This window comes from Ranitomeya variabilis, chromosome 8 (genome assembly GCF_051348905.1).
Source record: "Ranitomeya variabilis isolate aRanVar5 chromosome 8, aRanVar5.hap1, whole genome shotgun sequence".
In the NCBI taxonomy this organism is placed as follows: Eukaryota; Metazoa; Chordata; class Amphibia; order Anura; family Dendrobatidae; genus Ranitomeya; species Ranitomeya variabilis.
The window spans coordinates 67,289,885-67,578,242 of record NC_135239.1 but is presented as its reverse complement, the minus strand read 5'-3'; the positions used below and the strand labels follow the sequence as shown (position 1 = coordinate 67,578,242).

Genomic DNA, 288,358 nt, shown 5'->3' with positions numbered 1-288,358 from the left:
CACAATCCAGAGGACACCGAATATTTTATAACAGTCAAGCTTTTACTGAGATCTTTACGATCATTACAATGAAGCATGTAGGATAGGTCACAACAGGTTACAATCTTTCCCTCAGGTACCGGACATAATTTCAGCCCTAGTTCTAAGTCAGGGTGCAGCATTCCTCTTGCTATCTGCTCTAGCGCTAGGAATTCTTCTCCCCAGAAAGCAGTGCACACGGATTCCATCACCTCCCTCCTCTGAGACTCTGAGTCCATCTTTCCCTGCATCACCGCAGGCTTAGTGCGCCCAAAGGCCTGGACATCCATCTTGAAGTCCCAGGGTGGACAGTTGGATTCGCCCAGAAGGGTTCTATGGCAATCCACTGCACAGAGTAACAGGCTCATGTTGGCCCTAGCAGCCCACTGCATATGACCACTGCTATCACTTCATACTCTTTCTAACTGACTCACTTCACTTCATGTTCTTGACACTTACCTTCAGTTCTCCTTCCCAATCTTGGCCGGCCATTATAGTTAACCCTGTCTAGGCTACTATGTCTTCCCCCAGGGAGACAACTATTAACTACAATGCAGGACAGCTACAATACAGTGCAACATAAAGTATGTTCTCACACACTTAGCCAATTAGGGATGTCAGAGGATGGAACGTTATCCTCAACACCCTTACATTAGAACCATCCAGCATATAGCCAATGAAAAAGCTTAGTTCTTGTACTCATCACTATGCCAGTATATCTGTTATTATTATTATTTATTTATATAGCACTATTGATTCCATGGTGCGCTACATGAGAAGGGGTTACATCAAAATACAAATATCACTTACAGTAAGCAAACTAACAATTACAGACTGATACAGAGGGGTGAGGACCCTGCCTTTGTGGGCTTACATTCTACAGGATGGTGGGAAGGAGACAATAGGTTGAGGGTTGCAGGAGCTCCGGTGTTGGTGAGGCGGTAGCTTCGGTAGTGGTGAGGAGGCAGCAGGGTCAGTGCAGGCTGTAGGCTTTCCTGAAGAGGTGGGTTCTGTTACATGGTTGGTCATTTACATCATCTGCCAGCTTGTAATACTCCATTTCCCCTACAGCTGCCGCTATTTACTCTTCCATTCTCTTATCCTTCTGACATTGGAGCGTCTATGATTTAATGCTGTAGATAAGACCCGATTTGACCTGAAAGATAAGAATAATAAGTTTTATTATGCTCACCCGGGGGCAGTCTGGTCTGATGGGTGTTGCAGATGCTTTCATCTTCTTATGATCTTCATGGCTCCCAGCATCGCGCTTCTGCGCATGCGTACTTATCTGGCCTGTTGAGCAAGGTACTGCAGTGCACCTGCGCACTGCAGTACTTTTCTCTGCCCTCAACAGGGCAGAGGGTGGTGATCATAAGAAGATGGGAGGCGCTGAACCCTGACCTGCTACACCTATCAGACTGGACTCCCCCCCTCTTATCTTTCTTATCTTTCAGGTCAGCATTATAGAATGCTGTAGAAAAGCCCTGAAAGGCAGTGGCCGTATCTTATATCGGACAAACTGGGTGACAGGTTCGCTTTAAATGACAGAAAATAAAGCTGTTACTATCCATTGGTTTTCTATATGATTTGATCATTACTTTGCTATTATTTAAATGCATTGTTAAATCTAAAAACTGAATAACGTTAGTGCTCTAATTAATTATGTAAGCATATAAAACATTTTCAGAGGACTGAACTCCCACCAAGTTCTCCCTGTGGGTATATCATGAGCTTCTCCTACCTGCCCACATACACACTGGAGGAATTTGGTGCAAATTTGCTCCCCATTACGGTACCCCATAACTGATAAAATTTAACAACATATTTAAAATAATTCTGAGTCAAAATAAATAAAATTGCATCTTTGATTAAATAAATCTGTTTGACTGGGATTTTATCAATTCTCCTCATGGTTTTTAAGAAGATTACAATACTAGAAATATAGTAATCCTTTGGGTCAGGCAAGAATAAAATTTATCTTTAACAATATGTCTAGTTACTACACGCTGATAGAACTGTATTTCTAATACATCCTGGAAGCATGACCTCAGATAATTAAGATTAGTTTTTTGCACTGATTACAGGGTCAGTATACAGTATCTATTACATGGTTTGTCATTTATATAATTTTCCAGCTTGTAATACTACATTTTGCCTGCAGCTGCCGCTGTTTATTCTGTTATTCTTTTTCTTCTGTTTATTATGGAGTGACTATGGTACATACTGTACAAGACGAGAGACAACAAACACAGTACAATGCTAATTACAGTCTTGTTCCAAGTCTCATTTATTGGTCAGAGGTTGTTCCTACATTTTAAAAGCACTTACCTTATTTTTCAAGATCGGCATTGAGTAGTCATGAGCGAATATACTCGTTACTCGAGATTTCCCGAGCACGCTCGGATGTCCTCCAAGTATTTTTTAGTGCTCGGAAATTTCGTTTTCCTCACCTCAGCTGAATGATTTACATCTCTTAGCCAGCTTGATTACATGTGGGGATTCCCTAGCAACCAGGCAACCCCCACATGTACTCAGGCTGGCTAATAGATGTAAATCATTCAGCTGCGGCGATAAATCTCCGAGCACTAAAAAATACTCGGAGGACAACGAGCGTGCTCGGGAAATCTCGAGTAACGAGTATATTCGCTCATCACTGGCATTGAGGATTTGTATTTTATTACTAGAACTAAAGGAGTTTTCTTTTTCAGGAAAGTTCTGGTCCTAGGCGCATTTTGTTTGTAAAAAAATAAATAAACTCTGCTTTACTCATCTTCCATGGGTCCAGTGCCAAGTCTCCATCACTGCCCCAGGTGTCCTATTTTGTTTTGGCTGCGTCAACAAACTGCACATGGAGACACAACTTTCCTGAAAATGGGAAACCCCGTTAAGAATTAAAACATAAGGCCCTTTAATATTGTAATGCATGCATGGCCATTTCTTCATCTCATTGGTTACTTACTGAAGTACCACATTGGTCAAAAGACACCTATTCTGCTGATTTTTGGGAAGACCGCAGATGGCTCATCGCACAATTTGAACGTACCTGACTCTTTCTTTGCTTATGGACTATTCCTCTTTTTCTCAGTCATGGAAAATACATGGGAGCAGTCACCAGACACAGAAAAGCTTATTTCTGACCAAATGTGACCCAGTTGATGGATCTAATGTATCTCTACCATAAGAACAGGCAGGTCAGGGGATGCCATGTTATTTTTAAAACTATTCAAAGACTTGACGACTTGCTCACTACTATTTTTTTGGAGTCGATATGTTAAAGGGAATATGTCACCAGGTTTTTGCTATCCATTCCTAGAGCAGCATGATGTAGAGACAAAGAACCTGATTCCAGCAATGTGTCACTGTCACAAAGTGCCTGTCCAAGCGTGACATGACCCAACAGGTGGTCGGTCACAAAGCAGCGAGACTCACACGGGAACACCGGGGACACAATTGCAACGGTGGGCCCTGCGATAGGGAACGGGGAAATGGACACCTCCTGCACTCTCCTAAAGATGTGCCCTAATCTTCCTGACGTCCCTATACAGGTTCTTTCAACCTGTCACCGAGCTGGATAGCTCAGCCCTCACTCGCCCTGCACCTATCTCTGGGTAGGGAACTGGCGAGTGAGAACACTGATCCCACTGCTGCACTAATAAAACACAAAGGGAAAGAAAGACAAACAAGGTATCATCAAAAAACACTTAGCTTTCATCTGCTGCAATTGTCATGTCGGACGATATTCACACTAGGGCGTCCGACAGACAGCGGTAATTCTGCATTCGTCCACTATACGCTCAGTGGCGCCTACTAGATTTTATCTAGGTTGTCCGGGGTTAATTTAGCTGGTACTTCGGTTGGAGACTGGGTCACACCCGTGGCCTTTAAATAGTTCTGCTGGACTTTGGGCGTCGCCGATTATAGCTTGTGCCTCGTGCCTAGTGATTCCGGTCTGGAGTGGTGGTCTTGGAGTAGAAATATCGTATCTGGTGGTGTATTATCCTTTGTCATATTTCTCCTTCCTATATTTGTATTTGTTTTGCCCTGGGAACATTATAGTGTTTTCCTGTATGTCTGCGGCGTGGTGCGTTTTTAGTTTTCCCTGTCTGTGCTTTCTGTTGAGTTTGGTGTGTGGTCTAATCACTGGGTGGCGGGTGGAGGTTTCAGCATAGGGCTGAAACAGGAGTCAGGGTCAGGCCTGGTGGCCCAGACAAGCACACCATTAGTGTAACTTCTGGGAGAGGGACAGACAGGGTTTTCCCTAGTCTGAGGGATATCGCAGGGGCCCGGATAACCAGCCTTAGTCTACCCAGTACCCCCGTGACAGCAATGCACCACACAGCAGAGTAAGGCACCAGGAATAAGTATTCAGCTGAAGAATCATCACTCTCAGCAAATTCCTTCTCCAGCTAGGTTGATCACCAGAAGGACCTGTATAACCAACAGTCAGCTGATGCACCAGGTGACCTTATGAAGGATGATGGGAGTGGTCACCACCAACATCAGCTGACCCAGCAGCAATGCAATGCAATAACACCAGCGGCCACCAGGGGGAAAACTGCATTAACCCCCGATGGCCAGAAAGGAAGAAAGGTTTTAATCAGAGGTAAACCACATCTGCCACAGATCCAAACATAGATCGTGACAGTCACTTACTGGGCTACTTGCTGGAGTTTTACTAAAACCTCTGTTTTATCAGCAGGAGATTATCACTAGAGGACTAGTAGACCTGCTGCCATGTAGTCCTTCATATTCATGAGCTCTGTATAACCCCACCCCATCACTGATTGACAGCTTTCTGCCTATGCACAGGGTACACAGAAAGCTGCCAATCAGGCATGTGGGCGGGGTTATACTGTATTCAGAGAACTGGTAGATCTGCAAATGATAAAACAGTCTATAATCAAAACTGTAGCAAGCAGCCCATTAATTGATACATCACTGACTGGAATCAGGGTTAATACACCTACATGATACTGCTCTTGGATGGGATAGCAAAAAACATGGTGACAGATTCCCTTTTAGGTTCTTATTATGTTTTGAATAAACCAAAATGTCAAGATCAGCATCCATGACGCTGGCAAGTGAATCCACACAGATTTAGACAATAATGCAGGTAGTGATATTGTATAATGGTCGTAGAAGGTGGTTGGACCACTAAAGGGACAGGCCGCTATTTTTTTAATTTACAAATGGGCTCTTGGTGAACCAGAAACATGACCTACTGAATCTTCTCTACTGCTCCATACTGCTGACAGTGTGCACTGTCGGTATTTTTGCTTGCTTTTCAGGCAGGAAGTGTCAGGTGACCCCAGTGACAAATCAATGGCCACAGATTGGATAAAGGACCTTACACCCCAAGAGACAGACAGGGGGCACCAGCAGCAGTATGGAGGAGTGACAAGCGCCCTGTAGGTAATTATGTGTTTGTTTGTTCTTAATTTTAGAACCATTCTTGGCTCATTTTTACATTAATTGAATGTAGTGGATAATTCTCTAAAATAGAATTAGTCTTACCGGTAATTCGGTTTCTAGAAACCTTCCACGACAGTCACCTTGGAGGATGTCTCCCCGCCCTAGTGGGGGACAGGAAACACAAAGAGGTTAAATAAACCTCCCCTTCCTGCTATCTCCAGTGTTTTTCTGGCCATACTAGTGTGAATAGTTACCACCAAAGTGCAGGAATCATCCACTGAATATCAGATAGGGAGGGAAATTAGTGCTGTCGTGGAAGGTTCCTAGAAACCGAATTACCGGTAAGACTAATTCTATTTTCTCTAGTCACCTTCCACGACAGTCACCTTGGAGTTATACCAACATTAATTTCTTTAGGGAGGGACTACGGCTTGTATAACGCGTCTGCCGAATGTCAGATCCCTGTCGAAATTTAGTCTGTAGTGTCTGATGAAAGTATGTACAGAAGACCAGGTGGCGGCTCTGCATATCTGCTCAGATGAGGCGTTCCCTCTTGCTGCCCATGATGTGGAGACTGACCGGGTAGAATGGGCTTTCTGCGAGATCGGCGGAGGGAGATCATTTGCCGAGTATGCAAGGCAGATGGCCTGCTTAATCCAATTTGCAATTGTGCTCTTAGCTGCTTTCCTTCCTTTATTCTGTCCTGAGAACTGGATAAAGAGATTCAGGTCGATCCTCCAAGCCTTGGATTGCTCCAGGTAGCGCAGGACTACCCTGCGGACATCCAGGGTGTGGAAGCTTTCTTCCTTCATGTTGGAAGGATTTGGGCAAAATGAGGGCAATACGACATCCTGACCCATATGAAAATCTGAGACAACTTTGGGCATAAAGGCGGGGTCTAGACACAGGACTATACTATCTGAATTTAAGGACAGGAAAGGTTCTTGAACAGACAGGGCCTGCATTTCTCCTATGCGCCTAGCCCTGGTAATTGCCACAAGGAATACAGTTTTAAGCGTTAGGATTTTAAGGAGTGATGAAGACAAAGGCTTAAAGGGTGGCTGAGTTTGACTATTGAGAACCAAATTTAAATCCCAGGGGGGAACCCGACTAGGGAGTCTAGGACGTAACCTGCTTGCAGAAGTCATGAATCTTTTGATCCAGCAGTGGCCAGCCAGGCCTTGGTCAAAAAAAGAACTAAGGGCTGATACCTGAACCTTTAGTGTACTCGTGGTGAGTCCTAGATCTAAACCCTTTTGGAGGAACTCTAGGATTTGAGCAATGTTGGGATGGAAGGAGTCAGGAACACTGGGAAGACACCAGGAAGAGAACTTCTTCCATACTTTGCCATAGATAGCATTGGTCACGGGTTTGCTACTCTTTTGGAGGGTTTGGATAACCCTGTCTGAGAGGCGCCTGGCCTTTAAGATGTCGGTCTCAGTAGCCAGGCCGCCAGGTTCAACTTTTTGAGTCCTGGGTAAAGTAGCGGACCTTGAAGCAGGAGATTGGTTCTTTAAGGAAGATGTATGGGACCTTCTTCGGCCATGTCCCTCAAGGCGCTGTACCAGCTCCGACTTGGCCACATTGGCACAATTAGGATTGTCATGACTTTGTCCGACCGGATCTTCTGCAGAGTCTTTAATAGCATCGAAATTGGTGGGAAGGCGTAAGCCAGGTTGAAGGTCCATGGATGAACGAAAGCATCTATCCTCAGAGCCCCACACATGGTGCTGAGGGAGAAATGTTTTTGATTTTGCATTTTGGGCATTTGCAAATATGTCGACCTTCGGACTTCCCCATCTCGAGGTTAGGGATAGGAAGACCTCCTTGTTCAGGCACCATTCCCCGGGATGGACGTCCCTCCTGCTGAGAAAATCCTCCTGGGTGTTGTCCAAGCCCTTCAAATGTACTTCCAGCCTAGGGACTCAAGTATACTTAGAGTCTTTGACACATCTTGGTTTAACTGAGATGCTGATGGGGCAATGATGAGAGGTCATCCAAGTAAGGGACAAGGCAAATTCCCTGAAGACAAATGAAGATGACTGCTTCTCTCATGATTTTTGAGAATACCCTCGGGGCTGAGCATACTCCGAAGGGAAGCACATTGAATTGAAAGTGAGTGATCCTGCGGTTGTGGGAGACCGCGAACCCGAGGAATCTCCTGTGATCCGGATGGATTGGAACATAATAATAGGCATCCCTCAGGTCTATCGTGGCCATTACCTAGTTTTGCCCAATAAGTGGGATTGCCGTTTTGATCGACTCCATCTTGAATCTCCGGTATTTGATGAATTGGTTCAGGGGTTTTAAGTTTATGATCACTCTGCATTTCCCGGAGGGTTTTCTTATGAGGAATAGACGAGAGTAATGACCTCTGCCTAAGTCCTGCTGAGGTACATGAGAGATCACTTTTTCTCGCAAGAGATCCTGAATTTGACGGAGAAGAGAGGGTAATTCTTAGGCATTGGGCGGGGGGGCTTTCGAATTCCAATTTCAGTCCGAATTGTATGGTGTGGAGGATCCACTGGTTCGTGGCTATGGACTGCCATCGGGCGAGAAACTGCGAGAGTCGACCCCCCACCAGAGAGTCACTGTTTATCAGGGGTCTGTTGCTGTTGAGGCATGAGGATATTCCTGCCTTTACCCCCCTTCAGGTAGCTCCATCTACCCATTTTGCCTTTTCCCCTGAAGTCCTTCTGGGAGGGCTGATCACAAGGGGGATGAAAAAAATGCTTCCTAGCAATTTTTTGCTCGGGAAGCGATTTCTTTGTCCGATCTTTTGGAACTCCTAAAGTGAACCTGCAGAACCACGACAACGAACCTCCCAAGGGTGAGCTGGCCTGGGGGACCACCCCCAATACAGGGAGTGTTAGGGGCAGGCCCGAGGGAGATTATTGCCGCAGAAGCTGATACCCGGAGACAGTAGGAGCGGAAAAGACGCAGAACTGGCTATAACGGAGACACAGGACAGACTGGCAATGACTGAGACTAAGAATAGGCAGGATATGGCGGACACCCAGGACAGACTGGATATGGCGGAAACACAGGACAGGCAGGGTATGGCGGAAACACAGGACAGGCAGGTTATGGCAAATGCCCAGGACAGACTGGATTGGCCTACGCCCAGGACGAACTGGATATGGCAGACACACAGGACAGGCAGGGTATGGCGGAAACACAGGACAGGCAGGGTATGGCAGAAACACAGGACAAGCGGGGTATGGTGGAAACACAGGACAGGCAGGGTATGACAGACGCACAGGACAGAGCAAGGTATGGCGGACGCACAGGACAGAGCAAGGTACAGAGGGACCTGGGTCAAATGAGGACATTTAAGTTACCTTAAATAGATCGAGTGCTGCAGAACTTCCGGGTCAAGATCCTCCAGAATCACAGAGTGGAGGAACGGAGCGTCAGCAGACCAGAGAGAGGAAGTGCGTGTGCACAGTAAGAGGCACGCACACGCACCCGACGAGAGCCAGGGACCGGCGGCGAGTCAGGAGAAGAGACCGGAAGGTGCGCGCACACCGCTGGAGCGCGCCGAGACGGGTAAGTATGTCAGCGCTCAGAGTGAGCGGCAGGAGCGGCGGCAGGTGGCGCCGTGACATTTTTCCTATCAGATGCCTTTTCAAGGATATCATCTAAGACTGGGCTGAAGACATGGTGTCCCTAAAAGGGGATGGCGCAGAGTTTGGTTTTAGAGGTGATGTCGCCTCCCCAGGACTTCAGCCAAAGGGCTCTCCTGGCTGAGTTAGAGAGGACTAGGGACTGAGCAGCCACACAAACGGATTCCCCTGAGGCATCGGCCAAGAACCCTGTTGCCTTTTGAAGAAAAGGTAGAGAGTAAAGGATTTCCTCTCTGGAAGTACGCTGGGAGAGATGTTCGTCTAATTTGGGAAGCCAGAGGAATAGGGCCCTGGCGACACAGGTAGACGCAATATTTGCTTTAAGGAAATTTGTAGAGGATTCCCAAGACTTCTTTAGGTGACTTTCTATATTCCGATCCATTGGATCTTTTAATTGAGAGGAATCCTCAAATGGGAGAGATGTCTTTTTTGTAACCTTAGATACCTGGACGTCCACCCTGGGGACCTCCCAAATAGAATTGTCACCTTCTAGGGGAAACCGGTTCTTAAAATCTGAAGGTACGCTAAGGCCCTTCTCTGGGGAAGCCCAGTCTTGAAAAATAAGGTTCTGAACAGTTTCATGAATGGGAAACCCTTTTTTGCTTTTGGGTTTCAGACCCTCAAACATGTCATCCTAAACGGAATGTTTTTCCTCCACTTCCTCAATTCCCATGGTGCTTCTTACTATAGAAACAAGCTCATCCATATCCTCAGAAGAAAAATAATATTTTTTTCCCATCAGGTTTAGGGGTGGATGTAGAGCCCTCATTTTCCCAATTATTGTCTGACTCTGAGGTATGACCCTCACCCGAGTCAGAATCAGATTCAACTGGTACCATTTTCCTCTTTTTAGGGGGGGAGGATGCGACACCTGGGGCTGCGAAAAAGCTGCCATGGAGGTTTGTACCTCCTGTTTAATCAGAGATTTAATGCTGTCCGGGAAGGAGGGCTGTTCAGCACGTAATATGTCATCCGTACAGGGTTGACACAGGGTCTTCTTGTACGGCTGGGTTTGTTCTTTGGGGCAGAGACCTTTTCTGCCTAAAAGAGAGAGCGGTATACTAAATGACCCATACTAACACGTCCTGAACAGTGAAGGGACCAGCCCAACTACTCACGGTAGGAGGGTGAATGCTGGGATCTGCAGATGTAGCAGAGCGTTTGTCGCCGTCCATGGTCAAACTGTCACAGTCACAAAGAGACAGAGACACAGTGTCTTACCTGGAGGCTTCTGACCAGGATATGAAGGTACCGAGGTCCAGCGTTAATCGGGTGCTCCTCCTTCCTTTGGTCCATAGGGAGGCCCATGATGACCCTATAGGGCAGGCGATTTCCACATGGAACGCAGGAGATGGCGTGCATTCCAGCGAGGAGCCCCAGGCCGCTGGGAAGTGCGCTGATGTCACATCCGGCGCCCGCGAACCCGGAACTCCACTACACGCCGCTGGGAGGAGGACGCCGGGGAGCTCAGAGAGGACCCCGGCAGCACATCACCGCCCCGCTTTACCTCCGGTGAAGGCATGGGAGGGGCAGGAGAAAGGGGGTCCCGAGTCCATCAGATGGAGACAGGAGCAGCCGCAAGGAAGAGGAGAGGTAGCACCACCTGACCTCGGCTGCCCAGCTGGTAAGAACTTTTCCAGGTGCTCCGTTCGCCGGCCACAGCAGCACCTGGAGGAACCTCTTCATGCCCCACTGGGGGACAGGAAAAACACTGGAGATAGCAGGAAGGGGAGTGTTATTTAACCTCTTTGTGTTTCCTGTGCCCCACTAGGGCGGAGAGACATCCTCCAAGGTGACTGTCGTGGAAGGTGACTAGAGAAATCAGTGTTTCTCAAACTGTGAGAAAACTCATATAGAGAGATATATTAAATTTGTACATGGACTTCCATTACAGATAGTTAGGCTCAGGCATCCTCTCAGTCTGATGATTAGACAACGTTTGAGAAACCCTGGTCCAAATAAATGCAACCTTATCTTCTGGAAGACTGTAACCCCATTGGCGCTGGTGAGCCGTGTTACTTTATTATATCCATAGAAGGAGGAATGGATTTTTATTCACCATGTGCATGGTAAGAGCCTCATAGTGTATTGGACACCTACTAATAGGCATATAGGGAAAATGTATAAAGTCTGATTTAACATAAAATTTAAATCAGAAAATATAAAAGGATAATAATGGGACTCTTAAAACGGTGTGATGGTAAGAAGTTATCTACAGGTATCTACAGAATAGGTGATGGCTTCACGAAGGGCTGACCACTGAAACCCCCATGATCTCCAGAATCAGGGATTTCTGCCCCCCATTTGAACGGAGCAGCAGTATGACAGATGAGGGAATCATCTCTAAGAGTATAATTGGAGATAGTCGAATACAGCACCTGAATGAATGAAGAGGTGCTCAAGCACAGGGGTGTAACTGCAACAGGTGCAGGGCTTGCAATTGCACCCAGGCCCTGGAGCCTAGGGGGTCCTAAAAGTCCCTTTGGCCTATAGAAAAAGACTATTGCTATTAAAAATTTAAAATATTTGGGCGCCCCATTGGAGCTTTCGCATCGGGGTCCATGAGTTTTAAGTTACACCGCTGGTCAAGCATGTGCACTGCCATTCCCTTCAAGCAAAGGAGTGGCAGGAATCAGGAACATATAGAAGTCTCCTGCTCTGTCAATCTGTAGGTTGGAAGACTTTGCACTGGTAAATGGGTCATCCAGTGAAAAGAAGAATTATAGGACACCCTCACTGATTGGCCTAACAGGGCACTTTTATCTCTTTCGGAACAAAATGGAAATGCGCATTCATTCATTCATTCTCTATGGCACTCATTCTCTATGGAACTGCCCGAAAAAGCTATTGAGAAGGAATGGAATGGTGGTTGGGTATGTGCACTGCCTCACCATTCTAATGGGGATAAAAGTGCCCTGCTCTGCAAATCGATGGCAGTCATAGCAGTCGGACCCCCCCTTATCTCTAAGTTATAACCTGTACTGCAGGTAGGTGATAATTTCTTTGCACCATTCAACTTTCCTATTGTTTAGGCTTAGGATACTCTTACCAAAGATTTAAAAATTCACCACAGTTCAACTGATGATGACTAGTGATGAGCGAAGATACTCATGCTCGAAGGTCCTCCGTGTATTTTTTAGTGCTCGGAGATTTAGTTTTCATCGCCGCAACTGAATGATTTACATCTGTTAGCCAGCATAAGTACATGTGGGGGTTGCCTGGTTGCTAGGGAATCCCCACATGTACTTATGCTGGCTAATAGATGTAAATCATTCAGTTGCGGCGATGAAAACTAAATCTCCGAGCACTAAAAAATACTCGGAGGACACCTGAGCATGCTCGGGAAATCTCGAGTAACGAGTATATTCGCTCATCACTTGCCTCCTCGAGTCCCCCCATTATAAGATGCATTACCATTTCTGCTGTTTTACTAATCACATCACTACATAAATGACTGTTATTTGCAATGTTTTCCAATTTTTCACTTACAATCAATTTGAAAGTATTTATTTATTTTACTCACTTATGGAGCGCTATTGATTCCACAGCGCTTTACCGACATTGTCCATGTATTTATTTGCTTGTTTACTGTACAAATATTGTAGTTGGCTTTTATATAATTGGTCACAGTTCAGTTTTTAGGGAGAAGTCAATAGTGTTCTTTGTGTGTATATAACAAGTCTAGTGTTTAAAAGTTGTACTGAGGGTTTTTTCATGGTGCTGTATACCTGACTGGTTACCAAGGAGATTAATCATGAGTTTGGTGGTCATGAACTTTTTAAAGTTATGCCATTTGCTATTGATACTCCTTACCAACATTGGAACACTGCAAAGATCCAAAACAAGAAGTGATACGTCTGTTGCTAAATAAAAATAAGGTTCATGATCAGATCTGATGACCGTTTAGAAAAACCAAAACAAATTTTATAAAGGGTATACTTAGTCTATAAACCACAAGAGAAAACAACCCTAAAAAAATCTTTAATATTATACACTTAAAAATTCTTAATTCTTAGTTAGCAAATAAATATATAATTACCAACACCAAAAACTGAAGACTAGAGCTGGGTATTGATACAAGGGTACAGGTCTCAGGAATCTCTGATAATGGTACACAGTCCTACTATGACCCTAATCGGTTCCTATTGGGCTGTACCTTCCAGGCAGTGGAGGTTGGCACCCTAATTTCAACATGGCGCCCCCACTCCGCATCGGCTGTCCCTTCTGACGCTATCAACTACCCACGCCCAAATCCCAACACCATGCACACAAACACAACCACTTTATCTAGCTGATTAATATATCTTGAATTGACTTCCACAACATAAAAGTGATAATACTACATCCATTATGAGGCCATTATGAGGCCTTATACTAGCAGGGGGTGAAACGCGTAGGGACGTGGACACTGGGACAAATCTTTTTATGCTATTCAGATAAGTAACCTATTATGGTTCATGTAGCATGCTATTGTTTATCTCTATGGCAATATTAACTATGATATTTGCGTTATGGCAGCAGATGCTGTGGTCATGAGAGATTAGTGAACTGTATATATATCATGTTTCTCTCTAGCTTGCTACAGATTTGTAGCTTGGTCGCTGTGAAGTGACTATGTAGCCAATTGAGGCATTAGAATATGTAGAGTCTAATCACAAGAGCACTTTACTTTTTTTCAAAATCTTCTTTTCTGGGGGTATATTTGTCCCTCCCTCATGCCTTTTTGATAGCTATGCGGACTATATACACACCCTAATCTAATTGGAGGGTAAGCTAAAGAATAGTCCCTGATTTATAAAGTGGACAGCTATCTTTAGCTCCATTTTGAGCCATTATTATGTGACTGAAGTGTATTATCACCTCTATGTTGTGGAAGTCAATTCAAGAAGATACATTAATCAGCTAGATCAAGTGGTTGTGTTTGTGTGCATGGTGTTGGGATTTGGGCGTGGGTAGTTGATAGGGTCTTTAGGGTCAGAAGGGACAGCCGACATGGAGTGGGGGCGCCATGCCGAAATTAGGGTGCCAACCTCCACTGCCAGGAAGGTACAGCCCAATAGGAACCGATTAGGGTCATAGTAGGACTGTGTACCATTATCAGAGATTCCTGGCCTAGCTGAGACCTGTACCCTTGTATCAATACCCAGCTCTAGTCTTCAGTTTTTGGCGTTGGTAATTATATATTTATTTGCTAACTAAGAATTAAGAATTTTTAAGTGTATAATATTAAAGATTCTTTTTTTAGGGTTGTTTTCTCTTGCGGTTTATAGACTGACAACCGTTTAGGAGTTAAGATTACATAGATTTTTTCTACATAAAAGAAAATACAATGGAAACTTGTGAAACTGCAAAACCAGAAGTATACTTTGGGATTAACTGATTCTCATTAATAAAAGTTCTATGTCTTGTCTATTCCTTAAAGTCATTCAAGTAAATAAAATTCACACAAACATTCTTAATACTCCAGGTCAGGAGCAGTAGCGAAAAAAAAGGAAGACTTGATGGTAGAGGATAATTTATTGCAAACCACTGGACAGTATTAGTAGACATGAAAACCATTGGTAATCTTGAAGGTGGAGAGCAGTTTCAAATGGAAAGTGACCGGATTGATTCTCGATTTTATTTGAAATGGGCCAATGAGTCTTGGAGACAGATTTCTGTATGTAGTCTTTCACCAAATGTTGTTTGTGGAATTGAGATGTGATGTTTATATCATGAGTAGAGATTGGCGGACACCTGGATGTTCGGGTCCGGTGGGTTCAGCCTAACAATTACAAAAGGTTCGGGTTCGGGTACCAGAGCAGTACCCAGACCCGAACCCAAACCCGGACCCCATTCACTTGAATGGGGGGCCCGAACATCCAGTGTTTGACATGCTGTCATGTGTATGACAGAGCGGCAAACACTGCTTCTGATGGGTGGGGAAATTCATCTAGTGGTGAAGTGAACATTATAAAATCCACCAGCGATTCACAGAATTGTATAACATTCGGCTGAGTCAGTGGAAAATTAACATTTTTGCCATGGACTCAGCCAAATGTTTCTTTGGCCTCAAGTTTTTACGTTTCAAAAGGCATAATAGGCTTACAGGCCACCTTACCTTGGTGACCATTTGGCCTTGTTTTGGCCCTAAGGTCACCATGGAGACCATAAGCATAACGCAATCGTAATGTGTTGATAGGAGCAAAAAGGGAGATCCCTCCCTGTGCGATGCTAGTATATGTCTCTGTCACTATTGACAGTGGCATCAAAGGGGTTAAACGCCCACGATCGGCTCTAGCACCGATCCTCGGCATTTCTACAGGGTGTCAGCTCTTGTATATAACTGACGCCTGCAGCGGTGCTAGGCGTGAGCCTGCACAAGAGTCACGCTGTACATGTATGGCAGTTTGCAAGGAGGCACTTTCCGCGGTGCCGTACATATACGGCGCATGTCGTGAAGGGGTTAACAGAAGTTCCAGAGCGCTGCCAAAGGAGTTGTTCTGTTAAGAGAGTCCTGTTGTTCAGAAATCAGCATCAGCTTGAATGTACAGCCTTCACTAATGTGTTCTAACTTCTCACATATATTTATGACAGATGAGATCATTCTAGCGATTGTGTAATTATTTTCATGTGCGGTGAATGCAGAATTCCTGAGGGCCAATACTTAACAAACTGTTCTTATTGCATTACCACATGTACCTCAAAGGTTTTTCAAGGACTATCATTACAGTTTTCGTTCAGAAACATAATTGCAAACTCAAAATCCAAACAATATAAATATAATATTTGTATTGATTTGTTATCTGCTTAGATTTTGTATCATGCTTTAAAAACCTGCTCACTTGGCAGTAAGGCTATGTGCACACGTTGCAGATTTGACCGTGGAATTTTCTGTGCAGATTCTGCATTTCTCGGCAGAAAACGCAGGTCAGAATCTGCAGGTTTACATCATGGAATGGGTGCAGAAATGCAGCAGATCCACAAAAAAGAATTGACATGGTCCTTTTTTTGAATCTGCTGCATTTTCTGTGCGGATTTTTCCGCACCATTAGCACACAATTTTTTTCCCCATTGATTTACATTGTACTGTAAATCACTTGCGGATCTGCAGTGAATGTGCGCGGAAAAAAACGCTGCAGATCTGCAGGAAATCTACAACGTGTGCACATACCCTAAAGGAGCTGCTTACAAAAGAGTTTTTTTGCTGCTTTTTTGCTGTGTTTTTATTGCTGCGCTTTTGTTGTCTCTTGTGCATGTTGAAAAAGTTTAGTGGCCCCAAACAAGCATAGTTTAACTTTCTCAGGGTTTTGCACCAAAAACTGATACCACTGATTTTGCTGCATTTTTTCACTTACCCATTGATTCCTATGGGTGCAAAAACGCTTCAAATATGCTGAAAAAACTCTGAAAAAAGTGACATGCTACAACTGGCAAAAAAGCATCAGTTTTCCAAATCAGTCAGGAAAATAAAACCAATGAGTGTGCATGAGATTTCTGAAATCTCATGGACTTTACTATAAAACGCAGCTGAAAATTTGCATTAAAAAAATGAAGCAAAAGAAGCTGCAAAAACGCAGCATGTGAACATTGCTTTAGAAAATCCCATATGTTTTGTTTCTGCGGCTACAATGGTAACAGACAGGCAAACTAATTCTGCACTGTGTAATCCTGCAGTATTGCAATTATTAACATTTCACCCGCTAGGTTCACATTGCGTTAACAGCAGCCCGTTCAACACATGCGTTAACCGGCTGCTGTTAACGCAAGTGCCGACTAGTCATACCGCTAGTGCAGATAGCACAGGGGGTGGGGGGGGCGTACAGGGGGTGGGGGGGCGGCGGACACATAGATCTTTTTTTTAAACACTATTATTCATATTTTCTCTGCAGCAAACGCTGCTGCAGGGAACATATGAATCGCGGCTTCAGCACCATGTGGGGGGGACAGCGCTTACTGTAGCGCTGTCTCCTGCACGCACACGGACCCCAGATGGAGAACGTCCGTGTGAGGTCCGTGTTTTACACGGACCCATTGACTCTATTGGGTCCGTGTAATACGTGCGCTCCCACGAACACTGACATGTCTCCGTGTCTGGCACACGGAGACACGGTCCGCAAAAAATCAATGACATCTGCACAGATGCCTTGATTTTTATGGGTCTACGTGTGTCAGTGTCTCCAGTACGTGAGGAAACTGTCACCTCACGTACCGGAGCCACTGACGTGTGAAACCGGCCTTAGTAATATTTAGGTACTTGTCAAAGTGAGACATTGACTTACCTCTCATTAGAAAATCATCTGAATAGGTTTGAGGTTAATCTACAGTATATGTTTGTTTTCTGTTCTTTTAAAGATGTGTATGATACGGACTCTGATTATTAAACGACCGCCGATCAGCTATATTCTTGCAATTGGCAGTCATTTAATAGAATCTTTAACAGGCCATAAGCGCTTCTGATGCAGTCAGAGCAATTGTCATTTTTGTTGGTACCACGTCATATTGTTTACACCGAAAAATGTGCTGCTGAGGACAATGATGTTCAAGCAAACTTAAAACTCATTTCACCTGATGAACGAGCGTTCAACAAGTATGTTGTGTTATTGGCAGCATATTTGCACCTTACGATAATAATTAAACCCTTGCGAGATATCTATTTGTGCTTACCTGTCCTGAGAAAATTGTGTAAATGTGTTGGGGTTCATTTTCAATTTTTTTTTCTTTAAATATGTGTATATAGACTTAGCAATCTAAGAATAGTGGTGCTTTTTTGAACAGATATTGCCAACCTTACCATCTCACTAGTTATTCACGGGTTGTTCCATGTTCTATCAAATGTGAGACGAATTAAATGAAAATCATGGTTTCAAGCGATTTCAAACATCTTGAGATTTAATTTGCTATTTGTTAAAAAAAAACAATTCCACATCACCATTTCCCACGCTGCTGAAGCACCAACGCAACGAGCCATCATCTTGATTTACCGCGCAGACCTCCCCATAATGCCCTGCAGCTATGACATCTTACGGGTTATCACACCTGGTACAGTGGTGGTCAGTACCGGGGCCATCACAGGTCAGCAGTTCCTAGTGGAGCACAGTTTGTGCTGCAGAGTCGTTTTCCATCTCCATAATCACTGGGTACCGCTCTCTTCTGTAGATTGTAAGCTCTTATGGTCAGCAGGGTCCTCTCTCTCCTGTACAGTGTAAGCTCTTATGGTCAGCAGGGTCCTCTCTCTTCTGTAGAGTGTAAGCTCTTATGGTCAGTGGGGTCCTCTCTCTACTGTAGAGTGTAAGCTCTTATGGTCAGCGGGGTCCTCTCTCTCCTGTAGAGTGTAAGCTCTTATGGTCAGCGGGGTCCTCTCTCTCTCCTGTAGAGTGTAAGCTCTTATGGTCAGCGGGGTCCTCTCTCTCCTGTAGAGTGTAAGCTCTTATGGTCAGCAGGGTCCTCTCTCTCCTGTAGAGTGTAAGCTCTTATGGTCAGCAGGGTCCCCTCTCTCCTGTAGAGTGTAAGCTCTTATGGTCAGCAGGGTCCTCTCTCTCTACTGTAGAGTGTAAGTTCTTATGGTCAGCAGGGTCCTCTCTCTCCTATAGAGTGTAAGTTCTTATGGTCAGCAGGGTCCTCTCTACTGTAGAGTGTAAGTTCTTATGGTCAGCAGGGTCCTCTCTCTCCTATAGAGTGTAAGTTCTTATGGTCAGCAGGGTCCTCTCTACTGTAGAGTGTAAGTTCTTATGGTCAGCAGGGTCCTCTCTCTCCTATACAGAGTAAGCTCTTATGGTCAGCAGGGTCCCCTCTCTTCTGTAGAGTGTAAGCTCTTATGGTCAGCAGGGTCCTCTCTCTCCTATACAGTGTAAGCTCTTATGGTCAGCAGGGCCCTCTCTCTCCTGTAGAGTGTAAGCTCTTATGATCAGCAGGGCCCTCTCTCTCCTGTACAGTGTAATCTCTTATGGTCAGCAGGGTACTCTCTCTCCTGCAGAGTGTAAGCTCTTATGATCAGCAGGGTGCTCTCTCTCTCTCCTGTAGGGTGTAAGCTCTTATGGTCAGCAGGGTCCTCTCTCTCCTATACAGTGTAAGCTCTTATGGTCAGCAGGGTCCTCTCTCTCTCTCTCTCGTTGAGTGTAGGCTCTTATGGTTATCAAAGTTCTCTCTCCTCTCCCTAACATGTATTTTCCAAGCACATACAAGCTTTCCAGTTATGAGATTCATGCAAATTTATTCAGAAAATGAATTAATTTGGAGAGATTAGTGAATTAAAATTTCAAAAGCTTATTTCTACTTCCCACAATTATCTGATATATCAAGATAATCTGTATCATTGAGCAATTTTTTGAGTCCCAAGGGCTGTACTCACTTAACGTCTATTTGGCACATTTACCTCAAGGAGGATCACTAATGTTTAATATAAATAATTGAAAACTGGTGTTCAAAATAGCAATTTAGAATACAGTCCCTATCAAAAAGAAACAACCCTTCATATTTTCATATTATGCAATTTACAACATTTAGATTTTTCTTCTGCTAACATTTCTACTTTGCTTCTTGGTTATTTTAAATAAATTAAGTTTGCACCCTGCATCACAATGAAACCTGATTGAGAGTTTGGATTTTCAACCCATTTATCTAATAGAAGGCATCAATATAAAGTAAGCCTTGCTTTACTTTGATCATATTATTAACATTGTTGAAATCTAGCTCTTGTGATGTCAATGTTCATTATCCATTTATATTGTATGACAACTGTGGAGGTAAATAAGCTGTCAGATTGCTATCAAGATGCGACCGTCCAGGCTGAGAACCATTGAGGAATGAGCTGCTGTGAGCGCAGCATCAGTAACTAGCGGTGAAATCATGGAGGTTTCAGCGGATCACCGAGGCTATGTTCCCAGCCAACCACTGAACTTCGGTGACCTCGGTGAGATCACCACTAGCACATTGAGAAAAAGTCTCATGGTGCAGCGCTGATCTCACCGAGGTCACCGCAGTTCAGGGGCCTGGCTAGGAATGCTGCATCACTGCCTGTGGTACCGTGGATGACACCACCGCTAGTCACTGATGCTGCTCTCACAGTAGCTGATTCCTCAATGGTTCTTAGCCTGGACAGTCGCGTCTTGGCACTGTCCCGGTTCAAAACTGTTTATCCCCAGACATAGATTATGGCGTGAAACAAAACAGACAGGTGACGGATATGGTTGTTTTTTTATTTTTGTTTTTATTACAGAAGACCATGGCTTCAGCAGAATGGGTGATGATGTGAGTATGGTTTAATTTAGATTCATTAAAGGAGTCTGTGCAATTTTATTTAATTAAAAGACTTTATTCTGGCTGTGTATTTATTTACAATATAACTATAGGATTAGTAATGGATACGTGTCTTTTAGACACCTCTCCATTACTAAGCCATGGGCCGGACAATACAAAGGTGACATCAACCCCAAAAATATGAACCCCACTTGCCACCGCCATCTAATAGACGCGTTTTTTCTGGGGCGCCGGTACGTGTTACACTAGTGACACAGGGATGTCATCCGTTAGTCATCAGTTTACACGTGTGTGGGATGCTTTGCAGCCCGTACTGCTACTGGAAAAAATGATGTCTGAAAGAGCCCTTAGTGAACTTGATCATTTACCGAACTTTGGACGACTTTTGCCGATTTTTTGGAAAAAAGTTCAGGAATCCATACCCAAATCCAAATGTGCAACATTTGTGCGAATTTGAGATTGGCAAGCGTTTTCCGAACAAGTTTGCGCATCTCTATTCTTGAAGTGCTTTGGTATAGTTTTCAACAAGGACATATCCGACACCACTTTTGCAACCACAATATGTCTGATGTGTTTTCTGGTTCTAATATTGTCATCACATGACGTTAATTCAACGTATATTTTTTTTTCACAGGGGCAAGTAGCATAGTATACCATATAAGTAGAATTACATGATATATGATGTTTAATTTCGTATTCTTTCATTCGATCTGAGGACACGAAGGATACAGATCTAACCATATTGGCACACAGTGGCTTATCTAGGGAGGGGCAGCCGGGGCATGTGCCCCGGGCGCTGCTGGCAGGGGGGCGCAGTCGGGCCGCCTAATGCGGCGGTTAGCGGTGTCTCCCCCAGCAGCTGCATTCTGCCGCCCTCTGGACTGGGAGTCAGCTGTTCTCTGTGCCGACTTTCAAGCTGACAGATGGCACAGAGAAGCTGCAGCACGCCGGCTCCCAGTATTCAATTGTACTCGTATCTTACAGACACGAGTACAATTGAAGATCTGACTGCAGGGCAGCGTCTAAATTGCAGTTGATTTCTTAAGGGGGAGGAGTCGATTGCAGGAAGATGCTGGTGGAGAAAAGAAGCAGCAATTACAAGGGTAAAAGGGAATGAGGATGCAGAACTCGGTGTGAGGCTCTCAGGATGTAATTTGGAAAGGGGCTGATGAGACGCTGTGTGGGGAATAGGGGGATGATGAGATGCTGTGTGGGGAATAGGGGGATGATGAGATGCTGTGTGGGGAATAGGGGGCTGATGAGATGCTGTGTGGGGAATGGGGGATGATGAGACACTGTGTGGGGAATTGGGAGATGATGAGACCCTGTGTGGAGAATAGGGGGATGATGAGAAGCTGTGTGGGGAATGGGGGAATGATGAGATGCTGTGTGGGGAATGGGGGATGATGAAACGCTGTGTGGGGAATAGGGGGATGATGAGACGCTGTGTGGGGAATAGGGGGATGATCAGATGCTGTGTGGGGAATAGGTGGATGATGAGACGCTGTGTGGGGAATAGGGGGATGATGAGACGCTGTGTGGGGAATGGGGGATAATGAGACGCTGTGTGGGGAATGGGGGATGATGAGACGCTGTGTGGGGAATAGGGGGATGATGAGACGCTGTGTGGGGAATAGGGGGATGATCAGATGCTGTGTGGGGAATAGGTGGATGATGAGACGCTGTGTGGGGAATAGGGGGATGATGAGATGCTGTGTGGGGAATAGGTGGATGATGAGACGCTGTGTGGAAAATGGGGGATGATGAGATGCTGTGTGGGGAATGGGGAATGATGAGACGCTGTGTGGGGAATGGGGAGATGATGAGATGCTGTGTGGGGAATGGGGAGATGATGAGCCGCTGTGTGGGGAATAGGGGGATGATGAGATGCTGTTTGTGGAATGGGGAGATGATAAAACGCTGTGTGGGGAATAGGGGAATGATGAGGAGCTGTGTGGGGAATGGGGGCTGATGAGACTGTGTGGGGAATAGGGGGATGATGAGATGCTATGTGGGGAATGGGGGGCTGATGAGATGCTGTGTGGGGAATGGGGGATGATGAGGAGCTGTGTGGAGAATAGGGAGATGATGAGGAGCTGTGTGGGGAATGGGGGGCTGATGAGACACTGTGTGGGGAATAGGTGGAGCGCCCCCAAGGGCAGTGGGGTACTCGGTACTGGATCCTTTGGTTCTCAGGGGGATGTCACTGTGGCTGACCTGGTCCGTGGCCCTCGGGAGGTCAGTTGTAAAAGGGAAAGGTCTTTAAAGGGGAAATGTTCGTGACGCCACCTGTGGTATTCGGTCAGGGCAAATCCAGAGTCCCCTTATCCAGGTGGAAATCGGCAGCCTTCCTCTAGCACCTGGGTGTTGTAGTACCTTACTGCTGAGCTTCTCATAATGTCCTCACAACTGTTGTAGATGTTCTAGATGTTATGTCTCTCTCTCTTTGTCCCCCAGATGGATAGGACAAACCTGTATGACTGGTGGCCTGAGGCTTTTTACAGGGACTCTAGCACACCCCGGCCCCCACAAGTTGCCACCGTGCCTCCTGGGTGTGGGGCAGATCAGTAACTTGCAATTAGCTGTCCTGCCAGTCTCTGAAGTAAAGCGTAGAGATCCTTACTCCCTCGATATTCTGGCTACCGGATTTCTGCGCCTCAGAAGGAAGCAGCCTGCTCCTGGCTGTTCTCCCTCTGATATTCCTCTCCTGTGCTCTGCTTTCCTGCACACTCTCTGCAATATGTTTGCTTTAGTGTCTTCTTCCCAGGAGCTGCAGCACTTCATGCCACAGGGCTCCTATGCTTCCTCTCCCCTTTTCTCCCTGACAGGAACTGAACCCTTTCCCTCCAGATCAGGATGTCCTTATAGGGGAGTACACCTTAAACAGGCTGAGAGCTCCCCCTTCTGGTATGGAGTGTGAACATGTTGCATGCATTGCGTTTACCTGGTGAAGAGACCTCCTTTATTGCCTCCAAACATAACATCACTCCGTCCTAGAGGAGAATGACATTACTGCAACGACCAGGACCCTGGGGCACTGCACTCCACCCCCCCCCCCCCCCCCCCCCCCCCGTTAAATCCAGTACTCCAGGACTGGGAAAAGAAAACAACAATACATTAGCAAAAAGACATGCAAATGTTTGAAATGCTATAAAACAAGATAATATATACTAAGTTTCCCTTTATGGGAGGTGAGGACACTTGAACGTTACAAACAAGAAACATATTTGCATTGCCGACCTACTTCTATAGATGTAACATAACGGATGTACTTAACTAACTATGAAACGTAATTACCCATACAGGTGTACTATCTATTATGTGCAAAGGCAAACATTCTATCTTTATTCAAGTGCAAAACAATTATTCTCTTTTAAGTGCAAAACTTTAACTAACTAACTAACCCCTACAGGTTCACTTTATTCAAATGCAGAGCAGTCTATCAACCCCCATGGGCTCACTGCATTTCCCTTAATTTATTCAAAGTGCATTATATCAGGCTATCTAACTTTTTAACTCTAGACTGTTAACTACATCCTATAGACTATGTAAAACACAATTCTATCTAACTACTCAACACTTTCAAACATTATCACTTTTAGGCAAAGTGCAACAAGTAAACATTCCCTTTAAGGGAAAACTCAAATCTTTTCTGAGGTAGTGTAAAGCATTAATCACATCATCAATATTCAAGTCAGTTTAGCAATAAAGGTGACGTGATGCGAGGGACCCGTTACGAACCCCCAACGTTTGTCTTGGGTGGGCTACAAGACATGTATCCTGACCCAGAATTCTGCCAACCAACGGGTTTTTCTTCAGGTCTGAAAAGCAAAGCAATTTTTACAACAAGATTAACAGCAGTTAATGTTAGAGGCAGTCTGTGTAAAAGCCTCCTTTATAAAACCAGTAGGAAGCACCCTTAAAAAGGTGCCAACTATTTACAAGGACAGTTTGTGATCATGCGCAGTTCATGATTCTGCAGTTCTTTGAAACAATGATGAAACTTGTACAAAACTGAGGATCCCTTTAAGCATGGGACCCCTTTAAGGAATAACCCTGGATGGGTTTAAAGCAGCAAAAGAGTTAAAGAACTATTTACAATCAGTGTTCAATGTTTACTTGGATGGCTTCCAGGGCTTCACTTGGCACAGAATCCTTCTTGGCCTGGGAAGGGTAGGATCCAAGGTCACACCTGGCACCAGATAAACGCCATTAGTTTGTCTTTCATGTATGGTTAAGTCATGCGCAGCAATGAAAGTTTGGGTGGCTTGAGCATAGGCCTTCACAATAGCAGGGGCTGCAGCTGTCGTGTCAGTGGTTGTAGCTACTGGCAGTTCAGCTACAGTAGTAGTGGGGATGATTTCCTGGATCCCTGGTGACGTTATGAGGGCTTCACTCCTCCTGATATCTTGAGCCCACCAACCGTTTCCATGCCGGTGTCTGGTGTAGCCTACAATATCCCCTGGGGGATAGGTGCTGGTCTGAGTATCCCTCTCGAGGACTAGGTTCCACCTCATCTCTGATCACATGGACTCTCACCGGTAATCCAATCTCCTGTATGAAACTTTCCTTTTTGGAGATGAAAGGACACCACAATACCCCATCTCAGTACCAGGCTGTCCTGCATTTCGCCTCGGGCCGTTTGCTCTTCTTCCCTCTCCCACTGTGCGGTCAGGAACTGGCGGTATACCTCCCAGGTGAGGATTCTAACGGTCCAGCGCTCGGGAGGTAGCCCGGAGGAGGTACCGCTGGGGTTTTAGCAGTGGTAGCGGGCGCCGGGGTGAGATGAGTGACGGGGAAGGAAACGGTCGCAGGAGCGGGGCAGGTCATGGGGATGGAATTGTTTTCGGTACCTGTGTGGAATGGGACTCCCCTGATGTCGGTCTGCTCCATGGATGAGAGCGCTGCAGTCAGTGGCGGTACGGACTGCGACTCCTCCGGGGTGTTCCTCCTGCAGAGAGCTGACCTCCAGGTCTCCGCCATCGTTGCTTAGAAACTGGCAGCTCAACTCCTCCACTGACGGCTCCGAGAAGTCTATCTCGTCCAGCGGTGGTAAGTCTGGGTACTCCTCTGATGGCAGGGAATTGCATTGGATCGGGCTGTCCTCTCTAAGATACCCGTTGGTCGCCATCTCTGCTCCTTCCTCGTCCTTTTCCCGCTTTCTTCTCCTGGGGCGGTTTCTTGTTCTTTGTCTCCGCCTGCCATTGAGGATCAGGAGGCGGGTCTCGGCTGCTGACGGACACGTCCTCAAGGTACAGAGATATTTAGACTGGGCGGCCATTATTCGCTTCCCAGTTTGTTCACGCCCACGACGACATGCCCTTCTTCTTCTGCACTCCTCGTGGCGCTGTAATGGCGACGGTTATGGCGGGAATTTTGGTGGTCTTTTGCAATACACAGTCTTTTAGTAAATCACAGTTCAAATACAATTCTGGCACAGTTCTTAGGCGTACATGACCCGATTTTCAGGCTTAAGTAGATCCTGTTTGTGACGCCAAAAGGTTGGAGCGCCCTCAAGGGCAGTGGGGTACTTGGTACCGGGTCCTTCGGTTCTCAGGGGGAAGTGGCTAACCCGGTCCGTGGCCCTCTGGAGGTCCGTTGTAAAAGGGAAAGGTCTTTAAAGGGGAAATTTTCATGACGCCACCTGTGGTATTCGGTCAGGGTGAACGATGCAGCTTAGGGTTCCGCTGGGGTGATGTTATGGCAGCTAGATGGTGTACCTTCCCAGAGGTGAAGTGTATCCCCAGGGCTTCCCAGTGTGTAGATGGTGGATGGTGTGAGGCGCAGTGAAGAACGAGGACACAAGGTTGCAGTCTCTTTACCTTTACTGAAGGCTTCAGCTTCCACAGTCCAGAGCACCAGATCACAGGGCAGGCAGAGTCCGGCCGGATTGGAGGCAAATCCAGAGTCCCCTTATCCAGGTGGAAATCGGTAGCTTTCCTCTAGCGCCTGGGTGTTGTAGTACCTTACTGCTGAGCTTCTCATAAGGTCCTCACAACTGTTGTAGATGTTCTAGATGTTATGTCTCTCTCTCTTTGTCCCCCAGATGGATAGGACAAACCTGTATGACTGGTGGCCTGAGGCTTTTTACAGGGACTCTAGCACACCCCGGCCCCCACAAGTTGCCACCGTGCCTCCTGGGTGTGGGGCGGATCAGTAACTTGCAATTAGCTGTCCTGCCAGTCTCTGAAGTAAAGCGTAGAGATCCTTACTCCCTCGGTATTCTGGCTACCGGATTTCTGCGCCTCAGAAAGAAGCAGCCTGCCCCTGGCTGGTCGTCCTCTGATATTCCTATCCTGTGCTCTGCTTTCCTGCACACTCTCTGCAATATGTTCGCTTTAGTGTCTTCTTCCCAGGAGCTGCAGCACTTCATGCCACAGGGCTCCTATGCTTCCTCTCCCCCTGTCTCCCTGGCAGGAACTGAACCCTTTCCCTTCAGATCAGGATGTCCTTATAGGGGAGTTCACCTTAAACAGGCTTAGAGCTCCCCCTTCTGGTCTGGAGTGTGAACATGTTGCATGTATTGTGTTTACCTGGTGAAGAGATCTCCTTTATTGCCTCCAAATGTAACATCACTCCCCCTAGAGGAGAATGGCATTACTGCAATGACCAGGACCCTGGGGCTCTGCATAGGGGGATGATGAGACACTGTGTGGGGAATGGGGGGCGGATGAGATGCTGTGTGGGGAATGGGGGGGGATGATGAGATGCTGTGTGGGGAATACGGGGATGATGAGGAGCTGTGTGGGGAATGGGGGGATGATGAGGAGCTGTGTGGGGAATGGGGGGCTGATGAGCCGCTGTGTGGGGAATAGGGGGATGATGAGACGCTGTGTGGGGAAGGGGGGATGATGAGACGCTGTGTGGGGAATAGGGGGATGATGAGGAGCTGTGTGGGGAATGGGGGGATGATGAGATGCTGTGTGGGGAATAGGGGGATGATGAGAAGCTGTGTGGGGAATGGGGGGATGATGAGAAGCTGTGTGGGGAATGGGGGGCTGATGAGACGCTGTGTGGGGAATGGGGGGCTGATGAGATGCTGTTTGGGGAATAGGGGGATGATGAGATGCTGTGTGGGGAATGGGGGCTGATGAGACGTTGTGTTGGGAATGGGGGGCTGATGAGACGCTGTGTGGGGAATAGGGGGATGATGAGGAGCTGTGTGGGGAATAGGGGGCTGATGAGACGCTGTGTGGGGAATAGGGGGATGATGAGATGCTGTTTGGGGAATGGGGGGCTGATGAGATGCTGTGTGGGGAATGGGGGGCTGATGAGACACTGTGTGGGGAATATTGGGATGATGAGATGCTGTGTGGAGAATGGGGGGCTAATGAGACGCTGTGTGGGGAATAGGGGGATGATGAGATGCTGTGTGGGGAATGGGGGGCTGATGAGACGCTGTGTGGAGAATCGGGGGATGATGAGACACTGTCTGGGGAATAGGGGACTGATGAGACGCTGTGTGGGGAAATGGGGATGATGAGACGCTGTGTGGGGAATGGGGGATGATGAGACACTGTGGGGAATAGGAGGATGATGAGACACTGTGTGGGGAATGGGGAGATGATGAGACGCTGTGTGTGATGAGAAGCCTGCGATGTCAGGATTCAGCTCTGCAGGTTCCAGTAGTCGTCACATGGACACTTCACTCATTTGTGATTTTCACACTTTTGGTCCTGTGACAACGAGCTTCTCTTCTGCTTCTCTGTTTTTCACTGAACATTGAGAGCATTAGGGAGAGGAGCTCGTGGGTACATGACTAAGTGTGAAAAATCGCATATGTCCTGGGGGGGCGCCAAAATGAATTCTTGCCCCGGGTGCCAGAAACCCTAGATACACCTCTGTTGGCACACGTCAATCCGTTGTCTCAGGGGTAAAAACCCCAGTTATGACCACTTGTGCCAAAACTAGCAAACGGCTTCCAAGCGGACGCCGCCTGAAGAATGGTCAAGTCACTTATTTTAACCCCTTCCTGTCATTGGATATCTGAAGTGAGTAAAAGAAGCTCCAAAAAGTATACTTATGAATAGTGTTGAGCGATACCGTCCGATACTTGAAAGTATCGGTATCGGAAAGTATCGGCCGATACCGGCAAAGTATCGGATCCAATCCGATACCGATACCCGATACCAATACAAGTCAATGGGACTCAAGTATTGGACGGTATCCCTCATGGTTCCCAGGGTCTGAAGGAGAGGAAACTCTCCTTCAGGCCCTGGGATCCATATTAATGTGTAAAAGAAAGAATTAAAATAAAAAATATTGCTATACTCACCTCTCCGAGGGAACCGGCAGCGTTGTTTGCTTAAAATTCACGCGTTTCCTTCCTTACGTGAAGTCCCAGCTTGTGATTGGTCGCGTGCCGCCCATGTGGCGAGTATATCAATATTGTTTTTTATTATTCTTTATTTTACACATTAATATCGATCCCGATACCGATTCCCGATACCACAAAAGTATCGGATCTCGGTATCGGAATTCCGATACCACAAGTATCGGCTGATACCCGATACTTGCGGTATCAGAATGCTCAACACTACCCCTGATATCTCCAGTATTAGATCAGATAGACAGGGCCGGACCGAGTGTGAGCAGCCTCTTCTTACCACAGCACCCCTGGTATCTCCAGTATTACATCAGATAGACAGTGCTAGACAGTGGTGTGAGCAGCCTCTTCTTACCTAAGCACTCATAATATCTCCAGTATTAGATCAGATAGACAGGGTGGACAACAGTGTGAGCAGCCTCTTCTTACCTCAGCAACTCTGACATCCCCAATATAAGATCAGATAAACAGAGTGGACAGCAGTGTGAGTAGCCTCTTCTTACCTCAGCCCCACCTGATATCTCAAGTATTAGATCAGATAGACAGGGCCGGACCGAGTGTGAGCAGCCTCTTCTTACCACAGCACCCCTGGTATCTCCAGTATTACATCAGATAGACAGTGCTAGACAGTGGTGTGAGCAGCCTCTTCTTACCTAAGCACTCATGATATCTCCAGTATTAGATCAGATAGACAGGGTGGACAACAGTGTGAGCAGCCTCTTCTTACCTCAGCAACTCTGACATCCCCAATATAAGATCAGATAAACAGAGTGGACAGCAGTGTGAGCAGCCTCTTCTTCCCTCAGCACTCCTGGCACCTCCAGTATTAGAATAGATAGACATGATGGACTGCAGTGAGTGGCATCCTCTTCTCTCATCACCCCTAGTATTTCCAGTATTAGATCAAATAGACAGGGTGAACAGCAGTATGAGCAGTCTCTCTTTACCTCAGCACCCCTGGTATCTCCAGTATTAGATCAGATAGACAAGATGGACAGCTGTGTTTGCAGCCTCTCTTTACCTCATCACCACTGGTAGCTTATGTATTAGATTAGATAGACAGAGTAGACAGCAGTGTGAGCAGCCTCTTCCTACCTCATCACCCCTGGTACCTCCAGTATTAGATCAGATAGGCAGGGTCGACAGCAGTGTGAGCAGCCTCTTCTTACCTCAGCACCCCTGGTATCTCCAGCATTAAATTAGAATATCCACTGTAAGCACATCTTTCTATTCATGAATGGTGAGATACAGCTTCCTACTGCACATGATCACTGGCACTGTCTTATTAACATTCCAGGTTTCTGTCAGTGTAAGACATTGTAACGTAGACAGCGGCCATTTTATTTCTATATTGATTACCTCCATGGACAAAATGAATATAATTTTCTAATTAAGAGCTTATTCACATTCTGGGGTTTTTTTGCTGCATTTTTTGGATGCAGAAAAGTTCACAGGGAATGAATACTTTTTCAAGGTACTGTATATAGATTTGATATGTTTATACATACGTTGATTTATCAGGTATGTGTCCTCATGTCCTTGGTATCAACTTTTCCCTCCACTGTGAGGACATTAGTTTGGTTCTTGCTTGTCCACCACACCTCAGTAAATTCCAATGACATTCTTACCATTTTCCCTAGGGGGAAGATTGGTCAGGTGTTTATATTTAAGGATGTTACACTGCTGTTACACCAACAACATAAACATCAAATAAATTAGATACGGATTTTGTCAGGATAGGTACGTGTGCATGTGAGTAGACAAGTATGTGTGTATATACAGAGTCATATATAAGTTTGGGCACCACTGGTCAAAATTATTATTATTGCGAACAGTTAAGCAACTTATAGATGAAATGATCTTTTAAAGGGCTAAAGTTAAAGATGAAAAGATGACATATTTCCTTTGTGTTTTATGAAAAAAATGATATATATATATATATATATATATATATATATATATATATATATATATATATATACACAGCTCTGGCAAAAATGTTCAGTTTGTCTGATTTTTCTCTTTATAGGTATATTTTTGAGTAAAATGTAAATTGTTCTTTTATTCTATAAACGTCTGACAACATGTCTCCGAATTTCCAAGCAATTAATTTTGTATTTTTCTTCCGAAAAGGAGAAATGGTCAAAATAAAAAATAAAAAACCAGTGCTTTCAGACCTCAAATAATGCAAAGAAAACAAGTTCATAATCATTTAGAAACAACAATACTGATGTTTTAACTCAGGAAGAGTTCAGAAATCAATATTTTGTGGAATAACCATGATTTTTAATCACAGCTTTCATGCGTCTTGGAATGCTTTCCACCAGTCTTTCACACTGCTACTGGCACAAAAATGTAAGCAGTTCTTCTTTGTTTAATGGCTTGTGACTATCCATCATCATCTTGATTATATTCTAGAGGTTTTCAATGGGGTTCAGGTCTGGAGATTGGGCTGCCCATGACAGGGTTTTGATGTGGTGGTCTCTTAATTTTTGCCATATATATACTGTATATGTTTTCATCTTTTACATTTTAAAAATTACAAAAAGGGAAATGGTCCGATGCAACAAAAGTTTGGCCGCCCTACATATGTAACACCCCCCTATGAAAGTAGCACAGGTTGTAAACAATTTTTGTAGCCAGACAAGAGTCTTTCAATTCTTGTTTTAGGGATTTTCATCAATTCTTCCTTGGAAAATTATTTTAATTCTGTGAGTTTCATGGTTCCTCTTGCATGTGCTGGTATTTTGAGATCTAGCCACAGATTTTCAATGATGTTCAGATCAGGGGACTGTGAGGGCCATTACAAAACCTACAGCTTGCACCTTTTGAAACAGTCTATTGAGAATTTTGATGTGTGTTTAGGATCATTATCCATGTGTAAAACCCATCCTTTTTTCGACTTCAGCTTTTTTACGGATGGTGTGTCACGGGGCTACCACAACAGTGTTAGGCCAGAAGACCGCAGCGTCTGATTGCTCCTACTCTGGCGCTGAGAAGACGCACTTTTCCTTCATTTTAAATGTGTTTATTTCTTCTTTCAGAACAGGGGTTATTTCGCCATATTGGAAACCCTGTGCTTACAGCTGTGCTTTTATAAAATGGACTCTGTCACTAATCCTCATCAGAGCTAGCATTTGCTGCATGGCTAATGGTGGGAGAGGAGTACAGAAGAGAAGGAGAGTTAAAGGAGTTATTAGTGACTGTTGCTTGGTTTGTATGCGTGGTAATTCCTTATCCTTCTCTGTTTTTGTTTATTCCCCTACCTTCACACCCCAATGCATTCCTCTGTTACATGTGAGTGAATATTTTGTATCCGTGAAGTTTTCTGTTAACCCTTGTCCATGTTGCCTTGTTTGTTCGGTTGGGGTACTACAGTGCACAGTACCGCCCCCTCTCCCCTGGTGGGGAAAATGAACAGACAGAGGGCTAACTTAGGAGATGAGGCAAGGGCGGAGGACCCGGCATCTTCAACATCTGAAGTATCCCAGGGAGCAGGGCGAGCTATGGCACCCCCTAGTGTTAGGGACAGAAAAAGGAGCCCCTGGTCCAGGGTCAGGTCACCTGACAGCTGTGTCGCGACATGGTGTTATGTTTGCAGCCAGAATTTGTTGAAATTTCATTGAGTCTAGTCTTCCATCTACTTGTGAAATGTTCCTAGTGCCATTGGCTACAACAGAACCCCAAAGCATGATTGATCCACCCCAGTGCTTACTGGTTGGTAAGATGTTCTTTTCCTGAAATTCTGTGCGCTTTTTTCTCCACACATACCTTTTGTCATGATCCATTCCAGGGTTTATTAGTGTCTGCCCTTTTTTGGACGGATCATGTCAAGGGTTAACTTTGCTCTGCCTCATTCTGGGTTCAGGTTTGCTATTTAGCTCCCATGAATCTTGCTGGCGTTGTCAGTTATAGTTCTGTCTTCGGCTTGTGAACCCGACTCTGAAAGCCCTTGGTTTGTCCTGCTGTGAACCCTGACTTGTCCTGTGTCTGTTATCTTCCTCTGTCTGCCCTTTCCCTGCGTTTGTCTGTTCTGCTTGATTCTCGGATTCTGACTTCCTGGCTTGGCTATTGACTCTGTTTTGATTTGTCCCTATTGTACTGTATTTTGCCTGTCCTGGTTTACTGATCTCTTGCTACGTCCTGACTATCCTTTCTGTTTAAATCCTTTTTGTACTGACTTGTTATGATCCTTAGTGGCTGAGGATCACAAATAGACCAGCAAGTGAATAAACTAAGGACGAGCTCTAGGGAGATGGTAACTGGACTGATCGCAAATCTGAACCTATCCAACACAACTGAGGTAGCCGGTGAACGTGCCTAAAAAATTCCTAGACGTCTCGAGCCAGCCTGAGGAACTAGCTACCCCTAAAGAGAAAGAAAGACCTCGCTTGCCTCCAGAGAAATAATCCCCAAAGATATAGAAGCCCCCAACAAATATTAACGGTGAAGTAAGAAGAAGGCACATACATAGGGATGAAATCAGATTCAGCAAAAGAGGCCCACTAGTACTAGAAAGCAGAAAATAGAGCAGGGGTCTATGCGATCAATAAAAAACCCTTACAAAATATCCATCCTGAGATTTCAAGAACCCACACACCAACTAACGGTGTGTGGGGAGAAACTCAGCCCACTAGAGCAACCAGCAAGCGAGGGAATTACATTTTAGCAAGCTGGACAAGAAAACATGATAAACACTGCTGATCAAAAAATGAGCAAACAAAACTTAGCTTATCCTGGATGGACTGGGAGCAAGGTAGTCAGAAGGAATCTGAGTAGCACTGATTACATCGACAGCCGGCAACAAGTGGAAGTAAAACAGAGCTATATAGGAACCTCCCAGAGGATAACGAACCAGCTGATAGCCAGAGACCAGCAGGATAACAGACAAAGCCACCAGGGGGAGCCCAAAGCAAAAGTCACACCATACCACCAGTGACCACAAGAGGGAGACTGAAAACAGAGCTCACAACACTGACTATCTTGTGCCCTGACTCGGCTTTTCTGACTACTAGGTGGCATCTGTTCTGCTGCTCAGTGTGTGCAGTCTCGCTTCCCTATAAAGCTCCCCCTGGTGAAGGTTGTGCTGTACTGCACTGCAGCTGCATGACTTTATAACTGACCAAACATTTAAACGGGATTTTGCTTTTTTTTTTTTCTCTGGTCATGGATCCGCTACATAACTTGGTGGATCAAGTGTCCAGTTTGACACAGATGGTGCTGGATTTTTCTGTGAAACATCAGTCCCTTGTCACATCTCATACTCACTTACAGAAAAAACTGACTGAGACTGTTATGACCATGCAGGGAGACACCTCTCATGTTGTTAGTCTACCTGGTGACTCTGCGGATGTCTCTTTGCAGTCACCTGAACCTACTGTCAAACTCCCAGATACCTTCTCTGGGGAGAGGGAGAGATTTCATACTTTTAAGGTGAGTTGCAATCTTTTTTTTTCTCTTAGACCTCGATCTTCTGGAGATGAGAGTCAGCGGGTGGGGATAATTATTTCCTTACTGCGGGAGGGACATCAATCATGGGCTTTCTCTTTACCTGCTTCTGTCCCTGAACGTGTGTCTGTGTATAGATTCTTTGAGGCTTTGGGACTTATTTATGATGAACCAGACTGAGTCAGGGTTGCAGAGGACATGATCATGAGTCTCTCCCAGAATGAACTCACTGCTGAACAGTATTGTTCTGAGTTTAGGCGGTGGTCCGTTGAGGTGTCTTAGGGTGACTCTGCTCTGAGATGCCTGTTTGAGAGAAGTCTTTCTGATCATCTCAAGGACGCGCTGGACCTTCATACGCCACCCAGTTCCCTGGTGGAGGCCATGACTCAGGCCATTCGTATTTACCGGAGATTACGGGAAAGAAGAATTATCCAGCGTGAGATTCCTACTTTGCCTGTCAAGTCTGAGGAGACTATGGAAGTTGGCGCCATCAATTTCAGGGAGAAGGAGAGGAAACGGCGACGTGATGGGAAATTATGTTTTTATTGTGGAGATCCGGGACATTGGAAGAAAGACTGCCCCTCTTGTCCATCAAGTAACAAGCTGCCGATTCTGGGTGATGGTCTAGGAGGTCATCCAGACTCTCAGGTACCATTTTTGTCATTTCAAAAGTTTTGCTAGAGGTGGAACTGTGTTATGGAGGTGTTTTTGCATCCACTTCAGCATTTGTGGACTGTGGTTTTCCATGAACTTCATTGACTATAGTCTGGTGTCCAAGTTAAAGTTAGGAACAGTTAGGCTAGAGACTCTCATCCATATCGTTGCCATTGATAAGACACCGTTGGCTCAAAATGTCCTTAAATTTGTCTCTGAGGAGTTCCTCCTCAAGGTGGGTTCCTTGCACCAGGAACAAATTTCATGTTATGTTTTGAATAATCGTCCTTCGGGACTGGTGTTGGGGTTCCCCTGGTTGCAGAGGCATAATCCTGTTATAGACTGGGGATCTTGTGATATGGTTAAATGGGGTCCTAATTGTTCCAATGGTTGTCTTTCTGCTGTGTTTGTGTCCGTCATTAGTCCGGAGGGTATTCCGGAGTACCTAAAGGACTTTGGGGAGTGTTCTCCGAAAAAGAGGCTGAGGTCTTACCACCCCATCGTCCTTATGATTGTACCATCAATCTTATTCCGGATTCTAAATTGCCCAAAGCCCGTTTGTACAATCTTTCTGGCCTGGAACTTACTGCTATGAAAAACTATATCTCTGATATAATCCAAGAGCCCAGAAACGGAAGTCAAAGTCATATTACTATATGAACAAATAAACTTTATTAAATATTTAAAAACAACACATCTATAGATTAAAAGATATATTCCTAACAATGGAGACAACATATGCAAATAAACCGCACAATACACGTCATGTGCCACAAGTCATATATGTGTGTATACATTGAAGTATATAGAGGTGCATAGAAGGCCTGTTTTGGTAATATCTATCCCCATTTATGTTGCTGCAGTTCTAAGTACAAAAATTAAATCACACATATTGAGATGTCTCAGCAGTCAACACTCCTATGGAAGTACTAAGGTGCCATATGTAATGTAAAGTGCATAGTGCCCCGCTCTTACCACTACATGACCTCCATAGCAAATACAAAGTCACATATAGGGAAGTCCTACTGCTAGCCAAAGAGTGTAACCATCATATCACAGTCTTATTGGCCCTATAAAACTATGCTCCATATACAGTGTATAGGTATTAAAAAGAAATGCAATGAAACTGTGTTACATAACCTGGGGATAGATATTACCAAAACAGGCCTTCTATGCACCTCTATATACTTCAATGTATACACACATACACTCACCGGCCACTTTATTAGGTACACCTGTCCAACTTCTTGTTAACACTTAATTTCTAATCAGCCAATCACATGGCGGCAACTCAGTGCATTTAGGCATGTAGACATGGTCAAGACAATCTCCTGCAGTTCAAACCGAGCATCAGTATGGGGAAGAAAGGTGATTTGAGTGCCTTTGAACGTGGCATGGTTGTTGGTGCCAGAAGGGCTGGTCTGAGTATTTCAGAAACTGCTGATCTACTGGGATTTTCACGCACAACCATCTCTAGGGTTTACAGAGAATGGTCCGAAAAAGAAAAAAAATCCAGTGAGCGGCAGTTCTGTGGGCGGAAATGCCTTGTTGATGCCAGAGGTCAGAGGAGAATGGGCAGACTGGTTCGAGCTGATAGAAGGGCAACAGTGACTCAAATCGCCACCCGTTACAACCAAGGTAGGCCTAAGAGCATCTCTGAACGCACAGTGCGTCGAACTTTGAGGCAGATGGGCTACAGCAGCAGAAGACCACACCGGGTACCACTCCTTTCAGCTAAGAACAGGAAACTGAGGCTACAATTTGTACAAGCTCATCAAAATTGGACAGTAGAAGATTGGAAAAACGTTGCTTGGTCTGATGAGTCTCGATTTCTGCTGCGACATTCGGATGGTAGGGTCAGAATTTGGCATAAACAACATGAAAGCATGGATCCATCCTGCCTTGTATGGAGCATCTTTGGGATGTGCAGCCGACAAATCTGCGGCAACTGTGTGATGCCATCATGTCAATATGGACCAAAATCTCTGAGGAATGCTTCCAGCACCTTGTTGAATCTATGCCACGAAGAATTGAGGCAGTTCTGAAGGCAAAAGGGGGTCCAACCCGTTACTAGCATGGTGTACCTAATAAAGTGGCCGATGAGTGTATATGACTTGTGGCACATGACATGTATTGTGCGGTTTATTTGCATATGTTGTCTCCATTGTTTTTAAATATTTAATAAAGTTTATTTGTTCATATAGTAATATGACTTTGACTTCCGTTTCTGGGCTCTTGGATTTTGTTGATTTAATGGAAGTGTCATATATATGGGCCAGTAGTTCTATATATGAGAATCTATATCTCTGATAGTCTACGCAAAGGTCACATCCGTCCCTCTGTCTCACCTGTGGCCGCGGAATTATTTTTTGTCAAGAAAAAAGATGGTGGTTAACGTCCATGCCTCGATTTCCGGGAACTAAATAAAATTACGGTGAGAAATACCTACCCTCTCCCACTCATTCCTGATCTCTATAACCAATTGTCTGGGGCTAAGTGGTTTTCCAAACTTGATCTTAGGGGAGCATATAACCTTATCTGCATTCAGGAAGGGGGATGAGTGGAAAAAGGCATTTCTCACCTCCGAGGGCCTGTTTGAAAATTTGTTCGTGCCCTAAGGTCTCACAAACGCGCCCGCGGTGTTTCAGAACTTTATAAATGATTTTTTTTCTGATGTTATCGGGCGCTTTATGGTTGTATACCTGGATGATATCCTTGCTTTCTCACCTGACAAGGAATCTCACATTGGTCATTTACGTGCTGTTCTTCACAGGTTACAGGGAAATTTTTGTTTGCTAAACCAGAGAAATGTTTGTTTTGTGTCCAGGAGCTTACTTTTCTGGGGATCATCCTTTCTGCGAATGGGTTTCGGATGGATCCCGGAAAGGTACAGGCCATTGTTGATTGGGTGCAACCCAGAGACCTCAAGAGGTTGCAGCGTTTTTTGGGTTTTGCCAATTATTACCGGAAATTCATCAAAGGGTTTTCTCAGGCAGTCAAGCCACTCACCGATCTCACTCGCAAGGGGGCTGATCTCAAAGTTTGGTCATCCTTGGCAGTTGAAGCATTTATTACATTAAAAAAGTTTTATGTCTGCTCCTGTATTATTTCAGCCCGATCCATCTAAACCATTAATTGTAGAAGTGGACGCATCAGAGGTGGGAGTAGGGGCAGTGTTGTCTCAGTGACCCATTACTTTGACCAACTTAAGACCATGTGCCTTTTTCTCCCAGAAGTTTTCTTCTGCTGAGAGGAACTATGATGTTGGGAACCGGGAGCTATTGGCTATAAAATTGGCTTTTGAAGAATGGAGGCATTTTTTGGAGGGGGCGGTTCATCAAGATTACGGTGATTACTGATCACAAGAACTTGTCTTATATTGAAACTGCCAAACGGTTAACTCCTAGACAGGCTAGGTGGTCGCTTTTTTTCTCTCGTTTTCATTTTTCATTCACTTTTTGGCCTGGTTCCAAAAATGTCAAGGCTGATGCCTTATGTCGCAGTTTTAATCCGATATCACCCCCCAAATCTCCTTCCTCCATTCTTCAGCACGGGGTGGTTGTTGCGGGGGTATCCTCTGAATTGGAGCAGGAGATTCGAAAGGCTCAGTCTCTTGCTCCTCTCTCTTTGCCTGACAATAAGCTTTTTGTCCCAGTTCAGTACAGATTGAGGATTCTCCGGGAGTTCCATGATTCTGCTCTTAATGGTCACCCGGGGATCTCTGCCACCCGGAAAGCTATTGCTAGGCTGTTTTGGTGGCCCTCCATGAATTCTGATGTCATTGTGTTTGTGTCTGCTTGTGATACCTGTGCCCGTGCTAAGAGCTCCCATAACCGGCCGGCCGGGGAATTGGTACCATTGCCAATTTCAGGTAGACCTTGGACTCATTTGTCCATGGATTTTATCACTGATCTCCCTCCTTCCAATGGCAAAACTGTAATCTGGGTAATGGTTGACAGATTCAGTAAGCACGCGCATTTTGTACCTCTGGCAGGATTGCCTAATGCTGAGACACTATCTAGATTGTTTGTTGAGCACGTGGTACGGCTGCATGGCATGCCTTTGAGTGTGGTTTCAGTTAGAGGGGTACAATTTGTGTCCAAATTTTGGAGGGCATTTTGTAAAAGATTGGGTATTTGTTTGACCTTCTCCTCTGCTTACCATCCTGAGACCAATGGGCAGACAGAGAGGACCAATCAGTCACTTGAACAGATTTTGAGGTGTCTTGCTACATCTCAGCAGGATGATTGGTGTTCTTCGTTGCCCGTGGCTGAATTTGCATTTAATAATCGGATTAACCAGTCCACGGGTACCTCTCCATTCTTCTGTAACTAGAGTTTTCACCCCCATTTTGGTGAATTTTCTAGGCTGGATTCAGGATATCCAGGGGCTGATACAGCAATGCAATGGTTGGGGGAGGTGTGGAGGGAGGTCCAGAAGAACATTGGGAAGGCTCAGGGTAAACATAAACTTTTTGCTGATAAGCGACGGTCTGTAGGAGCTATATTTCTGGTAGGAGATAAATTGTGGTTGTCTACCAAGAGCATTCGTCTAAAGATTCCTTCTGCTAAGCTTGGTCCTAGGTTTATCAGTCCTTACGAGATCATTGAGGTGGTCAATCCAGTTACCTTTCGTTTACGCCTTCCTCAGTCACTTCGGATCCCCAATGTGTTCCATAAATCCCTTCTTAAGTCCTTTGTACCATCTTCCACTGGGCCTCCATCCCCTCCGCCTCCTGTCTCTGTGGATAGTCAGACCGAGTTTGAAGTTGAACGGATCGTGGATTCTCGTATGGTCCGTAGTTCACTTCAGTATTTGGTCCATTGGAGGGCTTATGGTCCTGAGGATCGATCTTGGGTCCCGGCGCAGTCTGTCCATGCTGATCGATTGATCCGGGCATTTCATACGCTTTGTCCTGTGAACCCTGGGGGTCCGGTGGCCCCCCTTGAGAGGAAGGTACTGTCATGATCCGTTCCAGGGTTTATTAGTGTCTGCCCTTTTTTGGACGGATCATGTCAAGGGTTAACTTTGCTCTGCCTCATTCTGGGTTCAGGTTCGCTATTTAGCTCCCATGAATCTCAAAAACACTCCTCTACGTTGTCCTATGTAGTGTTTTTCCACAAGTTAGCTGGATACGGGTGGAAAGACACTAATAGGAATTTTTTGAAAAAATGTGCAGCAGCCTGCACTACTTAAAACAAAAGGAAAATTGATTTTACGGTATGACGCAGTGAAGAACCCTGAGCTGGATACAACTGGCTATGGCTGCACACAGACTACAGGGCGAGCTGCAGTCACACGGAGACCGTGCAGACAGCCGTAAACGGCGCTGCAAGGCCCAAAAACACTCCTCTACGTTATCCTATGTAGTGTTTTTCCACAAGTTAGCTGGATACGGGTGGAAAGACACTAATAGGAATTTTTTGAAAAAATGTGCACCAGCCTGCACTACTTAAAACAAAAGGAAAATTGATTTTACGGTATGACGCAGTGAAGAACCCTGAGCTGGATACAACCGGCTATGGCTGCACACAGACTACAGGGCGAGCTGCAGTCACACGGAGACCGTGCAGACAGCCGTTAACGGCGCTGCAAGGCCCAAAAACACTCCTCTATGTTATCCTATGTAGTGTTTTTCCACAAGTTAGCTGGATACGGGTGGAAAGACACTAATAGGAATTTTTTGAAAAAATGTGCAGCAGCCTGCACTACTTAAAACAAAAGGAAAATAGATTTTACGGTATGACGCAGTGAAGAACCCTGAGCTGGATACAACCGGCTATGGCTGCACACAGACTACAGGGCGAGCTGCAGTCACACGGAGACCGTGCAGACAGCCGTAAACGGCGCTGCAAGGCCCAAAAACACTCCTCTACGTTGTCCTATGTAGTGTTTTTCCACAAGTTAGCTGGATACGGGTGGAAAGACACTAATAGGAATTTTTTGAAAAAATATGCAGCAGCCTGCGCTACTTAAAACAAAAGGAAAATTGATTTTACTGTATGACGCAGTGAAGAACCCTGAGCTGGATACAACCGGCTATGGCTGCACACAGACTACAGGGCGACCTGCAGTCACACGGAGACCGTGCAGACAGCCGTAAACGGCGCTGCAAGGCCCAAAAACACTCCTCTGCGTTATCCTATGTAGTGTTTTTCCACAAGTTAGCTGGATATGGGTGGAAAGACACTAATAGGAATTTTTTGAAAAAATGTGCAGCAGCCTGCACTACTTGAAAAAAAAAAAAATTAGAACAGTATGAGGCAGTGAACCACCCTCCCTGAACTGAATACAACCAGCTATGGATGGCCTATGGCTGTACACAGACTAGAGAGTGGGCTGCACACACACACACACACACACACACACAGAGACCTTGCAGATCGCTGTGAAAACAGCGCTGCAAGGCAAAAGCAAGGTGATTAGTAGGTGAACACAGCGGTTGCTAAATTAGCCTTGGATAGAACAATGAAGCAAATCGCTATCTCTAAACTGGCCCTCAGTCAGCAAACAGTGTCCTGTCACTAAATGAATTCACAGCAGAGTGAGCACAAAATGGCGCCAGCGACTTTTAAACTGCAGCATGACATCATTTCAGCAGCCAATCACAGCCTTGCCAGTAGTTTCATGCCCTCCATGCTGAACAGGATGTGCCCACACTTGGAATCATTCTCATTGGCTGAATTCGTGCAGTTTGAATCTGGGAACTTCCGATTCCAGTATCCAATACGCGGCAAGTATCGGAATCCCGGTATCGGAATTCCGATACCGCAAGTATCGGCCGATACCCGATACTTGCGGTATCGGAATGCTCAACACTACCCATGACCAATCAGCGACAGGCACAGTCCGGTGGCAACATGGCCGCTCCTTCCTCCCCTCCAGTCAGCGCTCACACAGGGTTAATGCCAGCGTTAATGGACCGCGGTGTAATGCACTCCATTAACGCAGCTATTAACCATGTGTGACCAACTTTTTACTATTGATGCTGCCTATGCAGCATCAATAGTAAAAAGATCTGTTACAAATAATAATAATAATAAAAAAAGGTTATTCTCACCCTCCGACGTGGCGCGGTGTCCTCGGCAGTGCAATAGGCAGGTTCCGGTGCCAAGGATGCTATGCGAGAAGGACCCGCCATGACGTCACGGTCATGTGACTGCGACGTCATCAAAAGTCCTGCGTGCCTGTGCGAGAAGGACCTGCCATGACGTCACGGTCATGTGACTGCGACGTCATCACAGGTCCTGCGCTCATACCAACTCTGGGACCGGAAGCTGCCGCGTGCACCGTACACAGGCGCCAGGACTTCAACGGCACTTCAGAAGGTGAGTATATGTTTATTTTTTATTTTAAGTCACTGGGCAATATACTACGTTACTGGGCAATATACTACGTTACTGGTCAATATACTATGTGGCTGGGCAATATACTACGTTACTGGTCAATATACTACGTGGCTGGGCAATATACTACGTTACTAGGCAATATACTACGTGACTGAGCAATATACTACGTGGCTGGGCAATATACTACGTGACTGGGCAATTGTCAAATATAAAATACAGTCTGTATAGAGTCTTGTGCTTGGGTCAGAGGCGTAGCTAGAGTTTTGGTCCAGGTGGGGCGAAGCTTCTGAGTGGGCCCCTAACCAGGTAACCTTGATTACAACTCGATGACGCCCCCTAATAGTGGAGGAGAACCTCAGCAGATGACCGCGCTGTTACTGAAGATAATCTCTATATAACGACCAACATGGATATTACCGCCATATGGTCAGTGGTAGATACCAGCCCTACAGAGCATATAACAGATCACAGCACAGTTACAGATAATCTCTTACCCTTGACGTTCTTTATGATGGAGTCGTCACTTTTCCTGTCTTTTCCATCTGGCCCAGACAGACATGACAACTTCTTCCAGCTACAACTCGTCTGCAGAGAAACCAACAAAGACACGTTTCACTTCTCACATTCCAGCCATCACCATCTATTCCCAACCTGCACAAACCCCTCATCCTGCTGATACCCCAATACCGAGCCCCTGCTGCCGTATGTGTCCCTATTACTACACCTCATACCCCAATACTGAGCCGCTGCTGCCATATGTGTCCCTATTACTGCACGTGATACCCCAATACTGAGCCTCTGCTGCCGTATGTGTCCCTATTACTCCACCTGATACCCCGATACTGAGCCTCTGCTGCCGTATGTGTCCCTATAACTGCACCTACTCTGTGGTTCTCTGTACCCTCTAAATTCTAAAGCACCCCTCTATAATATAGTAATGCCGGGTGCAAGTGCCCTAGAAAACAGAGCCCACATTTTGCCCTTTTGACAGTAATAATGCCCTCTGTGTGCCCCTTTGATAGTCACAGTAACCTGAGTTCCTGTAGCGCCCCCACTGCCGCAGGGCCAAGGGGTACCCGGTACCGGGCCTCTGAGTCTCTGCTCTGGGGTTGTCACGGTGGCTAGGCCCGGTCCGTGACCCTGCTGAGGGGCGCCCAATAATAGGTGTAACTGGTGGTGGTAGTGCGGTACAGTGTCGGTCACAGTAAATAACGAGGACACCAGGTTGCAGTCTCTTTACCTCTTTACTGATGGCTTCAGGATCCTCAGTCTGGAATACGGTCAACCAGGCTGCGCAAGTCCGGTCGGTCCGATGGCACCTCCAAAGTTTCCTTTGCAGGTGGAAATCTGTGCCTACCTTCTAGCGCTTGTGTGTTGTGGTCCTCCCCTGCTGTGCTTACGGGATAGTCCCCACAACTGTTGTGTCTGTTTCTCGTGTTCCCTCACAACTCGATTCTGATGTTCTTCTTCGTCCCCCAGATGATATGGCTAGGACGCACCCGTATGACGGGTAGGCTCGGAGCTCTTCCTGGACCCTAGTGTCGCCCTTCTCCTGTTGTTGCCCCCTGTGTCTTCGTAGGTGATTTGTGTGAGACAGCCCGCCTATAGCTGACTGTCCTGCCGTAGGTTTGAAGTATTGCTTGGAGCCTAATACTTCCTCGGCGTTCCGGCCACCGGCTGCGCGCCTCAGTAGGATGTTGCCTCGTCTTACAGCACGACTCCTACTGGTATTTCTCCTTGTGCGTTGATCTCGTTTCTCACTCAGCACAATAAACCTTGCTTCTTATCCTTTCTTGGGGTACCGTATCTCGTGCAGGCGCAGTCCCGTAACGTTCTCTCTGTTCGCTAGGCCTCTGTCAGGATCCCACCCCTGACAGGGACCCCCCTGAGTCTCTCCCCGCAACACCCTCTGCCACAGGGTGTTGCCTGTTCGATTCCCCAGTCAGCTTCTGTCTAACTTTCTGCCTAACCCCCAGTTTTACCAGATTGTGAGGAGTGGCCTAATACATAGCACCCTTAGCTCCCCCTGGAGGCCAGACTGTGAATTGTATTGGTGACTGTGATACCTGGTCAGAAGAACTCCTTCAGTGCCATCAGACGTACCATAGCCCCCCTTAGCGGCGGAGCCTTAGTACTGCAACGACCAGGACTCTGGGGCGCTGCACTCCCCCCCGGTTAAATCCAGTACTCCTGGACTGGAAAGAAAACAACAATACATGTCAGCAAAAAGACATACAATTTTGAAATGCAATAACAATAAGCAAGTTTGAACAGAGCTTCCCTTTATGGGAGGTGAGGACACTTGAACGTTACAAACATGGTTAAATATTTTAAATAACACACTATAAATAACTTTTCTTACCCAACCGGGTATTCTACTAAGTGCAAAATTTTGAACAAGAATTTAACATTGCCTTTAAGGATGTACACGCTGAATCCACTAAAGACCTTCTTATAAAACATTATAAGGCTAATCAACTTTTCTTCATTTTCCATCTTTACATCTGCAGGACCGCCTGTCTACTTGCCCAGGCCTACCGCCTCTCGTTCTGTTACAGGACCGCCCCTTTCTGCCCGGGCCTACTGCCTTTCTACTACTATACACAGTATAGAACTTATCATCCATCTCTCATTTTAGGACTGCGGAGCCATCTCTGTATGGCTCCTAGGAGGACTCAGTGACTAACCCCGCACGTGTTTACTTCCTGTCCTCATTCTCTCATCACATTATCAAACATTTCTCACAATCAGTCAAGTAACTACTCATAACTTTTCCTGGAAAGCATTATTACTATTTCTTCTCTTTAAGGCATCATTATACTTTAAGTACTATAGGTGAACATTCCCTTTAAAAGGGGACCAAGTCTCTATGAGGTAGTGCAACTTCTCAAGCTGCAAGTCCGTATGCAGCAAGGACTCCTGTACTGTTTCCAGGAACAGTTTCTTCGCAAAGAGTCCTTTCTTTTATAAAACCAGTAGAGGGCACCTTTAAGAAGGTGCAAACTATTTACAAGGAGTTTGTAATCATGCAGTGTTCATGATCCAGCAGTTCTTTCAACAATGATAAACAGGAAACAAAACAAAAAGCAGAAGAAGGGACCCCGGGTAAACAAAGGGATCCCTTTAAGAGTTACCCTGATCGGGTCATAGCAGCAAGAGGACAAACAGTTAACTATTTACATTCGATGAAGCATTCTTGCTTACTCAGTTTCTGGCTGAGCAGGAAGCGGCCTCTGATCTGCGGCTGTTGTAGTGTCAGTGTCAAGGGTTGGTCTCTCGGGTGCAGTCAGGTCACCCGGTGTCTGGATTCGAAGGCTAACCCTGGCTGCAAGCTCGGTAGCCGCAACAAGGCGTACAGTGGCGATAGTAACAAGATCTGTCAAGTCTGGTTTAATCATGGTCGAGGCAACAGGTGACACCCCCTCAGGCCCACATCGTTGGACGTTCCGAGCGCACCATCCTTGTGCACTCCGATGGCGGGTGTAGGTCACCTGATCCCCCCTTTGCAATAGTGGGTCATCATATTGGTCGCGGCAGGGAGTCTTCACGTTATAACTGGTAATGAAGACGTCAGTCGGTAGTCCCGGTTCCTGTATGGAGCCCCAACCCCGCTTTGGGTGAAAGGCCAGCACAGTTCCCCGCTTTACCACGTCTTTCCTGCCGCACGCAGGCTTCAAGGTTGTACCATTGGCGCATTAGTTTGTTCTGTGTCTTTTCGGTTTTTCCAATGTAGAATCAGGCATTGTTTATATTGTTCCCAGGTGAGCACAGCAAGGGTGAGGCCTTCCTCCCGAGCTCCTTCTGGCCCGGTCCAGGGGGTGTCCCACTGGAGGATCACCCCTTCTGGGCTCACATCTATGGGTTCCCCCATCGTGGTCGGTAGTGGAGGTACCAGCTTCTCCATCGTGTCGGGGGTGAGCACCACCAGCCCCGCCGAGAGGAAACAGTTATTGTTGGGGTGAGGAGCGGGAGCGGGATCGGTCAGGGGAGCAGGATCGGTCGGGGGAGCAGAATCGGACGGGGGAGTAGGGGCGCCTTCCATACCTGCGCCCGATGTGATTCCACCGATGTCGATCCGTTCCGCTGACAAGGACACTGGAATCGGCTGCAGCCCGGACCGCGGCTCCTCCAAGGTGGCCTCTCGATGTGGCTCCGCTCTCCATGGCTCCGCACCTGCTGGCTCCGTGGTCGGGATAGGTAGGCTCGGCTCCGCCGCCAGCGGCTGCAAGGAGTTCAGATCCTTCAGCTGCAGTGGATGCGGGTCCGCCTCTGGTGGGTGAAGGCAAGCCGGGATCTCTTTGCCGTCGCTCGGGCACTTGCTGATCGTCATCGCTATCCGGCATTCGGCGGCAATGCATGCACCTGGCTCCGCCATTTCTCGAAGGTCGAGTTCCCTCTTCACCTCGTTCCCGCCGTTGCAAATCAGGGGGCGGTTCTCCTCTGCTGCTGGGCAGGTCGTCGTCTCGCAGCAGAAGTCGGAGGGGGCGGTCGCTACTTTTGGCGCCGCTTTGGTAGTCTCCTCCCATGGCACGCCCTTCTTCTTCCTCTGCGCTCCCTGTGGCGCTGCAATGGCGGCGGCTTTTGGCGGGAACTTTTAGCGGCAAGTGGCAACACAGCCTTTGCAATAAGTCACAGTCCAGTCACAATAAATCACAGTTCCAAGGCACACATGACCTGATTCTTCAGGCTTAAGTAGATCCTGTTCGTGACGCCAAGTTGTAGCGCCCCCACTGCCGCAGGGCCGAGGGGTACCCGGTACCGGGCCTCTGAGTCTCTGCTCTGGGGTTGTCACGGTGGCTAGGCCTGGTCCGTGACCCTGCTGAGGGGCGCCCAATAATAGGTGTAAATGGTGGTGGTAGTGCGGTACAGTGTCGGTCACAGTAAATAACGAGGACACCAGGTTGCAGTCTCTTTACCTCTTTACTGAAGGCTTCAGGATCCTCAGTCTGGAATACGGTCAACCAGGCTGCGCAAGTCCGGTCGGTCCGATAGCACCTCCAGAGTTTCCTTTGCAGGTGGAAATCTGTGCCTACCTTCTAGCGCTTGTGTGTTGTGGTCCTCCCCTGCTGTGCTTACGGGATAGTCCCCACAACTGTTGTGTCTGTTTCTCGTGTTCCCTCACAACTCGATTCTGATGTTCTTCTTCGTCCCCCAGATGATATGGCTAGGACACACCCGTATGACGGGTAGGCTCGGAGCTCTTCCTGGACCCTAGTGTCGCCCTTCTCCTGTTGTTGCCCCCTGTGTCTTCGTAGGTGATTTGTGTGAGACAGCCCGCCTATAGCTGACTGTCCTGCCGTAGGTTTGAAGTATTGCTTGGAGCCTAATACTTCCTCGGCGTTCCGGCCACCGGCTGCGCGCCTCAGTAGGATGTTGCCTCGTCTTACAGCACGACTCCTACTGGTATTTCTCCTTGTGCGTTGATCTCGTTTCTCACTCAGCACAATAAACCTCGCTTCTTATCCTTTCTTGGGGTACCGCCGCTATCTCGTGCAGGCGCGGTCCCGTAACGTTCTCTCTGTTCGCTAGGCCTCTGTCAGGATCCCACCCCTGACAGGGACCCCCCTGAGTCTCTCCCCGCAACACCCTCTGCCACAGGGTGTTGCCTGTTCGATTCCCCAGTCAGCTTCTGTCTAACTTTCTGCCTAACCCCCAGTTTTACCAGATTGTGAGGAGTGGCCTAATACATAGCACCCTTAGCTCCCCCTGGAGGCCAGACTGTGAAGTGTATTGGTGACTGTGATACCTGGTCAGAAGAACTCCTTCAGTGCCATCAGACGTACCATAGCCCCCCTGTTGTGAATTTGCTTTTTGCTCCCTCTAGTGGTTACTAGTTTTTTGACTCTGGTTTTTCTGTCATTCCTTTCATCCGCACCTGGGTCGTTAGTTAGGGGTGTTGCTATATAAGCTCCCTAGACCTTCAGTTCAATGCCTGGCAACGTAGTTATCAGAGCTAGTCTGCTGTGCTCTTGTCTACTGATCCTGGTTCCAGTTATATCAGCTAAGTCTGCCTTTTGCTTTTTGCTATTTGTTTTGGTTTTGTATTTTTGTCCAGCTTGTTCCAAATCTATATCCTGACCTTTGCTGGAAGCTCTAGGGGGCTGGTGTTCTCCCCCCGGACCGTTAGACGGTTCGGGGGTTCTTGAATTTCCAGTGTGGATTTTGATAGGGTTTTTGTTGACCATATAAGTTACCTTTCTTTATTCTGCTATCAGTAAGCGGGCCTCTCTGTGCTAAACCTGGTTCATTTCTGTGTTTGTCATTTCCTCTTACCTCACCGTTATTATTTGTGGGGGGCTTCTATCCAGCTTTGGGGTCCCCTTCTCTGGAGGCAAGAAAGGTCTTTTGTTTTCCTCTACTAGGGGTAGCTAGATTCTCCGGCTGGAGCGTGTCATCTAGAATCAACGTAGGAATGATCCCCGGCTACTTCTAGTGTTGGCGTTAGGAGTAGATATATGGTCAACCCAGTTACCACTGCCCTATGAGCTGGATTTTTGTATTCTGCAGACTTCCACGTACCTCTGAGACCCTCGCCATTGGGGTCATAACACCCCCTTAGCGGCGGAGCCTTAGTACTGCAACGACCAGGACTCTGGGGCGCTGCATTCCCCTATTACAATAAGTGCCCACTTTACATTTAACAATGTCCAGAGTCTCCCCCCTGTACAGCTCTCCTATACACAGTATAATGCCCCCTAACTGTATAGTACCACCTACACAGTATACTGACCCCTTAGTAGCCTTCAAACTGTTTGATGACTCCAACACTGTAATACCCACACTGTATGATGGCCCCATTGAAAACCTCCATATAGTATAATGTGCCAGATAGTCCTCAATATAGCACAAGGCAGCACCCATATAGGCAGACCCTGTAGTTTAAAGCAGCACGCCCCATAGGCAGACCCTGTAGTAAAAGGCAGCTCCCCCCATAGGCAGATCCTGTAGAATAAGGCAGCACTCCCCCCCATAGGCAGATCCTGTAGAATAAGGCAGCACTCCCCCCCCCATAGGCAGATCCTGTAGAATAAGGCAGCACTCCCCCATAGGCAGATCCTGTATATAAGGCAGCACTCCCCCCCATAGGCAGATCCTGTATATAAGGCAGCACTCCCTCCCCTTTAGGCAGATCCTGTATATAAGGCAGCACTCCCTCCCCTATAGGCTGATCCTGTATATAAGGCAGCACTCCCTCCCCTATAGGCTGATCCTGTATATAAGGCAGCACTCCCCCTCATAGGCAGATCCTGTATATAAAGCAGCCCCCCCTTCCATAGGCTGATCCTGTATATAAGGCAGCACTCCCCCTATAGGCAGATCCTGTATATAAGGCAGCACTCCCCCCATAGGTAGATCCTGTATATAAGGCAGCACTCCCTCTCCTATAGGCAGACCCTGTATATAAGGCAGCACTCCCTCCCCTATAGGCTGATCCTGTATATAAGGCAGCACCCCCCCATAGGCAGATACTATAGAATAAGGCAGCACTCCCCCCATAGGCAGATCCTGTAGAATAAGGCAGCCCTCCCCCCTATAGGCTGATCCTGTATATAAGGCAGCACTCCCCCCATAGGCAGATACTGTACAATAAGGCAGCACTCCCCCCATAGGCATATACTGTACAATAAGGCAGCACTCCCCCCTATAGGCAGATACTGTACAATAAGGCAGCACTCCCCCCTATAGGCAGATACTGTACAATAAGGCAGCACTCCCCTCCGATAGGCAGATACTGTACAATAAGGCAGCACTCCCCCCTATAGGCAGATACTGTACAATAAGGCAGCACTCCCCCCTATAGGCAGATACTTTACAATAAGGCAGCACTCCCCCCCTATAGGCAGATACTGTACAATAAGGCAGCACTCCCCCCTATAGGCAGATACTGTACAATAAGGCAGCACTCCCCCCCCATAGGCAGATACTATACAATAAGGCAGCACTCCCTCCCCTATAGGCTGATCCTGTATATAAGGCAGCACTCCCCCCATATAGGCAGATACTAAAGAATAAGGCAGCACTCCCCCCATAGGCAGATCCTGTAGAATAAGGCAGCCCTCCCCCCTATAGGCTGATCCTGTATATAAGGCAGCACTCCCCCCCATAGGCAGATACTGTACAATAAGGCAGCACTCCCCCCATAGGCATATACTGTACAATAAGGCAGCACTCCCCCCCTATAGGCAGATACTGTACAATAAGGCAGCACTCCCCCCTATAGGCAGATACTGTACAATAAGGCAGCACTCCCCCCTATAGGCAGATACTGTACAATAAGGCAGCACTCCCCTCCTATAGGCAGATACTGTACAATAAGGCAGCACTCCCCCCTATAGGCATATACTGTACAATAAGGCAGCACTCCCCCCTATAGGCAGATACTGTACAATAAGGCAGCACTCCCCCCCTATAGGCAGATACTGTACAATAAGGCAGCACTCCCCCCTATAGGCAGATACTGTACAATAAGGCAGCACTCCCCTCCTATAGGCAGATACTGTACAATAAGGCAGCACTCCCCCCTATAGGCAGATACTGTACAATAAGGCAGCACTCCCCCCTATAGGCAGATACTGTACAATAAGGCAGCACTCCCCCCTATAGGCAGATACTTTACAATAAGGCAGCACTCCCCCCCTATAGGCAGATACTGTACAATAAGGCAGCACTCCCCCCTATAGGCAGATACTGTACAATAAGGCAGCACTCCCCCCTATAGGCAGATACTATACAATAAGGCATCACTCCCTCCCCTATAGGCTGATCCTGTATATAAGGCAGCACTCCCCCCTATAGGCAGATACTAAAGAATAAGGCAGCACTCCCCCCATAGGCAGATCCTGTAGAATAAGGCAGCCCTCCCCCCTGTAGGCTGATCCTGTATATAAGGCAGCACTCCCCCCCATAGGCAGATACTGTACAATAAGGCAGCACTCCCCCCATAGGCATATACTGTACAATAAGGCAGCACTCCCCCCTATAGGCAGATACTGTACAATAAGGCAGCACTCCCCCCCTATAGGAAGATACTGTACAATAAGGCAGCACTCCCCCCCATAGGCAGATACTGTACAATAATGCAGCCCCCATAAAAACAGTGAATAAATACCCACCTCTCTAACTCCTTGTTCCAGCAGTGCTTCCTGCTCCTGCTCATCTGACAGCGGGCGCTGGGCGGTGACGTCATCGCGCCCGCTGTCAGACGGTATGGGGGAAGGAGCGCAGAGCAGCACTCCTTCCCTCATCACTGCGGTGAGCTGTATCAGCTAGATGCCGATACAGCTCACCATGCGATGACGGGCGGGGGGCCCACTGCTGGCACCGAGCCCCCCCCCCCCCGCCTGCTCAGGGGCCCCATAGCGGCAGAGCAGGACGATCGATTCTCCCTGCTCTGCCGCAGAATGTAACTGCATTGGTGCGCACCGATGCAGTTACAGTGGCGTAGCTCCCGATGGGCCCCCTCAGAGCGCGAGGCCCGGGGCGATGGCCCCCTCTGCCCCCCCCTAGCTACGCTACTGGCTTGGGTGCAAGGAAACACAGAAGACACAGGCTTTTTAGGTAGTTCTTGTATTACTTCATACAAGAAAGGGTTAACACAGTTGCAGGCAGGATACAAGACAGGCAGGAATAAACCTTAAGTCCATCTAGTCACAGAAACAGGTTAAAGGTTCTCTCTCTACTTCCCTTGCCAATGTTGATGGTAAGCTGAGAGAATCCTGAGTCCACACATGTCCAAGGATCTGAAGTAGAAGGTGGTTAGGATAATAAGTAGTGTTGAGCATTCCGATACTGCAAATATTGGGTATCGGCCGATATTCGCTGTATCGGAATTCCGATACCAAGTTCCGATATTTTTGCGATATCGGGAATCGGGATCGGGATCCATATTCATGTAAAAAATAACCATCCAGGATCACTTCCGATATTTGTGTCCCATTGACTTGTATTGGTATCGGGAATCGGTATCGGCGATATCCGATATTTTTTGGATATCGGCCGATCCAATCCGATACCGATACTTTCAAATATCAGAAGGTATCACTCAACACTAATAACACAGGTCAACAAAAAAAAATTTTTTTTCTGGTGTCCAAAATATTTTAATGAATTTGGGGTATTTTTGGGGTGCTGATTCTGAATATGCTATCAGTTTTGCCAGATTGGCTCAAGTTTTTGAGATTTTTGGTATCTTATTTATAGCACTTGTTGGTAAATGCGACGCATCATCTCATTAATTTCTTTGGATTAGTACTTGAACTGAGCAGTTCTCAATATAGTTTTGTGTTAATTAGTGTTCTAAAAGTTTGTTCATAGCTTGATTTTTGCACTAACTTTATGTTGTTGTCTGTTTTCCAGTGAAAAGCATGAACTCATCAAGAAGAAGTTGTCTTAATGATCCAGACTCATTCTGTTACATTTGTGGTGAATACACACTGCCAAAACATAGAAGAAACATAACAGACTTCGTAAAAAAAGTGTATTTTGCCTATTTTGGGGTTATGCTTGGGGACCAAGACAAGTTTTGGGCACCACACATAGTGTGCAAAGCATGTATCGAATTATTACGAAAATGGAGCAAAGGACAAAGAATAAGCTTCAAATTTGGTGTTCCAATGGTGTGGAGAGAGCCAAAAAATCATCATGATGACTGTTATTTCTGTGCAGTGCAAGTGCAAGGATTCAATAAGCATAAGAAACGAAAATGGGAGTAACATGGAATCTGCAAGAAGGCCTGTCCCTCATTGTGAAGATGTGCCTGTACCTGTGTTTACCATAAATAACAGTCATCATGATGATTTTTTGGCTCTCTCCACACCATTGGAACACCAAATTTGAAGCTTTTTCTTTGTCCTTTGCTCCATTTTCGTAATAATTCGATACATGCTTTGCACACTATGTGTGGTGCCCAAAACTTGTCTTGGTCCCCAAGCATAACCCCAAAATAGGCAAAATACACTTTTTTTTACGAAGTCTGTTATGTTTCTTCTATGTTTTGGCAGTGTGTATTCACCACAAATGTAACAGAATGAGTCTGGATCGTTAAGACAACTTCTTCTTGATGAGTTCATGCTTTTCACTGGAAAACAGACAACAACATAAAGTTAGTGCAAAAATCAAGCTATGAACAAACTTTTAGAACACTAATTAACACAAAACTATATTGAGAACTGCTCAGTTCAAGTACTAATCCAAAGAAATTAATGAGATGATGCGTCGCATTTACCAACAAGTGCTATAAATAAGATACCAAAAATCTCAAAAACTTGAGCCAATCTGGCAAAACTGATGACATATTCAGAATCAGCACCCCAAAAATACCCTAAATTCGATGAAATATCTTTGGCACCAAAAATGCTGTTGACCAGTGTAATAAGTCCAAGTCTTCCAGGAGCAAGGTGACAGGTAAACTGCAGACTTGATTCTGAAGCACTGATTAAACAGCTAATGCTGCTTAAAAGGGCAAGTGGCAGAGAACAGGACGGAAACATTGAAACTGAGAACTCCATGCTGGTTAAGGGCAAAGTAGATACAGCAGAACAGAAAGCAAAATGGCCAACAGGAAAAACTAGGTTCTAGTAAAAATAACAGCAGATATAGCAAATTGTCTAAAACTTTACAGCAATATACTACGTGGCTGGGCAATATACTACGTGGCTGGGCAATATACTACGTGGCTGGGCAATATACTACGTGACTGGGCAATATACTACGTGGCTGGGCAATATACTACATCACTGGGCAATATACTACGTGACTGGGCAATATACTACGTGGCTGGGCAATATACTACGTCACTGGGCAATATACTATGCGGCTGGGCAATATACTACATGACTGGCAATATACTACGTGGCTGGGCAATATACTATGTCACTGGACAATATACTGCGTGGCTGTGCAATATACTATGTCTCTGGGCAATATACTACGTTGCTGGGCAATATACTACGTGGCTGGGCAATATATTACGTGGCTGGACAATATACTACGTGGCTGGGCAATATACTACGTGGCTGGGCAATATTGTTGTGAACTCTGTTCTGGAACTCCCTCCTGTGGTCAGGAATGGTATTTCTGTGAGTTCTGTCCGTGGGTTCCCTCTGGTGGCTGAAAGTGGAGCTGCTGGTCTGGAGGTGGCTTCCTCAGCTGCATCGTTTAAAACTGGGCTGGTTCCTCTATTTAACTCTGCTCAGATCTTTACCTGATGCCAGTTGTCAATGTATCTGTACTGGTTCATATCTCACTTGGATCTCCTGATGACCTGTCTACTTCAGCAGAAGCTAAGTCCCTGTTAAGCTCATTTGTTGTTCATTTGTGTGCTGAATATATTTCTGAGTACCTGCTAAGTTTTGTCCAGCTGGCTATCATGATATTGTCTCGCTAGCTGGAAGCTCTGGGTTGCAGAGTGGCACCTACCACGCCGTGAGTCGGTGCGGGGGGTTTCTTGCTCACTCTGCGTGGCTTTTTGTAGTTTTTTGTGCTGACCGCAAAGATCCCTTTATCTATCTTCTGTCTATTTAGTAAGGCTGGCCTCCTTTGCTGAAACCTGTCTCATTCCTATGTTTGTGCCTTCCTCTTAACTCACAGTCAATATATGTGGGGGGCTGCTCTTTTCAATATATGTGGGGGGCTGCACTTTTCCTTTGGGGAATTTCTCTGAGGCAAGGTGAGGCTATATTTCTCTTTAGGGGAAGTTACCTCTCAGGCTGTGAAGAGTCGTCTAGGCAGAGTCAGGTATGATCCACGGCTAATTCTAGTGTGTGTGATAATAGATTAGGGCTGCGGTCAGCAGAGCTCCCACTTCCCAGAGCTCGCTCTATTTTGCAGTTTTGACTATCAGGTCATTCCCAGTGCTCCTAACCACCAGGTCCAGCCATAACACAATATACTATGTGGCTGGGCAATATACTACGTGGCTGGGCAATATACTACGTGGCTGGGCAATATACTACGTGACTGGGCAATATACTATGTGACTGGGCAATATACTACGTGGCTGGGCAATATACTACATCACTGGGCAATATACTACGTGGCTGTGCAATATACTACGTCACTGGGCAATATACTACATCGCTGGGCAATATACTACGTGGCTGGGAAATATACTACGTGGCTGGGCATTATATTACGTGGCTGGACAATATACTACATGACTGGGCAATATACTACATGGCTGGGCAATATACTACGTGGCTGGGCAATATACTACGTGGCTGGGCAATATACTACGTGATTGGGCAATATACTATGTGGCTGGGCAATATACTACGTGACTGGGCAATATACTACGTGGCTGGGCAATATACTATGTCACTGGGCAATATACTACGTGACTGGGTAATATACTACGTGACTGGGCAATATACTACGTGGCTGGGCAATATACTATGTGGCTGGGCAATATACTACGTGGGCTGTGCAATATACTACGTGGACATGCATATTCTAGAATACCCGATGCGTTAGAATCGGGCAACCATCTAGTATATATATATATATATATATATATATATATATATATATATATATACTGTATATCTATACTATGTGTAGACATTTATTTTATCTATTCTATTCTAACCTGTCAGTGTGATTTTACTGTACACCGCACTGAATTACCGGCTTTTCTATAGAACACCGGTGCGTATTTCTCGCAAGTCACACTGACGGTCCATGTGTAATCCGTACTCGCCCCCATAGACTTTCATTGGTGTATTTTTTGCGCAATACGATGACAAATGCAGCATGCTGTGATTTTATCAGCCCGCAAAATATGGCTGTGAAATATACGGCTGATGGAAGCTGCCCCATAGAGAATCATTGGTCCATGCGCAATGCGTTGTTTTTGCGCCTCTCATACGTCCGTAAAACTCTCTAGTGTGATGCCGGCCTTACAGGCTAACAAAAGTCCGAAACCTTGGTCAAAGTTATATGAGCACACAAATCTTCAAGGGTGCCCAAACTTTTGCATCAGCTCATGAGGCTACGTGCACACATTGCGGAAAGTCCTGCAAATTTTTCAATCCAAATGACAACCCATGTCTTCTGTAAAAAAGGTAAAAAAAAAGAAACAACAATCTCCCATACCTCTCCACCACTACAGTCATGTCCCACGAAGTAAATCCATCAGAAGGGGTTAAATAATTTTACAACAAGAAGCCTGCAAATGCAACTGTGCTCCTGACTGTAAAAACTGGGGAATTAATGGAAAGCAGGGGAACGTAGCTACCTAGACTTGCGCTGCTGCGTGCCCTGCTGGCATAACCTCATATGAACTCTAGCGTGGGAATTTTTGAGAATATTTTCTCATGTTCGAGTTCGTATGAGGTTCTGTCAGCAGGGGGCGCAACACCGCAAGTCTAGGTAGCTACGTTCTCCTGCTTTCCATTCTTTCCCCAGTTTTTACAGTCAGGAGCACAGCTGCATTAGCAGGCTCCTGGTTGTAAAATTATTTAACCACTGTTCTGATGGATTTACATCGTGGGACATGACTGTAGCGGTGGAGAGGTATGGGAGATTGTTGTTTCTTTTTTTTACCTTTTTTACAGAAGACATGGGTCGTCATTTGGATTGAGCGTATAATGAACATATTACAACACCCTGTGTATTTATTTCATTAACCCCTTAATGACAGCCAATACGTCTTTCAACTGACCTGAGATATAAGAGAATAGCCTCCCCATACAGGTGACAATCCAGCAGCTGTTGGCTGTCCACTATAGCTGACAACTTGCTGCATCAGCCACGATCAGTGTTTGCACAGTCCAACTCTGTTTAACCCGTTACATGCTGCTGTCTATAGTGACTACATCATTATAAATGGTTAGCAGAGTGCGGGGGCTTCCTCTTCAGTCCAATTGGTGCCCTCAGATCATGATTTTCTGGTCCTGATATTTACCATGGCAATTCACAACCAAATAGTGGCCTAAGAATCTAACGGCTGTAGTAGTCTGTTCAGAAGTTAGAGACATTTAGGTGATAAAAATACACATTTTCATTTCTGTCATGCCACTTTGCATTAATTCCTGTAAAGCACCTGAAGAGTTAATAAACTACCTGACTACAGTTTTCAATACGTCAGGGGGTGCTGATTTAAAAATGGTATCACGTTTGGGGGTTTCCCAATATATGGGAACCCTAAAGTCACTTCAAACATGGATAAGTCTCTGAAAAAATAAATTTTGTAAATTTCCTTGAAAAAATGAAAAATTGCTGCTACATTTTTAATCCTCCTAAAATGCAAGCAAAATAAAATAACGTTTTACAAATGGTGCTGATGTAAAGCAGACATGTGGGAAATGTTATTTATTAATGGTTTGCTATGGTATGGCCATCTGGATTTAAGGGATAATCATTAAAATTTAGAAAATTGCTAATTTTTTAACATTTTTCTCAATTTTTTTATATTTTTATAAATAAACACAAAACATATTGACCTACATTTACCATTATCATAAAGTATAATGTGTCACGAAAAAACAAACAATCTCAAAATCACTGGGATTTGTTGAAGCGTTGCAGAGTTATTACCCCATAAAGTGACACTGGTCAGATTTCAAAAATTTGGCTCCGTCACTAAGGGGTTAAAATACTTTTTTCCTAATGTGTGCGTGTGTTTTTTTTAACCCTTTATTACTATTGGATTAACCCCTTCACCCCCAAGGGTGGTTTGCACGTAATGACCAGGCCAATTTTTACAATTCTGACCACTGTCAGTTTATGAGGTTATAACTCTGGAACGCTTCAACGGATCTTGGCGATTCTGACATTGTTTTCTCGAGACATATTGTACTTCATGATAGTGGTAAAATTTCTTCGATATAACTTGTGTTTATTTGTGAAAAAAACGGATATTTGGCGAAAATTTTGAAAATTTCGCAATTTTCCAACTTTGAATTTTTATGCCCTTAAATCACAGACATATGTCACGTAAAATATTTAATAAGTAACATTTCCCACATGTCTACTTTACATCAGCACAATTTTGGAACCAATTTTTTTTTTGTTAGGGAGTTATAAGGGTTAAAAGTTGACCAGAAATTTCTCATTTTTACAACACCATTTTTTTTTAGGGACCACATTTCATTTGAAGTCATTTTGAGGGGTCTATATGACAGAAAATACCCAAGTGTGACACCATTCTAAAAACTGCACCCCTCAAGGTGCTCAAAAACTCATTCAAGAAATTTATTAACCCTTCAGGTGTTTCACAGGAATTTTTGGAATGTTTAAATAAAAATGAACATTTAACTTTTTTTCACACAAAATTTATTTCAGCTCCAATTTGTTTTATTTTACCAAGTGTAACAGGAGAAAATGGACCCCAAAAGTTGTTGTACAATTTGTCCTGAGTACGCTGATACCCCATATGTGGGGGTAAACCACTGTTTGGGCGCATGGCAGAGCTCGGAAGGAAAGGAGCGCCATTTGACTTTTCAATGCAAAATTCACTGGAATTGAGATGGGACGCCATGTTGCGTTTGGAGAGCCCCTGATGTGCCTAAACATTGAAACCCCGCACAAGTGACACTATTTTGGAAAGTAGACCCCCTAAGGAACTTATCTAGATGTGTGGTGAGCACTTTGACCCAACAAGTGCTTCACAGAAGTTTATAATGCAGAGCCGTAAAAATAAAAAATCATATTTTTTCACAAAAATGATCTTTTCGCCCCCATTTTTTTATTTTCCCAAGGGTAAGAGAAGAAATTAGATGACAAAAGTTGTTGTGCAATTTGTCCTGATTCCGACGATACCCCATATGTGGGTGTAAACCATTGTTTGGGCGCAGGGCAGAGCTCGGAAGGGAAGGAGCGCCATTTGACTTTTCAATGCAAAATTGACTGGAATTGAGATGGGACGCCATGTTGCGTTTGGAGAGCCCCTGATGTGCCTAAACATTGAAACCCCCCACAAGTGACACCATTTTGGAAAGTAGACCCCCTAAGGAACTTATCTAGATGTGTGGTGAGCACTTTGACCCAACAAGTGCTTCACAGAAGTTTATAATGCAGAGCCGTAAAAATAAAAAATCATATTTTTTCACAAAAATGATCTTTCGCCCCCATTTTTTTATTTTCCCCAAGGGTAAGAAAAGAAATTAGACCACAAATGTTGTTGTGCAATTTGTCCTGAGTACGATGATACCCCATATGTGGGGGTAAACCACTGTTTGGGTGCATAGCAGAGCTCGGAAGGGAAGGAGCGCTATTTTACTTTTCAATGCAAAATTGACTGGAATTGAGATGGGATGCCATGTTGCGTTTGGAGAGCCCCTGATGTGCCTAAACATTAAAACCCCCCACAAGTGACACCATTTTGGAAAGTAGACCCCCTATGGAACTTATATAGATGTGTTTTGAGAGCTTTGAACCCCCAAGTGTTTCACTACAGTTTATAACGCAGAGCCGTGAAAATAAAAATTCCTCTTTTTTTCACAGAAATTATTTTTTAGCCCCCAGCTTTGTATTTTTACAAGGGTAACATAATAAATTGGACCCCAAAAGTTGTTGTCCAATTTGTCCTGAGTACGCTGATACCCCATATGTGGGGGGGAACCACTGTTTGGGCGCATGACAGAGCTCGGAAGGGAAGGAGCGCCATTTGGAATGCAGACTTAAATGGATTGGTCTGCAGGCATCACGTTGCATTTGCAGAGCCCCTGATGTACCCAAACAGTAGAAACCCCCCACAAGTGACCCAAAATTGGAAACTAGACCTCCCAAGGAACTTATCTAGATGTGTTGTGAGAACTTTGAACCCCCAAGTGTTTCACTACAGTTTACAACGCAGAGCCGTGAAAATAAAAAATCTTTTTTTTCCCACAAAACTTATTTTTTAGCCCCCAGTTTTGTATTTTCCCAAGGGTAACAGGATAAATTGGACCCCAAAAGTTGTTGTCCAATTGTCCAATTTGTCCTGAGTGCGCCGATACCCCATATGTTGGGGTAAACCCCTGTTTGGGTACACGGGAGAGCTCTGAAGGGAAGGAGCACTGTTTTAATTTTTCAACGCAGAATTGTCTGGAATTGAGATCGGATGCATGTCCCGATTGAAGAGCCCCTGATGTGCCTAAACAGTGGAAACCCCCCAATTATAACTGAAACCCTAATCCACACCCTATTCCCAACCGTAAATGTAATCCAAACCCTAACCCTAACTTTAGCCCCAACCCTAACTGTAGCCTGAACCCTAGCCCCAACCCTAGCCCTAACCCTATCCCTAACCCTAGCCCTAACCCTTGCAATAACCCTAACCCTAGCCTTAACCCTAGCCCTAACCCTAGCCCTAACCCTAGCCCTAACCCTAGCAATAACCCTAGCCCTAACCCTAGCCCTAACCCTAACCCTAGCAATAACCCTAGCAATAACCCTAGCCCTAACCCTAACCCTAGCAATAACCCTAGCCCTAGCCCTAGCCCTAACCCTAACCCTAACCCTAATGGGAAAATGGAAATAAATACATTTTTTATTTTTTTTTTATTTTTCCCTAACTAAGGGGGTGATGAAGGGGGGTTTGATTTACTTTTATAGTGGGTTATTTAGCGGATTTTTATGATTGGCAGCGTCACACACTGAAAGACGCTTTTTATTGCAAAAAATATTTTTTGCGTCACCACATTTTGAGAGCTATAATTTTTCCATATTTGAGTCCACAGAGTCATGTGAGGTCTTGTTTTTTGCGGGACGAGTTGACGATTTTATTGGTAACATTTTCGGGCACATGACATTTTTTTATCGCTTTTTATTCCGATTTTTGTGAGGCAGAATGATCAAAAACCAGCTATTCATGAATTTCTTTTGGGGGAGGCGTTTATACCGTTCCGCATTTGGTAAAATTGATAAAGCAGTTTTATTCTTCGGGTCAGTACGATTACAGTGATACCTCATTTGTATCATTTTTTTATGTTTTGGCGCTTTTATACGATAAAAGCTATTTTATAGAAAAAATAATTATTTTGGTATCGCTTTAATCTCAGGACTATAACTTTTTTACTTTTTTGCTGATGATGCTGTATGGCAGCTCGTTTTTTGCGGGACAAGATGTCGTTTTCAGCGGTACCATGGTTATTTACATCTGTCTTTTTGATCGCGTGTTATTCCACTTTGTGTTCGGCGGTATGGTAATAAAGCGTTGTTTTTTGCCTCGTTTTTTTTTTTTTCTCACGTGTTTACTGAAGGGGTTAACTAGTGGGGCAGTTTTATAGGTTGGGTCGTTACGGACGCGGCGATACTAAATATGTGTACTTTTATTGTTTTGTATTTTTATTTAGATAAAGAAATGTATTTAAGGGAATAATATTTTTTTTTCTTTATTTAGGAATTTATTTTTTATTTATTTTTTTACACATGTGGAAATTTTTTTTTTTTACTTTTTTACTTTGTCCCAAGGGGGGACATTACAGATCAGTGATCTGACAGTGTGCACAGCACTCTGTCAGATCGGCGATCTGCTGTGCAGGGCTGCAGGCTTACCAGCGCCTGCTCTGAGCAGGCACTCGGTAAGCCACCTCCCTCCATGCAGGACCCGGATGCTGCGGCCATCTTGGATCTGGGACCTGCGGCGAGGAGGGAGGTAGGAGACCCTCGGAGCAACACGATCACATCGCGTTGCTGCGGGGGTCTCAGGGAAGCCCGCAGGGAGCCCCCTCCCTGCGCGATGCTTCCCTATACCGCCGGTACACCGCGATCATGTTTGATCGCGGTGTGCCGGGGGGTTAATGTGCCGGGGGCGGTCCGTGACCGCTCCTGGCACATAGTGCCGGATGTCAGCTGCGATATGCAGCTGACACCCGGCCGCGATCGGCCGCGCTCCCCCCGTGAGCGCGGCCGATCGCATATGACGTACTATCCCGTCGGTGGTCATACGGGCCCACCCCACCTCGACGGGATAGTACGTCAGATGTCAGAAAGGGGTTAATAATGGAGAGGTGTCTTATTGACACCTCTCCATTATTAACAAGGCTTAATGTCATCTTACATTAGCAAGGTGACATTAACCCTTTATTACCCCATATCCCACCACTACAGGAGAGTGGGAAGAGAGAGGCTAAGTGCTGGAATTGGCACATTTTACAGATGCGCATTTTCTGAGGTGGCTGGGGGCAGATGTTTTTAGCCAGGGGGGGCAATAACCATGGACTCTCTCTTGGCTATTAATATCTGCCCTCAGTCACTGGCTTTCCCACTCTGGCGGAGAAAATTGCGCGGGAGCCCACGTCAGTTTTTTTCGTAAATTAACCCTTTATTTTAACAGCTAAGGCTTCCAAATTTTACACACATACACTTGTAACATTACTAGTGAGGAATATGTAATAAAAATAAGGGATATGAGATGGTTTACTGTATGTAAATCATGTCTTATATCCTGTCAGGATTGGGAAGGAGATAACAAAAGCCGGCAAGTGAATTACCGGCTTGTATGCTATCTAGCTCTGTATGAAATAGAGATATATATACCGTATATGTGTCTCACTGACATATATATATGTCTACCTATACTATGTGTAGACATTTATTTTATCTATTTTATTGCAACCTGTCAGTGTGATTTTACTGTAAGCGCACAGGAATTGCCGGCTTATCTATCTATCTATCTATCTATCTATCTATCTATCTATCTATCTATCTATCTATCTATCTATTATACATATACAGTATGTGTATATATATATATATATATATATATATATATATATATATATATGTGTGTGTTTTGAACAATATTTAGTTGTAAAACGATGTGTAAATGTCAGATAACTGCTGTATGTAAAAGCTCATGTTAAAATCGAATTGCACATGGATTGCATACGGATGTGATACAGATGTTGCGATAAAAAAATCGCATTGACATCGCACGACACTCGCATGTTTTGCCGTTTTTCTCACATATTGGTATGAGCCCTTACAGGCAGAAACTAAAGCAATTGAGCCACAGGCTCTGCTGGTGTCAAAGGGATAATTTTGATCTCTATTGCAGCCTCCAACCCCAGGGGCAGATTATTCTGCTGCATTGTATATAACAGTGTATTTGTATGTATTTGTATTCTAGAAGGAGAATAAAAGAGATTTTTTCATCCTATAAAATTACAAAAAATAATAAAAACCACTTAATATAATGTAATTATTAATTCATTTTTTTAGTAATAATAAACAAAAATAATAAACATCACAAATAAGCAAATAACATAAATATTTGTGTCCCTGTAATCTTAATGACCCACACTACACAGCCATGAGATTATTTATGGGGATCAGTTAATGACGTAAAAAGGTGGTGTAATTGATAATTTTTCTCTATTAACCCCTTTCTGCCATTGGACATACTATTCCGTCCATGTGGGGTGGGCCCTAATTCCCAAGGACGGAATAGTACGTCCAGCGCGATCGGCCGCGCTCACGGGGGGAGCGCGGCCTATCGCGGCCGGGTGTCAGCTGCATATCGCAGCTGACATCCGACACTATGTGCCAGGAGCGGTCACGGACCGCCCCCGGCACATTAACCCCCGGCACACCGCGATCAAACATATTCGCGGTGTGCCGGCGGTACAGGGAAGCTCCCTGCGGGCTTCCCTGAGACCCCCGGAGCAACGCGATGTGATCACGTTGCTGCGAGGGTCTCTTACCTCCTATCCCTGCAGGCCCCGGATCCAAAATGGCCGCGGGGCTGCATCCGGGTCCTGCAGGGATTACTTCCGGGTGCAGACCAGGCTCTGGTAAGTGCTGTGCAAACTGTCAGATCAGCGATCTGTAATCCCCCCCCCCCCCAGGGACAAAGTAAAAAAAGTAAAAAAAAAAAAAATGTCCGCATGTGTAAAAAAGAAAAGAAAAAAAAAAATCCTAAATAAAGAAAAAAAAAATATTATTCCCATAAATACATTTCTTTATCTAAATAAAAAAAAATCAAACAAAAATACACATATTTAGTATCGCCGAGTCTGTAACGACCCCACCTATAAAACTATATCACTAGTTAACCCCTTCAGTGAACACCGTAAAAAAAAAAAAAACGAGGCAAAAAACAACGCTTTGTTCTCATACTGCCAAACAAAAAGTGGAATAACGCGCGATCAAAAAGACGGATATAAATAACCATGGTACCGCTGAAGGGCTAGGGTTAGAGTTGGGGCTAGGGTTGGGGCTAGGGTTAAGGCTACAGTTAGGGTTGGGGCTAAAGTTAGGGTTAGGGTTGGGGCTAAAGTTAGGGTTAGGGTTTGGATTACATTTACGGTTGGGAATAGGGTTGGGATTAGGGTTAGGGGTGTGTCTGGGTTAGAGGTGGGGTTAGGGTTACCGTTGGGATTAGGGTTAGGGGTGTGTTTGGATTAGGGTTTCAGTTATAATTGGGGGGTTTCCACTGTTTAGGCACATCAGGGGCTCTCCAAACGCGACATGGCGTCTGATCTCAATTTCAGCCAATTCTGCGTTGAAAAAGTAAAACAGTGCTCCTTTCCTTCCGAGCTCTCCCGTGCGCCCAAACAGGGGTTTACCCCAACATATGGGGTATCAGCGTACTTGGAACACATTGGAGAACAACTTTTGGGGTCCAATTTCTCCTGTTACCCTTGGGAAAATACAAAACTGGGGGCTAAAAAATAATTTTTGTGGAAAAAATAATATTTTTTATTTGCACGGCTCTGCGTTATAAACTGTAGTGAAACACTTGGGGGTTCAAAGCTCTCACAACACATCTAGATGAGTTCCTTAGGGGGTCTACTTTCCAAAATGGTGTCACTTGTGGGGGTTTCTACTGTTTAGGTACATTAGGGGCTCTGCAAAAGCAATGTGACGCCTGCAGACATTCCATCTAAGTCTGCATTCCAAATGGCGCTCCTTTCCTTCCGAGCCCTCCCATGCGCCCAAACGGTGGTTCCCCCCCACATATGGGGTATCAGCGTACTCAAGACAAATTGGACAACAACTTTTGGGGTCCAATTTCTCCTGTTACCCTTGGGAAAATACAAAACTGGGGGCTAAAAAATAATTTTTGGGGGAAAAATTGTTTTTTTTATTTTCACGGCTCTGCGTTGTAAACTGAGTGAAACACTTGGGGGTTCAAAGCTCTCACAACACATCTAGATGAGTTCCTTAGGGGGTCTACTTTCCAAAATGGTGTCACTTGTGGTTTTTTTTTACTGTTTAGGTACATTAGGGGCTCTGCAAACACAATGTGACACCTGCAGACCATTCCATCTAAGTCTGCATTCCAAATGGCGCTCCATCCCTTCTGAGCCCTCCCATGCGCCCAAACAGTGGTTCCCCCCACATATGGGGTATCAGCGTACTCAGGACAAATTGGACAACAACTATTGGGTCCAATTTCTCCTGTTACCCTCGGGAAAATACAAAACTGGGGGCTAAAAAATAACTTTTGTGGAAAAAAATGTTTGTTTTATTTTTACGGCTCTGCATTATAAACTTCTGTGAAGCACTTGGTGGGTCAAAGTGCTCACCACACCTCTAGATAAGTTCCTTAGGGGGTCTACTTTCCAAAATCGTGTCACTTGTGGGGGGGTTTCAATGTTTAGGCACATCAGTGGCTCTCCAAATGCAACATGGCGTCCCATCTCAATTCGTGTCAATTTTGCAGTGAAAAGTCAAACGGCGCTCCTTCCCTTCCAAGCTCTCCCATGCGCCCAAACAGTGGTTTACCCCCACATATGGGGTATCATCGTACTCAGGACAAATTGTACAACAACTTTTGGGGTCCAATTTCTTCTCTTACCCTTGGGAAAATAAAAAATTGGGGGCAAAAAGATAATTTTTGTGAAAAAATATGATTTTTTATTTTTACGGTTCTGCATTATAACCTTCTGTGAAGCACTTGGTGGGTCAAAGTGCTCACCACACCTCTAGATAAGTTCCTTAAGGGGTCTACTTTCCAAAATTATGTCACTTGTGGGGGGTTTCAATCTTTAGGCACATCAGGGGCTCTCCAAACGCAACATGGCGTCCCATCTCAATTCCAGTCAATTTTGCATTGAAAAGTCAATTGGCGCTCCTTCGCTTCCGAGCTCTGTCTCTGCGCCCAAACAGTGGTTTACCCCCACATATGGGGTATCGGCGTACTCAGGACAAATTGTACAACATCTTTTGGGGTCCATTTTCTCCTGTTACCCTTGGTAAAATAAAACAAATTGGAGCTGAAGTAAATTTTGTGTGAAAAAAAGTTAAATGTTCATTTATATTTAAACATTCCAAAAATTCCTGTGAAACACCTGAAGGGTTAATAAACTTCTTGAATGCGGTTTTGAGCACCTTGAGGGGTGCAGTTTTTAGAATGGTGTCACACTTGGGTATTTTCTATCACATAGACCCCTCAAAATGACTTCAAATGAGATGTGGTCCCTAAAAAAAAATGGTGTTGTAAAAATGAGAAATTGCTGGTCAACTTTTAACCCTTATAACTCCCTAACAAAATAGAATTTTGGTTCCAAAATTGTGCTGATGTAAAGTAGACATGTGGGAAATGTTACTTATTAAGTATTTTGTGTAACATATCACTGTGATTTAATTGCATAAAAATTAAGAGTTGGAAAATTGCAAAATTTTCAAAATTTTCGCCAAATTTCCATTTTTTTCACAAATAAACGCAGGTAATATCAAATAAATTTTACCACTATCAGGAAGTACAATATGTCTCGAGAAAACAGTGTCAGAATCACCAGGATCCGTTTAAGCTTTCCAGAGTTATAACCTCATAAAAGGACAGTGGTCAGAATTGTAAAAATTGGCCTGGTCATTAACGTGCAAACCACCCTTGGGGGTGAAGGGGTTAAGCCACTTAAAATATGTAACAAAAATGTAAGTCTGAGGCTGTATTCACATGTAGCCTAAATGCTGTGATTCTTCTGCTTTTTCTTCTGCAGGTGTCCTCACCACACAACGCAATAACAATCTTCTCTGATTATTGAGTGTTCGCTGCATTTTTTATGCATTTTCCTCCATATTTAATACGTTTTTGATGGAGATATGAAGCAAAGTTTTAAATGATTTTTAAATACTACAGAAAAGTTTTGATTCTGTGCCTATAAATGTAACAAGGTTTTTTTCATGTGTTTTTTTGCAGAAGAAACCTGCAGGGAAAAATGCACCAAAACCGCAGAGCATAGCAGCGTCTTTAGATGCACCGAGGGCGGAGATCTCATGGAATCACATTCATGTTGCTTGCAAATTTAGGCCATGTTCACATGTAGGGTAAATGCTGCGTGTTTTCTGCTGCTTGTTTTGCGGATGTGATTTCATAAAAACTGCATCTGCTGTGGTCTAGAGACACTACCGGGCGATGCAATTTTGGTGTTTTTTTTCTCTCTCTTGTCTTCTATGTGGAGCCTAAAAAAATGCATGTAAAAAACTGCAGTTCATTTTTTAAGTGCAGAATGAAAACTTTTCTGTGCTATAAAAAACACATTAAAAACGCAGCTTCACATCTGCACTAAAACACATCAAATAAGGGGGAAAAGGTCTAAAATAATGCAGCAACAATCAGAGATGATTGTTATTGTGTAGTTTGGTGTAAACACCTGAAGAAAACAAAAAACACAGGATTTATGCAATGTGTGAACACGACCTTACAGATGCAAAAATCCCAGATGTCATACAGTGAAGCTACATAAGGATGAGAACTTTCTGGCGGCTCTGACTGTGAAAGAAGGAACAAAAAATAACTCCACAGGTCCCAACTAGAGATGAGCAGGATGCACAGATGATGTCGCGCCAACCCTGGCTAATCAAAAGCAGCGCCCCGGGGATATCGGATGGTAAGAGATTTGCGGCCTCCTGATCAGGTAGCCCTGACCTGAATGCTGTACAGGAGTCCCGTGAATTGATCCATTCATGTCTAGTCCTGGATACAGCAGGCAGTCCCAGATTTGGGTCTACGTCCTGCAGTCTGGGGCGTCTGCTGAATGTCCCTCTGCCACCGCCCCTCTGACATCTCCTCCTGCCAGGGGAGAAAGAAATGGTAATAGGGTGTGGATTGGGGTGTGGGCAGTAGCGTGGACAAAACTTACTGCCGCACTCTGCGCACACCACATTATCTGTCCCTCTTTCTGTTCTTCAAAAGTTGAGCGGCATGGCTACATTGATCATGCGATTTATCAAAATAACAATTATTTTTTTTACGCTAGTGCAGCGCCCCCACCGCCGCAGGGCTGAGGGGTACCCGGTACCGGGCCTCTGAGTCTCTGCTCTGGGGCTGTCACGGCGGCTAGGCCCCGGTCCGTGACCCTGCCGTGGGGCGCACAATGATAGATGCGATGTGTGGTGATAATGGTGCAGTTGTGGGGTGCAGGTCGCGATAAATAACGAGGACACCAGGTTGCAGTCTCTTTACCTCTTTACTGAAGATCTCTGGGTCCTCAGTCCGGAACACGGTTCACCAGGCTGCGCAAGTCCGGCCGGTCCAATGGCACCTCCAGAGTTCTCTTCACAGGTGGAAATCTGTGCCTTCCCTCTAGCGCTATGTGTTGTGGTCCTTCCCTGCTGTGCTTACAGAAAGTCCCCACAACTGTTGTGTCTGTTTCTTAAGTTCCCTCACAACTCGATTAGATGATGTTCTGCTAATCCTCCGTCCCTCCCTGATGTTCTGGTTGGGACGGCACCCGTTTGACGGGTAGGCTCGGAGCTCTTCCGGGACCCTAGAGTCGCCCCTCTCCACAAGTTGCCCCCCCAAGACTGCATAGGTGATTTAAGTTAGACAGCCCGCCTTAGACTGACTGTCCTGCCGCTGTTTAGAGTATGGCTTGAAGCTGAATATTGTGATACTCTCTCGGCGTTCCGGCCACCGGTTGTGCGCCTCAGTAGGATGTTGCCTCGATCTTACAGCACGACCCCTACTGGTATTCTCCTTATTGCTTGATCTCGTTTCTCACTCAGCACAATCTATCTCGCTTCTGATCCTTCCTTGGGCACCGCCGCTATGCTGAGCAGGCACGGTCCCGTTACGTTCGTTCCAATTGCCAAGCCTCTGTCAGGATCCCACCCCTGACAGAGATCCTACTGTAGCTTCCCCCACAACACCCTCTGCCACAAGGTGTTGCCTGGTTCCAATCCAGTCAGCTTTCTCATCTAACTTCCTGCCTGACCCCCAGTTTACCCACTATGGTGGGGAGTGGCCTAGTAAATTGAACCCTTAGCTCCCCCCGGAGGCCCGGCTGTGAAATGTATTGGTGTCTGTGATACCTGTTCAGATGAACTCCTTCAGTGCCATCAGACGTACCATAGCTCCCCTTAGTGGCGGAGCCACAGTACTGCAACGACCAGGACTCTGGGGCGCTGCACTCCCCCCTGGTTAAACACAGTACTCCGGGACTGGGAAGAAAACAACTATACAGGTTAGCAAAAAGACATACAATTTTTGTGAGTGCAATAACAGTAAGCATATTTAAACAGGCTTCCCTTTATAGGAGGTGAGGACACTTGAACGTTACAAACATAGTTAACATTATAAATTACAGGCTATAAATAACTCCTGTTACCCAACCGGGTATTCTATTTAGTGCAAACTTCTGAATAATAAGTTAACATTGTCCTTAAGGATGTACACTCTGAATCCGCTAAAGACCTTCTTATAATCACATTATAAGGCAATTTAACTTTTACATTCTCCTTCTTTAAATCTGCAGGACCGCCTGTCCTATCGGCACCAGACCTACTGCCTCTCCTTTCTCACAGGACCGCTCCTTTCAGCCCGAGCCTTCTGTCTTTCAACTACTATACACAGTATAGAACATAACATTACTTTCAGTTTAAGAGCACCGAGCCATCTCTACATGACTCCTATGAGGACTCAGGGTTTACCTTCTGTCCTCGTTGTCTATCAACAATATCAAACATTTTCTATAGAACATTAAACCTTCTCATTATTTTTCTCACTAACATGCATGCTGGACACCACGTCTACCCCTACGGGCCCACTGCGTCCTTCTTCTAGCTTTCTCTTTCTTTCAGGGAACATCATCAGCATTTCTTTACAATTAACTAGTTGGATACATATAACTTTCTCTTTATCAAAACATTATTGCTATCTCTCAGTCTTAAAGCAATATTACTCTCTTAAGTGCAACACATGAACATCCCCTTTAAGAGGGGACCAATTCTCTACGAGGTAGTGCAACTTCTCAAGCTGCAAGTCTGTTTGTAATAAGGACTCCAGTGATACTTTCAAAACAGTTTCTTCGCAAAGTGTCCTTTCTTCATATAAAATCAGTAGGGAGCACCTTTAAGAAGGTGCAAACTATATACAAGGAGTTTGTATCATGCATTGTTCATGATCCAGCAGTTCTTTATAACATTGATGAAACAGGAAACAAAACAAAAAGCAGAAGAAGGGATCCTGGGTAGTGTTGAGCATTCCGATACTGCAAGTATCGGGTATCGGCCGATATTTGCTGTATCGGAATTTCCGATACCGAGATCCGATACTTTTGTGGTATCGGGTATCGGGTATCGCAACAACATTAATGTAATAATGTGTAAAAGAGAGAATTAAAATAAAAAATATTGCTATACTCACCTCTCCGACGCAGCCTGGACCTCAGCGAGGGAACCGGCAGCGTTGTTTGTTTAAATTTCGCGCTTTTACTTGGTTACGTGAAGTCCCGGCTTGTGATTGGTCAGGGCGGCCATGTTGCCGGGACGCGGACCAATTACAGCAAGCCGTGACGAAATTACGTCACGGCTTGCTGTGATTGGTCCGCGTCCCGGCAACATGGCCGCCATTAACCAATCACAAGCCGTGACGTCACGGGAGGCTGGACATGCGCGTATTTTAAAAAGCGCGCGTGTCCAGCCTCCAGTGACGTCCCGGCTTATGATTGGTCACGGCGCCATGTTGCCGGGACGCGGACCAATCACAGCAAGCCGTGACGAAATTACGTCACGGCTTGCTGTGATTGGTCCGCGTCCCGGCAACATGGCCGCCATTAACCAATCACAAGCCGTGACGTCACGGGAGGCTGGACATGCGCGTATTTTAAAAAGCGCGCGTGTCCAGCCTCCGGTGACGTCACGGCTTGTGATTGGTTAATGGCAGCCATGTTGCCGGGACGCGGACCAATCACAGCAAGCCGTGACGTAATTTCGTCACGGCTTGCTGTGATTGGTCCGCGTCCCGGCAACATGGCCGCCCTGACCAATCACAAGCCGGGACTTCACGTAACCAAGTAAAAGCGCGAATTTTAAACAAACAACGCTGCCGGTTCCCTCGCTGAGGTCCAGGCTGCGTCGGACAGGTGAGTATAGCAATATTTTTTATTTTAATTCTTTATTTTACACATTTATATGGATCCCAGGGTCTGAAGGAGAGTTTCCTCTCCTTCAGACCCTGGGAACCATCAGGAATACCGTCCGATACTTGAGTCCCATTGACTTGTATTGGTATCGGGTATCGGTATCGGATTGGATCCGATACTTTGCCGGTATCGGCCGATACTTTCCGATACCGATACTTTCAAGTATCGGACGGTATCGCTCAACACTAATCCCGGGTAAACAAAGGGATCCCTTTAAGAATAACCCAGGTCGGGTTTAAAGTAGCAAAAAGCAGGGAAACAAGCAGTTAACTATTTACATATTCAGGTTTCCGAGGTTTAGTTGGACGGCTTCCAGGGCTGCACCTGGCACTTAACCCTTCTTGGCCTGGGAAAAGTGAGGTCCAGGGTTACACCCAGTACTGGACAAATGCCGTTAATCCGTCTTTCATGTACGGTTAAATCATGCGCAGCGATGGAGGTCTGCGCAGCTTGAGTATGGGCATTTGCTGCAGCAGAGGTAACAGCTGCTGCAAGATCAGTCACTGGAACGGAGTCAGCAGCTGTGGCACTAGCAGTCACTGAAGTGGTGTCAGTAGTCAGGGCAGGGTCGTCCTTCATACCTGCTTCAGATGCGGTCCCTCCGGTGCCGATCTGCTCCGTCTCCGCTGGAGTCTGGAATGCTGGTTGCAGGGCCTTGCGCTGCGGCGTTGTCATCTCCGTTTGCAGCATCTCACTTTCCGGCAGAGCCTTGCTTTCTGGCTTTGGAGCGCTGGAACTTCTTTCCTGCTCCGGACCAGATGAGGCTGCCGACAGGTGTCTGGTGAGGCTCCCGATGATGGTCTTCTTCCACCCGGCCTCAGTGCTCAGCTGCGTCTGCGGGAGTTGGTGAATCAGCTCGTCCGCTCCGGTCTGCAGGTGATCAGCGTCAACTGTGGAGGTCTGGCTGCGGTGCCTCTCCGGGTAGCTGGGGGAGTCCTCGGCTCCGACCCCACGCTCCGGCTCCGGGCGGCTGGCCATGGCGTCCTCCATGTTGGTCACTTCCTGGTCTTTTTCCCGCTCTCTCCTTCGTGGGCGGTGTCGTTTTCTCGGTCTCCGCCCTCCATTGAGGATCAGGAGGCGGATCTCCGCTGCTGACGGACACGTCCTCACAGTGCAGAAATATTTAGACTGGGCGGCCATTGTCTTTCGTGCCCTTCAGCTTGTCTACGCCTACTCCACGCCCCTCTTCTTCTCCTGCGCTCTCCTCAGCGCTGCAATGGCGGCGGATTTTGGCGGTAAATGGCGCAGCACAGTCTTTGCAATAAAGTACAGTCCAAGCACAGTAAATCACAGTTCCAAGGCACACATGACCTGATTCTTCAGGCTTAAGTAGATCCTGTTCGTGACGCCAAGTTGCAGCGCCCCCACCGCCGCAGGGCCGAGGGGTACCCGGTACCGGGCCTCTGAGTCTCTGCTCTGGGGCTGTCACGGCGGCTAGGCCCCGGTCCGTGACCCTGCCGTGGGGCGCACAATGATAGATGCGATGTGTGGTGATAATGGTGCAGTTGTGGGGTGCAGGTCGCGATAAATAACGAGGACACCAGGTTGCAGTCTCTTTACCTCTTTACTGAAGATCTCTGGGTCCTCAGTCTGGAACACGGTTCACCAGGCTGCGCAAGTCCGGCCAGTCCAATGGCACCTCCAGAGTTCTCTTCACAGGTGGAAATCTGTGCCTTCCCTCTAGCGCTATGTGTTGTGGTTCTTCCCTGCTGTGCTTACAGAAAGTCCCCACAACTGTTGTGTCTGTTTCTTAAGTTCCCTCACAACTCGATTAGATGATGTTCTGCTAATCCTCCGTCCCTCCCTGATGTTCTGGTTGGGACGGCACCCGTTTGACGGGTAGGCTCGGAGCTCTTCCGGGACCCTAGAGTCGCCCCTCTCCACAAGTTGCCCCCCAAGACTGCATAGGTGATTTAATTTAGACAGCCCGCCTTAGACTGACAGTCCTGCCACTGTTTAGAGTATGGCTTGAAGCTGAATATTGTGATACTCTCTCGGCGTTCCGGCCACCGGTTGTGCGCCTCAGTAGGATGTTGCCTCGGTCTTACAGCACGACTCCTACTGGTATTCTCCTTATTGCTTGATCTCATTTCTCACTCAGCACAATCTATCTCGCTTCTGATCCTTCCTTGGGCACCGCCGCTATCCTGAGCAGGCATGGTCCCGTTACGTTCGTTCCAATTGCCAAGCCTCTGTCAGGATCCCACCCCTGACAGAGACCCTACTGTATCTTCCCCCACAACACCCTCTGCCACAAGGTGTTGCCTGGTTCCAACCCAGTCAGCTTTCTCATCTAACTTCCTGCCTGACCCCCAGTTTACCCACTATGGTGGGGAGTGGCCTAGTAAATAGAACCCTTAGCTCCCCCCGGAGGCCCAACTATGAAATGTATTGGTGTCTGTGATACCTGATCAGATGAACTCCTTCAGTGCCATCAGACGCACCATAGCTCCCCATAGTGGCGGAGCCACAGTACTGCAACGACCAGGACTCTGGGGCGCTGCACTAGTTTTTATTTCCTCTGTAGAGGGTTCCCGCAATTCTATATATAAAGTTGATCTATTTTTCAGAAGACTGGAAATAAGAAAAAATCCGGCTTTTACTGATCAAGTGACTGGCAAGTACAGAGATTGATATCTGCCATGGTGCGGGACCTGCGAGCAGGATCTGACACAAGTGATCATGTGATTGGGATTTTTACTAGGTATTCCGGAGCACATGATGCAGGCGGCTCGGTTGGTGGGAGGGACTTGTATAGATTGGCTGTTGAGAAACACTGACACTATAAGACAAGCAGGATAGCGGTTTGGTGTTATTGTTCTGTGACCAAGTGAGGTGAGCTGCGGACAGCTGGTGTGTATGGAGAGCGTGCTGCAGGCCTGATTGGTTTACTACTATCACTCTGATGATACCAATATGCGGACTGGCTGCAGCTCACCTGAGCGTGACAGCTCACATGGATGTCTGCATGAGCTCTTATCAGAGACTAAAGAATATAATACAAAGAGGGGGTGTATCATTTGTTATAGAGTGTTAGGTCGGGTATTTGTAAGCGCTACCCATGAATCTTCAGTCTCCCACCTTAGTGCTTATCCATGCGCTAACTGCTATCTTGTTGTCTACCATGTAATTTGAGTGGAGGTGTGTGGTGTTTTTTTTTTTTTTTCCTTTCAAATTTTACAAAAATATTTGTCAAAATTTGTTTCTTTGGAGAACCTCTTTTAAGGAACTATCTCTTGAGGTTTCCCTGCTCAAATATTGGAATCTTTCAATCGTTTAACTGTTAATCTAACATTCTATTAGTACCCTTATGTCACTTTCCTTGTAAAGTCTTTGTTCAATCTTTGAAATGATTCATAACTGGGTCCTAGCACCTGAGATCATGGCTGCTCCCATGCAATGGTTAGCACTTAAATAAATGAAGAATCGTGAATGAATTAATGTGCTGTCCTCTGACCAGGTTTGTGGTTTTGTTGTGTGTGTGTGTGTGTGTTGTTTTTTTTTTTTTTTTTTTTTGTTTGTTTTACCTAACAGTTGACAACCCTTCCTCTGACCACCACCAAAACTACACTACGTATTTAGCGGCAGCACAAATCTGTAGATCAATGACGGTAGCCTAGTCTGAATCTGTTAATCTGGGCAATGTTTTCCTTGTGGTACATGCCAGCCTTAATGTAGAGATCACTAGAGTACAAAGTGCCAACTTCATTAGGAGGCACACCCCACTTAATGAATGTCATATCTTCCGTGTCTCCAGGAATGCTACTGTTGACACTTATAGAATCTGGTGGGAGTAGCCATGCCCTGGTTCTACCCCATTTTGGTAAAGTTGCTTCAAACTGGCATGAAAGCCATTCACATGTTGCATGATTTGACTCTTGCTTCCTCCACCCAAAGTCTTGACATGTACCTCTTGCCAAAAGGCTGCTGGAAATCAAATGGTTTCATTCAAACTAAACTTAGAACGCAGCCTTACAATTAATGTGACAGCCGTAAAGACGCTTGCCCTGACTAAGCTGCTTGTAGCCATACGTGTGGGCCTGATGCCTCACTGGCACTCTAGCTTCGATGGGTATGTTGCTACAAGGTGTATTGCAGCCTGTTTTTAGGACATGGGCCCTTCTTGTATTGTTTGTGCTTTGCACATGCTCAGGTCTTATTAGTGTGTCTATAAGAACCCATCACTGCTTGCCTCTCTTGAAACCTTATTTCTCTTGAACACCTGGGATCTACACTGCTATATCATGCACTGTTTGCTCATATGTGAGCCTTATATACCTGACTTTACCAGAGGTTGTTTTATTGTCTTGGGTTCTGCCATTTCATTTTACCTTGTTGTGATTTGTCTATTTTGATATTCTATACAGCACACCTATTTAGGAGGCTCAGTATACAATTCTCATGAGCGCATTATCTACTGTGCTTGTTATCCATATTGTTGGATCGCATCTAGTGATGAGAATAGCATTGTTGCTCAGGTGGTCTCAGAGTATTTGTTAGTGTTCGGAGATTTAGTTTTCGTCGCCTCAGCTGCATGATTTACGGCTGCTGGTCAAGCTGATTACATGTGGGAATTCCCTAACAAACAGGCATTCCTCAATATATTCAGCCTGGCTAGCAGCCGTATGTCATGCAGCTGCGGTGAGGAAAACTAAATCTCCGAGCACTAACAAATACTTGGAGATCCCCCGAGCGTACTCTGGAAAACCCAAGCAACAAGTATACTCATCACTAATCGCATCTTTATATGGATGTTTCACATTATGTACAGGGGTGCGGTCTGTCTTACTCAATGTGTTAATAAATACATATTTCTATGCTTCATCAGGTGTGCACATGCTATTTGTATTGGTGCTTGTGCCTCTTTGTCCCTTGTCTTCAATACTATGGGCACCAAACTGCGTCTTTTTGGGTATGTGCAGACGTTAAGGATTTTATTTTTTTTTTTCACTATAAAAACGCGATAAAAACAAACGCATACATATGCATTCCGCCATTTTTGTACACATAAATAATAATAATCTTTATTTTTATATAGCGTTAACATATTCCGCAGCGCTTTACAGTTTGCACACATTATCATCACTGTCCCCAATGGGGCTCACAATCTAAATTCCCTATCAGTATGTCTTTTGAATGTGGGAGGAAACCGGAGGACCCGGTGGAAACCCACGCAAACAAGGGGAGAACCTACAAACTCCTTGCAGATGTTGTCCAAGGTGGGATTAGAACCCAAGGCTGCAGTGTTATCCACTGAGCCACCGTGCGGCAAAAAAATGCAGCATGTTCATTAATTTTGCAGGTTTTTCCCGCTATTTAATGCATCGGGAAAGCTCCGGAAAAAAACGCATGCGGATTTCTGGCAGAAATGTCCAGTTTTTGTCAGGAAATTTCTACAAGAAATCCTGAACGTGTGCACGTACCCTTAGCGATGGAATTTTTAGAAATATCTTTGCGGGTTGTGATACAAGTGCACTGTTACTTAGGTGCGATGTTGAAGTAAATCACATTTTCATGCTACAAGTAGTCGCCATGTAACCCTAATCTAATTCCTGTAAAGATCAGGATTGCCATACTCCAATTGCTGACATGGAACTAAAACAAAATACTAGTGGCACTTCTCCTAACCAAAACCTGCCACTAAGTAGAGCAACTTGCCAAAAATGACTACTCCGCAAAACTACCTCTACACTATTCCTATTAACCCCTGGTTTTGTTTCTCTCCCTGCCTTGTGGGCAGTCTAGGATAAAACAGCTGGAATTGCTAATCTTTAAACTGCAGCTCTTTGGTCCATATTCACATGTGGGTTTTTTCTCCTTTTTGAATAAAAAAAATAAATAAATAAGCTGCTTACAAAAAGTAGGCATTGCTGTCTCTTGTGCATATTTAAGTTTGTGGCCCAAAGAGAGCGTGATTTTAACCACCTTAGGTTTTTGCATTTAAAAACTGATTTTATTCGGACTCCCATGACAGCACTACGAGAGAGGGGATCCGCCCTTCAGGAACAGGAAACCTACAGAGATACAAAAGGGCGGCACCTCTCCCTATGCATCAGTTGGTTTCCTGTTCCTGGAGGGACAAGATCCTACAGATGAAAATCTCCGTAGTGGATCCCAGGCCGGCCGGCCGAATCTGGTAGCGGGGGGGTCTCCTACCTCGGCCGGTGCGGATGTCCCTGGAGGCGCCACGGTGGTCCTGGCTGGACTGCACGTCGGTGGCGTATGGCAGCAGGGTCCGGAGGATTGCCTGATCTCCATTCTATGCCGGCGTTGGTAAGTATATCCCCCCCTTGGTTCTTGCAGCGATGCGGTGCGGCGGTGGAGTGGGGTAGCGGTGACGGGAGAGCGGCGCCGACCGGAGCGCTGTCGCACATCTCCGGCGTCCTGCACCGCTCTCAGGAGCGTTTCCGGAGTGCTGTGATGCCGGGGGCGGAGTCGGCAGGCGCTTCCGGGTTACTGGATGGCTGCGCATGCGCAGTCTATCCAAGATGGCGGCGCCCATCGATCCTGGACACCGGATTCCCCACTAACTACCGCTGACCTCCCAGCTGCGGTCTGGTAAGCAGAAACCAATGGGATGACGCCAGGCAGCCTGCTGACCGGAACCCAGGGGGATTTAAGCAGGTGTCGGACTTAGAGCCCTGCTTTTGGTCACACTTCCATCATGGAGAGTGATGGTGAGCAGCCTCAGCTACTGGAAGTGCGACAGAAGCCCTTGGAGAAGGAGCATGTCAGGAGTGACCAGTCCAGCCGCAAAAGCTCGTCCAAGCAGGGATCGAGAGCGTCGACTGGGAAAGAACCCCCTCGTGTTCCGGTACCTTTCTTGGCGTACGCTGGTAAGTGATCTACGTGAATGTTCACTCAGTGACGCGGGCCCCCTTATACTTTGTCATTCTAGGGGAAGAAAAGTGCAAAGACGAAACATAAGGAGTGCGCCCTATGTGGAATCCCCTTACCAGATTCTTATCCCAAAAAGTTATGTGCCCCCTGTACACAGCAGACGGTGAGGTCTACAGGTGTGGTAGGGGTTAAGGGACATCAGGTCGGATAGATGGTATCACCTTATTGTCCTCCCCTAGGTAGCGGAAGAATCTGCAACTACGGCTAACTTAAAAGAGATGATCCGTCTGGAAGTAAGGGAATCCCTGCGGTCTCTATCCCAGGCGGGAAGTTCAAAACCTAGAACTCCCTTAATCTCTGAGTCTTCGGAGGAAGAAAGAGAGGAAGGTTCCTATGGCTCTATTCCCTCTTCCTCGTCATCGGAAGAGGACTCTGGCCGTTTTTGTCTGCCGCTGGACCGAGTTGATAAACTAGTTAAATCGGTCAGGGGTACGATGGGCCTGGAAGAGCCAAAAACTCAACCTTCCAGGCAGGAATTAATGTTCAGCGGATTAGACCATAAGAAACGCAGATCTTTTCCGGTGATAGATAAAGTTCAAGAGTTAATTCTCCGAGAGTGGAAGAAACCGGAGAAAAAAGGCTCGTTACCACCAGCTTTAAAACGCAGGTATCCCTTTGAGGATGCAGCGGTTGATACCTGGGACAAGGCCCCTAAGCTGGATGCTGCGGTGGCAAAAGCATCCAAAAAAGCCGCATTACCCTTTGAGGATATGGGGTCCCTTAAAGATCCGCTTGATAGGAAGGCAGACACCTTTCTTAAAGGTACCTGGGAGATGGCGGCTGGATCTCTGAGACCAGCGGTGGCCGCAACGTGTACAGGAAGATCCTTAATGGTCTGGCTGAATCAGCTGGAGTCACAACTTAAGGAAGGTGCGTCCAGGAATACAATCCTGAATGCGCTCCCAGTAATTCAAGATGCTGCGGCCTTCCTGTCGGACGCTTCATTGGATTCTGTCAAGATGGCGGCCAGAGCAGCAGGTCTTTCCAACGCGGCTCGTAGAGCCTTATGGTTAAAATGTTGGTCCGGTGACATCCAATCAAGATCCAAGCTCTGCGCTATCCCATGTAAAGGGGAATATCTCTTCGGACCAACTCTGGATGACTTGCTTGAAAAAGCAGGTGATGATAAGAAGAAGTTCCCTAATCTGGCATCAGCATCTTACCGTCGCCCCTTCAACAGAAGGAGGTTTGGTCGCGGAAGGAAACGCGCGTCCTCACCCTCGAGAGATAATTTCAGATGGGAGGATAGACGCAAGAGAGGTACGGGCTATATGTTCCGCCGTTCCTCAAAAGAACGTAAAAAGTCAGACCAATGACTAGCAATCCCTGTGGGAGGGAGATTGGCAGCCTTCTCTTCCGCATGGTCTGACATCACTAATAGTGACTGGGTCCGAGGCATTGTATCAGACGACCTGAGACTGGAGTTTGACCATTGGCCTCGGGATAAGTTCAAATTAACCCCCTTACGTTCCTCCTCTATTGAACAAACGGCTTTGGAAGCTGAAGTCACCAATTTATGTCTTAAAAAGGTGCTGATTGAGATCCCAGATTCAGAAAGAGGAAGAGGGTTCTACTCTCCTCTATTTCTGATTCAAAAACCAGATAAGTCATTTAGGACCATCATTAATCTTAAATCTCTTAATGAATTCCTGGTTAATAAAACCTTCAAAATGGAGTCTATCAGTACTACAATAAAGATGTTGTTCAAACACTGCTTTATGGTAGTTGTAGATCTTAAGGACGCATACTATCATGTTCCTATCCATGAGAACTTCCAGAGGTTCCTGAGGGTGGCGGTGTCTATAGAGGGAATTGTTCGTCATTTTCAATATCGAGCCCTTCCCTTCGGCATTTCTGCAGCTCCTAGGGTATTTACCAAGGTAGTCGCTGAGGTTATGGCATATTTGCGAGAATCCGATATCCTCATAATACCTTACCTGGATGATTTCCTTATTGTGGGGAATTCAGCAGATCATTGCCTTTCACAAGCAATGACAGCCATAGCCAAACTAGAACATCTGGGCTGGATTATAAATTATGACAAATCCCGTTTACAGCCCCTAAAAATTCAGAGATTCCTCGGACTGTTATTAAATTCAGAGACCCAACAATGCTGTTTGCCGCCTGATAAATTACTCCACATTCAACAACAGGTGTTGAAGGCGATTAATAAACCATCCATGACCCTTAGACAGGCTATGTCACTGTTAGGATCCCTAACTTCTTGCATTCCTGCCGTCCGTTGGGCCCAATTCCATACCAGACCTTTACAGTTTGAGGTTCTGGACAATGATAGAGCCTTACAGGGGTCCTTGCAGGGTCAGGTGACGTTAAGTCCAGTAGTACTTACATCTCTCAGATGGTGGCTAGTAGAAGGCAATCTGTCGGCAGGAGTTCCCTGGGTGACACATGTGACTCGTGTAATAACAACTGACGCCAGCCCTACGGGATGGGGGGCGCACATGGGTGACATCGTAGTTCAAGGGCTATGGGACCCTCAAACATCAGCTTCCTCCAATCAGAGAGAGTTAATGGCTATTGAGCTAGCAGTTAAAAAACTCCTCGTGTATCTACAGGGTCACCATGTCAAGATCCTCTCCGACAACCAGGTGGCAGTAGCCTACGTAAACCACCAGGGTGGAACACACTCCGAATCTCTGATGGAAGTAGCAGACCGCCTTCTCCAGACAGCAGAGAGCAATTTACTATCTTTAACTGCTCTACATTTAAAAGGGAAAGAAAACATAAAAGCGGACTTTCTAAGCCGCAACACGTTAAAACAAGGGGAATGGTCCCTGAACAGAGACATCTTCGGTCAGATTGTCCACATGTGGGGTCATCCAGACGTGGACCTGTTTGCCACCAGGGACAACAGAAAAACAAAAAAATTCTGTTCTCTGAATCCCAGGGAGAATCCGTTGGCAGTGGACGCCTTCTTGATCAAATGGGACTTCCGTTTGGCTTATGCGTTTCCCCCGCTGGGCCTATTACCTCTTGTGGTCAGGAAAATAAGGGAGGACCGAGCAAGGGTCATACTGGTCGCCCCTTTCTGGCCCAAGAGAGCTTGGTTCGCGTGGCTCAGGACCATGTCGGTGGAAGACCCCTGGGTACTTCCGGACATCCCCAATTTACTCCATCAAGGTCCGATCACCCATCCGCAGGTGAAGGGGCTCCATTTGACGGCATGGTGTTTGAGAGGTCATTATTAAAAAACAGAGGTTTTTCCCCAAACTTAATTGATACCCTTATGAAGAGTAGAAAAAATATAACAACAAAGATCTACTCTAGAACCTGGAGGAAGTTCTTGGCCTCTTCAGATTTCAGAATTGAAGAAGGGTTACCAATTAACCAAATTTTAGAATTCCTGCAGAAAGGGTTAGAGTTAAACCTATCCACGAGTACACTAAAAGTACAAGTCTCAGCCCTGGGGGCCCTGTTTTCTTGTAACGTTGCTAATAACTATTGGGTATCAAGGTTTATAAAAGCTTCCAGTAGAGCTAGACCTATACACAAGAACAGGTCGGTACCTTGGGATCTCAACCTAGTCCTGTCAGCCTTGACTAGAGAACCGTTTGAGCCCTTACATTCTGCTTCAATTAAATTATTGTCCCTCAAGACAGCTTTCTTGGTAGCGATAACATCTGCTCGTAGAGTAGGGGACATTCAAGCGCTCTCTAGACTCTCCCCATATACAGAGTTTTTACAGGACAGAGTAGTCCTAAAACCGGACCCAGCCTATTTGCCAAAAGTCGCCTCACATTTTCACAGATCACAGGAGATAGTGTTACCATCATTTCTCCCTAACCCCTCTAACGCCAAAGAAGAACTACTCCATACATTAGATGTTAGGAGATGCCTGTTAGAATACATCACAGTCACTAACGCTTGGAAGAGAGAGGATGCGTTATTTTTATCCTTCCAAGGTCCTAGGAAAGGGCTTAGAGTTTCGAAGTTCACACTAGCGAAGTGGATTAGGGAGGCTATCTCTCTGGCTTATACTGCAGGTGGAGGTCCGGCTCCGCAGAATCTGAGGGCGCATTCCACCAGGGCCATGGCTACATCCTGGGCGGAAAGATCTGGAGTATCAATCGACCAGATATGTAAGGCAGCTACGTGGTCGTCCCCTTCCACCTTTTTCAAGCACTATCGGTTGGACTTGGGGTGCTCCTCTGATCTCACCTTCGGGTTAAGGGTGCTGCAGGCTATAGTCCCTCCCTAAGGTAGTTTTACATCTCTGTAATTCTCTCGTAGTGCTGTCATGGGAGTCCGAATAAAGCATTAAGCTACTTACGGGTAGCTGCGTTTTTCGGAGGCCCATGACAGCACCCTTAGTTCCCTCCCTATTCACGGGGGGTTGCACTTCCTATAATGTATATAATGAGATATATATAGATCTCACGTGTGGTATTTGTATTGGATTAGTTTTGTATATAAACTGTATATAATATTTGTGTGCTACTAACCGCGGTAGTCCTCTCAGGCTCTAATATACAACTGATGCATAGGGAGAGGTGCCGCCCTTTTGTATCTCTGTAGGTTTCCTGTTCCTGAAGGGCGGATCCCCTCTCTCGTAGTGCTGTCATGGGCCTCCGAAAAACGCAGCTACCCGTAAGTAGCTTAATGCTTTTTTGAACTTACCCATTGTTTCCTATGGATGAATAAAACTGCAAATACGCTAAAAGTGACATGTAGCAGTTTTCCAAAATGGCTTTTTCCCTACCAATGTGTGCATGAGACTTCTGAAATGTGGAGCAAATAAAATTGCTGGAATCAGGCTCTGAGCCCCTACATCATACTGTTATCAGATCAGATGGCAAAAATCTGCTGACTTTCCCTTTTTTAGGCTCTGTTTCACACAAAGAAGTCAATGTTTATTTGCTTATCTGTTTAATCGTCAAGCAAGATTCTGTCTCGTATTAAACACGAACAAAACATGGAAATCCTCCAGGCTTCTGTTTGAGGAATGTGTTTGGGAAAGGCGGAGGGTGGAGGATTCATAACTGGCAACTAGTTAAAAAGAGCATTATTCAGAAAGGACTCTCTATTGCGACAACTAGAGGTAAGTGACTTGCATTCATTAGTATAACCCTGTTGGGGTTTGTGCACATTAAGTATTCGGTGCACTAATTTCTGCATCTCTTGGAATGGAAAACACTAAAATAGGCGCACGCTTGGTTTACTTTTGTGCATATATGCCCCATTTATTAATGCGTGAAGTCTGCAGCAAGTAACGCTGAGTATTGCCGTACTGCTGACTTGATACAGCACCAAATCTGCTAGTCAGAAATAAGCAACGTGCGCATGAGACCTCAGGATTCTCATTCACTTTGCTGGCATCAGGGAAACCTTTCAGGTTTTGTGACAAATCTGCAATGTGTACAGACCCTTACATGGATTTAGAACTTACAATTCATTACTATTATATTAGGTTGCAACTTCTCATAATCTTGTTTTTTTTTTATGGAGATAAAATATAATAGATTTCTAAAAATATATATATATTTTGCAGGTAAAAACATAAGTTACACCCATGACCACTTTAAATCCCCCCTTAGCATTGGACCTATCACTGTTGTGTTCCCATATCATCTTCTGTTACATTTCAGCACTGCATTTGTGCAGAATGTCTTGAAGATATACCCTTTTTGTATTTGTGGTTTCTCATCTTCATAAACCCTTGCAAATCTGTAACCTGACTTAATATCAACATTAGAGATGAGCGGTGTTCGAGTAACTGTTCGCCAATTTCAAATTCGAGCTGTTTTGGGCGGTGTTCGAGTCGTTTGTCGAACTCCAAACAATTTGCTTAAAATTCGGCTGTTCGAGTTTCTGTTCGATAACTGTTCGTTCACCAAAAGCCTAACTTGATTTGCACATTAAAACTGTTTATCATTGTTAATGGACTGTTTCAGTGTATAGTGGGCGAGGGATAGATCTGTGCTGAAATAACGCCGATCTCCACTTTTTTTAATTCTTTCCCGCATTTACAGTGGGGCGGTGCTGTCTCTCAGCCTATCAGCAGTGCACACACAGCAATGTGCATGTGATGCACACAAGCAAGGGCATGTCTCATTGGTTGTGTATGTCACATGTCCTTGCCCTATAAGAACCAGCCATTTGCCCCGTCACCACCATTTCCTCAATGCTGCAGCTTAGTGTTAGACGTCACCGCAGCTGCTGTGGGTGCTATACAGACTAAGGCGGGTTTCACACATCAGTGGCTCCGGTACGTGTGGTGACAGTTTTCTCGCGTACCGGAGACACTGACTCACGTAGACACATTAAAATCAATGTGCCTCTGCACATGTCAGTGTGTTTTCACGGACCGTGTGTCCGTTTGAAAAACACGGAGACATGTCAGTGTTCGTGGGAGCGCACGAATCACACGGACCCATTAAAGTCAATGGGTCCGTGTAAAACGCGTACCGCACACGGATGCTGTCTGTGTGCCGTACAGGAGACAGCGCTACAGTAAGCGCTGTCCCCCCAGCTTGGTGCTGAAGCCGCCATTCATTTCTTCTCTCAGCAGCGTTCGCTGGAGAGAAGGAATGAAAAATCCTTGTTTTACCCTTCGCCATGACAGCACCCACTGGAGAGATAGGGATCCGCCCCAAGGAACAGGAAACCTACAGAAGAATAAAAGGGGCGGTCCGCCTCTCCTCGTCAGTTTAGGTTTCCTGTTCCCAGGGGACAGAATCTCTGGATCTCCAGAATCTCAGAAGACCTTACCTGGGCTACAAGCATCCGCCTGTGCGGTCTCTGCGGGAACAGCAGGGGATGCGGTCTGGATGCAGCGTCGGGGGAGACTCCGTTAGACGGCTCCCCCCTCGTCTGTCCGGCATGTGGACGCTGCGGTGTGCGGCCTAAGGAGGGGCTCCGGACACGGGCAGGTATATGGAAGTCCGCGATCCGAGGCACAGCGGCAGCCGGTACACCGCTCCATAGCGCCGGCCGAGGTAAGATGGCGGCCGTGCATGCGCAGAGCAATGTAGAATCCCCATACTTGCCTGGAAGTGTTTGGCAGCACTTCCGGGTCGCTTACACAGCGGTGAGGGAAAGCGCGGTTTCGCGCATGCGCAATACACCGCTAGAAAAAAAAAAGGAGGGGGAAAAAGACCGGATTTGTGCCTATAAAACAGGGATGTGTTGTGATCCGCTTTTTGGGCTCCCCTAGTGGTGGCTGGTGGTACTGGAGACTTGTGTGTTCTTTTCCGCCTCAGCTCACCTGCTTCCATCAGTTTTGGGAGTTCCCTATTTAGCCTTGCTCTCCAGTCACTTCCTTGCCGGTCATCATTGTAACCTGAGTCTTTCAGTTGCATGTTCCTGCTACCAGTCTGCTGATCAGCTAAGTGGACTCTTGTCCTTTTTGTTTTGTATTTTTTTGTCCAGTTTACAGTTTGTCATTTCCTGTTACTGGAAGCTCTTGTGGACTGAAATTGCCACTCCTGTGTCATGAGTTGACACAGGAGTCTTAAAGTAATTTCAGGATGGGTTTTTGAAAGGGTTTTTCAGCTGACCGTGAAGTCCTCTTTTGTATCCTTCCTCTATCTAGTAAGTGGACCTCGCTTTGCTAAATCTACCTTCATACTGTGTATGTCTTTTCCTCTGAACTCACCGTTAATATATGTGGGGGCTACTATCATCTTTGGGGAATTTCACTAGAGGTAAGCCAGGTCTGTTCCTTCCTCTTCCAGGCGTAGTTAGTTCTCCGGCTGGCGCATGGCATCTAGGCAGCCGTAGGAATGCTTCCTGGCTACTGTTAGTTGTGTGGTAGATTTAGGTCACGGTCAGCTTGAGTTTCCATCACCCGAGGGCTAGTCTGTTATTTTGTGTTTCTGATGTTCCCATGCCATTGGGGAATCATGAAAGGGATGGTTGCGAGCGCACAGGCGATGCAACATGTCATCCCCAGGCAAGACTGTGGACCCAGCAGGTGAATTAACCAGCAGGAGATCCTCGGACGCAAGCCATAAAAGTGATGCCGTGGATTCAAGATCCAGAACGGCGTCTCAGCCATCTGATTCGGTATAGCAGCTTCCCTGGGTGAGTGTAAAATACCTCTACCTATTAAGCTGACACTCTCTTTTCCACACACATTCTGACCCCAGGCCAAAAAGAGAGAAAAATCCAACCACAAACAATGTGCATTATGTGATAAACCTCTCCCTGATTCCTACATTAAAAAGCTCTGCAAATTGTGTATTAAAGAAACCATGCAGAGTCCAGCTATGTCCGTCACAGATATACGGGCCATAATCAGGGAAGAGTTACAGGCCATCACCCAAAATGTACCCCCTAAAAAAGCTACTAAGTAGAAAGTATTATCTAGCTCTGAGTCTGAGGAAGGTGTAATAAATTTGGACTCCTCAAACGAGTCATCCTCATCTTCAATACCTTCGGACTTGGAAGGTCGGTCCTGTTTTCCCCTTGATGGGGTCGACAACCTAGTAAGATCCATCAGAAACACTATAGGTTGTGAAGATGCAAGGGATGATCAGACAGCGCAAGACATTATGTTTGCGGGGTTAGCAGAAAGGAAAAGACGAGCCTTCCCAGTAATCCCTGCGGTAAAAGCGTTGATTAAAAGAGTGGGGAAAAACAAGACCAGAGGGGTTTTCTACCATCAGCTTCCAAAAGGAAATACCCCTTTAGTGACGATGAATTAATATCGTGGACTAAGATTCCTAAAGTGGACGCAGCGGTCGCGTCCACTTCAAGACAATCAGCTTTACCAGTTGAGGATGCAGGCCTACTCTCTGATCCTCTAGATCGAAAAGCGGAATCGTCATTAAAAAGGTCTTGGGAGGCTTCCACTGGCATATTTAAACCAGCAATTGCAAGTACATGCACCGCAAGATCCATGCTGGTCTGGATTGATCAATTAGATCAACAGATTGAGAAAAAAGTCTCCAGACAGCAATTACGGGATGCAATACCTCTGATTAGAGGAGCAGCAGCTTTTATGGCAGATGCTTCGGCTGACACTTTACGCCTGGCAGCAAGATCTGCAGGCCTAGTAAATAATGCAAGGCGATCCTTATGGATGAAAAATTGGAAGGGGGATACACAGTCGAAAGCCAAGATCTGTGCTATTCCATGTGAGGGTGCATTTTTATTTGGGAAAGCTTTGGATGAAATCCTCAAAAGAGAGGAAAAAAGCCTTCCCTGATCCCTCAATTCCTTTCTATAGGAAGACCTTCAGGAGAAGAACACAAAGTGAAAGACCGTCACGGTGGGCCACAAGAGAGGGAAAACAAAGTGGTACTATGTTTAAGGGCCCCCCCTTCCGTAAAGACAATAAATATTAAGACACCAGACACCCCAGTAGGGGGTAGGTTAAAATTTTTCTTTCCCCAATGGCAAAAAATTGCGTTAAATTCCTTGGTTCTAAATATTATTAAAGAAGGAATTAAAGTAGAATTCCTCCAAATTCCCCATGATTCTTTTATCTTAACAGTCCTTAGTTCACCAATACAACAAAAGGCCCTTGAATTAGAGATCCAAAGTCTCTTAAATAAGAATGTCTTAGTTAAAGTTCCAAGGGGACAAGAGGGTAGTGGGTTCTACTCTCCATTATTTTTAATCCCTAAACCCGATGGTTCATTCCGAACAATTATAAATATTAAACTCAATACTTTTATTAAAAATCATACGTTTAAAATGGAATCTATTAGATCTGCCATAAAACTCCTTTATCCAAATTGTAAAATGGGCGGCATTGATTTGAAAGATGCCTACTACCATCTCCCTATCCATAGCAGATATCAAAAATACCTCAGTCGCAGTAAAACTCGATGGGGAGATTCACCATTTCCAGTACACAGCCATGCCCTTTGGTCTTTCCACAGCACCAAGAATCTTCACCAAAGTAATGTTAGAAGTGATGGCCTACCTTCGCCAGAAGGACACTTTAATCATCCCCTATTTGGACGATTTTTTTAGTTGTAGGAAATTCGTCCGTTCAGTGTGCTGAACATTTAGGGGACACTGTCTCATCTTTACAAAACTTAGGCTGGATCATCAACTCTGAAAAATCCAGACTTATCCCACTTTCCCTCCAGTTATTTCTAGGGTTCCATCTAGATTCCACAAAACAAAAATGTCTACTCCCTCGGGAAAAAATATCTAAAATAGAGGGGAAAATAGCGGCTGCCATTCATCAACCTCGAATGTCCCTGAGGGAAGGAATGTCCCTATTGGGATCCCTCTCTTCCTGTACTCCAGCTGTCCAGTGGGCACAACTCCATTCCCGAACATTGCAGCACCAAACTCTTCGGGAACAGAGAAAATTCCTAGGGCACCTCGAATCAAAAATAACACTATCACAGGAGGTCCTAGCTTCCTTGGAGTGGTGGCTAGATAATAAGAATTTGACGGGGGGGGGTCCCTTGGGTGATAACGCCATCCCACACTGTGACTACTGATGCTAGTCCCTACGGGTGGGGCGCACATATGGAAGATAGCTTCTGCCAAGGAATATGGAATGAGGAAGAAATCTTATATTCATCTAATTTAAAAGAATTGACGGCAGTAAACTATGCACTGCGTCAATTTCTCCCACATCTTCGAGGAAATCATGTCAGAGTCTGTACAGACAACACTACGACGGTGGCTTATTTAAACAAACAAGGCGGCACTCGATCAGACGCTCTAATGTCTTCCGCAAAGAATATCTTGATCCTGGCCGAAAAACATCTGTTATCCCTCTCCGCGGTCCACATCAAAGGAGAGAGCAATCAACAGGCAGACTTTCTGAGTCGACACACTCTACATCAAGGAGAATGGTGTCTAAATCCTCACATTTTCCACAAAATTACATTATGGGGCAGACCCCAAATAGACCTGTTTGCTACGAGACGGAACAGACAAGTGTGAAAACTTGCATCTCGGTCCCGTGCAGACCACCCGGACATTCTAGATGCTCTTCAAATACCCTGGCAATTCAAACTGGCATATGCCTTCCCTCCGATAATTCTGCTTCCACAAGTAATACGGAAAATCAGGGAAGAACAAGCCAGGATAATATTGATAGCACCATTCTGGCCCAAGAGACCAGGGTTCTCGTGCCTACAATCAATGTCGGTGACAGACCCATGGGTCCTTCCCTCAATCCCAGGTCTACTCCCTCAGGGACCTTTCTTCCACCCCCAAGTGGACAGCCTCCACTTGACTGCCTGGAATTTGAAAGGCAGATATTAAATTCAAGAGGGTTTTCAAAAGGGCTAATTGATACTCCTGCTTAGCAGGAAACCATCTACCACAAAGATTTATACCAAAATATGGAAAAAGTTTCTTCAGTTCCATACAGGTTCAAACCCATCAGAAGTTCCAATAAAATCCTATTCTAGAATTTCTACAGAAAGGGAAAGAGTTAGGTCTGTCGGTTAAGACACTAAAAGTCCAGGTGTCCGCTCTGGGTGCCCTCTATGGCCATAATGTTGCTGGTAACAAATGGGTGTCCCGCTTCATTACGGCCTGTGAACGAGTTACTCCTGTCCATATACCTAGAGTAGCTCCTTGGGATCTAAACCTAGTTCTGGACTCCCTAACAGAACCTCCGTTTGAGCCTATAGATATAATCTCTAAAACACTTGTCGCTAAAAACAGCCTTCTTAGTAGCATTAACATCGGCTAGAAGAGTCGGCGACATTCAGGCCTTATCCATAGATCCACCTTTCCTTCTAACATTTCAGGACAGATTAATTTTAAAACCAGATCCCTTATATCTCCCTAAAGTTGCAGGGAAATTCCATAGGTCACAAGAGATACATCTTCCTACTTTCTTTAAAGACCCCTCCACTCCTGAAGAACAGAGATTCCACACTCTAGATGTCAGGAGAATAGTTTTACAATATATTGAAAAAACTAGTAGTTGAAGGCAGAGTAGGGCTCTGTTCATATCCTTTCCAGGGTAAAAAGAAAGGATATGGAGTCACAAGAGCCACGTTGTCCCGGTGGATTAGAGACCCGATCCGGCTGGCCTACTCTATGAAAAATAAGGAACCTCCAGAAGGCATTAAGGCACATTCCACCAGAGCTATGGCGTCTTCCTGGGCCGAAAGGGGAAACGTTCCAATTGAGGACATATGTAAGGCAGCAACGTGGTTGGCTCCTTCTTCTACTTTCTATAATCACTACAGGCTTGATCTGTCATCAGATTCTGACCTACACTTTGGCAGGACTATCCTCGGCACGGTGGTCCCCACCCCCCCCTAGGTGTTGGTCTCTGGAAATCTCTTCAGTGGGTGCTGTCATGGCGAAGGGTAAATAGCCGGATTACTCACCGGTAATGCTCTTTTAATGAGTCCATGACAGCACCCAGTCACATCCCTCTCTATTAAATTAAAAAAAATTGTTTGAATTACTTCTATTGAGTATATAAGTTTAAAAATATGTTTGTAAATAATTAGACATACTGGCGGTCCTCTGGGTACTCTGAAAATTAAACTGACGAGGAGAGGCGGACCGCCCTTTTTATTCTTCTGTAGGTTTCCTGTTCCTTGGGGCAGATCCCTATCTCTCCAGTGGGTGCTGTCATGGACTCATTAAAAGAGCATTACCGGTGAGTAATCCGGCTATTTGTTTTTTTTTTTTTTGCGGTTGAAATAAAGTTCCCAGTAACCAACCCCCTCCCACCCCCTGTGCGCCCGCCCGCTGGAAATAAAATACTCACCCAGCTCCCTCGATGCTTCCTTTCAGCATCGCAGCTTGTCCTGTATGAGCGGTCACGTGGTGCTGCTCATTACAGTGATGAATATGCGGCTCCACCCCTATGGGAGGTGGAGCCGCATATTCATCACTGTGCAAGTTACAAAAAAAGCAGTAAAGCCGCACCCTATAATTATAGTTTCTATGGACATCAGGGCGCACGTCCTCACCAGGGGGTCCATCCCAGATAGAACATCCAAATCCAAACTGAAGAAAAGGACAGCGCCACACCAGATAGTGAAAAGCAGCTCACATATTTATTCTGCCTCCTGCGGCAACATTTCGGTCCGAAGACCTTTGTCCAAAGGTCTTCGGACCGAAACGTTGCCGCAGGAGGCAGAATAAATGTGAGCTGCTTTTCACTATCTGGTGTGGCGCTGTCCTTTTCTTCAGTTTGGATTTGCATATTCATCACTGTCATGAGCGGCACCATGTGACCGCTCATACAGGACAAGCTGCGATGCTGAGAGGAAGCATCGAGGGAGCTGGGTGAGTATTTTATTTCCAGCGGGCGCACAGGGGGTGGGAGGGGGTTGGTTACCGGGAACTTTATTTCAACCGCAAAAAAAATTAAAAAACAAGGATTTTTATTCGGACTCCCATGACAGCACTACGAGAGAGGGTATCCGCCCTTCAGGAACAGGAAACCTACAGATACAAAAGGGCGGCACCTCTCCCATACATCAGTTTGTTTCCTGTTCCTAAGGGGACTGGATCCTACAGAAGTTTTTTTTTTTTTTTTTTTCTACAAGGATTCCAGGCCAGCCGACTCGGGTAGCAAGGGGGTCTCCTACCTCGGCCGGTGCAGGGTACCTGAAGCAGTCACGGTGGTCCTGGCGGGGCTGCATGGCGGTGACTGGAGCAGCATGGAGCGGTCGCCAGGGGGTGTCCTGTTGCCAGGGGGTGTCCGGCCTCCAGAGCCAGCGTGCGGTAAGTATAGCGGTCCACCCTCCCTCGAGGGCTGTGATGGTACGACGGCATCTAGGTGGCGCCGGCCGGAGTGCAGCTGTCTGGCCTCGGCGTCCCACTATGCTTGCAGCGCTGACAGGAAGCGCTGTGAGCTGTGGTGACGTCGGAAGGCCGAGCCAGCGACTACTTCCGGGTCGCGGTGTTCCTGCGCGGGGGCACCAAGATGGCGGCGCCCACCAAAGATTGCACGCCGCTCTCCCTCGGGGCCTCGGTGATTCCCTACAGCTGCGGGGAGGTGGGAAATCCCAAGAGACGCTGAGCAAAGATGTGCTGTCCGAAGGAGGGGCTATATAAGAAAGGTCCAGCTGCGTGTTCCCTGCTTCTGGTCTCCAAATCGTTGAAGATGGAGTCTGATCATGATCAGCAGGTTTTGCTGCTGGATGAAGCAGCCCAGAAGCCTACGGAGAAAGAACACGTGAAAAGGAGCGATGGATCTGGCCGCAGAAGCTCCTTCAGACAGGGGTCTGGAGCGTCGGTCAAGAAAGATCCCCCTCATACTTCGGTATCTCTCTGGGTGTGGGCAACCACTGGTAAGTGATCTTCGAGAAAGTTCACTCAGTGACTAGTCTTCCCTCATATGTTTTTTTGCTACAGGGAAGAAAAAACGTCAGTAAAACGAAGCATAGGGAATGTGCCATCTGCGGAGCTCCCTTGCCTGACTCACACCCTAAAAAACTGTGACCCCTGTATCCAACAGACGGTGAGGTCTTGGAAAGGGGGAGGGGATATGGCATTTAGATCTTATAGATTAGTCTGCCTTAAGGTACCGTCACACTAAACGATATCGCTAGCGATCCGTGACGTTGCAGCGTCCTCGCTAGCGATATCGTTTAGTTTGACACGCAGCAGCGATCAGGATCCTGCTGTGATGTCGCTGGTCGCTGAATAAAGTCCAGAACTTTATTTGGTCGTCCGATCGCTGTGTATCGTTGTGTTTGACACCAAAAGCAACGATACCAGCGATGTTTTACACTGGTAACCAGGGTAAACATCGGGTTACCAAGCGCAGGGCCGCGCTTAGTAACCCGATGTTTACCCTGGTTACCAGCGTAAAAGTAAAAAAAACAAACAGTACATACTCACCCAGCGTCATACCTCCCCCAGCGTCTGCTTCCTGACACTGACTGAGCGCCGGCCCTAAAGTGAAAGTGAAAGCCGCTGTGCTGTTAGGGCCGGAGCTCAGTCAGTGTCAGGAAGCAGAAGCTGGGGGACGCTGGGTGAGTATGTACTGTTTGTTTTTTTTACTTTTACGCTGGTAACCAGGGTAAACATCGGGTTACTAAGCGTGGCCCTGCGCTTAGCAACCCGATGTTTACCCTGGTTACCCGGGGACCTCGGCATTGTTGGTCGCTGGAGAACGGTCTGTATGACAACTCTCCAGCGATCAAACAGCGACGCTGCAGCGATCGGCATCGTTGTCGCTATCGCTGCAGCGTCGCTTAATGTGACGGTACCTTTACTTGCCCCCTCAGGTAGTGGAAGAATCCTCTTCTATTGCGGCGAGTCTGAAGGAAATGGTTCGTCTGGAAGTCAAACAGTCCATTAGGAACCTTTCACAAGCAGGAGGCTCTAAGCAAAAAGCTCAGTGGATATCTGATTCATCAGAGGATAAGGACGCAAGCGGAGCCTCAGACGATTCAGCAGCATCATCCTCCTCTTCGGAAGAAGACGCTGCTCGTTTTTGTTCACCCATAGAGAGGGTAGATAAATTAATGAAGGCAGTCAGAGGCACTATGGGTATAACGGAGCCCAAGCCTCAGCTATCCAAAGAACAAATGATGTTCAGTGGTCTAGAGCAGAAGAGGCGTAGAGTTTTCCCTCTAAATGAGAAAATACAAGAACTTATTAACAAAGAATGGAAAAAACCCGAAAAAAAGGGGTCTTTACCGCCAGCGCAAAAGCGTAGATATCCTTTTGATGACCCAACAGTCAACAATTGGGAAAAAGCCCCTAAGTTGGATGCGGCAATTGCCAAGGTGGCGAAGCGATCTTCTCTCCCATTCGAGGATATGGGAACACTTAAAGACCCCTAGATCGGAAGGTGGACACCTTCCTAAAGGGTACTTGGGAGATGGCTGCCGGCTCCTTAAGACCTGCGGTAGCATCGACCTGTACGGCAAGGTCAATGATGGTCTGGTTGGACCAATTGGAGGAGCAGTTAAAACAGGGAGCCTCTAGAAACTCTATACTCGCAGCATTACCAGTAATTCAGGAGGGGGCGGCTTTTTTGTCAGATGCCTCCATTGATTCCGTTAAGTTGGCAGCCAGAGCAGCAGGGCTCTCTAATGCCGCTAGAAGAGCCTTATGGTTAAAATGCTGGCCTGGGGATATGCAAGCGAAAGCAAAGCTCTGTACTATCCCTTGTAAGGGTGAATATTTATTCGGACCCACCTTGGATGAATTATTAGAGAAAGCGGGGGATGATGAGAAGAAATTTCCAAACCTATATGGTTCATATCGTCATCCCTTCAACAAAAGGAAGTTTAATCGAGGAAGGAAACGTACCTTCTCGCCAGTGAGAGATAGATCCAGATGGGATGATAAACGAAAACGAGGTACAGGGTTCATGTTTCGTCGTTCTTTGGCAGAAAGGAAGAAACAGGATCAATGACTAGCAATCCCCGTAGGGGGGAGATTGTTACATTTTTCTGCAGAATGGTCAACAATCACAAAGTGTTTGGATAAAAAACACTATCTCAAGGACTTAAACTCGAGTTTATTCATATTCCACGAGATATTCAAGTTAACCCCCTTGCATTCATCTCCCGCTGAACAATCTGTGTTGGAAGAGGAAGTAATGACTCTGTTCTCTAAAAACGTCCTAGTAGACGTTCCGCATTCTCAGGAAGGGAAAGGTAACTCTCCCCTATTCCTAATTCAAAAGCCTGATAAGACTTATAGAACTATTATAAATCTTAAAGGTCTCAATAAATTCTTGGTAAAACATACCTTTAAAATGGAATCCATTAATTCGGCAGTAAAAATGCTTTTTCATGATAGTAGTGGATTTGAAAGATGCCTACTATCATGTACCTATTCATGCAAGTTACCAGCAATACCTGAGGGTAGCAGTATTAATGGGTGGAACGATTCGACACTTTCAGTTTAGAGCACTTCCCTTTGGGATAACTTCTGCCCCTAGGGTGTTCACGAAAATAATTGCTGAAGTCATGGCATACCTAAGGGAATCAAACATCCTTATAATCCCCCTACTTAGATGATTTCCTCATTGTAGGAAATTCGGTAGATCATTGCCTATCACAATGGGAAATTACTAAAACTAAATTAGAACACCTAGGTTGGGTCATAAACTTCAAAGTCTAAATTACAACCCCTTAATGTTCAAAAATTCCTGGGGTTACTATTGAATTCAAAAACTCAACAGTGTCTTCTCCCTATAGAGAAATTAGAACAGATTCAAAATCAAGTGTCAAGAACGATTAATACACCCTCCATGACCCTTCAACAATCAATGTCCTTACTAGGCTTGCTCACATCATGCATACCAGCAGTTAAATGGGCTCAGTTCCATACCAGAACCCTACAAAAAAGTCTTATTCTATGACAGAGTTTTAAGGGGCACTTTAAATGAAAAATTAACGTTGGGGTCAATAACATTAGAATCCCTTAGATGGTGGCTAGATAAACAAAATTTATCAGCAGGGGTACCCTGGATAGTAAATATTACCCGAGTAATAACCACGGATGCCAGCTCTTCGGGGTGGGGAGCTTATATGGGAGACATGGTGGTCCAGGGTCAATGGGAACCCTTCACAACATTCTCGTCCAACCAAAGAATTATTGGCGGTTGAATTAGCTGTTAAAAATTCCTCATGTATCTGCAGGACCAGCACGTCAGAATCTTATCAGACAACAGAGTCGCAGTTGCTTATATAAACCGCCAAGGGGGAACACGTTCCGAAGCGTTAATGCAGATCATGGATCGCTTGTTCCGGATAGCCGAGCCAAATTTTCGATCTTTCACGGCTCTTCACATCAAAGGGAAGGAAAATGACAGCAGATTTCCTCAGCCAAAATATGCTAAAGCAAGGAGAATGGTGTCTCAACGAGGACGTTTTCAATCGGATTGTCCACAGATGGGGTCAGCCAGTGGTGGATCTGTTTGCCACCAAAAGCAGCAAAAAATTAAAAATTTTTTGCTCTTTAACCCCTTCCCGACATGTGACGGAATAGTACGTCACATGTCGGGACCCCCGCTTTGATGTGCGCTCCGGCGGTGAGCGCACATCAAAGTCGCGACATGTCAGCTGTTTTTTACAGCTGACATGTGCGCGCAATAGCGGCGGGTGAAATCGCGATCACCCGCCGCTATTAACTAGTTAAATGCCGCTGTCAAACTCAGACAGCGGCATTTAACTACCGTGCGGCCGGATATGAGCGCATCGCCGACCCCCGTCACATGATCGGGGGTCGGCGATGAGTCAGGAAGGTAACCATAGAGGTCCTGGAGACCTCTATGGTTACTGATCGCCGGTGGCTGTGAGCGCCCCCCTGTGGTCGGCGCTCACAGCACACCTGCATTTTAGCTACATAACAGCGATCTGATGATCGCTGTTATGTAGCAGAGCCGATCGGGCTGTGCCTGCTTCTAGCCTCCCATGGAGGCTATAGAAGCATGGTAAAAGTAAAAAAAAAAAGTAAAAAAAAATGTGAAAAAAAAAAAAAAATATATAAAAGTTTAAATCACCCCCCTTTCGCCCCAATCAAAATAAATCAATAAAAAAAAAACCCAACCTACACATATTTGGTATCGCCGCGTTCAGAATCGCCCGATCTATCAATAAAAAAAAAGCATTAACCTGATCGCTAAACGGCGTAATGAAAAAAAAAATCGAAACGCCAGATTTACGTTTTTTTGGTCGCCACGACATTGCATTAAAATGCAATAACGGGCGATCAAAAGAACGTATCTGCACCAAAATGCTATCATTAAAAATGCCAGCTCGGCACGCAAAAAATAAGCCCTCACCCGACCCCAGATCACGAAAAATGGAGACGCTACGGGTATCGGAAAATGGCGCAATTTTATTTATTTATTTTTTTGCAAAGTTTGGAATTTTTTTTCACCACTTAGGTAAAAAAGAACCTAGTCATGTTAGGTGTCTATGAACTCGTACTGACCTGGAGAATCATAATGGCAGGTCAGTTTTAGCATTTAGTGAACCTAGCAAAATAGGCAAGCAAAAAACAAGTGTGGGATTGCACTAATTTTGCAATTTCACTGCACTTGGAATTTTTTTCCCGTTTTCTAGTACACGACATGGTAAAACCAATGATGTCGTTCAAAAGTACAACTCGTCCCGCAAAAAATAAGCCCTCACATGGCCAAATTGACAGAAAAATAAAAAAGTTATGGCTCTGGGAAGGAGGGGAGCGAAAAACGAAAACGGAAAAACGGAAAAAGCTCCGGGGGTGAAGGGGTTAAATCCCAGGGAGAATCCCCTGGCAGTGGATGCCTTCCTAATAAAATGGGATTTCCCACTGGCCTATGCGTTCCCACCGTTGAACCTGTTACCTCTAGTGGTGAGGAAAATCAGGGAAGATCGAGCAAAGATCATCCTAATTGCCCCTTTTGGCCCAGAAGAACATGGTTTGCCTCCCTCAGGACGATGTCAGTATCGGCTCCATGGGTACTACCAGAGATCCTGAACTTACTTTCGCCGATCTTCCATCCACAAGTGACACCGCTCCATTTAACAGCTTGGAATTTGAACGGTCACTGTTGGTAGATAGAGGTTTTTCTCCAAAATTGGTAGAAACACAAAGAGTAGACAAAACAATAAAGAGTAGAAGGCAAATAACTACAAGAATCTACTCTAGAACCTGGAGAAAATTCTTAGCCTGTTTAAAATTTGATGAATCGGTACCCCTTCTTGGATATCAAATTTTGGAGTTTCTGCAGAAGGGATTTGAGTTAAAACGCTCTACTAGTACCCTAAGAGTGCAGATTTCAGCCCTCGGTGCCCTATTTTCCTGTAATATAGCTAACAACTATTGGATAGCCAGATTTATTAAAGCGGTTAATAGATCTAGACCAATTCATAAAGACAGAACGGTTCCGTGGGATCTAAACTTAGTTCTGTCATCTTTAACAAAACCCCCCTTTGAACCCCCTTCAGGGCCGCCCACCAGCGGCGATGTCCAGGCTGCGTAGGAGAGGTGAGCATATCAATATTTTTTTATTTTAATTCTTTATTTTACACTTAAATGTGGATTCTGATATCGATTTCCGATATCGCAAACATATCGGAACTCGGTATCGGAATCCCGATACCAGATTCAGAAGATCGCCGACCTCATGGCCGACCCCACACAGGGGTCGGGTCGGGTTTCATGAAACCCGACTTTGCCAAAAGTCGGCGACTTCTGAAAATGGTCGACCCGTTTCGCTCAACCCTAGCCATAACCTCTGCTCGCAGGATAGGGGATATCCAGGTGCTTTCTAGACTTCCTCCATACACAGAATTTTTATCAGACAGAGTGGTCCTTAAACCTGATCCAGCATACTTACCGAAGGTAGCGACACGATTTCATAGGTCACAGGAGATAGTCTTGCCAGCCTTTATTCCTAATCCTTCTAATCCTAAAGAACATGAGCTCCATACGTTAGATGTTAGATCTCTTTTGCAGTATATCTCAGTCACCGATAGTTGGAAGAAAGATAATGCACTGCTTCTTTCCTTCCGAGGAAGGGGTGTAGAGTATCCAAGTATTCACTAGCTAAATGGATTAGGGAGGTTATCTCTCTGGCTTACACAGCAGGTGGGGGGCCGACTCCGCAGAATCTGAAGGCACATTCCACCCGAGCCATGGCATCATCCTGGGCGGAAAGATCTGGAGTATCAGTGGAACAAATATGTAAGGCGGCCACATGGTCATCCCCTTCCACCTTTTTTTAAGCACTATCGGTTGGATTTGGGGTACTCTTCTGATCTCACCTTTGGGTTAAGGGTGCTGCAAACTATAGTCCCTCCCTAAGGTAGCTTACATCTCTGTAAATCTCTCGTAGTGCTGTCATGGGAGTCCGAATAAAGAATTAAGCTACTTACTGGTAGCGGCATTTTTCAGAGGCCCATGACAGCACCCTTAGTTCCCTCCCTATTCATGTGATGGTTTGCACTTCCTAAAGACTGTGTGTGTGTGTGTATATATATGTATATGTGTGTGTATATATATATATAAATTTTTTTTTTATGGGATATATAGATCTCCTGTATGGTGTCTAGCTATGTTGTAATAAAATGTTTCTTCTTGAGTTTAAATTGTATATAATGTATAATTGTGTGCCACTAACTGCGGTAGTCCTCTCAGGCTGTGAAATACAACTGATGCATGGGAGAGGTGCCGCCCTTTTGTATCTGTAGGTTTCCTGTTCCTGAAGGGCGGATCCCCTCTCTCGTAGTGCTGTCATGGGCCTCCGAAAAATGCCGCTACCAGTAAGTAGCTTAATGCTTTTCATTCCTTCTCTCCAGCGAACGCTGCTGGAGAAGAAATGAATGGCGGCTTCAGCACCCAAAGCAGGGGACAGCGCTTACTGCAGCGCGGTCTCCTGCACGATCCGTGTGGTACCCAGTCGGCGCACGGGTGGCACACGGCTGCCGCACGTGTGCCACGTGAGCACACGGACAACTCTAGTACCGATTTTTTTTTCTGGTACTGGAATTTTCTGGACGTGTGATACTGGCCTAAGTTGTGTTTTTGTTGTTTTTTTTGTTTGTTTTTTTTGTGTGCAAATTTTCAGAGAGATGGGTTTAGGGAGTTGGGACTAGTTGTAATATCAGCCCTTTTCAGGGTAGGTTACAGCAGTTCATAGCACTTTTTGCCAGGCAGGTCTGTGCCAGTGCTGTGCAAGTGTTTGTCACAGCATTTGGTGTAATCTAGCTCAGCCAATCCTTTTGGGCTAGTAGCATAGTCATCTGAGTAGCCCACCTGTGAAGCTAGCTACACCGCCTGTGTATCTAAATTTTTACTGCATCTAACCCAGTAAATCCTTTTGGGCCTAGTACCACAGTTTGGCCACTCAGTTCTGCTCGGTTTTCATCCATCGGTTGTTGTGCCAACAACTACAGATACAGAGTTGCCATTTAGTTAAGCACTAAAATGGGTGGCAAAAGGCCTGCTGGTGGAAAGGGGAATAGGCGTGTTGGAAAGGGGGGGGGGGGGAAGGTTGTGTCCGTGGGGTAGATGGTAAAGCAACAGTAACATCTGCAGAAGAAAGACCATCTTCCAGCCAAAGTAAGATGTCTACTTCTTTTCATGGACAATCTATGATTCCTTTCTTACGAGCATCGCCAAAAATTCCAGATGAGGCACAAAAACAGCAGGTGCTTGAACGGATATCAAGTGCTCGTTCAAGTGGGCTCTCCTCCATGTCAACTTCAACATCACAACTACTCCAGTCCTCAGAGTTGTCACCCCAATCGCACTTGCTTCCTCACAGCTCCCAGGTCTCCAGCCGCCCATCTGAGCAGGGGGTAACACAGATGGTTGAGTCTGTAGAGCTGTTTACTCATACTATAGCCTGGGAATTGGAGGTCTGCTCCAGAGCTTCTGTGAATCCAGATGAGGAAATGACATGCACTAATGCCCAGAATCTTTGTGAGTCGGATCCAGGCCCAGATGAAGAAGGTTCTGAGCATAATGTAGACCCTCGTTCCCAAACTGTAACTCCTGTTGGTGGAGAAAATGAGTAAGATGATGAGACTGAGGATACCTGATTGGAACGAAAACTTGACTTTTCGGTCAGGGCAGGAAGAGGTTGGCTCTGAGGACAACGGGTGTGAGAACACACAGGATGATGACTAGGTTGGAGTCCCCACTTACTGTCAACCACCAGTCCATGAGGTCAGCAAAGGACGATGCTAGTGATGAGTCTGACGACGAGGTTACGTTGCGCCTTCCTGGACAGAGACTGAGTACTGGAAGCACGTCAACAACTGCATCCTCAACCCCAACTGTGCTTCTGAGCAGAAGTCGTAGTGGCTCTTCAGGTCGCACGGGCTCTAAGCCTTGCATAGCCTGGGCATTTTTTGACATCGCAAAGGATGACCCAACTCATGTTGTCTGTAAGATTTGTCAACAAAATCTCAGTTGAGGCCAAAAAATCACTAGCTTGAGTACTTCATGCATGAACCATCACATGGATATGAGGCACAAGTTGCAGTGGGAAGCTCGCTGTGCTACAATGTGGCCTAGTATGCCGGGTCAACCACCGTCTGCCCCATCAAGTGCATCCGCGTCCTCTGTGACTGTGGGGATAGCAGTCGCACATGGTTTTGGATGCAGACCTTCCACCTCTTTACCCACAACAGCCAGTGTGATTGGCAGGTCGTCAGGACATTTGCAAGTGGAAACACCTGCTGGTGTTGAGCGCTCTCCGACATCGACACCACACTTTAATCAAGGCAACATAACAACATCTCCGCCTGTACCTTCCTCAGACCAGCAGTTTGCCGGGACACCCTACTCAACTCTGTCTAAGCATGGCAGCCAGCCCTCAGATGTGGACAAGTAAAAGACCATTTCCTCCTAGCCATGACAAAGCTAAGAGGTTGGATTTCTCCATCTGCAAGCTGTTGGCTACAAAAATGCTGCCTTTCCACCTGGTGGACACAGAGGATTTTCGAGACCTTAGGCCGCTACACCAGCATGTCGCACACATCACCGCTTCCTTGAGAAACTGTGACAGGGTGCATTTCACCACAGACACTTGGACGAGTAGACATGGACAGGTGCGTTACATGTCGGTGACTGGGCACTGGGTTACTATGGCGACATCAGGAGAAGGGGCTGCTGTCCAAGTCTTGCCGTCCCCACGAGTTGCTCATCGATCCTCTATCTAGAAGTTCCTCCACTGCTTCTGCCTCCTCAACCTCCCCTCGGTCCTGCACCCAAAGCCTGTCTGGTAATTCCACCCGCGTTCTAACTTCACAGAAGGAATCCTGCACACCTCCTTACTATGCTGACACCAGGGCTCAATGGCATCAGGCAGTGTTTACACTGAAATGTCTGGGAAATGTGAGTCACACAGCTGAGGAGTTGTGGTCCGCTCTGGAGACTAAGTTCCATCAATGGTTGTCTCCACTCAACCTGCAGCCAGGGAAGGCCGTGTGCAACAATGCTGCAAGCCTGGGTGCGGCCCTTCGCCGGGGCAATGTCACACACGAGCCATACAAAGCACACATTTTGAACCTGGTTGTCCAGCAATTTTTATCCCACGATCTCAGAGTAGATGGGCTTCTGCAGAGGGCACGGTCGCTGTGTGCTCACTTCTGCCGTTTGCATCCCGCAGCTCAATGACTTGCATCTCTACAGAAGTCATTGGGCCTGCCAGTTCACTGGCTGAAATGCGATGTGCTCACACGGTGGAATTCAACTCTGCACATGTGGCAGAACCGACGAGCCCTGGTGCAATACGTTATGACGTATAGCCTGGGCCAACGAGATCCAGAGGTGGGGCAAATCACGCTGCAGGAGTGGTCTCAGATCAGGGACCTATGCACCCTTCTGCACAGTTTTGAAAGGGCAACGAAGATGTTTAGTGCTGACGATGCCATTATCAGCATGACCATTCCGGTGATTTACATGCTGGAGCACACCTTAAACAGTATTCGGAGTCAGGTGGTGGAACAGGAGGAGTCGTATGCGGAAGGGATATCTCCAAGGTCCAAACGGTTGGCAGCACCAAGGCGGCTGGCATTGGAGGCTGGGGGAGAAGGATTACCGAGGGCGCATGGTAGCAGCCAAACTGAGGAAGAAGTGGAGGATGAACTGGCCCTGGGCATGGAAGATTCATCAGATGAGGGAGACCTTGATCAAATTTCTGTTGTGTGAGGTTGGGGGGGGGGGGGAGAGGGCAGAGGAAGGCAGCATGATTCTCACCTCACCACCACCAAGACAACAAGGACTTGGTCCTCCTGGATGCGCAAGACACATGAGTGCCTTCTTGCGGCCCTACCTGCAACATGACCCTCGGATTGTCAGAATCCGAAGTAATGCCGACTACTGGGTTGCCACACTCTTAGATCCCCGGTACAAAAGCAAATTTGGCGAAATAATTCCTGCCATAGAAAGGGATGCACGCGTGCAGGAGTATCAGCAGAGACTGTTACAGAATCTAACATCTGCTTTTCCACAAAACACCAGTGGTGCACGTACTCAATCTCTGAGTTCTAACTTGCCAACCGTGGGACTATCGAGTCATCACTCTAACCGTAACGGTAACATCGTATCTGGTGGTAACAGCAATTTTTTTTTTCCAATCGTTTCAAGATTTTTTTTTTTTTTTTTCTTTTTAGACCATCCTTTGCAAGGCCACAGGAGACAAGAAGTCTGACGCCTAGAGAGGATGGTAACTCTCCAGGTTAACCTCGATGCCTTGACTGTGGAATTGGACCCTTGCTCATTTTGGGCTTCCAATCTTGAAAAATGGCCTGAGCTCGCCACTCACGCCTTGGAGATCTTGTCGTGCCCCGCAGCCAGCGTTCTCTCAACGTGTGTTCAATGCTGCTGGTGGTGTGCTGTCACAGGACAGCCGCGTGCGCTTATCTGTCAATGTAGACAGACTAATGTTCATCAAGATGAACAAATCCTGGATCCACAAGGACTTTTCTACCCCTGTGTCATCCTGGGGAGACTAAAAGCTTGATTTTTGAAATCACCTCACCAACCGTTTAAAAAAAAAAAAAAAACCCTCTGGCAAAATTGCCACTTAAGTGGTGTCTGTGGCCGAATTTTTTTGAAAAAAATGAACTTTTTATGGAGTCCCCTTGCTGTGTTTTACATGACGTTGCCATCGTCAATTCCAGGTGGGTGGGGTCGTCTGCAGAGTTGTTTTACTCATACTATGGCCTGGGATTCAGAGGTCTGCTCCAAAGCTTCAGTGTCTGCTTGTCAGCAGAGTAGCCCAGCCACCCACCGCCTGTTTACCTAAGTACTATTTTTAACAGCATTTGGGCCTATTAGAATTTGGTGCTACTCAGCAGCGTACCCCCATCCATGAAGCAAGCTACACCACCTGTTGATCTAATTACCTATTTTTAACAGCATCTGGCCCAGGAAATCGTTTTGTACCTAATAGCATTTTATGCTACTCAGCAGAGTACCCCACCCATGAAGCAAGCTACACCGCCTTCTTCCTTTCTCAATCTAACCCCTCGGCTCTGGGGTGTCCACTCTCCCTCAAGCTCTCTCCTTCTCACAGGTGGACTACCGCGTGTCTTCACACTGTGGTGAATCTTTTGGGCCCAGGCATAAGAAGTTGTTGAGGTAATGGATATGTGCCGCCTTACAAACATCCATGACGACCCATTCGAGGAAGCAACTAAACACCTCAAATAGTGAACAGGATATGGAGCACCGCATGGGCAAACAGCGATCTATGTTGTATGCTCCTTCACAGAAGCAGCCCAATGGGAAAACACTATTCGGAGGCACAGGTAGTAACCGGAATGCCCCCTCAATGTCTGTTTTGGCCATTAGGGTGCCCCTTCCCAACTTCTTGACCCGCCTGATTGCCTTGTCAAAGGAGGTACAGTACATAGCACTGTACTTGGTTCCACATCGATGTTGTCGATTTACTGACCTGCCCCTTGGATATGACAAATGGTGGATTAGTCTGAATGTATTCGGTTCCTATTTTGGCACAACTCCCAACGGGGGTATCACTACATCTACTAAGGAAAGTGTTCTGAATGGACCCGCCACCATTCTACCTAAAGATATTATTTTTTTTTTGTCACGACGTCTGGGTGTTGGTAGGGTGATTTTAAACTTTTACTCCAGCCCCCCGAAGAAGCCTACGCGAAACGCGCGTAGGGGCTGGCGTTTCCACAGGTTCATACCACGTCAAACATGGGTGAGGTCCGGTCTCTTACTAACTGTTAACCCCTTATTTCACATGTACTGTGGGTGGGATCTGAAAGTGGGTATTGCCACTTACTCATTGTATTTACCCGGACTCTCAAGGCGTACATTTTAGGTACGACCTGTGGATTTTATCTACCTGTTTCCATTATTCACAGTATTATCATGTTATGATTTTGTATGTACATTTTACTATTAGCATTGCCTATATGTATGGGTGTTAAATAAACATGTCAATTTTTTGTACCCTTAAAGACAACTCTATGACTCCTTTTTTCGGATTATACATATTGCTGGGGAGTTTCTGTTGTATCCAGTTTTGGATTTATATGTGGCTGAGTTCTAATTTTGTATATTTCTTGATTTTTAGTAGGGCATGACATGCCTATATCTGTCTCCTCCTCCTTTTACTCCTCCACCTCTTTTCTTTTAGCATGACTATATGTAGTTGTGACTTTTCCATGTGTCTGTCTTCTGAGCAGTTTGTCAGCTTTTGGACACCTTTTTAAGGTGTTTTCTATTTGTATGTTTGCCTGCCGTTTGGTTTCAATAGGGTTCGAACATTCGTCGAACACGTCCCAGTTCGACAACTCGAACTTGAACACTAGGGAGGTGGCTCAACATAATGTTAGCTGCATATGAAAACCTGCCTGGTTCTTTGTTCCCCAAGAACATAAGTGCTGCCAGGGGTATTGGCAACAACTTTATTTTTCCCCTTTATATTGACTGACTTATGATCTTTGTTTGCTGTATGATTAGCTGTTTTGTAATGTTACAACTGTGTACCAGAGGTCGAATTTGACTAAATTGTGCCAACACAAACCACATAATTCTTATCATTTATTTTTTTTACAATGTTCAAGGTGAACAGATGTAACTTTGGATCTGTTGCAGAAATATTTGCAACTGAAAATCTGTTCTATAACGTAGCAGACACTTTTGACAAATCTTCCACTCAATAACGAGAGGGAGTGGAAGCAAAAAAACTGAAGAAACTGTACAGCATAGTAAAAAAAAAAAAAAAAGTTTGAGGATTAGTGTCACACACCAGAGCCTCCAATTTGCCCTGAAAAAATGTATCTTCAATTTGCCACATTTTTTCAGTGTATTCAATTCACTCATAATTTTAAGATTGGCTGCTCTCTGAACACAAGCATCCTTTGTAACCTGACTCTGCATAGCTGGGTCAAGTGATTGCTGACTGTCGGGGTGGGGGGGGAAAGTTGCTGATATATATATATAATTATAATTTTTGCATTTTTCTTTTTCTTTTTTTTCCCTCAGAGGCCATAATAAATGTTTTAACTTGTTTGGCAAATAGGCATATTTAACATGGGTGTACACTGGATTTGTAGGAATCCTTAGCTGACAGCCAGTTACGTTTGTTTTGTTTCAAGAAAGCTTGAGTAGATATAGCCTAAGGCTACTTTCACACTAGCGTCGGGAACAACCCGTCGCTGTGCGTCGGGCCGACGTTCCCGACGCTAGCGTGGTCTCCGCCGCACAACGGGGGCAGCGGATGCATTTTTCCCACGCATCCGCTGCCCCATTGTGAGGTGCAGGGAAGTGCGGGGAGGTGGGGGCGGAGTTCCGGCCGCGCATGCGCGGTCGGAAAAAGCGGACCGTCGGGAGCAAAAAAGGTTACATATAACGTTTTTTTCTCCCGACGGTCCGCTACCACACGCCCAAGCGTCGCAAAACGGACGCGACGTTTGGCAATGCGTCGCAAAAGCGTCGCTAATGTTAGTCTATGACGAAAAAACGTATCCAGCAAGAACTTTTGCTGGATGCGTATTTTCGGCAAAACGACGCATTTGCGACGTATTGCAGTTAACGCTAGTGTGAAAGTAGCCTGCATTCTCCTGTCCACCGGTTTCTGCCGTGGGGCATGAAGTTACCTCAACAACCTCGGTCTTCCGGCTACTGGAATTCTGCACTTTAGTGTGGAGGAAGCTGTCGCAGCTTCCCTCCAGCTCTTTACTCTCCTTTGCTTCTCTTAAATGTCAGTCTCCTACAGATGGCTCTGTTCGCATTCCTTCCAGGAGCTGCAGCACCTCATGTGGCTGCACGGCCCTAGCTTTGCTCTCTCTCCCTGTCTGCTTCCACTCTCTTCACGCTCCTCTCACAATCTGACTCCTTCCCTGTCACTGACTAACTCCTCCCCCAGGCCAGTGTAATATATAGATAGAGAGAGATCTCTCTATCTATATCAAGAAAAAATGCCTTAAAGCGTGCACGCTTCCCTGACCAGCACTCCAATGGCCTTTCAAACAGTGAACAAAAAGGGAAATGGCACACTAAGATATATTAAGAAAAAACTTTAATGCCCTGTGGCGTGGCAATCGAAACATTGCCACGCGGCATTAATTTTTATTTTTTTTCCTGGGGAAGCTCCCCTGAAACTGGTTCAGAGCTCCCCCTTCTGCCCTGGAGTCAGAACAGTGTTGTATGTGCTGAATACCTGTTAAAGGGATCCTTCCTCACTTCCAAGCATGACACCACTCTCCCCATGAGGAAAGCAATGTCACTGTAATAACCGGTTTCCTGGGGTATTACACACGTCGCTCAAAGTGCTGGGGTACCATTACAGCTACACTCCCAGTTTACTGAACAGTACTGTATTCACTCCCCTGCACCTCCTGGCTAACAGAACACCATTATATGGAGATTAGTGATTTAAATCTTAGTTTTCTCTATGTAGCAGCACTTCATATCAGCTGGCTACACTAGGCTTTAATGCAATTTTATCTGCAGGTTAACCTTGCATCTGCATGCAAACTACTTTTTTGGTGTAAGTTCTTTAAATTATTCAACTTTCACTAGAAGCATTGCTCGTACTCACTTTCCTAACATAGTGTTTTTTTTTTTTTGTTTTTTTTTTAAAGGTAAACTATACCCACCACCATGGTTAAGAAAGTTGCTGTGATTGGCGCCGGTGCCAGCGGTCTACCTGCAATTAAGTGTTGTCTCGATGAAGGTTTGGCGCCTACATGCTTTGAAAGGAGTGATGATATTGGAGGCCTCTGGAGGTTTAAGGTATTTTCACAACTTGGCGTAAGCTAAACACAACTTTATGTGTAATATGCTACTCTGCTAAAGATGTCACCCCTCAAATGCAAACTGAAGGAACTAAATCTGTCTTGCAGGGGACATGGGTCCTATAATATTAGCAGTCTACTCCTTAGTGTTGTAATTGGTGTGAAAACTCTCTTTATTGCATAAACAAATAAGGTCTTTGGTATACCTTTGCTTTGACCAAGAGCTTTGTTTGCATTGCATCTTCCTCAATTTGCATATGTTGCAGTTTCCCAACAAGACCGCCCACTGGACTCATCCCCCCCCCCCCCCCAAGAACCAGGGGTATCCATTAATAAAGCTTCACTGAGACTTTTCCCACAAATGTACATGCATCTGATCAGCTCTAATATCCTGCCTGCTGACTGGATATAATGTTGAAAGCTACAACTTCCCTTTTTAAAGGGGTTTGCCCATAAACAACAAATCTCTTAATAGATCTTAAAATAAAAATAAGATCCACAATTGGGTTTTGTGTGGTGTTTTTGTTTTGTTTAAAAGTTCCTGTCCCCTTATACAGGGGCACATTTTATAATAAATGTATCTGACCATGCAGGAACATGAACTTCAAAAAACTGACTTTCGCATCCAAACACGTCGGGTCTGAACAGGTGCTTGCCTAGAGTAACTAACTCGTATACAATAAAACCAAAAGGCAGCGCTATAGCATGCAAACATGAAATATGAAAACTGAATTGCATTACTGCACTAGAAATATGAAAAAAATTGAGAATGCTTAGCGCATACATTGGCCAATTCATGTGTACAGTACCTGGCAACCACGTTAAGGCGATCCTCGTTACCAGGAGCTAATGCCAATTCTCACTTACAGTCTGAATCTCTCTGGGAACCAAATCTGAATCCTCTCAATGGGACCCCCCCTAATAGAAATCCATATCTCAATGGAGGGGTAGAATCCTGTTGCAATTAAAAACACCTGAGCTTTTAAAGGTATGTGCACACGTTGCAGAATTTTCTGCGCAGAATCCGCAGGTAAAATTACCTGCGTTTTTACTCCTGCGGATTCCTATAATGGAATAGGTGTAAAAACACTGCGGATTCAGCACAAAGAATTGACATGCTGCGGAAAATAAACCGCTGCGTTTCTGTGCAGAATTTTCTGCAGCATGGGCACAGCAGATTTGGTTTACCATAGGTTTACATGGTACTGTACACCACATGTAAAAAATGCTGCGATCCACAGAGCCAAATCCACTGCAGGTCCGCAGCCAAATCTGCAACGTGTGCACATACCCTAAATATTTTTTTTTCTTCCTGCTTTCCAGTGCAATACATGAAGTGAATAGTCATTCAAGTTGCAACTTGTCCCACATTTAAAAAAACAAAAAACCAAACTCTCATATGGCTATGGGACAGAAAAATAAAGTACCGTAATTGCTCTTGGAATAGGGGAAGAAAAACAAAAGTACAATCATGTGGTCATGAAGGGATTAAACACTTCATGGCTCTTGTAATGTGTTTCCTTGCGTGTTGTGCATCTGAAGTCTGTGGTTTGCTAGGTTGGTCACAATTTGATCTGCATATTTGAAAAGCACAACTTTTGTCATTGCAGACAGATCCTGAACAAACCCGAGCCAGCATCTACCAATCTGTTATTATCAATACATCAAAGGAAATGATGTGCTACAGCGACTACCCAATACCAGAAGACTTTCCCAACTACATGCATAACTCGAAAGTGCTGGAATATTTCTATCAATACATGAATCACTTTCAACTTCAAAGATATATCAAGTTCAAGGTAATAATCAGTATTCCCATAAGTATCAGACTAACGAAAAATAAAATTGGAAAATTAGAGAAATTCTAAACCTCATACACATGGCGGTGAGGCTGTACAGTGGAGTTTGGAGTCATGTACCCCAGTCATTAACATTATCACCAAATGTGTAGCTATCCTCCCCTAGAAGTGTCTACTGGGGGAGGGTTCTAGAAATGCCATCTGTCAGACCCCAATTGTCCCCCCCCCCCCACAACAAGAAATATATGGCTCCATGCAAAACATCTAAGCAGTAATGCTTCTCAAATAGTTATTTACAGGAATACCTTTAATCTCTAAAATAAGTTTAACAAATTTTATTTTTCCTTTTTTCTAGCTTGTCTAAATTACAAATGACCAGCTTCTTTTTGTTCTTTGGAAAATCCGTTTCCAATGATTGAGGCTGGAGTCACACTAGTCTGTAATAGACGAGTGCTATGCACTAAATCGCATAGCACTCTGACAAGTATTTTTTCTATGGGGCAGCTCACATCTTCCATATTTTTATTTTTTTTTCTCATCCATATTACACTTGCGAGTGAAATCGCAGCATGCTGTGATTGTCCGCGTATCTCAGCTGAGAAACGCCAATGCAAGTCTATGGGTGAGAGAAAAAATCACACAGCACACGGACCATCAGTGTGACTTGTGAGAAATTCTCAGGCATTGGGCAGATGACCGGAAAGGCTCAGCCATTATTTGCTCATTTTGCAAGTGTGTGAGAATCTCATACAGATGAGATATGGATGACACACGGATACTTTTTTGAGAAAAAAAATGCATTCTGGCATTGCACACGACAGAAGATTTGTGTGATTCTCAGCAGACAAAATCGGACAGAATTTTTTTTTTTTTTTTTTATACAGTGTGTGTGACTCCAGCCTATAAGTGACAATATATAATTATAGCACAGACATACATAAATGCAAATACATGAGCAGTATTTACCAAAACCCATAAAATACTGATCAATCAGTTCGCCCATCTGAGATCGTCTCCGCCATGTGGGACAGCATTTAACGGTAATGTGAGAAAACTGGGCCTGGTTTTCATAGAACAGATATCTAAATAAAATGGAGATACTCAACCTATACATTTAATCATTGTATAAACGTACACATTGGACAAACATTTAAGGCCGAGTGCACAAGGTCAATATAACCAAAACCAGGAGTGGAACAATGGGAGGAAAAGTATAAGGCCATGTGCACACGTTCAGTATTTTTCACGTTTTTTCGCTATAAAAACGCGAAAAAAACGCTAACATATGCCTCCTATTATTTACAGTGAATTCCGCATTTTTTGTGCAAATGTTGCATTTTTTTTCCGCGAAAAAATCTCATCGCGGAAAAAAAAGCAACATGTTCATTAAAAATGCGGAATTGCGGGGATTCCGCACACCTAGGAGTGTATTGATCTGCTTACTTCCCGCACGGGGCTGTGCACACCATGCGGGAAGTAAGCAGATTATGTGCGGTTGGTACCCAGGGTGGAGGAGAGGAGACTCTCCTCCACGGACTGGGCACCATATAATTGGTAAAAAAAAAGAATTAAAATAAAAAATAGTCATATACTCACCTTCGATGGCCTCCGGAGTCTTCCCGCCTCTCCGGTGCATACTGCCGCTTCGCTTCCTATAGATGGTGTGCGGTGAAGGACCTGCGATGACGTCGCGGTCTTGTGATTGGTCGCGAGACCGTTCATGTGACCGCTCATGTGACCGCGACGTCATGGAAGGTCCTGCACACACACAGCATCTATAGGAACGGACGCCGCTGAGGAGATCCGCTGTCTGCAGGTGAGTATAACCCCTTTTTTTATTTTTTTTAAATATTTTTAAACATTCTATCTTTTACTATAAATGCTGCATAGGCAGCATCTATAGTAAAAAGTTGGTCACACTTGTCAAACACTATGTTTGACAAGTGTGACCAACCTGTCAGTTTTCCAAGCGATGCTACAGATCGCTTGGAAAACTTTAGCATTCTGCAAGCTAATTTCGCTTGCAAAATGCTAAAAAAAATGAAAAAAAACGGGAAAAAAAAACGCAAAAAAATGCGGATTTCTTGCAGAAAATTTCCGGTTTTCTTCCGGAAATTTCTGCAAGAAATCCGGACATGTGCACATACCCTAATAGTAACACGTCACCACTTCTGTATTCCTGGTTTTGACTTGCAAATACTGAATGTGCACATGGAATTAGTTGCCTATCTTGTGTCTTCCAACTATACTGTTGCTCCTAAAATAAATATATAATATATATATATATTCTAAACTGATCACTCACTCTCAATTCACATGTAAAATCTGTCTTCAATAAACAGATTTTTCCTGTTCTCCTCCTGACAACACCATTTGGAGGACGTCCTTCTTACCCTCAGTGGGACAGGAACAACAAGCGGTTAAAAGGACCCTCCCCACTCCACCCACCATTAATAATAATAATCTTTATTTTTATATAGCGCTAACATATTCCGCAGCGCTTTACAGTTTGCACATATTATCATCACTGTCCCCGATGGGGCTCACAATCTAAATTCCCTATCAGTATGTCTTTGGAATGTGGGAGGAAACCGGAGTACCCGGAGGAAACCCACGCAAACACAGAGAGAACACACAAACTCTTTGCAGATGTTGTCCTGGGTGGGATTAGAACCCAGGACTCCAGCGCTGCAAGGCTGCAGTGCTATCCACTGCGCCACCGTGCTGCCCATTGTTTTTCCTGTCCCACTGTGGATAGGAACAGCAAGCTTTTCATCAAACGGTGCTGTGGGGATCGGGGGCCCAGCCTTTCCCTTCCCCACCGCAAGTTATCTGCTGCTGATACCTGCCATGAAGGGTCCCTCAGCCTCCCCAGTGTAGCGCTGCTCCTGGGGTCGGGTCCGCTTCCTCCCTACAGGGGGCTCTCGGTCCAGGCTCTTGTCTGCTGCAGGGTGAGTGCGGCAGCCGCTTCCAGCACAGTGGCTGATTCCAGCAAGCGGCCGCTTCCATCAGCGGCGGCGGCCGCATCTGGGTCCAGTGGCCGCGTCACTTCCGGTTGCGGCGAGCACAGGACACCAGCGGCAGCGCTGGCCTCAGGAGAGGCCTCTGGGCACAGTCAGCCACATGGACGCAGAAAGGAGGGTAGGATCAAACAGGTAAATATATAAAAATATAAACAAAGTATGGGGGTCTATATGCCGCTGACCATCCCGATAAGGAGCACCGGCTAAGGTATCTCCATAATGGAAAAGACAGCCAGACCTGAGGGGCCAGATCAACCACAGGGGCATGTGAGTGGGCTAATCAAAGCCATACCACAATGCTTCTTATCCATCCTCCTACTCCCCTATTTACTAGATAAATATTAGGATCTCTATGTATTTTAGGCAGAGCCCTCCCATCCCTGCACCTGAAGAGAAAATCTGGAAATAGTAAATGCCCTATTTGTGCAGCTAGATTCCCAGAAAATTGGCAAAAGCCACTATGCAAGTCATGCACATCTAAAATCGTTGGTGAAGAACAGACTGCAATGATACGTCAGGAGGTTCAGGCATCCATCTCGAGCCTGAATCTTCCCCAGACAAGCCAGACAGAACCGCAAACATTGCGGAAAAGACCAAGAGAGTCTAGTCCTTCGGAGGAAGAGGGGAACCATTAGGAAGAGGAAAGGGATCTCTTCTCGGCGGCAGATACGGATGAACTCCTACATGCAGTACGTAACACTGTAGCGCCCCCACTGCCGTAGGGCCGAGGGTACCCGGTACCGGGCCTCTGAGTCTCTGTTCTGGGGTTGTCACGGTGGCTAGACCCGGTTCGTGACCCTGCTGAGGGGCGCCCAATGTAAGGTGTGGATGGTGATGAGGTTATGGTGCGGTGCAGGTTGCAGTAAATAACAAGGACACCAGGTTGCAGTCTCTTTACCTCTTTACTGAAGGCTTCAGGATCCTCAATCTGGAATACGGTTAACCGGGCTGCGTAAGTCCGGCCGGTCCGATGGCACCTCCAGGGTTCCCTTTGCAGGTGGAAATCTGTGCCTACCTTCTAGCGCTTGTGTGTTGTGGTCCTCCCCTGCTGTGCTTACGGGATAGTCCCCACAACTGTTGTGTCTGTTTCTAAAGTTCCCTCAACTCGATTATGATGTTCTGCTTCGTCCCCCAGATGCTATGGCTAGGACGCACCCGTATGACTGGTAGGCTCGGAGGTCTTCCGGGACCCTAGAGTCGCCCCTCTCCAAATGTTGCCCCCTATGTCTTCTTAGGTGATTTGAGTGAGACAGCCCGCCTATAGCTGACTGTCCTGCCGTAGGTTTGAAGTAAGGCCTGGAGCTCAATACTTCCTCGGCGTTCCGGCCACCGGCTGCGTGCCTCAGTAGGATGTTGCCTCGTCTTACAGCACGACTCCTACTGGTGTTTCTCCTTGTTGCGTTGATCTCGTTTCTCACTCAGCACAATAAACCTCGCTTCTTGTCCTTTCTTGGGGTACCGCCGCGATGAAGTGCAGGCACAGTCCCGTAATGCTCTCTCTGTTCACTAGGCCTCTGTCAGGATCCCACCCCTGACAGGAACCCCCTGAATCTTCCCCTGCAACACCCTCTGCCACAGGATGTTGCCTGGTTCCAACCCAGTCAGCTTCTGCCTAACTTCCTATCTAACCCCCAGTTTTACCAGATTGTGAGGAATGGCCTAATACATAGCACCCTTAGCTCCCCCTGGAGGCCAGACTGTGAAGTGTATTGGTTTCTGTGATACCTGGTCAGGTGAACTCCTTCAGTGCCATCAGATGTACCATAGCCCCCCTTAGCGGCGGAGCATCAGTACTGCAACGACCAGGACTCTGGGGCGCTGCACTCCCCCCCCCCCCCCCCCCAGTTAAATCCAGTACTCCTGGACTGGGAAGAAAACAACAATACATGTCAGCAAAAAGACATACAATTTTGAAATGCAATAACAATAAGCAAATTTGAACGGAGCTTCCCTTTATGGGAGGTGAGGACACTTAAACGTTACAAACATGGTAAAATACTTTAAATAACATACTATAAATAACTTTTCTTACCCAACCGGGTATTCTACTAAGTGCAAATTTTTGAACAATAATTTAACGTTGCCTTTAAGGACGTACACGCTGAATCCACTAAAGACCTTCTTATAAAACACTATAAGGCTAATCAACTTTTTCCTCACTTTCCATCCTTACATCTGCAGGACCGCCTGTCTATCTGCCTCTCGCTCTGTTGCAGGACCACCCCTTTCCGCCCGGGCCTACTGCCTTTCTACTACTATACACAGTATAGAACGTATCATCCTTCTCTCAGTTCAAGATCGCTGAGCCATCTCTGTATGGCTCCTAGGAGGACTCACCGACTAACCCCATACGGGTTCACTTCCTGTCCTCATTCTTCTAGCAACACCATTAAACATTTCTCACAATTAACTAGCTCACTACATATAACTTTTATATGTAAGCATTATTAGTACTTCCTTTTAAAGCATCATCATTCTTTAAGTGCTATTGATGAACGTTCCCTTTTAAGAGGGGACCAAGTCTCTATGAAGTAGTGCAACTTCTCAAGCTGCAAGTCCGTATGCAGCAAGGACTCCGATACTGCTTCCAGGAACAGTTTCTTCGCAAAGAGTCCTTTTCTTTTGTAAAACCAGTAGAGGGCACCTTTAAGAAGGACCTTTAAGAAGGTGCAAACTATTTACAATAAGTTTGTAATCATGCAGTGTTCATGATCCAGCAGTTCTTTTTAACAATGATGAACGAGAAACAAAAGCAAAAAAAAGGCAAAAATAGGGATCCCGGGTAAACTAAGGGATCCCTTTAAGAGTAACCCTGGTCGGTCTCTGGATTCGAAGGCGAACCTTAGCTGCAAGCTCAGTAGCCGCAACAAGGCGTACGGTGGCGATAGTCGCAAGATCTGTCAAGTCTGGTTCAATCATGGTCGAGGCAACAGGTGACACCCCCTCAGGCCCACATCGTTGGACGTTCGGAGCGCACCATCCTTGTGCACTCCGGTGGCGGGTGTAGGTCACCTGATCCCCCCTTTGCAATAGTGGATCACCATATCGGTTGCGGAAAGGAGTCTTCACGTTGCAACTGGTAACGAAGACGTAAGTCGGTAGTCCTGGTTCCTGTATGGAGCCCCAACCCCGCTTTGGGTGAAAGGCCAGCACAGTTCCCCGCTTTACCACGTCTTTCCTGCCACGCGCAGGCTTTGGGTGTTGTACTTTCGGCGCATTAGTTTGTTCTGTCTCCTTTCGGTTTTTCCAATGTAGGATCAAGCATTGTTTATATTGTTCCCAAGTGAGCACAGCAAGGGTGAGGCCCTCCTCCCGAGCTCCATCTGGCCCAATCCAGGGGCTGTCCCACCGGAGGACCACTGCGTCTGAGCTCACGTCTATGGGTTCTCCCATCTTGGTCGGTAGTGGAGGTACCAGCCTCCCCATCGTGTCGGGGGTGAGGATCACCCGCTCCACCGAGAAGAAATCGTTATTGTTGGGGTGAAGAGCGGTCAGGAGAGCAGAATCGGCCGGGGGAGTAGGGGTGCCTTCCATACCTGCGCCTGATGTGATTCCACCGATGTCGATCCGTTCCGCTGACAAGGACACTGGAATCGGCTGCAGCCCGGACCGCGGCTCCTCCAAGGCGGCCTCTCGATGTAGCTCCGCTCTCCATGGCTCCGCACCTGCTGGCTCCGTGGTCAGGATAGGTAGGCTCGGCTCCTCCGCCGGCGGCTCCAAGGAGTTCAGATCCTTCAGCTGCGGTGGATGCGGGTTCGCCTCTGGTGGATGAGGGCAAGCCGGGATCACTTCGCCGTCGCTCGGGCACCTGCTGGTCATCTTCGCTGCCTTGAGATCGGCAGCCGTGCATGCACCTGACTCCGCCATTTCTCCGAGGTCGAGCTCTCTCTTCACCTCGTTCCCACCGTTGCAAATCAGGGGGCGGCTCTCCTCTGCTGCTGGGCAGGTCGTCATCTCGCAGCAGAAGTCGGAGGGGGCGGTCGCTGCTTTTGGCGCCGCTTTGGTAGTCTCCTCCCATGACACGCCCTTCTTCCTCTGCGCTCCCTGTGGCGCTGCAATGGCGGCGGGTTTTGGTGGGAACTTTTGGCGGCAAGTGGCAATACAGTCTTTGCAATAAGTCAGTCCAAGTACAATAAATCACAGTTCCAAGGCACACATGACCTGATTCCTCAGGCTTAAGTAGATCCTGTTCGTGATGCCAAAGTTGTAGCGCCCCCACTGCTGCAGGGTCGAGGGTACCCGGTACCGGGCCTCTGAGTCTCTGTTCTGGGGTTGTCACGGTGGCTAGACCCGGTCCGTGACCCTGCTGAGGGGCGCCCAATGAAAGGTGTGGATGGTGATGAGGTTATGGTGCGGTGCAGGTCGCAGTAAATAACAATGACACCAGGTTGCAGTCTCTTTACCTCTTTACTGAAGGCTTCAGGATCCTCAATCCGGAATACGGTTAACCGGGCTCCGTAAGTCCGGCCGGTCCGATGGCACCTCCAGGGTTCCCTTTGCAGGTGGAAATCTGTGCCTACCTTCTAGCGCTTGTGTGTTGTGGTCCTCCCCTGCTGTGCTTACGGGATAGTCCCCACAACTGTTGTGTCTGTTTCTGAAGTTCCCTCACAACTCGATTATGATGTTCTGCTTCGTCCCCCAGATGCTATGGCTAGGACGCACCCGTATGACGGGTAGGCTCAGAGGTCTTCCGGGACCCTAGAGTCGCCCCTCTCCAAATGTTGCCCCCTATGTCTTCTTAGGTGATTTGAGTGAGACAGCCTGCCTATAGCTGACTGTCCTGCCGTAGGTTTGAAGTAAGGTCTGGAGCTCAATACTTCCTCGGCGTTCAGGCCACCGGCTGCGCGCCTCAGTAGGATGTTGCCTCGTCTTACAGCACGACTCCTACTGGTGTTTCTCCTTGTTGCGTTGATCTCGTTTCTCACTCAGCACAATAAACCTCGCTTCTTGTCTCTTCTTGGGGTACCGCCGCGATGAAGTGCAGGCGCGGTCCCGTAACGCTCTTTCTGTTCGCTAGGCCTCTGTCAGGATCCCACCCCTGACAGGGACCCCCCTGAATCTTCCCCTGCAACACCCTCTGCCACAGGATGTTGCCTGGTTCCAACCCAGTCAGCTTCTGCCTAACTTCCTATCTAACCCCCAGTTTTACCAGATTGTGAGGAGTGGCCTAATACATAGCACCCTTAGCTCCCCCTGGAGGCCAGACTGTGAAGTGTATTGGTGTCTGATACCTGGTCAGGTGAACTCCTTCAGTGCCATCAGACGTACCATAGCCCCCCTCAGCGGCGGAGCATCAGTACTGTAATGACCAGGACTCTGGGGCGCTGCAACACCATGCAGCTACAGGACACGCCAGAGGAAACCTCAGTTCAGGATGAAATGTTTGGTGGTTTGCATGCTCAAGTCATGAAAGTATTTCCAGTTAACAATCATATTCATTCCATGACTTTGGAAGAATGGCAGGAAGCGGAGAAAAGACTAGTACCTAGAGACTTCAGACTCTGTTTACCTTATAATCCGGAGGATATTAAAGTTTGGGATGAAGTTCCTAAGATTGATGTGCCATTAGCAAAAGTGGCAAAGAAGACGTCAATCCCGTTTGAAGACTCCTCTGCTTTGCGATCCATTGGATCCTTTAAAGCAGATGGACTGTTTAGGAGAACTTGGGAATCCTCGGCAGCAATAATACGGGCCAATATAGCAGCAATATCGGTAGCCTGGTCCATGCATTTAAGGATGAACGATTTGGAGGAACATCTCAAAGCTAAAACTTCCAGAGATGTTGTTCTCAAAACCCTTCTGTTGCTAAAACTTGCAACAGGCTTTATTGCGGACGCTTCAGCAGAATCTGTATGCTTCGCCACCAGAATCGAGTCTTTGTCCAATGCGGCCAGAAGAGCTATCTGGCTAAAGACTTGGTCAGGGGATATCCAATCAAAAAATAAACTGTGGAATCCCATTTTCAGCGAGTAAAGTATTTGGGCCTAGTCTAGATGACATATTAGAAAAAGCCTCAGACAAAAAGAAAGGGTTCCCTGAGGAAAATACAAAAAAGTACCAGCCCTTTCATAGATCCCATCCTAGTCAGAAGACAGACTACAAGGGGAAAGGGAAGTCTGGGAGGTGGTCTTATCTTAAGGGTGGAAAAGGTAGAGACTCCATCTTCCCGGGTACAGGTATGGGAAAGCCAAATAAATTACATCAAGGAGAGAGGTCAGTTACAGAAATTTCTAGGGAGTTGGCAGAAAATATCCAAAATCCATGGATTCTGCAGGTGATTGCTCAGGGGTACAAGCTAGAGTTCTCCAGCCTTCCCCCAGAAAAGTTCATAGTAACCAGACCCTCTCCTCTCTTAAACTCCCCTATGTGGACAAACATCCAGGAGTTGTTAAAGTCAGATTCAATCATCCCGGTACCCGTCTGAGAGGCAAGGGCCATTATTCACACCTGTTCTAAATTAAAAAAAAAAAAAAAAAAATCAGACTCCCGAACGATTATAGATTGTACCTGATCCACCTTTTCAGGGGTTTTAAAAAGATTCATGATGGAATCTATATAAGGTCCTCAACACCTCTCATAGACTAGGACATGGTGATGTGCACCTCGGATAGAAAGGAATGCATACTACCATGTCCCAATACACACTTCCTACCAGAATTTTCTGAGATTCGCCCTGATGAACAAGGGAGTAATGTATCACTTCCAGTTCACGTGTCTCCCCTTCAGCCTTGCTTCGGCGCCCAGGATATTTACCAAACTAATGTCAGAGGTAGTAGCCTATCTAAGGAATCAGAATATTGCCATAGTGCCATATCTGGATGACTTTCTGATAATGGCAAAATCAGAGAAACTTCTCAAAATAGACTGCAACTTCACACTCTCCATTCTACAGATCTGGGATGGATTATGAATTGGGAAAAATCATGCCTAGTCCCAAATTCCAGAATTGAATCTAATATGACCCCCAAAAATTTCAACGCCAGAACATCTTTTTGCCAGAAGACAGACAAAAGGAGTTGATCAAGAGCATGCACCAATTCAGGAAAAGCACTTCCTCCATAAGAGAAGCAATGAGGATTCTAGGCTTAATGACAGCATTACAGAAAGATCTTGAGATCTTGGAACAGGAGGCATGATTCTCTGGCGAAGATTCTGTCGAGAAAGAAATCCCTAGCCTGGTGGACCACACCAGAAAAACTTTTTTTTTTTTCTCAATCCTCTAGATGGGGCCATAGGAGTGAGTCAATGCTTTGCCTGTACACGTTTCCGCCTCTTCCACTGATCCCGAAGACACTCAAGAAGATATGAGACGAAGGAGCAACAGTAATCCTGGTAGTCCCCTTTTGGCCAAAAAGGAGCTGGTTCTCTCTAGTATCCAGAATATCAACAGAGAAACCGATCCTACTACCGAAAAGGCAGGACCTTCTACTCCATTGTCTGGTGTTCCACAGCAACCCAGACTCACTACAGCTATCTGCTTGGATCCTGAATGGCAGACCCTAACATCCAGAGGCTTGTCAGAGGATGTGATTACCACTCTCCAGGCAAGCAGGAAGCCGGTGACCTCAGCAATCTATAACAAAATCTGGAAGCAGTATTGTTCTTTCTGAGGTGAAGTCCCTGTGTGGATACTTCAAATCCCGACATTCCTAGAATCCTTGACTTTCTACAACTGTTTTGAAAAAGGCCTTGGCTTAGTACTTTAAAAGTACAGATTGCAGCGCTTAGTGTCTTTTTTTTTTTTTTTTTTTTTTTTTTTTTTTAATTCATCACTAGCTTCCCATCCTTGGATAGCAAGATTCTCTAGAGCCACACAAAGAATAAGACCTCTTGTGAGATAATAATAATAATAATAATAATAATAATAATTTTATTTATATAGCGCCAACATATTCCGCAGCGCTTTACAACTTATAGAGGGGACTTATACAGACAACAGACATTACAGCATAACAGAAATCACAGTTCAAAACAGATACCAGGAGGAATGAGGGCCCTGCTGCTCGCAAGCTTACAATCTATGAGGAAAAGGGGAGACACAAGAGGTGGATGGTAACAATTGCTTTAGTTATTTGGACCAGCCATAGTGTAAGGCTCGGGTGTTCATGTAAAGCTGCATGAACCAGTTAACAGCCTAAGTATGTAACAGTACAGACACAGAGGCTATTAACTGCATAAAGTGTATGAGAACATGATGGAGGAACGTGATTATGTTGTTGTTTTTTATTAATAGGCCACACAGGGATAATTAGGTTAATGCGTTGAGGCGGTAGGCCAATCTGAACAAATGAGTTTTTAGTGCACGCTTAAAACTGTGGGGATTGGGAGATCAACTCCTCCTCCTTGGGACCTAAGCTTGGTCCTTAATGCCCTGTGTAGAACCCCATACTTGTTATCAGAAGACATGGACATAGCCAATCTCTCCTTTAAAACAGCCTTCCTAATTGCCATTACGTCAGCTAAAAGATTAGGGGAGATGCAGGCTCTATCCATTCAAGATCCATACCTTCAGATCTTTGACAGAATAGTCTTAAGACTTAACCCAGCCTTCCTCCCCAAAGTTTCCTCCACGAACATAAATCAAGAGGTAATTCTTCCCTCGTCCTGCCAACACCCTAGAAACACGAACGAAGGGGTCTATCATAATCTTGACGTTAGAGACGGTTCTAAAATACCTGGGGGCGATGAAAGGTTGGAGACAGGACACTAACCTGTTCATACAGTACTGGGAACCAAATAGAGGTTGTAAGACAGCAAAATCAACCATTGCTAGGTGGATTAAAACTACGATAAACCTAGCGTATACAGCCCAAGGGAATAATTTCCCCCCCCGATATCGTTAGAGCCCACTCAACTTGAGCTATTGCTACATCATGGGCAGAGGGGGTGGCTTCAGCAGAGCAGATCTGTAGGGCTGTGACTTGGACCAGTCTTTCTACCTCTGCCAGACACTATAAATTAGATGTCTCATCAGAACAGTTAGCTTTTGGTAGAAAAGTATTACATGCAGTAGTCCCACCCTAGATTATCATCCTTTGGTATTCCTCGAATGGTGCTGTCAGGTGGTGAACTGGAAAACGGAAATTAGACCTACCGGTAATTGTATTTCCAGGAATCCATCCTGACAGCACTACTAGTTCCCTCCCACTACAAACTCTTAATATGGACTAATGTGATGTAAAATTGTTTAAAATTTTTGCATCCATCCAGATGTGGCACTTAGAAAATCACCGGTGGGTGGATTGGGGAGGGTCCTTTTAACCACTTCTTGTCCCACTGAGGGTAAGAAGGACATCCTCCAATGGTGGTGTTAGGATGGATTCCTGGAAATACATTTACTGGTAGGTCTAATTACCGTTTTTTTTTTTTTTTTCAAATTGGTGAACTGACACTTAATACTCCAAGTTCTACGGCTGTCTATACTCTTTAGATGGACAGCAGAATGTCCCTTCTCTGCTTCTAGCTCCTCTCCATAAAATGAGCACCAACTGCCATCTATCTCGGCAAATGAAAAGCTGTCTTAGCTGAAAACAGATCTTTACTAGGGTTGAGCGACTTTCATTTTTTTAAGATCGAGTAGGGTTTTGGGAAACCCGATTTTGTCCAGAGTCGAGTCGAGTGCAGTCGGCCGATTATCGCTAAAAGTCGGGGATCGACCGAAACACGAAACCCAATGCAAGTCAATGGGGAAGCATAGTCGGCAGTGAGTGGAGGCCAGGAAAACACCTACAGTGCCCATTTTAATGCCAAAAACATCCATTCTTGTTTCTGAAGCTTGCCAATCTTAATTAACTGTATAATAATAGTTGGGCATAGGGAATTGGGGGAAAGTTGTGGGGGGAGTAGGGCTGGCTCAAGTTTTTCGTGGGCCCAGGAAATGCGGACTACGTCACGGCGGTGTTGCAGGGAAAGGTAAGTATTTAAAAGTTGCAAGTGCTGTGATCCTGAGCAAGCAGGGGGGGCCCACTCGTTCGCATTGCCACTGGCACAGGGCCCCTCAAAGTACGGCGGTGTGTTTGCATGGCGGGGGCGCCTCCCACCAGCAGCGACACTTTTGCGTACTCTGAGGGGCCCTGTGCCAGTGACGTCGCCAACGAGTATGCCCCCCCACCTGATGAAGGAACCTGCACTTTCATCTGCACCTTCCTCTTTGTCCCTGTGTAAGGTGGTATAACATGCGGGAAGGGGAACCTTACTTTCAGCAGGGACAGATTCTGGCTGTGTAGAGTACAAGGGGAATGTAGTGGTCTAGGTCAATGTACCAGCAGACTCATTTAGCAGTGGCTGGGCAATGGGCAGGATGAGGAGGAAACAGATATAGGGCCAAAGAATAAAGTAGGCTACATGCAGTTCAAAATTGGTAACAGGACTAAACAGGCGGCATTGCTTTGTTCAGTGGAGTAGCAAACCCAAGAGCAGCAGACACTGTTTCAAGGGCCTAACCACACTAGTAGGCCAAATGCAGTTTAATATCTGATAGTATAGGGCGAAAGCCAGAATGTGGAAGCTCAGCTTTGTTCAGTTGAGGACAACACCAGGGAGGGGCAGACACCTTTAGTAGGCCGGAAAAGCCTATTGCATTTTTTAAAATGGTAATTTGGAGCAGAAGGTTGAAGCTCAGCTTTATTTAGTTGAGGGCAACACCAGGGAGGGGCAGAAGCCGTTAGTAGGCCCTAACCACCATTTTTTTTTTTTTTAAAACCACTTAATGAGAGCCGGAAGGTTGAAGCTCAGCTTTATTTAGTTGAGGACAACACCAGGGAGGGGCAGAAGCCGTTAGTAGGCCCTAACCACCATTTTTTTTTTAAAACCACATAATGAGAGCCGGAAGGTTGAAGCTCAGCTTTATTTAGTTGAGGACAACACCAGGGAGGGGCAGAAGCCGTTAGTAGGCCCTAACCACCATTTTTTTTTTAAAACCACTTAATGAGAGCCGGAAGGTTGAAGCTCAGCTTTATTTAGTTGAGGACAACACCAGGGAGGGGCAGAAGCCGTTAGTAGGCCCTAACCACCATTTTTTTTTTTTTTAAAACCACATAATGAGAGCCGGAAGGTTGAAGCTCAGCTTTATTTAGTTGAGGACAACACCAGGGAGGGGCAGAAGCCGTTAGTAGGCCCTAACCACCATTTTTTTTTTTTAAACCACATAATGAGAGCCGGAAGGTTGAAGCTCAGCTTTATTTAGTTGAGGACAACACCAGGGAGGGGCAGAAGCCGTTAGTAGGCCCTAACCACCATTTTTTTTTTTTTTAAAACCACTTAATGAGAGCCGGAAGGTTGAAGCTCAGCTTTATTTAGTTGAGGACAACACCAGGGAGGGGCAGAAGCCGTTAGTAGGCCCTAACCACCATTTTTTTTTTTAAAACCACATAATGAGAGCCGGAAGGTTGAAGCTCAGCTTTATTTAGTTGAGGACAACACCAGGGAGGGGCAGAAGCCGTTAGTAGGCCCTAACCACCATTTTTTTTTTTTAAACCACATAATGAGAGCCGGAAGGTTGAAGCTCAGCTTTATTTAGTTGAGGACAACACCAGGGAGGGGCAGAAGCCGTTAGTAGGCCCTAACCACCATTTTTTTTTTTTTTAAAACCACTTAATGAGAGCCGGAAGGTTGAAGCTCAGCTTTATTTAGTTGAGGACAACACCAGGGAGGGGCAGAAGCCGTTAGTAGGCCCTAACCACCATTTTTTTTTTTAAAACCACATAATGAGAGCCGGAAGGTTGAAGCTCAGCTTTATTTAGTTGAGGACAACACCAGGGAGGGGCAGAAGCCGTTAGTAGGCCCTAACCACCATTTTTTTTTTTTTTAAAACCACTTAATGAGAGCCGGAAGGTTGAAGCTCAGCTTTATTTAGTTGAGGACAACACCAGGGAGGGGCAGAAGCCGTTAGTAGGCCCTAACCACCATTTTTTTTTTAAAACCACTTAATGAGAGCCGGAAGGTTGAAGCTCAGCTTTATTTAGTTGAGGACAACACCAGGGAGGGGCAGAAGCCGTTAGTAGGCCCTAACCACCATTTTTTTTTTTTAAACCACATAATGAGAGCCGGAAGGTTGAAGCTCAGCTTTATTTAGTTGAGGACAACACCAGGGAGGGGCAGAAGCCGTTAGTAGGCCCTAACCACCATTTTTTTTTTTAAAACCACATAATGAGAGCCGGAAGGTTGAAGCTCAGCTTTATTTAGTTGAGGGCAACACCAGGGAGGGGCAGAAGCCGTTAGTAGGCCCTAACCAAAGTTGAAGGCCAAATGCAGTTTAATTTCTGATACTATAGGCCGAAAGCCAGAAGGTGGAAGTTCCGATTTAGACAGTGGAGGACAATTTGAATTAGGGACTGCAGACAGACTTAGTAGGCTGTCCCCTGTGGACCATGCATCCACCACATTAACCCATTGCGCCGTAATGGACACGTAATCTTCCGTGGCCATGCCTACAGGTCCATGCGTCTGTTGTCAGGTGCACCTTTGTACTCACAGATTGCCAGAGTGCATGGACAATGCGGTCTTCTACATGCTGGTGGAGGGTTGGGATGGCTTTTCTCGCAAAAGAAGTGTCGACTGGTTAGCTTGTAGCGTGGTACAGCGTAGTCCATCATGGCCTTATTAATAGTAAATAAAATATATAACTAGGCTCTATGAACTTTTAAATAGGTTCCAGGGGTACACGGGCAGCATTGGTGTGGTCAGTGGAGGAGTATTGCAAGTAGGGGCTGCAGACAGGCTATCAAAGGCCTAAAATAACAAACAGTAGGCAGTCATGGCAGTTTTACATCGGTTACATGGATACACAGGCAGGCACTCCAGGCAGCATTGTGCTCAGTGGAGGAGTATTGCAAGTAGGGGCCGCAGACAGGCTATCAAAGGCCTAAAATAACAAACAGTAGGCAGTCATGGCAGTTTTACATCGGTTACATGGATACACAGGCAGGCACTCCAGGCAGCATTGTGGTCAGTGGAGGAGTATTGCAAGTAGGGGCCGCAGACAGGCTATCAAAGGCCTAAAATAACAAACAGTAGGCAGTCATGGCAGTTTTACATCGGTTACATGGATACACAGGCAGCTAGGTGGTGAGTGGAGGAGTATTTAAAGTAAGGACCGCAGACAGGCTATCAAAGGCCTAACATAACAAACAATAGGCTCATGGCAGTTTTACAGCGGTTACATGGATACACGGGCAGGCAGCTTGGTGGTGAGTGGAGGAGTATTTAAAGTATGGACCGCAGACAGGCTTCGAAGGCCTAACACAATAAAATGGGCTGGCTGTAGGCACTTTAAAATTGGTTCCAGGGGTACACGGGCAGCAGTGGTCTGGTCAGTGGAGGCCTAGTGGAAGTATGGACCGCAGACAGGCTTCGAAGGCCTAACACAATAAAATGGGCTGGCTGTAGGCACTTTAAAATTGGTTCCAGGGGTACACGGGCAGCAGTGGTCTGGTCAGTGGAGGCCTAGTGGAAGTATGGACCGCAGACAGGCTTCGAAGGCCTAACACAATAAAATGGGCTGGCTGTAGGCACTTTAAAATTGGTTCCAGGGGTACACGGGCAGCAGTGGTCTGGTCAGTGGAGGACTAGTGGAAGTATGGACCGCAGACAGGCTTCGAAGGCCTAACACAATAAAATGGGCTGGCTGTAGGCACTTTAAAATTGGTTCCAGGGGTACACGGGCAGCAGTGGTCTGGTCAGTGGAGGCCTAGTGGAAGTATGGACCGCAGACAGGCTTCGAAGGCCTAACACAATAAAATGGGCTGGCTGTAGGCACTTTAAAATTGGTTCCAGGGGTACACGGGCAGCAGTGGTCTGGTCAGTGGAGGACTAGTGGAAGTATGGACCGCAGACAGGCTTCGAAGGCCTAACACAATAAAATGGGCTGGCTGTAGGCACTTTAAAATTGGTTCCAGGGGTACACGGGCAGCAGTGGTCTGGTCAGTGGAGGACTAGTGGAAGGAGGGAGCGCAGAAAGGCTTCAAAGGCCTAACATAACAAACAATAGGCTCATGGCAGTTTTACAGCGGTTACATGGATACACGGGCAGGCAGCTTGGTGGTGGTGAGTGGAGGAGTATTTAAAGTAGGGACCGCAGACAGGCTATCAAAGGCCTAACATAAAAAAACAATAGGCTCATGGCAGTTTCACAGCGGTTACATGGATACACGGGCAGGCAGCTTGGTGGTGGTGAGTGGAGGAGTATTTAAAGTAGGGACCGCAGACAGGCTATCAAAGGCCTAACATAACAAACAATAGGCTCATGGCAGTTTTACAGCGGTTACATGGATACACGGGCAGGCAGCTTGGTGGTGAGTGGAGGAGTATTTAAAGTATGGACCGCAGACAGGCTTCGAAGGCCTAACACAATAAAATGGGCTGGCTGTAGGCACTTTAAAATTGGTTCCAGGGGTACACGGGCAGCAGTGGTCTGGTCAGTGGAGGCCTAGTGGAAGGAGGGACCGCAGACAGGCTTCGAAGGCCTAACACAATAAAATGGGCTGGCTGTAGGCACTTTAAAATTGGTTCCAGGGGTACACGGGCAGCAGTGGTCTGGTCAGTGGAGGACTAGTGGAAGTATGGACCGCAGACAGGCTTCGAAGGCCTAACACAATAAAATGGGCTGGCTGTAGGCACTTTAAAATTGGTTCCAGGGGTACACGGGCAGCAGTGGTCTGGTCAGTGGAGGACTAGTGGAAGTATGGACCGCAGACAGGCTTCGAAGGCCTAACACAATAAAATGGGCTGGCTGTAGGCACTTTAAAATTGGTTCCAGGGGTACACGGGCAGCAGTGGTCTGGTCAGTGGAGGCCTAGTGGAAGTATGGACCGCAGACAGGCTTCGAAGGCCTAACACAATAAAATGGGCTGGCTGTAGGCACTTTAAAATTGGTTCCAGGGGTACACGGGCAGCAGTGGTCTGGTCAGTGGAGGACTAGTGGAAGTATGGACCGCAGACAGGCTTCGAAGGCCTAACACAATAAAATGGGCTGGCTGTAGGCACTTTAAAATTGGTTCCAGGGGTACACGGGCAGCAGTGGTCTGGTCAGTGGAGGACTAGTGGAAGGAGGGAGCGCAGAAAGGCTTCAAAGGCCTAAAATAACAAACAATAGGCTCATGGCAGTTTTACAGCGGTTACATGGATACACGGGCAGGCAGCTTGGTGGTCAGTGGAGGAGTAGGGACCGCAGACAGGCTATCAAAGGCCTAAAATAACAAACAATAGGCTCATGGCAGTTTTACAGCGGTTACATGGATACACGGGCAGGCAGCTTGGTGCTGAGTGGAGGAGTAGTGCAAGGAGTGTCTGTCCCAGTACTCCCAAAATATAAATAGATGTTAATGTCTCGCAAAACAACCAAAACAAAAAAAAAGATGGCATACTTAGGTACAGGGGTGGGCTCATCTGCTGTGTTTCTGACATAGTAATTTGGCAGTAACTATTTAATGGTGCCAATATAGGACACAGACACAGACTACTTTAAGTTGCATCATAGATGTCTACAAATTTGTATTGTCAGTGCCAGACATTGAATGATGTCAGCGAATAGACTAAAGATTGGTGGAGCTGTGCGACATAATTTTGCACGTAGTAGAGCCCAGTTTGAGCTGGGGTAGGGGGGAACTCTCTTGAGGCCGGCGGGACCGCCCCAGGGCCACTCATGTTACAACGGTGTGTCTGACGTTGGGTGCGCACCACCACCGCCAGAGACACTACATTGTACTATGAGGGACCCAGTAGCAATGCCGTCAACCAAAAGCGAGCACACCCACCTCTTCAGACAAACAGCAGTCTCACGGGTGCTTGCGCCAAGTCGCGATACCACGGCCCCGTGTGGGGAGTTTGGCCATTTAGGGAGGTGTAAACATGTCGTATGCTGTACAATCTGCAGCAGCAAATTAGACATTAGAAAAGTAATTCACAGGCAAGAGCTTTTCATAGGAAAGCTAGGTGTCGGCCGGGCAAGGTGGGGCAAAAGATTTTGAAATCCAGTTGTGGTTCATTTTAATGAATGTTAGATCGTCAACATTTTGGGTAGCCAGACGAGTCCTTTTTTCGGTTAATATTGACCCTGCAGCACTGAATACTCTTTCTGATAGGACACTTGCTGCCGGGCAAGCAAGCTCCTGCAATGCATATTCTGCCAATTCTGGCCAGGTGTCTAATTTGGAGGCCCAGTAATCAAATGGGAATGACGGTTGAGGGAGAACATCGATAAGGGATGAAAAATAGTTAGTAACCATACTGGACAAATGTTGTCTCCTGTCACTTTCAATTGATGCAGCAGTACCTGTCCTGTCTGCGGTCATAGCAAAATCACTCCACAACCTGGTCAGAAAACCCCTCTGTCCAACGCCACTTCTGATGTGTGCACCCCTAACACTCCTAGTCTGCTGCCCCCTGGAGCTCGTGTGAGAACGATCACGTGCGCTGTGTGCTGGGAATGCCTGAAGCAAACGGTCAACAAGAGTTGATTGTTTGGTTGCTAATATTAGTTCCAAGTTCTCATGTGGCATAATATTTTGCAATTTGCCTTTATAGCGTGGATCAAGGAGGCAGGCCAACCAGTAATCGTCATCGTTCATCATTTTCGTAATGCGTGTGTCCCTTTGTAGGATACGTAAGGCATAATCCGCCATGTGGGCCAAAGTTCCACTTGTCAAATCTCCGGTTGTGATTGGTTGAGGGGCAGTTGCAGGCAAATCTACGTCACTTGTGTCCCTCAAAAAACCAGAACCCGGCCGTGACACGCAACCAATTTCCTGTGCCCCCGTGAAAGTTTCCGCATTAAAAATATACTCATCCCCATCATCCTCCTCGTCCTCCACCTCCTCTTCGCCCGCTACCTCGTCCTGTACACTGCCCTGACCAGACAATGGCTGACTGTCATCAAGGCTTCCCTCTTCCTCTGGTGCAGACGCCTGCTCCTTTATGTGCGTCAAACTTTGCATCAGCAGACGCATTAGGGGGATGCTCATGCTTATTACGGCGTTGTCTGCACTAACCAGCCGTGTGCATTCCTCAAAACACTGAAGGACTTGACACATGTCTTGTATCTTCGACCACTGCACACCTGACAACTCCATGTCTGCCATCCTACTGCCTGCCCGTGTATCCTCCCACAAATAAATAACAGCACGCCTCTGTTCGCACAGTCTCTGAAGCATGTGCAGTGTTGAGTTCCACCTTGTTGCAACGTCTATGATTAGGCGATGCTGGGGAAGGTTCAAAGACCGCTGATAGGTCTGCATACGGCTGGCGTGTACAGGCGAACGTCGGATATGTGAGCAAAGTGCACGCACTTTGAGGAGCAGGTCGGAGAACCCAGGATAAGTTTTCAATAAGCACTGCACCACCAGGTTTAAGGTGTGAGCCAGGCAAGGAATGTGTTTCAGTTGGGAAAGGGAGATGGCAGCCATGAAATTCCTTCCGTTATCACTCACTACCTTGCCTGCCTCAAGATCTACTGTGCCCAGCCACGACTGCGTTTCTTGTTGCAAGAACTCGGACAGAACTTCCGCGGTGTGTCTGTTGTCGCCCAAACACTTCATAGCCAATACAGCCTGCTGACGCTTGGCAGTAGCTGGCCCATAATGGGACAACTGGTGTGCAACAGTGTCATCTGCCGATGGAGTGGTTGGCCGACTGCGTTCTGTGGAAGAGCTGTAGCTTCTGCAGGAGGACGAGGAGGAGGAGGAGGGGGTGCGAACGCCTACAGCCAACTGTTTCCTAGACCGTGGGCTAGGCACAACTGTCCCTAAATTGATGTCGCCTGTGGACCCTGCATCCACCACATTCACCCAGTGTGCCGTGATGGACACATAACGTCCCTGGCCATGCCTACTGGTCCATGCATCTGTAGTCAGGTGCACCTTTGTACTCACAGATTGCCTGAGTGCATGGACGATGCGCTGTTTAACATGCTGGTGCAGGGCTGGGATGGCTTTTCTGGAAAAAAAGTGTCGACTGGGTAGCTCGTATCGTGGTTCAGCGTACTCCATCAGGGCTTTGAAAGCTTCGCTTTCAACTAACCGGTAGGGCATCATCTCTAACGAGATTAGTCTAGCTATGTGGGCGTTAAAACCCTGTGTACGCGGATGCGAGGATAAGTACTTCCTTTTTCTAACCAGAGTCTCATGTAGGGTGAGCTGGACTGGAGAGCTGTAGATCGTGGAACTTTCGGGTGTGCCGGTGGACATGGCAGACTGAGAGACGGTTGGAGACGGTATTGTTTCCGCCGGTGCCCTACATGCAATATTTCCTCCTACAAAACTGGTGATTCCCTGACCCTGACTGCTTTTGGCTGGCAAAGAAACCTGCACAGATACTGCCGGTGGTGCGGAAAATGGTGGCCTTACAGTGACGGAAGGGATGTTGCGTTGCTGACTAGCTTCATTGGCCGAGGGTGCTACAACCTTGAGGGACGTTTGGTAGTTAGTCCAGGCTTGAGAATGCATGGTGGTTAAGTGTCTATGCATGCAACTAGTATTTAGACTTTTCAGATTCTGACCTCTGCTTAAGCTAGTTGAACATTTTTGACAGATGACTTTGCGCTGATCAGTTGGATGTTGTTTAAAAAAATGCCAGACTGCACTCTTCCTAGACTCTGATCCCTTTTCAGGGATTGCAGACTGAGCTTTAACCGGATGGCAACGCTGTGCTCCAACAGGTTTTGGCTTTGACACGCGTTTTGGTCCAGATACGGGCCCGGCAGATGGAACCTGTTGCGATGTTGATGCCTGCTGCGGCCCCTCCTCCACCTCCGCTTCTGAACTACTGCCGCCTGCACCCTGTTCCCCCAATGGCTGCCAATCGGGGTCAATAACTGGGTCATCTATTACCTCCTCTTCGAGCTCGTGTGCAACTTCGTCTGTGTCACTGTGTCGGTCGGTGGTATAGCGTTCGTGGCGGGGCAACATAGTCTCATCAGGGTCTGATTGTGGATCTGTACCCTGAGAGGGCAATGTGGTGGTCTGAGTCAAAGGAGCAGCATAGTACTCTGGCTGTGGCTGTGCATCAGTGCACTCCATGTCAGAATATACTTGTAATGGGCATGGCCTGTTAAATGTTTCACTTTCTAAGCCAGGGACGGTATGTGTAAAGAGCTCCATGGAGTGACCCGTTGTGTCGCCTGCTGCATCCTTCTCTCTTGTTGTAGTTTTTGCTGAGGAGGACAAGGAAGCGACTTGTCCCTGACCGTGAACATCCACAAGCGACGCGCTGCTTTTACATTTACCAGTTTCGGAAGAGGAGGCAAAAGAGCTAGAGGCTGAGTCTGCAATGTAAGCCAAAACTTGCTGTTGCTGCTCCGCCTTTAAAAGCGGTTTTCCTACTCCCAGAAAAGAGAGCGTTCGAGGCCTTGTGTAGCCTGACGACGAAACTGGCTCCACAGCTCCAGACTTAGGTGGAATATTTTTATCCCCACGACCACCTGATGCTCCACTACCACTACCATCATTACCAGCTGACAATGAACGCCCACGACGACCTCTTGCACCAGACTTCCTCATTGTTTTAAAATCTTAACCAAAGTAACTTTATTTGTTGCTATCAAACAACTTACACGGTGAGCTATAACTTCAGTATGATTTCAATATCCCTTAACAGGTTGGTGAGACCACAAGGAAAATCAGGCACAATGTTACACACTCTGTTTTCTGTGGCACAAAATCACAGAGATGACACACACGCAGGACTGTCACTCAAGCACTAATGTCAATATTAATCTCCCACCTAATTTATTTATTTTTTTTTCTCAGGGAGACTTTAGAAACCAAATAATATTAAAAAAAAAAAAAAAAAAGGCTTTCTATGGCCCACAATTAGAGAGAGAGAGGTGGCACAACCAGGAGTCAAGACTGGCGCACAAGCTGAAAGGGCAATATTACTCTCCCACTGTTTTTTATGTTTTTTTTGTTTTTTTCAGGGAGACTTTAGAAACCAAATAATATTAAAAAAACCAAAAAAAAAAAAGGCTTTCTATGGCCCACTGAATGAGAGGGAGAGAGGTGGCACACCCAGGAGTCAAGACTGGCACACAAGCTGAAAGGGCAATATTACTCTCCCACTGTTTTTTTATGTATTTTTTGTTTTTTCAGGGAGACTTTAGAAACCCAATAATATTTAAAAAAAAAAATAAATAGGCTTTCTATGGCCCACTGAATGAGAGGGAGAGAGGTGACACACCCAGGAGTCAAGACTGGCACACAAGCTGAAAGGGCAATATTACTCTCCCACTGTTTTTTTAGGTTTTTTTTTTTTTTTCAGGGAGAATTAGAAACCAAATAATATTAAAAAAAAAAAAAATAGGCTTTCTATGGCCCACTGAATGAAAGGGAGAGAGGTGGCACACCCAGGAGTCAAGACTGGCACACAAGCTGAAAGGGCAATATTACTCTCCCACTGTTTTTTTATGTATTTTTTGTTTTTTCAGGGAGACTTTAGAAACCCAATAATATTTAAAAAAAAAAATAAATAGGCTTTCTATGGCCCACTGAATGAGAGGGAGAGAGGTGGCACACCCAGGAGTCAAGACTGGCACACAAGCTGAAAGGGCAATATTACTCTCCCACTGTTTTTTTAGGTTTTTTTTTTTTTTCAGGGAGACTTTAGAAACCAAATAATATTAAAAAAAAAAAAAAAAAAAAAAAATAGGCTTGCTATAGCCCACTGAATGAGAGATAGCACACACAGCAGTGGCACACAAGCCCTGACTGAGGCCAATATTTTTCTCCCACTGATTGATGTAGTGTTTCTGTGTTGAGGTAGATTTTAGAACACAAATCACGGAAAAAATAAATAGGCTTTCTATGGCCCACTCAGTGAGAGATGGCACACACAGGGATGGCACTGTAGCAGAAATGCCAATCTTAATCTCCCACAAAAAAAAAACAAAAAAAAAAAAAAAACTGTCCTACAATTACTATCTCCCTGCAGTAATGTAAGCCAGGTATGGCAGGCAGCAATAGGAGTGGACTGATGCACAAATTAAATAAAAAGTGTGGACAAACAAAAAAGATAGCTGTGCAGAAAGGAAGGAACAAGAGGATATGTGCTTTGAAAAAAGCAGTTGGTTTCCACAGTGGCGTACACACAGCAATACAGCTATCACGGAGCCTTCTAGGGCAGCCCAATGAGCTACAGCGCTGAGGGGAAAAAAAAAAAAAAATAGCTTCCACTGTTCCTGCACACCGAAGGTGGTGTTGGACAGTGGAAATCGCTGCAGCACAAGCGGTTTGGTGGTTAGTGGACCCTGCCTAACGCTCTCCCTGCTTCTGATGAAGCGGCAGCAACCTGTCCCTAAGCTCAGATCAGCAGCAGTAAGATGGCGGTCGGCGGGAACGCCCCTTTATAGCCCCTGTGACGCCGCAGACAGCAAGCCAATCACTGCAATGCCCTTCTCTAAGATGGTGGGGACCAGGATCTATGTCATCACGCTGCCCACACTCTGCGTTCACCTTCATTGGCTGAGAAATGGCGCTTTTCGCGTCATTGAAACGCGACTTTGGCGCGAAAGTCGCGTACCGCATGGCCGACAAGCACAGGGGTCGGATCGGGTTTCATGAGACGCCGACTTAGCCAAAAGTCGGCGACTTTTGAAAATGATCGACCCGTTTCGCTCAACCCTAATCTTTACCAGTCAAAAGCACATTTGTGAAAAAATACTGCTTATCTTAATGTGTACTATTGACTTATGAAACTCAAACTAAACTTTCTTTAGTTTTTGCATTCTTTAAACATTATGCCTTATGCAAGCTCCTTCAGCTTTAAAAAAACAAAACAAAACAAAAAACAAACTCTTAGGGTAAGTTCACACAGGGCGTTTTTTGATGCACTTTTTTTTTTTTTCTCTGCAGGAAAGATGCTGCGTCAAAACGCAGGTTTGGGTACATTTTTGTTGCGTCTTTGGTGCTTTTTTTTTTTTCTTCCCCCCCTCCCCCCCAAAAAAAAACCGCAGCAAAAACGCTGAGTGACATGCTCTGTCCAAAATGCAGCAAAGCACAAAATACTGATCAAACAAAACCAATGTGTGTATGAGATTTCTGAAATCTCATAGGCTTTTCTGGTATTCTAAAAAGCAGCTGAAAATTAGCATAAATGCAGTGTGTGAATGGATCGCCCCCAGGCGCAGGGCAATGGGGTACTCTGCACCGGGTCCCTCGGTCTCGGTTCTGGAGATGTCACGGTGGCCCGACCCGGTCCGTGGCTCTACTGAGGGGCACCCAATTAAAGGTGTAAGTTTGTCTGGTGTTCGTGACGCCACCTGTGGTATTCAGTCAGGGTGACCGACGCTGCTGGGGGTCTGCTGGTGTGATGGAATGGCAGCCAGATGGTATACCTTCCCACAGGTGAAGTATGTCCCCACGGCTTCCCAAGGTGTGCGGATGGTGATAGTGGATGTTGTAAGGCGCGATGAATAACGAGGACACAAAGGTTGCAGTCTCTTTACCTTTTACTGAAGACTTCAGCATCCGCAGTCCAGAGTACCGCCCACAGGGCTGGCTGAGTCCGGCAGGTCCGAAGGCACATACAGAGTTCCCTTAGCCAGGAGGAAATCAGTAGCCTTCCTACTAGCGCCTGTGTTGTAGTACCTCCCTGCTGAGCACCACGGGAAAGTCCTCACAACCTTTGTAGATCTTTCTGATGTTCTCTCTCTGTCCCCCCCCAGATGATGTGGATAGGACAACCCGTATGACGGGGTAGGCCTGGAGTTAATTTATAGGGACCCTAGAGACGCCCCTCTCCCACAATTGCCTCCGTGTCGTTGGAGCGGCCCCCAGACGCAGGACGACGGGGTACTCGGTACCGGGTCTCTCGGTTCTGAGGATGTCACGGTGCCCTGACCCAGTCCGTGGTCCTGCCCAATAAAAGGTGTAGGTGGTGGTGTAGGTCGCAGTAAATAACGAGGACGCAGGGTTGCAGTCTCTTTACCTCTTTACTGAAGGCTTCGGCATCCGCAATCCAGAGCACTGCTAACAAGGCTGGCTGAGACCGGCCGGTCCGAAGGCACATCCAGAGTTCCCTTTACAGGTGGAAATCAGTGTCCTTCCTACCAGCGCCTGTGTTGTAGTACCTCCCTGCTGAGCACCACGGGATAGTCCTCACAACTGTCGTGTATGTTTCTGTTCTTTCTCTCCGTCCCCCAGATGATATGGATAGGACGCACCCGTATGACGGGGTAGGCCTGGAGTTATTTTATAGGGACCCTAGAGACGCCCCTCTCCCACCATTGCCGCTGTTGTCTTCGTTAGGTGTAAAGGTGAGACAGCCAACCTAAATTTAACTGCCTGGCCGTAGTTCAAAGTAATGCGTGGAGTCTTACTTTCTCGGCGTTCCGGCCGCCGGCTACGCGCCTCAGAAGGATGTTGCTGACCTTGAGGCACGACTCCTTCTGGCTCTATCTCCTTTGTGCAGTAATCCCGTTTCTCACTTCTCCACAATATGCTTCGCTTCGTGTCCTTTCTTAGGGGTCTGACGCTATAAGGCACAGGCACGGCTCCGTAACGATCTGTCCTTTTTCTAGGCCTCTGTCAGGATCCCACCCCTGACAGGTCCTCTCTCGAGCTCTTCCCAGCTACTTTCTGCCTAACTTCCTATCCAACCCCCAGTTTTACCCAAGTGTGAGGAGTGGCCTAGTAGATAGGGCCTTTTGCTCCCCCTGGCGGCCAGAGTGTGAAGTGTAATGTGTGTCTGTGATACCTGGTCAGGTGAACTCCTTTAGTGCCATCAGACATACCATCACTCCCCTTATTGGCGGAGCGACAGTACTGCAACGACCAGGACTCTGGGGCTCTGCACTCCCCCCGGTTAAATCCAGTACTCCCGGACTGGGAAAGAACAACAATACATGTTAGCAAAAGACATACAGAGTTTTGAAATGCAATAAACAAGTAAATGCTATGAACAAGTAAATATAACAGTGCTTCTCTTTATGGAAGGTGAGGACACTTGAACATTGCGAAAATTTTGGTCATGCGCAGTTCATGACTTCCAGTTCAGTGGTTGTAACTTTGAAACAGCAGGGACCCCGGGTAAACAAAGGGGTCCCTTCTGAAAGTTTTGAAGCAATTCACTGTCCATTACTCCATTGTCCATTTTTAAACCTGTAACAAAGATATTTACACTAACATTTTCAACCAAGTAACAACTATCGTTAATATCTCCAAGTTTTGTAGCGAAGTGGAGTTTGATTCTTGGTGCTACGTGTAGACCTCCGCTGTGCAGGGGTTGCTATTGGCCTAACAGGGCCCGCTATGCTTGCTACCGCTGGTGTAGTGCACTGTCTTCTAGCTACACTTCAAGTGAGTCTGGGTAGCACTGGCATGCTGGAGCTCTCAGGGCTGCTGCTACCAACAGTGGGTACGGCAGATTCGCCGATGGTAGAGGGAGGACTTGCCGGTCCGACGGTTGGCATGGCATCCTCTGGTGGGGTCTGCTGTGATTGCGGGTCCGGATGATCTGGCACCACATTTAGTTCTGGCGGGTTCGGTTGACGAAACGTTAAGACAGGTACCACGATGGCCTGATTTATTTGAGTCCACGACTGGGGAAAATCGCCAAGAACAGTGTGTATCATCTTCTCTTCTACAGGTGGAGAGGTTCCTGGATCTTTCCCTCTCTCTCAACTTATCAGGGCATATTTTAAGGTGGTCTCTGGATATTGCCATTGAGGCTTCCCCTCCATCTTTGCTGATGAGACAGACCTTCGTGTTGTCTAAATCGGATGGCAGGATGATATACGGTTCCGCTTCCCATTGGTCATCAAGCTTGTGTAGCCTCCTCTTCCGTTTGAGTACTTGCTCACCGGGTGACAAGGGAATCGCAGGAGCATGCTGGTTGTAGTCCCTTTCTTGTTTTTGTCTGGCCTGGGCGAGACTTCTTTCCACGCATTCCTGTACTTTGCGGTACTTTTGCTGCCTTTCTGTATCGCAATCTGCATCCGGCGAGGTATCTTCGGGGGTTAGGACCCCAATGTCCAGATCAACGGGTAACTTGCTAGATCTTCCTCGCATCAGGTATGCTGGAGTGCAGTTGGTGGAATTCACTGGGATGTGGTTGTACATGTCTACCAAGTCGGGCAACTTTGTTGGCCACAAGTTCCGTTCCTCCACAGGCAAGGTCTTCAGTAAGTCGATCACCACTTGGTTCATCTTTTCACACATCCCGTTGGTTTGTGGATGGTACGGTGTGGTTCTGATCTTCTTACACCCGTACAGATTGCAGAACTCCTGGAACACCTCCGCTTCAAATGCTGGTCCCTGATCGGTCAGTACCTTCTCCAGGTACCCATGGGGCCTACAGAAGTACTGCTGGAAGGTTTTGGCGGCCGTCCTGGCCATTAGATCTTTGACAGGTACAACCACCAGGAATCTGGAGTAGTGATCCAGGATGGTAAGAGCGTGGATATAGCCTGACCGGCTAGGTGTTAGCTTCACATGATCCAGCGAGACCAGTTCGAGCAGCTGTGGTAATAGGCTGCAAGGGAGCCTGTTGGCTGTCACGGTCCTTCCTGCGTAGGCTACATGGGCCACACTCCCGACACCACTTCTCGATGGCTCTCTTCATGCCAATCCAATAGAACCTTCCTCGGAGTAGCCTCTCCAACTTCCTTCACCCGAAGTGTCCGGCCCCATCGTGGTACACCCCCAGAACCATTGGCGCATCTTGCCTTGGAACCACTATCTGCCATAACAATTCATGAGTGCGTGGGTCAATACTTCTCCGGCACAGCTTACCTGTTGTGAATTCCACTCTTGGGCTCCCTCCGGTGGCTGTAAGTGGCACTTTTGTGAGTTCTGCTCTGGGCTCCCTCCGGTGGCTGTAAGTGGCACTTTTGTGAGTTCTGCTCTGGGCTCCCTCCGGTGGTTTTGAGTGGTATGGCTGCTTCTTGGATTTAGCATCAGCAGCTGCTTCCACTGATCGTCTTTCTGGCTCGGCTATTTTAGTCTGGCCTTATCCCTCAATCAATGCCAGTTGTCAATTGTTCCTGCTTGGACTCACGGCTCTTTTGGATTTCCCTGACACTCTGACCTGTTCAGCAAAGATAAGTCCTTGCTTGTCCTTTTGCAGTCCACTTGTTGTGGACTTTATTGTTCAGCACATTCTATGTTTTTCTCATTTGTCCAGCTTATCAGTATGGATCTATTCAGCTAAGCTGGAAGCTCTGGGCTGCAGATTTTGCCCTCCATGCCTTTAGTCAGGTGTGGAGATTTTTGCATTCTCTGCGGTGGACTTTTTTAGTTTTTATTACTGACCGCACAGTGTTCTGTCCTGTACTATCTATCTAGCTAGAAGTGGCCTCCTTTGCTACATCTTGTTTCATTCTACGTATGTCATTTCCCTCTCCACTCAGTCATTATTTGTGGGGGGCTGTCCTATCCTTTGGGGGATTTTCTCTGAGGCAAGATAGCTTTCCTGTTTCTACCTTTAGGGGTAGTTAGCTCTTAGGCTGTGACGAGGTGTCTAGGGAGAGACCGGAACATCTCACGGCTACTTCTAGTGTTGTGTTAAGATCAGGAACTGCGGTCAGTATAGTTACCACCTGCTCAGAGCTAGTCGCATGTCGCTCCTAAATCACCAGTCCATAACACTTACCATCGTGAATAAACAGTTTGCCTCTCTCCTTCCACAGCTGTTGTTTCTTGTGGATAATCCGGGCTGGGATGCAAACCTGCCTGCGTCAGGAGCTCTTTCACCCGACAGACCGCGAGGTCACCATCCTGGGTCTCTGCCCATCCATGGTGGGGCAGGGGATTCAGAGTGGCATCCTGTTCTTGTACCTGTTCTTCACATGATGGGAGCACTGAGTGGCTTTGGGGCGATGGAAAGCGGGCAGCTCTACCTTTTCAAGTGCCTCCGGGTCCTCCCCCTTTTCTGGCAAATTGGGCATCCGGGACAAGGCATCGGCATTCGCATTCTTGCGTCCTGCCCGGTACTTGATGGTGAAGTTGTAATTGGACAGCCGGGCCATCCACCGCTGTTCCAAGGCCTCGAGTTTTGCTGTGTCCAAGTGCGTTAGTGGATTGTTATCCGTGAAGACGGTGAATTTTGCTGAGGCCAGGTAGTGCTTGAACCTCTCCGTCACTGCCCAAACGATGGCGAGGAATTCCAGCTTAAAGGAACTGTAGTTGTCAGGGTTCCTTTCTGTGGGACGAAGTTTCCTGCTGGCATAAGCGATTACCCTCTCCTTGCCTTTCTGGACCTGGGACAACACAGCTCCCAGTCCTACGTTGCTGGCATCCGTATACAGCACAAACGGTTGGTCATATTCAGGGTAGGCCAGTACCTCTTCTTCCGTCAGCTCCAACTTCAAACAAGTGAATGATCCTTCCAGTCCCTCGTTCCAATCAAATGGGGTATTCTTCCCCTTGGTCTTCTTGGATTGGCTAACCAACAGGTCTTGCAATGGCGCGGCCTTCTTGGTGAAGTCCTTGATAAATCTCCTGTAATAGCCTAACAACCCGAGGAACTGCTGGACTTCATGGAGGTTGCTGGGCTTCGGCCAGTCCTTGATCACCGTAACCTTGTCGGGGTCTGGGGCCACTCCTTCAGTACTCACCACATGGCCTAGGTGCTGCACTTTGGGTTTTAGCAGATGGCATTTGGACGGTTTCACCTTTAAGCCAAAGTTGGACAGGGCTTCAAACACCTCGGCCAGGTGCTTCAGATGGTCTTCATAGGTCTTGGAGAAGACAATGACATCGTCCAGATACAGCAGCACGGTTTCAAAGTTCCTGTGTCCCAGACAGCACTCCATCATCCTCTGGAACGTCCCCGGGGCATTGCACAATCCGAAGGGCATGTAGTTGAATTCGCAGAGACCCATCGGCATCGTGAAGGCTGTCTTCTCCTTGTCCGCCTCCGCTACGGGAACCTGCCAGTACCCACTGGTGAGATCCAAGGTAAAGAAGTAGTTAGCAGATTTTAAAGCAGCCAGGGACTCCTCTATCCTGGGCAGTGGGTATGCATCCTTATGTGTAATGCGATTTAGCTGCCTATAATCAACACACATCCTCATTGTGCCATCTTTCTTCTTAACGAGGACTAACGGAGCTGCCCAGGGGCTACAACTGTCTCTCACTACCCCAGCCTCCTTCATCTCTCGCAACATGTCTTTGGCACACTGATAATGAGCTGGGGGTACAGGACGGTATCTCTCTTTTATGGGTCGATGATCTCCTGTGGGGATATGTTGAATCCCTTTTACCTGCCCAAAATCTAGGGGGTGCTTGCTAAATACCCGCTAGTACTCATGAACCACCCTGTGGGCCCCCTGTTTCTGGTAAGATGGGGTAGAGTCAGTGCCCACGTGCAATTCCCGACACCAATCTTTCGGTTGCCCTGCAGAACCGTTGTTCTCCGCCGTATCGGATGGGACCAAGGGTCCGGGTGCCTGTATCACACTACTAACAGTAAACAGTTTGGCAAGTGTGGCATATTTGGTTAGATGGACCTCCTCCTCCCCACAGTTAAGAACACGTACTGGCACCCTCCCCTTGTGGACATCAACCACCCCTCTGGCTGTCAGGAGGGTAGGCCTATTATCTGAATATACGGGTTCTACCATGGCCTGGTAGTCTTTACCCCTGAGGCCTATGGCTGCCCAACACCATATTAACATTTCACTCCTGGGGGGTATCGCAATGGGGTTTGAATCACTCACTGTGACACGACCAATTTCACCACCAGTCAGCTCCACCTGCTGTCTCTGCATCAGAGCCCTGATTTTCTTTTTGCAGGGCGCATTGTTCACTGTAGACAGCTGTTTCTGCTACCTGCTGTAACAAGACAATAACTTCGGCAAGACAGTTTTCTATGACATTAGTACCAATGGTCATCATGGGATTACATTCGCGGCGGTCAATATCAACAATTACAATTCCTTGGGCCTCTAATTCTACCCGCCCCACTTTGATGGTGACCTTTATACCCCACTTGCGGCAATGGCTGACCATTACTGGCTATTATGGCGAAATCATTATCGGGGCCACGGGTAATGTCGGTGTCCTCCCAATAATGTTTATAAAGGATGTAAGGCATAGTCGTCACCTGGGAACCGGTGTCCAGCAAAGCGTTCATGGGGATACCGTCGATCACGATGGGGAGAACTGGTCGCCCCCCGATGTATTTGGCTCTCCAGTTTTGCGGGCCTGATTGTCCTACTCCTGGGGGTTGGCCCTCTGCCCCAGGGTTTGCTCATTTAAATGACAGTACCTTGCAAGATGGCCCACTTGGTGGCAGATAGGTCGTCCGTTCCGATGAAAGCGATCGTCGTCCCTGCCTCTGGTCGGCGGAGTCCTCCTCCGCCGCTGCCAGGGGACATCTTCCGGGCTGGAAGCCAGCTGGATCTTCTCCTTGGGGGGTCTCATGTAGAGACTGTACGGTCTGGGCTAGGGCAGCAACGCTCTTGGTCAGCTCCTGCATCTGGAGGCGTAGTCCTGCAGGGGAGTCGTCTTCCAGGTTCTGGGCATCGGCCTCGGCAGAAATTGGAGTATCTGGCGCCACCTCCTGGTGGTACATGAGGGCTTAACACCTGGGAAGTACGGCACGGCTGGGCTGTCACTCCGGTAGTGCCTGGATGGCTTTATCTTTGAATTGCGCGAAGGTCAGGTCTGGATTCTGCATGGCCAGGAAGTGTAAATGAGCCCTTTGGTGACTGCACAGGAGCCCCTCGATGAACCGCTCTTTCAGGAGTTTATCTTCATCTTGCATGCTGTTTGGGTCACTCTGCTTGATGGCCCGCAGCGCCTCCTGGAGATTAAGGGTATAGTCCTGTAAGCTATCCTGCGGCCTCTGTTTGCACCCATAGAACGTCAGCTTAATTTCTGTAGCGGTGCGGGTGTCAAAGGTGGCTTTAAGCTTTGCAAAGACCTGCTGCGCAGTTCCCTTATCTGCGGCGGGCCAGGACTTCACCTCTCTGAGCCACCCCAAAGAGTTGGCCGGTTATCATATGAACTTTCTGAGGCTCTGTCAAGGGATAGAACTCGAGCAGGCTGCAGATCCCTTCCTTAAAGTCAGTTAATGTATGTGATTCTCCAGAGTATCGCGAGAGCCAGGCTGCTCCAGGTAGATACGGCATGGAGAAGGGCATTATGGCTGTTGTAGCCGCGGCAGTATCCGGCTGGCTGAGGGCGGCAAGCTCTGCGGCGACCGGGGGTGGTACAAGGCCCGCGGCTGCGTTTACTGTGGGGACCGGAGGCGCCCCTGGGACTGCGGCTACGACCGCCGCCTCTGCTCCTCCCAAATCAGACATGGCCGTTCCTTCCCCCTGCTAACCTGCTGGAAGTCGGGGTTCCTCTTCCGGAATCGGCACTTCACCGCGTCTTCTTGTTCCGCGCTCTTTTTGGCCGGCTCCGCCCACGAAGCTATGGCTCCTCCCCTCGTGCGCGGCGGTGGCGGATTTTGGCGGCAAATGGCAATACACAGTCTTTGCAATAAATCACGGTCCAAGCACAATTCGATCACAGTTCCAAGGCACACATGACCTGATTCTTCAGGCTTAAGTAGATCCTGTTCATGTCGCCAAGTTGGAGCGGCCCCCAGGCGCAGGACGGCGGGGTACTCGGTACCGGGTCTCTCGGTTCGGGGGATGTCACGGTGGCCTGACCCGGTCCGTGGTCCTGCTAGGGGGCGCCCAATAAAAGGTGTAGGTGGTGGTGTAGGTCGCAGTAAATAACGAGGACGCAGGGTTGCAGTCTCTTTACCTCTTTACTGAAGGCTTCGGCATCCGCAATCCAGAGCACTGCTAACAGGGCTGGCTGAGACCGGCCGGTCTGAAGGCACATCCAGAGTTCCCTTTACAGGTGGAAATCAGTGTCCTTCCTACCAGCGCCTGTGTGTTGTAGTACCTCCCTGCTGAGCACCACAGGATAGTCCTCACAACTGTCGTGTATGTTTCTGTTCTTTCTCTCCGTCCCCCAGATGATATGGATAGGATGCACCCGTATGACTGGGTAGGCCTGGAGTTATTTTATAGGGACCCTAGAGATGCCCCTCTCCCACCATTGCCCCCGTTGTCTTCGTTAGGTGTAAAGGTGAGACAGCCAACCTAAATTTAACTGCCTGGCCGTAGTTCAAAGTAATGCATGGAGTTTTACTTTCTCGGCGTTCCGGCCGCCGGCTACATGCCTCAGAAGGATGTTGCTGATCTTGAGGCACGACTCCTTCTGGCTCTATCTCCTTTGTGCTGTGATCCCGTTTCTCACTTCTCCACAATATGCTTCACTTCGTGTCCTTCCTTAGGAGTGCAGCGCCCCAGAGTCCTGGTCGTTGCAGTACTGTGGATCCGCCACTATGGGGAGCCATGGTACGTTCGATGGCACTGAAGGAGTTCCTCTGAGCAGGTATCACAGACACCAATATGTTTCACAGCTGGGCCTCCGGGGGGAGCTAAGGGTTCTATTCATTAGGCCACTCCCCACCATAGTGGGTAAACTGGGGGTCAGGCAGGAAGTTAGTAGAGAAAGCTGACTGGATTGAACGAAGCAACACCTTGTGGCAGAGGGTGTTGTGGAGGAAGAGACAGTAGGGTCTCTGTCAGGGGTGGGATCCTGACAGAGGCTTGGCATTGAAAGAGAACGTAACGGGTCCGCGCCAGCTCCGGGAAGCGGCGGGATCCAAGAAAGGACTAGAAGCGAGATAGATTGTGCTGAGTGAGAAACGAGATCAAGCAATAGGAGAATACCAGTAGGGGTCATGCTGTAAGACCGGAGCAACATCCTACTGAGGCGCACTACCGGTGGCCGGAACGCCGAGGGAGTGGAATAGTACATCTTCAAGCCATACTCCAAACAGCGGCAGGGCAGTCAGTTTAAGGCGGGCTGTCTAACACATATCACCTATGAAGTCTTGGGGGGCAATTGCGGGAGAGGGGCGTCTCTAGGGTCCCGGAAGAACTCCAGGCCTACCTGACAAACGGGTGCCGTTCTAACTGTTATATCAGGAAGGGACGGAAGATTAGCAGAAGATCAGTTAATCGAGTTGTGAGGGAACACGAGAAACAGACACAACAGTTGTGGGGTACTTTCCGTAAGCATAGCAGGGAAGGACTACAACACATAGCGCTAAGAAGGAAGGCACCGATTTCCACCTGTGAAGTGAACTCTGGAGGTGCCATTGGACCGGCCGGACTTGCGCAGCCTGGTGAACCATATTCTGGACTGAGGACTCAGAGATCTCCAGTAAAGAGGTAAAGAGACTGCAACCTGGTGTCCTCGTTATTTACCGCGACCTGCAACCCACAACTGCACCGTTACAACACCACTTATTTCACCGGACGTCCCCCACTGTCAGACAGGGCCATGGACCGGGTCTAGCCACCGTGACAACCCCAGGACTGAGACTCAGAGGCCCGGCTCCGGGTACCCCTCGGCCCTGCGGCGGTGTGGGGGCGCTCCAGGAGTCTGCCGCTATAAGGCACAGGCACGGCTCCGTAACGATCTGTCCTTTTTCTAGGCCTCTGTCAGGATCCCACCCCTGACAGGTCCTCTCTCGAGCTCTTCCCAGCTACTTTCTGCCTAACTTCCTATCCAACCCCCAGTTTTACCCAAGTGTGAGGAGTGGCCTAGTAGATAGGGCCTTTTGCTCCCCCTGGCGGCCAGAGTGTGAAGTGTAATGTGTGTCTGTGATACCTGGTCAGGTGAACTCCTTTAGTGCCATCAGACATACCATCACTCCCCTTAGTGGCGGAGCGACAGTACTGCAACGACCAGGACTCTGGGGCGCTGCATCTTCTTAGGTATTTAGGTTGGGCAGCCAACTTGGAATTAACTGTCCTGCCGTTGTTTGGAGTAATGCGTAGTCAGTACTCCCTCGGTGTTCCGGCTATGCGGCTTGGAAGGAGGCTGCCGATCTCGGGGCAGGACTCCTCCCGGTATTATCTCCTTGTGCTATGACTTTGTTTCTCACTCTCCACAATATACTTCGCTTCGTGTCCTTTTTTAGGAGGCTGCCGCAATGATATGCAGGTGCAGCTCCGTAACGTTCTAGCTCTTGCTAGACCTCTGTCAGGATCCCACCCCTGACAGGACCTCTCTGGGTCAAACCCAGGCTGCTTCTCCCCCGATGTTATCTGGTCGAAGCCCAGTTTGCTTCTTTCTGTCTAACTTCCTATCCAACCCACCAATTTTACCTGTGTGTGAGGCGTGGCCTAGTAGATAGAACCTTTGCTCCCCCTGGTGGACTGGAGTGTAAAGTGTAGTGTGTGTGACTGTGATGCCTTGCAAGGTGAACTCCTTTAGTACCATCAGACGTAACATCACTCCCCCTGGTGGAAGAGCAACATTACTGCAACAACCAGGACTCTGGGGCGCTGCATGAACATACCCTAAAAGCACACTCTCGTGTAAACTACAAAGCAATTTTTAAACTGAATTTTTGGTCGCAATAAACCTGAAAAGTGGCACTTTAGGTTTAACAGTTAAACATGTGAGAGCATGGACCCCACTGATCGCTAGAAATGGACTACGGGTTCAGTCTTCATTTTGTGATATTTTATTTCTATGTAGATTATATCGAAAAGTTGTTTAAAAAGTTTCCCTCACTGATATATTTCTCTTACAAGACAACCGTCTGCAGCGTTAAGAAGCGTTCAGATTTTGCAACCACTGGTCAGTGGGACGTCACCACAGAACATGAAGGAAAACAGGAGACCCAGGTGTTTGATGCTATACTTGTGTGTATTGGTCATCACAGCTCTCCAAATCTACCACTTGGTTCCTTTCCAGGTAATGCCGAAGAATCAACCAAAAATGTTACGTGAGTTAGTGGACATCCATTGCAGACAGTTGAGTAATGCTTATAGGGTGGCAAAGGGCCAAATGTCAGCTCTGAACAATGCTCTTAGTAAGTTGTCAAACTGTCTTCTCAGCTATCATAATTGGGACACACAACTAAAAGCTTGTTCAGATGGCTGTTTCATATATGAGCCCTATTTGTTTTTTCACAGATACAACTCGTACCCATTAATCTATAGGGTCGTTCACTGTCTGCATGATCATGGGGACACTCCTGATTTTGAGCCAGATCGAAGGGCTGAGAGACTTCCGTAGAACTCGTGCGATGATTGCATCGCACTACATGGACTGGCCTGGCACTTCTCCGGAGCAAGACAGCGTGATGGATTACTATGCAGCTGTCAAGCTCTGGTCAGGAGCTGACAGCGAGTAGGAGGTTTACAATGCGATTCTCGCACGAGAAATACAGCAGTCTCTGCCCGAACTCCAATGCAAGGTTTTTTTCACTCTCAATTTGCATGTTCCCATGGTGTTTTTTCATATCCTAAACTGATCAAATTCTGATAATTTGAAACACTATGTTTATACACAAAGCACTGTCTGAATGCACAATAATGTTCCTTGTAGCAGTAATTGTGGGTCCTTTGATTGCGTAAAGGAAACGTGTTATACAATAAATGCAGAGCCCAAAATCAGATTACCTCTTTAATCAACCCTTTAAATATTACATAAAATTGAATTTATGTAAGCGGAGTACAAAACTAAAATATTAGATAGATATAGTTGTGGCCAAAAGTATTGACACCCCTGCAATTCTGTCAGATAATACTCAGTTTCTTCTTGAAAATGATTGCTAACACAAATTCTTTATTATCTTCATTTAATTTGTCTTAAATGAGAAAACCCAAAGAATTGTCCTAAACCCAAACATAAAGGGGTGGACAAATGTATTGGCACTGTTCGAAAAATCATGTGATGCTTCTCTAATTTGTGTAATTAACAGCACCTGTAACTTACCTGTGGCACCTAACAGTTGTTGGCAATAACTAAATCACACTTGCAGCCAGTTGACATGGATTAAAGTTGACTCAACCTCTGTCCTGTGTCCTTGTGTGTACCACATTGAGCATGGAGAAAAGAAAGACCAAAGAACTGTCTGAGGGCTTGAGAAACCAAATTGTGAGGAAGCATGAGCAATCTCAAGGCTACAAGTCCATCTCCAAAGACCTGAATGTTCCTGTGTCTACCGTGCGCAGTGTCATCAAGAAGTTTAAAGCCCATGGCACTGTGGCTAACCTCCCTAGATGTGGACGGAAAAGAAAAATTGACAAGAGATTTCAACGCAAGATTGTGCAGATGTTGGATAAAGAACCTCGACTAACAACCAAACAAGTTCAAGCTGCCCTGCAGTCCGAGGGTACAAGAGTCAACCCGTACTATCCGTCGGCGTCTGAATGAAAAGAGACTGTATGGTAGACCCAGGAAGACCCCACTTCTTACCCCGAGACAAAGTAAGGCTGCAGTTTGCCAAAACTTACCTGAAAAAGCCTAAAACGTTTTGGAAGAATGTTCTCTAGTCAGATGAGACAAAAGTAGAGCCTTTTGGGCAAAGGCATCAACATAGAGTTTACAGGATAAAAAAAGGCATTCAAAGAAAAGAACACGGTCCCTACAGTCAAACATGGCGGAGGTTCGCTGATGTTTTGGGGTTGCTTTGCTGCCTCTGGCACTGGACTGCTTGACCGTGTGCATGGCATTATGAAGTCTGAAGACTACCAACAAATTTTGCAGCATAATGTAGGGCCCAGTGTGAGAAAGCTGGGTCTCCCTCAGAGGTCATGGGTCTTCCAGCAGGACAATGACCCAAAACACACTTCAAAAAGCACTAGAGACTTCTAAGGTGGTCAGCAATGAGTCCAGACCTGAATCCCATAGAACACCTGTGGAGAGATCTAAATATGGCAGTTTGGAGAAGGCACCCTTCAAATATCAGGAACCTGGAGCAGTTTGCCAAAAAAGAATGGTCTAAAATTCCAGCAGAGGATTGTAAGACTCATTGATGGTTACCGGAAGCGGTTGGTCGCAGTTATTTTGGCTAAAGGTTGTGCAACCAAGTATTAGGCTGAGGGTGCCAATACTTTTGTCTGGCCCATTTTTGGAGTTGTGTGAAATGATCAATGTTTTGCTTTTTGCTTCATTCTTTTTGTATTTTTTTTTTCTTCATTTAAGACAAATTAAATGAAGATAATAATACCAAAGAATTTATTTGCAATCATTTTCAGGAAGAAACTGAGTATTATCTGACAGAATTGCAGGGGTGTCAATACTTTTGGAGATAGATATAGATAGATAGATAGATAGATAATATTCATATTCTATAAAGTATTAGCACAACAGCTCTATAAATATTCACTTTCACGCCTTACATCTTGCTGCATAGAGCCATTTTGTGAGTTGTTTGGACTGGCATCTCTTCAAATTGTCATTTTAAATACTGATATATTCATCTCCTGGAAAGATCATGATTTATGGCTGAATCTTAAAATTGATTGAAAAGATAATTTTCAAGTGCTTAAGCTTCAGATGGCAATCCCTCTAGCAAGTAATCATGTTACAACTAGGGGCTATTTAATTTTAAAAGTATTGCCCCAACTCGGCAAGTTAACACCTATCCTAAACAATCAGAAAATGACCTGTTGTGATATGTCATACATGGCAGATGTCAGTTTACTGTATATATTAACCCTGTATCTGCAGGTTAATGGTGTTTTCACATGTGACAGGTTCCCTTAAGTGCATATCTTTCAATTTCATCACATGGAATATTTTTCCTACATTTTCCCATACATTGTACTTTTAACACAATGGTGTAATTCAAAATGGCGCTTCATCCTACAAGGCCTTATAAGGCTTTGATACAAAGTTATGGTACTTAAACAAATCTGCTCTTGTAGAAATTTGCTAAACACAATATTACAATTTTCATGTTGACTAATTTTAAATTCACACTTCCTTTTTTTTTTTTTTTTTTTTTTTGACCTGATCTCACCAGGATTTGAACCCAACTTTCATGTATGCAGTACTAAGTCATGGTAGAAGAATTTCCTTTATTCAGGCTTTGAAATCAGACATAACACTGGTGTGTACAGTACAATTTCTGAGACCAAAGGTCTGCAGAATTTACCTGCCTCTACTGCTGTTTACCTACAAAACAGCAGTGGTAATGTCTTTAACACATGACCACTGCAGCCAGTCGCTGGACTTGGTGGTAAGGTAGGTGGCACAAGACCAAAGAGGCTGGTGATTGGCTGCAGCATTCAGATGTTGTAGACAGGACATCAGTTGCAAATCTGGAAACAAAGACTGAGTAACAGTGCTGGTAAAACTTTCTACACTCTCTTGTTTTAGTCTCAGTCCTTAAGCAAAAAACTTAGTAGATATTTCTCAACATTAAAGTTGCAACCTCAAGAAGGAAAAGTCCTGAAATTGTGAAAATCAGGTTTTATAAACATGTAACTTATCAACACGAAAACAAAATGTGCAAAACTTCTTGGTTTAATAAGTACCAAGAATGTACAATGTATAGAAACCCTTGCACATCTCGGCTGTTAATAGGTTGTTTGAGGAATATTTTGCTGCCCACAAGGATTGGAGAGAGATAGATAGAATCGGGCCACCATCTAGTATCTATCTAACATATCGGGTATTCTAGAATATGTAGGTAGTTTATAGCCCAGACTACGTACTATATTGCACAGTCACGTAGTATATAACATAGATACGTAGTATTTAACACAGCGTACGTAGTATATAACACAGCCACGTAGTGTATTGCACAGGTATGTAGTATATTGCACAGCCACGTAGTATAGAACAGTCACGTAGTGTATTGCACAGCTATGCAGTATATTGGTCAGCGACTTAGTATATAGCCGAGCCACGTAGTATATTGCATAGCTACGTAGTATATTGCACAGCCACGTAGTATATAACAGAACCAACACAGCCACGTAGTATATTGACCAGCCACTTAGTGTATAGCACAGAGATGTAGTATATAACAGAGCCCACGCAGCATGTAACACAGCCCACGTAGTATATAGCAATGTGGGCACTATATACATGGTTAAAGACTTAAAATAACAAACATACTCACCTTCCGAAGGCCCCTTGAAGTCCTGGTGCCTGTGTGCAGTGCACACGGTAGCTTGCGGTCCCAGAGTTGGTATGAGCACAGGACCTGTGATGACGTCACGGTCACATGACCGTGACATCATGGCAGGTCCTTCTCGCATAGCATCCTTGGCACCGAAACCTGCCACTTGCACTGGCGAGGACAGGGCGTGACGTCGGAAGGTGAGAATAACCTTTTTTTTTTTTATTTTTGTAACATTAGATCTTTTTACTATTGATGCTGCATACGCCGCATCAATAGTAAAAAGTTGGTCACACAGGGTTAATAGCTGTGTTAACAAAGTGCGTTACACCGCGGTCCGTTAACGCTGGCATTAACTGTTGTGGATTCTGTTTGCGGGCTCCCTCTGGTGGTTACTGCTGGTACTGGGTGACTTTGGTGGGTTGCGGCCTTTGGTTTCCATCTGTCCATCAGAGGCTGGGTGTTTCCTATTTTACCTGGCCTCTCTGTCATTTCCCTTGCCGGCTATCAATGTGTTCAGATGTGCTCTGTTTGGTTCCTGCCTACCTGCTCCCAGATCTTTCAGGATAAGCTAAGTGCTGATTTTCAGTTGTTTGGTTTTTTTGTCCAGCTTGCTTAGAATGTCTTTGTTAGCTGGTTGCTCTAGTGGACTGAGGTTCTCCCCATGTGCCATGAGTTGGCACATGGGTTCTTGTAATCTCAGGATGGTTTTTTTTTGATTAGGGTTTTTTGCTGACCGCTCAGTCCCCTTTTGTGTCATTCTGCTTTCTAGTTTTCAGCGGGCCTCTACTTGCTAAAGCTATATACATCATCTCTATGTATGTGCCTTCCTCTCATTTCACCGTCAATACATGTGGGGGGCAACTATATCTTTGGGGTTAATTCCTCTGGAGGCAAGTGAGGCCTTTGTTTTCTCTGCAGTACTAGTTAGCTCTTAGGCTGGTGCGTGGCGTCTACAACCAACGTAGGCACGCTCCCTGGCTATCTCTAGTTGCGTTTGTCAGGCGTAGGGCAGCGGTCAGCCCAGGTTCCATCACCCTAGAGCTCGTCCGATATTTATTATACTTTGCTTATCCTGTGCTATCCCTAGCCATTGGGGATTCATGACAGTATAGCCGGCCCACAAAGTGTTAATTGTTTGGGCTGAAGCAGGAGGAAAAGAAGTGTTCAAGGAAATTTTTTTTTTTTTTTTTCCCTTCAGAGTTTTGCTGCCTAGCCGTTAATTGCTGTCTAGCTGCTTCTTACCTCCTCTTAACCCTTGAATGGCTCTGATCTTAGCTGTTTATCATGGATGTCCAGAGTTTGGCTTCCAGCCTGAGTAATCTCGCGGCAAAGGTTCAAAACATACAGGATTTCGTTGTTCACACTCCCATGTCTGAACCTAGAATTCCTATTCCAGAGTTTTTTTCTGGAGATAGATCTACCTTCCTGAAATTCAGGAACAATTGTAAATTGTTTCTCTCTTTGAAATCTCGCTCCTCTGGAGACCCTGCTCAACAGGTCAAGATTGTTATATCGTTCCTACGGGGCGACCCTCAGAATTGGGCATTTGCATTGGCACCAGGGGATCCTGCATTGCTCAGTGTGGATGCGTTTTTTCTGGCATTGGGATTGCTCTATGAGGAACCTAACCTAGAGATTCAGGCTGAAAAGGCTTTATTGGCCCTCTCTCAGGGGCATGATGAAGCGGAAATATATTGTCAGAAATTTCGGAAATGGTCGGTGCTTACTCAGTGGAATGAGTGCGCCCTGGCTGCAAACTTCAGAAATGGGCTTTCTGAGGCCATTAAGGATATTATGGTGGGGTTCCCTGCGCCTACAGGTCTGAATGAGTCTATGGCTATGGCCATTCAGATTGATCGGCGTTTACGGGAGCGCAAACCCGTGCACCAGTTGGCGGTGTCTTCTGAACAGGCACCTGAGACTATGCAATGTGATAGAATTCAGTCCAGAAGTGAACGGCAAAATTATAGGCGGAAAAATGGTTTGTTTTTATTGTGGTGATTCAGCTCATGTTATATCAGCATGCTCTAAACGCACAAAAAGGGTTGATAAATCTTTTGCCATTGATACTCTGCAGTCTAAGTTCATTTTGTCTGTGACTCTGATTTTTTCACTGTCTTCCATTTCCGTCGATGCCTATGTGGATTCAGGCGCTGCCCTGAGTCTTATGGATTGGTCATTTGCTAAACGCTGCGGTTTTAGTCTAGAGCCTCTGGAAGTTCCTATTCCTCTGAAAGGAATTGATTCTACACCATTGGCTATGAATAAACCGCAGTATTGGACACAAGTGACCATGCGCATGACTCCCGTTCATCAGGAGGTGATTCGCTTCCTTGTACTGTATAATTTACATGATGTACTAGTGCTTGGTCTGCCATGGTTACAAACTCATAATCCTGTCCTGGACTGGAAAACAATGTCTGTGCTAAGCTGGGGATGTCACGGGGTTCATGATGATGCACCTCCGATTTCTATAGCTTCATCTACTCCTTCGGAGATCCCTGCGTTTTTGTCGGATTATAGGGATGTTTTTGAGGAGCCTAAGCTCAATTCGCTCCCTCCCCATAGAGAGTGTGACTGTGCTATAGAATTGATTCCTGGCAGTAAGTTCCCTAAGGGTCGTTTATTTAATCTGTCACTGCCAGAGCATACTGCTATGCGGAATTATATTAAGGAGTCCTTGGAAAAGGGACATATTCGTCCATCTTCGTCCCCTCTGGGAGCAGGTTTTTTTTTCGTGGCAAAAAAAGATGGTTCCCTGAGGCCTTGTATAGATTATCGCCTTCTGAATAAGATTACAGTCAAATACCAGTATCCATTGCCATTATTTACTGATTTGTTTGCTCGCATTAAGGGGGCTAGGTGGTTCACTAAAATAGATCTTCGTGGTGCGTATAATCTGGTGCGGATAAAACAGGGTGATGAGTGGAAAACCGCATTTAATACGCCTGAGGGTCATTTTGAGTATTTGGTAATGCCTTTTGGACTCTCCAATGCTCCGTCAGTCTTTCAGTCCTTTATGCACAATATTTTCCGTGAATATCTGGATAAGTTTATGATTGTGTATTTGGATGATATTTTGGTGTTTTCTGATGACTGGGAGTCTCATGTTCTACAGGTCAGGAAGGTGTTTCAGGTTTTGCGGGCCAATTCTCTGTTTGTGAAGGGCTCAAAGTGTCTCTTCGGAGTCCAGAAGATTTCTTTTTTGGGGTACATTTTTTCTCCTTCTACTATTGAGATGGATCCCGTTAAGGTTCAGGCTATTTGTGACTGGACACAACCTACATCTGTTAAGAGCCTTCAGAAGTTCTTGGGGTTTGCTAATTTTTATCGTCGGTTCATTGCTAATTTTTCCAGTATTGTTAAACCTTTGACTGATTTGACTAAAAAGGGTGCTGATGTTGCTGATTGGTCTCCTGCGGCCGTGGAGGCCTTTCGGGAACTTAAGCGCCGGTTTTCTTCTGCTCCTGTGTTGTGTCAACCAGATGTTTCACTTCCTTTCCAGGTGGAGGTTGATGCTTCCGAGATTGGAGCGGGGGCGGTTTTGTCACAGAGAAGTTCTAATGGCTCGGTGATGAAGCCATGTGCTTTCTTCTCTAGAAAATTCTCGCCCGCCGAGCGCAATTATGATGTGGGTAATCGGGAGCTTTTGGCCATGAAGTGGGCATTTGAGGAGTGGCGTCATTGGCTTGAGGGTGCTAAACATCGCGTGGTGGTCTTGACTGATCACAAGAATCTCATTTACCTTGAGTCTGCCAGGCGTTTGAATCCTAGACAGGCTCGTTGGTCGTTATTTTTTTCTCGTTTCAATTTCGTGGTTTCATACCTGCCAGGTTCAAAGAATGTGAAGGCAGATGCTCTTTCCAGGAGTTTTGTGCCTGACTCTCCTGGAGACACTGGGCCTGCTGGTATCCTTAGGGATGGGGTAATATTGTCCGCCGTATCCCCAGACTTGCGACGTGCATTGCAGGAGTTTCAGGTGGATAAACCGGATCGATGTCCACCAGAAAGACTGTTTGTTCCGGATGATTGGACCAGTAGAGTCATCTCCGAGGTCCATTCTTCTGTGTTGGCTGGTCATCCTGGAATATTTGGTACAAGAGACTTGGTGGCCAGGTCTTTTTGGTGGCCTTCCTTGTCTAGGGATGTGCGTACCTTTGTGCAGTCTTGTGAAGTGTGTGCTCGAGCTAAGCCTTGCTGTTCACGGGCTAGTGGGTTGTTGTTATCCTTGCCCATCCCAAAGAGGCCTTGGACGAACATTTCCATGGATTTTATTTCTGATCTCCCGGTTTCACAGAAAATGTCCGTTATCTGGGTTGTGTGTGACCGCTTTTCTAAGATGGTTCATTTGGTGCCCTTGCCTAAGTTGCCCTCCTCCTCTGAGTTGGTTCCTTTGTTTTTTCAGAACGTGGTTCGTTTGCATGGGATTCCGGAGAATATCGTTTCTGACAGGGGATCCCAGTTTGTGTCTAGATTTTGGCGGACGTTTTGTGCTAAGATGGGCATTGATTTGTCTTTCTCGTCTGCATTCCATCCTCAGACGAATGGCCAGATGGAGCGAACTAATCAGACCTTGGAAACTTATTTGAGGTGTTTTGTTTCTGCTGATCAGGATGACTGGGTTGCTTTTTTGCCACTGGCCGAATTTGCTCTTAATAATCGGGCTAGTTCGGCCACGTTGGTCTCTCCTTTTTTTTGTAATTCGGGGTTTCATCCTCGTTTTTCCTCTGGTCAGGTGAAGTCTTCGGATTGTCCTGGAGTGGACGTGGTGGTGGACAGGCTACATCACATTTGGAATCAGGTGGTGGACAATTTGAAGTTCTCAGGAGAAGACTCAGCAGTTTGCTAATCGCCGTCGCCGCGTGGGTCCCCGACTTCTTGTTGGGGACTTGGTGTGGTTGTCTTCTCGTTTTGTCCCTATGAAGGTCTCTTCTCCTAAGTTCAAGCCTCGGTTCATCGGTCCTTATAGGATCTCGGAGATTCTTAACCCTGTATCTTTCCGTTTGGATCTCCCAGCATCGTTCGCTATTCATAATGTGTTCCATCGGTTGTTGTTGCGGAGGTATGAGGTGCCTGTTGTTCCTTCGGTCGAGACTCCTGCTCCGGTGCTGGTGGAGGGAGAATTGGAGTATGTTGTTGAAAAGATCTTGGATTCTCGTGTTTCCAGACGCAAACTCCAGTATTTGGTTAAGTGGAAGGGTTATGGTCAGGAGGACAATTCCTGGGTGGTCGCCTCCGATGTTCATGCGACTGATTTGGTCCGCGCCTTCCATAGAGCTCACCCTGATCGCCCTGGGGGTTCTCGTGAGGGTTCGGTGACCCCTCCTCAAGGGGGGGGTACTGTTGTGGATTCTGTTTGCGGGCTCCCTCTGGTGGTTACTGCTGGTACTGGGTGACTTTGGTGGGTTGCGGCCTTTGGTTTCCATCTGTCCATCAGAGGCTGGGTGTTTCCTATTTTACCTGGCCTCTCTGTCATTTCCCTTGCCGGCTATCAATGTGTTCAGATGTGCTCTGTTTGGTTCCTGCCTACCTGCTCCCAGATCTTTCAGGATAAGCTAAGTGCTGATTTTCAGTTGTTTGGTTTTTTTGTCCAGCTTGCTTAGAATGTCTCTTTGTTAGCTGGTTGCTCTAGTGGACTGAGGTTCTCCCCATGTGCCATGAGTTGGCACATGGGTTCTTGTAATCTCAGGATGGTTTTTTTTTATTAGGGTTTTTTGCTGACCGCTCAGTCCCCTTTTGTGTCATTCTGCTTTCTAGTTTTCAGCGGGCCTCTACTTGCTAAAGCTATATACATCATCTCTATGTATGTGCCTTCCTCTCATTTCACCGTCAATACATGTGGGGGGCAACTATATCTTTGGGGTTAATTCCTCTGGAGGCAAGTGAGGCCTTTGTTTTCTCTGCAGTACTAGTTAGCTCTTAGGCTGGTGCGTGGCGTCTAGAACCAACGTAGGCACGCTCCCTGGCTATCTCTAGTTGCGTTTGTCAGGCGTAGGGCAGCGGTCAGCCCAGGTTCCATCACCCTAGAGCTCGTCCGATATTTATTATACTTTGCTTATCCTGTGCTATCCCTAGCCATTGGGGATTCATGACAATTAACCCTGTGTGAGCACTCAGCACTGACTGCAGGGCAGTAAAGAAGCGGCCATTTCGCTGCCAGACTATGGCCGTCACTGGTCGTGGCAAAACGCTCACGACCAATCAGCGACTTGGATTTCCATGACACAGAGGCTGCAACCAATGAATATCCGCGACAGACAGAAAGACGGAAGTGACCCTTAAACAATAATATAGTAGATATTAAAGGGAACACTAAAATCCCACATCCTAGATATCAGTGAATGAAATATTCCAGTTGTAAATCTTTATGCAGTACATAGTGGAATGTGTTGAGAACACTAAAACCTAAAAAATGATCAACATAAATTACAACTACTATCCCATGGAGATCTGGAGTTGGAATGATGCTCAAAATCAAAGTGGAAAATGAAGTTACAGGCTGATCCAACTTAAAGACAAGGAAATGATGATCAGTAGTCTGTGTGGCCTCCACGTGCCTGTATGATCTCCCTACAACACCACCTTGTCAGAATGCAGCATTAGTGCTGCACAAGTTGGCTCTTTTCGTTACAAATGCCTGAGGGGGGTGACGGGTTCCCTTTTAGAATGTAATGTATGAAAAGACCCACATGAATTAAACTTTATTCTTTCTTTGCAGGAATTTCCAATTTCAAGGGGCAGTACTTTCACAGTCGTGACTACAAATCACCTGAGCCTTTTAAAAACAAGAGGGTAATTGTGGTTGGTATTGGTAACACTGGAGTTGATCTGGCTGTGGAACTGAGTGCTGTGACTAAACAGGTAAAGTAAGATTTGTGGCCCTGTCACCAACTCCCAAACTTGACAGCAATGTGTTATTCCTCAGTGTCTTGTGAGAGGATCCATCGTTCTGAGCTTGTGCACTGGCTACAATGTGACACCAGTATAATGCAGATGATCAGAATGCAACAGTAGAGACAGGCAGGATCAACAATCTATTCACTTAAAGGGACTGTCACCTGAATTTGGTGGACTATGTAAAAGCCCTGTGTCCGGTCCGATGGGTGGTGTTTCCTCTTCTTTCTTTCACCCCTTCCTTTCCCGCTGGTCGCAATATTTTCTTGAAAATAACACACACACACACACACACACACACACACACACACACACACACACACACACACACACACACACACACACACACACACACACACACACACACACACACACACACACACACACACACGTGCAGTTACATAGGGACCCAAAAGCTAAAGGGGTGATTTCTACCTCTAAAGTAGGTGGAACTGTGTATAATGAAGACCTATTGGACTTCACAGCCTTGGGATATAACTACTCATGAATGCAGTAACCTTTTTTTTTTGTTTAATTTTTTTTTAACCCCTTATTACCTTAGACATATCTATAAATCCAGGTTTGGAGTACTTTCTGACCTTGGACGTATGGATTACAATACTATATGATCTGTGAAATGCTTTTAGTGCAGGACCTTCCCATTTGTCCAGTTCTATGTACATATACACTTAATACCATTTATACCAAATACACGCTTTATGTGCCCAAACAAATTGTATGGGTACATAAATATACTGGTACAGTAATATACATTATACATAGATTATAAAAGTTGCACCACCTTATCTAGAAGGGATATCATTACTTCTCTGTACATAGGGGTGTTGTACAGGACATCTGATGCTGAGATTTTATCAGACCCATGTTTAGAATCTATCTGAATCTTAAAAGTAAAATTTGCCACAAAAAGGTCTCTAGTTAACACTTTTGGAGTAGTAGGATGGTGAGGTGAGCAGCGTATGAATTGGTCTGCTCAACCATTAAACTTAAAAATTCTTTTGAAAAATTAAAGAAAAAATCAACCTCCCTAAACAATGTAGTGCCCACAAACACCCATGACAAAAGTAAATTCTTGCTCATATGGAGTGTAGGATTCTGTTGGTGCAGTTACTTGGTGGCACTAGTATGTTCTCGCCTGCTGTGTTGCTGAGACTTGTCATCACTAGAACTAGAGGACAACATCGGCAAAAACTGCTCGTCTATCTCACTAGCGCTGTCGTTTCCAAACAGACCTTCTGTCTAGGTCTCTGACAGGCCAACTACCTGAGCAAAGCTCAGCCAGCAACTGCCTAACTTCCTCTCCAGGCCACCAGTTTTACCTAAGTGTGAAGAGTGCCCTAATAAATAGGAGCATGGCTCCCCCTGGTGGACTGGAGTATGAAATGTGTTGTATGCTTGTGGTACCTGGTAAAGATATATCCTTTATTGCCTCCAAATGTAACATCACTCTCCCTAGAGGAAAATATTACTGCAACGACCAGGACCCTGGGGCGCTGCATATACATAACTGCAACCATTTCAGTATGGTACTAAAATTTGTATCTAAATTTCGAAACTAATTGCCCCCCTCAACACCTCATACCTCACTAAAGCTATCGACCGATGGATGGATAGACTGAGCAAACAACTAAATATGGAAAAATATAAATGACGTGGAGACTGGACTGGGGTGGTACGGAGTGGGAGATAAAACTGATTCTCGATCTGCCACTTTCTAACAATGCCAATTACAAAACGGAGCAGTGATCATTGGATACACTGGATATTAATTATCCAATCACATCAATCAGAGGGATACTGTCATTGGTCCCTGCATCTTCTTGAACCTTCCTGGTGCTTGGCACTGTCCTTGGCTGTCATAGCAGGAGCTCGGCCACTAGCAGCGCCGAGCTTCTGCTGAGATCGTGCAATCCTTCACAACTATGCCCCACGCCCACTAGGGCCAGATTGAGAGTGGGAGAACTCACATGGTGGCTCCCCGGAATGGGTTCACCACACTTGTGAAGAGAGCACTGCCGCCATATACCAAAAGACTTCATCTGACACTTGAGGCTTAACATTTTGTTTCACCATAAACTTGTTTCAAATACTATAAAACTACTACTGCAGTCTAATAGAAATATACCGACCCGCGGACAGATCCTGCCATGCGTTGCATCCACATTCTTGCTTTACATATGATTTTGAGTGAATATTGTAATTAGCTGCTCTTATCTTTCAGGTTTTTCTCAGCACCAGGAGAGGAGCCTGGCTCTTGAACCGTGTCTTTGATAGTGGCTTGCCTTTGGATATTGTCCTCTTTAACAGATTCTATGGAGTACTTACTGATGCCCTCCCCTCCCTAGTAAACAGGCTTTTGGAAAATAAAGTCAACAGCAGAGTCAACCATGAAAACTATGGTCTAAAACCCGAGCACAGGTGAAATCTATATAAAAAAAATTTTTCTTGATACAAGCATATAAAAAGGCTGTGTAACAATGTTCTTGCCACCTAATGTGAGAGCAGCATAATGGAGACATTCCAGCAATGTGTCACTTACTGTGCTGTGGTTTTGATAAAATCACTGTTTAATCAGCAGATTAAAGGACTAGTAAACCTGCCTGCCAGGTAGTAAAGCATGTTTATGATTTCTTTATAATCCCATCACAGATTGTGCACTGCATAGGCAGAAAGTTGAATCAGGGTCTGTGCCCTTACATCATGATGCTTATAGGATGGCAACCTGATGACCTAATAGACATGGAAATGTCAGGTCCTCTAGACACAGGATGCTCTGATTAGCCACACTCCTTTCTAGACCCTTAAAGGGGACCAGTATGAAGTTTCTGAATAAGCCAAGTCCAGTTCATGCATCTTGTTAAATATCTAGTTAAAACTACGAGTCACTAGTCCTGTCTCTGCTTTTCACACATGCAGGATTCTCAGCCAACATCCTACAATCAGTGATGATCTCCCCAATCGCATAATATCTGGTAAAGTGCTGATGAAGACCAACATTAAACAGATTCATCAGAGGGATGTCGAATTTGAAGATGGATCAGTGGAGAAAGACATAGATGTTGTGATTTTTGCCACAGGATACAAATTCTCCTTTCCTTTTTTTGATGACTCGGTCATAAAGGTGGAAAACAACCAAACCCCTTTATATAAAATGGTTTTTCCACCACATTTGGAAATGCCAACCCTAGCTTTCATTGGCTATATACAACCAATTGGGGCTATAATGCCCGTTTCTGAGATGCAGGCTCGCTGGGCAACTAGAGTCTTCAAAGGTAAAACCCCCTTTTTTTTTTTTTAACTCTAAAATACTGACCAGATCTTCGATGTATAGACTTGATGATTCATGTTTGAAACACCTGCATCTGCTTCTAGGTCAAAGTAAGTTGCCATCTGAGAGTGTCATGAAGGCTGAAATCATGATGCGAAGAGAGGTCATGCAGAAGAGGTAGGCATCCTGTGGGATTACTATAGCTTATGCCTAAAGCAAACCCAACTTATTCATTATGCCCAAACAAATTCAATTCATAATTTCATTGGTATGACTGTCTTCTAAAACATCACAGAATTTCAGAGAAACATCTTTAAGAGCCATCCAGGGACCATGCCACGTGTGTGTGGTCCAAGAGGCTGGTCACCGGTGGCTTATATGCCCTGCTCCCAACATCCACAAGACATGTAGGCATGGGGAGTCTAAATATATACATATCATTATTATTTTTTTTCCTTTTAGGAGCTCCAAACTATCTTTTTTCCTCTTTCCCTGTTTGCGCACTTTTTCCAATTAAAGTTAAATGGCATTGTTTTTCAGTGATCTGCCCTGTCTTTTTACAGGTATGTTGCCAGTCCGCGTCACACCATACAAGTCGACTATGTGAATTACATGGATGAAGTGGCAGTAGAGATCGGCTGTAAGCCAGACCTGCGTACGCTGTTTCTGTCGGATCCTAAGCTGGCCTGGGAGTTGTTCTTCGGACCGTGCACTCCATGCCAGTATCGCCTGACTGGGCCTGGGAGGTGGAATGATGCCAGGAAAACCATTTTAACCCAGTATGACCGTATCTACAAACCAACATGTACACGGAGCACAAGTAGCGGCTATTCTCTCGATTACTTATACTTGTTTTTTAAGCTTTTTGGAGTCTTTCTGATTTTTGCTGCAATATATATTTCGCTGTAGATGTATTGGCATAGAATTGACTGCTCCAACAATGGGTATTGGCTGAATGAGGTTACCTTTTACATTAACTACTAATTATTTATACATTTTAAGGGTTATTCCTAACACATTGCCTTCAATTTTAAAGCATCCAAAAAAAATATTCCGAGACCTCTGGTTGCAGTAATTCAATATAATCTTTAGACTGGGGCTAAAAGGCAACTTTGGCCATGTCACCTACCATGCAGCTAAAGTTTGCTAGGCGTTGCTACTACACCTCAGCATAATACATGTGAACGGGGGGTTGCACCATGACCCAGACTGTACGGAGACTATGACAAGCAAGTCAAAGTCCAACTGCAGCAGATCTTTGGGGATAAATCTGTCCCGGTCGTGCGATGGGCACAAAGGTCTCTGACTCATTACTGAAAGTAGATAATTGAATTATGTCAACTAGCGATCTGGAAAATGGTGAATGGATACAGAACATATATTGGAAACATAACAATATCCTAGAACAAAAAATGTTTGCTATAACCACTTATTAAAAAAAATAATAATAAAATTGTGCTATAGATGAGGAGATCCAGGTTATGAGCAAAATGTTAGTTAAACACAATGTAATCCTGCTAACCTCTGGCTTATAGAACAGGTCTACACATCACTGTATAATGTAGCTTTTGCACCTTTGTCTATCAGAATGATCAGCTAGATTGCACAATGTGCTACATAATCACACACTTTAATCAAGACTCTGTTCCCACATTGAGTTTTTGGTGACTTTGACGTGCTACACACTTTCACTGCGCACACAAATGGAACATGTTGCAGCAAAGTAGACAGGATCCATGGAAATCTCATGTCCGCTGTGCTTACCAGGAAGTGACGGATCAAACCACAGCATGTAAAACATGACGCATTAAAGAAAACACCGAATAGTCAAACACATGAGAAAGAACCTCTGAAAAATGCAACCTAATGGGTGCAGAACATCTGTAGCGTCAAACACTCAATATTGATCATGGGACTGTAGCCTTCAGCTAGAGTTTTACAATAGCGATGCATTTTTCTTATGACTAGTTTTCACTGCTTCTGGCAATACATGAATTCTGTGCAAAAATAATAAAGTACTCATTTGCATAACGTGCTTTGTTTGATTAATTTTTTTTGTTCGGGGGTGGAGGAGCAAAACTGTGCTAACAGCCCAAGACCTATAGTGTACTTACATGATTAAATTGTGAGTGGTAAAGTTGAGTGCTTATAGTAAGGAGAAACTTTGCAATTTGCTTACTAGAAATGATCTTGACTCAAGAACAGGTATTCTTAATTCTACTGTTTGCTGCAAATTGCAGTAGTTGCTAGTACCTTAGGCAGTCTGAGGCGAGGAGTACAGAGTAAGCTGTATGATGGCCCTACTGCTCCCCGTATGTTATGATGGCCCTACTGCTCCCCGTATGTTATGATGACCCTACTGCTCCCTGTACGCTATGATGGCCCTACTGCTCCCCATATGCTATGATGGCCCTACTGCTCCCCGTACGCTATGATGGCCCTACTGCTCCCCGTACACTATGATGGCCCTACTGCTCCCTATAAGCTATGATGGCCCTACTGCTCCCCGTACGTTATGATGGCCCTACTGCTCCCTGTACGCTATGATGGCCCTACTGCTCCCCGTACGCTATGATGGCCCCACTGCTCCCCGTACGCTATGATGGCCCCACTGCTCCCCGTACGCTATGATGGCCCTACTGCTCCCCGTACGCTATGATGGCCCTACTGCTCCCCGTACGCTATGATGGCCCTACTGCTCCCCGTACGCTATGATCGCCCTACTGTTCCCTGTACGCTATGATGGCCCTACTGCTCCCTATACAGGACCTCTAGAGACCCTATCATACAGTGATGTCCTAACAGCTCCCTTGCATATAGAATGACCAAAGCCCACGTATATACAGTATGAGGGCCTAGTAAAATAAGAAGGCAGCACATGCCATAAGTGTCGCTTTTTATATAAATATATACTTTTATTTCATACAAATGTGGCAGCTATGATGCAGGAAGAGGAAGCTGGTGCATGCCTACATTTATCTTAGTTTTTTAATGTAGAAATATATATTTTTACACCTCATGTTGGCAAGACTGCCACCAGCAAAAGACGGCGCATGAGGGTTTGTGCACATGGAGTCTTCATGAAGAATCTTCCTGCATCCCACGTGAAGGTGCTAAAAACCAAGAAATATGACCATGTGCATTGCAAGTTGGGTTAACATTGCTGTGCGTATGTTCAGTCTTCTGTAACTTCTTTTAACCGCTTTAAAAGTGGTGACTGGTCCTTTCTTCAGGTTGGATGACCAATACTTGACTTGTACTCGTATAACATTTGTCCTCGTCTTCTGTTGACCTATGATGCTGAACTGCTGTCCTCACTACACCAAAGCCTGTAAGGCACGTGGATACACTGACTTGAACCCAATATTAAAGATAGCCATAATGATATCATGCCAGAGATAAGAACCCGATGGTGTCGGCCAGGGAGTGTTTTAGACTTTAGACACCTGAGATATTCTCCTATATAAGACTTTGATCACTGGATCGATTACATAACGGGCAGAAAATCACAACTGATCATTCATCAGGTAAGTGTAGGGCAGGTTGGGAATAGAAGCTTCAGCTTTTGTGTAACTATACAAATTTACATTTACACAATGCAGCAATTGTGGTGTTGCTGTCCATATATATTTATAGTTTTATGCCTTCTGCTTTTTTTTTTTTTTTTTTTCAGAAAAAATTACAGGATTTTTTTTTTTCCTGACACTCATCAATTTAGTCTTGGGCATCATTCAATGTCTGACTTTTGCATACAGTTGCAGTGAGTAGTCAGATGGGACTCGTACCTGTGATCTATGGGGCCATTCACACACATATTTTTTTCAGATCAAGTGGTCCACAGAACATTATGGATACATGTCCAATTTTGAGCCAATGGATTTTACTAATAGATTTGCATTGTTTATTTAGATCAGACCATTATCTGAGTGCTGTCAGATTTTCATAGTGTTTGAGAAAAAAGACTTTACCTTCTCTGTACAAGAAACGGGCACTCGGGCCAATTATCAGACTTTTGATTTTTCTCACATAGGAAGGACCATGGTCTGATCAGACGTTGAAGACCTTAAAGTACCCCATGTAGCATCTTACAGAACTTGTTCAGATTTCCATTGCCCTTTGATACGTTTTACTCTCCTAATTGCCTCTATTTTCCCTGCATGATTTTCACTTTACACACTACTCTTCTTGCTCTTAGTATTTCCTTACTGAGGCTATGTATTTATGACTTTTATTCAGTGTTTAGTATTTTGGTTGCATCTTAAGATGAGGGATTTATGGCAGTAAAAAAACAAAGAACGGTACACACAGTATTAGAAAAGGAAAAAAATGCAGCTTCGCTAAAAAAAGCGCTTTAAAAATATCTGTCATATGAAGCCTGGTCTGGATAAGAGCGAAGTTTGTGTATCAACCATGAATGTGAATCTTTACTGTACAAAGAGCAAACTCCTGTTTGCTCTGTAATAAACCCTTTGGGATCACGGCCATCTGTTCTGTATGTGAAAGGTTGTTCAGCACCTTCTATGGAAGGAAGGGGGCTCCCTCTGCAGCCCGCCTGCTTGTCATTGGCCTAGCTGGGCCTACAAACGCCTTTATTTTTTTTTTGCTCGTCATGTTTCTTTAACATTTTAATGGCTGGAAGCTCTGTACAAGCTGTGTAAAAATAATTAAAAAAAATGTGTGCAGATCAGTATAGGGTTAAATAGGAAGTTCTCGCTGTAGAGAAGCAGGAAGCCTTAGCAGCTACACTACAGACTATTGAGATCAGGCAAGTAATCAGCGTCTTGTAAATGAGCAGTAGCCTCTTCTGTAGCCCGGTAGGGGCTATCCACTAGTCTCCTGTCATATACGCCTATTTCCATATAGCACAATATTTTACAGTATATTCAACTGTTATGTGGGTATTTGATTGTGTACAATTATTGCAGAATTCTAAGCACATTTTGTTGCAGTTGTTAAACAAATATCTCCCTACATCAGTAGTACTATATTCCCTGAACTTGGGGCAGAATCATTGTATGTAGACATTTGACTTGGTTCTGTAAAGAATAGGTAGCATGTAGTGATGAGCGAGTATACTCGTTGCTCGGATTTTCCCGAGCACGCTCGGGTGGTCTCCGAGTATTTGTTAGTGTTCGGAGATTAGTTTTCATCACCGCAGTTGAGTTGAATGATTTACGGTCCCATGAGTGCATTGCGGTCTCGCGAGACCACTGTGTCATCACGCGAGATCGCAATGCATGGAGCGGTCACCTGAGCGTCGAGAGGAGCGGGAAAGGCCTGATCTGGATCCAAGGGGCCGACGGACGGTGAGTATATAATTTCTTATTTTTTAAATTATTTTTAACATTAGATCTTTTTACTATTGATGCTGCATAGGCAGCATCAATAGTAAAAAGTTGGTCACACAGGGTTAATAGCAGTATTAACAGAGTGCGTTACACCGTGGCATAACGCGGTCCGTTAATGCTGCCATTAACCCTGAGTGAGGGCTGACTGGAGGAGAGTATGGAGCGGGCACTGACTGCGGGGAGGAAGGAGTGGCCATTTTGCCGCCGGACTGTGCCCGTCGCTGATTGGTGGTGGCTGTTTTGGATTTCCGTTACAGACAGACAAAGACAGACAGACAGAAAGACGGTAGTGACCCTTAGACAATTATATAGTAGATGCTGGTGTCACTATAATCTTTTGGTGTAAACAGGTGGCTGATTTCCAGTTGAACCAGCAAAACTTGTTTGTTGGGTGAAATGATCTTTTTGTGCATTGCAAAAGATCATTGCTCTCTGAGGCACAATGTCCTATGTAAAGAGGACTCGTATGGCCAAGAACTATGGCAGCTTGTGCGCACTGAGCCGTCTATTACCCATCACTCGGTGTACGTCCTTTACTTTGGTCGGCCTGTATCAACAGGCTATTAAACGATTGCCAATCACCAAGTTTACCCATCGGCAGTTTTGTGTCACTGGTCAGTCCATGTAAACAATACCATAGACATGGCATCCAATTGGCTCAAAGAAATTTCAGTGCACTTCCTGCCCCTTCTGCTGACCATCTAACTGGTCCTATTTGATATTTATAGAGGTTTGTCACCAAAGAATACTGGGAGTAATAGTTTTACACCGATGACTGGAAAATGTACTTGAATTACAGGGAACGATAACACAAATAATACAGGATCACAAAGTGTAATGATCCCAGCTCACCTCCTCCCCCTCACTGCACAACAACATTTGCTCATGTCACATAACATGCCTAGATATGCTACAAAAGTCAATGATCATCTTAAGACTACTTCCTCTAGTCCACGGGTAGAGGTAATTTTCCAAGGGGCTACATGAGACAGTGACTATTTTGGAGGGCCGACCCAATAGCTATCCCGGAAAGTTTATGGATACAGTTCACCCTATCCAATATTTCTATGTAGTTTAATCTGGTTCCTCCGCTGTGCATGGATAAGACTTGTGAAGTATTAAAGGGACTCTGTCACCTGAATTTGGAGGGAACAACTTTCAGCCATAGAGGCGGGGTTTTCGGGTGTTTGATTCACCCTTTCCTTACCCGCTGGCTGCATGCTGGCTGCAATATTGGATTGAAGTTCATTCTCTGTCCTCCATAGTACACGCCTGCACAAGGCAAGATTGCCTTGCGCTGGCGTGTACTCCGGAGGACAGAGAATAAACTTCAATCCAATATTGCAGCCAGCGGGTAAGGAAAGGGTGAATCAAACACCCGAAAACCCCGCCTCTATGGCTGAAAATTGTTCCCTCCAAATTCAGGTGACAGAGTCCCTTTAAGCAGCTTTGCCGAATTGAAAAAAAAAATTTGATCACTTTGAACAAAGTAAGTTAAAAGCAAAAGAAAAATAAAATTATTTATTGTGGTTTCATTAAACTACTATCATGGGCACAGGAAAATATCTGAGGGGGTTAGTCTGACTCTTAATTACTCAATTAAGAGTCAGCCAGTCTTAAAATGCATCAGATATTTTTCCATGTCCATTACTATTTTTATGAATTCAAAATGTTTTTGCTTTTAACTCGCGCTACGGGCGGAATCACTAAGCTGAACGTCATTCTGTTCAATATTGTTGCTAAAAGTAATATTTCAATACTATTTTATATATAAATTTATTGTTTAATAATGAGCATAATTACTGTAGGTCTGTTGATTAGCTGCTAAAACATGTTACAGTAGGAGTGTAGGACTCATAACATTTATTATTACTTGCAGCAGCTAATTAAAAACCATGTAATTTGCTGCTTCTCAAAGTTTTTCAATCATTTGCTCCATGTCAAGAATCGATCCCACCCGCTGTCACCAATTTGTCAGGAACAGTACTACTGCCGCCACCAAGCAGCGCTAGCGACACACATGACTTGGACGTTACTGTAAAGGGGACTCCAATTCCCACACCGACTTGTCCACTCTCCTATTGTAATAAATGGACAATGAGCTACGCACACCTCAGACCCAATTTCCACATCCACACTTTTTTTGTTGCCACCATTTGACGTTTTGATGGACCAGTGAGATGCCTGCCCCGGGTCTCACACACCATCAAGTTTCTGGAGCACCTGACAGGTATTCTTCTTACACTCTAGAATACACTAGGTAACACACCAAGCTATACTCACCCTCTTCAGGGTTTGTGGGTACATTGAGAGAAGCAAGGAATAAACTTATACAATTTTAAATTTAATATATAAAAAGTAAAGTACATAAAAAGGTTAGAAAAGATAAGATAAGTCATACATGCAGGCAAAAACAATATAAAATAAAATGATAACACACAGATCTGTCTTAGTGTACCGTCTCACAGTGGCACTTTTGTCGCTACGACGGTACGATTCGTGACGTTCCAGCGATAGCCATACGATATCGCTGTGTCTGACACGCAGCAGCGATCAGGGACCCCACTGTGAATCGTACGTCGTAGCAGATCGTTTGGAACTTTCTTTCGTCGCTGGATCTCCCGCTGTCATCGTTGGATCGGTGTGTGTGACACCGATCCAACGATGCGTTCGCTTGTAACCAGGGTAAACATCGGGTTACTAAGCGCAGGGCCGCGCTTAGTAACCCGATGTTTACCCTGGTTACCATCGTAAATGTAAAAAAAAAAAACAGTACATACTCACATTCCGGTGTCCGTCAGGTCCCTCGTTGTCCGCTTCCCGCACTGACTGAGTGCCGGCAGTACAGAGCACAGCGGTGACGTCACCGCTGTGCTCTGCTTTCACTTTACGGCCGGCACTGTCAGTGCGGGAAGCAGACAGCGAGGGACCTGACGGACACCGGAATGTGAGTAGGTACTGTTTGTTTTTTTTACATTTACGATGGTAACCAGGGTAAACATCGGGTTACTAAGTGCGGCCCTGCGCTTAGTAACCCGATGTTTACCCTGGTTAACCGGGGACTACGGCATCGTTGGTCGCTGGAGAGCCGACTGTGTGACAGCTCCCCAGCGACCACACAACGACTTACCAACGATCACGGCCAGGTCATATCGCTGGTCGTGATCGTTGGTAAATAGTTTTGTGTAACGGTACCCTAATGAATTGGATCTGTGAAAGCTTTGGGCAGAGAAGAACACCGTGGGGAATGTAGATGGATCTGCAGTACTTGTTGCTTCTCCTGGGTTGTGACCCTGATATTTGGTAGATGAAATGTGATAAAGGGTCTATCACACCCCTCACTCCTCCCTCAGCTGAGGTAAGAGGAGGACGACTGATTTTATTCGGTGGAACATCCTAAAGAAACAACAGAGTCATCTTAACAAGCATCCTTCAATCACTCATACCATACGAGTATGGGGTAGCTATAATTCAGGGAGATATTGCTCCTCTGGGTTGCCAGTTACCAAAACCCACTGATGTGAATATGCCCGCTGATCCTGTATATCTCCATGCATAGTGTCAAATTTGGATTTTCTAGATATGGCATGGAAAATATTGTACTTCCATTGCCATGTGAAGTCTCTGATATGGAGCCATATTGTCTGCCTTGGAGGCAGATATCTTCACCTTGCATTGATTAGCACCTCTAATCAGACTGTATGCAGCCAGTGTTTGCCTTTCCAACAACTGTCAGCTATTTGTCAATTCCTCTGTATACACACTCCATGTCTACTTCCCATTATATAATGTGCTTAAGTTACCTGTTCACATCAGGGCGGGTGCTGGCAGTGACATAATGCCCCCGGCCTTTCATCTGTATAACTCATATGACACGCCTGTTATTCAGCATAATATACATTGATGTACCTTGATCGTCTGTGATCTTTAATGAGCATTCACATAACCTCTAGCCTTGTCCCAGCCTCTGTCTTGGTTTTTGTTATGATTAGTGATGAGCGAACGTGCTGAGATAAGGTGTTATTTGAGCATGCTCATGTGCTAATAGTGTCTTCGGCGTGGTCGAATGCTATGTCCGAGTCCCCGCGGTTGCATGTTTCGCTGCTGTTTGACAGCCGCAACACATGCAAGGATTGCGTGTTTATGAGCACATTCGCTCATCACTAGTTATGATCCAACTCATTCGCCTCCCACTCTTTGTTTCTGTCCTTGCTCTCTTCGTTGTCGCTCACTTTCCAATGTTTCTCCATTGGCTTTTGTGTACCTGAGCTGCATCTAACGATCAGGCCTACGGTTGTACGCAGGTACACACTGCGATTCTGCCATTTGATTTACATCCCTTTGGCTGTTTTGGTCCATAGTAACATAGTTTTTAAGGTTGAAGGAAGACTTTAAGTCCATCTAGTTCAACCCATAGCCTAACCTAACATGCCCTAACATGTTGATCCAGAGGAAGGCAAAAAAAAACCCATGTGGCAAAGAGTAAGCTCCACACTGGGGAAAAAAATTCCTTCCCGACTCCACATACGGCAGTCAGACTAGTTCCCTGGATCAACGCCCTATCAAGGAATCTAGTATATATAACCTGTAAGATTATACTTTTCAAGAAAGGTATCCAGTCCCCTCTTAAATTTAAGTAATGAATCACTCATTACATCATACGGCAAAGAGTTCCATAGTCTCACTGCTCTTACAGTAAAGAATCTGCATCTGTTATTATGTTTAAGGCTATGTGCACACTTTGCGGATTCCACTGCGGATTTTTCCGCAGCGGAATTCCAAAATCCGCAGTGAAAACCCGTCACGGTTTTTACTGCAGATTTATCGCGGTTTTTACTGCGGATTCTTCTGCGGTTTTTCATCTGCCTTTTCCTATTGGAGCAGGTGAAAATCCGCAGAAAAGAAGTGACATGCACAGCGTTTTTCGTTTCCCATAGGTTTACATTGTACTGTAAACTCATGGGAAACTGCTGCGGATCCGCAGTGGAATCCGCAAAGTGTGCACATAGCCTAAACCTTCTTTCCTCCAGACGTAGATGATGCCCCCTTGTCCCTGTCTCAGGTCTACGATTAAAAAGATCACCAGAAAGGTCTTTGTACTGTCCCCTCATATATTTATACATTAAAATAAGATCACCCCTTAGCCTTCGTTTTTCCAAACTAAATAGCCCCAAGTGTAATAACCTATCTTGGTATTGCAGACCCCCCAGTCCTCTAATAACCTTGGTCGCTCTTCTCTGCACCCGCTCCAGTTCAGCTATGTCTTTCTTATACACCGGAGACCAGAACTGTGCACAGTATTCTAAGTGTGGTCGCACTAGTGACTTGTATAGAGGTAAAATTATGTTCTCCTCATGAGCATCTATGCCTCTTTTAATACATCCCATTATTTTATTTGCCTTTGTAGCAGCTGCCTGACACTGGCCACTGAATATGAGTTTGTCATCCACCCATACACCCAGGTCCTTTTCATTGACAGTTTTGCCCAGAGTTTTAGAATTAAGCATTTAGTTATACATCTTATTACTTCTACCCAAGTGCATGACCTTACATTTATCCCCATTAAAGCTCATTTGCCATTTATCAGCCAAAGCTTCTAGTTTACATAAATCATCCTGTAATATACAACTGTCCTCCTCTGTATTGATTATTCTGCAGAGTTTAGTGTCATCTGCAAATATTGAAATTCTACTCTGAATGCCCCCTACAAGGTCATTAATAAATATGTTAAAAAGAAGAGGGCCCAATACTGACCCCTGAGGTACCCCACTGCTAACCGCGACCCAGTCCGAGTGTGCTCCATTAACCCCTTTCTGACCTCGGACAGGATAGTACGTCTGAGATCAGATTCCCCTCTTTGATGCAGGGCTCCAGCGGTGAGCCCGCATCAAAGCCGGGACATGTCAGCTGTTTTGAACAGCTGACATGTGCCCGCAATAGCGACGGGTGAAATCGCGATTCACCCGCCGCTATTAACTAGTTAAATGCCATTGTCATACGCAGACAGCGGCATTTAACCGGCGCTTCCGGCCGGGCGGCCGGAAATGAGCGCATCGCCGACCCCCGTCACATGATCGGGGGTCAGCGATGCTTCTGCAAAATAACCATAGCGGTCCTTGAGACCTCTATGGTTACTGATCGCCGGTAGCTGTGAGCGCCACCCTGTGGTCGGCGCTCACAGCACACCTGCATTTCTGCTGCATAGCAGCGATCTGATTATCGCCGCTATGTAGCAGAGCCGATCGCGTTGTGCCAGCTTCTAGCCTCCCATGGCAAAAGTAAAAAAAAAAGTAAAAAAAATGTGAAAAAAATAAAAAAAAATCAAACCTACACATATTTGGTATCGCCGCGTTCAGAATCACCCGATCTATCAATAAAAATGCATTAACCTGATCGCTAAAGTGTAGCGAGAAAAAAATTTGAAACGCCAGATTTACGTTTTTTTGGTCGCTGCGACATTGCATTAAAATGAAATAACGGGCGATCAAAAGAACGTATCTGCACCAAAATGGTGTCATTAAAAACGCCAGCTCAGCACGCAAAAAATAAGCCCTCAACCGACCCCAGATCATGAAAATTGGAGACGCTACGGGTATCGGAAAATGGCGCAATTTTTTTTTTTTTTTAAGCAAAGTTTGGAATTTTTTTTTCACCACTTAGATAAAAAATAACCTAGACATGTTAGGTGTCTATGACCTCGTAATGACCTGTAGAATCATAATGGCAGGTCAGTTTTAGCATTTAGTGAACCTAGCAAAAAAGCCAAGCAAAAAAACAGTGTGGGATTGCACTTTTTTTGCAATTTCACCGCACTTGGAATTTTTTTCCCGATTTCTAGTACACGACATGGTAAAACCAATGATGTCGTTCAAAAGTACAACTCGTCCTGCAAAAAATAAGCCCTCACATGGCCAAATTGACAGAAAAATAAAAAAGTCATGGCTCTGGGAAGGAGAGGAGCGAAAAACGAAAACACGGAAAAACGGAAAATCCCAAGGTCATGAAGGGGTTAATAACCACCCGTTGTTTCCTATCCCTGAGCCAGCTCTCAACCCACTTACACATATTTTCCCGTATCCCCATTATTCTCATTTTATGTATCAACTTTTTGTGTGGCACCACATCAAAAGCTTTTGAAAAGTCCATATACACTACGTCCACTGGGCTCCCTTGGTCCAGTCCGGAACTTACCTCTTCATAGAAGCTGATCAAATTAGTCTGACATGATCGGTCCCTAGTAAACCCATGCTGATACTGGGTCATGAGGTTATTCCTCTTCAGATACTCCCGTATAGTATCCCTTAGAATGGCCTCCAGGATTTTACCCACAGTAGAGGTTAAGCTTACTGGCCTATAATTACCGAGTTCAGTATTTGTCCCCTTTTTGAATATTGGCACCACATTTGCTATACGCCAGTCCTGTGGTACAGACCCTGTTATTATGGACTCTTTAAAGATTAAAAATAATGGTCTATCAATGACTGTACTTAATTCCTGCAGTACTCGGGGGTGGATCCCATCCGGGCCCGGAGATTTGTCAATTTTTGTGATTTTTAGACGCCGCCGTACTTCCTGCTGGGTTAAGCAGGTGACATTTAATGGGGAATTTTTGTTATCACTGATCATATTGTCTGCCATGGGATTTTCTTGTGTAAATACTGATGAAAAAAAGTCATTTAGCATATTGGCTTTTTCCTCATCCTCATCCACCATTTCACCCAGACTATTTTTAAGGGGGCCAACACTATCATTTTTTAGTTTCTTACTATTTATGTAGTTAAAGAATATTTTGGGGTTATTTTTGCTCTCTCTAGCAATGAGTCTCTCTGTCTCAATCTTTGCTGCCTTGATTTGCTTTATACAGAATTTATTTAATTTTCTGTATTTATTTAATGCCTCCTCACTACCTACTTCCTTTAATTCTCTAAATGCTTTCTTTTTGTCACTTATTGCGCCCCTTACCGCTCTATTTAGCCATATTGGTTTCCTCCTATTTCAAGTATGTTTATTCCCATACGGTATATACTGTGCACAGGTCCTATCCAGGATGCTAATAAACGTCTCCCATTTTCTTTGTGTATTTTTATGTCTCAGGATATCGTCCCAGTTAATTGCACCAAGATCCTCTCTCATCTTGCCCTTCTGAAGGTTAGTGTGCTTGTCACCCCTCTGCTACACATCTTATTACAGGATACATAAAAACTCTCTCTCTCTCTCTCTCTCTCATCCCAGCACTGAAAATTTCATTTTACACACATTCCAAATTCCATAACCCCCACGCTCCTTCATTGGCCGAAAAAATGGCGCTAAACGCGTCATACGAAACGCGACTTTGGCGCCAAGATCGCGTACCGCATGGCCAACCCCACACAGGGGTCGGGTTTCATGAGACACCGACTTTACCAAAAGTCGGCGACTTATGAAAATGAACGACCCGTTTCGCTCAACCCTATCTCATAGTTGTCAAAAACTGATTACCTTTGCTGGAACTGCAGGTTTCTGTTCCCCAATCTATTTCAGGGTAGTTGAAGTCCCCCATAATAATGACTTCTCCTTGAGTCGCAGCTTCATCTATTTGCTTTACGAGGATATTCTCCGTTGCTTCCATTATTTTTGGAGACTTATAACTAACCCCTATCAGTAATTTATTATTTTTTCCCCCTGTCCCCATGGACTAGTATATGTAATGCACTAATAGGTGATGTTAAATCTAGAAAATATTGTAGTCAATTAATGGTAGTTTTCCATTGATTTTTGTAGGCCACCACCATGGGAAAAAAAGTTGCTGTGATCGGAGCTGGAACCAGCGGTCTTGTAGCTATAAAGAGTTGCTTGGAGGAGGGTCTAGAACCCACCTGTTTTGAGAGAACTGGAGACATTGGTGGACTATGGAGATTCGATGTTGGTTACTAATATTATTTTAGTTATTCCTAACGAAGTCCAGCAAAATGTATAATATCTTCTGTATTTCTTGTTTAATTCAGGAAAACCCTGAGGCGGGCAGAGCAAGTATATACAAATCTGTCATTATTAACACTTCCAAGGAGATGATGTGTTACAGTGATTTCCCTATTCCAGATGATTATCCAAATTTTATGCACAATTCTAAGATTTTGCAGTATTTCAAACTTTATGCTGAACATTTCCACCTGACTCAATATATCCGCTTTAAGGTGAGATGTGGCAGTCGTACGAGCTAGCAAAGACACCTTATGAGTGTTTTTTCAGCGTTTTTATTTAGAAAAGAAAGCTAGAATGTTATTCATTACTTTATAGACATAAAAAAAAATCATGACATGAGCGATTAAAAAAAATGCTCAAACACCCAAAAATAATTTACAAAATATTAACAAAAAACTTCAGGAAATGTAAACAAAACTTTTCAAAATCTCTGGCGTTTCCTGAAGCGGTTTAACCCCTTAATGACAGCCAATACGCCTTTTAACTGACCTGCGATATAAGAGAATAGCCTCCCCATACAGGTGACAATCCAGCAGCTGTCGGCTGTACACTATAGTTGACAACTTGCTGCATTAGCCACGATCAGTGTTTGCACCCTCCAAATCTGTTTAACCCTTTAGATGCTGCTGTCAATAGTGACTACATCATATAAATGGTTAACAGAGTGTGGGGGCTTCCTCTTTATCCCAATTGGCACTCTGAGATCATGATTGTGAGGTTCTAATTTGTCATGGCAATTCTTGGCCAAATAGAGGCCTTAGTGTCTGATGGCTGTTGTAACCTGTTCAGAAGTCAGCAACGTTTAGGTGGTAAAAATACACATTTTCATTCCTGTCATGCCACTTTGCATTAATTCCTGAAAATCACCTGAAGGGTTAATAAACTATTTGATAGAAGTTTTCAATATGTCAGGGGGTGCTGTTTTTAAAATGGTATAACTTTTGGGGGTTTACCAATATATGGAACCCTTAAAGTCACTTCAAACATGGATAGGTCCCTAAAAAAAGAAATTTTGAAAATTTCCTTGAAAAAATGAAAAATTACTGATACATTTTTAAACCTCCTAAAATGATAACAAAATTAAAGAACATTTTACAAACGGTGCTGATGTAAAGCAGACATGATAGAAATGTTATTTATTAATGTTTTTCTGTGGTATGACTATCTGAATTAAAGGGATAATCATTCAAAGTGTTAAAAATTGCAAATTTTTTAACATTTTCTCAAATTTCTAATATTTTTTATAAATAAACAAAAAACATATTGACCTAAAATTACCATTATTATAAAGTATAATGTGTCACAAAAAAAATCTCAAAATCACTGGGATTTGTTGAAGCGTTCCAGCGTAATTACTACATAAAGGGACACTGGTCAGATTTCAAAAATTTGGCTCCGTCACTCAGGGGTTAAGCTTGAAAACCTCATGGTTTTTGCCGAATTGAAAAAAATGATTGTGGGAACATACCCTAATTCAGTAGTTAAGCAAAGTCAGCATGCTGTTTAGTCTGGGATCCAATGGTCAGAGAGGAACGCTCCTGGCATCGAGCACTCAGACCATAGATAACACATGAGCTTTTATCAGATAATTATAGTCAAATATGGCTGTACAAATAAGCCTTACATGTGTATCTATGTCAACGCCTTGTTACACCCTTGGCTGGAGGTAATATACGGCCATCAGCTATGGTCAAGGGTCGAACAGTATCGAAGCGCTCCATAATGTTGCATAATAACTACCACTGATATGGATGTTGGTTTATAGACAGATTACTTACTCCCTAACTTCATTGTGCAGTTTCACATCAAATTTCTCCTTTCTTTGGTGTCTCCGTCATGGATTTCTGTCTAAAGCCCCAAAAAGCAGAACAGAACCTTAAGCAGTCATTAAGTCTAATGAGGCAACACTATCCAAAGTCCTCAAATTTGGACTGTTTGATTTTTTTTTTGAGGTGTTCATTTTTGCCAGACAGACAGAAATATAATGTGAAACTAGCGTTACACAGTCCATACAGACTGCCATTGTGGACAGTACACTTGTCTCTATACTTATTGTAAACGTTCCTGCACACCGCCAATTTTCTTGTTCAAGTGCTATCTGTGGTTTTTATGGATAGCATTTGTATCTATGATATTCTATGGAGCTGGGCACATAGTCGGAATTTTTCCTCAGACTGCTCATAAAAAAACAGACATGTCCAATTTTGATCCGAGTATCAGATCAAACTCGGCAATGCAAGTCTATGGATCTGTTAAAAAAACAAAACAAAACAAAAAAACGAACCGCATGTGGATGATATGATTTTTACAGATTGACAGAATGGAGAAGGTGGAGAAACTTTTTTTTTTAACTTTTCACATTGGACCATTTTTTTCAGATGTGAAGAAATCGGTCGTGTGAACCTATGCCAAGAAATAGAATTCAAGATGCATTTACTCATATAGAGAAATATTTAAAATGAAGACATCCACTATCCAAAGGGATAAAACTTATTTCAATGTTTCAAGGATCCTAGCTAGGATAGGTTAGGAATTGATAGGGGATGTTCTCTGGGTTCCAAGGTGGCTACAATGAGTTAATCTGCCCTGACTATCATGTTTAGTTACTGGGCTAGATCAGCACCCTGGGCAAAGGAAAACCTAGAGTTTGAAAGTGCATTACTTGAAATAATACCTTTTTATTTCAGACCTCAGTTTGTAGTGTCAAGAAGCAACCAGACTTTGCTAAGAGTGGACAATGGCAGGTAATTACTGAGAAGGACGGTAAACAGGAGTCGGCCATTTTTGATGCTGTTCTTGTATGCAGTGGTCATCACGTAGAAGCTCACATCCCTCTTCATACCTTTCCAGGTGATTTCATTATTATTCATAGTCAGGACTGTTGTACAATAAACATTCTATATGTCTGTGTATGATAGAAAAGACATAGTTTTTATTAGAAAACTAAAAGCTTTGTGTGACTTTGGATTGAGATATTTCAATTTCAATACAAAAAAACTTTGCAAATGATTATTGTACACTGATTTTGATGTTTTTTCTTCCATCATGATCAAACTTTAAAAAGTTTTATCCAATTAAGACATACCTTTAAAAACATTCCTGTCTATATGTCCTTCATGCTTTCTGCCCCTTCTGACTGTGCAGTGATGAGTTGATTGATCTTCATTTGGAGAATCGGTTGTCCTGAATGCTTGTGCTATGTTCAGCTATATATGAAACTCTAACGCTCCAACTTGAAGTTAACAGAACTTCTCTCATAAAAAGCAGTGACTGTCTATGTGCTTAGAAATAGATAAAATAAATAAAAAATGCTCAAAAAATGAAAGGAACACTTAAACAATACAATGTAGCTCCAAATCAATGACACTTCTGTATAAACCTGTCCAGTTATGAAGCATCACCATTTGTGAATCAATTTGTCCTGCTGATGTGCAAATAGAAGAGAGAACGGATAATAATGATAGGCAATTAGGAAGACAACCCCTATAAAGGAGTGGTTCTGCAAGCTGTGACCACATACCATTTCTTTGTTCTCATCCTTTATGGCTGTTATTTTGGTCACTTTTGCATTTTGTCATTGCTCTCACCCCTAGAGGTACAGTAGAGTAGCATAAGGCAGTGTTTACAACAGTATCCATAGCATGAAGCAGATACAAGGAGACAGGCCAGTACACCCGGAGATGTGGAGGGGGGCATAGAAGAACAACAACCCAGCAGCAGGACCGCTACCTCCTCCTTTGTGCAAGGAGGAACAGAAGGAGCAGTGACAGAGCACTGTAAAGTGACCTGCAGCAGGCCACTAACATCAATGTTTTGGCTCAAACTGTCTGAAACAGACTCCATGAGGGTGGTATTAGGGCCTGAAGTCCACAAGGGGTGGATGTTGAGTTTACAGCCCAACATTGTGCAGGACAATTGACATTTGCCAAAGAACACCAAGATTGGCAGATTCGACATTGTCGCCCTGTGCTCTTCATGGATTAGAGCAGGTTTACACTGAGCACATGTGACCAACATGACAGTCTGGAGGAGCCTTGGAGAACATTCTGTTGCCTTCTACATCATATGGTTTGGCAGTGGGTCAATAATGGTGTGAGGAGGCATTTATTTGGAGGGCTGCACAGCCCTCCATGTGCTAGCCAGAGGTACCCTGACTGCCATTAGGTACCGGGATGAGATCCTCAGACCCATTGTGAGACCTTACGCAGGTGCAGTGGGCCCTGGGTTCCTTCTGATGCATGAGAATGCTAGGCTTCTTATGGCTGAAGTGTGTCAGCAGTTCCTGCATGATCAAAACATTGATGCCATGGACTGGCCTGCCAATTCCCCAGACCTGAATCCAATTGAGAACATCTGGGACATCATGTCTCGTTCCATATACTAACGCCACGTTAAACTACAGGCTGTCAAGCAGTTGACTGATGCTTTAATCCAGGTATGGGAGGAGATCGCTTAGGGCTCATTTCCACTTGAGAGAAAAACGGACGAGTGCAATCCGATAAAAAATCGGATTGCACTCGGACCAATGTTATTCAATGGGTGACATCTCATCTGCGATTTTTTTCTCAGCTGAAATCGGACTGAGAAAAAAATCGCAGCATGCTGCATATTGCTGCAATTCTCGGATGAGACTCGCCAATGTAAGTCAAGGGGTGCGAGAATAAAATTGCACAGCACTTGCACCATGCGAGTTCTGTCCGATTTTTACGTACCGGTGTGCAGCGCCCCAGAGTCCTGGTCGTTGCAGTACTGATGCTCCGCCGCTATGGGGGGCTATGGTACGTCTGATGGCACTGAAGGAGTTCACCTGACCAGGTATCACAGACACCAATACACTTCACAGTCTGGCCTCCAGGGGGAGCTAAGGGTGCTATGTATTAGGCCACTCCTCACAATCTGGTAAAACTGGGGGTTGGATAGGAAGTTAGTTAGAAAGCTGACTGGGTTGGAACCAGGCAACATCCTGTGGCAGAGGGTGTTGCAGGGGAAGATTCAGGGGGGTCACTGTCAGGGGTGGGATCCTGACAGAGGCCTAGCGAACAGAGGGAACGTTACGGGACCGCGCCTGCACGATATAGCGGCGGTGCCCTAAGAAAGGACAAGAAGCGAGGTTTATTGTGCTGAGTGAGAAACGAGATCAACGCAACAAGGAGAAACACCAGTAGGAGTCGTGCTGTAAGACGAGGCAACATCCTACTGAGGCGCGTAGCCGGTGGCCGGAACGCCGAGGAAGTATCAGGCTCCAAGCAATACTTCAAACCTACGGCAGGACAGTCAGTTATAGGCAGGCTGTCTCACTCAAATCACCTAAGAAGACATAGGGGGCAACAACAGGAGAGGGGCGACACTAGGGTCCAGGAAGAGCTCCGAGCCTACCCGTCATACGGGTGCGTCCTAGCCATATCATCTGGGGGACGAAGCAGAACATCTTAATCGAGTTGTGAGGGAACTTCAGAAACAGACACAACAGTTGTGGGGACTATCCCGTAAGCACAGCAGGGGAGGACCACAACACACAAGCGCTAGAAGGTAGGCACAGATTTCCACCTGCAAAGGGAACTCTGGAGGTGCCATCGGACCGGCCGAACTTGGGCAGCCCGGTGAACCGTATTCCGGACTCAGGATCCAGAAGCCTTCAGTAAAGAGGTAAAGAGATTGCAACCTGGTGTCCTCGTTATTTACTGCGACCGGCACTACACCGCACCACCACCACCATCCACATCTTTCACTGGACGCCCCTCAGCAGGGCCACGGACCGGGTCTAGCCACCGTGACAACCCCAGAACAGAGACTCAGAGGCCCGGTACCGGGTACTGTTGTGAATTTGGATTCTGGGCTCCCCCGGTGGCTACTGGTGGAATTGAACTGGTGTCTTCATCTTCTCTGTTCACCTGTTCCCATCAAGATGTGGGAGTCGCTATATAACCTTGCTGCTCTGTTAGTTGCTTGCCGGTCAGCAATGTTATCAGAAGCCTCTCTGTGCTTGTTCCTGCTCCTAGACAACTACTAGATAAGTTGGACTCTTGTCCATGTTTGTTTTTGCATTTTGTTCCAGTTCACAGCTGTAGTTTCGTTACTGTGTCTGGAAAGCTCTTGTGAACGGGAATTGCCACTCTGGTGTTATGAGTTAATGCCAGAGTTTTAAAGTAATTTCTGGATGGTGTTTTTGATAGGGTTTTTCAGCTGACCATGAAAGTGTCCTTTCTGTCTTCTGCTATGTAGTAAGTGGACCTCAAATTTGCTAAACCTATTTTCATACTACGTTTGTTATTTCATCTCAACTCACCGCCAATACATGTGGGGGGCCTCTGTCTCCTTTCGGGGTATTTCTCTAGAGGTGAGCTAGGACTAATATTTTCCTCTGCTAGCTTTATTTAGTCCTCCGGCTGGGCTGGGCATCTAGAATCAACGTAGGCATGCTACCCGGCCACTGCTAGTTGTGCGTTAGGTTTAGTTCATGGTCAGCTCAGTTCCCATCTTCCAAGAGCTAGTTCCTATATATGCTTATGCTATGTTCTCTTGCCATTGAGATCATGACAGTTTGACCGGCCCGCAAAGTGTTAATTGTTTGGGCTGAAGCAGGAGAAAAAGAAGTGTTGAAGGGAAATTTTTTTTTTTCCCCTCAGAGTTTTGCTGCCTAGCCCTTAATTGCTGTCTAGCTGCTTCTTACCTCCTCTTAACCCTTGAATGGCTCTGTGTCCACCTGTTTGTAATGGATCTTCAGAGTGTAACTGCAGGTTTGAATAATCTCGCCACGAAGGTACAAAATTTGCAAGATTTTGTTTGTCATGCACCTGTATCTGAGCCGAGAATTCCTTTGCCGGAATTTTTCTCGGGGAATAGATCCGGGTTTCAGAATTTTCGAAATAATTGCAAATTATTTTTGTCTCTGAAATCTCGCTCTGCCGGAGACCCTGCACAGCAGGTCAGGATTGTGATTTCCTTGCTCCGGGGCGACCCTCAAGACTGGGCTTTTTCATTGACACCAGGGGATCCTGCGTTGCTCAATGTGGATGCGTTTTTTCTGGCCTTGGGGTTGCTTTATGACGAACCTCATTTGGAGCTTCAGGCAGAAAAAACTTTGATGTCCCTATCTCAGGGGCAAGATGAAGCGGAAATTTACTGCCAAAGATTCCGTAAATGGTCTGTGCTTACTCAGTGGAATGAGTGCGCCCTGGCGGCGACTTTCAGAGAGGGTCTCTCTGATGCCATTAAGGATGTTATGGTGGGGTTCCCTGTGCCTGCGGGTCTGAATGAGTCCATGACAATGGCTATTCAGATCGATAGGCGTTTGCGGGAGCGCAAACCAGTGCACCATCTGGCGGTGTCCACTGAGAAGTCGCCAGAGAGTATGCAGTGTGATAGAATTCTGTCCCGAAGCGAGCGGCAGAATTTTAGACGGAAAAATGGGTTGTGTTTCTATTGTGGTGATTCTACTCATGTTATATCAGCATGCTCTAAGCGCACTAAAAAGCTTGGTAAATCTGTTTCCATTTGCACCTTACCGTCTAAATTTATTCTATCTGTGACCCTGATTTGCTCTTTGTCATCTATTACCACGGACGCCTATGTCGACTCTGGCGCCGCTTTGAGTCTTATGGATTGGTCCTTTGCCAAACGCTGTGGGTATGATTTAGAGCCTTTGGAGACTCCTATTCCTCTGAAGGGGATTGACTCCACCCCATTGGCTAATAATAAACCACAATACTGGACACAAGTAACTATGCGTATTAATCCGGATCACCAGGAGATTATTCGCTTTCTGGTGCTGTATAATCTACATGATGATTTGGTGCTAGGATTGCCTTGGCTGCAATCTCACAACCCAGTCCTCGACTGGAGAGCTATGTCTGTGTTGAGCTGGGGATGTAAGGGGGCTCATGGGGATGTACCTGTGGTTTCCATTTCATCATCCATTCCCTCTGAAATTCCTGAGTTCCTGTCTGACTATCGTGACGTCTTTGAAGAATCCAAGCTTGGTTCGTTACCTCCGCACCGAGAGTGCGATTGTGCCATAGATTTAATCCCGGGTAGTAAATACCCAAAGGGTCGTTTATTTAATCTGTCTGTGCCTGAACATGCTGCTATGCGAGAATATATAAAGGAGTCCTTGGAAAAGGGACATATTCGTCCATCGTCATCTCCCTTAGGAGCCGGTTTTTTCTTTGTGTCAAAAAAAGACGGCTCTTTGAGACCATGTATTGATTATCGGCTTTTGAATAAAATCACTGTTAAATATCAATACCCATTGCCGTTGCTGACTGATTTGTTTGCTCGCATAAAGGGGGCCAAGTGGTTCTCTAAGATTGACCTTCGTGGGGCGTATAATTTGGTGCGAATCAGGCAGGGGGATGAGTGGAAAACCGCATTTAATACGCCCGAGGGCCACTTTGAGTATTTAGTGATGCCTTTTGGTCTTTCTAATGCTCCGTCAGTTTTCCAGTCCTTTATGCATGATATTTTTCGCGATTATTTGGATAAATTTATGATTGTGTATCTGGATGATATTCTGATTTTTTCGGATGACTGGGACTCTCATGTCCAGCAAGTCAGGAGGGTTTTTCAGGTTTTGCGGTCTAATTCTTTGTGTGTGAAGGGTTCTAAGTGTGTTTTTGGGGTACAGAGGATTTCCTTTTTGGGATATATTTTTTCCCCCTCTTCCATTGAAATGGATCCTGTCAAGGTTCAAGCTATTTGTGATTGGACGCAGCCCTCTTCTCTTAAGAGTCTTCAGAAATTTTTGGGCTTTGCTAACTTTTATCGTCGATTTATTGCTGGTTTTTCGGATATTGCTAAGCCATTGACCGATTTGACTAAGAAGGGTGCTGATGTTGCTGATTGGTCCCCTGATGCTGTGGAGGCCTTTCGGGAGCTTAAGCGCCGTTTTTCCTCTGCCCCTGTGTTGCGTCAGCCTGATGTTGCTCTACCTTTTCAGGTTGAGGTCGACGCTTCTGAGATCGGAGCTGGGGCAGTGTTGTCGCAGAAAAGTTCTGACTGCTCCGTGATGAGGCCTTGTGCCTTCTTTTCCCGTAAATTTTCGCCCGCTGAGCGGAATTATGATGTTGGGAATCGGGAGCTTTTGGCCATGAAGTGGGCTTTTGAGGAGTGGCGCCATTGGCTTGAGGGGGCCAGACATCAGGTGGTGGTATTGACTGACCACAAAAATTTGATTTATCTTGAGACCGCCAGGCGCCTGAATCCTAGACAGGCGCGCTGGTCATTATTTTTCTCTCGGTTTAATTTTGTGGTGTCATACCTACCGGGTTCTAAGAATGTTAAGGCGGATGCCCTTTCTAGGAGTTTTGAGCCTGACTCGCCTGGTAACTCTGAGCCCACAGGTATCCTTAAGGATGGAGTGGTATTGTCAGCCGTTTCTCCAGACCTGCGGCGGGCCTTGCAGGAGTTTCAGGCGGAGAGACCTGATCGTTGCCCACCTGATAAACTGTTTGTTCCTGATGATTGGACCAGTAGAGTCATCTCTGAGGTTCATTCTTCTGCGTTGGCAGGTCATCCTGGCATTTTTGGTACCAGGGATTTGGTGGCAAGGTCCTTCTGGTGGCCTTCCCTGTCACGAGATGTGCGAGGCTTTGTGCAGTCTTGTGACGTTTGTGCTCGGGCCAAGCCTTGTTGTTCTCGGGCTAGTGGATTATTGTTGCCCTTGCCTATTCCTAAGAGGCCTTGGACGCACATCTCGATGGATTTTATTTCAGATCTGCCTGTTTCTCAGAAGATGTCTGTCATCTGGGTGGTGTGTGACCGTTTTTCTAAGATGGTCCATTTGGTTCCTCTGCCCAAGTTACCTTCTTCTTCCGAGTTGGTTCCTCTGTTTTTTCAAAATGTTGTTCGTTTGCATGGTATTCCTGAGAATATCGTTTCTGACAGAGGGACCCAATTCGTGTCTAGATTTTGGCGGGCATTCTGTGCTAGGATGGGCATAGATTTATCTTTTTCGTCCGCTTTCCATCCTCAGACGAATGGCCAGACCGAGCGGATTAATCAGACCCTGGAGACATATCTGAGGTGTTTTGTGTCTGCTGACCAGGATGATTGGGTTGCTTTTTTGCCATTGGCGGAGTTCGCTCTCAATAATCGGGCCAGCTCTGCCACTTTGGTGTCCCCGTTTTTCTGTAATTCGGGGTTTCATCCTCGATTTTCCTCTGGTCAGGTGGAATCTTCGGATTGTCCTGGAGTGGATGCTGTGGTGGAGAGATTGCATCAGATCTGGGGGCAGGTGGTGGACAATTTGAGGTTGTCCCAGGAGAAGACTCAGCTTTTTGCCAACCGCCACCGTCGTGTTGGTCCTCGGCTTTCTGTTGGGGATTTGGTGTGGTTGTCTTCTCGTTTTGTCCCTATGAGGGTCTCTTCTCCTAAGTTTAAGCCTCGGTTTATCGGCCCGTATAAGATATTGGAGATTCTTAACCCTGTTTCCTTCCGTTTGGACCTCCCTGCATCCTTTTCTATTCATAACGTTTTTCATCGGTCATTATTGCGCAGGTATGAGGTACCGGTTGTGCCTTCCGTTGAGCCTCCTGCTCCGGTGTTGGTTGAGGGTGAGTTGGAGTACGTTGTGGAGAAAATCTTGGACTCTCGTGTTTCCAGACGGAGACTCCAGTATCTGGTCAAGTGGAAGGGATACGGCCAGGAGGATAATTCTTGGGTGAATGCATCTGATGTTCATGCCTCCGATCTGGTTCGTGCCTTTCATAGGGCCCATCCTGATCGCCCTGGTGGTTCTGGTGAGGGTTCGGTGCCCCCTCCTTGAGGGGGGGGTACTGTTGTGAATTTGGATTCTGGGCTCCCCCGGTGGCTACTGGTGGAATTGAACTGGTGTCTTCATCTTCTCTGTTCACCTGTTCCCATCAAGATGTGGGAGTCGCTATATAACCTTGCTGCTCTGTTAGTTGCTTGCCGGTCAGCAATGTTATCAGAAGCCTCTCTGTGCTTGTTCCTGCTCCTAGACAACTACTAGATAAGTTGGACTCTTGTCCATGTTTGTTTTTGCATTTTGTTCCAGTTCACAGCTGTAGTTTCGTTACTGTGTCTGGAAAGCTCTTGTGAACGGGAATTGCCACTCTGGTGTTATGAGTTAATGCCAGAGTTTTAAAGTAATTTCTGGATGGTGTTTTTGATAGGGTTTTTCAGCTGACCATGAAAGTGTCCTTTCTGTCTTCTGCTATGTAGTAAGTGGACCTCAAATTTGCTAAACCTATTTTCATACTACGTTTGTTATTTCATCTCAACTCACCGCCAATACATGTGGGGGGCCTCTGTCTCCTTTCGGGGTATTTCTCTAGAGGTGAGCTAGGACTAATATTTTCCTCTGCTAGCTTTATTTAGTCCTCCGGCTGGGCTGGGCATCTAGAATCAACGTAGGCATGCTACCCGGCCACTGCTAGTTGTGCGTTAGGTTTAGTTCATGGTCAGCTCAGTTCCCATCTTCCAAGAGCTAGTTCCTATATATGCTTATGCTATGTTCTCTTGCCATTGAGATCATGACAGGGTACCCATCGGCCCTGCGGCAGTCGGGGCGCTCCAGGTGTCCTTTGAAAAGCCGGTAATTCAGTGCGGTGTACAGTAAAATCACACTGACAGGTTAGAATAGAATAGATATATACACATAGAATAGGCATATATACATACATATATGTCAGTGAGACACCTATATATATATATATATATATATATATATATATATATATATATATATATATATATATATATATATATATATATGTTTATATTTAATGCAGCGCTAGATAGCAGAAAAGCCGGTAATTCAATTGCCGGCTTTTGCTATCTCCTTCACAAACCCGGCAGGATATGAGACATGGTTTACATACAGTAAGCCATTTCATATCCCTTATTTTATTACATATTCCAAACTACTAATGTAAGAAGTGTCCGTTTGTAAAATTTGGTGGCTCTAGCTGTTAAAATAAAGGGTTAAATTGCGGAAAAAATTGACGCGGGCTCCCACGCAATTTTCTCCGCCAGAGTGGGAAAGCCAGTGACTGAGAGCAGATATTAATAGCCTAGAGAGGGACCATGCTTTTTGCCCCCTGGCTAAAAACATCTGCCCCCAGCCACCCCAGAAAAGGCACATTGGTAAGATGCGCCTATTCTGGCACTTGGCCACTCTCGAGTATCGGTGGGATATGGGGTAATAAAGGGTTAATGTCACTCACCTTGCTATTGTGAGGTGACATTAAGCCAGGTTAATAATGGAGAGGCGTCAATAAGATATCTATCCATTATTAATTCAATACTAGTAAATGGTTAATAAAACACACACACATTAGGAAAAAAGTATTTTAATGAAATAAAGACACAGGGTGTTGTAATAGTTTATTATACGCTCAATCCAATTGAAGACCCTTGTCACCTGAAACAAAGTTAAAATAAAAAAACAACAATATCTCATACCTTCCGTCGTTCAGTCTTGTCCCACACTGTAAATCCATCTGAAGGGGTTAAATAATTTTACAGCCAGGAGCCTGCTAATGCAGCTGTGCTCCTGCCTGTAAAATCTGGGGAATGAATGGAATGCAGGGGAACGTAGCTACCTAGACTTGCAGTGCTGCGCCCCCTGCTGGCATAACCTCATATGAACTCTAGCATGAGAAAATATTCAGAAAAATTCCCACGCTAAATTTTTTATTTCTTGTGTCTTTATTTCATTAAAATACTTTTTTCCTAATGTGTGTGTGTTTTATTAACCATTTACTAGTATTGGATTAATAATGGATAGGTGTCTTATTGACGCCTCTCCATTATTAACCTGGCTTAATGTCACCTTACATTAGCAAGGTGGCATTAACCCTTTATTACCCCATATCCCACCTCTACCCGGGAGTGGGAAGAGAGAGGCTAAGTGCCAGAATAGGCGCATCTTCCAGATGTGCCTTTTCTGGGGTGGCGGGGGGCAGATGTTTTTAGCCGGGGGGACAATAACCATGGTTCCTCTCTAGTCTATTAATATCTGTCCTCAGTCACCGGCTTTCCCACTCTGGCAGAGAAAATTGTGCGGGAGCCCACGCCAATTTTTTCCGTGATTTAACCCTTTATTTTAATCAGTATCTCAATTCCCAGACACGAATCACCATATCTGCGATTTGAGATACTGATTTGGCTTTTATCCTAAGTCATATTGCACAACTCGTTAAAGGGTTGATTGTGACTTGTAGGATCGCTACTTCCAACAGGTGGCGCTATAGAGTTTAAGTCCTCTTTTTCTCAGAAGAGGCAATTTGAGTATTTCATTTCCCAGAGGAGCATTGCACGGCGAATAAGCCTCCTTTCCTTGACAAGCCAGCTGGTATGTCACTCTCCATAAGGAGAAATGTTACCCATCTGAGGAGGGCATTTGTTGAAGCTGGTTTTCGATAGACCTTGGTATTTAGCATTCTCTCTGAATTTTCAGACATTATGAGCGCACATACTGCAATCTGCGTTCCAGTTTGGAGTGCAGAGTGTTTTGTTGCTATGGGAATAAAAGACTTTCAGTTCCGGTTCATGATGGCGCGCGTACCGGATACACTTCTGGGTTAAAGGAAGTGACGCTTCTAAAGGTACTGGGATACTTTATTTAAACTGTTGAGACAACGGGGGACGGCAGACCGCAGGTTTACTTTGTACATGAAGGTTGTTTGCTCTTTTCTAAGAGAATGCCTTCTCCCTCCTAACCTTGATATTTCGCTCCCCTGATGACTTGAAAAATTAAACGCGTTGGGAGGCATTCGGGATACGGTCCAATACCTGAGTTTCGGAGTGGTGGGCTATGATCTGTATGGGGTCCCTGTTCACCCCTTTTTCCCACCCCTGGATCATCAGGATTTTTTAGGAGTCATCTCAAAGACCGGGATACCACATGTGAGGAAGTGATGAACATGAACCCGGGTGAGATTGTTCCAATTGTCTTATAGGCTCTTTGTTTCATAGAATATATGTTTATGCGTTGTAGGGGTTGTACTCGCTCAGGTGCGGCGGGTGACACTCAGGAGACACATTCCATTAAAAGTTCACTGGGTTTATTACTCCATAAACCACATAGCAACAGGAACAACAGGTAATCAGTCTTACATCAGACAGATGAATCCTCAATGTCCATTGTAGAGCTCCGCTCTCTCAGGTCTGTGGGCACACAGACTGTGCTATGTCCAGCACGTAGGCTCTCCAGCCTAAATATGGTCTCTGTGTGCTGTTCAGGACGCCTGTCCCCACGTGGAACCGTCCAACACACAGGCCACTCTGCAGTGTCCAGCCAGGACACATGGAAGTGTGTCCACCCTGACAGACTCCCAAACACTCACCATGTGCTACACACACCTCCTTTTCATAGGTGTAACCACACCCAGGTACCTGTCACATGGCCAGTCAGGTGAGTGTGACATCACCACAGGTCCTTAAACACAAAACCATCTTATGTGTTCAGACACGCCTCTTTGGGTGGGTTTGTAGGTGACTGGACCCATCCATCTCTCCAATCACCTGGAAGCCTTCCCAATGTAAACAAATCCCTCAGCAGTAGATCTGCTTGAGCAAAACATACCCAGGCTTCCATCACAGGGCCACCCACCTCTGCGATACATACCGCCCATTAATCACATGACCAGTCGCTATGCCACATATTCCCCCCCTCTGCCTAAAGATATGGGGCTTGGCACTTTCTATTACCCGACCAGAGATCCTTCTCAGTCGTCCCTGACAGTCAAACCGTCTGTCAAAGTCAGGGCCTGTTACATACGTGTACACATGTAGGATTTATATAGTAGCATAAGACACAATTATTGGCACTATTTCGATTGCACAGATTTGTTGATAAACAGAGCAATAAGGAAATATTGTGCTATATTTGGAGCCTGACAGGTATAGAATTCATTGAACCTGATTTTTGATATTCTATGTATGTGTTGGTGTGGTGTTTTTCGTCTGATATCTGGTTTTTATAACGAACTATTAATAAAAGGTATATTTTAATACTGTAATCTGAAAGAAGCTACCATCTAATAGAGTTATTCCTAAAAGTGACTCGGTCTGCTTCATTATATTTTTTCGGTAGGGGCGCATCACTAGAGTTGACATGTTATCCACATTGTATTTGTAAAGCAGAAAATGAGACTGAAATGTGTTATTCACAACAGGAATTGAAACGTTCAAAGGACAATACCTTCACAGCAGAGATTATAAAAATCCTGAACAATTTAAGGGAAAAAGAGTCATTGTCATTGGAATCGGAAACTCTGGTGGGGACATTGCTGTGGAACTGAGCAGGACGGCATCACAGGTTTGTCACAATTATAATGCTACATGGAGAATCGCACTGCTGGATTAAACCCTGTGGGGGCCCCTAGGCAGTCAAAATCTCGGGACCTTTCCGGCAAATTATTTTCTAATATGGTTTTAACAACTATTTTAATACACCAAGTACATTTCATAACACCGAACAAAAATTAAGTTAATACAGCTTCATAATAAACTACAAAAGCTAATTCACTAACTTGACCTTGGGTGTCAGCCTTTAAATACTTGTCTGTGTTCCCAAATCTTCTACTCATTATTATTCTATGATGATCTATAGTTGGCTAGAGCTTGTGGCCTTTTACCTCTCCTCCACTCCCACTCCCTGTTCTGGCCAAACAAACAGTTGCCATGCCCAGTCACATAGATGCCCATCCAGGCGTCCGCTCTTCGCCAGTCGTTACACTGGCTGCCCATTCATTACAGAATCCAATTCAAAGTACTTGTTCTCACCTACAAAGCTCTCCACAGTGCGGCACCCCCTTACATCTCCTCCCTCATTTCTGTCTATCGGCCTAACCGACCGCTGCGCTCTGCAACCGACTTTCGACTAACCTCTGCACTAATCCGTACCTCCCACTCCCGACTCCAAGACTTCTCTTGTGCTGCGGCAATCCTCTGGAATGCTCTACCCCAAGATATTAGGACCATTCACAATTTGCATAGTTTTAGGTGCTCCCTCAAAACACATTTGTTCAGAGCAGCCTATCACGTTCCCTAATCAAAGTCATTTTATGTGTGTGTGTGTGTAGCCCATTTCACTACTTCCATCTATCCCCCACCCCCTGAAGATGACTGGACCATCATTGTAAATACATCATTGTAAATACAGACCTGTACTTTGTATCTCCCCCACCTCATTGCAGAGTTTAAGCTCTCACGAGCAGGGTCATCTTATGTTGCTTTAATTATTGTATTGTTAACGTTGTTACTTATGACTGTTGTGTTTGAAACTGTTAAACTGTAAAGTGCTGCAGAATATGTTGGCGCTATATAAATAAAGATTATTATTATTATTTATTATTATCCTCTACTTTTCCTAAATTCGCAAATATACCTTACAGCATCCAAAACATAATTTCATAATAATCACATCAGAGCTCCATTGCTCCAGTTGGCTTCCAATGTCAGCTGGTTGTGCTTGCATACTGATTGCAAATTTCTTTCAATATCAAATCAATACTATTTTTAATCCATTGCCCATAGGCCAGTGCTTATTATGCCTACTTAGTAGTCTAGCACTGGAGAATCCTACCACAAGCTAAACAGTCTGGTCGATACATTGAATAAGGTTTGTAACAGAGGCATGTATGGAAATCATGGGGCCCTATACAAATAGTCCTAATTGGGTCCCATTAAAAGAAAAAGGAAAATAGGCATATCATTTCACATAGTTGCTGTGAAAGAAGGACATATCTCACAACTTTTAAAGACAGGCAGGAGGATATGTATTGTGACATGTACACAGTAGTTTTGTCCTACTGAAGCCCCTTAGTGTTCTCACCTACTGCAATACCCCATTCATGACCCCCATAAATTATGATGCCAGCAAAAATGACCCCAAATATAATTATACCCCCAAAATTAAACCTGCCACGGCTGTAGCCAAACATGCGCGCACAGGGCTTACAAACCTTTTTTTTATTGAGCTAGTAAGCACTGCTCTGAAACTGGCAGGATCACTGGAGTGAACTGTTAGCTCCCTAAGTGGCTAGCTTCCATACCACTGCACTACTGATGCTGCAGAGGCAAAGCTGCCTCATATATCAGCATCAAGAGACCACGCAACAGGTCGGAAATATTAATTAAAGGGGTTATCCGAGACTTTCTTTTCCCTATTGGGCTAAGAACTTACCGGCATGTCAACAGAGCAGCACCTACTCTTCCGGTCTGCAATGTCAATGGAGCGTTACTGCTGGCGTCGTGCTGAGTGACAGCTGGCTCCCCGCAGTTACACAGCGAGGAGTCGGCTGTCAATCAGCGTGGCATCAGCAGTCACCGTCAACCACAACAAAAAGACCGAAGTAAAGAAGCTACTGTGTCTATGTGACGTAACCGGAAGGGGAATTGCAAGCAGAAGCATCCATTAACCCTTCTGAACTGGGATTGACCATCACAGGGCAGAACAGGCATGTAGTTAGCAACTACTTAATTGTACGGTCTTGGACAAATAGGAAAAAAATACCTAAGCCCTGGACAACCCCTTAAAGCTGGAGGATCCACTCCTGAGAAATCAGAAACTCTGAAGGCTGGGGAGCAGTGCACTTCTAAACTGAGCAGACACAAATCCTTTAATTCATCACCGCTGCGTATATAATAACGTTGCACAGCTCGTCTCGATTATTCAGTAATTCATCTCTAGTTACATAAACCAGAAGACATATTTTTTCTGCTTACAGGTGTTTCTCAGTACCAGGAGAGGATCGTGGATAATAAACCGAGTGTCAGACTATGGCTATCCTGTGGACATGTTGTTTATTTCACGCTTTCTTAATACACTGCAACATTCTGCACCCAACTTCCTCGTGAATCATGTTGCAGAATCTAAGTTAAATCGACGCTTTGACCATGCGAATTATGGCCTGAAACCAAAGCACGGGTAAGTCACACTACCGAACATATAATGAAAGAGAGTGCAACTTTTTATGGTGTCCACTGATAACTTTAAGGCTATGTTCCCACTATGAGTATTTGATGAGTTAGTAGTAAAGTAAATTAGGTTGCCTTTTTATCACATTTTTGTCTCTTTTTGGTGTGTTATGTTGTAAATAAAGCTGCTTTGCTTTTGATGCTTCCTGGTATTTGGCTTTGATAAGCCTTTACTGATACAGTCATGTGCAAAATACATGTATTTTTACCTGCAGATTTTAAGCATTTAATGCAATTCTGTGGGAAAAATCTGAATACAAAACTCAGCGAATCTGCAAGAGAAATTGTTGTGAATTTCAAAACCAGTGGGCGTGAGATTTCTATAAATGCCATTCACTTTTTTGGAATTGTACGATGCTGTGTTTTTTTGTGTAGCAAAAACTCACCAAAAACTTATCATGGGAACTTAACCTAAAATCGACTCATTAAAGAAAGAAAAGTGCAGTAGAAAGCTCCTGCTTCACTGCTGCCATTACTCTGCCATTACTGTACATACTTACACCTCTATTAGCCTAAACAGTTGGCTAACAGGAGCTGTCAAAGAATAAAGTTATGAGTCCCCCATATACATGATGGGAACGCTGTCTCTTCCTGCCCCCTCAGTAGTGGTTGTGTAAGGATGTGGAGATGCTGCCCACGTTACCCCATGAAGACATGTATATTGTTGCAATGCATTATGACGTTTGAATGCTTAATAAGTTGTATTGGTAGTGATAGGATGTTTTCCGCCCAGCATTGGGTAGCCTACGTGGTTAATAGCTGGGACTAGCCCAGGGGGAGGGACTTAGTGTGGGTGCAATGGGGAGTTTCCTGTCAGGAAGTCAGATAGGGCCTGGCTCAAAGCTAGATCAGACCTTTGGTCTGATTAGTCAGCAGAGCTGCATGAATTGGATGTCCCTAACATGAGCGGAGACCAAAGCAATGGATAACATGACCCAGAGTTGGGACAAGGAAAAGTGTTAGAAGCAGAGAGTGATTCTCCGGAGACAAGGTCTGGGGCAGGAAGTCTAGCGGAATGGTACAGAGTTATCTGAAAGTCAAATGATGGAGCTGCATTGAGAAGAAAAGTGGGACACAGAGAGAGAATGCAACATGTGGTAGTTCTTAGGCTTTGGCAAGCAGAGATGTTGAGTAACCACCGTAGGGGCGCAAGAAGCTTCCCTAAGGGGAAAAGGATGCAGTGCCGTGGATTGAACATTAGGATTCTCGCCTACTGATTAGTGGTGCAGTTGTTGGAGACTAGAGAGGCTCCAAAAGTGTTCTGCTGGGTGGTGGTGAAGCTAGAGAGAGGCTAATGGAGATAGAGAGCAGAGCGAGCTCAGGAAGGAGGGAAATGTGTATGAAAATGTCATATTTTCTAAGAGACAAGTCCGCAAAGTTTTGCACCTGCTATCCTCTTTATATAATTCTCCCTGCATTATTGTTCAGTAAAAGACAATTTACTTTTCAGTGATGTCTCCCTCATTAAACACTACAACATCTGGTCCTGGCCAGCCAACATCACCAGCGTCAGTGTAGCGCCCCTATAGCTAAAGTCCACCTACCCCGCCAGGACCCTCGTTTTCATATAGTGTGCCAGAGTGTGGAAGACGAGTATCTCTGCCACAGCAAATGCCCCGCACCACTTTACATGTGGTTGCTGGTTACTGTGTATGCCGAGGAAATGGAAAGTACTCCTGTCATAAATGCTGCCGGCTCCATGGGGTGCCGTATGTACAGAGCTATTTCTTGTAATGCATTGAAGGGAGAATACATGTACATACAGTATCGACTGGAGAATGCCATGCATGAAATCAGAGGCATATGAGGGTACGGTAGAAGGCTTAAACACCTCTGGGAAAACATATGACTACTTCATACAACACAGATATATTTTACAGCCAATTGCAATTAGTTTCCGTAAAATGTTTTGCACCGATTTGCTTTTATAGCTTCTTATTTTCCCTGCACATTGACCTTTGATGTGGTCTCAAGTCATACATCAGCTGAGAGGATCTCAGAAAAAGTCAGATAAAAAAGATACAAACTCCTATCAGACCTACGTAGCCTGTTTAAAAATTCTCAGTAAAAGGGGTTGCCCGATCTTAAACTACAAATGTGCAGTCACTCTTTGCGCACACTGCACGCTGTGAGGATTCTTGCTCCGGGAACAGCAGTCATGTGACTGCAACTTTGCGATAGGTATAAATCTGGCCAAATTCCATCTAGATGGGTGCAGCCTAACTCAATGCAAGTGTATTGAGTGAGTCCGGAAACAGTCTAGTTGGAATGTGGCTGGGAGTATGCTTTGCGCATAGTTGCGGTCACTTTCCCGGAGCAAGCACCGGAGGATCCTCACAGTGTGCAGATTGTGAGGTATAACAAGTCTGCAGTCACATAGAGTAATTGAATATGTGTAGTTTAAGACTGGACAACTCCTTTAACTCACATTGTAGTCTGTAGTAGACAGTACAAACAGAAGCTGTGTAATGCAAACAGTGCACATTTTTTAATGAAACCCAACAGCAAAAAATATTTTAAGACCCAATTACATTCATTTAAGTAAGAAAAAACTAAAAATTGTCCCCAGAGGGTGGACAATCCCTTTAAGAAATTCTGATCTAGAATATGTATTTTATATATTTTAGGTCTTGGTCTTGGTTCTTTATTTTTTTTGCAGTGCTTTCTGGAGTCTGAACTTATTTCCCGAGGTAGGTCTCGGGTCTGTAATTAAATAGGGGTCAATTTTTGTTGTCTAACTTCAATGCATGTAATTGGGGCTAAAATAATTTTTACAATTGGGTTTCATTAAAATGTTGAACCGTTTGCCTTCTATAGCTTACACTATCTATTACTATCTGTAGGATGAGTTAACTGAGAATCCGTCAGTCAGCCCGCTATGATGGACCGACGGGGAGTTTGTGACACTTTCATCAGTCTTTTTCTGAGCTTCTCTCAGTTGCTTTATGACCACATTAAAGTTGAATGTGCAGAGAAAAAAGCCTCTAAAAGCAGAATGGTGCAATATTTTTAATGGCACCTGTAGTGTGGCTAATGGTCGCATAATCGATCGGCGGTATGTGCGACGCCCGCCAGGGCCGTGGGGTACTCAGAACCGGGTCGGACGATCTTAAAGGGGTGGTCACAGCAGCAGTGACCCGGTCCGTGGCCCTGGGCGCGCAATAAAAGTTATGAGGGAATGTTTGTAGGGGATTTCACGTGACGCCACCTGTGATGTTTGGCAATGGGTAGCCGACGCTGCTTAAGGGGGCCAATGGTGCCGCAGCTGAGATAGTTCTACTCCCCACAGGTGGAGCAAGGTCCCAGGGCTACGAGTACAGTCTACCAGAGATCGTGAACGTTGGGGTATAGGACTGAGTATGTGGGAAAAGGACTTGAGGACACAAAGACTAAAGTTTCTTATACCTTTAATGGCAGATGCAGTCCGGGGCACTAGTGACAGGTGGTCATGAAGATCCGGGCAGCCTGGAAGCATTTCAGGATCCACCGAGCCAGGTGGATTTGGAGGCCTTCCCCCTGTGCTACTCCCTAGATCCTCAGTGCCGTAAGCTCCCCACAAGTTCCTATTACAGTCTGTCCATGAAATGGAACATTTCCCCACATGCTAGGCAGCTTGAGCCTGTTCCAGGTGTCACTCCCTCATGGTGACTCTGGGTTCTCGCATGCTGCTGTGCCTCAGGGTGTCAGCTGGGGCCAGGAGACCTGCAATCTCCTGTCCTCCAGTTTTAGTTGTTGGGCCTGCAGTTCCCACACAACCATGGACTCTGGGGTCCAGTCATTGGCACTCAGTCCTGGGGTGAGCTCAGTCTCAGCTCCAATCCCCCAGGTTCTCCTCACTCGCCTCTTCCTCCTTCACTGTCTACTCCCCAGACTAACACTCACTCTCTCTCTCTCTCTAACCCCGCCTCCAGGCGAGAATTTATAGGGAAGCTCCCCTAAAACAGGAGCTCCCCCTTCTTGTCTGGAGTCTGGAAAGGTGTTGTATGCTGAAGTTACCTGGCAAGGGGACCCCTCTTTGCTCCCAGGCATGACATCACCCGCCGAGAGGGAGGCAATGCCACTGTGGCAACCGGAATCCTGGGGTGCCACATATGTGTCACAGAGATGGCTTGCCTCTGTGATGTATCCCGAGGTATTTTCTCTAGTGCAAGAAAGCACTAAGAGGTTTGTTTGTTGCACCTGGGCCTGTGTTGCGCGTAGCTGTGAGAGATGGGTGGGTCTGGCTACCCACATACCTCACCTGTGGGTGTGGTTACAGCCTATATAAAGGAGGCTGTTGTTTGGCACATGGTCTGTGTGTTGGTAGGGAGAAGGCCTCCTGTGTGTGTGGCTCAAGACCGAGCCTGAATACTGGACATTACTCCAGCCTGTGTGCCCACAGGCCTGGCGCAGCAGAGCCCTGCTATAAACATTTGTACTTTGTTATGCCTGATCTAAATGCTGTTTAATTTTTTTTTTTGCTTCTGGCTTTTTGAAGCAAGAAACCCACATGAGCTTTTAAAGGAACAAGCCTCCTGTTTTCCTCCCGTCGCACCCAAGTGAGTACAACCCCTACACACCCAAAAGCAAAAAATCATTTTTAGCCCCAAATAAATACATTTAAGGTAAAACATTTTTTTCCCTGAACGTGGACAACGTTTTCAGTACCGATGTGAAAACTGTAAATGTTTGCATGTGATAAGAACTATACAACATACTGCCGTATCTATTCTGCTAAGCACTGCTAGTTACAGAACCAAGGTCATCTACATTTACAAGACTGAAATATAGAGAACAACAAGCAGCTACAGTATGTATGTAACTATGTACGACTGTCACAACCTTTGTGGACAGGGTTATCAGAGGAAACTTTGCTGCAGCGCTAAGTATTAGTTATGAGGGAACATGCTCGGATAACATGTTATCCAACCATGCTCGGGTGCTAACCGAGTGTCTTTGGCATGCTCGTATACCATGTTTGAGTCTCCGTGGCTGCATGTCTTGAGGCTAGCAAACAGGCAATCCATGCATGCACAGCAGTTGCACTGTTTCTAATAGAAGACTAGTTTTCCTCATACATCCAATCATTGTAAGCTGATAATGACCAATGTCATACATTTATGGAGCTTGGTTCTGGGCTTTTAACTTTGTTCATGCTCCTGCAATCTAGCAGGAGCAGGTAGGGTCCCCAGCTGTCAGACATAGCTGAAGACCTGGGGGAGAAGATAGAGGAGGATTATTACCACTTCTGTTTTCTATTTTGCGAGCTACATAGCACTTAATGTACTATGTACTGTACAGAAGCATTGGTATTGCCAGTGGTTCTGTAGGACCTAGTGAGAACATAATCGCTAGTTTTCTGAAATGCAGGGTCCTAACAGAACAGAGGTCAGCTTGGCCAGTGACTTCTATAAGGCTAAGGTCACACAACTGTATTTTCTCTTATCCAAGAATATTGGTCTAATTTTGCTAATCACACTCTGATCAAAGTTTGATCACAGTATGATCCAATTTTTGCAGGATGTGGAGAAGATGGGAAAATTCTCCACCTTCTCCATTCTGACAGTCAGTGAAAACTGTAAACCCCCCTCAAAAATGTTCTGAAGTCTTTAGGTAATATTTATTACAATTGATGTGCTTGCCACTCATCAGTGCAAAGCAGGAGGTCTGATTTGGCTACTGTAAGTCAGAGGCTTCTGACTGGGGGTCTAAGGCTCGTTAAAGGGAACCTGTCACATGAAAATACATTATAAATAGTGTTGAGCGATACCGCCCGATACTTGAAAGTATCGGTATCGGAAAGTATCGGCCGATACCGGCAAAGTATCGGATCCAATCCGATACCGATACCCGATACCAATACAAGTCAATGGGACTCAAGTATCGGACGGTATTCCTGATGGTTCCCAGGGTCTGAAGGAGAGGAAACTCTCCTTCAGGCCCTGGGAACCATATTAATGTGTAAAAGAAAGAATTAAAATAAAAAATATTGCTATACTCACCTCTCCGAGGGAACCGGCAGCGTTGTTTGCTTAAAATTCGCGCTTTTCTTTCCTTACGTGAAGTCCCGGCTTTGTGATTGGTTGCGTCGCAGTCACATGGGCGACGCAACCAATCACAGCAAGCCGTGACGTAATTTCAGGTCCTTAAGGATTTTAAAATTACGTCCCGGCTTTGTGATTGGTTGCGTCGCAGTCACATGGGCGACGCAACCAATCACAGCAAGCCGTGACGTAATTTCAGGCCCTTAAGGATTTTAAAATTACGTCCCGGCTTTGTGATTGGTTGCGTCGCAGTCACATGGGCGACGCAACCAATCACAAGCCGTGACGTCACGGGAGGCTGGACACGCGCGCATTTTAAAATGAGCGCTGGTCCAGCCTCCCGACGCAACCAATCACAAGCCGGGACTTCACGTAAAGGAAAGAAAAGCGCAAATTTTAAACAAAGAACGCTGCCGCTTCCCTCGGTAAGGTGCAGGCTGCGTCGGAGAGGTGAGTATAGCAATATTTTTTATTTTAATTCTCTCTTTTACACATTTTTACATTAATGTTGTTTCGATACCGATACCCGATACCACAAAAGTATCGGATCTCGGTATCGGAATTCCGATACCCGCAAGTATCGGCCGATACCCGATACTTGCGGTATCGGAATGCTCAACACTAATTATAAACCTACAGATATAGGTTAATCTGCAGGTTAATAGCATTCGGAACCCACCTGCCCCAGTACTTAGACCCCCACTGCCGGTAGGAAATGAACTTTATTCCTCCCGGCAGCATTTGGGTTCCAGTCACAGGGGTAACAGTCATTCAATATTGACCCTTGTTAAAGGGTCAATCAATATTGACTTTTAGGATTGCTATCCCCAATAGGTGGCACTAGAGTTCCTGTCCTCTTCCTCTCTGAAGAGGCAATTTGACTATGTACTGTATCTACTGTGTTATCAGCTGCCAATAGGGCTGTTTGCTATAGAGAATATTGCAAGATTACTGTTTTCTTTTCATTATAAAGATTGTAATACAAAAAAAAGCCAAATAAAAAAATGCAACACAAAAACCTGTTTTAAGGTTTTTAGTTGTTTTCTGATGATAGCTTCCTGTTAAGGGGCAGCAGAAAAATGAAGAGGTTGGGATGAGGCTTTTCATAAGAGCAGGTAAGAAGAGTTTGTTGTGTTTCAGCTCATGGTAAGGGAGTGATTTGGAACAGGGTAATGGAAAATGTGTACATTATATAGGTTGGGAGAGAGCAGTCGGTGAGGGAGAGAGGGAGTATGCGCTCAGTCTTTGAAGATAGAGCTTACTTTGATGGAGAGGAAGCATAAGACCTGTCTGCTATGGAACATGAGCATTGGGAGGCTGACACGTTACTGTTAGTGATGAGCGAGTGTACTCATTGCTTGGGTTTTCCAAAGCATGCTCGGGTGACCTCCGAGTATTTGTTATTGCTCGGACATATAGTTTTCATCGCCTCAGTTGCATGATTTACGGCTTCCAGATACGCTGAATACATGTGGGAATTCCCTAACAAACAGGCATTCCTCACATGTATTCAGCGTATCTGGAAGCAGTAAATCATGCAACTGAGGCGATAAAAACTATATCTCCGAGCAATAACAAATACTCGGAGGTCACCCAAGCGTGCTTGGGAAAACTGTTGTGAATTCTGTTCTCGAGCTCCCTCCTGTGGTTATGAATGGTACTTCGGTGAGTTCTGTTCATGGACTCCCTCTGGTGGCTGTGAGTGGAGCTGCTGGTTCTGAGGTTCCTTCTCCAGCTGATCTCGTTTAGGCCTTGGCTGGCTGCTCTATTTAACTCCACTCAGATCGTTACTTGATGCCAGCTGTCAATGTCCTAGTACTGGTTCAGTTCTCTTGGATCTTTCAGATGACCTGTCTACTTCAGCAAAAGCTAAGTCCCTGCTAGCTTATTTGTTACCACTGTGTTTTTGTCCAGCTTACTATTATGTTTTTATCTTGTTAGCTGGAAGCTCTGGGATGCAGAGTGGCACCACCACGCCGTGAGTCGGTGCGGTGGTTTCTTTTGCACACTCTGTGTGGTTTTTTGTTAGTTTTTTATGCTGACCGCAAAGATACCTTTTCTATCCTCAGTCTGTTTAGTTAAGTCTGGCCTCCTATGCTGAAACCTATTTCATTCCTGTGTTTGTGACTTCCATCTTAACTCACAGTCAATATATGTGGGGCTGCCTATTTCTTTGGGGAATTTCTCTGAGGCAAGGTAGGCTGTATTTTCTATCTTTAGGGGTAGCTAGCTCTTAGGCTGTGAAGAGGCGTCTAGGCAGAGTCAGGAACGCTCCACGGCTATTTCTAGTTGTTGTGATAGGATTAGGGTTTGCGGTCAGCAGAGCTCCCACTTCCCAGAGCTCGTCCTGTATTGCTAGTTTGCTCATCTGGTCATTTCTAGTGCTCCTAACCACCAGCTCAACATAACAGAAAACCCAACACTAGTATACTCGCTCATCACTAGTTACTGTTTATTCTAAGGGGTTATTCACAAGGCAGTATTTTTGCTGACCAATGGTCTGCAAAAATAGGAGGTGTGTCTCTGATCCAATTTTTACGTCAAACTAGCCCATGCACTTGAATCAGTCAACTAAAAAACAAATTGAAAACCACACAGTTGCTCCTTGTTGCACATGTGCAAGGCTGCCACCAGGAATTTCAAGGCAAAATTTACAGGCCCCCTTCAGACTCTGCCCAGGCTCCACCCCAGCTCCACCCCCACCCCTCGAACGCAACACGTCCTCACAAATCACACAGTTCCCATCTAACACCAGATCACATACAAAGACATCAGACTCTGTTTTGGTCAAAAGATTTTTTAAGCTGCCACCATGACAAGGTTGACTCATTTGGCAGGGCCCTACACTAGCCTAACCTATTAACCTCTTTTCGATATCGGGTGTACATTTACGCTGATGTCGGACTCCCTCCCTTTGATGTGGGCTCCGGCAGTAATCCCACATCTTTGATGGGACATGTTAGCTGTTTTGAACAGCTGACTTGTGCCCACAGTAGCCGCAGGTTGAATTGCGATCCACCCTCGGCTATTAACCAGTTAAATGCCGCTGTCAAACTCTGATGGTGGCATTTAACAAGTGTTTCCGGTAATCACGTCAGAAATATGCACATCGGTGACCCCCGTCACGTGATCTCGGGTCACCAGTGTGTTGGTAGGAAAACCGGAGGTCTCCTGGAGACCTCTATGGTTGTTAGTTCCAGCTTGTTGTGATCGCCACCCAGTGGTTGGCGCTCATAGCAAGTCAGCAATTCTAGTATGTAGAGGCGATCTGATCATCGCATCTATGTAGCAGGGCCGATCGGGTTGTTGCCGCTTCTAGTCTCCCATGGAGACTATTGAAGCATGCCAAAAGTGAAAAAAAGTTTTTAAAAATATTAAAAAAATATAAAAGTTCAAATGACCCCCCTTTTCTCCCCATTCAAAATAAAACAATAAAAAAATCAAACATACACATATTTGGTATCGCCGCATTCAGAATTGCCCTGTTTATCTTTAAAACTGTATGTCTGTGTGCCTCAAGAATTTACTATTTGCTTATTTGATTGCTTGCTGACACTACTTAACTTGCTGCTGTGTATGCTTCAGTTGGTCGATAAAAATAATTTTTTGAGAGGGATCGTATGCTGGTGGTGGCGAATGTCTTAGATGGTCTGTTACTTAGCACAAAAGAGGACTACTCATGCATTTTGGAATTACATTAAAATTAAAGTAAATTTTGATTTCTCCTAACTGCAGATATGGATGTATTTGTAATAGAGGACCCATTTCAGTAAGCGGATGCGGTGGTGGGATGTGGAAGTTATATTAAATAGCCCTTTACTGTATTTAACAGAGACCATTGGAGTCCCTTTTGTAAATATGGCTTTGTCTCCAGTTAATACAAAATAACATTTTCTGAGAAGGAAATTGAAATTCTACATAGTGTCACTCCGATGTCACTGCATTTTTGTCTGTAGATGACTAAGTGCAGTTTACAGACTATGTGGGTTCTGACTCCTTTACACACAGAAGTACAATCATGCATTGCATTTACTGCTTTGCATACAGCACAAGGTGTACATATATAACAAATGATTAAGGCTGCCGTCACACTATCAGTATTTGGTCAGTATTTTACATCAATAGTTGTAAGCCAAAACCAGGAGTGGAACAAATAGAGGAAAAGTATAATAGAAACATATGCTCCACTTCTGCATTTATCACCCACTCCTGGTTTTGGCTTACAAATACTGATGTAAAATACTGACCGCATACTGATAGTGTGACGGCAGCCTAATAGTTGTGGCATATATACATTTACTACAACCACTAGGTGGCAACATTCACTTAATTACTTTGTGTGTTTTCTATATGTTGGTTATACTATTTGAAAAAAGGATAAAATCACAATATAATGTCCTTTATCGGTCTAATTTATTACACAAACATGAGTAATTTACCATCAAATATACTGTACATATATGTCTTACTTTGATGTACTGTTCATAATATTATTTTCCATATGAATTAATGGCATTAATATTTTGATTTCTACCAGTGTTTTTAGCCAACATCCTATGGTGAATGATGATCTTCCAAACCGTATTATTGCTGGCACAGTACTCGTGAAATCCAATGTGGCAAAATTTACTGAGACAAGCGCTATTTTTGATGATGAAACTGTGGAAAAAGATATTGATGCTGTTATATTTGCCACGGGTTATTCCTTCAGTTTTCCTTTTTGCGAGGAGCTTAAAGTCCAACACAACAAGGTCTCTTTATATAAATATACCTTCCTACCGGAGCTCGAGAAGCAAACGCTGGCCGTCATTGGTTTGGCACAACCACTTGGGGCCATTATGCCCATTTCAGAACTTCAATGCCGACTTGCCACAAGAATCTTTGCGGGTAAGTGAACTATGAGTTCAGTCAGTACAGAGAAATCTAGAGAACTATTCCCAGGATAGAGGATAATTGCATCATAGGGGATCTGAACATTGGCACATGTGAATTAAACTCATGTAACTTCACTCTATTCAAATGTAGTGATGTCAAACATGAACACAACCACTCTGTTCATAGTCCATATGGCACCGAAGAAATCGCAGTACAGCACTCGGCTATCTCAGCAGTTTAAATGTGACCTGTCAGGTCGGATAATACTACTATTAACTGCAGATTAAGGGTTAATCTGCGGATCAATAAAATTATGAAGGTGCCAGGCCAGAGTATTGAAAGAGTGGTACCTGGGAGAAAATGAACTTTATTGATCATGGGAGCCTCCGGCTTTGTCATACAGGTGTGGCGGCGTGGCTACAGAGTATCCCTCACTCCCTCTCTCGTTCTCTCTCACTTTCTCCCTCTCTCTCCATCACTTTCTGTCCCTCACCTTCTTTGACTCTTCCTCTCCCTCTCTTTCTCTCTCTCCCTCTCTTTCTCTCCATCTCTCTCCCTCTGCCCCTCTCCTTCTCCCTCTCTCTCCCTCTCTTTCTCTCCATCTCTCTCCCTCTCCCTCTTCCTCTCTCTCCGTCTCTTTCTCTCTCCCCCTCTCTCCTTCTCCTTTCTCTCCCCCTCTCTCCCTCTTCCACCCTCTCATTCCTCTCGTTCTCGTTCTCTCACTTTCTCCCTCTCTCTCCATCACTTTCTGTCCCTCACCTTCTTTGCCTCTTCCTCTCCCTCTCTTTCTCTCTCTCTTTCTCTCCCTCTCTTTCTCTCATCTCTCTCCCTCTGCCCCTCTCCCTCTCTCCTTCTCCCTCTCTCTCCCTCTCTTTCTCTCCATCTCTCTCCCTCTTCCTCTCTCTCCGTCTCTTTCTCTCTCTCCCCCTCTCTCCTTTCTCTTTCTCTCCCTCTCTCTCCCTCTTCCACCCTCTCCTTCCTCTCGTTCTCGTTCTCCCTCACTCTCTCCTTCCTCTTTCTCTCCCTCTTTCTCTCCCTCTTCCTCTCCCTTGTCTTCTTCCCTCTCTCTCCTCTCCCTCTCTCCTTCTCCATCTCTCTTTCTCTTGCTCTTCCTCTCCCTCTTTCTTCCTCTCCCTCACCCTCTCTCTCCCTTTCTCACTCTCCTTTACTTGTTTCTCTCCATCTTCCTCTCCCTCTCTCTCCTTCTCCATCTCTCTTTCTCTGGCTCACCCTCACCCTCTCTCTCTCCCTTTCCCTCTCTCGTTTTCCCTCTTTCGCTCCGTCGTCCTCTCTCTCTCTCCCAGTTCCTTACTGGAGTGACCTTCCTGGTGAAGGGCCACTGCAGTTGTAAGATGCACCTATTTCGTTATGAGGCCTGTGCTGGAGTAAGAGGCTCCTTATTCATATGTCTCTTAATGAATTTAGGGCGTCTTACTCAAGCAGTTCTTTCTTTAAGACTGACATGCAAAACGACAAACAACCATTGTTACTGACTTGTACTTTGTGTATCATATATAGTGTTATCTTAACAAAAATCTACAGTACCTCGACATTTCTCACAATCCTGTGTTAGTAGTTAAGTTTTTACTTCTAATAAACACCATAAAATCTGACTGATCTGGCATGATGATCAGATAATTTGTGTGCCTTTTTTGTTTAGAAATAAAAATCTGAGACACTGGCAGGCTTACTAAGGTCTTGTTAGTGGATGGACGCCTCTATCTTTGCCAAGGAGCAAAAGATAGAAGTGGAATAAAGGAATAAAAATGTTCCTAATAGTTGACAAAGGTGTGAAGGAGGCCTAGTTTTCAACATTATTATCGTGCAGGATTGCTGAAAGTCATTAGAAAAGGGTGGAGAAAACCAAATCTTAGAAAATTATTGTTGGTAAAATCGATTCAGAGAGATATGTTCAATAGAATATGTTCATCACAAGTTAGGATCTCTCCGCAGTCTGTACAAGGAGGATACTTTGGTTAAGAAAAAAAAATCATTTAAGGACAGAGATTGTAAAGAAGCGACCTTCACACAGATCACAAATCATTCATTTGATTCAAGTGGGGATTTAAACTATGGAACGATTACTGTATTTTTTCGGACTATAAGACACACCGGACCATAAGACGCACCTAGGTTTAGAGGAGGAAATTAGGAAAAAATAATTGAAGCAAAAAAATGGTCAATTCTGTACTTAATATTCCCTATCCTGGTATATATGTTCCCCTCATCCCCATTCTGATACACATGGCCCCCTCATCCTTATCCTGGTATGCATGGCCCCCTCATCCCTATCCTGGTGTGCATGGCCACATCATTACCCTGGTATGATTGGCCCCATCACGATCCTGATTCGATTGTTTCCATCCTTATTCTGGTATAATTGTCCCCATCCCGGTCCTGGTTTGATTGGTCCCATCCTTTTTCTGGTATAAATGGCCCCATCATGTTCCTGGTATGATTGGTCCCATTCTTTTTCTTTTATAAGTGGCCCCATCCCGTTCCTGGTATGATTAGCCCCATCTTTTTTCTTTTATAAGTGGTCCCATCCCGTTCCTGGTATGATGGGTCCCATCTTTTTCTTTTATAATTGGCCCCATCCTGTTCCTGGAATGTTGGTCCTATCCTTTTACTTTTATAATTGGCCCCATTCCATTCCTGGTATGAACAGCCCCATCAGGAAAGATTAAAAAAAACAAACCATTACACTCACCTACACGGCGTGGAATGCAGTGCATATTCATTTCTCTTTAGCAGCGGGCACAGGAGTTAGCTGGGGCCGCCGGCTCCAGCCTCCTGTGACCCGATGCTCCGCTGAAACCGCTCCCCCATGTCCCCACCACAGCCAGAGCCCATACATCTGGACTATAAGACCCCCCCCTCATTTACCTCCACATTTTGGGAGGAAAAAGGTGCGTCTTATAGTCCGAAAAATACGGTAACAAAGGAAAATGGAAGCAAGAGGTTGCTTAGCATACATGATGCTTATGAACTGCACATGGCCTCCAACAAGTCTTTGTAAACTGATGCTGAGTTAGGAGAGGTGCCTGGGGATTTCTTTCTTAGGGAGATTCATCAGAAGACAACATTAGACTGTAAATTGTGTAAATACATACTATATTAACCTCATGGACATTGCATAAAAAATCCTACTGATTTGGTATTTCCCTTAAAAAAACACAAACTTTTCACCAACAAGGTCAAAGGGGACTGTGCTTTCACCAAGGGCATGATTCATCATTTGTGATATGTTAAAATCACTTATCTTTTTTTGTCTTGTGGTAGTCACTGTCATTTTTTGCGCTAAATTCTTCAAAATGCCATACATGTTTCATGAGTACGCCGCAAACTAAAAAACGCTCTTCATATTTTGTCTTTACCTGTTTTTGTTGCGACTTTTCAGCACTAAAAGTTGGAAATCCTTTAAAATGTGAAAAAAAGTGCCAGTTTGAAAACTCCTCCAGAAACTTTAATCAAGGGGTAGAGGGGGATAAAGGAGTAAGATGCCTCCCCCCCAAAAATGCGACATTTGGTAAAAGTCACATTTCATGAATCTGTCTACAACATCTGGATAAGCAAAGTTAATAAGGGAAAATAAAAAAAAAGACTTTAATAAGAAAGCCAACTTATAAATAAGGCGCAAATACAAAAGCCACTCCAAAGTTGCAAATAATTTCAGAAAACTGGAGAAACAGCGATGATGAATCGAGGCCAAGTGTCTATGCGAGGAGATAATCAGATTTATCTTCAGGGTTCCTAGTTCAGAGCTTACCCTTTTGGACATTGGCTTTGACCAACTGCACTGTGCCACTATCCAATTTCAGAAAAAAGTTCCAATTCAATATCCTATAAAATGTCACCTCAACATACGTAGTTTTTGTGCCTAGATTTACCTTCTGTCTGTACATTAGTCTCATCATTCCAGAATGCTGAATGGCGTCAGGGCTCTGTTACTTCAAGCCCCTTGGTTCCTAAGCAGAGATGCCACACTTCCCTTTGCCCAGTGATTATTGTACATGTGTCCCATTTTAATTAAGGGGCTATTTTTTGTCATCCAACATGCAGTTGCATCTTTTCACCCCCATTTTGAACGGTGGGTGAGAGAGTTAAGGTACCTTCACAGTTAGCGACGCTGCAGCGATAAAGACAACGATGCCGATCGCTGCAGTGTCATGAATCCCCAATGGCTAGGGATAGCACAGGACAAGCAAAGTATAACAAATATTGGACGAGCTCTAGGGTGATGGAACCTGGGCTGACCGCTGCCCTACGCCTGACAAATGCAACTAGAGATAGCCAGGGAGCGTTCGTACGTTGGTTCTAGACGCCACGCACCAGCCTAAGAGCTAACTAGTACTGCAGAGAAAACAAGACCTCACTTGCCTCCAGAGGAATTAACCCCAAAGGTATAGTTGCCCCCCACATGTATTGACGGTGAAATGAGAGAAAGGCACACACATAGAGATGATGTATATAGCTTTAGCAAATAGAGGCCCGCTGAAAACTAGAAAGCAGAATGATACAAAAGGGGACTGAGCGGTCAGCAAAAAACCCTAATCAAAAAAACCATCCTGAGATTACAAGAACCCATGTGCCAACTCATGGCACATGGGGAGAACCTCAGTCCACTAGAGCAACCAGCTAGCATAGAGACATTCTAAGCAAGCTGGACCAAAAACCAAACAACTGAAAATCAGCATTTAGCTTATCCTGAAAGATCTGGGAGCAGGTAGGCAGGAACCAAACAGAGCACATCTGAACACATTGATAGCCGGCAAGGGAAATGACAGAAAGGCCAGGTAAAATAGGAAACACCCAGCCTCTGATGGACAGGTGGAAACCAAAGGCCGCAACCCACCAAAGTCACCCAGTACCAGCAGTAACCACCAGAGGGAGCCCACCAACAGAATCCACAACAGTACCCCCCCCTTGAGGAGGGGTCACCGAACCCTCACGAGAACCCCCAGGGCGATCAGGGTGAGCTCTATGGAAGGCGCGGACCAAATCAGTCGCGTGAACATCGGAGGCGACCACCCAGGAATTATCCTCCTGACCATAACCCTTCCACTTAACCAAATACTGGAGTTTGCGTCTGGAAACACGAGAATCCAAGATCTTTTCAACAACATACTCCAATTCTCCCTCCACCAGCACCGGAGCAGGAGGCTCGACCGAAGGAACAACGGGCACCTCATACCTCCGCAACAATGACCGATGGAACACATTATGAATAGCAAACGATGCTGGGAGATCCAAACGAAAAGATACAGGGTTAAGAATCTTCGAGATCCTATAAGGACCGATGAACCGAGGCTTGAACTTAGGAGAAGAGACCTTCATAGGGACAAAACGAGAAGACAACCACACCAAGTCCCCAACAAGAAGTCGGGGACCCACGCGGCGACGGCGATTAGCAAACTGCTGAGTCTTCTCCTGAGATAACTTCAAATTGTCCACCACCTGATTCCAAATCTGATGTAGCCTGTCCACCACCACGTCCACTCCAGGACAATCCGAAGATTCCCCCTGACCAGAGGAAAAACGAGGATGAAACCCCGAATTACAAAAAAAAGGAGAGACCAACGTGGCAGAACTAGCCCGATTATTAAGAGCAAATTCGGCCAGTGGCAAAAAAGCAACCCAGTCATCCTGATCAGCAGAAACAAAACACCTCAAATAAGTTTCCAAGGTCTGATTAGTTCGCTCCGTCTGGCCATTCGTCTGAGGATGGAATGCAGACGAGAAAGACAAATCAATGCCCATCTTGGCACAAAACGTCCGCCAAAATCTAGACACAAACTGGGATCCCCTGTCAGAAACGATATTCTCCGGAATCCCATGCAAACGAACCACGTTCTGAAAAAACAAAGGAACTAACTCAGAGGAGGAGGGTAACTTAGGCAAGGGCACCAGATGAACCATCTTAGAAAAGCGGTCACACACAACCCAGATAACGGACATTTTCTGTGAAACCGGGAGATCAGAAATAAAATCCATGGAAATGTGCATCCAAGGCCTCTTCGGGATGGGCAAAGATAACAACAACCCACTAGCCCGTGAACAGCAGGCTTAGCTCGAGCACACACTTCACAAGACTGCACAAAGGTACGCACATCCCTAGACAAGGAAGGCCACCAAAAAGACCTGGCCACCAAATCTCTTGTACCAAATATTCCAGGATGACCAGCCAACACAGAAGAATGGACCTCGGAGATGACTCTACTGGTCCAATCATCCGGAACAAACAGTCTTTCTGGTGGACATCGATCCGGTTTATCCACCTGAAACTCCTGCAATGCGCGTCGCAAGTCTGGGGATACGGCGGACAATATTACCCCATCCCTAAGGATACCAGCAGGCCCAGTGTCTCCAGGAGAATCAGGCACAAAACTCCTGGAAAGAGCATATGCCTTCACATTCTTTGAACCTGGCAGGTATGAAACCACGAAATTGAAACGAGAAAAAAATAATGACCAACGAGCCTGTCTAGGATTCAAACGCCTGGCAGACTCAAGGTAAATGAGATTCTTGTGATCAGTCAAGACCACCACGCGATGTTTAGCACCCTCAAGCCAATGACGCCACTCCTCAAATGCCCACTTCATGGCCAAAAGCTCCCGATTACCCACATCATAATTGCGCTCGGCGGGCGAGAATTTTCTAGAGAAGAAAGCACATGGCTTCGTCACCGAGCCATTAGAACTTCTCTGTGACAAAACCGCCCCCGCTCCAATCTCGGAAGCATCAACCTCCACCTGAAAAGGAAGTGAAACATCTGGTTGACACAACACAGGAGCAGAAGAAAACCAGCGCTTAAGTTCCCGAAAGGCCTCCACGGCCGCAGGAGACCAATCAGCAACATCAGCACCCTTTTTAGTCAAATCAGTCAAAGGTTTAACAATACTGGAAAAATTAGCAATGAACCGACGATAAAAATTAGCAAACCCCAAGAACTTCTGAAGGCTCTTAACAGATGTAGGTTGTGTCCAGTCACAAATAGCCTGAACCTTAACGGGATCCATCTCAATAGTAGAAGGAGAAAAAATGTACCCCAAAAAATAAATCTTCTGGACTCCGAAGAGACACTTTGAGCCCTTCACAAACAGAGAATTGGCCCGCAAAACCTGAAACACCTTCCTGACCTGTAGAACATGAGACTCCCAGTCATCAGAAAACACCAAAATATCATCCAAATACACAATCATAAACTTATCCAGATATTCACGGAAAATATTGTGCATAAAGGACTGAAAGACTGACGGAGCATTGGAGAGTCCAAAAGGCATTACCAAATACTCAAAATGGCCCTCAGGCGTATTAAATGCGGTTTTCCACTCATCACCCTGTTTTATCCGCACCAGATTATACGCACCACGAAGATCTATTTTAGTGAACCACCTAGCCCCCTTAATGCGAGCAAACAAATCAGTAAATAATGGCAATGGATACTGGTATTTGACTGTAATCTTATTCAGAAGGCGATAATCTATACAAGGCCTCAGGGAACCATCTTTTTTTGCCACGAAAAAAAAACCTGCTCCCAGAGGGGACGAAGATGGACGAATATGTCCCTTTTGCAAGGACTCCTTAATATAATTCCGCATAGCAGTATGCTCTGGCAGTGACAGATTAAATAAACGACCCTTAGGGAACTTACTGCCAGGAATCAATTCTATAGCACAGTCACACTCTCTATGAGGAGGGAGCGAATTGAGCTTAGGCTCCTCAAAAACATCCTGTTGTGAAATTGGATTTTGGGCTCCCCCGGTGGCCACTGGTGGAATTGAACTGGTGTGCATCATCCTCTCTGTTCACCTGTTTCCATCAGGATGTGGGAGTCGCTATTTAGCCTTGCTCCTCTGTCACTTCCATGCCGGTCAACATTGTAATCAGAAGCCTTTCTGTGCATGTTCCTGCTGCTAGACAACTCCCAGCTAAGTTGGACTTAGTCCTTGTTTGTTTTTGCATTTTGTTCCAGTTCACAGCTGTAGTTTCGTTTCTGTGTCTGGAAAGCTCTTGTGATCTGAAATTGCCACTCTGATGTTATGAGTTAATACTAGAGTCTTAAAGTAATTTCAGGATGGTATTTTGATAGGGTTTTCAGCTGACCATGAAAGTGCCCTTTCTGTCTTCCTGCTATCTAGTAAGCGGACCTCAATTTTGCTAAACCTATTTTCATACTACGTTTGTCATTTCATCTAAAATCACCGCCAATATTTGTGGGGGCCTCTGTCTGCCTTTCGGGGAAATTTCTCTAGAGGTGAGCCAGGACTATATTTTCCTCTGCCAGGATTAGTTAGTCCTCCGGCCGGCGCTGGGCGTCTAGGGATAAAACGCAGGCTACGCTACCCGGCTACTGTTAGTTGTGCGGCAGGTTTAGTTCATGGTCAGTTTAGTTTCCATCCTTCCAAGAGCTAGTTCGTATGTTTGCTGGGCTATGTTCTCTTGCCATTGAGAACCATAACAGTTTGACCGGCCTCAAAAGGGTTAAATTAATTGACAGAGAAAGGAGAGAAAAGAGAAGTCTGCTGAAGATTTTTTTTTTTTTTTTTCTCAGTTCTGAGTGTGCTTGTAATTGAATCTCTTGCAAGTCTGCCTATATTGCAGCCTTTCTCTCTCTCTCTCCTTCTAATCCTGGAATGGCTCTGTGTTCACCTGTTTAAAATGGATATTCAGAGTTTAGCTGCAGGTTTGAATAATCTCACCACGAAAGTTCAAAACTTACAAGATTTTGTTGTTCATGTTCCTATATCTGAACCTAGAATTCCTTTGCCTGAATTTTTCTCGGGGAATAGATCTTGCTTTCAAAATTTCAAAAATAATTGCAAGTTGTTTTTGTCCCTGAAATCTCGCTCTGCTGGAGATCCTGCTCAGCAGGTCAGGATTGTGATTTCTTTGCTCCGGGGCGACCCTCAGGATTGGGCTTTTGCATTGGCTCCAGGGGATCCTGCGTTGCTCAATGTGGATGCGTTTTTTCTGGCCTTGGGGTTGCTTTATGAGGAACCTCAGTTAGAACTTCAGGCGGAAAAGGCCTTGATGTCCCTATCTCAGGGGCAAGACGAAGCTGAAATATACTGCCAGAAATTCCGTAAATGGGCTGTGCTTACTCAGTGGAATGAGTGCGCCCTGGCGGCGAATTTCAGAGAGGGTCTCTCTGATGCCATTAAGGATGTTATGGTGGGGTTCCCTGTGCCTGCGGGTCTGAATGAGTCCATGACAATGGCTATCCAGATCGATAGGCGTCTGCGGGAGCGCAAACCTGTGCACCATTTGGCGGTGTCTACTGAGAAGACGCCAGAGAATATGCAATGTGATAGAATTCTGTCCAGAAGTGAACGGCAGAATTTTAGACGAAAAAATGGGTTGTGCTTCTATTGCGGTGATTCAACTCATGTTATATCAGCATGCTCTAAGCGTACTAAGAAGCTTGATAAGTCTGTTTCAATTGGCACTTTACAGTCTAAGTTTATTCTATCTGTGACCCTGATTTGTTCTTTATCATCTATTACCGCGGATGCCTATGTCGACTCTGGCGCCGCTTTGAGTCTTATGGATTGGTCCTTTGCCAAACGCTGTGGGTATGATTTGGAGCCTCTTGAAACTCCTATACCCCTGAAGGGGATTGACTCCACCCCATTGGCTAGCAATAAACCACAATACTGGACACAAGTAACTATGCGGATTAATCCGGATCACCAGGAGATTATTCGCTTTCTTGTGCTGTATAACCTACATGATGTGTTGGTGCTTGGATTGCCATGGCTGCAATCTCATAACCCAGTCCTTGACTGGAAAGCTATGTCTGTGTTAAGCTGGGGATGTAAGGGGACGCATGGGGACGTACCTGTGGTTTCCATTTTATCATCTATTCCCTCTGAGATTCCTGAATTCTTGACTGAATATCGTGACGTTTTTGAAGAACCTAAGCTTGGTTCATTACCTCCGCACCGGGAGTGCGATTGTGCCATAGATTTGATTCCGGGTAGTAAATACCCTAAGGGTCGTTTATTTAATCTGTCTGTGCCTGAACATGCTGCTATGCAAGAATATATAAAGGAGTCCTTGGAAAAGGGACATATTCGTCCTTCGTCATCTCCCTTAGGAGCCGGTTTTTTCTTTGTGGCTAAGAAAGATGGCTCTTTGAGGCCGTGCATTGATTATCGGCTTTTGAATAAAATCACGGTTAAATATCAATATCCGTTGCCACTGCTGACTGATTTGTTTGCTCGCATAAAGGGGGCCAAGTGGTTCTCTAAGATAGATCTTCGTGGGGCGTATAATTTGGTGCGAATTAAGCAGGGGGATGAGTGGAAAACCGCATTTAATACGCCCGAGGGCCACTTTGAGTATTTGGTGATGCCTTTTGGTCTTTCAAATGCCCCTTCAGTCTTTCAGTCCTTTATGCATGACATTTTCCGTGATTATTTGGATAAATTTATGATTGTGTATCTGGATGATATTTTGATTTTTTCGGATGACTGGGACTCTCATGTCCAGCAGGTCAGGAGGGTTTTTCAGGTTTTGCGGTCTAATTCCTTGTGTGTGAAGGGTTCTAAGTGCGTTTTTGGGGTTCAAAAGATTTCCTTTTTGGGATATATTTTTTCCCCCTCTTCCATCGAGATGGATCCTGTCAAGGTTCAGGCTATTTGTGATTGGACGCAACCCTCTTCTCTTAAGAGTCTTCAGAAATTTTTGGGCTTTGCTAACTTTTATCGTCGATTTATTGCTGGTTTTTCTGATGTTGTTAAACCATTGACTGATTTGACTAAGAAGGGTGCTGATGTTGCTGATTGGTCCCCTGCTGCTGTGGAGGCCTTTCGGGAGCTTAAGCGCCGCTTTTCTTCCGCCCCTGTGCTGCGTCAGCCTGATGTTGCTCTTCCTTTTCAGGTTGAGGTCGACGCTTCTGAAATCGGAGCTGGGGCGGTTTTGTCGCAGAGAAGTTCCGATTGCTCCGTGATGAGACCTTGTGCTTTTTTCTCGCGTAAATTTTCGCCCGCCGAGCGGAATTATGATGTTGGGAATCGGGAGCTTTTGGCCATGAAGTGGGCTTTTGAGGAGTGGCGTCATTGGCTTGAGGGGGCTAGACATCAGGTGGTGGTATTGACTGACCACAAAAATCTAATTTATCTTGAGTCCGCCAGATGCCTGAATCCTAGACAGGCGCGCTGGTCGTTGTTTTTCTCTCGGTTTAATTTTGTGGTGTCCTACCTGCCGGGTTCTAAGAATGTTAAGGCGGATGCCCTTTCTAGGAGTTTTGAGCCTGACTCCCCTGGTAATTCTGAACCTACAGGTATCCTTAAGGATGGAGTGATATTGTCTGCCGTTTCTCCAGACCTGCGGCGGGCCTTGCAGGAGTTTCAGGCGGATAGACCTGATCGTTGCCCACCTGGTAGACTGTTTGTTCCTGATGATTGGACCAGTAAAGTCATTTCTGAGGTTCATTCTTCTGCGTTGGCAGGTCATCCTGGAATCTTTGGTACCAGGGATTTGGTGGCAAGGTCCTTCTGGTGGCCTTCCCTGTCTCGAGATGTGCGAGGCTTCGTGCAGTCTTGTGACGTTTGTGCTCGGGCCAAGCCTTGTTGTTCTCGGGCTAGTGGATTGTTGTTGCCCTTGCCTATCCCGAAGAGGCCCTGGACGCACATCTCGATGGATTTTATTTCGGATCTTCCTGTTTCTCAGAAGATGTCTGTCATCTGGGTGGTGTGTGATCGTTTCTCTAAGATGGTCCATTTGGTTCCCCTGCCTAAGTTGCCTTCTTCTTCCGAGTTGGTTCCTCTGTTTTTTCAAAATGTGGTCCGATTGCATGGTATTCCGGAGAATATCGTTTCTGACAGAGGTACCCAATTCGTGTCTAGATTTTGGCGAGCATTCTGTGCTAGGATGGGCATAGATTTGTCTTTCTCGTCTGCTTTCCATCCTCAGACTAATGGCCAGACCGAGCGGACGAATCAGACCTTGGAGACATATTTGAGGTGTTTTGTGTCTGCAGATCAGGATGATTGGGTTGCTTTTTTGCCTTTAGCGGAGTTTGCCCTCAATAATCGGGCCAGTTCTGCCACCTTGGTGTCTCCCTTTTTCTGTAATTCGGGGTTTCATCCTCGATTTTCTTCTGGTCAGGTGGAATCTTCGGATTGTCCTGGAGTGGATGCTGTGGTGGAGAGGTTGCATCAGATTTGGGGGCAGGTAGTGGACAATTTGAAGTTGTCCCAGGAGAAGACTCAGCTTTTTGCCAACCGCCGGCGTCGGGTTGGTCCTCGGCTTTGTGTTGGGGACTTGGTGTGGTTGTCTTCTCGTTTTGTCCCTATGAGGGTTTCTTCTCCCAAGTTTAAGCCTCGGTTCATCGGCCCGTACAAGATATTGGAGATTCTTAACCCTGTGTCCTTCCGTTTGGACCTCCCTGCATCTTTTTCTATTCATAATGTTTTTCATCGGTCATTATTGCGCAGGTATGAGGTACCGGTTGTGCCTTCCGTTGAGCCTCCTGCTCCGGTGTTGGTTGAGGGCGAGTTGGAGTACGTTGTGGAAAAAATCTTGGACTCCCGTGTTTCCAGACGGAAACTCCAGTATCTGGTCAAATGGAAGGGATACGGTCAGGAGGATAATTCTTGGGTGACTGCCTCTTATGTTCATGCCTCCGATTTGGTCCGTGCCTTTCATAGGGCTCATCCTGATCGCCCTGGTGGTTCTGGTGAGGGTTCGGTGCCCCCTCCTTGAGGGGGGGGTACTGTTGTGAAATTGGATTTTGGGCTCCCCCGGTGGCCACTGGTGGAATTGAACTGGTGTGCATCATCCTCTCTGTTCACCTGTTTCCATCAGGATGTGGGAGTCGCTATTTAGCCTTGCTCCTCTGTCACTTCCATGCCGGTCAACATTGTAATCAGAAGCCTTTCTGTGCATGTTCCTGCTGCTAGACAACTCCCAGCTAAGTTGGACTTAGTCCTTGTTTGTTTTTGCATTTTGTTCCAGTTCACAGCTGTAGTTTCGTTTCTGTGTCTGGAAAGCTCTTGTGATCTGAAATTGCCACTCTGATGTTATGAGTTAATACTAGAGTCTTAAAGTAATTTCAGGATGGTATTTTGATAGGGTTTTCAGCTGACCATGAAAGTGCCCTTTCTGTCTTCCTGCTATCTAGTAAGCGGACCTCAATTTTGCTAAACCTATTTTCATACTACGTTTGTCATTTCATCTAAAATCACCGCCAATATTTGTGGGGGCCTCTGTCTGCCTTTCGGGGAAATTTCTCTAGAGGTGAGCCAGGACTATATTTTCCTCTGCCAGGATTAGTTAGTCCTCCGGCCGGCGCTGGGCGTCTAGGGATAAAACGCAGGCTACGCTACCCGGCTACTGTTAGTTGTGCGGCAGGTTTAGTTCATGGTCAGTTTAGTTTCCATCCTTCCAAGAGCTAGTTCGTATGTTTGCTGGGCTATGTTCTCTTGCCATTGAGAACCATAACACATCCTTATAATCTGACAAAAACGCAGGGATCTCCGAAGGAGTCGATGAAGCGATAGAAATCGGAGGTGCATCATCATGAACCCCCTGACATCCCCAGCTTAGCACAGACATTGTTTTCCAGTCCAGGACAGGATTATGAGTTTGTAACCATGGCAGACCAAGCACTAGTACATCATGTAAATTATACAGTACAAGGAAGCGAATCACCTCCTGATGAACGGGAGTCATGCGCATGGTCACTTGTGTCCAATACTGCGGTTTATTCATAGCCAATGGTGTAGAATCAATTCCCTTCAGAGGAATAGGAACTTCCAGAGGCTCTAGACTAAAACCGCAGCGTTTAGCAAATGACCAATCCATAAGACTCAGGGCAGCGCCTGAATCCACATAGGCATCGACGGAAATGGAAGACAGTGAAAAAATCAGAGTCACAGACAAAATGAACTTAGACTGCAGAGTATCAATGGCAAAAGATTTATCAACCCTTTTTGTGCGTTTAGAGCATGCTGATATAACATGAGCTGAATCACCACAATAAAAACACAAACCATTTTTCCGCCTATAATTTTGCCGTTCACTTCTGGACTGAATTCTATCACATTGCATAGTCTCAGGTGCCTGTTCAGAAGACACCGCCAACTGGTGCACGGGTTTGCGCTCCCGTAAACGCCGATCAATCTGAATGGCCATAGCCATAGACTCATTCAGACCTGTAGGCGCAGGGAACCCCACCATAACATCCTTAATGGCCTCAGAAAGACCATTTCTGAAGTTTGCAGCCAGGGCGCACTCATTCCACTGAGTAAGCACCGACCATTTCCGAAATTTCTGACAATATATTTCCACTTCATCATGCCCCTGAGAGAGGGCTAATAAAGCCTTTTCAGCCTGAATCTCTAGGTTAGGTTCCTCATAGAGCAATCCCAATGCCAGAAAAAACGCATCCACACTGAGCAACGCAGGATCCCCTGGTGCCAATGCAAATGCCCAATTCTGAGGGTCGCCCCGTAGGAACGATATAACAATCTTGACCTGTTGAGCAGGGTCTCCAGAGGAGCGAGATTTCAAAGAGAGAAACAATTTACAATTGTTCCTGAAATTCAGGAAGGTAGATCTATCTCCAGAAAAAAACTCTGGAATAGGAATTCTAGGTTCAGACATGGGAGTGTGAACAACGAAATCCTGTATGTTTTGAACCTTTGCCGCGAGATTACTCAGGCTGGAAGCCAAACTCTGGACATCCATGATAAACAGCTAAGATCAGAGCCATTCAAGGGTTAAGAGGAGGTAAGAAGCAGCTAGACAGCAATTAAGGGCTAGGCAGCAAAACTCTGAAGGAAAAAAAAAAAAAAAAAAATTTTCCTTGAACACTTCTTTTCCTCCTGCTTCAGCCCAAACAATTAACACTTTGTGGGCCGGCTATACTGTCATGAATCCCCAATGGCTAGGGATAGCACAGGACAAGCAAAGTATAACAAATATCGGACGAGCTCTAGGGTGATGGAACCTGGGCTGACCGCTGCCCTACGCCTGACAAACGCAACTAGAGATAGCCAGGGAGCGTTCCTACGTTGGTTCTAGATGCCACGCACCAGCCTAAGAGCTAACTAGTACTGCAGAGAAAACAAGACCTCACTTGCCTCCAGAGGAATTAACCCCAAAGGTATAGTTGCCCCCCACATGTATTGACGGTGAAATGAGAGGAAGGCACACACATAGAGATGATGTATATAGCTTTAGCAAATAGAGGCCCGCTGAAAACTAGAAAGCAGAATGATACAAAAGGGGACTGAGCGGTCAGCAAAAAACCCTAATCAAAAAAACCATCCTGAGATTACAAGAACCCATGTGCCAACTCATGGCACATGGGGAGAACCTCAGTCCACTAGAGCAACCAGCTAGCATAGAGACATTCTAAGCAAGCTGGACCAAAAACCAAACAACTGAAAATCAGCACTTAGCTTATCCTGAAAGATCTGGGAGCAGGTAGGCAGGAACCAAACAGAGCACATCTGAACACATTGATAGCCGGCAAGGGAAATGACAGAAAGGCCAGGTAAAATAGGAAACACCCAGCCTCTGATGGACAGGTGGAAACCAAAGGCCGCAACCCACCAAAGTCACCCAGTACCAGCAGTAACCACCAGAGGGAGCCCACCAACAGAATCCACAACACTGCAGCGTCGCTTTTGGTCGCTGGAGAGCTGTCACACAGACCGCTCTCCAGTGACCAATGATGCCAAGGTCCCCGGGTAACCAGGGTAAACATCGGGTTGCTAAGCGCAGGGCCGTGCTTAGTAACCCGATGTTTACCCTGGTTACCAGTGTAAAATGTAAAAAAACAAACAGTACATACTCACCTTCGCGTCCCCCGGCGTCCACTTCCTGCACTGACTGAGCGCCGGCCCTAACAGCAGAGCGGTGACGTCACCGCTGTGCTGTGCTTTCACTTTACGGCCGGCGCTCAGTCAGTGCAGGACGCCGGGGGACGCGAAGGTGAGTATGTACTGTTTGTTTTTTTACTTTTACAATGGTAACCAGGGTAAACATCGGGTTACTAAGCGCGGCCCTGCGCTTAGTAACCCGATATTTACCCTGGTTACCAGTGTAAAACATCGCTGGTATCATTGCTTTTGCTGTCAAACACAACGATACACGGCGATCTGACGACCAAATAAAGTTCTGGACTTTCCTAAACGACCAGCGATATCACAGCAGGATCCTGATCGCTGCTGCGTGTCACACTCAACGATATCGCTATCCAGGACGCTGCAACGTCACGGATCGCTAGCGATATCGTTTAATGTGAAGGTACCTTAACACTTCAAAATTACAATGTGTAATTTTGACCCTAAGGGTATGTGTCCACGTTCAGGATTGCATCAGGATTTGGTCAGTATTTTTCATCAGTATTTGTAAACCAAAACCAGGAGTGGAACAATTAGAGGAAAAGTATAACAGAAACATATGCACCACTTCTGCATTTATCACCCACTCCTGGTTTTGGCTTACAAATACTGATGAAAAATCCTGACCAAATCCTGATGCAATCCTGAACGTGGACACATACCCTAACACGTCACCATTGACAGTGGGGAGTTGGTCGAAAGTTTTGATCACTTGTTTATTCATTCCAACCATCTGTGCACTGGCAGCACCATGTAACAGGACCATGTTCTTGAGATATAGGCAGGTCCCATTGGTGGGACTCGAAATCTGCTATACATTTATGGCATCTCCACTTGACATACCATAAATTTACAAGATGGGAATACCCCTTTAAAGAAAAACAAATCTATATTTGGGAAATAGCAATGTGATCTAGATCTTTGCATCATGTGTCATATTAGTTTATTGAAACTTGATACCAAATATTGCTATTACTTTGTGCTTTAGGAGAACATCGACTGCCCCCCGTCAGTGACATGAAAGAGGATATCAGAAAAAAGAGAGATGCAATTGAAAAACGGTAATTTTACCTATTCTTTAAACAGATGTATACTAAAGCAGAGCTTTCTCCAAGGAGATTATTGAATAGGTCCAAGAAAAACGTGAGATTCCATGAAACCATGGATGGAAAAAGTGCTCTACAGCTGGGCACAACGTTCTCTGCTCCAAGGGCCACACTGTCAGGCTGTGCCACTTCCAAGGACCACAATAACATTTAAAGGGGGATTCTAGTCTATGATATTTAAGGCATATTGTCTGATCTGTTTATTATCACGTTGATAAATCAATGTTTTATCTGCTGCAGATCAAGCAGTTCTCTGAATGTGGAGCTCTGTATATTCCTGCCCACACCACTGACTGACAGCTTTCTGTGTACACTGTTCATAGGCAGAAAGCTGCTAATCAGTGGTAGGGGTGAGGTTAGATCAGAAGGCATAAGACACCAAGTCCTTTAGTGATAATCTCCTGCTGATAAAACACTGATTTTTTTTAAACATCAAGACACAGCCTAGTAAGTGATGCATTGCTGGAATCAGGGTACCTGTTTCTACATCCTGTTGCTCTCTGATTACATAGCCAAACCCTGCTGACAGATTCCCTTTAAGATTAGCTTGCCAGTTTTTATAGCTGTCTAGATACAGTAAATGTTTAAACGTATCTTTACCAAGGGGTCATTGCTCAGAAGTTTTTATCAGGGCATGTCCTTAGGCTTCTCTGCATTTCTATCCTGTGTACCATGCCCTTTTATTAAAAAAAAAATGTAGTTGCACATAAAAAGCCCACATTCCGGCAACCATATGGCGTATACAAAAAATAATCAACTAAATACTCAGGGGAGCAACGGTAATAATATAATAGCAAATTCTGACTACTTTTGACCTGGTGAAGGCTATATGTAATTTCTATGCCTCTTCTCTCATCCTCAGCTATGTCTGCAGTCAGCGACACACCATACAGGTGGATTACTTGGAATTCATGGATGAGCTGGCAGAATTGCTAGGCGTGAAACCAAAAATGTTGAGTCTTTTTCTAACTGATCCCCAGCTTGCCTGGAATGTGTATTTTGGCCCGTGCACGCCATATCAGTATCGGATATCGGGACCTGGAAAGTGGGTGAAAGCGAGGGCAACCATCTTATCTCAATGGGACAGAACCTTGAAGCCAATGAAAACGCGATATGTAGAGCCAAGCTCACGCTTTTCTCTTCTACACGTGATCATAGGGCTGGTCATTTTGGCTGCTATATATTTTTTTTTATGATTGGTGATGAAGAAGAGACGGGCTCCAATAATGACACTAATTTGTCCAGCAGATGACAGATTTAGGAACTACTGAATAATATGATCATACTGGTGTTTTTGTAAATTTCATCAGTATCTCGGTGAACTTACCATATTTTCATAGGGTCTCTATAGATAAGGATTATAGATTGTAACCTTGCGAGCAGGGACCTCACTCCTAATGTCACTGTTTAAATTGCCTTAACTTGTATTGAATTTGTCTGTACATGTCCCCGCTTAATTGGAAAGTGCTGCGGAATAGGTTGGCGCTATATAAATAATAATCATTACTATTATTATAAGGAGCCCTATTTTCTGGAATATAACAAAGTTTACAGTTGTCTTCTAGATTTTAGTAAGGAATTTCATCAATAATTTTCATGAGACACATTTGAGTTTATTGAAATTGGTGCAACAATTTGGGATTTAATACTCATGCTAATGCGCTCCCCAGATTTTGGGTTTTAATTGCACAAATAAATTACTTGTAAATCCTGCTCCAATACGTACGTGACTGTATGAGTTTTATGCATCAGTGATGAGTTATCATTTTAATATAAAAAATACTTTAACTTTTAATAATGAAAACAATAAAGCTTTTCATTTATTGAAAATATGTAGCTTTTTGTCTTGTTTTAATAGCAGCACATAAAAAATTACTGCCATATCCAAAACACTTTCATTTAATAATGGATTTACGTTGTGTTCAATATTTAGTTTTCATCCAGTCCCAATCCCCTGTTTTTGATAGAACATTTATACAAAAAAGAACACAGAGATAAATTTAGACTGCCATATAAAGGACCCATAATGTACAGATGCATACAGGCATAAAGGTGCTTCTCACAAAATTAGAATATCAACAAAAACATAATTAATTTCAGTTCTTCTGTTCAAAACGTAAAACTCATATATTACATAGAATCATTACAAACAGAGTGATCTATTCCAAGTGTATTTCTGTTAATGTTGATGATTATGGCTTAGAGCCAATGAAAACCCAAAAGTCATTATCTCAGTAAATTAGAATATGCAGCGCCCCAGAGTCCTGGTCGTTGCAGTACTGTGGCTCCGCCACTATGGGGAGCTATGGTACGTCTGATTGCACTAAAGGAGTTTCTCTGATCAGGTAACACCTCACTACACTTCACACTCCGGCCACCAGGGGGGGTGGTCCTATCTAGTAGGCCACTCCTCACACTCTGGTAAAAACTGGGGGTTGGACAGGAAGACAGAGAGAAGTAGCTGGGAAGAGCTAGTGAGAGGACCTGTCAGGGATGGGATCCTGACAGACTCCTCAGAGCAGAACTAACCAGTGCACAACGGGAATACAGTGAGGAGGAATTGGGACCAGAAGGAGTCATGCTGTTAGACCGAGGCAACATCCTTCTGAGGCGCAAACAGTCGGTGGCCGGAACGCCGAGCAAGTAAGAGACTTTAAGTACTACTGCAAACCACGGCAGGACAGCCAATTACAGGTTGGCTGTCTCACTAAACACCTAAGCAGACAACGGAGGCAGCTGTGGGAGAGGGGCGACTCTAGGGTCCCGGAAGAACTCCAGGCCTACCCCGTCATACGGGTGCGTCCTACCATATCATCTGGGGGACGGAGAGAACGAACATCGGAGATAGACAGAACCAGTTGTGAGGACTATCCCGGGAGCTCAGCAGGGAAGAACTACAACACCCAGCGCTAGAAGGTAGACACTGATTCCCACCTGTAAAGAGAACTCCTGATGTGTCTTTAGACCGGCCGGTCTCTGACAACCCTGGTAACAGCACTCTGGACTGAGGACTTTAAAACCTTCAGTAAAGAGGTAAAGAGACTGCAACCTGGTGTCCTCGTTATTTACTGCACCGCACCACCACTGTCATTTATACGTATTATAGACTGTGCGCCCCACGGCAGGGTCACGGACCGGGCCTAGCCGCCGTGACAATCCCAGAGCAGAGACTCAGAGGCCCGGTACCGGGTAACCCCTCGGCCCTGCGGCGGTGGGAGGCGCTACAACTTGGCGTCACGAACAGGATCTACTTAAGCCTGAAGAATCAGGTCATGTGTGCCTTGGAACTGTGATTTATTGTGCTTGGACTGTGTATTGCCATTTACCGCCAAAAATTCGCCATTGCCGCGCACGGGGGGAGGAGCCTTAGCTTCGTGGGCGGAACCAGCCAAAAGAAGCGCGGAACGGAAAGCGCGGTAAGGCGCCAATCCCGGAAGAGGAACCCCGACCCCCAGCAGGTTAGTGGGAGGAAGGGACAGCCATGTCCGAGTCGGGAGGAGAGGAGGTGGCGGCCGCAGCCGCGGATGCAGGGGCAGCTCCGGTCCCCGCAGCGAGTGAAGCCGCGGCCCTAATACCACCACCGGTTGCCGCAGAACCCGCTGCCCCCAGCAGTCAGTCGGGCACTGCCGCTAACACAAAAGCCATAATGCCCTTCTCCATGCCGTACCTGCCCGGAGCGGCCTGGCTCCCACGATACTCTGGGGAGTCGCATACATTCACTGACTTTAAGGAAGGGCTCTGCAGCCTGCTCGAGTTTTATCCCCTGACAGAGCCTCAGAAGGTTCATATGATAACCGGCCAACTCTTTGGGGCGGCTCTGAGAGAACTGAAGTCTTGGCCCGCCGAGGATAAAGGAACTGCACAGCAGGTTTTTGCAAAGCTTAAAGCCACCTTCGATACTCGCACTGCTACAGAAATTAAACTGACTTTCTATGGATGCAAACAAAGGCCGCAGGACAGCTTACGGGACTATGCCCTTAATCTCCAGGAGGCGATGCGGGCCATTAAGCAGAGTGACCCCGGCAGCGTGCAGGATGAGGATAAACTCCTGAAGGAGCGGTTCATTGAGGGGCTCCTGTGCAGTCACCAGCGGGGCCAATTGCACTTCCTGGCCATGCAAAATCCAGACTTGACTTTTGCGCAATTCAAGGATAAAGCTATCCAGGCATTGCAGGAGCGACAGCCCAACCGCGCCATACCACCCAGGCGCCCCGCTCTCACATACCACCAGGAGGTGGCATCGGATACCCCAGTTGCCGCGGAGGCCGACGCCCAGAGCTTTGAGGACGACTCCCCTGCAGGACTTCGCCTCCAGATGCAAGAGCTAACCAAGAGCGTTGCTGCCCTAGCCCGGACGGTGCAGGCCCTACAGGAGGATCCCAAAGAAAAGATCCAGCTAGCCTCCGGACCAGAAGATGTCCCCTGGACGCGACAGAAGAGGACCCCACCAACCAGAGGCCGGGACAGCGATCGCTTCCATCAGGACGGACGACCCATCTGCCGCCGATGTCACCAGGTGGGCCACCTTGCAAGGTACTGTCCTTTAAACGAGCAACCCCTGGGGCAAAGGGCCAACCCCCAGGAGTAGGACGATCGGGCCCGCAGCATTGGAGAACCAAGTATATTGGAGGGCGACCAGTTCTCCCTGTAGTGATTGATGGAATCCCCTTGAACGCTTTGCTGGACACCGGTTCTCAGGTGACGACTATACCTTACGTGCTTTATAAACGGTATTGGGAGGACGCTGATATTACTCGTGGCCCTGACGATGATTTCACCATAATAGCCAGTAATGGTCAGCCGTTGCCACAAGTGGGGTATAAGGAGGTCACCATCAAGGTGGGGCGGGTGGAATTGAAAGCCCAAGGGATTGTGATTGTTGATATTGATCGTCGAGAATGTAATCCCATGATGACTCTTGGTACTAATGTTATAGAAAATTGTCTTGCAGAAGTTATTGTTTTGTTGCAACAGGTGGCAGAAACCGCTGGCCACAGCGAGCAACGTGCCCTGCAGAGGGAAATCAGAGCTCTGATGCAGAGACAGCAGGTAGAGCTGACTGGTGGTGAGATTGGTCGTGTCACTGTGAGTGATTCAAACCCCATCGCGATACCCCCCAGGAGTGAGATGTTAATATGGTGTCGGGCAGCCATAGGCCTCAGGGGTAAGGACTACCAGGCCTTGGTAGAACCCGTATATTCAGACAATAGGCCTACTGTTCTGACAGCCCGGGGGGTGGTCGACGTCCGCCAGGGGAGAGTGCCCGTACGTGTCCTCAATTGTGGGGAGGAAGAGGTTCACCTCACCAAGTATACCACGCTCGCCAAACTGTTCACTGTCAATAATAGTGTGATACAGACACCTGAACCCTTGGTCCCGTCAAACGTGGCGGAGAACAAAGGTTCTGCAGAGCACTCGAAAGACTGGTGTCGGGAATTGCATGTGGGCACTGACTCTACCCCATCCCATCAAAAACAGGGGGCCTACAGGGTGGTACACGAGTACGAGCAGGTATTCAGCAAACACCCCTTAGATTTTGGGCAGGTGAAAGGGATCCAACATCACATCCCCACGGGAGATCACCGACCCATAAAAGAGAGATATCGCCCTGTACCCCCAGCTCATTACCAGTGTGCCAAGGATATGTTGCGGGAAATGAAGGAGGCTGGGGTGGTGAGAGACAGCTGTAGCCCCTGGGCAGCTCCGTTAGTCCTTGTTAAAAAGAAAGATGGTACAATGAGGATGTGTGTTGATTACAGGCAGTTGAATCACATTACACATAAGGACGCATACCCACTGCCCAGGATAGAGGAGTCTCTGGCTGCCTTAAAATCTGCTAACTACTTCTCTACCTTAGATCTCACCAGTGGGTACTGGCAGGTTCCTGTAGCGGAGGCGGACAAAGAGAAGACGGCCTTCACGACACCAATGGGTCTCTGCGAGTTCAACTACATGCCCTTCGGACTGTGCAATGCTCCCGGAACGTTCCAGAGGATGATGGAGTGCTGCCTAGGACACATGAACTTTGAAACTGTGCTGCTGTATTTGGATGATGTCATTGTCTTCTCTAAGACCTACGAAGACCATCTGAAGCACCTGGCCGAGGTGTTTGAAGCCCTGTCCAACTTCGGCTTAAAGGTGAAACCGTCCAAGTGTCATCTGCTCAAACCTAAAGTGCAGTACCTGGGCCATGTGGTGAGCGCTGAAGGAGTGGCCCCAGACCCCGACAAGGTCACAGTGATCAAGGACTGGCCAAAGCCTAGTGACCTCCACGAAGTCCGGCAGTTCCTCGGGTTGGTAGGTTACTACCGGAGATTCATTAAAGACTTCACCAAGAAGGCCGCACCCTTGCAAAACCTGCTGGTGGGCCAACCAAAGAAGACCAAGGGGAGGAAAACCCCCTTTGATTGGAACGAGGAGCTGGAGGAATCCTTCACCTGTTTGAAGTCGGCACTGACGGGAGAAGAGGTACTGGCTTACCCCGAATACGATCAACCGTTTGTGCTGTACACAGATGCCAGTAATGTGGGATTAGGAGCCGTGCTGTCCCAGGTTCAGAACGGCAAAGAAAGGGTGATCGCTTACGCCAGCAGGAAACTCCGTCCCACAGAAAGGAACCCTGACAACTACAGTTCCTTTAAGCTGGAATTCCTGGCCCTCGTCTGGGCAGTGACAGAGAGGTTCAAACACTACCTGGCCTCCACGAAATTCACCGTCTTTACGGATAACAATCCCCTAACGCATCTGGATACTGCCAAACTCGGGGCCTTGGAACAGCGATGGATGGCCCGGCTGTCCAACTACGATTTCACCATCAAGTACCGGGCAGGACACCAGAATGCCAATGCCGATGCCTTGTCCCGAATGCCCAATTTGCCCAAAACGGGAGAAGACCCGGAGGCACTTGAAGAGGTGGAGCTGCCTGCATTCCATCGCCCCAAAGCCACTCAGAACTCTCATCATGTGAAGAACAGGCACAAGAACCAACCAGATGCCACGCTGAATCCCCTGCCTCATCACGGGTGGGCAGAAACCCAGGATGGTGACCCCGCGGTCCGTCGGGTGAAAGAGCTCTTGACGCAGGCAGGGTTGCATCCCGGCCCAGATGATCCACAGGAAACCCAACAGCTGTGGAAGGGGAGAAGCAAACTGTTTATCCATGATGGCAAGCTGTGCAGGAGGAGCATCGACCCACGTACTCATGAATTGGTGTGGCAGATAGTGGTGCCAAGGCGAGATGCGCCCATGGTTCTGGGAGCCTACCACGATGGAGCCGGACACTTCGGATGGAGGAAGCTAGAGAGGCTACTCCGAGGGAGGTTCTATTGGGTTGGCATGAAGAGAACCATTGAGAAGTGGTGTCGGGAGTGTGGTCCATGTAATCTGCGCAGGAAGGACCGTGACAGTCAACGGGCTCCCCTGCGGCCTATCATCACCAAACGGCCGCTCGAACTGGTCGCGCTGGATCATGTGAAGCTGACACCTAGTCGGTCGGGCTATATCTACGCCCTTACCATCGTGGACCACTACTCCAGGTTTTTGGTGGTTGTACCTGTCAAGGATCTAACGGCCAGGACTGCCGCCAGGGCCTTCCAGCAGCACTTTTGTAGGCCCCATGGCTACCCAGAGAAGGTACTGACCGATCAGGGACCTGCATTCGAAGCAGAAGTGTTTCAAGAATTCTGCCAACTGTACGGGTGCAGGAAGATCAGAACCACACCGTACCATCCTCAAACCAACGGGATGTGCGAGAAGATGAATCAAGTGGTAATCGATTTATTGAAGACCTTGCCTCTGGAGGAACGGAACCTGTGGCCGATAAAGTTGCCTGACTTGGTGGATATGTACAATCACATCCCAGTAAGTTCCACCAACTGTACTCCAGCGTACCTGATGCGAGGAAGATCTAGTCGGTTACCCGTTGACCTGGACATGGGGGTCCTGGTGCCCGAAGATACCTCGCCGGATGCAGATTGGGATGCAGAAAGGCAGCGAAGGTACCGCGAAGTACAGGAGAGTGTAGAAAGAAGTCTCGCCCAGGCTAGGCAGAAACAAGAAAGGGACTACAACCAACACGCTCCTGCGATTCCCCTGTCACCTGGTGAGCAAGTACTTAAACGAAAGAGGAGATTACACAAGCTCGATGACCAATGGGAAGCGGAGCCGTATACCATCCTACCATCCGACTTCGACAACACGAAGGTCTGTCTCATCAGCAAGGACAGAGGGGAGACCTCGACAGCGGTATCCAGGGATCACCTTAAGGTCTGCCCCGATAAGTTGAGAGAGAGGGACACGGCCCCAAGAATTTCTCCGCCGGTGGAAAAGGAGAAGATGATCCATACCGTCCTTGGTGACTTTCCCCAGTCCTGGACTCAGATAAATCAGGCCATCGTGGTACCTGTTCTAATGTTTCCACAGCCGGACCCACCAGAAACAATGGTGGTACCAGATCATCCGGCCCCGCAACCTCAACAAGCCTTACCTGAAGATGCCATGCCAACCGTTGAACCGGCAAATCCTCCCTCTGCTATCAGTGAATCTGCTGTACCCACTGTTGATAGCAGCAGCCCTGAGAGCTCCAGCCTGCCAGTGCTACCCAGACTCACTAGAAGTGTAGCTAGAAGACAGTACACTACACCAGCGGTAGCCAGCATAGCGGGCCCTGTTATTCCAATAGCAACCCCTGCGCTGCGACGGTCCACACGCAGCACTCAAAATCAAACTCCTCTCCGCTACAAGACTTGGAGGTATTAGCGGGGGTTGCTATTCAGTTGAAAATGTTTGTGTGTATATCTTTTGTTACAGGTTTTAAAATGGACAATAGAGTAATGGACAGTGAATTGCTCAAAAACTTTCACAAGGGGGCCTCTTTGTTTACCCGGGGTCCCCGCTGTTTCAACCACTGAACTGAGAGTCATAAACTGTGCATGACCTAATTTTCGCAACGTTCAAGAGTTCTCACCTCCCATAAAGGGAAGCACTGTTATGTTTAATTGTTTATGCTATTTCAAAAATTTTGTGTGTTCCCTGTTAACATGTATTGTTGTTCTTGTTTTTCCAGTCCCGGAGTACTGGATTTAACCGGGGGGGAGTGCAGCGCCCCAGAGTCCTGGTCGTTGCAGTACTGTGGCTCCGCCACTATGGGGTGCTATGGTACGTCTGATTGCACTAAAGGAGTTTCTCTGATCAGGTAACACCTCACTACACTTCACACTCCGGCCACCAGGGGGGGTGGTCCTATCTAGTAGGCCACTCCTCACACTCTGGTAAAAACTGGGGGTTGGACAGGAAGACAGAGAGAAGTAGCTGGGAAGAGCTAGTGAGAGGACCTGTCAGGGATGGGATCCTGACAGACTCCTCAGAGCAGAACTAACCAGTGCACAACGGGAATACAGTGAGGAGGAATTGGGACCAGAAGGAGTCGTGCTGTTAGACCGAGGCAACATCCTTCTGAGGCGCAAACAGTCGGTGGCCGGAACGCCGAGCAAGTAAGAGACTTTAAGTACTACTGCAAACCACGGCAGGACAGCCAATTACAGGTTGGCTGTCTCACTAAACACCTAAGCAGACAACGGAGGCAGCTGTGGGAGAGGGGCGACTCTAGGGTCCCGGAAGAACTCCAGGCCTACCCCGTCATACGGGTGCGTCCTACCATATCATCTGGGGGACGGAGAGAACGAACATCGGAGATAGACAGAACCAGTTGTGAGGACTATCCCGGGAGCTCAGCAGGGAAGAACTACAACACCCAGCGCTAGAAGGTAGACACTGATTCCCACCTGTAAAGAGAACTCCTGATGTGTCTTTAGACCGGCCGGTCTCTGACAGCCCTGCTAACAGCGCTCTGGACTGAGGACTTTAAAACCTTCAGTAAAGAGGTAAAGAGACTGCAACCTGGTGTCCTCGTTATTTACTGCACCGCACCACCACTGTCATTTATACGTATTATAGACTGTGCGCCCCACGGCAGGGTCACGGACCGGGCCTAGCCGCCGTGACAATCCCAGAGCAGAGACTCAGAGGCCCGGTACCGGGTAACCCCTCGGCCCTGCGGCGGTGGGGGGGCGCTACAAATACTTTACAACTCCATGTGTTATAACTGCAACCTGATATATGCCAACCTGACACATTACATTGCCCTTGTAAGGCTATGTTCACATTTGCATTGTTGGGCGCAGCGTCGGCGACGCAACCAACAACGCATGTACACAACGCAGCGTTTTGCGACGCATGCGTTGTCATAAGATAGAAAGGATCAGGACTTTCGGCGCAGGGAAAACGCTACAAGTAGCGTCCTCTGCGCCCTGTCTTGTGCGTCTATATGACGCATGCGCCGTAAAACGCATTACAACGCATACCGGCACATGCCCATGCGCCCCCCACGTTAAAGATAGGGGCGCATGACGCATGCGTCGGTACCTGTCGGCGACGCTGCGCCCAACAACGCAAATGTGAACGCTACCTAAGAGTGATGGACTATTCGGCTGCGTTCCTGCCTCTGAAAACACCAATCTTGCTATGTGTACAGTGTGATGCGGTTTTACATTTAACGTGAATAGTGATGTGTCTTCTATATTGTGTGATAATTTACAGCGTATAAGTAATGTACAGTATTACTGTACAATGTGAGCAGCTCCTAGTGCAGGGTAAGCACAGGGTTAGACTAGGGATAAGATAAGTCCTGTTCATATACAGTGGGTACGGAAAGTATTCAGACCCCTTTAAATGTTTCACTCTTTGTTTCATTCCAGACATTTGGTAAATTTAAAAACGTTCATTTTTTTCTCATTAATGTGCACTCTGCACCCCATCTTGACTGAAAAAAAACAGAAATGTAGAAATTTTTGCAATGTACCCACTGTACATGTAATGTGAATAGTGATGTACATCTTCTATATTGTGTGATGTAATGTACAGCATATTAGGCTACGTTCACATTTGCGTTGTGCGCCGCAGCGTCGGCGCCGCAACGCATAACGCAAACAAAAACGCAGTTGCGTTTTGAACAAAAAACGCAGCGTTTTGCGCCGCATGCGCCCCCCCCAAAGTCTAGACGATGTTTGGCATTTTTATTAGAAAACGCATGCGTCGTACAACGCACCACGACGCAAGTACTTGCGTCGTCTGCGTTGTCAATACAAATCAATGGTAAAAAAGGCGCATCGACGACGCAAAAGCGACGCAAACACGACGCAAAGTCGGCGCCGCACAAAAAATGCAACATGTTGCGTTTGCTGCGCCCTGACAGGTGCGCCCTAACGCCGCATGCGGCGTACGACGCACCAAAACGCATGACAACGCATGTACATGCGGCGCCATGCGGCCCCAATGTTAAAGATAGGGCCGCACGACGCATGCGTTTTGTTGCGGCGACGACGCTGCGGCGCACAACGCAAATGTGAACGTAGCCTAAGTAATGTAAAGTATTAGGGTATGTGCACACGTCAGGATTTCTTGCAGAAATTTCCTGAAGAAAACCGGAAATTTTCTGCAAGAAATCCGCATTTTTTTTGCGTTTTTTTTAGCATTTTGCAGGCGTAATTAGCTTGCAGAATGCTAAAGTTTTCCAAGCGATCTGTAGCATCGCTTGGAAAACTGATTGACAGGTTGGTCACACTTCAAATTGAAGGTTTAGCGGCTGACAGCACTCTGACAACAAAACAAGTGAAGGCAGATGCACGTCCTAATTCCACTGGAGCCAAGTGGAAGAGTACATACCATAGGTTGAAGTGAAGGACAGCATCCAGTCAGGGTGAAAGAAATTCTTCTTTATTTAAGCCATAATGCAATGTTTCAACCTCATGCTTGATAAAGACCCTTGAGGTTGAAACGTTGCATTATGGCTTAAATAAAGAAGAATTTCTTTCACCCTGACTGGATGCTGTCCTTCACTTCAACCTAAGGTTGGTCACACTTGTCAAATATAGTGTTTGACAAGTGTGACCAACTTTTTACTATAGATGCAGCCTATGCAGCATCAATAGTAAAAGATAGAATGTTTAAAAATAATTAAAAAAAATTAAAAAAATGGTTATACTCACCTTCTGCAGACAGCCGATCTCCTCAGTGGCTTCCGTTCCTATAGATGGTGTGTGTGTGCAGGACCTTCGATGACGTCGCGGTCACGTGAGCGGTCACATGAGCGGTCATGCGACCAATCACAAGACCGCAACGTCATCGCAGGTCCTTCACACACACCATCTATAGGAATGGAAGCGGCAGCATGCACCAATGAGAGGCGAGAAGACTCCGGGGGCCATCGAAGGTGAGTATATGACTATTTTTTATTTTAATTCTTTTTTTTTTACCAATTATACGGTGCCCAGTCCGTGGAGGAGAGTCTCCTCTCCTCCACCCTGGGTACCAACCGCACATAATCTGCTTACTTCCCGCATGGTGTGCATAGCCCCGTGCGGGAAGTAAGCAAATCAATGAATTCCTAGGTGTGCGGAATCCCCGCAATTCCGCAAATTTAATGAACATGTTGTTTTTTTTTCCGCGATGCGATTTTTTCGCTAAAAAAAAGGCTACATTTGCACAAGAAATGCAGAAAACACTGAAAATAATGGGAGGCATATGTAAGCGTTTTTTTTGCGTTTTTTTCGTTTTTTATCACGTTTTTATAGTGAAAAAACGTGAAAAAAACCGCGAAAATTACTGAACGTGTGCACATGGCCTTAAGGTACAATGTGAGTAGCTCTAAAGGTACCGTCACACTCAGCGACACTGCAGCGATATAGACAATGAGCCGATCGCTGGAGCGTCGCTGTTTTGGTCGCTGTAGAGACATCAAATACAGCAGCTCCACAACGATGCAGGAGCGATCCAGTGACGTAACGGTGACTCACTTATCGTTCTCACAGGTCGTTAGCTCCATGTAAAACATTGCTGGCATCGTTGCTTTTGCTGTCAAACATGACGATACACGCCGATCTGACGACCAAATAAAGTTCTGGACTTCTAGTTCCGACCAACGATATCACAGCTGGATCCAGATCGCTGCTGCGTGTCAAACACAACGAGATCGCTACCCAGGACGCTGCAACGTCACGGATCGTTGTCGTTCTCGTTGTAAAGTTGCTGAGTGTGAAGGTACCTTTAGGGCAGGGTAAGCACAGAGATAGGCTAGGGATAAGATAAGTACTGTTCATATACTTAAGTGGCTTATCAACATCACAGGACAAAGGATAACAACAATAGGTTTAGACAATAAGAGAGGATATAGTTAATGGATAGAACCTAACAGTGGGTGGGGACTAGTGTTAGTAAAAAGAGGGCACTTCTTGGCAGTGAGGGGAGATAGAGAAGTGGTGACAGCAGAGAGAGGGCGGGCACCGCAACAAATTTATTCCACAGGGATCAACCACGTGCATATAGAAAACCACAAGAAGCAAAAAAAAAGAAGGAAAGATATGCACACCAGTGGGATCAACCAACCATAATAATCTTAATTTTAAATAACATTACAAAAGAGGCAAAGAAAAGGACACACAATTTAAAAGCATTTAAAAGGCCAAAGGGCTAAATGGACCAACTTAGATCCCCCAGGAAAGACACAGATGGCAAAGAAATATAGGCGAATATGGCAATAGGTGAGACAATATATAGGAGCACATAACAGTATGTGCAATTGAATGCGAGACAAGTTAACACACACAGAGATAAATAAATTTAAATTATGAACACTAATAACCTGTGCTGCCAGCTGACCTCAAATAAATGCCATAAGCCCATGTGTAAGTTGATAACCCATAATTTACATGCAGGAATAAACAAAGTGTCACAATACCGCCTACTTAAATATCATACAGTACACCTAGGTCCTGCCACAGCCAATAACAATGCGATATAAAGTAAGCGACCAGATAGTTTTGACCTAACCCACACTGCTGTGGCGTTTTGGTCAAGTAAAGGGAAAAATGACAACAGCTCCCTAAAGTGTCCCTTGGACAGCAGGTGCACATAAACCTGTATACAGGTTGCTAGGATGCGGATGCATGACAGGGTAACCAAAGTCCTGGGGGGATCAGGGCCCCACGCGTTTCGACGCTACTAGAGCGTCTTCATCAGGGGAGGTGTGAAAGACATATCCAAACCATGCCCCTTTATATATAAAGGTAATAAATAGAATAGTAGTCACCTGTGAGGGTGCTGCAGCATGTGAGATCATCTCTCCATGTGTAAAGCTGAGTGGATATCCAGTTCAAAGCAAATACTAAGAATGCGCCTGCTCACATGGGTACCCAGCAAGCTAGCCAGGTCCGAGTGCGCGGGCGCCAGGGTAACCATGATGATAAGCTTTGCAGATCGCCACGAGCGCATGCGCTGACAAGTAGCCTAAAACACCGCTGCTTAAACAAGTTGCATTCAGAACATCCAATATAGTGTGGTGTGGTAATCCGGCGGTACGGTGCTAATAAAGGTCACAAATGTGCGCCTGCGCACATATGTGCCCAGCAAGACAGCCGGACCTTATTGCGCAGGCGCAGGAATCACAGTAGACGTCAGGCATTACAGATCTACGCTGACATGTAAACTAATTTACCACTGCTGGAAGTAACATCCGATATGTGCATAAGCCAGATATATCAGGTTTTGAGTACCAATAGATCTGATGTTAGAGAGAATCTGCGACACATAGATGTTGCGCATGCGCCAATAGTCACCATAGTGATTCATACCGCTTGTGGGTCATATCACCGGGAGATAGAGAAGTGCAGTCATAAAGTCACGTTCAAGTGCAGTGGGCTGCTAGGGTCAGCATGTACCAGTCGTTCAAAGCAGTAGGAATTCCCACTGGAATCCCGAGCAGATGTTTCTGCCATGTCCGGAGCCCAAGGTCTGGCATAGGGGCTGCCGGGCACATTGTGTCCTCTGGTGTACAGTGGAAAATGGACAGGAACCCGTGAAGACGGAAGTTGATGGATCCCAAGTGCAATGCTGAACTGGTCAGGAAATCCCTGAAGCTGATTGAGTCAGTGGGCTTAGGGGTATTCCAGGACGAATGAATGGTAGGGCTGAACATGCATTACACTAAGGTAGTAGGAAATATGAAATGTTGTACCCTATCCAACATGATACCCCCTGATGAACTTGAACTGACCAGTAAACATTTGCTTGTTTCAATGAACTTAGTGTCCCCTGAATAGTGTGCGGCAGTTCATGAAGATGGTAGCCTGGAAGCAGCTGAGGCCTGCGACCTACGAGTAGGCACCTGACAGCACACTGGGACTAGAAGTCTGTTTTCCTGTAAAGTGCCCGTAACCGGACAGCAGCTCATTCATGACTACCGCTCTCGGTCACTTTACACATGCAATACTTGTGAGAATCTTCCAACTCTCCACCCAAGGGAAATTTCATGCCATGGTATTCTATTTAACACAGGTAAGAGCCCATAGAGACATTTCATCAAAGGACCTGTACATGGAATATCCATTGAAAAGTTCCCTGACTGTAAAGAATAACAGCGCAAAAGCTGTGATATGATACTGAAATAGTCTAATAATATTTTACATGTACAGCATGTAGTGCTTTTTTCCTGGTAACATTGGCGAATTCAATCATTCCCAGGGATATTGATTGCTTTACAGCATGCAACATTTAATATTTTGCGAGAAATGCATTGCAATAATGAAGAAATATGTTTGTTAAGTACAGCAAGATTTAGTAGCTAATAATTAGTTTTTCTCTTTGATTGTAACATTCTAGCATCACATCCTATTCATTCAATACATTTGTGATGTGGCAGATAAAAAAAATCTAATAGTTAATTTAAAAAGACTGAGTCCATATCAAACTACATTCTCAGCCTCCAATAGTTTGGTTTGAACTATGTAAGAAAAACACAGGATGGTTATTTGCTCCACGTTATTGTGCGCCCTGGAACATTTCATTGTTTGGATAACCTTCACACGATCCTTTTTGTCTCATCTTGTACCAATCGTCTAAAGAAAATTTCTGGCTCTGTATATGGGTATATTTACCAAAACACATAGGAAATTGTTGGGAAATAGCTTATGTGTCAAATAAGAAGGAACAAGGCCAGGATGTTAATTCAATTTTCTACAACTGGACATATTCTTGTGTCCATATCAGATAACATCCACTGAAAATAAACAGATGTCATATGGTTCATGTAACATGGGTAGCACCTTCTTATTCTTGTCCATAACACTGATTCTTCAAAATATTATGCTGCTTAAAGAAAACTTAACTTAGAGATGAAGGAAGCTCAATACTAAATGCAATGTACATATATAACAGAATCTGATTCTGTCTCTATCCATTTACCTCCTAAGCCTGTTTGCATCTTAATGACCAGGCCAGATTTTACACTTTATATGGTAATAACTCTGGAATGCTTCAAAAGATTCCACTGATTCTAAGAATGATTTTTCGTGACATATTGTATTTGTGATAGCAGTAAAATTTCTTCGATATAACTTGCATTCATTTGTGAAGAAAATGGAAATTTGGTGAAAATTTAGCAATTTTCAAACTTTTATTATTTATGCCCTTAAATCAGAATCATAATTATGTCACACAAGATAGTTAAAATGACAAAGTGTGATACGGTGGGTTGTCTAACTTTTTGCAACTATAATTTTTTTTAATGTGCCTTCGGTCTGCAGACAGGTTCATATCACCGCCACAAAATGACAATGTGGGATATAGCAGGCTGTTTCGCATTTAGCAACAGAAAAAACTATAACTTTTTTTAATGTGCCTTAGGTCTGCAGACAGTTTTGTATCACCACAGCACTAAATTATAAGGTGGGATACAGCAGGCTGTTTAATATTTTTTCACTAGCTACATGTGAATTAGAATGCTATACCCATGCATGGAGTACAGTAGAAGCAGTGCACAATATGTGCTTTGCTGGCTTTCTTTGTGGACCTCAGTAATGGCCAAAAAAGAAAAAAAATGCTGGAAGGTAAATTTAACAGCCAGACTGGACAGTAGCTCGCTACACTATCTGTCTGATATAAAACCACCTAGCTAACTAGCTAAAATGTGGGATACAGCAGGCTTTTTCACATTTAGCTAGTGAAAAAATATTAATTGGAATGCTATACTCATGCAAAGAGCACAATAGAAGCAGCGCACAACATGTATCCTGCTGACTTTGTCTGTAGACCTCAGTAAGGCCCCCCCCAAAAAAAAAATTCCAATGTGTGCATTTACAATTTTCATAGTCATGAAAATACAGAAAAATCATTAAATGAGAAGGTGTGTCCAAACTTTTGGCCTGTACTGTACAACCACCTAACTAGCTAAAATCTTGCTGTTAACCGTGCCAGCGTCAGGAGCAGCCTCTCTGCGCTGTTACAGTGTCAAAATGGCTCTAAAAGAAGATGTCCGCTATTAATATGAATATGGAGAGGGACATGTGATTTCAGCAGCCAATGACACAAGCTGTTGTGTCAGAACATTGTGGATGTTTCCTGCTCCCTGATTGGCTAGCCGCAATGTGCACACATAAAGTTAGGAAAAAAATGACTACTTACAAGAACGCCGCACCTCTGAGCTCTGCAAACCACCTCCTCTCATCAAACACGTGCCAAACGCTCATGATACAACACCATTATCTTTGCTAAAGTGCAGAAAATACACTGCTCAAAAAAATAAAGGGAAAACTAAAATATCACATCCTAGATATCTCTGAATGAAATATTCCAGTTGCAAATTTTTATTCATTGCATAGTGGAATGTGTTCAGAACAATAAAACATAACAATTATCAATGTAAATCAAAATGAATATCCCATGGAGGTCTGGATTTGGAATGATACTCAAAATCAAAGTGGAAAATCAAATTACAGGCTGATCCAACTTCAGTGGAAATGCCTCATGAAAAGGAAAAGATGCTCAATATTGTGTGTGGCCTCCACGTGCCTGTATGACCTTCTTACAATGCCTCGGCATGCTCCTGATGAGGCAGCGGATGGTCTCCTGAGGGATCTCCTCCCAGACCTAGAATAAAGTATCCGCCAACTCCTGGACAGTCTGTGATCCAACATGACGTTGTTGGATGGAGCGAGACATGATGTCCCAGATATGCTCAATCGGATTCAGGTTTGGTGAACGGGTGGGCCAGTCCATAGCTTCAATGCCTTCATCTTGCAGGAACTGCTGACACACTCAATCCACATGAGGTCTGGCATTGTCCTGCATTAGGAGGAACCCAGAGCCAACCACACCAACATATGGTCTCTCAAGGGGTCTGAGGATCTCATCTCGGTACCTAATGGCAGTCAGGCAAGCTCTGGCGAGCACATGGAGGGCTCTGCGGCCCTCCAAAGAAATGCCACCCCACACCATTACTGACCCACTGCCAAAACGGTCATGCTGAAGGATGTTGCAGGCAGCAGATCGCTCTCCACAGCGTCTCCAGACTCTGTCATGTCTGTCACATGTGCTCAGTGTGAACCTTCTTTCATCTGTGAAGAGCACAGGACGCAAGTGTCGAATTTGCCAATCCTGGTGTTCTGTGGCAAATGCCAAGCGTCATGCATGATGTTGGGCTGTGAGCACAACCCCCATCTGTGGACGTTGGGCCCTCAGACCATCTTCATGGAGTCGGTTTCTAATCATTTGTGCAGACACATGCACATTTGTGGCCTGCTGGAGGTCATTTTGCAGGTCTCTGGCAGTGCTCCTCCCGTTCCTCCTTGCACAAAGGCGGAGGTAGCGGTCCTACTGCTGGGTCGTTGCCCTCTTACGGTGCCCTCCACATCTCCTGGTATACTAGCCTGTCTCCTGGTAGCGCCTCCAGCCTCTGGACACTACACTGACAGACACAGAAAACCTTCTTGCCACAGCTCGCATTGATGTGCCATTCTAGATGAGCTTGCACTACCTGAGCCCCTTGTGTGGGTTGTAGAGGCCGTCTCATGCTACCACAAGTGTGAAATCACAACCAACATTCAAAAGTGACCAAAACATCAGCCAGAAAGCATTGGTACTGAGATGTGGTCTGTGGTCCCCACTTGCAGAACCACTCCTTTATTGAGAGTGTTTTGATAATTGTCAATAATTTCCATCTGTTGTCTATTCCATTTGCACAATAGCATGTGAAATTGATTGTCAAACAGTGTTGATTCCTAAGTGGACAGTTTGATTTCACAGAAGTTTGATTTAGTTGGAGTTATATTCTGTTGTTTAAGTGTTCCCTTTATTTTTTTGAGCAGTGTATTTTTCTGCAAAGCAAATATTTTCCCGCACTTTTAACGAATATTACCGGTTTTTACCGATTTTATAAAATTGTGTCCGGTTTGCCCATCACGAATCCGAATGTGCCACATTCGTGCTGAATTTATGTTTTGCCATCGATTTATGAACACATTCGCTCATCACTAGTGACCATGCCCCACCAGATTTTGATGCCAGCAAACTATTGGAGGGATGGGAGAAGATTAGCAGCACAAAGCATGAAGGAGAATTGTTGGATTTTGTGAGGAGGTTTCCACCCACTTTCTGGGGTTTATTAGTTAAGAATTGCACACTAGTGGACAACCCCTTAAGTTTATAAAACTTCCAGAATTGTATAATCTAGCTCTAAGATTTTGCAGACAATCTGTGTATGAGCCCTTATTTCCAGAACAGCCGCTAAAGTGCTGACTTTAACTCAACAACCTTATAGGTGCACCTGAAACAAGATGGAACAATCTTTATAGCAGTCAAAATGGTTGCTACCGGCTGAAGTTACCAGAGTGGTCAGGCCACCTAGCATAGTGCATAAAGTCCTGTGCTATTCAGCATCAGGATGTTGTGTGCAGAAGTGCTCAGGCAGGAGAAGAAAGGAGAGTGTAGCTTCAGCACAAAGTGTAGAAGCTATCTCCAGGGAATTCAAAGTGGACAGTACGCTCACAGTGTAAGTTCAGGGTAGAAGGAAAGTTTTTTTCTCCATATATAGCCTGTCCATTATATCATCTATTTATATAATTGCCTTGTAATGTTTTCATTTCCTGTTCTGTCTAGATGTCACCGTATCCCAGAATTCCAAGCGGAGGAAGTTCACCGACCGCCGTATTGGGAAACCCAAGTGATGGGTGTCTCAATATGGAAACTGCTGCTAATACCAACCTATTGTGCGGTACCATCAGTGAAACACCGTTGCACCACACACACACACGCACTCACACACACTCACACTCTTACACTCACACTCACTCACACTCTCATTCACATTCACACTCTCACACTTACGCACTCATGCAGCCTCTTGCGCGGTACCACCAGCGGAACAGCGTCGCGAACACGCTGCCGCCGAAATCAGCCAAATGATTCACTAACTGCCGCCATCTTTGCACAGGAGGAGCGCGTGCGCTCTTTTACTGTGACCGCCACTATCTGTCTGCACAAAGATGGTGGTGGTCTGATTTACTGCGCCTGCGCAAATTATTCGCAAGTGCAGTGAATCATTCAGCTGATCACAGCGGCAGATGCGTGACGTGTTTACAGACAGAGGACGCCGGTCACATTAAAGGGGTTTTCCCATGAACGAAAGTTCATTTTAAAAATTGACTGTGTCTGACCGTGTACGGAGCATACCACATCTCCTGGGCAGGGGAGGAAGCCAAAGATAATACTGACATTACAGCAGGGGATCACAGTGGATTCATTTTTTTAGGTAAAATATTTCACTGACTGTTTTAAAAAAATATTTTACCTCACAAAATGTATCCTCTGCGATCTCCTGCTGTAATGTCAGTATTGTCTGTTGCTTCCTCCCCTGCCGAGGAGCTGTGGTTTGTTCGGTACACGGTCAGACGCAATTTTTAAAATGAACTTTTGTTCATGGGAAATCCCCTTTAAAAAGCAAATATTAATGCCAACATGGCTCCTCCTAAAACGTATGCCAATGACAATGAAAGGAAAGCAGCAAAGGCACAATGTCAGAGTCAACAAAGGGCAAATGAGACTCTTGAAGAGCAACAGCATTGCTGGGACAAAAACAATGCATATAAGCGTAGGCGTCAAGCACATGAGTCCCCTGGTGCAAAAGTCATTAGATTATCACAGGATGCCATTAGGCAACAACAGCGCCGCATGCCTGCCCCATCGTGACATTACCGCCATCCCAATGCGATAGCATCGGGTCTCCATCTAGTGCATACATATTTCTCTGTGAATGTGAGGGTTTGCATACATGAATTGTGGCATTAATATTCAGGTGCTTGATGGTGTTGCAGAGCTCAGAGACTGCATTGTTATGAAGCAGTGGCCACAGAGAAGACTCTAGAGGCCAGCAATGCTAGTGATTAGACTAGATGCAAACAGAAGTACAATAGCGCAATTAATGTTTTCTAGCAAAATTTTAGTTAGATCATTTATATGAAGCTGTGGAGTGTGTTCTCTTGGGTTGTAGTAAGGCCAGATAACTTTTCTTTGGGTATTCTATCCAAAGAGAAAACATGTCTGGATTTTAAGAAGACTATGATGTCAAATCTGAAAAATGTTGATTGCTGACATGAAACACATGTCTAAAAGAAGTATTCTGGGCTAAAGGTCAATGACTATCAGGACTGCCATGGGCCAATTCTAAAATGCCTCAAGATTTTTCTTGCATGTCATGAATCATTTGTTCAAAACCAGTTTTGACTAATTGTTCTAAGACAGATGTTTGGCTTGTTAAGGTTATTAAAAGTCATTATTCAGAGCCTATGTGCATGCAAAGTTTTTGAAGCGCTCAAAAAGTAAGATTTTTTTAATTAGAAACTTCTTCAGAAAACTGAGTGCTGTTATGTGTGAGGTGCATCATACATACTTCGGGCCTTTGGGCCTCTATTGGCTCCAGATTTTCCTCTTGTGGAACCTCAGCAGCAATCATTTCAGGGGACACAAGATTTCTAAAAACAATCCAACTTTTACTTAATGGCAGACATTGCAAGCAGGCATACAGGATAAGGCCCAAGGGGTTGTCTTCTTTCCAACAGATACCGGTCACAACCAGACACAGCCCTGGTAGTGTCTCTCTTGCCATCCTCTCTTGCACTAGGAGTTCTTCTCCACCACTAGTAGTGCACCTGGATTGCAATACCTTGCACCCCATGTAGTCTGAGTCCATCTTTACCTGTTGCTTCACAGGCTGAGTGCGCCCAAAGGCCCCGACTTCCATCTCAAGGTTCCCAAGGCTGGTAGATGGAATCACATGGAAGGGTATTCTTGGCAATCCATTGCCCTGAGTATTAGGCCCGTTTTCCTTAGCAGCCCAATGTGTGAGAGTGCTGCTGCCACCACTTCACACTACTGTCCCTCAACTTCCTGACACTTCCTGAACCTGTCACCAACACTCAGTTCCCCTTCCCACAAAATACATTTAACCCTTTAGAGTGTCAAGGAGCAGACCATCAGCTCCACCACTCCTACATTCCCCAACACTTTAATTTTGGTCCCTGACCATGTCAGACCTTAAAAGAAGAGTTAATGTAAAGATTAAAACATTATAAACATTAAAACATTATAAAACTTTTTAAAACATTAAGCCATAACCTGGTCCCGACTTCTTTTTCCACCTCAGAGAACATCCGTCCCTTCTTTGTTAAGGACCCCAAAACAGCAAGTGAAACAGTCCAGCACATAACTACTGTATATATTGTTCAACTTTATAACTTTCGGCAGCACCAGTCCTTCTCGATAAGGACCCTGGAAGTCCATGAAAAACAGTCATTTACTTGAAACGGGGCAGTTTGCATCCAGCAGGGATTTTCTTTCAAACTTCCATTGAAGGAGAACTCACCCCCTTCTAGTGCCAGCCTGTCCCACTGTTTGATCACCCTCACTGTCAAATTTTTTTTCTAATATGTTTCTGGTCCATCTCGAGGTTCTCCAGGTTGGTAGACTGAATCATATGGAAGGATATACTTGTCAATCTACTAGCCCGAGCATTAGGCCCACATTGTCCCTAGCAGCCCATTGCATGAAACTGCTACTGTCACTTCACATTACTGTCCTGTACTGAATAGGGTTGAGCGAAACGGATCGGTCATTTTCATAAGTCGCCGACTTTTGGCAAAGTCGGCGTCTCATGAAACTCGACCCGATCCCTGTGTGGGGTCGGCCACGCGGTACGCGAACTTGGCGCCAAAGTCGCGTTTCGTATGACGCGTTTAGTGCCATTATTGCAGCCAATGAAGGAGCGGCAGAGTGATGACATAGGTGTCAGGGGGCGTGCACAGCTAATCGCCATTTTTTCGCTTGTATGTTGCAGCGATTTGGAAAGTGTAAAACCAGCCTGAGAGAGAGAGAGAGAGAGAGAGAGAGAGAGAGAGAGAGAGAGAAAAACAAAAAACAAAAAACACAATTTCTTCATTGGGTTTCGTGTTTCGGCCGATCCCCGACTTTTCAAGGTGGTCGGCCGATTTCACTCGACTCGACTTTTAGGACAGTCGGGTTTCACGAAACCCAACTCGACCCTAAAAAAATAAAGGTCGCTCAACCCTAGTACTGAACTGTCAATTCCTGAACTTGGCACTAACTCTCAGTTCCCCTTCCCAAACTGGGCTGACCATTACAGTTAACCCTGCCTAGAATAGACTGCAGCTCCATTGAGTGTTACCCTTTTATAACATGCATGCATATAAAATACATACGCAAATTGCCTCTTCAGAGAAAAAGAGGACTTGAAGTCTATAGCGCCACCTGTTGGAAGTAGTGATCCTATAAAATACATTTAACCCTTTAAAGTGTCAGGGAGCAAACCATAATTTCCACCACCACTGCTACATTTGCCTTAAAAATTCCTCAAAAGCACCCCAAAAAATGTACATATACACAGCAAATCAATTAAATATTTCTGTGCACATGTTCGTTTTATGTCACTTCTTTTAACTGCTTCAGAGTTCGTAAAATCTGAACCTGTTACAAGAAGTGACATGCTCATTCTTTAAGCAGTTTTCACTAAAGCTTGTGTCATGGGGTTACCGCGACAGAGAGAAGCAAGAAGACTGCATTGTCTGATTGCTCCTACTCCTGCGCTGAATAGAAGCACTTCACCTTCTTATTAAATGGTGTAAATTTATTTTGGCAATACAGGGGTTAATCTGGAATGTTGGGAGCTATGGCTCTCAGCTGAGCACGGTTAGCCACTCCTATCCCTTATATAATCTGGGTCCTGACTGACACACATCATCAGAGGTAGCTTATGCTGCATGGCTGGGATGATAGTAGTTGGTGGTTATTAGAGTAAGCATTGGATTTATCTGTGACTATTGCTTGGGTTTGTGAGTGAGATAATTGCCTTTATTCTCCTACTTTGGTTTTACCCCATGCAACACTCCCCAATGCATTCCTCTGTTATATGTGAGTGTATTTTGTATGTCCATTATTTTCTGTTTCCCCTGTTCGTGTTACCTTGTACGTCTGGTTGGTGTACTACGGTGCACTGCTACTCCACTCTTCCCTGGGCGGGGGAAGGGTATGCAGCGCCCCGGAGTCCTGGTCGTTGCAGTAATGTTGTTCTTCCACCAGGGGGAGCAATATTATGTCTGAAGGCAATAAAGGAGATCTTCTGTCCAGGTATCACAACCACACACAACACACTTCACACACCAGCCACCAGGAGGAGCAAAGGTTCTATCTACTAGGCCACTCCTCACAGATAGGTAAAACTGGTGGGTTGGTTAGGAAGTTAGACAGAAGCTGACTAGGCTTCTCCCAGACAGTTAGAGCTCGACGGAGTTTGGCAGAAGCTGGCTGGAGTGGGTTCCAGCCAGATCCAGACTGCGGTCTGAGGAGGACGAGGGTCCACGGAGCTGCGCCTGCCCCACGTGCGGCAGCCTCCAAAGTAAGAGACATTGAAAGGAAGTGTATTGCAGTGAGTGAGAAACGAAGGCTTAGCAACAAGTGGATACCAGAGAGGATAGTGACCGAAGAGAAGCGGCATCCTTCTTGTGCGCGATCCGGTGGCCAGAATGCCGAGGGAGTAAGGAGCTCTATGCTTTACTTCAGAGACTGGCAGGACAGTCAATTCCAAGTTGGCTGCCCGACCTTAATACCTAAGAAGATGTGGTGGTCGGGGCGTCTCTAGGGTCCCTATAAACAAGCCTCAGACCATCAGTCATACGGGTTTTGTTCTATCCTACCACGGGGAACAGTGAGAGGAGTAATAACAGTGAGGACCTCATTAGAGCTTATGCAAGTGGGAACCTACTGTGTTACTGTGCGCATAGGAAGGCTATTGCATTCCACCTGGACAAGGAGACTCTGGATTTGCCTTCAGACTGGCCAGACTCTGCCAACCCTGTGATCCGGTGCCCTGGACTGTGGACACTGAAGCCTTCAGTAAAAGGTAAAGAGACTGCAACCTTGTGTCCTCGTTATTCACTGCGCCTCACATCATTCACCATCTACACCTCTGGGAAGCCCTGGGGATACACTTCACCTGTGGGAAGGTATACCATCTAGCTGCCATAACACCACCCCAGCGGACCCCTAAGCAGCGTCGGTCACCCTGACCGAATACCACAGGTGACGTCACGAATATCACATAAACTTTTCCTTTTATTGGACACCCCTCAAAGGGCCACGGACCGGGTCAGCCACCGTGACATCCCCGCTGAGAACCGAAGGACCCGGTGCTGAGTACCCCATTGCCCTTGCGTGGGGGCGCTCCAGGTACAGATGGAGGGAAGATTCAGGAGATAAGGCAAGGTACATGGCCCCGTCATCTTCAACTTCAGAAGTAACCCAGTGAACAGGGAGAGCTAGCGCACCCCTAGCATTAGGGACAGGAAAGGAGTCCATGGTCCTGGGTCACCTGGCAACAGAGTCGTGACAGCTTGTTGTAGCTGTTGGAAGCTGCAGCAGTTGGAATCTATGCGATTCTAGTGGTTGTATCTCACGCAACCCTACAAGATGAGCACATTTACCTATTGATTCACTTGTACCACTTGGATAAGACCCTATTGCGCTTTTGCATCTTTTATCTAATTTTCTAACATTGGATTGTGATGATTAGTAATAATAAATTAAAAAGTGGCACTGCTATTGGACATGTTAGTGTGAGAGAGAAAAAAACCCATACAACAAGTAAAAATGTGTGAGCCACCAGCCACGGGCACTGCTAGTACTAGACATCCCAGTAGTAGCAATCACGGGTTGCAGTAGGCATTCTTTCACTCTGGTAAGCATATTATTGGGGAGGAAGTGAAATGTATAATGGAATAAATGTCTCATCACTTGTTGTCGTCACATAAGTATGATGTTACCTCTGACAGTGTTTCAGTCAGCTCGAGTCAGTGTTCTGATCTGTACAACTCTTCCATTGCCGTAACACATATGGCCTGATTCATTATTGCATTTACGTCAGTTTTTTGTCTAGTTTGTAATAATTTGTGCAATATTTATCTTTCCATATGTACCTTTTTAACCCCTTAATGACCACCAATACAACCTGAAAGTGACCTGCGATATAAGAGAATAGCATCCTCCGACGAGTGACAATCCAGCAGCTATCAGCTTTACACTATAGGTAACAACTTGCTGTATCAGACATGATAAGTCTTGGCACAAACCATGGCTATTTAACCCCTTAAATACTGCTGTAAATAGTGACTACAGCATCTAGATTTTTTAACAGAGTGTGGGGGCTTACTCTTTAACCCCATCGGCACCCTGAGATCTTGATTGTGTGGTTCTGATATTTGCAATGGCAATTTATTTCCAAATAAAGTATTCCAGATATAGTGGCCTGTTCAGAAGTTAGAAACATATAGGTGGTAAAAATACATTTTTTCATTCCTGTCATGTCACTTTGCATTAATTCATGAAAATCACCCGAAGGGTTAATAAACTACCTGAAAGCCATTTTGAAAACATTTAGGGGTGTTGTTTTTAAAATTGTATCACATTTGGGGAATTCCAATGTATAAGACCCCCAAAGTCATTTCAAAACTGAATTGGTCCCTAAAGAAATGCGTTTTGTAAATTTCTTTGAAAAAAATTATTATTGCTACATTTTTAAACCTTTTAAAATGTTAAAGGGAGCCTATCAGCAGTATTGTGAACAGTAACCTACACACAGTGTCATGTCAATGCCGTTATACTGATTAAAATGATACCTTGCTTGATGAAATCCGTCTTGTGGTTGTTGTTTAATCTTTATTTACAGTTTTGTGTTAGTGATATGGTCATGCCCTAAGGCGGGGCTGGGGTATGTGTGATCTGATTAGGCCAGGTTCACACTGCGTCAATGGCAATGCGCTGATGGCATCCGTTACACAGCGGCACTAACGCTATGTAACGGATGCGTTAGCGCACCCATTGACTGCCACTATGTAGCTCACTGCTAACCCACGTCATAATCGGCATGCGTTAGCGATGTGCCGTCTTTCTGTGATGGACCCTCGAACGCGGGCTGCAGGTTTCCGGGTCCATCATCGCAGATAGAGCATCTGCGCTGGCGCAATCACATAATGCAATCTTTTTCGGCACTTGCGTTAGCACAGTCCGTTTAATGCATGATTTGAATGGACTGCAGTAACGCAATGTGAAGCTAGCCTTATAGGTATTCATAATGCAGCCTGCTGACAGGTCACTGATCCCTCACTGACCTGCTCCCTTGTTTGCATAATGAATACCTAATATACTGATGAAAGAGACAAAAAACGCTTCTGCAGGCAGGTGCTTGCCATGGCACCAGCTCTGCAGTATAATCGCATGTTTAGTGTGCCAATAATACAGTTTCTTAATGTTATTCAGCTAGGGAAAAAAAATCTATTTGAAAATGGCACCACCCGCGTCCGCGCAGTAGCAGCTCGGAAATAGCTGACGTTGTATTATTGCATTTTGTGATCCCACTCCAATTATGGAAGTAATGATGGTACATTGTCCTTGTAGCATGGATCCAGCAGGGTGACCATCCAATAATTAGCACTTCTAACAATCTGGGCATCTCGGTGGTTGTTGTGCAGCAGCATGTTTTGGCCCATGTGTGCCAAGCTGCCCAGAAGCAACAACAAGCTGTCCTCAGTGGGAGGTGTATGGTTTGGGTCCTCTGTATCCACCTAGCCATGCTCCAGTGATGCATGTGAGCTGATCTGAGTGCCATCCTACTCTGAACATGGTTCCGCCGCCTCCTCGTCTTCCAAACTGTTTCCTGGCTGGACAGTAGTGTACCTGGCTGTTGTTGGTACGGTAACTGAGCCATGTGTGTAGGAAGTAGGGACCAGGGCCGTAGTCATGGCCGATAGCAATCCTTTTATCACTCTCTGGCTTTCCCTCTCCATACAAACATGTGTACCTTTCTGAGTACCTCGGTGCTGATCCTCAACGCTATCTTGCCTTGCCCGGTATGGGGATGTATTCCTCATAGAAGCTTCCACAAAATAAGAGTCACAGTCCGGTTCCAACTTTTCAACATCAACTCTTTTACTCAGCACTTCATCCAGGGCATATTCAGTACACACACAGGAATTCTTATCAGGCAATGCTTCCGCTTTCCCTTGCCTTCTCTCACATATGCAAAGCTTGTCCTGGGACGGACCGCATCCTTCGGTCCCTTAACGTATTCACTGTCCTTTATTCTTGCCTTTTGTGGGGGGGTTCTCCACCGTTTCACCCGGATCTGAAAACCGCTGCGCAGGCAAAAATCTGCCACATTTCATGTGACCTGGTCTCGTGCTGCTTAGCTTTTCCTTCTCATGACAACTGCAGACCCACTAATTCTGCACTGTCAATTCTGACTGCTGCTGTGTGTGCTGTAACTCTCCGTCCCCTAAATACTATCTGCTGGGCCCACTCTTCTGTCAAATGTTGTGGGGCACAATGTTGCCCTGGGCTAGCCAGCCCTGTGTCCTACACGGGCACCCTGCTCCCACTGAACTGACCAGGAATACCTCACTATCTTATCCCACCATGCCCCTACTATGTTAACTATTTACAGTGTGAACTCCTACATTACTCAGTGCCCCCATCTATTGGCCAACCCGGGGTAATTCACTTTCCCTACATTATCATATGCATATAATGGCAAAACATATTATACATTTAGCAGAAAATGGTAATACACTTTACTGTGTAGCAGTACCAGTAATAAGTAGTGATAATACACCAGTGAGTGTAGCAGTATCATGTGTCAAAAAACATATACAGTGCCTACAAGTAGTATTCAACCCCCTGCAGATTTAGCAGGTTTACACATTTGGAATTAACTTGGCATTGTGACATTTGGATTGTAGATCAGCCTGGAAGTGTGAAATGCACTGCAGCAAAAAAGAATGTTATTTCTTTGTTTATTTTTTTTTTTAAATTGTGAAAAGTTTTTTCAGAGGGTCATTTATTATTCAACCCCTCAACCCACCAGAATTCTGTTTGGTTCCCCTAAAGTATTAAGAAGTAGTTCAGGCACAAAGAACAATGAGCTTCACATGTTTGGATTAATTATATCTTTTTCCAGCCTTTTATGACTATTTAAGACCCTCCCCAAACTTGTGAACAGCACTCATACATGGTCAACATTGGAAAGACAAAGGAGCATTCCAAGGCCATCAGAGACAAGATCGTGGAGGGTCACAAGGCTGGCAAGGGGTACAAAACCCTTTCCAAGGAGTTGGGCCTACCTGTCTCCACTGTTGGGAGCATCATCCGGAAGTAGAAGGCTTATGGAACTACTGTTAGCCTTCCACGGCCTGGACAGCCTTTGAAAGTTTCCTCCCGTGCTGAGGCCAGGCTTGTCCGAAGAGTCAAGGCTAACCCAAGGACAACAAGGAAGGAGCTCCGGGAAGATCTCATGGCAGTGGGGACATTGGTTTCAGTCAATACCATAAGTAATGTACTCCACGGCAATGGTCTCCGTTCCAGACGAGCCCGTAAGGTACCTTTACTTTCAAAGCGTCATGTCAAGGCTCGTCTACAGTTTGCTCATGATCACTTGGAGGACTCTGAGACTGACTGGTTCAAGGTTCTCTGGTCTGATGAGACCAAGATCGAGATTTTTGGTGCCAACCACACACGTGACGTTTGGAGACTGGATGGCACTGCATACGACCCCAAGAATACCATCCCTACAGTCAAGCATGGTGGTGGCAGCATCATGCTGTGGGGCTGTTTCTCAGCCAAGGGGCCTGGCCATCTGGTCTGCATCCATGGGAAGATGGATAGCACAGCCTACCTGGAGATTTTGGCCAAGAACCTCCGCTCCTCCATCAAGGATCTTAAGATGGGTCGTCATTTCATCTTCCAACAAGACAACGACCCAAAGCACACAGCCAAGAAAACCAAGGCCTGGTTCAAGAGGCAAAAAATCAAGGTGTTGCAGTGGCCTAGTCAGTCTCCTGACCTTAACCCAATTGAAAACTTGTGGAAGGAGCTCAAGATTAAAGTCCACATGAGACACCCAAAGAACCTAGATAACTTGGAGAAGATCTGCATGGAGGAGTGGGCCAAGATAACTCCAGAGACCTGTGCCGGCCTGATCAGGTCTTATAAAAGACGATTATTAGCTGTAATTGCAAACAAAGGTTATTCCACAAAATATTAAACCTAGGGGTTGAATAATAATTGACCCACACTTTTATGTTTAAAATTTATAAAAATTTAACTGAGCAATAAAACTTTTGGTTTGTAAGATTTATGCATCTGCTAATAAATCCTGCTATTGTTTGAAGTTTGAAGGCTCTAACTTATTTGCATCTTATTAAACCTGCTAAATCTGCAGGGGGTTGAATACTACTTTTAGGCACTGTATACAAGAAAGACAAAAAGGGAGTAGAACATTATACCATGTACCCTACATGTGGACGACAGGCCTGATAGCGGTGTGAATGGTCGCTCCTGCTTCTGTTCCTCCTGTGCCACTACCTCATCCATCATCGCCTGAAGTGCTTTTCCATCAGGCATAGAAGTGTATAGCAATGTTCATGATGGTGGATTATTCAAAGCAGCGCAACACAGCACACTCGTCCTGAATGGAGGCCCACTCTTTGGTGGTAATGTGGTGTCGTTCCGCAGAGCGTCTCAGACGTGCGTGCTGAAATTCCACTATTGCCTACTGCTGCTTGCACAGTCTCTCCAGTATATGCAAGGTAGTGTTCCACCTTGTTGGTATGCTGCATATAAGATAGTATATGAGCGAGAAGGCTGAAGTGATGCTGCAGCACAGAGAGGCGAGCAGCAGCAGGGCGAAAACGCCGAAAGCATGCACACACTGTCGGCACTTTAACGAGGACACCAGGTTGCAGTCTCTTTACCTCTTTACTGAAGGCTTCAGGATCCCCAATCCAGAGAGTCTTACAGCACGACTCCTACTGGTAATTCTCCTTGTTGCGTTGATCTCGTTTCTCACTCAGCACAATAAACCTTGCTTCTTGTCCTTTCTTGGGGTATCGCCGCGATGAAGTGCAGGCGCGGTCCCGTAATGTTCTTTCTGTTTGCTAGGCCTCTGTCATCCCTGACAGGGACCCCCCTGAATCTTCCCCTGCAACACCCTCTGCCACAGGATGTTGCCTGGTTCCAACCCAGTCAGCTTCTGACTAACTTCCTATCTAACCCCCAGTTTTACCAGATTGTGAGGAGTGGCCTAATACATAGCACCCTTAGCTCCCCCTGGAGGCCAGACTGTGAAATGTATTGGTGTCTGTGATACCTGGTCAGGTGAACTCCTTCAGTGCCATCAGATGTACCATAGCCCCCCTTAGCGGCGGAGCATCAGTACTGCAATGACCAGGACTCTGGGGCGCTGCACTCCCCCCCGGTTAAACCCAGTACTCCTGGACTGGGAAGAAAACAACAATACATGTGTTATGACCCCAATGGCGAGGGTCTCAGAGGAACGTGGAAGTCTGCAGAATACAAAAATCCAGCTCATAGGGCAGTGGTAACTGGGTTGACCATATATCTACTCCTAACGCCAACACTAGAAGTAGCCGGGGATCATTCCTACGTTGATTCTAGATGACACGCGCCAGCCGGAGAATCTAGCTACCCCTAGTAGAGGAAAACAAAGACCTTTCTTGCCTCCAGAGAAGGGGACCCCAAAGCTGGATAGAAGCCCCCCACAAATAATGACGGTGAGGTAAGAGGAAATGACAAACACAGAAATGAACCAGGTACAGCACAGAGAGGCCCGCTTACTGATAGCAGAATAAAGAAAGGTAACTTATATGGTCAACAAAAACCCTATCAAAATCCACACTGGAAATTCAAGAACCCCCGAACCGTCTAACGGTCCGGGGGGAGAACACCAGCCCCCTAAAGCTTCCAGCAAAGGTCAGGATATAGATTTGGAACAAGCTGGACAAAAATACAAAACCAAAACAAATAGCAAAAAGCAAAAGGCAGACTTAGCTGATATAACTGGAACCAGGATCAGTAGACAAGAGCACAGCAGACTAGCTCTGATAACTACGTTGCCAGGCATTGAACTGAAGGTCCAGGGAGCTTATATAGCAACACCCCTAACTAACGACCCAGGTGCGGATAAAAGGAATGACAGAAAAACCAGAGTCAAAAAACTAGTAACCACTAGAGGGAGCAAAAAGCAAATTCACAACAGTACCCCCCCCTTAGTGAGGGGTCACCGAACCCTCACCACGACCACCAGGGCGATCAGGATGAGCGGCATGAAAGGCACGAACTAAATCGGCCGCATGAACATCAGAGGCGACCACCCAGGAATTATCCTCCTGACCATAGCCCTTCCACTTGACTAGGTACTGAAGCCTCCGCCTGGAGAGGCGAGAATCCAAGATCTTCTCCACCACGTACTCCAACTCGCCCTCAACCAACACCGGAGCAGGAGGCTCAGCAGAAGGAACTACAGGCACAATGTACCGCCGCAACAAGGACCTATGAAATACATTGTGAATAGCAAACGACACAGGAAGATCCAGACGAAAAGATACAGGATTAAGGATTTCCAATATCTTGTAAGGCCCAATAAAACGAGGTTTAAATTTGGGAGAGGAGACCTTCATAGGAACAAAGCGGGAAGAAAGCCACACCAAATCCCCAACGCGTAGTCGGGGACCCACACCGCGGCGGCGGTTGGCAAAGCGCTGAGCCTTCTCCTGTGACAACTTCAAGTTGTCCACCACATGATTCCAGATCTGCTGCAACCTATCCACCACAGAATCCACCCCAGGACAGTCAGAAGGCTCCACATGACCCGAAGAAAAGCGAGGATGGAAACCAGAGTTGCAGAAAAAAGGCGAAACCAAGGTGGCGGAACTAGCCCGATTATTAAGGGCAAACTCAGCCAACGGCAAGAATGTCACCCAATCGTCCTGATCAGCAGAGACAAAACACCTCAAATAAGCCTCCAAAGTCTGATTGGTTCGCTCCGTCTGTCCATTAGTCTGAGGATGGAAAGCAGACGAAAACGACAAATCAATGCCCATCCTACTACAAAAGGATCGCCAGAACCTGGAAACGAACTGGGATCCTCTGTCTGACACAATAGTCTCAGGGATGCCGTGCAAACGAACCAAGTTCTGGAAAAACACAGGAACCAGATCGGAAGAGGAAGGCAGCTTAGGCAAAGGAACCAAATGGACCATCTTGGAGAAGCGATCACATATCACCCAGATAACGGACATGCCCTGAGATAGCGGAAGATCAGAAATGAAATCCATGGAGATATGTGTCCAAGGTCTCTTCGGGACAGGCAAGGGCAAGAGCAAACCGCTGGCACGAGAACAGCAAGGCTTAGCTCGAGCACAAGTCCCACAGGACTGCACAAATGACCGCACATCCCTTGACAAGGAAGGCCACCAAAAGGACCTGGCCACCAGATCTCTGGTGCCAAAAATTCCCGGGTGACCTGCCAACACCGAGGAATGAACCTCGGAAATGACTCTGCTGGTCCACTTATCCGGGACAAACAGTCTGTCAGGTGGACAAGACTCAGGCCTATCAGCCTGAAATCTCTGCAACACACGTCGCAGATCCGGAGAAATAGCTGACAAGATAACTCCATCTTTAAGAATACCAACAGGATCAGCGACTCCAGGAGCATCAGGCACAAAGCTCCTAGAAAGAGCATCGGCCTTCACATTCTTTGAACCTGGTAAATACGAGACAACAAAATCAAAGCGGGAGAAAAACAATGACCAGCGGGCCTGTCTCGGATTAAGGCGTTTAGCAGACTCGAGATACATCAGATTTTTGTGATCAGTCAAGACCACCACACGATGCTTAGCACCCTCGAGCCAATGACGCCACTCCTCAAATGCCCATTTCATGGCCAACAACTCCCGATTGCCCACATCATAATTTCGCTCGGCAGGCGAAAACTTCCTAGAGAAAAAGGCACAAGGCTTCATAACAGAGCAACCAGGGCCTCTCTGCGACAAAACGGCCCCTGCCCCAATCTCCGAAGCATCCACCTCAACCTGAAAGGGAAGTGAGACGTCAGGCTGGCACAAAACAGGCGCCGAAGTAAACCGGCGTTTCAACTCCTGGAAAGCCTCCACGGCAGCAGGAGCCCAGTTAGCTACATCGGAGCCCTTCTTGGTCATATCCGTCAAAGGTTTCACAATGCTAGAAAAATTAGCGATAAAACGACGGTAGAAGTTAGCGAAGCCCAAGAACTTCTGAAGACTCTTAACTGACGAGGGCTGAGTCCAATCAAGAATAGCTCGGACCTTGACTGGGTCCATCTCCACAGCAGAAGGGGAAAAAATGAACCCCAAAAAGGGAACCTTCTGTACACCAAAGAGACACTTTGAGCCCTTGACAAACAAAGAATTTTCACGCAAAATTTTAAAGACCAACCTGACCTGCTCCACATGCGAATCCCAATTATCAGAAAAAAACCAAAATATCATCCAGATAAACAATCAAAAATTTATCCAGATACTTCCGGAAAATGTCATGCATAAAGGACTGAAAAACTGAAGGCGCATTGGAGAGCCCAAAAGGCATCACCAAGTACTCAAAATGACCTTCGGGCGTATTGAATGCGGTTTTCCATTCATCACCTTGCTTAATGCGCACAAGGTTGTACGCACCACGAAGGTCTATCTTGGTGAACCACTTGGCACCCTTAATCCGGGCAAACAAGTCAGACAACAGCGGTAAAGGATACTGAAATTTGACAGTGATCTTATTTAAAAGCCGATAATCAATACAAGGTCTCAAAGATCCGTCCTTTTTTGCCACAAAAAAGAATCCCGCACCAAGAGGGGAAGAAGACGGACGAATATGTCCTTTTTCCAGAGACTCCTTGATATATGAACGCATAGCGGTATGTTCAGGTACCGACAGATTAAACAGTCTTCCCTTAGGAAATTTACTGCCTGGGATCAAATCTATAGCACAGTCACAGTCCCTATGAGGAGGCAGTGCACTGGACTCAGACTCACTGAAGACATCCTGATAATCAGACAAATACTCCGGAACTTCCGAAGGCGTAGAAGAAGCAATAGACACAGGCAGGGAATCCTCATGAATACCACGACAGCCCCAACTTGAGACTGACATAGCCTTCCAGTCCAGGACTGGATTATGGGTCTGTAACCATGGCAGCCCTAAAACGACCAAATCATGCATTTTATGTAAAACCAGGAAACGTATCACCTCGCGGTGTTCAGGAGTCATGCACATGGTAACCTGAGTCCAATACTGCGGTTTATTTGCTGCCAATGGTGTAGCATCAATACCCCTAAGAGGAATAGGATTTTCTAATGGTTCAAGAGTAAATCCACAGCGCTTAGCAAATGAGAGATCCATGAGACTCAGGGCAGCACCTGAATCTACAAACGCCATGACAGGATAAGATGACAGTGAGCAAATCAAAGTTACAGACAGAATAAATTTAGGTTGCAAATTACCAACGGTGACAGGACTAACAACCTTAGCTATACGTTTAGAGCATGCTGAGATAACATGTGTAGAATCACCACAGTAGTAGCACAAGCCATTCCGGCGTCTATGAACTTTCCGCTCATTTCTAGTCAGGATTCTATCACATTGCATCAAATCAGGTGTCTGTTCAGACAACACCATGAGGGAATCTGCGGTTTTTCTATCACATTGCACCGAATTAGGTGTCTGTTCAGACAACACCATGAGGGAATTTGCGGTTTTGCGCTCCCGCAACCGCCGGTCAATTTGAATAGCCAGTGCCATAGTATCATTCAGACCTGTGGGAATGGGAAAACCCACCATAACATTCTTAATGGCTTCAGAAAGGCCATTTCTAAAATTAGCGGCCAGTGCACACTCGTTCCAATGTGTCAGCATGGACCATTTCCGAAATTTTTGGCAATACACTTCAGCCTCGTCCTGCCCCTGAGACATAGACAGCAAGGCCTTTTCTGCCTGAATCTCAAGATTGGGTTCCTCATAAAGTAAACCGAGCGCCAGAAAAAACGCATCAAGATCAGCCAATGCCGGATCTCCTGGCGCCAGCGAAAAAGCCCAATCCTGAGGGTCGCCCCGTAAGAACGAAATAACAATTTTTACTTGCTGAGCAGAATCTCCTGATGAACAGGGTCTCAGGGACAAAAACAATTTACAATTATTCACGAAATTCCTAAACTTAAACCTGTCTCCGGAAAACAGTTCAGGAATCGGTATTTTAGGTTCTGACCTAGGATTTCTGATAACATAGTCTTGTATGCCCTGCACACGAGTAGCCAGCTGGTCCACACTTGTAATCAAGGTCTGGACATTCATGTCTGCAGCAAGCATAGCCACTCTGAGGTAAAGGGGAAAAAGAAAAAAAAAAAACAAAAACTCAGAATCTTCTTTCTTATAATCCCTCTTCTGCAATGCATTAAACATTTAATACTGGCCTGGCAAACTGTTATGACCCCAATGGCGAGGGTCTCAGAGGAACGTGGAAGTCTGCAGAATACAAAAATCCAGCTCATAGGGCAGTGGTAACTGGGTTGACCATATATCTACTCCTAACGCCAACACTAGAAGTAGCCGGGGATCATTCCTACGTTGATTCTAGATGACACGCGCCAGCCGGAGAATCTAGCTACCCCTAGTAGAGGAAAACAAAGACCTTTCTTGCCTCCAGAGAAGGGGACCCCAAAGCTGGATAGAAGCCCCCCACAAATAATGACGGTGAGGTAAGAGGAAATGACAAACACAGAAATGAACCAGGTACAGCACAGAGAGGCCCGCTTACTGATAGCAGAATAAAGAAAGGTAACTTATATGGTCAACAAAAACCCTATCAAAATCCACACTGGAAATTCAAGAACCCCCGAACCGTCTAACGGTCCGGGGGGAGAACACCAGCCCCCTAAAGCTTCCAGCAAAGGTCAGGATATAGATTTGGAACAAGCTGGACAAAAATACAAAACCAAAACAAATAGCAAAAAGCAAAAGGCAGACTTAGCTGATATAACTGGAACCAGGATCAGTAGACAAGAGCACAGCAGACTAGCTCTGATAACTACGTTGCCAGGCATTGAACTGAAGGTCCAGGGAGCTTATATAGCAACACCCCTAACTAACGACCCAGGTGCGGATAAAAGGAATGACAGAAAAACCAGAGTCAAAAAACTAGTAACCACTAGAGGGAGCAAAAAGCAAATTCACAACATACATGTCAGCAAAAAGACATACAATTGTGAAATGCAATAACAAGTAAACTTGAACAGAGCATCCCTGTATGGGACGTGAGGACACTTGAACGTTACAAACATGGCTAAATATTTTAAATAACATACTATAAATAACTTCTCTTACCCAACCGGGTATTCTATTTAGTGCAATTTCTGAACAATAATTTAGCCTTGCCTTTAAGGACGTATACGCTGAATCCACTAAAGACCTTCTTATAAAACACTATAAGGCTAATCAACTTTTCTTCATTTTCCACCTTTACATCTGCAGGACCGCCTGTCTATCTGCCCCAGGCCTACTGCCTCTCGTTCTGTTGCAGGACCGCCCCTTCCCGCCCGGGCCTACTGCCTTTCTGCTACTATACACAGTATAGAACTTATCAACCTTCTCTCAGTTCAAGATCACTGAGCCATCTCTGTATGGTTCCTAGGAGGACTCACCGACTAACCCCATACGGGTTCACTTCCTGTCCTCATTCTCTTCACATTATTAAACATTTCTTCCAATTAACTAGCTATCTACATATAATTTTGACATGTAAGCATTATTCGAATTTAAGTGCTATTGGTGAACGTCCCCTTTAAGAAGGGACCAAGTCTCTCAGAGGTAGTGCAACTTCTCAAGCTGCAAGTTCGTATACAGCAAGGACTCCGGTGCTGTTTCCAAGAACAGTTTCTTCGCAAAGAGTCCTTTTCTTTGTAAAACCAGTAGAGGGCACCTTTAAGAAGGTGCAAACAATTTACAATAAGTTTGTAATCATGCAGTGTTCATGATCCAGCAGTTCTTTTCAACAATGATGAACAAGAAACAAAAACAAAAGCAAAAAGGCAAAATAGGGATCCCGGGTAAACTAAGGGATCCCTTTAAGAGTTAACCCTAGTCGGGTTGTAGCAGCAGAGAAACACATAGAAAGACGGACAGTTAACTATATACAGTTTGCAAAGCACCTTAAAGCTTCATAGTAAATTGCAAGACATCAGCCGGTAGTGGACATCTCCTGACCGTGGCGGCTTCGGTCCCTGGTCTCTGGCTGATGCGATGTCAGTATCGGTGGTTGGCTTCTCGGGTGCAGTCAGGTCACATGGTGTCTGGATTCGAAGGCTAACCCTAGCTGCAAGCTCAGTAGCCGCAACAAAGCGTACGGTGGCGATAGTAGCAAGATCTGTCAAGTCTGGTTCAATCGTGGTTGGGGCAACGAGTGACACCCCCTCAGGCCCACATCGTTGGACGTTCCGGGCGCACCATCCTTGTGCACTCCGGTGGCGGGTGTAGGTCACCTGATCCCCCCTTTGCAATAATGGGTCACCGTATCGGTTGCGGAAAGGAGACTTCACATCGTGACTAGTAACGAAGACGTCAGTCGGTAGTCCCGGTTCCTGTATGGAGCCCCAACCCCGCTTTGGGTGAAAGGCCAGCACAGTTCCCCGCTTTACCACGTCTCTCCTGCCGCGCACAGGCTTTGGGTGTTTCACTTTTGGCACGTCAGTTTGTTCTGTCTCTTTTCGGTTTTTCCAGTGTAAGATCAGGCATTGTTTATATTGTTCCCACGTGAGCACAGCAAGGGTGAGGCCTTCCTCCCGAGCTCCATCTGGCCCGATCCAGGGGGTGTCCCACTGGAGAATCACCCCTTCTGAGCTCACATCTATGGGTTCTCCCATCTTGGTCGGTAGTGGGGGTACCAGCTTCCCCATCATGTCGGGGGTGAGGATCACCCACTCCACCGAGAGGAAACGGTTATTGTTGGGGTGAGGAGCGGTCACGGGAGCGGGATCGGTCAGGGGAGCAGGATCGGTCGGGGGAGCAGAGTCGGCCGGGGGAGTAGGGGTGCCTTCCATACCTGCGCCTGATGTGATTCCACCGATGTCGATCCGTTCCGCTGACAAGGACACTGGAATCGGCTGCAGCCCGGACCGCGGCTCCTCCAAGGTGGCCTCTCGATGTGGCTCCGCTCTCCATGGCTCCGCACCTGCTGGCTCCGTGGTCGGGGTAGGTAGGCTCGGCTCCTCCGCCGGTGGCTCCAAGGAGTTCAGATCCTTCAGCTGCAGTGGATGCGGGTCCGCCTCTGGTGGGTGAGGGCAAGCCGGGATCACTTCGCCGTCGCTCGGGCACCTGCTGGTCATCTTCGCTGTCTTGAGATCGGCAGCCGTGCATGCACCTGACTCCGCCATTTCTCCGAGGTCGAGCTCCCTTTTCACCTCGTTCCCGCCGTTGCAAATCTGGGGGCGGTTCTCCTCTGCTGCTGGGCAGGTCGTCATCTCGCAGCAGAAGTCGGAGGGGGCGGTCGCTGCTTTTGGCGCCGCTTTGGTAGTCTCCTCCCATGACACGCCCTTCTTCTTCCTCTGCGCTCTCCTTAGCGCTGTAATGGCGGCGGTTCTTGGCGGGAACTTTTGGCAGCAAGTGGCAATACACAGTCTTTGCAATAAGTCACAGTCCAAGTATAAGAAATCACAGTTCCAAGGCACACATGACCTGATTCTTCAGGCTTAAGTAGATCCTGTTCGTGACGCCAAGTTGGAGTGCCCCCACTGCCGCAGAGCCGAGGGGTACCCGGTACCGGGCCTCTACGTCTCAGTCCTGGGGTTGTCACGGTGGCTAGGCCCGGTCCGTGACCCTGCTGAGGGGCGTCCAGTGAAAGTTGAGAATGTGATGATGTTGTGGTGCGGTGCAAGTCGCAGTGAATAACGAGGACACCAGGTTGCAGTCTCTTTACCTCTTTACTGAAGACTTCAGGATCCTCAATCCAGAGTACGGTTAACCAGGCTACCTGAGTCCGGCCGGTCCGATGGCACCTCCAGAGTTCCCTTTGCAGGTGGAAATCGGTGCCTACCTTCTAGCGCTTGTGTGTTGTGGTCCTCCCCTGCTGTGCTTACGGGATAGTCCCAACTGTTGTGTCTGTTTCTAAAGTTCCCTCACAACTCGATTATGATGTTCTTCTTCGTCCCCCCAGATGATATGGCTAGGACGCACCCGTATGACGGGTAGGCTCGGAGCTCTTCCGGGACCCTAGTGTCGCCCCTCTCCAAATGTTGCCCACTATGTCTTCTTAGGTGATTTGAGTGAGACAGCCCACCTATAACTGACTGTCCTGCCATAGGTTTGAAGTAAGGCCTGGAGCTCAATACTTCCTCGGCGTTTCCGGCCACCGGCTACGTGCCTCAGTAGGATGTTGCCTCGTCTTACAGCACGACTCCTACTGGTAATTCTCCTTGTTGCATTGATCTCGTTTCTCACTCAGCACAATAAACCTCGCTTTTTGTCCTTTCTTGGGGTACCGCCGCGATGAAGTGCAGGCGCGGTCCCGTAACGTTCTTTCTGTTCGCTAGGCCTCTGTCAGGATCCCACCCCTGACAGGGACCCCCCTGAATCTTCCCCTGCAACACCCTCTGCCACAGGATGTTGCCTGGTTCCAACCCAGTCAGCTTCTGACTAACTTCCTATCTAACCCCCAGTTTTACCAGATTGTGAGGAGTGGCCTAATACATAGCACCCTAAGCTCCCCCTGGAGGCCAGACTGTGAAGTGTATTGGTGTCTGGGATACCTGGTCAGGTGAACTCCTTCAGTGCCATCAGACGTACCATAGCCCCCCTTAGCGGCGGAGCATCAGTACTGCAACGACCAGGTCTCTGGGGCGCTGCACTTTCAGCGGCAGCTCTAACTTGTGGTAAAATTTTCAGTAAGTTCCGTACCACCAATTTGAGAACATGAGCCAGGCAAGAGATGTGTACCAAACCAGATAGACCCAGAGATGCCATAAGATTTTGCACGTTATCGCATGCTACCAGGCCGGGCTCGAAGTACACCGGCACCAACCACTCATCTGTATGCTCCCCATTCACAGCTCCTGCGTGTTATGTGATTTTTTTTCTCAAACAGATGAGTTTCAGAACAGCCTACTGTCGTTACACCCTAGCTGTGCTGAATTTGATGGTGCATGTCTTACTCTGTCCGGATAAAGAAGTGGTGGAGGAAATGGTACAGTAGGAGGAGGCAACCTGGACATCCAGCAATCTATAATGGTGGTAGGAATGTGCTTGAATACCTTCCACTTCTGTCCCAGCCGTGACTACATTCACCTAGTGGGCAGTTAGGGATATGTAACGTCCCTGGCTGTGCTAACTGGTCCACGTATCGGTGGTTATGTGGACCTTGCCACTGATGGCATTGTGCACTACACACCTGATTTGGTCTGCAACATGTGCGCACAGGACAGGGAAAAAAGTAGTGGGGGCAGGGAACAACATACTGCTGGACAGTCACCACCATCAATTTTTTAAAACTGTCACCATCAGGCGGAATAGCAGCATTTTAATGGCTAGGAATTTGGAAAAGATGCTATTCAAGACAAGGGCTCATGGGTGGATAGGGAGGGTATTTCCTCTTTATCTCGAGGGTTTGCAGGATGGAGAGCTGAACACTTCCATGGCACAGTGTGGAGATGCTTTATAATACTGCTTGTGGTGGTGCTAGTGCAGCGCCCCAGAGCCCTGGTCGTTGCAGTACTGTGGCCCCGCCACTATGGGGAGCCATGGTATGTCTGATGGCACTGAAGGAGTTCATCTGACCAGGTATCACAGACACCAATACATTTCACAGCCGGGCCACCAGGGGGAGCTAAGGGTGCTATTCACTAGGCCACTCCCCACCATTGTGGGTAAACTGGGGGTCAGGCAGGAAGTTAGAGGAGAAAGCTGACTGGATTAGACCAGACAACACCTTGTGGCAGAGGGTGTTGTAGGGGAAGAGACAGTAGGGTCTCTGTCAGGGGTGGGATCCTGACAGTGGCTTGGCAAGTTGAGCGAATGTAACGGGACCGTGCCTGCTCAGCATAGCGGCGGTGCCCAAGGAAGGATCAGAAGCGAGATATATTGTGCTGAGTGAGAAACGAGATCGAAGCAATAGGAGAATACCAGTAGGAGTCGTGCTGTAAGACCGAGGCAACATCCTACTGAGGCGCACAACCGGTGGCCGGAACGCCGAGAGAGTATTATACACTGAGCTTCAAGCAATACTCTAAACAGCGGCAGGACAGTCAGTCTAAGGCGGGCTTGTCTCACTCAAATCACCTATGCAGTCTTGGGGGGGCAACTTGTGGAGAGGGGCGACTCTAGGGTCCCGGAAGAGCTCCGAGCCTACCCGTCAAACGGGTGCCGTTCCAACCAGAATAATAGGGAGGAGCGGAGGATTAGCAGAACATCATCTAATCGAGTTGTGAGGCAACTTAAGAAACAGACACAACAGTTGTGGGGTACTTTCCGTAAGCACAGCAGGGAAGGACTACAACACATAGCGCTAAGAAGGAAGGCACTGATTTCCACCTGCAAAGTGAACTCTGGAAGTGCCATTGGACCGGTCGGACTTGCGCAGCCTGGTGATCTATATTCCGGACTGAGGACCCAGAGATCTTCAGTAAAGAGGTAAAGAGACTGCAACCTGGTGTCCTCGTTATTTACCGCGACTTGCACCCCACAACTGCACCATTATCACTACTTATTGCACCGGACGTCCCCCACTGACCGGCAGGGCCACGGACCGGGTCTAGCCACCGTGACAATCCCAGAGCTGAGACTTAGAGGCCCGGTACCGGGTACCCCTCGGCCCAGCGGCGGTGTGGGGGCGCTCCACTGTCACATCCTCTCGATGTGGAGAGGCAAGTGGCCCTGTTGACTGTGAGTGGGAGAAAGAGGCAAGACTGCAGCAGAAGAGGGAGCAGGAGGAGTCTCAGATCTGTCATACTTTAAAGTGTGTACTCCACTGCACCTCGTGCTTCAAATTCAGATGGCTCATCATGCAGGTGGTGCTCAGGTTCAGAACATGTATTCCTTGCTTCAGGCTCTGACAGTACAGCGTGCAAACCACCTGTCGCTTGTCGTCAGCACATTGCCTGATGAAATGCTACTCCAGGGAACTCCTTTGAGCGTGATTTGGTGTACTTATCTCGTTGGCACGGTGGGCAGTAGCAGCTGACATACTGGCTAGGGGCCGCCCACTGTGCTTTTGCACTCTGCTCCCTCTTTTGCTAAGCTGTTTGGGCAGGATGACCACCTCCTCTTTCTCCAATCTGCTCATTTCATTAGGATGGCCTTTGCTCCATGTAGGGTCTAGGACCTCATTATCCCCCGCATCATCTTCCACACACTTCTCACCCCTGCCCTCCTTGCCAATCTGCACACTGCAGAAAGGTGTTGCAGTTGGCAACTGTGTTTTGTCATCCTCTGAGATGTGATGCGGTGGTCCACTGAACGTGTGCACTAGCCCTCCCATGTACTCATCCTCCAACCTAACAAGTGGTTTGGCATCATTGAACTCAGTCTCTTTTACTTGTGGGGCAGGGCCAGGTGGATGGGCCATGGAACCCCAGGGGAGTCATCAAAAAAAAGAAGAGACTGCTGCATGACTTGTGGCTCAGACTGCTTGGCTGATTTGCATGGGGGTGAGGTGGAAGCTGGATGACCATGGTTTACAGGTGCCAAATCTGTGCTTTATGCAGGGCACTGGGTGGAAGATAATGCGAAGAAACTGGAGGCACTCTCAGTCATTGAATCTTTCTCCTCCTAAATATGCTCTGGCATCACCATTCATGTAGTGGTACTCGGCCCTACAAAATGACGCAGGACATCCTGTCGCCTGCGTACATCAGAGGAATGTCATTTACCTACAGCAGCATCACCATGGTCACGTCCATGTTCCCTATTTGATGCTCTCCTTATTTTTTGCAGTGGTTTTTGTGCACACTTCTCCCACAGACATACGTGTAAAGTAAAATATTTTGTTTTTATGCACACTACTCTCACACACACAGGTGCAGAGTTCAGCAATTTGTTTTTATGCACACTACTCCTACAGACATGGTTGCAGAGTGGAAAAAATTGGTTAGACACACTACTCCCACAGACAAGTGTGCAGAGTAAAAAAAAAAAAATGATTAGGCACACTCCTCCCACAGACATGCTTGAAGAGTGTAACAATTTGTTTTAATGCACACTGCTCCTGCAGGCACAGGTGCAGACTAGAGCAATTTGTTTTTACTCACAATACTTCTGCAGACACAGGTGCAGAGTTGAAAAAATTGGTTAGGTACACTACTCTCACAGACACGTGAGCAGAGTAGGAAAAACTTGTTAAGCACACTACTCACACAGAAATGCGTGCAGTGTAGAAGTTTAGTAGAGTTTACGAACACTACTCCCAAAAACACAGGTGCAGAGTAGAGCCATTTGTTTTTACACACACTACTCCCACAGACATGGGTGCAGAGTAGAAAATATTAGTTAGGCACACTACTTCCACAGACACATGAGCAAAGAAAAAAAAATGGTTAGTTACACTACTCCCACACACGCACTTCCAGAGTATAAAAAATTGGTTAAGCATATGCAGCGCCCCAGAGTCCTGTTTGCTGCAGTAGTATTATTCCTCCACCAGGGGGAGTGATATTACGTCTGGAGGCAATAAAGGAGATCTCCTGTCCAGGTATCACAACGACACACCACACACTTCACATTCCAGTCCACCAGATGGAGCAAAGGTTCTATCTATTAGGCCACTCCTCACAGATAGGTAAAACTGGTGGGTTGGTTAGGAAGTTAGACAGAAGCTGACTGGGCTTTGCACAGACAGTCAGATCCCGACGGAGTTTGGCAGAAGCTGGCTGGAGTGGGTTTCAGCCAGATCCAGACTGTGGTCTGTGGAAGATGAGGGTCCACAGAGCTGCGCCTGCCCCACGTGCGGCAACATGCAAAGAGAGAGACATTGAAAGGAAGCATGTTGTAGTGAGTGAGAAACAAAGGCATAGCAATAAGTGGATACCAGAGAGGATAGTGGCTGAGAGAAGCGGCATCCTTCTGGTGCGTGTTCCGGTAGCCAGAATACCGAGGGAGTAAAGTGCTCTACACCATTGCTTCAGAGACTGGCAGGACAGTCAATTCCAAGTTGGCTGCCTGACCTTAATACCTAAGAAGACACGGTGGCAACTTGTGGGGGTCGGGGCGTCTCTAGGGTCCCTATAAACAAGCCTCAGGCCATCAGTCATACGGGTTTTGTTCTATCCTACCACGGGGAACAGAGAAAGAAGAGTAATAACAGTGAGGACCTCATTAGAGCTTAAGCAAGTGAGGACCTACTGTGTTGTTGTGCGCATAGGAAGGCTATTGCATTCCACCTGGATAAGGAGACTCTGGATTTGCCTTTAGACCAGCCGGACTCTGCTACCCCGTGATCCGGTGCCCTGGACTGAGGACACCGAAGCCTTCAGTAAAGGTAAAGAGACTGCAACCTTGTGTCCTCGTTATTCACTGCGCCTTACACCATCCACCATCTACACTCTGGGAAGCCCTGGGGATACACTTCACCTGTGGGAAGGTATACCATCTAGCTGCCATAACATCACCCCAGCAGACCCCTAAGCAGCGTCGGTCACCCTGACCGAATACCACAGGTGGCGTCACGAACATTAATCCCACAAACTCTTGTCCTGTCATAACTGGACGCCCCTCAAAGAGCCATGGGCCGGGTCGGGCCACCGAGACATTCCCCCGAACCGAAGGACCCTGTACCGAGTACCCCATTGCCCTTGCATCGGGGCAATCCATCTTGGCGTCATGAACAGAATCTACTTAAGCCTGAAAATCAGGTCATGTGTGCCTAAGAACTGTGCCAGAACTGTATTTGAACTGCGAGTTGCTTAAAGACTGTGTATTGCCGTTTACCGCCAAAATTCACGCCAAAATTGCCACCATTATAGCGCCACGAGCAGCGCAGGAGAAGAAGGGCGTGCCATGGGCGGAGACTACCAAAGCAGCGCCAAAAGTGATGACCGCCCCTCCGACTACTGCGAGAAGACAACTTGCCCAGAAACCAAGCAGGAGCTCCGCCACCAGAAAATGGAGGATCAGCGTGCGTGTGTGGCCGCAGAGAACTGGTAGTCAAGATGGCAGAGGGAGGTGAGCAGACCCCGGAGTGTGGGATAGAGCACGAGGACTCTCCCAGCCAGGGCCTGCAAGAACTGCACCCTTCACCGACGATGAATCAGGACCTCCTGCGGAAAGAAGAGGAAGAACGCACCTGTCAGCTCGTGCGCCAAGAGCTGGAAGCTGTGGCTGGATGGAAGAAGACCTTTTTCGGGAGCCTCACCAGACATCTGTCGGCAGCCTCGTCTGGTCCGGAGCAAGAAAGAAGTTCCAGCGCTCCAAAGCCAGAAAGCAAGGCCCTGCCGGAAAGCGAGATGCTGCAAACAGAGATGACAACGCCGCAGCACAAGGCCCTGCAACCAGCGTTCCAGACTGCAGCGGACACAGAGCAGACCGGCACTGGAGGGACCGCATCTGAAGCAGGTATGAGGAACAACCCTGCCCCGGTGACCGACCCCGCTCCCGCAACTGCTCCTGCCACAGCTGCTGACCCCGTTCCAGTGACTGATCTTGCAGCAGCCGCTACCTCTGCTGCAGCAAATGCCCATATTCAAACTACACAGACCTCCATTGCTGTGCATGATATGACAATTCACGAAAGATAAACCAATGGTGTTTGTCCAGCACCGGGTGTGACCCTAGATTCTACCCTTCCCAGGCCAAGAAGGGTTATGTGCCAGGTAAAGCCCTGGAAACCATTCAAATAAACCTCGAAAAAATGACAAAATGTATATAGTTTAAAAACTTTTCCTGTTTGTTTTGCTGCTTAAAAACCGGTCTAGGGTTAACTCTTAAAGGGATCCCCTGTTTAAAGGAATCCCTTTGTTTACCCAGGATCCCTGTTGTTTCAAGTTTTACACAAGTTTTATAGTTGCCTTTAAAGAACTGCGGAATCATGAACTGTGCATGATCACAAACTGTTCCTGTATATAGTTTACACCTTCTTAAAGGTGCTCTCTACTGGTTTTACAAGAAAGAGCTTTGCGAAGAGACTGTTCCTGATGACAGCGTGAAAGTTCTTGCTGTTTTATAAGTTAATAACTGACTTGCAAACTGATTGTTTGCACTACCTCAGAAGAGACTGGAGCTTTCCTCTTAAAGGGAATGTTAGTTGTTGCACTTTCTCCAAGAGTGATAATGTTGCCTTAAGTAGTTAGATAGCAATAATGTTTACATAGCTGATAGTATGTAGCTAGGAATAGAAAATGTTAAATGATGTACTTTGAATAAAATTGAAGTTAAAGTAATTGTTAGGTTTTATAGGAATAAGCTGAAGGAAGATGCAGTGAGCCCGTAGGGGTAGACAGATAGCCCTGCATATGTAGAAGAAGTGAGAATAGCATGTTGATTTGTACTTTGAAGTTTTACAGTATGCCCTCAGAGGGTACTTGCACTTAAAGGAAAAATACTGTTTTGTACTTGCACTTAATAGATAGTATACCCGTATGAGTGATGGTCGTTCATAGTTAGTTAAATTTATAATTGTTATTTAAAGTCGTACACACAATGTAAATATGTTATTGTTTGTAACGTTCAAGTGTCCCTACCTCCCATAAAGGGAAGCACTGTTAAACTAAATTGTTTTATAGCATTTAAAAAATTGTGTATGTCATTTTGCTAATGTATTGATGTTTTCTTTTCCCAGCCTGGGAGTGCTGGATTAAACAAGGGGGGGGGGGGGGGAGTGCACAGAGCCCCAGAGTCCTGGTTGCTGCAGTAGTATTATTCCTCCACCAGGGGGAGTGATATTACTTCTGGAGGCAATAAAGGAGATCTCCTGTCCAGGTATCACAACAACACACCACACACTTCACACTCCAGTCCACCAGGGGGAGCAAAGGTTCTATCTATTAGGCCACTCCTCACAGAGAGGTAAAACTGGTGGGTTGGTTAGGAAGTTAGACAGAAGCTGACTGGGCTTTGCACAGACAGTCAGATCCCGACGGAGTTTGGCAGAAGCTGGCTGGAGTGGGTTCCAGCCAGATCCAGACTGCGGTCTGTGGAAGATGAGGGTCCACGGAGCTGCGCCTGCCCCACATGCGGCAGCATCCAAAGAGAGAGACATTGAAAGGAAGCGTGTTGTAGTGAGTGAGAAACGAAGGCATAGCAACAAGTGGATACCAGAGAGGATAGTGGCTGAGAGAAGCGGCATGCTTCTGGTGCACGTTCCGGTAGCCAGAATACCGAGGGAGTAAAGTACACCATTGCTTCAGAGACTGGCAGGACAGTCAATTCCAAGTTGGCTGCCCGACCTTAATACCTAAGAAGACAGGTGGCAACTTGTGGGGGTCAGGGCGTCTCTAGGGTCCCTATAAACAAGCCTCAGGCCATCAGTCATACGGGTTTTGTTCTATCCGACCACGGGGAACAGAGAGAGAAGAGTAATAACAGTGAGGACCTCATTAGAGCTTAAGCAAGTGAGGACCTACTGTGTTGCTGTGCGCATAAGAAGGCTATTGCATTCCACCTGGATAAGGAGACTCTGGATTTGCCTTCAGAGCAGTCAGACTCTGTTACCCCGTGATCCGGTGCCCTGGACTGCAGACACTGAAGCCTTCCGTAAAGGTAAAGAGACTGCAACCTTGTGTCCTCATTATTCACTGCGCCTCACACCATCCACCATCGACACTCTGGGAAGCCCTGGGGATATACTTCACCTGTGGGAAGGTATACCATCTAGCTGCCATAACATCACCCCAGCAGACCCCTAAGTGGAGCGCCCCCAGATGCAGGGCCGCTGGGTACTCGGTACCAGGCCTCTCTCTGTCTCAGTCTTGGGGTTGTCACGGTGGCCAGACCCGGTCCGTGACCCTGCTAAGGGGCGTCCAATGACAGATGAGATGATGGTGCGTGGTGCAGGTTGCGATGAATGACGAGGACATGAGGTGGCAGTCTCTTTACCTCTTTACTGAAGGCTTCAGGATCCTCAATCCAGAGTACTGCTAACAGGGCTGGCTGAGACCGGCCGGTCCGAAGGCACATCCAGAATTCCCTTTACAGGTGGAAATCAGTGCCTACCTTCTAGCGCCTGTGTGTTGTAGTACCTACCTGCTGAGCACCACGGGATAGTCCTCACAACTGTTGTGTCTGTTTCTGATGTTCTTCTCTCACAACTCGTATCTATTCTGATGTTCTTCTCCGTCCCCCAGATGATATGGATAGGACGCACCCGTATGACGGGTAGGCTTGGAGTTCTTCCGGGACCCTAGAGTCGCCCCTCTCCCACAATTGCCCCCTATGTCTGCTTAGGTGATTTAGATGAGACAGCCAACCTAAAATTAACTGTCCGGCCGCTGTTTGAAGTAATGCTTGGAGCCCAATACTTCCTCAGCGTTTCGGCCACCGGCTACGCGCCTCAGTAGGATGTTGCCTCGATCTTACGGCACGACTCCTACTGGCTTTATCTCCTTTTTGCTGCGATCTCGTTTCTCACCTCTCCACAGTAAACCTCGCTTCTTTTCCTTTCTTAGGATGCCACCGCATTCAAGTGCAGGCGCGGCTCCGTGATGTTCTGTTCGCTAGGCCACTGTCAGGATCCCACCCCTGACAGAGACCCCCCTGAATCTTCCCCCCGCAATACCCACTGCCACAGGATGTTGCCTGGTTCCAATCCAGTCAGCTTCTCACTAACTTCCTATCCAGACCCCAGTTTTACCAGATTGTGAGGAGTGGCCTAATACATAGAACCCTTTGCTCCGCCTGGTGGCCAGAATGTGAAGTGTAAAGTGTGACTGTGATACCTGGTCAGGTGAACTCCTTAAGTGCCATCAGACGTACCATCACTCCCCTTAGTGGTGGAGCAACAGTACTGCAACGACCAGGACTCTGGGTGCTGCACTCCCCCTGGTTAAATCCAGTACTCCCAGACTGGGAAGAAAACAACAATACATGTCAGCAAAAGACATACAAATTTTGAAATGCAATGAACAAGTAATAAGTAATAATAACAGTGTTTCCCTTTATGGGAGGTGAGGACTCTTGAACGTTACAAACAAAACATGGTTAAATATTTCTAAATAACATACTATAAATAACTTCTATTACCCAGCCGGGTATTCTACTAAGTACAAATTCTGAACAATAATTTAACTTTTCCTTTAAGGGCGTATAAGCTGAACCCACTAAAGGCTTACTATAAAACTTCAAAAAGATAAATTGACTTTTTCTTTATTTTTCTCTTTTAAGTGCAACACTCTTCTTTTTACTCTCTGATTGTTCATATGCAGGACCGCCTGTCTATCTGCCCAGGCCTACTGCCTCTTTTCTTAGTACAGGATCACTGAGCCATCTCTCTATGGCTCCTATGAGGACTCTCTCACTAACCCCTACGGGTCTACTTCCTGTCCTCAATCTCTAGCAACATTATCAAACATTCTCTATAACTGTCTAGCTAACTACATATTACTCCTATGCAAAACATTATTACCATCTACTTTCTTTAAGGCAACATTATACTTTAAGTGCAACTAGTGAACCTTCCCTTTAAGAGGGAACCAAGTTTCTTTGAGGTAATGCAGACTTTCTCTATCTGCAAGTCCAGTTAAGGCAAGAGCTTCCATGCTGTACTCAGGAACAGTCTCTTCGCAAAGCTCTCCTTTTTGTAAAACCAGGAAGGGGCACCTTTAAGAAGGTGCAAACTATTTACAATACAGTTTGTGAACCATTCACCGTCCATGATTCGGCAGTCTTTGTAACATTGTGGAACAAAAGCAAAAGGAAAACAAAAGCAAAAATAAAAAGCAATAGGGATCCCGGGTAAACAAAGGGATCCCTTTAAGAACAACCCTGGTCGGGTTGAAAGCAGCAAAAAGCAAGGAAACAAACAGTTAACTATTTACATACTCGTGGTTCCGAGGTTTATCCTTACAGGAGGTTACACTGCATCAGCTGGTGACGGACACCCACCGGCCGGTAAGGCTGCGGTCCTCTGTCTTCGGCGGATGCAGGATCGGTATCATTGGTTGGTCTTCCAGACGCGGTCAATTCACCCGGTGTCTGGATTCGAATGTCAGCTGTGGTTGCAAGTTCAGTAGCGGCGATAATACACACCGTGGCGACAGTAGTGGCGTTGGTCAAATCCGGGTTAGTCGTAGTCGGGACAACAGGTGGCGCTACTGCCGGCTCGCATTGTTGGACGTCTCGAGCACACCACCCCTGCACACTCCGGTGGCAAGTGTAGGTCACCTGGTCCCCTTTACATGGTAGCTGATTGTCATATCGATTGCGGGACGGGGTTTTTACATTGTAGCTGGTAAAGAAGATTTCAGTCGGCAGTCCCGGTTCTTGTATAGAGCCCCAACCCCGCTTCGGGTGAAAGGCCAGTACAGTCCCCTGCCTTACAGAGTTCCTCTTATTGTGTTCAGTCCTTGGTCTCTGTACTCTTGGTGGGTCATTTGGTTCTGTCTCTTTTTGGTTTTGCCATTGTTGAATTAAGCATTGCTTATACTGTTCCCAGGTGAGCGCAGCAATGCTGAGGCCCTCCTGCCTGGCTCCATCCGCTCCAATCCGTGGGGTATCCCACTGGAAGGTCACCCCCTCTGAGCTCACATCTAGCGGTTTCCCCATCGTTGTTGGTAACGGAGGCACCAGCTTCTCCATGGTGCCTGGGGTTAGCACTACCAGCTCAGCGGTGAAAACTCGGTTATTGTCGGGCTGGGGAGCGGTCGCGGGAGCAGGATCGGTCGGGGGAGCAGGGACACTTTCCATACCTGCGTCTGATGTGATTCCACCGATGTCGATCTGTTCCGTTGACAAGGACACTGGAATCGGCTGCAGCCCAGACTGCGGTTCCTCTAATGTGACCCTCTCGCCCGGCTCCGACTCCCGTGGCTTCACAGCGGCTGGCTCCGCGTTCGGGATAGGCTGACTCGGCTCCGCCGCCTGTAGCTCCGAGAGGTCTGGATCCCCCAGCTGCGGTGTGTTCGGATCCATCTCCGATAGGCGAGGACAGGCCGGGATCACTTTGCCGTCTTTCTGGGACTCGCTGGTTGCCATCCCTGCTCCGGGATCCTCGGTGGCACATGCACGCTGCCCCTCCATTTTCTGAGGGCGTAGCATCTCCTTACTCTCGTTCCCGCCGTTGCAAATCAGGGGGCGGTTCTCCTCTGCTTCTGGGCAGGTCGTCATCTCGCAGCAGTAGTCGGAGGGGGCGGTCGCCACTTTTGGCGCTGGTTTGATAGTCTCCTCCCATGGCACGCCCTTCTTCTTCCTCTGCGCCCCCCGTGGCGCTGCAATGGCGGCGGTTTTGGCGGGAACTTTTGGCGGCAAGTGGCAATCCACAGTCTTTGCAATAAGTCACAGTTCAAGCACAATTCAGACACAGTTCCAAGGCACACATGACCTGATTCTTCAGGCTTAAGTAAATCCTGTTCGTGACGCCAAGTTGGAGCGCCCCCAGACGCAGGGCCGCAGGGTACTCGGTACCGGGCCTCTCTCTGTCTCAGTCTTGGGGTTGTCACGGTGGCTAGACCCGGTCCGTGACCCTGCTAAGGGGTGTCCAATGACAGATGAGATGATGGTGCGTGGTGCAGGTCACGATGAATAACGAGGACACAAGGTTGCAGTCTCTTTACCTCTTCACTGAAGGCTTCAGGATCCTCAATCCAGAGTACTGCTAACAGGGCTGGCTGAGACCGGCCGGTCTGAAGGCACATCCAGAGTTCCCTTTACAGGTGGAAATCAGTGCCTACCTTCTAGCGCCTGTGTGTTGTAGTACCTCCCTGCTGAGCACCACAGGATAGTGCTCACAACTGTTGTGTCTGTTTCTGATGTTCTTCTCTCACAACTCGTATCTATTCTGATGTTCTCCTCCATCCCCCAGATGATATGGATAGGACGCACCCATATGACGGGTAGGCCTGGAGTTCTTCCGGGACCCTAGAGTCACCCCTCTCCCACAATTGCCCCCTATGTCTGCTTAGGTGATTTAGGTGAGACAGCCAACCTAAAATTAACTGTCCTGCCGCTGATTGAAGTAATGCTTGGAGCCCAATACTTCCTCGGCGTTCCGGCCACTGGCTACGCGCCTCAGTAGGATGTTGCCTCGATCTTACGGCACGACTCCTACTGGCTTTATCTCCTTTTTGCTGCGATCTCGTTTCTCACTTCTCCACAGTAAACCTCGCTTCTTTTCCTTTCTTAGGATGCCACCGCATTCGAGTGCAGGCGTGGCTTCATGACGTTCTGTTCTGTTCGCTAGGCCACTGTCAGGATCCCACCCCTGACAGAGACCCCCCTGAATCTTCCCCCCCCGCAACACCCTCTGCCACAGGATGTTGCCTGGTTCCAATCCAGTCAGCTTCTGTCTAACTTCCTATCCAGACCCCAGTTTTACCAGATTGTGAGGAGTGGCCTAATACATACAACCCTTTGCTCCCCCTGGTGGCCAGAATGTGAAGTGTAAAGTGTGACTGTGATACCTGGTCAGGTGAACTCCTTAAGTGCCATCAGACGTACCATCACTCCCCTTAGTGGAGGAGCAACAGTACTGCAACGACAAGGACTCTGGGGCGCTGCATAAGCAGCGTCGGTCACCCTGACCGAATACCACAGATGGCGTCACAAACATTAATCCTACAAACTTTTGTCCTGTCATAACTGGACGCCCCTCAAAGGGACACGGGCCGGGTCGGGCCACCATGACATTCCCCCGAACCGAAGGACCCGGTACCGAGTACCCCATTGACCTTGCGTGCGGGCGATCCACATATTACTCTCACAGACATGTGTGCAGAGTAGAAAAAATTGGTTAAGCACACTACATTCAAACACACACGTGCAGAGAAGAAAAAATTGGTTAGGCTGGGGTCACACTTACCGAATGGAAAATCGGTCAAAGTCTCCCTGCTGAGAATCGCAAAAGTGTTCTCCGTATGGTCATCCGCGTGTAATGCATTTTCAATGTGATGATGCGATTTTCTCGCACCTATGTATCCGTATGGCATCCGAATTACATCCGTATGAAATGCGTATGGCTTTACATTTCTCACTGCTTTTCCCCATTGAATTTAATGGCTCAATGGGCTGAAATGAGGAAAATGTGTGTGCATTTCTCGCAAGCTACACAGATGGTCCATGTGGTGTCTGAGTTTTTCTCGCACACATTGGCTTGCATTGGAGAGTCTTTGACGATATACGCGTAAAATCGCAGCATGCTGCAATTTCACATGCACGTCGAATACACCTGAAAAAAAAAGGGTGATGTGAGCTGCCCCAAAGAGTAACACTGGTCTGAATGCTATGCAATGTTTTCTCGCATAGCACTTGCCCGTATTCTATGCTAGTGTGACCCCAGCCTTAGGCACATTACTCCCACACACACACGCATGCAGAGTAGAAAAAAATTGGCTGTAGGTGCACTACTCCCACAAACACATGTGCAGAGTACACACAGAGAGGCTTTTTGGAAAACTGTGCACACACAAAACCTAAGTGTTCCTCACTCTACCTGAGTCCTGTCCCTACGATAAACAGAACTGAATGATGGTGGCACCCATGATCTGGTATTCATGCAGTCCGGGTCATGTGGAGCACCAGCTAATCACAGCCATGCCAATACTTGACATGGCTGTGATGGATCCTGCAGTGCCCACAGCCTAAAAACTCGTTGATTTTCTGCACTGCAGCCTTTCAACAAACTTTATTCAGCATCCTAGCCCAAACAGCGAAACGGATTTCTGGTTAAAAGCCGGTGTTCGGGGATTGGTACCGGACACTGGGTATTTGGCACGAAGCACTAACTTAACAGTTCGGGATCGCTCATCCCTTGTATTTATCACTATATAATGAGGACACCCCATAAGACTGATTCCTTAATCTTCTTTGCAGCACTGCTTGAAACACATTTAGTCATGTCTAGTCAGCAACCCTTTGCTGTTTCTAGGAAATTGTGCTAATTGTTACCAAACACTGCAGAGAAAGGAATTATTTAGTAATTATTCTTCTTAGTGCAGGGTCTCGTTGTGCAGCAGCCCCATGCATACTGTATGTGTGTACTCATTTGCCTCCACATATCGCTGTGGTCTTCAGTTGCATGTGGCCACATTCTTGTAGAAAGCCTTCTGTTCTTTCTGCAAAGTTGTTAACTTTTGCGAGAGCAAAAACTAAAATGATTGCACACGTGTACATCACAAGCTTTTTAGTAGGCTACATTCACGTGGACGAAGTGTACAGTATGTTCTTGAATGTCTTACCTCGCTAACTAAAGGGGTGTGTAATCTACTGTTGGTCACATAATGGATAGACACGTAGGTTCACTCATTTGTATTTCTGTTTTACAAGAAGCTTTTACTGATGTCTAGTAAAAACTTATAGCCTTTGGTCATCAAGTCTCTTAAAAAAGAAGACGGCTCCAGCCTGTTAGAGTTCATCATAAAGTTGAAGCACTGTGAGGGAAAATGGTCCCTGGAATTTGCTAGTTCTCCTCACACACTCAGTGTTTAGCATCTTTAAATGCTTCTAAAAAACACAATAAATATAAATTTTGTGTTTCACAGTGTTTTGTCTGTTTCCATTTTCAGTAAGTAATTTTTTCCTGGTGATTTTGAAGTCAAAGCATATTGTTATAGATTTGTCACCAGTAGGACCCACATCTATCACAAGAGCAGGATTTTGACATGTACCACTGTCAGTGGAGGGGTTGTTGGAATTCCCATGCACATTACAATTAGTTTTCAACTAACAGCTGTGGATGGCAGAGCCCCAACCTCGGGATAGATGTGAATCCACAGCTAACATACATTCAATGTAAAGCAATTCGAAACATGTCAAACCTTGTTGGCTATTTTGTGACTTGCTAGTCGCAGTACCTGTTATGGCTGGACCTAGTGGTTAGGAGCACCTGGAATGACCTGATAGTCAAAACTGAAAAATAGAGCGAGCTCTGGGAAGTGGGAGCTCTGCTGACCGCAGCCCTAATCTATTATCAAGTAAAAAAACTTGGCACTCAACTTGGTTATGTAGATAGTTTTTGGATATGCTTTTTTATTTCGAATAACAGTCCCAAAATAAACGTTTCGGTCTACATAGACCTTCTTCAGTAGACTGAATTGAAAACATATGACAAGAAATTCCTTTAGTATAATACAATAAATGTACAAAAATAATAATATAAAAAGGGTAGGAAACAACAAGGTAAATCTAGCAGTGATTTAGTGAGTGGTGATGGATAAGGGAATAAGGGAAGTAAGGAAAGGAAATTATTTTTATCACATACCCGACTGCTCAGTGGATGGATGTGAAGGTGTCCCAGGATATAGTGTAGATCCTTGTATGTAGAGATACTAGTGGATCAGAACGGAGGACTGTAATGGTCGCTCTGTGATATTGAGGAGTATATCCAAAAGTTAGGTCTACAGTATAAATAATATATACATTTATATGTATCATGTTGTAGTCCCGAGTACATGTACTGACCCGATATAGTTTGGAAGATAGTGCTGTTAGTAGATAATGGAGTTCTGCTTAAGGTATGGCGTGGCTGTAAAGATAATGTGGTAACTGAGATTACTGTCTGGAATTGGGAGGTGATTCATGGTAGTAGGATTACATGTGAAAAAGGAGACTCCTTACCTATTGACAGTAAAGATCTATAGATTAATATGTAGCAGGAATATTCACCTATTAGAGGTGGAGTAGGATAGGGTAACCTGTCGTTAAGATAGAGTATCAATCAGTATGAGTATTGACATATAGTTCCTATGTAGCAACTCTATGGGTCTTACCCTATGCGTAAAGGCTGTGCCATATACGATGTATAATTATGGCCATGAGACGTAATCTGCACATATGGAATAACAAGAGCAATAAAGTGAGTAATAATCCAGGATAGGTAGAAACCACTAGTATCTCTACATACAAGGATCTACACTATATCCTGGGACACCTTCACATCCATCCACTGAGCAGTCGGGTATGTAATAATTTCCTTTCCTTACTTCCCTTATTCCCTTATCCATCACCACTCACTAAATCACTGCTAGATTTACCTTGTTGTTTCCTACCCTTTTTATGTTATTATTTTTGTACATTTATTGTATTATACTAAAGGAATTTCTTGTCATATATTTTCAATTCAGTCTACTGAAGAAGGTCTATTTATTAGAGGGATACTGAAGCACCACTGTAATCGGTATTAGAGGGACATAAGTCACACAACTTCCCTCTTCGTGCCCTTTAGGCCACCCAGGATAGCTCCAAGCAAGGATATAAACAAAAAAACGGAGCAGAAATATCCGCAACAACATAGTTGTATATAAAACCAATAAAGTTTATTTAATAATAACTCATAAACATATATATATACATGTACACACTAATGGTAGCCAATCACAAGGAGGAGCGGCACAAAACATTGTTTTGTGCCGCTCCTCCTTGTGATTGGCTACCATTAGTTTCCCCTTCTTGTATTACCTCTTTGTATCTGCGGGCTGCATACAGCGTCCGTAGTAGTGTGTACATGTATATATATATGTTTATGAGTTATTATTAAATAAACTTTATTGGTTTTATATACAACTATGTTGTTGCGGATATTTCTGCTCCGTTTTTTTGTTTATATATATGAAGAAGGTCTATGTAGACCGAAACGTTTATTTTGGGACTGTTATTCGAAATAAAAAAGCATATCCAAAAAACTATCTACATAACCAAGTTGAGTGCCAAGTTTTTTTACTTTATCTACGTCTACTGGTTTGGGGAACCTACCTTGTGCACCAACACAGTAGTGCCACGATATGCCTCACTAATCTATTATCACACACACTAGAATTAGCCGTGGATCGTACCTGACTCTGCCTAGACGACTCTTCACAGCCTGAGAGGTAACTACCCCTAAAGAGAAATATAGCCTCACCTTGCCTCAGAGAAATTCCCCAAAGGAAAAGAGCACCCCCCCACATATATTGACTGTGAGTTAAGAGGAAGGCACAAACATAGGAATGAGACAGGTTTCAGCAAAGGAGGCCCGACTTACTAAATAGACAGAAGATAAAGGGATCTTTGCGGTCAGCACAAAAAACTACAAAAAGCCACGCAGAGTGAGCAAGAAACCCCCCGCGCCGACTCACGGCGCGGTAGGTGCCACTCTGCAACCCAGAGCTTCCAGCTAGCGAGACAATATCATGATAGCCAGCTGGACAAAACTTAGCAGGTACTCAGAAATATATTCAGCACACAAATGAACAACAAATGAGCTTAACAGGGACTTAGCTTCTGCTGAAGTAGACAGGTCATCAGGAGATCCAAGTGAGATCTGAACCAGTACAGATACATTGACAACTGGCATCAGGTAACGATCTGAGCAGAGTTAAATAGGGGAACCAGCCCAGTCCTAAACGATGCAGCTGAGGAAGCCACCTCCAGACCAGCAGCTCCACTTTCAGCCACCAGAGGGAACCCACGGACAGAACTCACAGAAATACCATTCCTGACCACAGGAGGGAGTTCGAGAACAGAGTTCACAACAGTACCTTAGTCTAAAGGTTGTAGCAGCGACATCCAGCAAACCTTGGTCGAATGACAAGTATTGCTGCCAAAATTACTGTGTAGCACTGACCTTAATGTTAATAGACCAAGTGAAAACTATAACAGTGATACATCAAAATTTACGACATTTAAGCCCTGTCCTCAGCGTATGGAAAACTACCGCAAACTAGCCAGGAACGCATGAAAAACTGTTAGCACATATAAAATCTAACATAAAATGTAACATTTCACATACCAGATTTTCATAGTGTGTTTTTTGATGACTCTCTTCATTTAGGGATGATTTCACACAGCGTTATTTTCTTTTCTTAATGAAACTTCTGTTTTTGTAGAAGGTTCGGCGCTGAAGCCAAAAATTCAAAAGGAATTGTAAATATATAGGAAAGACACATACTTCTCCCTTTTTCAAGATTCACACCATGGACAATCTTCACTCCACTGAATCTCACTTCATTTGTGAAAGTGTAAAAGGGGTTACAAAGACTGATGTGCGTCTCTATCCCTTTAAGTAAATGTGAACTATAATGATTGTATACATATTATTGTTTAGCACTGTGGTGAGTATTCTAACTGCCGCTGCACCATGTATATTGTTTTATTATAGGGAAAGTGCAGTGCTTAGTTAAGCCACAAGATGGGGCACAGAGATATTGTATATAGTATAATAGGAAAAGCCACATGGAGTTTCAGATAGCGAATAGTTAAACATAGGAGGGGCATGGTGGATAAGACAGGGAGGTCTTCCTAATAGATCTCAGTTGGGGCCAGGGCTCCCATGTAGCTCACTTGGGCTAGCCAGCCTGAGCAACACCATGCCATGCAACGTTTAAAGAAGAATAGGGCCCAGCCATATAGCATCCCTGGTCTGGACCACATCAGGAGAAGCAACAGCGCTAGCGGTGCAGTATTAGTGGGACTGCAGTTTGCTTGAAAAGGCTAAGCAGTACAGGCAGGTTGCTCATCATGTGGCAGCTTATTGCGTGGGCTACTGCCCTCAGCACTGGTGCGAAATGGCTGAGGGAGTCCCCCAAATGGAGTAAGGTTGAGCAGAGAGGACGCTGCGGGATCGAAAGGTGTGGTCCGTCCCAGAAGCGAGCTTAGTGACAGAGAGCAAAGGACAGGGACAGAAGAGGTATTGTCTGTTGTGAAACTTGATGTGGAAGCTGGAAATAACTTGGATGTGCTGTGTAAAGAACCAAGTAAAGCAGTTGTTGTTAAAGTTGAGCTGGACTGTCCCTCTCTTTGTGTGACACTGATGACAATGAGCTTTCGGCAGCCTAAAGAGCAACCTGATGGTGCAGAGACCCAGAATACAGGCAAACTGACGGAAAGGCACTATTGTACTGTGAGGCGAGGCCAAGGTGTGATACAGGGATTACTCTCAGCCATGACTACCGCTCTGGACGACCCTTACAAAAACACCTGCACAGTGCACAGAATCAACAAGGATGGAATCTCAGCAACATGGTGCAGGATGGTAGCCATGGGCAAACACTCATATCTTATGCCCTGATACGTTACATGAAGGTGGAAGTCCTAGCTGGGTGTGTGGGCTTAGTTTATGGAGGCACTACACTCTTACAGGTCGCAAGATGCCGGTGACTTCGGCTGGCCAGCATTGGATACTAAACAGTTCAATGAAGGAGACCACCACTCAAAAATAAACAGTCTTTTAGTGAACATCAACTTGGTGGGGATTATGTACAATAGATAGTGGGTGCATAACTTCACAAATGTTTAGTTCACACACAGTCTCTCTACCTCTTTGAGTTCACTTGTTCCGGCATCACGTTTCTCCGTCTTCACCACAACTTAGCACACTACAACAGCCCAGTTAGCGAGAGTCATATTCTCAACTTACAGGTCCACGTCCTCTTCCCTTTTTAGGGAACTAATATGTCAATATGGCCGGTACTTAGAGTCTCTGCTTACTGCCTTGGAACTTGGTGCTGGGAGCACTCTATTCATCTCACGTTCTCTGATCTATCCAGGCTGATTACCTCTCTGAGTAATAAATTTGAGACCATAATGCTAGGTGTCCTGTCCCAGGACCTGTCTCCAGTTGATCAGTCTGTCCTTTGGTCATTTCTCCTTTCTTTACTCTGGATCTTGCTATCCACTGTCTCGGTCTTCCCTCACATCAGGGACACCCACAGCATGTGACTCTGTTCACTAGTTAGACTTTACATCTGCTCCCAATCTGGGCTAGTTCCAAACATTAATCCTAACTCTCCGTACTGTTGGTCAAGCTACAACACAGCCACTAAATATGCATGTCACAATACACATTGAAATACACTACAACAATACATGTGTCTTCAAAGGGGAATGTGAGCAGTGTATCCATCACCTTACATCCCATCATGGACCCATTCATTGAAATGTGTGAGTTTGGTCTGCCGAGTCACTTGCGTCTGATTTTTTTTTTTTTAAAGGCCTGTTGGTTCACAAAAAAGAAGTCATATGAAAGCAGACATAGGCTATGAGGTGTCTTTGTGTTTTCTGTAAAAAAAAAAGCAGTAATAAACAGTGTCGGACTGGAGCACCTTGGGCCCACCAGAGAAAATCATTCTTGGGGCCCACTATGTAGCTACATAGAAATAGATACAAGACTACCAATTGTGTGGTAAAAAGCACTAATATCAGGGTATAATATAAGGTAGTTCACGTCTTAATTATGTAGCAAGGGTTGGGGTAGCCCCCTCATAAAATATAATGCGGTCCCCTCTCATCTATAATATAACGCTGGGAGCGTCACTCTGTCCGAAGCCTCTATAGACTGCGCAAGCGCCGGCGCAGTCTGGACCGCACAGAGCGACGCTCCCAGGAGATCGCGGTATGCGTAAGCGCTGAACACACACCGCGATCTCCACCGGACAAGCAGGGACGAGCCAGGAGGCGGAGGGTGAGTATACTTACCTGACCCGTTCCACCGACGCGCTTCCGGGCCGTGACTGTCCCCCTGCTCCCGGAATCGGCGCCTGCGCAGTCCGCGCTTTCCGGCGCCATTTTCTTGAAGACACATTGCAGTGTCTTCAAGAAAATGGCGCCGGAAAGCGCGGACTGCGCAGGCGCCGACTCCGGGAGCAGGACCAAGAAAATGGCCGCACCCAGCACAGCCGCCGCGCCCAGCACAGCAACGCACAGCCGCCGCACCCAGCACAGCCGACCATAGCCGCCCACAGCCACGCACAGGCGCCCACAGCCACGCACAGCCGCCGCACCCAGCACAGCTGCCCACAGCCACGCACAGCCACCCATAGCCACGCACAGCCGCCGCACCCAGCACAGCCAACCACAGCCGCTGCACCCAGCACAGCCGCCCACAGCCACGCACAGCCGCCCACAGCCACGCACAGCCGCACCCAGCACAGCCGACCACAGCCACGCACAGCCGCCGCACCCAGCACAGCCGCCCACAGCCACGTACAGCCACCCATAGCAACGCACAGCCGCCGCACCCAGCACAGCTGCCCACAGCCACCCATAGCCACGCACAGCCGCCGCACCCAGCACAGCCAACCACAGCCGCTGCACCCAGCACAGCCGCCCACAGCCACGCACAGCCACGCACAGCCGCACCCAGCACAGCCGACCACAGCCACGCACAGCCGCCGCACCCAGCACAGCCGCCCACAGCCACGTACAGCCACCCATAGCCACGCACAGCCGCCGCACCCAGCACAGCTGCCCACAGCCACCCATAGCCACGCACAGCCGCCGCACCCAGCACAGCCAACCACAGCCGCTGCACCCAGCACAGCCGCCCACAGCCACGCACAGCCGCCCACAGCCACGCACAGCCGCACCCAGCACAGCCGACCACAGCCACGCACAGCCGCCGCACCCAGCACAGCCGCCCACAGCCACGTACAGCCACCCATAGCCACGCACAGCCGCTGCACCCAGCACAGCCGCCGCACCCAGCACAGCCGCCCACAGCCTCGCACAGCCCACAGCCGCCGCACCCAGCACATCCGCCGCACCCAGCACATCCGCCGCACCCAGCACAGCCATGCACAGCCACGCACAGCCACGCACAGCCGCCCACGGACAGCCGCCGCACCCAGCACAGCCGCCGCACCCAGCACAGCCACGCACAGCCGCCCACAGCCACGCACAGCCGCCGCACCCAGCACAGCCGCCCACAGCCACGCACAACCGCTGCACCCAGCACAGCCACCCACAGCCGCCGCACCCAGCACAGCCGCCGCACCCAGCACAGCCGCCGCACCCAGCACAGCCACGCACAGCCGCCACAGCCATGCACAGCCTCCGCACCCAGCACAGCCACGCACAGCCGCCTACAGCCACGGACAGCCGCCGCACCCAGCACAGCCACCGCACCCATCACAGCCGCCGCACCCAGCACAGCCGCCCACAGCCACGCACAGCCGCTGCACCCAGCACAGCCTCCCACAGCCACGCACAGCCGCCTACAGCCACACACAGCCGCTGCACCCAGCACAGCCGCTGCACCCAGCACAGCCACCGCACCCAGCACAGCCGTCCACAGCTGCCGCACCCAGCACAGCCGCCCGCACCCAGCACAGCCACGTCACATACAGCCGCCCGCACTCAGCACAGCCACATACAGCCGCCCGCACTCAGCACAGCCGCCCGCACTCAGCACAGCCGCCCGCACTGATGGGGGCGCAGGATGGAGCAGCACGTGATAGGATGGGGGCGCAGGATGGGAGCACATGACAGGATGGGGATGAGGATGGAGCAGCACATGACACGGTGGAGCAGCACATGACAGGATGGGGGCGCAGGATGGAGCAGCACATGACACGGTGGAGCAGCACATGACAGGATGGGGATGCAGGATGGAGCAGCACATGACACGGTGGAGCAGCACATGACAGGATGGGGGCGCAGGATGGAGCAGCACATGACACGGTGGAGCAGCACATGACAGGATGGGGGCGCAGGATGGAGCAGCATATGACAGGATAGGAGCAGCACATACCAGGATGGAGACCATATTCCAATATAAATGCTCGCCACCCGGGCGTAGAACGGGTTCAATAGCTAGTAGAATATAATGCAGCACTCCACAAAATATAATGCAACCCCCTCAGGTATGACACAGTCCCCACCATAGAATATAATGTAGCACCCCCATAGGGTATAATGCAGCCCCCCTCATATAGTATAATGCAACCCACCACAGAATATAATGTAGTCCCCTGAGAGAATGCAGTTCCACCACAGAATATAATGCAACCCCCCCATAGAGTATACTGTAGCCCCCTCATATAGTATGATGTAGACCCCATAATATAATGTAATCCCCTGAGAGAATAATGCAGCCCCACCACAGAATATAATGCTGCCCTCCATAGAGTATACTGTAACCCCTCATATAGTATGATGTAGCCCCCCATAATATAATGTAGTACCCTGAGTATGATGCAGTCCCCCCACAGAATATAATGTAGCCCCCCAGGGCTGTATTTAGAGTTTCTGCTGCCCTAGGCACTTTTAGTGCTGCCTCCCCTTTGGTGAGTATGACACTATCGGCAGTGACTTTGGCAAGAATCGCTGATGTGAAAGTCGCCTTTTGCAGCAGACCTGGCAGTTTTTCTGCATCTGCCGCGTAAGGGATCACTTCCAGCAACACTGCGTTCGGCCTCATTCATTCCCTATGGGATTTGCAGCACTTTCCGTAATCTGGCAAATGTGGTACCATACCTCCCAACTTTTGAAGAAGGGAAGGAGGTATAAAGTTTGCGGCCATGCCTCTGACCACACCCATTTCACAACTAGTCACACCCATATCCACGTCCCAACCACAGCCATTTAGCACTGCTGATCACACTGTTTTATATACAATAATTATAAACAAAAAAATATGGCCACACAGTGCTCCATACTGTATAATGGCCACACATGATACTCAATACTGTATAATGGCCACACATGATGCTCAATACTGTATAACAGCCACCACACATGATGATCCATACTGTATAATGGCCACACACAGTTCTCCATACTGTATAATGGCCACACATGATGCTCAATACTGTATAATGGCCACACATGATGCTCCATAGTGTATAATGGCCACACATGATGCACCATAGTGTATAATGGCCACAGTGTTCCATACTGTATAATGGCCACACATAGTGCTCCATACTGTATAACGGCCACACACAGTTCTCCATACTGTATAATGATCCCACATGATGCTCAATACTGTATAATGGCCACAAATGATGCTCCATACTGTATAACGGCCACACCTGATGCTCCATACTGTATAATGTCCATTGGCCACACATGATGCTCCATACTGTATAACGGTCACATATGATGCTCAATACTTAGACAAGAAAATTTTTGTTAACACTTAGGGATCAAAATTCTATCTATACCATCCCATACGAAATATATATATCAAAGAAGTATAAACCAGTGATCCTCAGTGCGAGCAAAAAGTGTTTGAGTGGAAACCACTCATATAGTCAGCAGATACCAACCACCAGAGTTATGGAATCCTGACGAAGGATTCTAAATCCGAAACGTGCGTTGGGGTGCGCATTGTTTGGAATTTGGTGACGCTATATACAGGTACAGGTGCTCCCATATATCCTTGGACTAATTTTTGCACACAGCACTTTGTCTTATTTTGCTGCTTGCACATTGCACTTAACACTGGTGCACTTGGCTTTAACCCACGTATTGCCCTGTGGGGAATTTATATATTTTTATATATTTTGTCATATGTTTTATCCTCACATTTTGCTTTTACAATTTCTTATCACTTGTGAGACACTATTATTATAGTATAGTCCTATATGAGAGCCCTGGGATTAACCCTTCCGTATGTGGTGCACCACTTGCCTATTTAGGTTTTTATATATTGGTGATTAACCTTTTATATATGTCACCTTGTATTGTTTTTATGTTTTCCAACATGTGCACATGAGATATGTTATTACCAGCTTTAAATAAAGTAATTTTAACAAGCTATATCCGTGTCACTATTTCTTTGGTAATTGATTCCATAACTCTGGTGGTTGGTATCTGCTGATGCTCAATACTGTATAATGGCCACACACAGTTCTCCATACTGTATAATGATCCCACATGATGCTCAATACTGTATAATGACCCCCCTCCTGTATGCATGGCTCATCTCCCTCCCATCCCATATGCATGGCTCATATTCCCCCCTGTATGCATGGCTCATATTCCCCCCTGTATGCATGGCTCATATTCCCCCCTGTATGCATGGCTCATATGCCCCCCCCTGTATGCATGGTTCATATTCCCCCCCCCTGTATGCATGGCTCATATTCCCCCCCTGTATGCATGGCTCATATTCCCCCCTGTATGCATGGCTCATATTCCCCCCTGTATGCATGGCTCATATTCTCCCCCTGTATGCATGGCTCATATTCTCCCCCTGTATGCATGGCTCATATTCCCCCCCTGTATGCATGGCTCATATCCCCCCTGTATTCATGGCTCATATCCCCCCTGTATGCATGGCTCATATCCCCCCTGTATGCATGGCTCATATTCCCCCCTTTATGCATGGCTCATATTCTCCCCCTGTATGCATGGCTCATATTCCCCCCCTGTATGCATGGCTCATATTCCCCCCTCATGTATGCATGGCTCATATCCCCCCTGTATTCATGGCTCATATCCCCCTGTATGCATGGCTTATATCCCCCCTGTATGCATGGCTTATCTCTCCACCCCCCCACTCCCGCTCCTGCTCCCATCTTGCATGGCACGCCGGCTTACGTCCTCCTTCATCCCCCCATCCCCCCGTCCCTCCGTCCCCCGTCCCTCATACTCACCTGTCTCACACCACGCGGCCGTGCCGACATCCCTCTGGCTCTGTCCCGACTCCCGGCGCAGCACCTTCTTCCTGCGTGAGCGGTCATGTGATACCGCTCATTAAGGTCATGAATATGCGCATATTCATGACCTTAATTAGCGGTACCACATGACCGCTCATTCAGGACGAGCTGCAGCCTGCAGACGCCGAGACCAGGCATTGCTGGAGCAGGGTGAGTATCGTCTTCAAGGAGGGTGGGTGGGAGGTGGGCGGGCGGCTGGTTGGGGGGGCCCTGGAGCAGTGGGGGCCCTAGGCAGCTGCTGGCTGATTTTGCTAGGTGAGAGGCTCTGGACTGGGGTCTAAGGGGTAACGTTTCTCCTTATGGAGTGACATACCAGCTGGCTTGTCAAGGTAAGGAGGCTTATTCACCGTGCAATGCTCCTCTGGGAAATTAAATATGCAAATTGCCTCTTCTGAGAAAAAGAGGACTTAACTCTATAGCGCCACCTGTTGGAAGTAGCGATCCTACAAGTCACAATCAACCCTTTAACGAGTTGTGCAATATGACTTAGGATAAAAGCCAAATCAGTATCTCAATTCACAGACACGGTGTTTCGGGCTGTTGGCCTTCGTCAGTGCGAAGCATGAGACTTTATCTCCTTACTTTTACCTCCTTACCTTGACAAGCCAGCTGGTATGTCACTCTCCATAAGGAGAAACGTTACCCCTTAGACCCCAGTCCAGAGCCTCTCACCAAGCCAAATCAGTTCTCATGC

The 288,358-nt window shown here is 46.1% G+C and overlaps 2 protein-coding genes across 4 annotated transcripts; both read left to right on the top strand.

Annotated features, from left to right (window-relative positions):
* The first annotated feature begins 74,179 nt into the window (after positions 1-74,179).
* LOC143788585 (flavin-containing monooxygenase 5-like) lies at positions 74,180-162,187 on the top strand. The gene is made up of 10 exons (XM_077278368.1): positions 74,180-74,200; positions 83,109-83,324; positions 107,713-107,863; positions 109,476-109,664; positions 146,229-146,391; positions 157,278-157,420; positions 159,696-159,892; positions 160,391-160,746; positions 160,847-160,919; positions 161,306-162,187. Exons 3-10 carry the CDS (start codon positions 107,732-107,734, stop codon positions 161,649-161,651), a joined length of 1,599 nt encoding a protein of 532 aa, XP_077134483.1. The 5' UTR covers positions 74,180-74,200; positions 83,109-83,324; positions 107,713-107,731; the 3' UTR covers positions 161,652-162,187.
* Positions 162,188-164,239: 2,052 nt separating this feature from the next.
* LOC143787850 (flavin-containing monooxygenase 5-like) lies at positions 164,240-222,691 on the top strand. 3 transcript variants are annotated; one of them, XM_077276958.1, is made up of 10 exons: positions 164,240-164,269; positions 174,185-174,238; positions 174,851-174,991; positions 175,075-175,263; positions 177,739-177,901; positions 190,192-190,334; positions 192,748-192,947; positions 203,558-203,907; positions 220,744-220,816; positions 221,724-222,691. In XM_077276958.1, the coding sequence occupies exons 3-10, from the start codon at positions 174,860-174,862 to the stop codon at positions 222,055-222,057; spliced, it is 1,584 nt and encodes a 527-aa protein (XP_077133073.1). In that variant the 5' UTR covers positions 164,240-164,269; positions 174,185-174,238; positions 174,851-174,859; the 3' UTR covers positions 222,058-222,691. The 3 variants fall into 3 exon arrangements, with proteins under 3 accessions (XP_077133073.1, XP_077133074.1, XP_077133072.1); XM_077276959.1 differs by lacking the exon at positions 164,240-164,269 and adding an exon at positions 165,460-165,507; XM_077276957.1 differs by lacking the exon at positions 164,240-164,269 and having other exon boundaries at positions 174,150-174,238.
* Positions 222,692-288,358: the final 65,667 nt, after the last annotated feature.

Coding starts and splice junctions, on each gene's coding strand:
- LOC143787850 (XM_077276957.1), top strand. CDS start 174,176: ATGTCTCAGGATATCGTCCCAGTTAATTGCACCAAGATCCTCTCTCAT. Junction 174,239..174,850: donor CTCATCTTGCCCTTCTGAAG/GTTAGTGTGCTT, acceptor TGATTTTTGTAG/GCCACCACCATGGGAAAAAA. Junction 192,948..203,557: donor GGCCTGAAACCAAAGCACGG/GTAAGTCACACT, acceptor GATTTCTACCAG/TGTTTTTAGCCAACATCCTA.
- LOC143788585 (XM_077278368.1), top strand. CDS start 107,732: ATGGTTAAGAAAGTTGCTGTGATTGGCGCCGGTGCCAGCGGTCTACCT. Junction 157,421..159,695: donor TGAGTGCTGTGACTAAACAG/GTAAAGTAAGAT, acceptor CTTATCTTTCAG/GTTTTTCTCAGCACCAGGAG. Junction 160,747..160,846: donor GGCAACTAGAGTCTTCAAAG/GTAAAACCCCCT, acceptor ATCTGCTTCTAG/GTCAAAGTAAGTTGCCATCT.